General features: G+C 48.4%; 9 protein-coding genes across 18 annotated transcripts; 4 read left to right on the top strand and 5 right to left on the bottom strand.

The window, feature by feature from the left end:
- Positions 1-23,373: 23,373 nt before the first annotated feature.
- On the bottom strand, positions 23,374-47,376 carry LOC138797213 (pepsin A-like). Its single transcript, XM_069977046.1, has 9 exons — positions 47,137-47,376; positions 43,276-43,426; positions 36,017-36,134; positions 35,531-35,649; positions 34,104-34,300; positions 32,152-32,262; positions 31,502-31,646; positions 26,447-26,545; positions 23,374-23,582 (listed from the first exon to the last, which is right to left on the bottom strand). Exons 1-9 carry the CDS (start codon positions 47,187-47,189, stop codon positions 23,445-23,447), a joined length of 1,131 nt encoding a protein of 376 aa, XP_069833147.1. The 5' UTR covers positions 47,190-47,376; the 3' UTR covers positions 23,374-23,444.
- A 16,974-nt stretch (positions 47,377-64,350) lies between these two features.
- On the top strand, positions 64,351-75,305 carry LOC138797142 (zinc finger protein 665-like). 3 transcript variants are annotated; one of them, XM_069976940.1, is made up of 10 exons: positions 64,386-64,423; positions 65,091-65,153; positions 65,300-65,442; positions 66,393-66,557; positions 66,646-66,852; positions 67,752-67,916; positions 68,005-68,140; positions 68,538-68,632; positions 71,074-71,131; positions 73,521-75,305. In XM_069976940.1, exons 3-10 carry the CDS (start codon positions 65,365-65,367, stop codon positions 75,116-75,118), a joined length of 2,502 nt encoding a protein of 833 aa, XP_069833041.1. In that variant the 5' UTR covers positions 64,386-64,423; positions 65,091-65,153; positions 65,300-65,364; the 3' UTR covers positions 75,119-75,305. The 3 variants fall into 3 exon arrangements, with proteins under 3 accessions (XP_069833040.1, XP_069833042.1, XP_069833041.1); XM_069976939.1 differs by lacking the exon at positions 65,091-65,153 and having other exon boundaries at positions 64,351-64,423; XM_069976941.1 differs by lacking the exons at positions 65,091-65,153; positions 66,393-66,557; positions 66,646-66,852 and having other exon boundaries at positions 64,351-64,423.
- A 13,222-nt stretch (positions 75,306-88,527) lies between these two features.
- Positions 88,528-93,548, top strand: LOC138797130 (oocyte zinc finger protein XlCOF22-like). The gene is made up of 4 exons (XM_069976928.1): positions 88,528-88,561; positions 88,663-88,844; positions 89,370-89,448; positions 91,277-93,548. Exons 1-4 carry the CDS (start codon positions 88,528-88,530, stop codon positions 92,377-92,379), a joined length of 1,398 nt encoding a protein of 465 aa, XP_069833029.1. The 3' UTR covers positions 92,380-93,548.
- A 16,507-nt stretch (positions 93,549-110,055) lies between these two features.
- LOC138797143 (zinc finger protein 271-like) lies at positions 110,056-234,621 on the bottom strand. 4 transcript variants are annotated; one of them, XM_069976942.1, is made up of 10 exons: positions 234,244-234,621; positions 194,143-194,200; positions 183,761-183,868; positions 183,345-183,509; positions 183,114-183,249; positions 114,801-114,895; positions 114,024-114,102; positions 113,819-113,913; positions 113,514-113,634; positions 110,056-111,780 (listed from the first exon to the last, which is right to left on the bottom strand). In XM_069976942.1, exons 3-10 carry the CDS (start codon positions 183,836-183,838, stop codon positions 110,126-110,128), a joined length of 2,424 nt encoding a protein of 807 aa, XP_069833043.1. In that variant the 5' UTR covers positions 183,839-183,868; positions 194,143-194,200; positions 234,244-234,621; the 3' UTR covers positions 110,056-110,125. The 4 variants fall into 4 exon arrangements, with proteins under 4 accessions (XP_069833043.1, XP_069833044.1, XP_069833045.1 ...); XM_069976943.1 differs by lacking the exons at positions 183,114-183,249; positions 183,345-183,509; positions 183,761-183,868; positions 194,143-194,200; positions 234,244-234,621 and adding exons at positions 115,045-115,117; positions 115,200-115,373; positions 118,083-118,135; XM_069976944.1 differs by lacking the exons at positions 183,345-183,509; positions 183,761-183,868; positions 194,143-194,200; positions 234,244-234,621 and adding an exon at positions 188,211-188,547.
- On the top strand, positions 118,219-170,878 carry LOC138797104 (zinc finger protein 850-like). The gene is made up of 15 exons (XM_069976906.1): positions 118,219-118,362; positions 118,611-118,775; positions 118,864-118,999; positions 121,597-122,405; positions 122,680-122,694; positions 122,831-122,838; positions 125,119-125,285; positions 138,372-139,773; positions 142,524-142,677; positions 150,453-150,531; positions 166,042-166,148; positions 166,227-166,305; positions 166,476-166,570; positions 166,755-166,875; positions 168,285-170,878. Exons 1-15 carry the CDS (start codon positions 118,282-118,284, stop codon positions 169,415-169,417), a joined length of 4,551 nt encoding a protein of 1,516 aa, XP_069833007.1. The 5' UTR covers positions 118,219-118,281; the 3' UTR covers positions 169,418-170,878.
- On the bottom strand, positions 179,942-182,812 carry LOC138797189 (zinc finger protein 300-like). Its single transcript, XM_069977028.1, has 3 exons — positions 182,722-182,812; positions 182,417-182,537; positions 179,942-180,957 (listed from the first exon to the last, which is right to left on the bottom strand). Exons 2-3 carry the CDS (start codon positions 182,481-182,483, stop codon positions 180,029-180,031), a joined length of 996 nt encoding a protein of 331 aa, XP_069833129.1. The 5' UTR covers positions 182,484-182,537; positions 182,722-182,812; the 3' UTR covers positions 179,942-180,028.
- LOC138797129 (oocyte zinc finger protein XlCOF8.4-like) lies at positions 201,368-210,492 on the bottom strand. Its single transcript, XM_069976927.1, has 8 exons — positions 210,390-210,492; positions 209,583-209,690; positions 209,167-209,331; positions 208,943-209,078; positions 208,554-208,642; positions 203,978-203,990; positions 201,535-202,377; positions 201,368-201,435 (listed from the first exon to the last, which is right to left on the bottom strand). The coding sequence occupies exons 2-8, from the start codon at positions 209,658-209,660 to the stop codon at positions 201,368-201,370; spliced, it is 1,392 nt and encodes a 463-aa protein (XP_069833028.1). The 5' UTR covers positions 209,661-209,690; positions 210,390-210,492.
- Positions 211,015-237,971, top strand: LOC138797179 (zinc finger protein 300-like). 5 transcript variants are annotated; one of them, XM_069977015.1, is made up of 6 exons: positions 211,015-211,176; positions 211,265-211,400; positions 216,592-217,388; positions 224,063-224,084; positions 234,216-234,226; positions 235,763-237,971. In XM_069977015.1, exons 1-6 carry the CDS (start codon positions 211,153-211,155, stop codon positions 236,756-236,758), a joined length of 1,986 nt encoding a protein of 661 aa, XP_069833116.1. In that variant the 5' UTR covers positions 211,015-211,152; the 3' UTR covers positions 236,759-237,971. The 5 variants fall into 5 exon arrangements, with proteins under 5 accessions (XP_069833116.1, XP_069833114.1, XP_069833117.1 ...); XM_069977016.1 differs by lacking the exons at positions 211,015-211,176; positions 211,265-211,400; positions 216,592-217,388; positions 224,063-224,084; positions 234,216-234,226 and adding exons at positions 230,212-230,373; positions 230,462-230,618; positions 233,308-233,313 and having other exon boundaries at positions 235,605-237,971; XM_069977013.1 differs by lacking the exons at positions 211,015-211,176; positions 211,265-211,400; positions 216,592-217,388; positions 224,063-224,084; positions 234,216-234,226 and adding an exon at positions 212,294-212,414 and having other exon boundaries at positions 235,605-237,971.
- A 3,353-nt stretch (positions 237,972-241,324) lies between these two features.
- Positions 241,325-271,437, bottom strand: LOC138797127 (zinc finger protein 420-like). Its single transcript, XM_069976926.1, has 14 exons — positions 271,283-271,437; positions 263,597-263,704; positions 263,181-263,345; positions 262,957-263,092; positions 262,616-262,795; positions 261,132-261,832; positions 248,484-248,591; positions 248,072-248,236; positions 247,848-247,983; positions 247,582-247,676; positions 247,424-247,502; positions 246,934-247,028; positions 246,665-246,749; positions 241,325-242,684 (listed from the first exon to the last, which is right to left on the bottom strand). Exons 2-14 carry the CDS (start codon positions 263,672-263,674, stop codon positions 241,402-241,404), a joined length of 3,306 nt encoding a protein of 1,101 aa, XP_069833027.1. The 5' UTR covers positions 263,675-263,704; positions 271,283-271,437; the 3' UTR covers positions 241,325-241,401.
- Between the last annotated feature and the right edge of the window lie 841 nt (positions 271,438-272,278).

The raw sequence follows: 272,278 nt of genomic DNA, 5'->3' as shown, positions 1-272,278 counted from the left end.
ACTATCAGTACTGCCACCCACAGAAAGGGGAGATGACCCAAAGAAAGTGCAATGGCTGTGTAGGTGCTTAGATAAGAATCACAGAGTCCTGTTACAATAAATAAACTCTTCTTTATTGCAGGAATACTTGATACAGTCATACACAATAGACACACTTTGGACTTGACTGACAAGACTTGTGCTGAGAGTTTGAGAGGTAGAATAGCTGTGCCAGCTTGGTTGCGTGCTGAGAAGTAAGTTCAGAGGAATGGAGAGGAGGGTGTTGAGAGAGTCCCAACCCAATATAGTACTGTGCTCTGCCAAAACTTTAGAAGTAAAATAAGTAGAATACTCGAGAGTAGAGAGAATACTTGGGACGTGTTTTGACTCCTTGGTCTTTGCACCACCTATTGCCCACCAGTGTCGGGTGACCCATCCTAAAGGGTGACACAAGCCCCAGACCTTGTTACCTGGGATGAGAAGAATGGTCAGAATTTTTTCTACGAGATAGAGTACGTAGGCTTCTAGCAACTTTGCTCTTTCCAGTTCTTTCCTCAGGATATTGTCCTGCACCTTTAGACTTGTTCACGGTGTGGGCTGGGATGGTCCCTGACTTTGTCCTTTCTGTGAGTGTTTAGCACTGCGTGTATAAGTGCTACTTTCAAGAAACGAGTGTCTGTTCCCATGTGCGTCTGTTCTGCACCACACCTCCGACTACACTGGACTTGTCCACTAACAGGGGATCTGGCATAAGACAAGGCCCAACTTGATCGCTGTAGGGACCGTTCTGGCTTGCGTCCTTCCTCTACAGAAACCAGAGTAAGACTCCCTAAGGGTGTGGCTACACTTCCTCTCCCCATGGGACAACTTCCTACAGCATATGTAATATGTGCTGTGAGTGGGTAAGAAGAGAGAGCAAGAGAAGAAAGGAGATAGAGAAGAGAAAGCTTTTATTCGTGCACAAATCACAGAAACAATAACCCTTTAGTTACCTACAGCTGTGCAATACTTAGGTATATGTGGTGACCCCCGGAGGTGTTATGGCGGAGGTACGAGCGGTCACTTGCCAGATGGTGGAATGTGACGCCACTCCTGTGGTGGTTGGCCGAGATGTAACCGGACCCTAGGGTGTTGTGTCATGACGCCAATGCCGGCTGGGCACACAGGTATGGTGGTACACTTGCTTTTAATTTAATGGGCCGAATACACCTTGTTCCCCTGTGGACAGTGACCTGCCGGGCTACTGAAGAGTACCTTGGGTTAGTGTCACAGTGGGCCGGAGTGGTGTAGTAACCCTCCCAGACTATTGGTACTGCCACCCACAGAAAGGGGAAATGTCCCAAGGAGTGTGTGTATACTGTGCTGGTGCGGGGCGGATAATCACAGAGTCTCTTTACCATAAGTAATCTTTTGTGTACTCTGAAAGTACTTAGGTGCAGCAGAACATACAGCTGTGCATTGACAGGTTACGGTACACTTAATAATACACTTGAGAATACAGGATCTAGATCTGTGTGAGGAATATAGTGAGGAGTACAGTCGTGCTGACTGGGTTGCGTGTTGAGAGATACAGAGAATCAGAGTAGCAGAGAGGAGGATGTTGTGAGAGTCCCAACCCAAGTAGTACTGTGCTCTGCCGGGATGTTGGAGGATGAGGTAGAAATAGAAGAATACTTGAAAGAGAACACTTGTGCCCGTGCATCGACTCTTGTTGGCATTAACCACCTATTGCCCTACCGATGTCGGGGGACCCGTCCTGGAGGGTGACACAAGCCCCAGACCTTGTTACCAGGGATGATCGGCATGCTGAGGGTTCCCTGCTGACAACCGAGATAGAGTTCCTAGGCTCTTAGCAACTTTGCTCTATCCGGATCAGTTTCTAGCTTCTTGCCTTTGTGGATAATATCCTGCACTGTGACTCTCCTAGTCCACGGCGTGGGTTGAGATAATCTCTGACTTGTCCTCTCCTGTGAGGGGTTTATCACTGCATAGCATTGTATAGAGTTACTTGAAGGGAAACTGTTAGCTGCGTCTTGTCTTGCTTCCTCACCATACAAGAACCTGACTAGGACTACTCTGGGGCATCTGGCAGGGGGCCAGGGCCCAAAGGAACCGCTATAGGGAGCTTTCTAGCTTGCGTCCTTCCCCTACAAAGTCCAATATCAAAAGACCTCTACACTTCCTCTACCCACGTGATTTCCTATCTACAGCTACTGTAAGGTATGCTGTGAATGGGTGAAGAGTGCATATAGAAGAAGTAAAGAACAAAGGATAGAAGAAGGAGACACTCTGACAGGTTCACAGATCCATGTGACACACAAATAAACAATAACCCTTTCCATACTTCAGCCTTGCGACAACTAAGTGCATATACCAATAATAGCGACATCTAGTGGCGAAACTTTATCACTACTACATCACCTCTTACAATAAGTACAGACTTTTGCGAAGGGTGTAACCAATAACAATACCCGTGGTGGGACACCACATATATAGTATACATACTAGCAACATCTAGTGGTAAAACTTAGGTACTACTTCACCACTACTACCACTTTGAAGTACAGGCTTTTGCAAGGGGTGTAAAGAAAAGTAACACCCGCGGTGGGCCACCACACAGGCTCTCAGGCTCTCGCACACTGGTTACAGACAGTCCAGGCTCTCAGTCTCTCGCACTCTGGTGACAGACAGTCCAGGCTCTCAGTCTCTCGTACTCCTGTTACAGACAGTCCAGGCTCTCAGTCTCTCGTACTCCGGTTACAAACAGTCTAGGCTCTCAGTCTCTCGCACACTGGTTACAGACAGTCCAGGCTCTCAGTCTCTCCCACACTGGTTACAGACAGTCCAGGCTCTCAGTCTCTCGTACTCCGGTTACAGTCAGTCCAGGCTCTCAGTCTCTCGCACACTGGTTACAGACAGTCCAGGCTCTCAGTCTCTCGCACACTGGTTACAGACAGTCCAGGCTCTCAGTCTCTCGCACTCCGGTTACCGACAGTCCAGGCTCTCAGTCTCTCGCACACTTCCAATATTAGCGATGATCTTCTGTAAACACGACGCCGATCACATAAGGAACCAATAGCTGTTCATGTGTCGCTGGTCGCATCTTTTGAGATGACCCGTCAATCGTTTGCTGGTCTCTCAGTGTAAACACTCACTGATCAGTTGTTTGCAGGGATCAGTGTCACATTACGATCATATCAACGACTTTTCAATTTGAATTATCTCTTCGTCTAAACATCCATCAAGTAAAAGGAAAAATTATCGCTTGTTCGCTAAATGAACTCTTAAGCGATTTATCTGTACGGGTAGAAGGACCCTTCCTGTAACAATCAATACATGTCTGCTTCCCACCTCAATGGGGTACTCCGGCCATTTTACATTTGTAATATAGTGTTGGGGCTGCACAGAACAAAATAAACATGATATTTTTACTTAACTATAACACCCCAGGGTCCTCCTGCGGCGTCTCCGGCTCCCCCACTGAGCGCCCCCCTCCGCTACTTCTGACCTGCTCGGCAGGGATAGTCTGCTCAGCCAATCACTGGCTTCGGTGCTGCCCTGCCTTAGGGTCCTATTAGACAAAAGTGATTTTTAACAATTAGCAATAAATAAGTGCAAATGAGATTGTTTATTGTTAACCTCAAATCATTCCCCATATTACACAGATCGATAGTCGGTTGTTACTACGATCGGTTCCTCCATCTGATCCCAGGGAATGACGGAACGATGTGGAATTACACTGAGCGATTAGTGAACAATTAAAAATAATTTTGGTGTCAGAACTAAACGAATAATGAATCATTTCTCATTGGTCGTTTGATCAATGCTGCATTCACACGAAACGATTATCGTTTAAATTTGAACGATATAACGATAATTCACACGATAACCGTCCCATGTAATAGGGCCCTTAAGGAAAGGATCTTAGATGAAGCGATTTTTTCAACGATTATTGATAAATGACCCAAATGATCGATTAGACGAACGACCTGAAATCCTTCACCCAATTACACAGAACGATATTCGTTACCTGCGATTGTTCTTGCGGTCGTCCTGTCCTCGCTGAACGTTAGTTTCAGAGCTATTACACCTATAGAACCTATGGGAACGACCGAACCACGTGTTACCACATCTGTGAACGAATCAATGAGGATTTTAGGTTCGGGTCATTGCCTGTAATTACACAAAATGACTATTGTTCAATCAGCACTTTATCGGTGAGGTTACGAGTCCGGAGAGCGCACTTTATGGCAGTGACTCGGACATGGTGAGCAGGTTACTGCTTTGATCTTTACAGTCATGGGATTGTGGTCACACCCGGCCGTCCTCTATGGACAATGACCTCTCGCCTTATGGCCCTATTCCACGGAACGATTATCGTTCATTTTCGGACGATATCGACCGCTACGGACGATAATCGTTCCGTGGAATAGAGTGCAACGATCAGCCGACATCGTTCATGTCGGCTGATCGTTGCAGTCGCTTGTTTTTCAACATGTTGAAAAACAAGCGACTGATATAGCAGCGATCTGCTGCCGTCGCTCCGCTGAATAGGAGCATCGGCAGCAGACGCTGCTATATCCTATGGGCTGCCCGGACGATCAGCGATCCTCCGAGCAGCCCCCCCGCAGCTCCCCGCCGCCCCACCCGCACTCACCCGCTCGCTGCAGCCGCGTTGAATAGCGGCGGCAGCGAGCGGCGAACGAGGAGCAAACGAGCGCTAATAGCGCTCGTTTGCTCCTCTAAAACGGCCCGTGGAATAGGGCCATTACTCACACCTACATCACATGTGAGCTCGGATCTGCTGTACATTAGACCCATAAACATGTGTGTCAGTCCCTGGCATAGCAGTGATCTCATTCCTCTCTATAGATGGTGTCCACACCCTCAGAGAAAATATAGGAATAATCCTTCTGGGGTTAGAAAAATGGAAAGAGAGGGGGGGGGGGAGCTGAGCCAAGTCCTGCTCCTTGGCCAGATCCTATCATCAAGTGATAAGTGGCTGGGAGGGTCTCCCTCCGGATTCTCAGATATCGATAGAGCTGACGGCTATATGCAGAATTCTCTTATATCAGAGTTCCCATAGTGTCACGGATGAGAAACCACATGAAGACTCTGAGCAAGTGAAAAAAGAACAAGAACACTTGTTGTCTTTGAATTCTGCAGTCACTAAATGGAAACCTCAGGAGAGTCTAGAAGAGCCCAGAACTCCGAGAAACCCAACAAGTCCGAGAACTTGTAATAGTCCTGAACATGCCAGAGCTCTGAATAGTCCAGAACAGCTCAGAACTCCAATATACTTCTAATATAATACTCTTATAATTCTGTGAACAGTCCAGAACTCAGACATCTATGAACAGTCCAGAACAGCAAAGGACTCATAAAAGCCAGTTACTGGCTTAATACTTATAAGATCCCAGAAAGATTTGTCTCTCTCGGGTTCATTCACCAGGTGGTAGCCTCATGGTTAGGGTTACGCCATTCTCTTGGGTTTATTCACCAAGTTGTTGCACCATGGGTAGGCTTGGTGCCTATTTAAGGTTCATCAGATGGTAGCCTCATGGGTTAAGGTTAGATGCCACCGATAGATTCATTCTTCAAGTTGTTCCCTCATGGATAGGGGTGATGCCTCCCATAGGTTCATTCACCAGGTGGTAGCCTCATGGATAGGGTTGATGCCTCCCATAGGTTCATTCACCAGGTGGTAGCCTCATGGATAGGGTTGATGCCTCCCATAGGTTTATTCACCAGGTGGTAGCCTCATGGATAGGGTTGATGCCTCCCATAGGTTTATTCACCAGGTGGTAGCCTCATGGATAGGGTTGATGCCTCCCATAGGTTCATTCACCAGGTGGTAGCCCCATGGGTAGGGTTAGATGCCACCCATAGGTTCATTCACCAGGTGGTAGCCCCATGGGTAGGGTTAGATGCCACCCATATATTCATTCACCAGGTGGTAGCCTCATGGATAGGGTTGATGCCTCCCATAGGTTTATTCACCAGGTGGTAGCCTCATGGATAGGGTTGATGCTTTTCATAGGTTCATTCTTTAGGTCGTAGCCTCATGGGCCAAGTTAGATGCCTCTCGTAGGTTCAGTTTTTAGCAGGGTAAGATGCCTCCTGTAGGTTCATTGATCAGGTTGTAGCCTCATAAATAAGGTTATAAGCTGCAATGCCGCTGGGCACCACCCGGCGGTGATTTGTTACGGTCCTGATCCTAAGCACTCCTCTGCTGTGCTCCATGATGATCCTGGGCCTGCTTGCTTTCGTGTCTTCCGGCATCTTCTTCCACCTTCCCTGTTGCAATGACACATCTGGCCACTAGGGTGTGTAGGTGGCCACATGCTCTGATTTAAAGTGGCAGCTTGTCTTCACCTGCTCTTGTGGTGTTCCACCATGGGTGTTGCTAGTGTATACACCCTTCACAAAAGCCTGTACTCTAAGTAAAAGTGGTGATGTAGTAGTACCTAAGTTTTGCCACTAGATGTCTCTAGTATGTATATTGTATACTTATGTATTGCACCAATGAGAGCTCTTTCCTCTTCTCTACCTATCCCTTTTTTTCCTTTTTTCTCTGCACTCTCTTCTCACCCACTCACAGCAGGTATTATATACCCTGTAGAAGGTAGTCACATGGGGAGAGGAAGTGTTAGTGAGTCTTAGTCTGGTTCCTGTACAAGGAGGACGCAAGCCAGAACGGTTCTTACAGCAGTCACGTTGGGCCCTGGCTTATGCCAGGTCCCCTGCTAGAGCCAAACTCCAGTGTAGTCTAGTGAAAAGACACACATGGGAAACAAGGACACTCATTCCTTGAAAGCAACACTTCTATATACTATGCAGTGTTAGACACTCTCAGAGAGGACAAGTCAGGGATCATCCTAGTCCAAGCCATGAACAAGTCTAAAGGTGCAGGACAGTATCCTGAAGAAAGAGGAACTGATCCGGATAGAGCAAAGTTGCTAGAAACCTACATACTCAGCCTGTTTCCTGGTGTCTTGCACCCCGGGATTACACTTGTGGAGCGGACTGGCGCTCTCTAACCAATGAAGACTTCTTCCTGGCACTGACACCGCTGACCTCACACCAGTCGCCGACGCTGCTGGGTCCTGCCGAGGCATCCCTGTTGCGGCTGGAACAGACGCCCCTGGTCCTGAGGCCCCGGACCGCGCTTCCGCCCGCTGTCCTTGACGGCCATCATCTCCTTCATCAGCCTGCACTAGCCTCCACTCACTTCCTCACCGGCGGGGCTAGAGGCCACCTCCCCGTGCTGCTGATCCCAGTGCTGCCGGCGACGACTAGGCCTTCCTGACCGCCGGCCCCCGCGATCCGCCGAGGCCGCTGCGTCACGTGACCTCGCCTGGCTGCCGCATGACCTCCCATCCGTCTCCTAGCAACCGGCGGAGGTGGCGGCGAAGGGGAGCTCTGCTCGCGCCGTCTGTTCCCACGCCGGGCCCTCCCGCTGCTTGGAGCCTCAGCAGGCGGGGAAGCCGACACCTCACCAGAATCTCGGCGCTGTCCGGGGGAGGGGTTCACAGCAGGCATGTCCCCCGGTGCCTCCGCTCCCACCCGCGGCTGGCGGTTCCTACCCGACCTCCGGGCCACAGGGCGAGACTCACCCCGGGCACTGGCTGCCGTGGAGACCCTGACCGGGCTCCGCCTGCGGCCTTGGGAGCGAGGGAAAAGGTCTGGACTCAATCTTGCCGGTGGGCGCAACCGGCGGGTGCACGCCCGTACCTCCACCTCCGGAGCTTCGGGTGGGGGGGAACCCCTTGTAGCAGCTGCTGCTGGAGCCATCCTGGCCATGGACCAAGGCCGCCTCCCGTACTTGTCGGAGTAGTCCCTCAAGATCAGCCATGAGGTATGCTGCACACCTACACAGGGAACGAACTTCTCACTATGCTGCTCCGCCTGGTCTGAACCCATATGCTCCTCCCCTCTCGTATATACCTTATCCGAATCCCCACCCAGCACATTCTCTCCCCTAATCCCTTCAAACCCCCTCTCCTCCCCCTTTTGCACGTACCCAGCAGCACGTGTTTGCCTTCTCCCCTGGTCATGCGCTCCCTCCGTTATGCTGCACTTCACTGCGGGGCTGTCTTTATATATACACAGTAGTGGGGAAATCATTCAACACTTCTTACTCTAGGAAAAGCTGTCGCCAGGATACAAATAGTCAGACAGACTGACACTAATAGCCTTGAAGCCTCCAACTCAAGCCATTAAGCTGCCAACTAAAGAATGAACCTATAGGAGGCATCAACCCTGTCTATGAGACTACCACCTGGTTAATGAACCTACGGAAGGCATCTGAAATAGTAGACCTAATCTGTAGTGTGGATCCATTGTGCTGCTCAACTAGTTTGGCATTGGGGCACACCAGGCCGCAGAGTCTAAGTGCCCTCTATATATTCATTCACCAGGTGGTAGCCTCATGGATAGGGTTGATGCCTCCCATAGGTTTATTCACCAGGTGGTAGCCTCATGGATAGGGTTGATGCTTTTCATAGGTTCATTCTTTAGGTCGTAGCCTCATGGGCCAAGTTAGATGCCTCTCGTAGGTTCAGTTTTTAGCAGGGTAAGATGCCTCCTGTAGGTTCATTGATCAGGTTGTAGCCTCATAAATAAGGTTATAAGCTGCAATGCCGCTGGGCACCACCCGGCGGTGATTTGTTACGGTCCTGATCCTAAGCACTCCTCTGCTGTGCTCCATGATGATCCTGGGCCTGCTTGCTTTCGTGTCTTCCGGCATCTTCTTCCACCTTCCCTGTTGCAATGACACATCTGGCCACTAGGGTGTGTAGGTGGCCACATGCTCTGATTTAAAGTGGCAGCTTGTCTTCACCTGCTCTTGTGGTGTTCCACCATGGGTGTTGCTAGTGTATACACCCTTCACAAAAGCCTGTACTCTAAGTAAAAGTGGTGATGTAGTAGTACCTAAGTTTTGCCACTAGATGTCTCTAGTATGTATATTGTATACTTATGTATTGCACCAATGAGAGCTCTTTCCTCTTCTCTACCTATCCCTTTTTTTCCTTTTTTCTCTGCACTCTCTTCTCACCCACTCACAGCAGGTATTATATACCCTGTAGAAGGTAGTCACATGGGGAGAGGAAGTGTTAGTGAGTCTTAGTCTGGTTCCTGTACAAGGAGGACGCAAGCCAGAACGGTTCTTACAGCAGTCACGTTGGGCCCTGGCTTATGCCAGGTCCCCTGCTAGAGCCAAACTCCAGTGTAGTCTAGTGAAAAGACACACATGGGAAACAAGGACACTCATTCCTTGAAAGCAACACTTCTATATACTATGCAGTGTTAGACACTCTCAGAGAGGACAAGTCAGGGATCATCCTAGTCCAAGCCATGAACAAGTCTAAAGGTGCAGGACAGTATCCTGAAGAAAGAGGAACTGATCCGGATAGAGCAAAGTTGCTAGAAACCTACATACTCAGCCTGTTTCCTGGTGTCTTGCACCCCGGGATTACACTTGTGGAGCGGACTGGCGCTCTCTAACCAATGAACACTTAGACTCTGCGGCCTGGTGTGCCCCAATGCCAAACTAGTTGAGCAGCACAATGGATCCACACTACAGATTAGGTCTACTATTTCAGATGCCTTCCGTAGGTTCATTAACCAGGTGGTAGCCTCATAGACAGGGTTGATGCCTCCTATAGGTTCATTCTTTAGTTGGCAGCTTAATGGCTTGAGTTGGAGGCTTCAAGGCTATTAGTGTCAGTCTGTCTGACTATTTGTATCCTGGCGACAGCTTTTCCTAGAGTAAGAAGTGTTGAATGATTTCCCCACTACTGTGTATATATAAAGACAGCCCCGCAGTGAAGTGCAGCATAACGGAGGGAGCGCATGACCAGGGGAGAAGGCAAACACGTGCTGCTGGGTACGTGCAAAAGGGGGAGGAGAGGGGGTTTGAAGGGATTAGGGGAGAGAATGTGCTGGGTGGGGATTCGGATAAGGTATATACGAGAGGGGAGGAGCATATGGGTTCAGACCAGGCGGAGCAGCATAGTGAGAAGTTCGTTCCCTGTGTAGGTGTGCAGCATACCTCATGGCTGATCTTGAGGGACTACTCCGACAAGTACGGGAGGCGGCCTTGGTCCATGGCCAGGATGGCTCCAGCAGCAGCTGCTACAAGGGGTTCCCCCCCACCCGAAGCTCCGGAGGTGGAGGTACGGGCGTGCACCCGCCGGTCGCGCCCACCGGCAAGATTGAGTCCAGACCTTTTCCCTCGCTCCCAAGGCCGCAGGCGGAGCCCGGTCAGGGTCTCCACGGCAGCCAGTGCCCGGGGTGAGTCTCGCCCTGTGGCCCGGAGGTCGGGTAGGAACCGCCAGCCGCGGGTGGGAGCGGAGGCACCGGGGGACATGCCTGCTGTGAACCCCTCCCCCGGACAGCGCCGAGATTCTGGTGAGGTGTCGGCTTCCCCGCCTGCTGAGGCTCCAAGCAGCGGGAGGGCCCGGCGTGGGAACAGACGGCGCGAGCAGAGCTCCCCTTCGCCGCCACCTCCGCCGGTTGCTAGGAGACGGATGGGAGGTCATGCGGCAGCCAGGCGAGGTCACGTGACGCAGCGGCCTCGGCGGATCGCGGGGGCCGGCGGTCAGGAAGGCCTAGTCGTCGCCGGCAGCACTGGGATCAGCAGCACGGGGAGGTGGCCTCTAGCCCCGCCGGTGAGGAAGTGAGTGGAGGCTAGTGCAGGCTGATGAAGGAGATGATGGCCGTCAAGGACAGCGGGCGGAAGCGCGGTCCGGGGCCTCAGGACCAGGGGCGTCTGTTCCAGCCGCAACAGGGATGCCTCGGCAGGACCCAGCAGCGTCGGCGACTGGTGTGAGGTCAGCGGTGTCAGTGCCAGGAAGAAGTGGGGAAACGGCCACTGGGCCTTCCGGTTCAGCACGGCTGGGTGAGTTGACCACCTTCTCCACCAACACGGGGGGTGGGGGGGACACTATTAGTAGCCTGGGGGGGATTCAGCAGTTGTTGCGGGATATGCAGGTATTGTTGTACAGAAGTTTGGCAGGTGCTAGTGATAATTCGGTTCTGGTGTGGGGGGGAACTGAGGGACCGGCAGGGGTTAGGAGTGTGATGAGTGGGGGCAGCCCCCTGGTACAGGTTGGGGTACAAGGTGGGGGGACGGTGGGGGGGCCCAGTCTGGTGGTCCCGGTTCCCGCTAACAAACCAGCGGAGGAGGTGAGGTTAGCAGACGCAGCACACGAGGAGGTATACGTGTGTTTTGAGGGGCCATTGGGGGCCCACCTAAAAACTGAGGTACGGGAGAAGGTCTGGAGAGGGGAGTATGTGGAGATTTTCTCCCTACTCCCCTTGGAGAAATTTAATTTGGATAGGGTGAAGCCGGATGAAAGTAAGAAGGAGGAGCGTCGGCGGTACAGGCTGATACCGCGTACATTTGCCAATTGGCTACAGGCTTTTGCCATATTGGCGAGTGTGGTGGGGGAGAAAGCGCCGGAGAACTGTTCGGCATTGTTTTGCTACTTGGATGCCATAGGCGAGGCGTACCGGGTCTACGGGGGAAATGCGTGGCTGCGGTACAATGAACAGTTCAGGCAGCGGAAGGCGATTCGCCCATCCATCAGGTGGGATCATAAAGACATCAGTCTTCGGATGAGACTGATGTCTGCCCCCCGCGGGCCGGTGGGGGGGGCAGTCCTTTTGAGAGGCGGTCGGCTGGGGCAGGAAAGGGATGTTGCTGGCAATTCAATGACGGCACATGCAAGTTCTGCGCCGACTGCCGATTCAAGCATGAGTGCTCCGGGTGCGGAGGGGCGCATCCCTTTGCACGCTGCTTCAAGCGGGGCAAGGGAAGAGGCGGCGATGCTGACTAGAAGAGGGCGGACTCAGGTGAGGGTGGAAAAGATGGCATCGTTTCTCGGACAATATCCAAATAGAGCGGCGGCTCGGGTGCTGTGGGAGGGTTTTACGGAAGGGTTTAGGATTCCATGCGAGTCGGCGGGGCCGAGTGGGAAGGCGCGTAACTTGGCGTCGGCTCTTGCCCGGCCTGAGTTAGTGGAGGACAAGCTTATGAAGGAGGTGGGGTTGGGGTGCATGGAGGGGCCCTTTCTGTCCCCGCCGGTGCACGGTCTGTGCACGGCAGAGGCTGCTTGTTGGCAAAAACCGACATCGAGGCGGCATTAAGGTTGTTGCCCATACACCCGGACAGTTTCCGGTGGCTCAGTTGCAAGTGGCAAGGTCGGTACTTTGTGGACATGTGCCTGCCCATGGGGTGCGCCATTTCTTGTTCATTGTTTGAGTTGTTTAGTTCATTTTTGGAGTTGGTGGTGCGGCAGGAGGCTCAAGTTGAGTCCGCGCTGCACTACCTCGACGACTTCTTGTTTGTGGGGCCGGGTGGGACCCATGTGTGTGCCATCCTGTTGCAAACAATGGAGAGGGTTTGCCGGTCTTTTGGGGTACCTTTGGCGCCCGAAAAGACGGAGGGGCCGTCCCAAGTGGTCAAATTCTTGGGTATAGTGATCGATACAGAGTGTATGGAGTGTAGATTGCCGGAAGAAAACAAGTTGGGGGAGGTCAGGGCGGCGGTGGGGTCGGCGGTTAGGCTCAAGAAGATCCATTTGAGGGATCTGCAATCACTGGTCGGGCGTTTAAACTTTGCTTGTCGGATCATGCCCATGGGGCGGATCTTTTGCAGGAGGCTAGCGGCTGCCACAGCCGGGGCACGGCTCCCGCACCATTACGTGCGCCTGGGGGCGGAATTGCGTGAGGATTTGAGGGTTTGGCTGGTCTTCCTGGGCAACTACAACTGGCGGTCCATGATTATGGACAGACCAGTGTCAAATGCGGACATAGAACTGTTCACGGACGCAGCGGGGGCACATGGGTTCGGGGCATTTCTGCAGGGTAGGTGGTGCGCGGCTCCTTGGCCGAGCAGGTGGCGCGAGCGAGGGCTAGTACGGAACATGGCTCTATTACAACTCTTTCCGATTGTGGTGGCAGCGGTGGTATGGGGCAAATGGCAGAGTGCGTTTCTTTTGCGACAACTTGGGTGTAGTGCAGGCCATTAATGCGCAGTCGGCAAACTCACCTCCGGTGGTCAGGTTGTTGCGGAAGTTGGTGTTGCGGGGTCTAGAGTTGAATTCTCATTTTACAGCAATGCATGTTCCGGGGGTGTGTAATGAAGTGGCTGACTCCCTCTCTCAGTTTCAGTGGGACAGGTTTCGGGAGCTGGCGCCGGAAGCAGAGGCCGAGGGGGTCCCTTGCCTGGAAGAGCTGTGGAAGCTGGTGTAGAAACAGCGTTGGGGCTGGTGCGGCAGTCAGTTGCGGATGCAACCTGGACGGCTTATAACAGGTGGTAGCGGGAGTGGGAGGAGTTGTTGTGTGGTATCCAGCAGGGGGAGGCTTCAGGTGGTTGGGAGGAATATGTACTGTATTATGTGGGGAGATCCTTTAGTCAAGGGGTGTCGCCATCTGGGATGACGAGTTGGGTGTCGGCCTTGGCCTTTTGGTTTAAGTTGAAGGGTCTGCAGGACTTTACCAAGGCCTTCCTGGTGCGCCAGGCGATGAGAGGTTATAGGAGGGGGGCGGGTCGCAGAGACGCACGGTGTCCAGTTTCTTTTCCCTTGTTGGTGCGTTTAGGGGAGGCGTTAGCGGGGATATGCGTGTCGGGTTATGAGTTCTGCCTATTTCGTTTGGCTTTTGCGTTAGCCTTCTTTGGGCTTTTCGCATTTCGGAATTGGTGTCGCCCAGCAGGCGGTTGGGTGGGTTAGGGTTAGTTGGTATCAGATGTTAGCTTGAGAGATGGGCATCTGGAGTGCAGGCTGCGCCGGTCCAAAACGGACCAGGTTGGCAGGGGATGTGTGGTTCAGCTTGCACCGTTGGTGGGGTCCACTATGTGCCCGGTGGAGTGCTTTAGGGCGTTTGTGGGCTTGAGACCTGGAGGCGTAGGCCCATTGTTACATAATGATGGTTCGTTTCTGTTCAAGCATCAGTTCGTACAGGTATTCCGGAGGTGTCTGGGGGCACTGGGAACAGCAAGGTGTTTTTAGCTCCCACTCGTTCCGTATTGGGGCCGCTACGGAGGCGGCCAGGTGTCGTTTGGGGTTGACCTGATTAAGAAGATAGGCAGCTGGGAGTCCAACAGATTCCAGAGCTATGTCAGGCCTCATTTGCTTTAAGGGAAAAGGGTGGGGAGTGAGAGGTTGTTATCCGGTATTTGATTTTTTGCGTGTGCTGTGATTTTGTTTTGCAGGTTCTGCCCCTTGCTTAGTTTCGATAGCGGGCCACTCCTATGTCCACTGGGGAAGCTTGAGAGCAGCGGTCCGGCCAGCGGGGCGCCAACTGGGCTTTCCTCGGGGCGAGGTGCAGGTTAGATGGCTGGGACGGAAGGGGCTGGTCTGGTCCCAATTTTTGCCCATGGTGCACACCTATGCTATGATGGATAGAGCCCCTGACATTTTGGTCATACAAGCCGGGGGTAATGACCTCGGGGCGCGTACGTCCCAGAATATAGTGAGGGACATTAAGATTGATCTGCTGCGGCTGTGGCGGGCGTACCCGGGCATAATCATAGTCTGGTCAGACATGGTGGCGAGGAAGAAGTGGAACCAGGCGCGGTCTGTGAAAGGGCTAAATAGGGCCCGCGCTAAACTGAACAAGTCGATAGGCCGTTTTGTAGCCAGAAATGGGGGTTTTGCGGTAAGGCACCCGGATCTAGAGGTGGTGTCTGAGGGGTTCATACGCGGGGATGGGTACATCTGAATGCTTTGGGTTTAGATTTGTGGTTGCTGGACCTCAAAGAAGGAATTGAGCGGGCCCTTAGCTTGTGGAGGGACGACCGCGCGTAAGGGGGTCATGCGCGGCCGCTGTGGCTGGAGTGGGTAGTGGAAATGGAGGTGACCCGGTAAATATTGGTGACTGGTTATGTTAAAAATTATTGGAGATACCCTGTGGAAAGGTCCCAGGAAGGGGTGTCAGGTCTTCATCAGGTGGTGCCCTCGGGTTAGGTGCCTGCGACCGAGGGTAAGGAATGGGGTAGACTCGAGGGTCCTTCCAAGTCCCCGCCCACTGGGGGTTACCAATCTCAGGAAGTTGTTGTTTGTTTACAAATGTTGACAGGAATATATGGTAATGGTTATTTATATTTATTTTACAAGAGATGTAAAATGCCTGTTGGTTTTGTATTGTTAATAAAAGTGGGCCGCTGTGGCCTTTGCACCACAATCTTGTGTTGTCCATTTATGGGGAGTAAGGTGGGTGGTGTGGTGGGCACAGTGAAGCTCAGCTATCCCTAGGTCATGGAAAATTCCTCATAAAGGAAGCTCCTCAGAAAGGCCCCAACCACCTTACTGGAGGATGACTTTATCCCAATGAAGATTGACCGATCATTGAAAGTCATATCATGGCTGCTGATTCCTTATGACCAGCAACGACTGCATAGTGTGACCGCTCTTACAGTATATACCCCATAGTGTGACCGCTCTTACAGTATATACACTATAGTGTGACCGCTCTTACAGTATATACACCATAGTGTGACCGCTCTTACAGTATATACCCCATAGTGTGACCGCCCTTACAGTATATACACCATAGTGTGACCGCTCTTACAGTATATACCATAGTGTGACCGCTCTTACAGTATATACCCCATAGTGTGACCGCTCTTACAGTATATACCCCATAGTGTGACCGCTCTTACAATATATACACCATAGTGTGACCGCTCTTACAGTATATACCCCATAGTGTGACCGCTCTTACAATATATACACCATAGTGTGACCGCTCTTACAGTATATACTCCATAGTGTGACCGCTCTTACAGTATATACACCATAGTGTGACTGCTCTTACAGTATAGACTCCATAGTGTGACCGCTCTTACACTTCACTTTCGAGGCTTCCTGGTTACCTGCACGGCGAGATAGGATACATAGACCTTCTGGTAGCTTTGTCCTATCCAGGCTAGTTCCTCTTGTGTATGAGGATACTGCCCTGCACTTTTTAGACTGGTTCATGGCATGGGCTAGGATGTTCCCAGGCTCTTCTACCGTAATAGTGTTTAGCACTGCATAGTACGTATAGTATAAGTACTGAAAGAACTGAGTGTCTCTAGCTCCATCTGACCACACGTGTCTTAGACTAGACCAGACTGAACTGAACTGACTTGTCACGGACAAAGATCCTGGCAGAAGCCGGGCCCTGGCTTGGCTACAGCAGGGATGTCTGCTCTGTGTGTCCTGATGCTGCACCTAATGCTGATGCTACACCTCTTCTACCAAATAACTACTTCCTACAGGGGCTAAGTAACCTACCCTGTGAGTGGTGGAAAGGAATGTGTGAAAAAGACAGAAGAAGAGTGATAGGCTAGAAGTAGAGAGCATCTCCTATAGGTCAGCAAAAGCACATGGCACATATAAAACAGTAACCCATTCCTAACTACGGTTGTGCAATACATAAGAACATATATATAGAAAACACTGACATCTAGTGGCGAAGCTTTAAAGTGCACTACATCACCACTTAACCTGGAGTAAGAAGCTTTTTTGAAAGGTGCAAATGCGAGATAAGGAACACCCGTGGTGGGACACCATACTTACAGTACGGCGGAGTCTTACAGTACAGACTCCATAGTGTGACTACTTTTCCTATAGACATAGCTGATCTCTTTCTCTCCTCTGTCCTCTCTCTGTTACATCTGACTACAATTATCACAGCATGGAACATTATACTGATAGGGTCGGGAGGGACATGTAAATTACAACCACAGATCCTTATTACATTTAATGAGTCAATAGTAAAACTTCATGATCACATAGAGAATCGAGTCCAAAGTGCACCAAGCCCAAATCAGCATAATGATAACGGGAGGAACGCAGGGTCAGTCCACAGTCTTACGGGAACGGCCCCAAAAATAAAATCTGATACAGATTCTTCAATTTCCAAAATACATAACACCCCAAAGACAGAGAACCTGCACCGTAATAGGACCCTAAGGCACTCTCATACAAGACCAGCACTTCTATGTGGGTGAAAGCTTTATCTTTATAACCTCTGCCCCACAGCTTATGCTTACTGCCCCTCATCATCAGGGTATATGCAGCTGGCCCCCAGGGCCTTATGCCCTCATGTGCCCAGAGCACTGAGCAGTTAAGCATGGAAATATTTTCATTTTTAAGTCAGCCTGAGTCTATAACTAAATAATTTTTTCTATGTTATCACCATTGCCTGACCCCTGATGAAGCCATATTGTGCCAGGAGAAACATGTTGAGACTCACTTGTTTGCACTTGGGTCTTAGGGTCTTACTCAGGTGCAGTTTTTGTGTTGCTGGGAACTGTATCATACCTACTCTGTGTATATATATATTATATATATATATTGAATTTAGGGCCTGTTTTTATTTAGACCGTGAATTGCCCTTTGCTTTAGGATTTATTGCAGCATTTGCAGCAGATTTTTCAGTAATTTGGGGCATTTTGGCATCCATAAGGCTGGAGGTCAAGGCGTCTAACGTTCACTTCTGAATCCTGTCGACTAAAGTGACAGCTGAGGAATCATGTTCCCTCTCAGGAGGGAGTTTCTGCAGACTCTGCCTAATGCTAATAAGGAATTTACAGATGTTTGTGAAAAAGAAGCTGATGTAACTACAAGACACAGAGCTGGACAACATCTATACCAGTTGCCTTTCTTGGGTAATAACAAAGGGTCACAGTACTCAGATGCCACCAGGACTCAGTGTAAGCACAATGTCACAAGAAGCAATGTATCAATGAATAAGAAGTATTGGAAAGGGAATGATGTGGGCGTGGATGATGATGATGAAGATAGCTGTCAGGGGAAGCAGATGGTGGATGAACAAAATACCCTATCTAGCGTTCTCAATCTATCCTTAGGTCTCTCCCCGAACACTGACCCCAACACCAGACATTGCTGTCCCACACTGATGGTAATACTAAAGGTAAAACACTGCAACCCCAATACAAAAACAGGAGGATACTGCCACCCTAACACCATAACAGGAGGATACTGCCACCCTGACACCATACCAGGAGGATACTGCCACCATAAAACCATACCAGGAGGATACTGCCACCCTAACACCATAACAGGAGGATACTGCCACCCTAACACCATAACAGGAGGATACTGCCACCCTAACACCATACCAGGAGGATACTGCCACCATAACACCATAACAGGAGGATACTGCCACCATATACGGAGGATACTGCCACCATAACACCATACCAGGGGGAAACTGCCACCATAACACCATAACAGGAGGATACTGCCACCTTCACACAAGATACGGAGGATACTGCCACACTGACACCATACCAGGAGGATACTGCCGCCATAACACCATAACCAGAGGATACTGCCACCCTTACATTATAACAGGAGGATACTGCCACCCTGACACCATACCAGGAGGATACTGCCACCCTGACACCATACCAGGAGGATACTGCCACCCTGACACCATAATAGGAGGATACTGCCACCCTAACACCATAATAGGAGGATACTGCCACCCTGACACCATACCAGGAGGATACTGCCACCCTGACACCATAATAGGAGGATACTGCCACCCTAACACCATAATAGGAGGATACTGCCACCCTAACACCATAATAGGAGGATACTGCCACCCTGACACCATACCAGGAGGATACTGCCACCCTGACACCATAATAGGAGGATACTGCCACCCTAACACCATAGCAGGAGGAAAACGCTACCATAACACCATACCAGGAGGATACTGCCACCCTGACACCATAACAGGAGGATACTGCCACCCTAACACCATAACAGGAGGATACTGCCACCCTGACACCATAGCAGAAGGATAATGCCACCCTAACACCATAACAGGAGGATACTGCCACCATAACACCATAACAGGAGGATACTGCCACCCTAACACAATATACGGAGGATACTGCCACCCTGACACCATAACAGGAGGATACTGCCACCCTAACACCATAGCAGGACGATAATGCCACCCTAACACCATAGCCGGAGGATACTGCCACCCTAACACCATAGCAGGAGGATATTGCCACCCTAACACCATACCAGGAGGATACTGCCACCCTAACACCATAACCGGAGGATACTGCCACCATATACGGAGGATACTGCCACCCTAACACCATAACAGGAGGATACTGCCACCATATACGGAGGATACTGCCACCCTAACACCATAACAGGAGGATACTGCCACCATATACGGAGGATACTGCCACCCTAACACCATAACAGGAGGATACTGCCACCATATACCATGGATACTGGCACCCTAAGACCATAACAGGAGGATACTGCCACCATATACGGAGGATACTGCCACCCTAACACCATAACAGGAGGATACTGCCACCATATACGGAGGATACTGCCACCTCAACATCATAACAGGAGGATACTGCCACCTCAACATCATAACAGGAGGATACTGCCACCTCAACACCATAACAGGAGGATACTGCCACCATAACACCATAACAGGAGGATACTGCCACCCTAACACCATAACAGGAAGATACTGCCACCCTGACACCATACCAGGAGGATACTGCCACCCTAACACCATAACCGGTGGATAACGCCACCATAACACCATAACAGGATACTGCCACCATATACGGAGGATACTGGCACCCTAACACCATAACAGGAGGATACTGCCACCATATACCGTGGATACTGGCACCCTAACACCATAACAGGAGGATACTGCCACCATATACGGAGGATACTGCCACCCTAACACCATAACAGGAGGATACTGCCACCATATACGGAGGATACTGCCACCCTAACACCATAACAGGAGGATACTGCCACCTCAACACCATAACAGGAGGATACTGCCACCATAACAGGAGGATACTGCCACCCTGACACCATAACCGGAGGATACTGCCACCCTAACACCATAACAGGAGGATACTGCCACCATAACAGGAGGATACTGCCACCCTAACACCATAACAGGAGGATACTGCCACCTCAACATCATAACAGGAGGATACTGCCACCTCAACACCATAACAGGAGGATACTGCCACCATAACACCATAACAGGAGGATACTGCCACCCTAACACCATAACCGGAGGATACTGCCACCCTAACACCATAACAGGAGGATACTGCCACCCTAACACCATAACCGGAGGATACTGCCACCCTAACACCATAACAGGAGGATACTGCCACCCTAACGCCATAACAGGAGGATACTGCCACCATAACACCATAACAGGAGGATACTGCCACCATAACACCATAACAGGAGGATACTGCCACCCTAACACCATAACAGGAGGATACTGCCACCATAACAGGAGGATACTGCCACCATAACACTATATACAGAGGATGCTACAAAGACATATATTTAGCTCTCAGTAATTGGCCTGGACTTTAGGTCATCATCCGTTTGATCCTAAGGCTTATGGAGGTTGTACGTCTTGCCCACGCCTCCAGATCAGCAGGACACATCAGACCTCCATCTTGCTTACTTTGGTGGCCAGTCTTCCAGGTGTATGTTCATAAAACTGTTTCTTCACGTCACTTCGTTCCTCACCTCCAGGATGACTTCATCCTCCTCTCGTTCCTTCTCGACTTTGGAGGTCTATTTTTATTAGTAAAACTTTTTGATTCCAAGTAAATTAAGGTTATTTTGGTAACAGTCGGTCATCTCGACAGGATGAGTCACTTCATACCCACTAGAGGACGGACTTCTGCCAAGAAGACTTCAGAATTGTTTATGGGGGCAGATATCCAATGCCACGGCATGCCTCACCGTGCCTCACCATGGAGTCCAGTAACTTCGGAGTTCTGCAGATGTTTTTGTGTCACCTTGGGAACTGAAGTAAATTTGTGCACTGCCCTCGATCTACAATCTGATGGACACACTGAGTGTCCTGACCAAACCTTGGAACCCTGTCTGTCATGTTATACAAGTTATCTCCTGCAGGACTGGGTCAACTTTCTTGCCCATCTGGCTTTTCATCCCACTTTTGTGACTTGTCCACAAGGATACCTCCCCGAGACCAGGTCAGGAGCGACTTGGACCTTATCTTATAGCTCGCCTTCTTTCCTCTAAATCCCATGATGGATTCTACAGTGAGAGATGGGAGGCGTCCTGTGTATTCAGAAGAAAAACTTAATCTATCACTCAGAATTCTCGATTTTATAAGGCATTGCGACTTTACTACTAAAGTTCTACATTATTCTCCTGCTAACGCGCTTCAAGTGCATTTGACTACTTTCTGGTTGAGAATTTGTTTGGCCAATGGCCATCATTATCATTTGGGGCACATGGGACATTACTACTGGGTGGAGACTTGTATGGGGGCACAGGAGGCATTATTATATAGAAGTACATGGGACCATATTACTGCATAGAGGCACTATTACTGGATGTGGGGAACAGGGGGCATTATTACTGAATGTGGAGAACAGGGGGACTATTACTAAATGTGGGGAACAGGGGGCACTATTACTGAATGTGGGGAACATGGGGCACTATTACTGAACGGGGGGCAGGGGGCATTATTACTGGATGTGGGGAACAGGGGGCATTATTACTGAATGTGGGGAACAGGGGGCATTATTACTGAATGGGGGGGCAGGGGGCAATATTACTGGATGTGGGGAACAGGGGGCACTATTACTGGATGTGGGGAACAGGGGGCATTATTACTGAATGTGGGGAACAGGGGGCATTATTACTGAATGGGGGGGCAGGGGGCATTATTACTGAATGTGGGAAACAAGGGCATTATTACTGAATGTGGAGAACAGGGGGCACTATTACTGAATGTGGGGAACAGGGGGCACCATTACTGAATGTGGGGAACAGGGGGCACCATTACTGAATGTGGGGAACAGGGGGCATTATTACTGAATGGGGTGGTAACAGGGGGCACTTTTACTAAATGTGGGGAACAGGGGGCATTAATACTGTATAGGTGTGCAGCAGGCTTCATTACTGAATGGGGCACAAGGGGCATCATTATATGAAAGCACAGTGCCATTTTTTCTGTATGAGGGAACAAGTTGTATTTTCTTATTATCATATGGGAGCACATGGGGCATTATTACTGTATGGAAGCACAGGGGGAATTATCACTATGGGGGGCATATGGGGCATTATTACCATTTGGGGACACAGTGGGAATTATGACAATGGGTGGTACAGCAGGAGACATTATTACTATATGGGGCAAAGCAGGGGGCATTATTACTATATGGGGGCAAAGCAGGGGACATTATTACTATATGGCTGCAAAGCAGGGGACATTATTACTATATGGGGCACAGCAGGAGGCATTATTATTATATAGAGGGCACAGTAGGAGGCATTATTACTGTATGGGGCAAAGCAGCAGAGATTATTACCATATGTGGGCACATGGGGCATTATTACCATATAAGGGCACATTTGGCATTATTACCATATGTGGGCACATGGGGCATTATTACTATATGGAGACACAGGGAGAATTATCACGATGGGGGGCACAGCAGGGGGCATTATTACCATATGAGGCCACAGGGGACATGATTTGTTTTCTGTACGTTTCCCATTTACCCGGTGGAGCCCGAGACCCCTGCTCTAATATGTGGACCACAGGGGAGCTTTTATTTTCCTTTATCCAGTATCAGGAGCTGCTGGGGCCCAATTTTTTTCTAAAACTCAGACAATGGAGCTGCAGTCGCCGGTCAATCCTCGGACTCGGAGAATGATCTTTGGCCTCCTGTTGCGCCTTCCTCTCCTTCGCCAGTCTTTTCTTTTGGGACCAGTGAACTCTGAACGGGTCGGATAGATTGTGTATCGCTCATATGAACCATGAAAGATTGATGACCTGGGACAGTTCTTGTCTCGAGCTCATGTGCAATGTATCGGTGTCTGTTGTATAAACCATATGTCCGGCTAATGTGCTACCGGAGAATTCTCACAACCCTCCGCACATGGATCACATAATAATACGCAGGATTGCTTCTCAATGTGAGAAAGTAAAACTCCCCGAGCACCGTCTGGATCCGGGCCCAGTCCTGCCCTGGGGCCACTCAGCATAAACACCCTGACATTTCTTACAAGCCAAAGAGAAGGGTGGGAGACGCCAATGAGAGGAACAGATGGAGAATATTAGTGGAAGGGGGAGGCAGAGGAGAAGGAATCATGAGACACATGAGGTGAACAATGAAATCTAAGCAGAAAAAACTACGAGAGAGACGAGGGGGCACCAGGGGGGGGGGGGGGGCAGCAGGTTAGAGAGTCAAGATAGTTATGGTGGATGAGGCTACACTTCTCCAGCCATGTTACCCCAGATACCCATAGGGATTTGGGACAGTCTTCAGCTAGTCCGACAAAGGGTGAAGATACACTGGCGTTCTACGTAACCTTTATTCCCTGTATACACCCCTCAGGACAGGTCAGGACACCATCTTGTCTACACAGAAACTAAGATTTCACAGCAAGAGCAAAGCCGACTCTGTTATTGCTGCGATCGAATGCCACAAAATATTCCCGGATGAAGATGTCTCCAAGAATCCAAGGGCCAGAGGTGGTCTGGAAGCCACTGGAGCAGGAACCGGAGACCTGGAGAATACAGAACAATACCACAGCCTCAAGGAGTGGACACATAGAACATCATGGCGGGGTCTCATGGGGCATCGTTCACACTGTCTAAACCTCTGGACTCTCTGCTCCTGTTCTGACTCGTCCTGGTTCCTTCCCTCCTCTCTACAAAGACATGTGACCAGCCTGGTGTCACTGGTCCATGCTGAGAGCGTTGTAATGGGAGCATCAGGGAATTTATTAGTTTCCTAAACCAATAAACAAAAGCTAAGGGGGTATTCCAGCTCAAATTTTGATCTGTAGTCACCTGCCCTGATCTCCCACCGCTTCGATCTCCACTTCCTTAATAGTGGATTGTGAGTAATCGCACCTTCAGAGAGAACATGGCTGGAATTATTTTCTCAGGTAACACCTAAAGGGGTTGTCTGGCCAGGATCCTTTAATGCGGAATGCCCGGGGAGGGGGTGAGTGGAATAAATGACACATCCTTCCTTCCTCTCCTGGGTTCTGAGACGTGATGTAGCAGGCCGCTCAGGCATGTAGTGGCAGAGGCAGGACCCCCAGGACACCGCTACAGCCGCTGTGTGGCTGAGCAATCCCGCTATGTCACAAACCCGGAATCATCAGCACATCAGGGTCCGGAGCAGCGGAGTACAGGCAGAAATGTGGGAGCAAGAGAGGTAAGTGTGCGGTAATTCTTTTCATTCACCCCCTCCCCGGGCATTCAGCAACAAGGGGTCCTGGCCGTACAACCACTTTAAGGGCCCATGGACATGGCTTCATGCTTGTTTGTATCAGCACCTCCCGTAGACCAGAAGAGATGGACAGTATGGGCGGCGGCCTCCTCATCAGACCAGGATCAGGGTCTGGACCTCTCTTCTCTCCTTACTTGACTATCTCTTTCCTTTTCTGTTTTCTTTTCTCTACACCTCTCCTATCTCTTCTTCTCCTTTTCTCTATTTGTCTCTCTTGTTCATATCTCGTCTCCTCATCTCTCACCTCCCTTTACCTGTCTTCTATCCTCCTCTCACTTCTCTTGTTGTCTCTTCTCTCCTCTTCTATCTTCTTCCATCACTTCTCTTATTGTGTTTTCTCTCCTCTATTCCATTGTATTGTCTCCAGTTCTTCTCTATCTTCTTTCCTCCTCTATCTTCTTCCCTGACTTCTCTTGTCTTCTGTCCTTCTCTATCAGTGTCGGACTCGCCCACCAGAGGACCGGAGGACCCTTGGTGGGCCCCCAGCTAACTGACTTGTTGTTTTGCTGGTTCTTTATTGGTGGGCCCCAGACAACCCAGTCCGACACTCTTCTCTATCATCTCACCTCTCTTCTCATCTTCTATCCTCCTCTGTTTTTTCTCCTCCCTTCTCTTATTGTGTCTTCACTTGTCCTCTATCTTCTCTACTCACTTCTCTTATATTATTTCCAGTTCTTCTCCATCTTCTCTTGTCTTTTATCCTTCTTTCTTCTACCCCCCTTTCTCTTTTCTTCCCCCTTTGTCTTCTGTCTTTATCTTCTCACCTCACTTCTGGCTCCGATCCTGCTCTATGTTTTCTCCTCACTTTTTAGTTTTCTTCTCTCCTTCTCTTTTATCTTCTCTCCTCCCTTCATCCTCCTCTATGTTCTCTCCTCTCTCCTCTTTCTTGTCTTCTCTCCTTCTCCACTCACTTCATCTCTCTTCATCCCCCTTTTTGTTCTCTCCTCCCTTCCCTCTCTTGTCTCTTGTCTTCTCTATATTATCTTCTCTCCTCACTTCATCTCTCTCTTTATCCTCCTGTATGTTCTCTTCTCCCTTCTTTTCTCTTGTCTATCTTGTCTTCTCTCCTTCTCTATCTTCTCTTCTCTCCTCACTTCATCTCTCTCTTTGATCCTCCTCTATGTTCTCTCCTCCCCTCCCTCTCTTCTCTATCTTGTCTTCTCTCCTTCTCTATCTTCTCTTCTCTCCTCACTTTATCTCTCTCTTTGGTCCTCCTCTATGTTCTCTCCTCACTATATCTCTCTCTTCGGTCCTCCTCTATGTTCTCTCCTCACTTCATCTCTCTCTTTATCCTCCTCTATGTTCTCTCCTCCCCTCCCCACCCTCTCTTCTCTCTTGTCTTCTCTCCTTCTCTATCTTCTCTTCTCTCCTCACTTCATCTCTCTCTTCGAACCTCCTCTATGTTCTTTCCTCCCTTCTCTCTTCTCTCCTTCTCTTCTCTTTCTTGTTTTCTCTCCTGTATCTTCTCTTCTCTCCTCACTTCATCTCTCTCTTTGGTCCTCCTATATGTTCTCTCCTCCCCTCCCTCTCTTCTCTCTTGTCTATCTTGTCTTCTCTCCTTCTCTATCTATCTTCCTCCCTTCTCTCTTCTCTCCTTCTCCCTATGTGATGCCATTTTCCTAGTGTTTTTCTTTCTCAGGTTACTTCTCTCTTTTTCTTTCCTCCTCTGAAGACGTCTTTCGATGACTTCCTCCTGCACAGTCTATGGTTGATGTGTCTTCCATGTGGTGAATAAGACGTGACGTCATTGTTTCTCTCCTTGGAATGACTGACCTTGGGGTAGTCAGTGGTTGCTGTGGGTGATGGGGTGTTTAGTCTTGTGTCACTGATGACCTGTGAGAAGACTCTGCCTAGACTTCCTTCCAGGTCACCTACAGTAAATGTTCATGCACAGATGTTCTAGCTTCCTGATGCTACCATGAAAACTTCAGAGAAAACAGAATATTTCCAGGAGATCCCGAGAACAACTTGACAACATTGTCAATGAGGGCAACAGCTCCACCGACAGTAAAACCTTCATAAGGAATGCTCTCGATTTATGGAGAAACCATATACACCTGGCCCATCACCTATGTGGCTGAAAGACGGGACACCTGGACCATGGAGACACCTAAGATAAGAGACTCTCACCTGGCTGATATAAGCCGCCGCTGGCACAGTGTACTTCATCCCATCAATGGTTATGGTCATGTCCGGCAGGGAGCCAATGTGGTCGCAGGTCACATGGTACTAGAAACCAGAAGATGGTCGTATTAATAGAAGACTCTGCTGTCTAAAAGTCCTGAATCTACTTTTCTAAACTTTAAACGGGTACTCCAGGAAAAAAAATCTTTCAAATCATCTGCTGCAGAAATTTCTAATTTACATCTATTAAAAAAATCTCCAGTCTTCCAGTACTTATCAGCTGCTGTATGTCCTGCAGGAAGTGGTGTATTATCTCCAGTCTGACACAGTGCTCTCTGCTGCCACCTCTGTCCACGTCAGGAACTGTCCAGAGCAGGAGAGGTTTTCTATGGGGATTTGCTGCTGCTCTGGACAGTTCCTGACACGGACAGAGGTGACAGCAGAGAGCACTGTGTCAGACTGGAGAGAATACACCACTTCCTGCAGGACATACAGCAGCTGATAAGTACTGGAAGACTGGAGATTTTTTTAATAGAAGTAAATTACAAGTCTCTGGCACTTTCTGGCACCAGTTGATTTAAAATGGCCGGAGACAATATACAGAAGCACGGACAAATGATTGACACGTACGGAAGTGAGGTGTGAGGACAGGTGGGCACTACAGAGGAGAAAGTAGATGGGGGGGTTTCCTCATATTACTAACGGTCCCTATAAAAGTCAGCACACATTCTTCTCTTCCCTGTGGATCTAGGGATCTGTCCTGTTGCCAGAAGGGACAGGAAGGAAATATTCCGCTTTATGGTCAGCTGGGTCTCCGCCATGTACAGAGGGGATTCCGCTGGGGCCAATGGGATTGGAAAAGTAAGAACAACTAACTCGATAAAATGAGGGATTGTTTATTTAACCCAAAGATCACGTAACAAGAGCTAGTTAGGATAGTCATTGATGTAGTGATAGTGGTTGTACTGTAGTATTAGAGGGTGTAGTGTACAGGTAGTGTAGTATTAGAGGGTGTAGTGTAGAGTTAGTGTAGTATTAGAGGGTGTAGTGTAGAGTTAGTGTAGTATTAGAGGGTGTAGTGTACAGTTAGTGTAGTATTAGAGGGTGTAGTGTACAGGTAGTGTAGTATTAGAGGGTGTAGTGTACAGTTAGTGTAGTATTAGAGGGTGTAGTGTACAGGTAGTGTAGTATTAGAGGGTGTAGTGTACAGGTAGTGTAGTATTAGAGGGTGTAGTGTACAGTTAGTGTAGTATTAGAGGGTGTAGTGTACAGGTAGTGTAGTATTAGAGGGTGTAGTGTACAGGTAGTGTAGTATTAGAGGGTGTAGTGTACAGGTAGTGTAGTATTAGAGGGTGTAGTGTAGAGTTAGTGTAGTGTTAGAGGGTGTAGTGTACAGTTAGTGTAGTGTTAGAGGGTGTAGTGTACAGTTAGTGTAGTATTAGAGGGTGTAGTGTACAGGTAGTGTAGTATTAGAGGGTGTAGTGTGCAGGTAGTGTAGTATTAGAGGGTGTAGTGGAGAGTTAGTGTAGTATTAGAGGGTGTAGTGTACAGTTAGTGTAGTATTAGAGGGTGTAGTGTACAGTTAGTGTAGTATTAGAGGGTGTAGTGTACAGGTAGTGTAGTATTAGAGGGTGTAGTGTACAGGTAGTGTAGTATTAGAGGGTGTAGTGTACAGTTAGTGTAGTATTAGAGGGTGTAGTGTACAGGTAGTGTAGTATTAGAGGGTGTAGTGTACAGGTAGTGTAGTATTAGAGGGTGTAGTGTACAGGTAGTGTAGTATTAGAGGGTGTAGTGTAGAGTTAGTGTAGTGTTAGAGGGTGTAGTGTACAGGTAGTATAGTATTAGAGGGTATAGTGTACAGTTAGTGTAGTATTAGAGGGTGTAGTGTACAGTTAGTGTAGTATTAGAGGGTGTAGTGTACAGTTAGTGTAGTATTAGAGGGTGTAGTGTACAGGTAGTGTAGTATTAGAGGGTGTAGTGTGCAGGTAGTGTAGTATTAGAGGGTGTAGTGGAGAGTTAGTGTAGTATTAGAGGGTGTAGTGTACAGTTAGTGTAGTATTAGAGGATGTAGTGTACAGGTAGTGTAGTGTTAGAAGGTGTAGTGAACAGGTAGTGTGGTATTAGAGGGTGTAGTGTACAGTGAGTGTAGTATTAGAGGGTGTAGTGTACAGTTAGTATAGTATTAGAGGGTGTAGTGTAGAGTTAGTGTAGTATTAGAGGGTGTAGTGTACAGTTAGTATAGTATTAGAGGGTGTAGTGTACAGTTAGTGTAGTATTAGAGGGTGTAGTGTAGAGTTAGTGTAGTATTAGAGGGTGTAGTGTACAGTTAGTGTAGTATTAGAGGGTGTAGTGTACAGTTAGTATAGTATTAGAGGGTCTAGTGTACAGTTAGTGTAGTATTAGAGGGTGTCGTGTACAGTTAGTGTAGTATTACAGGGTGTAGTGTACAGTTAGTGTAGTATTAGAGGGTGTAGTGTACAGTTAGTGTAGTATTAGAGGATGTAGTGTACAGTTAGTGTAGTGTTAGAAGGTGTAGTGTACAGTTAGTGTAGTATTACAGGGTGTAGTGTACAGTTAGTGTAGTATTAGAGGGTGTAGTGTAGAGTTAGTGTAGTATTAGAGGGTGTAGTGTAGAGTTAGTGTAGTGTTAGAGGGTGTAGTGTACAGTTAGTGTAGTATTAGAGGGTGTAGTGTACAGTTAGTATAGTATTAGAGGGTGTAGTGTATAGTTAGTGTAGTATTAGAGGGTGTAGTGTACAGTTAGTGTAGTGTTAGAAGGTGTAGTGTACAGTTAGTGTAGTATTAGAGGGTGTCGTGTACAGTTAGTGTAGTGTTAGATGGTGTAGTGTACAGTTAGTGTAGTATTAGAGGGTGTAGTGTACAGTTAGTGTAGTATTAGAGGGTGTAGTGTACAGTTAGTGTAGTATTAGAGGGTGTAGTGTACAGTTAGTATAGTATTAGAGGGTATAGTGTACAGTTAGTGTAGTATTAGAGGGTGTAGTGTACAGTTAGTGTAGTATTAGAGGGTGTAGTGTACAGTTAGTATAGTATTAGAGGGTGTAGTGTACAGTTAGTATAGTATTAGAGGGTGTAGTGTACAGTTAGTGTAGTATTAGAGGGTGTAGTGTACAGTTAGTATAGTATTAGAGGGTGTAGTGTATAGTTAGTGTAGTATTAGAGGGTGTAGTGTACAGTTAGTGTAGTGTTAGAAGGTGTAGTGTACAGTTAGTGTAGTATTAGAGGGTGTTGTGTACAGTTAGTGTAGTGTTAGATGGTGTAGTGTACAGTTAGTGTAGTATTAGAGGGTGTAGTGTACAGTTAGTGTAGTATTAGAGGGTGTAGTGTACAGTTAGTGTAGTATTAGAGGGTGTAGTGTACAGTTAGTATAGTATTAGAGGGTATAGTGTACAGTTAGTGTAGTATTAGAGGGTGTAGTGTATAGTTAGTGTAGTATTAGAGGGTGTAGTGTACAGTTAGTATAGTATTAGAGGGTGTAGTGTACAGTTAGTGTAGTATTAGAGGGTGTAGTGTACAGTTAGTATAGTATTAGAGGGTGTAGTGTACAGTTAGTGTAGTATTAGAGGGTCTAGTGTACAGTTAGTATAGTATTAGAGGGTGTAGTGTATAGTTAGTGTAGTATTAGATGGTGTAGTGTAGAGTTAGTGTAAAGGTTGTTACACTAGTGGAGAATAGAACAATGTAAAAAAGCTACAGGTAAAGGTTTTGTCTGTTCGCCTTTGCACCTGTACAATTATTTTACAGATGATGATGGTTTTATTTTATTTTTCTAATGGGTCATATATTGTGTGGTTTTCTTCTGACTGTAACATGGACAGCCCGTAAGCAGAATGCTGCCTCTGTGCTTGGGTGTATAATACTGATGACATCATATCAGTGCTCACAGTGTGAGGCTATGTTCACACTTTGTATTAGACCGGCCGTTCCGTAACCTGCCCGGGTCACAGAATGGAGAGTCTCTGCCCGGATCATCACGGCCGGTACTGTAGTAGCGGCTGGATGATCTTTCCGGCCACAGTGTTCTGATGCAGGCGCATTAGCGTGCGCCCACATCAGAACTTGCCACTGCACACAATGAAGCGAGCGGCCGGAGCCGCTCGCTTTATTGTGTGAACTGACATGGGTTTCTACCGCCGCAAGTCAGTGAATTGCGGCCGCAGAAAACTGACATGTCAGTTATTTGCAGGTCCGCATGGTATCCCGGCCGGAGCGTATACTATGTGTATACACTCCAGCCGGGATCCCATTCAAGTAGAGGCAGTGTTCACAGGCGCATAAAGTACGGCAGTTGTTGCCGATGGCAACAACGGCCGTACTTTTATGTAGTGTGAACATAGCCTAATACTGATGACATTATATCAGTGCTCACAGTGTAATACTGATGACATCATATCAGCGCTCACAGTGTAATACTGATGACATCATATCAGGGCTCACAGTGTAATACTGATGACATCATATCAGTGCTCACAGTGTAATACTGATGACATCATATCAGTGCTCACAGTGTAATACTGATGACATCATATCAGTGCTCACAGTGTAATACTGATGACATCATATCAGCGCTCACAGTGTAATACTGATGACATCATATCAGCGCTCACAGTGTAATACTGATTACATCATATCAGCGCTCACAGTGTAATACTGATGACATCATATCAGGGCTCACAGTGTAATACTGATGACATCATATCAGCGCTCACAGTGTTATACTGATGACATCATATCAGGGCTCACAGTGTAATACTGATGACATCATATCAGGGCTCACAGTGTAATACTGATGACATCATATCAGCGCTCACAGTGTAATACTAATGACATATCAGCGCTCACAGTGTAATACTGATGACATCATATCAGCGCTCACAGTGTAATACTGATTACATCATATCAGCGCTCACAGTGTAATACTGATGACATCATATCAGCGCTCACAGTGTAATACTGATGACATCATATCAGCGCTCACAGTGTAATACTGATGACATCACACGTGCAGGTTTGTGGTAATAGATAACACTGCGGTATAATCACCAGTCCATAGACGTCCGCCACTGCGCCAATGTCTTTTTGGATCTGTCCTATGGCCTCTGGGTTCCCGGCGATAACTGATGTCCCGGTGTCTACGATTGCCTGACATCCATCTTGACAGGCATAAACCTGATCATTGAGAGTGATGCTGTAAGAAGATGAGGAAATCACGTGATCGGTCCGTCCATGTCCGTCCTTCCCAGTATATAAAACTATAGTTCCATCCTCCCCAGTATATAACACTATAGTTCCATCCTCCCCAGTATATAACACTATAGTTCCATCCTCCCCAGTATATAACACTATAGTTCTATCCTCCCCAGTATATAACACTATAGTTCCATCCTCCCCAGTATATAACACTATAGTTCCATCCTCCCCAGTATATAACACTATAGTTCCATCCTCCCCAGTATATAACACTATAGTTCCATCCGCCCCACTATATAACACTATAGTTCCATCCTCCCCAGTATATACTAGGGTCATAATGAAGATCCCAGGGACCGTAATATCGTGCCAGGGAAGGTTATAAGCGGACCCCACTACTCCTCTGTGTCTATGGGGGGTACAGATGTTATAGCGGAGCATTCAGCTGGGGGGCGCTCTGCTTACAGGGATAATAGCTGCACTCTCCTCATAGGGAGGTCTACCTGTCTATGGTGATTTGCCAGAACCTCTGGTGTGTGACAGGAACCCAGTGAAGACGTCCACTGTAATGAGAGTCATCGATTCCGCCAAACACCACCGCGCTGTTATCCCCCCTGCAGGTAGGAGAGAATATAACCCATCAGAAGGAGATTTATAATATGATAGAGAAGGTGCGAGAAGACAGAGCAGTGATATATTATTTTATATATATATATATATATATATATATATATATATATATATATATACAGTTAGTGATGTCCGTGCAGCTCTGAAATAATAGACGTATACTTACCTGTCCAGGCTCCCCCTGTATCCACCAGCCTTATCTGTAGGATTCCCCGATCACCGCAGCTGCAGCTCTCACTTCTGGTCTCGTCTCTAAAGTGATAGGATGCTCAGCCAATCACTGACCAAGGGGGGAAACCGCTATGGCCAATGATTGGCTGAGCAGCCTGTCACTTCAGAGACTGATTCAGAGGCGGCTGCGGTGAGTGGGGAATCCCAAAAACAAGGCAGCAGGACACCGGGGAGTGAGGAGAGGTAAGTATAATCTTTATTATTTTCTCTACCCTTGCATCAGCCGCGTATCCCTATTACACGTAGCGATGCACACCTGGCGGCCGATAACTTTTAAACATGTTGAGAGACAACGATCAGCCGATGATCAGCTCCTTAGCTAATTGTCCTTATTGCACTGAGCGATAATATCTACCCAGATAATTGTTCCATGTAATAAGGAAGAGTCAGAAGAGGGGAAGGAGGAAGTCCTCTATTTATTTATTTTCTTGGGGGGGGGGGGGCAGTAGTTTAGTGGGGGGGGGGGGGGGGAGTCCTCAAGAAGGGGGGAGAGGATTGGCAGTCCTCTAGTGGGGGGGGGGGGGACTCATCTAGTAAGGTGGGGAGAGAGGCAGTCCTCTAGTGAGGGGGAGGAGTGGCAGTCTTCTAGTGGGGGGCAGTCCTTTAGTGGGGAGGCAGTCCTCTAGTAACGGAGGAGAGAGGCAGTCCTCTAGTAAGGGGGAGGAATGGCAGCCTTCTAGTGGGGGGGGGGCAGTCCTTAAGTGAGGGGGAGTAGAGACAGTCCTCTAGTGAGGGGTGGGCAGTCCACTAGTGAGGGGGAAGGAGAAGCATTCCTCTAGTGCGGGGGCGGCCCAGTCCTCTAGTGGGGGGGGGGCAGTCCTCTAGTGCGGGGGAGCAGTCCTCTAGTGCGGGGGCGGCCCAGTCCTCTATTGGGGGGGGGCAGTCCTCTAGTGGGGGGCAGTCTTCTAGTGGGGGAGGGGAAGTCCTCTAGGGAGGGGGGGGCAGTTCTCTAGTAAGGGGGAAGGAGAAGCATTCCTCTAGTGCGGGGGCAGCGCAGTCCTCTAGTGGGGGGGCAGTCCTCTAGTGCGGGGGAGCAGTCCTCTAGTGTGGGGGCGGCCAAGTCCTCTAGTGGGGGGCAGTCCTCTAGTGCGGGGGAGCAGTCCTCTAGTGCGGGGGAGCAGTCCTCTAGTGCGGGGGCGGCCCAGTCCTCTAGTGCGGGGGAGCAGTCCTCTAGTGCGGGGGAGGGGCAGTCCTCTAGTGCAGGGGAGGGGCAGTCCTCTAGTGCAGGGGAGGGGCAGTCCTCTAGTGCAGGGGAGGGGCAGTCCTCTAGTGCGGGGGAACAGTCCTCTAGTGCAGGGGAGGGGCAGTCCTCTAGTGCAGGGGAGGGGCAGTCCTCTAGTGCAGGGGAGGGGCAGTCCTCTAGTGCAGGGGAGGGGCAGTCCTCTAGTGCAGGGGAGGGGCAGTCCTCTAGTGCAGGGGAGGGGCAGTCCTCTAGTGCAGGGGAGGGGCAGTTTTCTAGTGAGGAGGGAAGCATACAGTATGTAATCATATGCTGAGGGGGTGGCGTGGGGGCGGGGCTATTCCTCTGGAGAGGGGGAAAGAGAAGGAGAATTTTTGAATTACAGGTTACACTACAGTGAATATTTACTCTTACCTGCTAAGATACACTGAGAAGATGTCCTCAGGTATTAACCCTTCACTCCACATATTGTCAAACACCGGGGCTGTTCCAGACACTGAGAGGCTGGGGTAACCCAAACCCAAGATACCATCAAAATGAGAATAGTAGAGGAAGAAGGACTCGCTCTCACTGAGGATTAGTCCCTGTTTCGTGGTTACGATGCTCCCCACCTAGTAGATACAATGACTTTATATACTATAATGGATGCAATATAGCAGTATACAGCTGTAAGGGCCCCTCAATGTGATGTGGAACCTTCCAAAATTGTCTATCTAGCGCTACCTATATATACTAACTGCAAACAGTCCCAATCTTTGTGCAGATGACTACCATGGTGGGAGATGTCCACTCACCATGAGTGTCGGCAAAAAGAGGCTGACCTTGTAGGATATCAAAGCAAAGGGTGCTACCACTAAGACACCTCAGAAAAGTCAAAAGAAAGGGTCAACCCCAACCATGAGCTGGAGGGGAAGGAGAGGAGACTATTACAGATGAGCGAACCGGGTTCGGGTTTGAGCTGATCCGAACCCGATTGTTCGGTATTTGATTAGCTGGGGCCGCTGAACTTGGATAAAGCTGTAAGGTTGTCTGGAAAACATGTATACAGCCAATGACTATATCCATGTTTTCCACATAGCCTTAGGGCTTTATCAAACTTCAGCAGCCACCGCTAATCAAATGCCGAAAGTTCGGGTTCAGATGGATTCGAGCATGCACCAGGTTCGCTTATCTCTAGAGACTATCCCAGGAGGATAGTCATCAGGGATGGCAACACTATCTTCGCTGACCATAGCCATCATGGCTGCCACTGGAATCCTGTCAGCTCATTTTTCGACCTTTGCTTTTTTTCAGCTGCACCAAAGCCGATATTTTATTTTCTTGGGAGATCGATTGTCAAATTTGGTACAAAGTGGGAATGGAGATACAGGTCATCATTTGTATACTAGAGGGGGCGATCCATTTTTTGAAACTACAGCAACAGAATGTAGAGAAGAGTCACGGTTCAATGGTCGAGATGTTGCGTCTTAAGGCCCAATACATATTAGTGATTTTGTGTCTGTACAGGGCCTCCTCACTGCCCCCGAGAGATGTGGTTGGTTCTCACCTGCCTATCGTCTCCTTAACACATGAACATTGGGCTGAGTTTTCGTGAAAGGAGACGCCATTTTGTGGTATTAAACCAAATCTTTTTACATTTCAGCAGGTCATTGATGGTGATGACTATTATACCAAAGTGATACCACAATACCACAAATATGTCTGACAGTGCAGACCGATGACCAGGACATACAGGCAAACACAGCTCAGCTTCAGTTATCTTTCCCTGAGACTCGGAGACATCTCCTGTTCACTGGGTTCTCAGTCTAGGCACCTCATGGGCACCAGTCCAGCACTCTTACCCGCACAGTGTCATAGACCAGGGCTCCCTTCATGCTTCCCGTCCCATAAGAGATAGACACGGTTTCATCAGTGGATTGTAGAGTGGAGGACAATTGAGGGTTGAACCTACGGTGGTTTGCTGAGGAGAAGATACAGAGTTACAGATCATATGTGAGACCTAAGACGTAATGGTGATGGAGAAGGAGATGTTGGGATTTTCATGGATGATGGTGGTTTAGGGGCCTCCTGTACCTGTCATGTTTACCGTCCACTATACATGGCCCACTCCCAGGTACTGACATCACGGATGGGCGATACTACTGCTGCAGGTACTGAACTCCGGTTATTATATCTTCTAGTGATGGACGCAGCCTCCCGTGTATAGCTCAGCACCAACACGCATGTTCTCCCCTTCTGGGATCAGGACTATTCTGTCTACGCCACGGAGACCCCGACAACCAAGTCGGAGAAGATGGAGGAACCCACAACCCAATACAACAACTTACAGCAGGCCATACTGGAACAGGAAGCTGATGGCACCCATAGGTTAGCCGATCCGGTATCAAACACCACAGAGAACTCCTGCGGGGGGGTCCCGATGGAGATGCTCCCAAAATATTCATTCTGTGGGTGAGAAGCGTGGAAGTTACCAGGACAGGTGTAATACTAATCCTCAGATACAATGGGAAGTCCTTAGTCCTGGTCTCTTTTGTCACATATTGTTATGTTGCCCCCTCGTAACCCATCATTCTGCCCCCAATGTCCCATAATAGGATGTGAGGACAGGATGGTAGAAATCTTTCTAACCCTTATAATGTCCATCACATCAGTATTCAGAGTGGTTCCTCAATCAGCCACAATCAGCATTAGGTGAAGCCCCCTGGCAGTGATTCGCCTCCAGGCTTCTTGGTTATGAGGCCACAAGGGTTACACCGGGATTTGGGGAAGTTGGCCATTCGTCCCTGCAGATCCTCTTGGATGGAGCCGGTGGTGGATGCCATTGTCAGGTCTCAAGGTAGAAATGGTATGGGGCAGGTGATGGGCAGTGCCCGGTCTCCTCCTCACTGTAGGGATGGTATGGGGGCAGGTGATGGGCAGTGCCCGGTCTCCTCCTCACTGTAGGGATGGTATGGGACAGGTAATGGGCAGTGCCTGGTCTCCTCCCCACTGTAGGGATGGTATGGGGCAGGTGATGGGCAGTGCCAGGTCTCCTCCTCACTGTAGGGATGGTATGGGGCAGGTGATGGGCAGTGCCCGGTCTCCTCCTCACTGTAGGGATGGTATGGGGCAGGTGATGGGCAGCGCCTGGTCTCCTCCTCACTGTAGGGATGGTATGGGACAGGTAATGGGCAGTGCCTGGTCTCCTCCTCACTGTAGGGATGGTATGTGGCAGGTGATGGGCAGTGCCCGGTCTCCTCCTCACTGTAGGGATGGTATGGGGGCAGGTGATGGGCAGTGCCCGGTCTCCTCCTCACTGTAGGGATGGTATGGGGCAGGTGATGGACAGTGCCCGGTCTCCTCCTCACTGTAGGGATGGTATGGGGCAGGTGATGGACAGTGCCCGGTCTCCCCCTCACTGTAGGGATGGTATGGGGCAGGTGATGGCAGTGCCCGGTCTCCTCCTCACTGTAGGGATGGTATGGGGGCAGGTGATGGGCAGTGTCCGGTCTCCTCCTCACTGTAGGGGTGGTATGGGGGCAGGTGATGGGCAGTGCCCGGTCTCCTCACTGTAGGGATGGTATGGGGCAGGTGATGGGCAGTGGTCTCCTCACTGTAGGGATGATATGGGGGCAGGTGATGGGCAGTGCCCGGTCTCCTCCTCACTGTAGGGATGGTATGGGGCAGGTGATGGGCAGTGCCCGGTCTCCTCCTCACTGTTGGGATGGTATGGGGCAGGTGATGGGCAGTGCCCGGGCTCCTCCTCACTGTAGGGATGGATGGTATGGGGCAGGTGATGGGCAGTGCCTGGTCTCCTCCTCACTGTAGGGATGGTATGGGGCAGGTGATGGGCAGTGCCTGGTCTCCTCCTCACTGTAGGGATGGTATGGGGCAGGTGATGGGCAGTGCCTGGTCTCCTCCTCACTGTAGGGATGGTATGGGGGCAGGTGATGGGCAGTGCCCGGTCTCCTCCTCACTGTAGGGATGGTATGGGGCAGGTGATGGGCAGTGCCCGGTCTCTGCCTCACTGTAGGGATGGTATGGGGCAGGTGATGGGCAGTGCCCGTTCTCCTCACTGTAGGGATGGTATGGGGGCAGGTGATGGGCAGTGCCCGTTCTCCTCACTGTAGGGATGGTAGGGGGCAGGTGGTGGGCAGTGCCCGGTCTCCTCCTCACTGTAGGGATGGTATGGGGCAGGTGATGGACAGTGCCCGGTCTCCTCCTCACTGTAGGGATGGTATGGGGGCAGGTGATGGGCAGTGCCCAGTCTCCTCACTGTAGGGATGGTATGGGGGCAGGTGATGGGCAGTGCCCGGTCTCCTCCTCACTGTAGGGATGGTATGGGGCAGGTGATGGGCAGTGCCTGGTCTCCTCCTCACTGTAGGGATGGTATGGGGCAGGTGATGGGCAGTGCCAGGTCTCCTCCTCACTGTAGAGATGGTATGGGGCAGGTGATGGGCAGTGGTCTCCTCCTCACTGTAGGGATGGTATGGGGGCAGGTGATGGGCAGTGCCCGGTCTCCTCCTCACTGTAGGGATGGTATGGGGGCAGGTGATGGGCAGTGCCCGGTCTCCTTCTCACTGTAGGGATGGTATGGGGGCAGGTGATGGGCATAGCCTGGTCTCCTCCTCACTGTAGGGATGGTATGGGGGCAGGTGATGGGCAGTGCCTGGTCTCCTCCTCACTGTAGGGATGGTATGGGGCAGGTGATGGGCAGTGCCCGGTCTCCTCCTCACTGTAGGGATGGTATGGGGGCAGGTGATGGGCAGTGCCCGGTCTCCTCCCTGTAGGGATGGTATGGGGCAGGTGATGGGTAGTGCCCGGTCTCCTCCTCACTGTAGGGATGGTATGGGGCAGGTGATGGGCAGTGCCCAGTCTCCTCCTCACTGTAGGGATGGTATGGGGGCAGGTGATGGACAGTGCCCAGTCTCCTCCTCAATGTAGGGATGGTATGGGGGCAGGTGATGGGCAGTGCCCGGTCTCCTCCTCACTGTAGGGATGGTATGGGGCAGGTGATGGGCAGTGCCTGGTCCTCTCCTCACTGTAGGGATGGTATGGGGGCAGGTGATGGGCAGTGCTTGGTCTCCTCCTCACTGTAGGGATGGTATGGGGCAGGTGATGGGCAGTACCCGGTCTCCTCACTGTAGGGATGGTATGGGGCAGGTGATGGGCAGTGCCTGGTCTCCTCCTCACTGTAGGGATGTATGGGGCAGGTGATGGGCAGTGCCCGGTCCCCTCACTGTAGGGATGGTATGGGGCAGGTGATGGGCAGTGCCCGGTCTCCTTCTCACTGTAGGGATGGTATGGGGCAGGGGATGGGCAGTGCCCGGTCTCCTTCTCACTGTAGGGATGGTATGGGGCAGGGGATGGGCAGTGCCCGGTCTCCTTCTCACTGTAGGGATGGTATGGGGCAGGTGATGGGCAGTGCCCGGTCTCCTTCTCACTGTAGGGATGGTATGGGGCAGGGGATGGGCAGTGCCCGGTCTCCTCCTCACTGTAGGGATGGTATGGAGGCAGGTGATGGGCAGTGCCCGGTCTCCTCCTCACTGTAGGGATGGTATGGGGGCAGGTGATGGGCAGTGCCCGGTCTCCTCACTGTAGGGATGGTATGGGGCAGGTGATGGGCAGTGCTTGGTCTCCTCCTCACTGTAGGGATGGTATGGGGGCAGGTGATGGTTAGTGCCCAGTCTCCTCCTCACTGTAGGGATGGTATGGGGCAGGTGGTGGGCAGTGCCTGGTCTCCTCCTCACTGTAGGGATGGTATGGGGCAGGTGATGGGCAGTGCCCGGTCTCCTCCTCCTCACTGTATGGATGGCATGGGGCAGGTGATGGGCAGTGCCCGGTCTCCTCCTCCTCACTGTAGGGATGGTATGGGGCAGGTGATGGGCAGTGCCCGGTCTCCTCCTCACTGTAGGGATGGTATGGGGCAGGTGATGGGCAGTGCCCGGTCTCCTCACTGTAGGGATGGTATGGGGCAGGTGATGGGCAGTGCCCGGTCTCCTCACTGTAGGGATGGTATGGGGGCAGGTGATGGGCAGTGCCCGGTCTCCTCCTCACTGTAGGGATGGTATGGGGCAGGTGATGGGCAGTGCCCGGTCTCCTCACTGTAGGGATGGTATGGGGCAGGTGATGGGCAGTGCCCGGTCTCCTCCTCACTGTAGGGATGGTATGGGGGCAGGTGATGGGCAGTGGTCTCCTCCTCACTGTAGGGATGGTATGGGGCAGGTGATGGGCAGTGCCCGGTCTCCTCCTCCTCACTGTAGGGATGGTATGGGGCAGGTGATGGGCAGTGCCTGGTCTCCTCCTCACTGTAGGGATGGTATGGGGCAGGTGATGGGCAGTGCCCGGTCTCCTCCTCACTGTAGGGATGGTATGGGGCAGGTGATGGGCAGTGCCCGGTCTCCTCCTCCTCACTGTAGGGATGGTATGGGGCAGGTGATGGGCAGTGCCCGGTCTCCTCCTCCTCACTGTAGGGATGGTATGGGGCAGGTGATGGGCAGTGCCCGGTCTCCTCCTCCTCACTGTAGGGATGGTATGGGGGCAGGTGATGGGCAGTTGTGTCTTTGTTTCCCTGGAGCAGAGACTCTTATTCCTCACAGTGTTAGAAATGTCTGCACCCTCTCAGTATACGCGGAGGCATCGCTCACATCTCTGCACCCTCTCAGTATACACGGAGGCATCACTCATATCTCTGCACCCTCTCAGTATACGCGGAGGCATCGCTCACATCTCTGCACCCTCTCAGTATACGCGGAGGCATCACTCACATGTCCGCACCCTCTCAGTATACGCGGAGGCATCACTCACATGTCCGCACCCTCTCAGTATACGCGGAGGCATCACTCACATCTCTGCACCCTCTCAGTATACGCGGAGGCATCCCTCACATCTCTGCACCCTCTCAGTATACGCGGAGGCATCACTCACATCTCTGCACCCTCTCAGTATACGCGGAGGCATCGCTCACATCTCTGCACCCTCTCAGTATACGCGGAGGCATCGCTCACATCTCTGCACCCTCTCAGTATACGCGGAGGCATCGCTCACATCTCTGCACCCTCTCAGTATACGCGGAGGCATCACTCACATCTCTGCACCCTCTCAGTATACACGGAGGCATCGCTCACATCTCTGCACCCTCTCAGTATACACGGAGGCATCGCTCACATCTCTGCACCCTCTCAGTATACACGGAGGCATCGCTCACATCTCTGCACCCTCTCAGTATACGCGGAGGCATCACTCACATCTCTGCACCCTCTCAGTATACGCGGAGGCATCACTCACATCTCTGCACCCTCTCAGTATACGCGGAGGCATCGCTCACATCTCTGCACCCTCTCAGTATACGCGGAGGCATCGCTCACATCTCTGCACCCTCTCAGTATACGCGGAGGCATCGCTCACATCTCTGCACCCTCTCAGTATACGCGGAGGCATCACTCACATCTCTGCACCCTCTCAGTATACACGGAGGCATCGCTCACATCTCTGCACCCTCTCAGTATACACGGAGGCATCGCTCACATCTCTGCACCCTCTCAGTATACACGGAGGCATCGCTCACATCTCTGCACCCTCTCAGTATACGCGGAGGCATCACTCACATCTCTGCACCCTCTCAGTATACGCGGAGGCATCACTCACATCTCTGCACCCTCTCAGTATACGCGGAGGCATCACTCACATCTCTGCACCCTCTCAGTATACACGGAGGCATCGCTCACATCTCTGCACCCTCTCAGTATACACGGAGGCATTGCTCACATCTCTGCACCCTCTCAGTATACACGGAGGCATCCCTCACATCTCTGCACCCTCTCAGTATACGCGGAGGCATCGCTCACATCTCTGCACCCTCTCAGTATACACGGAGGCATCCCTCACATCTCTGCACCCTCTCAGTATACACGGAGGCATCCCTCACATCTCTGCACCCTCTCAGTATACACGGAGGCATCACTCACATCTCTGCACCCTCTCAGTATACGCGGAGGCATCACTCACATCTCTGCACCCTCTCAGTATACACGGAGGCATCGCTCACATCTCTGCACCCTCTCAGTATACGCGGAGGCATCGCTCACATCTCTGCACCCTCTCAGTATACACGGAGGCATCACTCACATCTCTGCACCCTCTCAGTATACGCGGAGGCATCACTCACATCTCTGCACCCTCTCAGTATACACGGAGGCATCGCTCACATCTCTGCACCCTCTCAGTATACACGGAGGCATCACTCACATCTCTGCACCCTCTCAGTATACGCGGAGGCATCGCTCACATCTCTGCACCCTCTCAGTATACACGGAGGCATCGCTCACATCTCTGCACCCTCTCAGTATACGCGGAGGCATCGCTCACATCTCTGCACCCTCTCAGTATACACGGAGGCATCGCTCACATCTCTGCACCCTCTCAGTATACGCGGAGGCATCGCTCACATCTCTGCACCCTCTCAGTATACACGGAGGCATCGCTCACATCTCTGCACCCTCTCAGTATACGCGGAGGCATCACTCACATCTCTGCACCCTCTCAGTATACGCGGAGGCATCACTCACATCTCTGCACCCTCTCAGTATACGCAGAGGCATCACTCACATCTCTGCACCCTCTCAGTATACACGGAGGCATCGCTCACATCTCTGCACCCTCTCAGTATACGCGGAGGCATCGCTCACATCTCTGCACCCTCTCAGTATACACGGAGGCATCCCTCACATCTCTGCACCCTCTCAGTATACACGGAGGCATCCCTCACATCTCTGCACCCTCTCAGTATACACGGAGGCATCACTCACATCTCTGCACCCTCTCAGTATACGCGGAGGCATCACTCACATCTCTGCACCCTCTCAGTATACACGGAGGCATCGCTCACATCTCTGCACCCTCTCAGTATACGCGGAGGCATCGCTCACATCTCTGCACCCTCTCAGTATACACGGAGGCATCGCTCACATCTCTGCACCCTCTCAGTATACACGGAGGCATCGCTCACATCTCTGCACCCTCTCAGTATACGCGGAGGCATCGCTCACATCTCTGCACCCTCTCAGTATACACGGAGGCATCGCTCACATCTCTGCACCCTCTCAGTATACGCAGAGGCATCACTCACATCTCTGCACCCTCTCAGTATACACGGAGGCATCACTCACATCTCTGCACCCTCTCAGTATACACGGAGGCATTGCTCACATCTCTGCACCCTCTCAGTATACACGGAGGCATCACTCACATCTCTGCACCCTCTCAGTATACGCGGAGGCATCACTCACATCTCTGCACCCTCTCAGTATACACGGAGGCATCGCTCACATCTCTGCACCCTCTCAGTATACACGGAGGCATCACTCACATCTCTGCACCCTCTCAGTATACACGGAGGCATCGCTCACATCTCTGCACCCTCTCAGTATACGCAGAGGCATCACTCACATCTCTGCACCCTCTCAGTATACGCGGAGGCATCACTCACATCTCTGCACCCTCTCAGTATACGCGGAGGCATCGCTCACATGTCTGCACCCTCTCAGTATACACGGAGGCATCACTCACATCTCTGCACCCTCTCAGTATACGCAGAGGCATCACTCACATCCATGTAGTTGACCAGAGGTTCGGTGACGGCTTCTTGATCCTCAGGGGTGTATTTCCTGTAGAGATCAGGCACACGAGCGAGGAGGTCTCCCAGGCGGCCATTTTCTTGGAGCCTTCTCCTCAGGGACTTACTCCTCATCAGGGGGACACTAGAAACATGTTAGACACTCATTATAAAGTCATCATGTAACACCCGGAGATTATAGATAAAATGTGGGGAATCGCTGTACGTGATGGAGCCGGATTGGTGACGACCTCTGACCCCTCATACCGACCCTTCACCTACTGGACGTTCATCCAGTTCTCATCCACAAGAGGCACTTTTCAAGAATACAGAACTATAGGGACAACCATAGTATAGTAACACTGGCTTCATAAAGGTAGAACAAGGTGTGTAGGTGCAAAGTGGGCTCCGAGTCCAGGACCTAAACAGGAAGAGGTTACTGTATCAGTGTTATACAGTAGATACTCTCTGGTAGATAAGGTGCGACAGCTCAGCACAACAGTAGAAGAGTCCGACCATCTGATGGACCATACAGAGTAGGTAACTTGGCTGCTTGAGGTGGTGTTACTACACGTGTGAGCAGGTTATGGGGTTAGGGACTGTCTTGGGGCTAATAGTGCAGAACTCTGCCAGGGCAACGTATACTGTGTGTAGGTGACTTGCTTGAAGACTCTCGTACTGATGGTCTAGAACAGAGATAGGTCTGGTAGGACGAGTCCCAAGCTTGAACAAATGGGCAAAGTTCCCTGAGAAGGTCGAGCAGGTTTTAACGGAGTTCGTCGGCCGCTTGCACTTTGCTCCTCTGCAAAGAAATCCTTTTGGGACGGATTGTCCTGACTAGGTGTAGGAACAGTTACCCCGGGCGTAGACAAGGTCTCCTGGTGACAGTTACCCCACCGGTGGGTTTAGCACAGCATACTCTCTTCTCCATCCAAACTCCATCTACTAGTAGCCCCTCCCACCAGGAACTCACACCCGGGACTAACCTCCTATTGGTGGGGAAAGTGCTGGAAGGAGTAGGTGTTAGTGTCTGATTGGTTGTGTAGTGTGAGGCACCCAGACTCCTGATTGGTCAGGAAACACAGAACATATAACACCGTTAACCCTTTCATACACTTCAGCTGTGGAGGAGAATAGGGGAAAGTGAGACACCAAGTGCTGAAAGTGCAAAACAGCAGCCTCCAGCCCAGAGTGTGACACCTGATGGAAGTGCCTCGCCACCGGTGACATAGAAACGTAATGGCACACCAGTTCTGGGATACTACAGATGTATAGAGCTGGATTCACGTCACTGGTAGATCACAAAAATGGATCCCAACATATACCGCGGCGTCCCGGCAGCGTCCAGCTTAATAACATCAACTCAATGGTCATCGGTAACTACATTCAGGCAGACAGACTAAAGGGGGCGCTGCCACGATGTGTGAGCAATATGGAGGCAATGTGTGATGAGTGTGTGTGCGGTATGTCCTATAGGTGGCGGACTATAACACCCAGAGGGTCACTGCACCGGTGTCCAGTGATGTGGTGATCTCCATACTCCAGACTCTCCTGACATGGTGCAGGGACGATGACTCTCCTAGCTGGGTGTATTATTAATCTCAGGGACCTTACTGGGACTATAGTGTCTTTTATAAAGAGAGCTGCCCCTCCCCCATCTATACCCCTCCTCATGGTCTAATCCTGTATATATATATATAACAGTGCAGGGAGAGAGCTGCCCCCCATCTATACCCCTCCTCATGGTCTGATCCTGTATATATGTGCAGGTAGAGAGGACACCACATACTATCATACAGGGACTATAAGTAATAATCCTTATAATGTGTCGGTGGTGTTTTATAAGCCTACACAGTGCCGGGAGGAGAGAGCTGCCCCCCTCGTATACCATACCCCCTGTATATAGAGTAATGATCCCGGTGTGTCCTGCTCGGACAGTCCTGTAGAGACCACACACCATCTTACTGCAGAGTAATAGTATGGTGGTCCTGACCCATCCTGTTACTGTAGGCAGGGCCGCTTTAACCAGAGGGCACATGGTGCACGTGCACCGGGCCCACTGGTTAAAGGGGCCCCCCCGAGCAGGCCGGCCGTTGCTATGTGCGACCAGTGCGGTCGCACAGGGCTCCGGTCACCAGCCTGTCAGGGGGGAGCGCCATGGATGGGTAATCTACTTACCCCTCCATGGCGCCCCCTGCAGGGCCCCCCCGGCGTTCGCCGCTGCCCCCGCCCGCTGCTGCGGCGCTTCAGCGCTGCAGCAGCAGCGACACTGACAGAGAGAGAGCCATTGGCTCCCTCCCTGTCAGTCCCTCTTGTGGCCGCACTTCCTGCAGTCACAAGAGGCCGCACTCTCCCTCTAGCACCCGACGTCACTGGAGCGTCGGCGCGAGGGTAAGGGGAGTGCAGCCTGTTGTGACCGCAGGAAGTGCGGCCACAAGAGGGAAGAGAAGAGGAACGCGTGGACCTAGGTGAGTAACAGTGTTTGTTTTTTTCAATGTTATATGGGAGGGGAAGCTATATACTATGGGGGGGGGGCACAGGGGGCTATATACTATGGGGGGGGGGCACAGGGGGCTATATACTATGGGGGGGGCACAGGGGGCTATATACTATGGGGGGGGGCACATGGAGCTATATACTATGGGGGAGCACAGGGGAGCTATATACTATGGGGGGGCACAGGGTTCTATATACTATGGGGGCACAGGGGGCTATATACTATGGGGGAGGACAGGGGCTATATACTATTGTGGGAGAGCACAGGGGGCTATATACTATTGGTGGAGAGCACAGGGGGGCTATATACTATTGTGGGAGAGCACGGGGGGGCTATATACTATTGTGGGAGAGCACAGGGGTCTATATACTATGGGGGAGAGCACAGGGGGGCTATATATTATGGAGAGCACAGGGGGGCTATATACTATTGGGGGAGAGCACAGGGGGGCTATATACTATTGTGGGAGAGCATAGGGGTCTATATACTATTGGAGAGCACAGGGGGGCTATATACTATTGGGGGAGAGCACAGGGGGGCTATATACTATTGTGGGAGAGCACAGGGGGGCTATATACTATTGTGGGAGAGCACAGGGGGGGCTATATACTACTGGGGAGAGTGCACAGGGGGGCTATATACTAATGGGAGAGCGCACAGGAGGGCTGTATATAACTGGAGGAGCACATGAGGGGCTATATACTACAGGGACACCTTAAAACTATGGAGGCACAGAGGGGTGTAACTATGTAGGGGTACAGAGGGGTGTAACTACTGTATACGGGTACAAGGGACCTAACTACTGTATGTGTTGGAGCCTAAAATATTTGTCTGGCAGATTCTGGAGAGAAGATTCACAGCCAGGAGAAGACTTCAAGGTGGCCCAGGCTGGATGGAGAGAGAAAGAAAAGGTGACAGACTCTGATCGGAGAAGACGCCCTCGGTGAGTCACTGGATGTAACTGCACTCTGTTATAGGGTTGTAGTGTTAGGGGTCATGATGTGGCGGTATTATGTAATGGTATCATTGGTGATATCTTTCTGTTTTGTTTAGTGCAGTTTTTATGTAATATGTAATCACTGAATGGTGGAAATAGTGTTATAAGGTAACTACTGTATGTATTGGGGCTCTTGATACAGTGTGGGGGCAAATTCAGTACATTATACAATGTGCAGAAAGGGAAGGGGGGGCCCACTCTTGAGGGCTGTGCACTGGGCCCACCAATGTATTAAAACGGCCCTGACTGTAGGAGAGACCTGGACAGACCCCATCCCGGTCACACCGCTCGGACATGACGGGTGTCACAGATGTATTACTAAAAAGTGAAAATAAAATAACATGAAGAAATGAGGACTCACCGCACTAAGGCCTGAGCGATAGTCACAGATACGAGGAGCAGCAGAAGCCTCATGGTGGCCGGGGAGAGGGGAGTTCTGCTCTGGAGCTGTAGAGTTCTGCTCTGGAGCAGGGGGGAGTTCTGCTCTGGAGCTGTAGAGTTCTGCTCTGGAGCTGTAGAGTTCTTCTCTGCAGCTGTAGAGTTCTGCTCTGGAGCTGTTGAGTTCTGCTGTGGTGCAGGGGAGTTCTGCTCTGGAGGAAATGAGTTCTGCTCGGTGCTTCCCAGGCTGATATGGTGCCCTTCATCCAGCCATGCTCACACAGTCCCTCCCTCACCTGCTCATTGGTTCCTCGCACCATCACAGTATATTCTATTGTAGATGACCTGATTGCCGGTGAGGTGATAACCGGTGCCGGCTGATAGATGAGATGACATTAACCCCTTCCATACCTCCTGGATGGTTGCAGGAGGGTGCAGGGGCTGGAGGGTGCCCTCTATGGGCTTGTGGTGGTATATTGAGGTGCTGACCGGTGAGTTCTGCTCAGTTTAAGATACCGGATCCGTCACCAGGACATGCCCCATAGCTGTGTATACATATATACAGCGCATGCTGCTCTGGAGGAGTGACTGGTGCAGTGTTCATCAACCACACGGTATAAGGTCACATCTGCCTCCACCTATTTGTCTCCTGTAGAACTTGGAGGTTCGCTGGTTGCCCTGTAGGTGTCTCACTTCTGGACTCTGCTGCCCACTGCCTGTTGTCAGGGGAAATCTGTCTGTAGTAACAGAGCAGGAGGTAAGTACAGAAAGTGGGGGCGGGGCTTAGCATGTGCTCTGTGTAGAAGAAAGGATTGTGTTGGAGAGCCTGAGCTGTGTACCAGCTGATCCTCACTGATCCTTAAAGCTAAATCAAGGATAGAGAGAAGGAAGATTCCTATGGAGGGGGCTCTCAGGGGCCCAATCACAGCTGTGACATCTCTGACGTCCCCCTGAAGGGTTAACCTAACATAATAACTCACAGGAACAAGGGGGCGGGTCCTGTGCCGATGCGGTGAAGGTGATCACACGCCACGTCCTTGCCGCTTATCAGATTCTGGCACCGGATCCGTCACTTATCATTACAGGAAATATTTACCATGAAAACCTTTAAGTATCAGAAGGAAAAACAAAGAATAAACGTCTATAGCGCCAGATCTCCGCGGAGCATCAAGACCTCCCCCCCCCCATAGCGTTAACCCTCACACTGTTATAGATAGAGCAGGTTACGGTAAGTCACAGCTCTCTTCACTACACACCTACATCAGCAAAGGTCAGAGAGCATGCCCACAACACTCTCCCAAAGTAATCAATAAAGGATGGTCATAAAGCCCATAAACTATCCTAATAATAAGTGATCACAGCTCCCCTCCCTGTACACTGATAAGTACACAGGTCACACAAGGATGGTTAAAGCTCCCTACCTGCATACAAACAGGTCACAGAGCATGCCCACTCTCACCAATAGAAGGAAGGGGTGATGCCTGCACACTTACATCATAGGACATAAAGTATGTCAATAACACTATCCCAACAATAAGCGATGATCACAGCTCCCCTCCCTGTACACTGACCACTACACAGGTCACACAGCATGCCCACAAAACTCTTTTATAGAAGGCAACAGGTCACGGTCACAGCTTCTCTCTTTGTACACTAACCTCTTCACAGACAAAAAAGCATGTCCACATTATCCCATTAAAGTCAAAAAGTGATGGTCATAGCTTCCCTCTTCCTGACCTCCACACAGGTTTCAAAGCATGCCCACAATGCCGTCTCAATAAAGTCAATAGGTGAAGGTCACAGCTCTCCTCCTCACCTCCCCACATAGATCAAGGCTGCCATAGAAGTCAATAGGTTAAGGACACAGCTGTCCTCCTTCCCTCCATGCACACTTACCACGACACAGGTTATAGAGTATGCCCATAAAAGTCTGCCATACAAGTAAATATGTAATGATCACAGCAACTCTGTACACTGACCACTGCAAAGATCACAGAGCATGACCACTACTATCTTCTATAAGATGTTCCCGGCCCCCTACCTGCATACTGACCTTTTCAGAGATTATAAAGCATGCCCAAAACACTACAACACAAAAGTCAAATCGGTAATGGTCATAGCTCTCCTCCGAACTAAACCATGCCCACAAAGTTAAGGGGACTGTTGTCCCTACTAGAATTAAAGCTGACCCCTGAGGTGCCCCCATAGTACAATCCTTTTCCCCCACCACCATACAGTGGGCACAGTGTATACAGGGAGGGAGCATTCTCCTGACATCACCACACAGATCCATCTATCAGAAACCAAAAAAAGAAATGTGATCCATCAGCACACACTTCTCTAGAGTCCAGCGGTGGCGCCTTTACACCCCTGTTATAATGGGACATCTAAATAAAAAAAAACAACAACACTATTTTTATGTCAGAGTTCCCCTCTAAGAGCAGGGGCCCAGTATTTTTCCCCATATAGTATAACTTTGCTTCCCATTACTACATCCCGCTTGCAGTACACTGACCTCTAGTGGCTGTAGTGATGACATTTTTAATCTAGATCTCTAGTGGTCAGAGTCAGTATTGCAGCCAGCGATTATAAGTAGGCAGAAATAGTGACCTCTAGTGGCTGCAGTAATTTTTACCAACCTTTTCTGTAATATGTCGACCCCTGGTGGCCTCATGAGAAAATGTTTCAGTACTTTCCTCTGTCCTTGTGGTCTCCTGCACTGAGCTCCTTATAGAAGATGTATGTATAATGGCTGTACTGTGTATATATGATATGTATGATGGCTGTACTGTGTGTATATATGATGTATGTATGATGGCTGTACTGTGTATATATGATGTATGTATGATGGCTGTACTGTGTATATATAATGTATGTATGATGGCTGTATTGTGTATATATGATGTATGTATGATGGTTGTACTGTGTATGTATGTATGTATGTATGTTTGCTGGCTGTACTGTGTATATATGATGTATGTATGCTGGCTGTACTGTGTATATATGATGTATGTATGTATGATGGCTGTACTGTGTATATATGATGTATGTATGCTGGCTGTACTGTGTATATATGATGTATGTATGTATGATGGCTGTATTGTGTATATATGATGTATGTATGCTGGCTGTACTGTGTATATATGATGTATGTATGATGGCTGTATTGTGTATATATGATGTATGTATGCTGGCTGTACTGTGTATATATGAGTATGATGGCTGTACTGTGTATATATGATGTATGTATGATGGCTGTACTGTGTATATATGATGTATGTATGATGGCTGTACTGTGTATATTGTTAGGGCCACGGCGGCGTCCCGTGCTCCGGACCGCCGCCGCACCCTCTCTCCCACTCTTGCAGCAGCCGGTGTCCTTAGGCAGGGACCCGGCGCTGCTGTTGCTTCGGCCCCGGGGGGCGCCTCACCTCACCACGCTCCTGCCCGTCGCTGTGCCGGCCGGCGCGCGCGTCCCTGCTTCCTAGGGCGCATGCGCCGGCTGTCTCAGATTTAAAGGGGCAGTGCGCTCCTAATTGGCTTGTATGTTAATCACTCCCCTATAAGTTCCAGCCCTGCCCTACATGCTTCCCATAGCGTTTGGCCCAGCTCCCTGTTGTTCCTGATTCCTGTCCGCTACCTGGTCCCTAGTCCTTGTTCCTGATTCCTGTCCGCTACCTGGGCCCTAGTCCTTGTTCCTGCTCTTCTGTTACACTATTGCTCCTGTGTTCAGCCTGTCACCTGCGATCACGCCTACAGACCTCTGCCAGCACCATCTCCTGCCTACTGCTTCTGCCACGCCTCGCCTGCCGTCACTAGCAACCAAGCCAGGGGTAGCGACCTGGGGATCGCCTGCCACAGCAAGTCCATCCCGCCTTGCGGCGGGCTCTGGTGAAAACCAGCGGCCCCTTAGACTACGCTCCCTGGTGAGGTTAGTGCCATCGCTAGTGACGGTCCAGTGGATCCACTACTCAAGGCGTTACAGTAGGCTCCAACCATGGATCCCGGCGAGGTGCCTGATATCCGTGAAGGAGCCCGAGTGGTCGTCCTACAGGCTCAACAGATCCAGCAACAGTCACAGCTGATCCAACAACTAACCGCAGCCGTACAGCAGCATACCACAGCTCAGCAGTCATCACCTCCTGCAGCCTCTTCAAAACTACAACTGGCTCTCCCAAGTAAATATGGAGGTGACCCCAAGTTGTGCAGAGGATTCCTGACCCAATGCACTATGCATATTGAACTTCTAAGCAGTCAGTTTGCCACCAAGCGCTCTAAAGTGGCTTTCATCATCAGCCTATTGGAAGGTAGAGCTCTGGCCTGGGCCACACCGCTGTGGGACCGTGATGACCCTGTGGCTGCTAATCTCCGAACCTTCCTGGCCGAGTTCCGCTCTGTCTTTGAGGAAGTGGCCGTGCGTCTTTGGCTGAGACTGCTCTCCTCAATCTATCTCAAGGAACTTCCTCCGTTGGTGATTACGCCATCCAGTTCCGCACCCTGGCTGCAGAATGAGGCCGCCCTAATTGCCACCTTTAAAAAGGGCCTGTCCAGTCGAGTGAAAGATGTGCTCGCTGCCCGAGACCTTCCTACCTCCTTGAACGAACTCATTCTACTGGCTACCAGAGTCTACACCAGGTTTTCCGAGAGAGAGGAGGAGGTCCGGCAGGAACGGCGTTTGAGTCTGCCCCGTCGCCATCCCCGGCTGACACCGGTGTTCCAGAATCCCGTTGCTCCTATGCCCCAGTCGTCTCCAGAAGTTCCTATGCAGGTGGAACGAGCTCGCCTGACGACTGATGAGAGGGCCCGTCGACTGGAGCTGAATCTCTGCCTCTATTGCGGTGGCGCTGATCACTATCGGCAGAGATGTCCCCAACGTCCTCAGCGTCCGGGAAACGCTCGCACCTAGGTCCGGTGGGAGAGGCCTCCCTAGGTGTGAATGCCACCTCTCCAAGGTTGACTATGCCAGTCTCCATCCAGACACCCTCAGGGCAAGTTCTCCAGACTACTGCCCTCATCGACTCGGGCGCTGCTGGCAGTTTCATTACTGCTTCGTTGGTCCAAAGATGGCGGCTACCCGTGATCCAGCTAGCCCAACCCCGGTCTATCTCTTTGGTCACGGGCGAGTTTCTTACCGAAGCTGTGCACTGCCAGACTGCACCTCTAGTCCTCCAGGTGGGCGCCTTACATCAGGAGAGGATCTCCTTCTACGTCTTGCGCCATTCCTCTTCCAACATCCTGCTGGGTCTTCCTTGGCTGCAATTACATACCCCTAAGCTAGACTGGAGAGCTGGGGAGGTTCTCAGCTGGGGTCAGGACTGTCCAAATCGGTGTCTGAGGTATCCTCAACCCAAGTGCTCTATGAGGTCACCTGCTTACGCCAAACCTTTATCCGGACTACCGGAGGAATACCAAGACTTCGTTGATGTCTTCTCGGCCAAGGAGGCGGACTCTCTACCACCTCATCGGCCCTATGAATGCCCTATAGACTTTCTTCCAGGAACTTCTCCTCCACGTAGTTGAGTATACCCTCTCTCTGTGCCCGAGACTGAAGCCATGTCCTCCTACATCCGGGAGAAGTTACAGAAGGGCTTCATCCGTAAATCCACGTCTCCCGCTGGCGCTGGATTTTTCTTTGTGCAGAAGAAGGACGGTTCCCTCCGCCCATGCATAGACTACCGGGGCTTAAATAAGGTGACTGTCAAGAACCGCTATCCTCTTCCGCTAATCCCCGAACTATTCGACCATCTCCGTGGAGCTAGGATCTTCTCCAAGCTGGATCTCAGGAGAGCGTATAACTTGATCCGTATTCGTGAAGGAGACGAATGGAAGACCGCTTTCAACACCAGAGATGGGCACTACGAATATCCGGTCATGCCATTCGGCCTATGCAACGCCCCAGCGGTCTTCCAGGAATTCGTGAATGATATATTCCGCGATCTCCTCTATGTCTGCGTCATTGTCTATCTTGACGACATCCTGGTCTTCTCCCACGACCAGCAGACCCACGTGTCCCATGTACGGCAAGTTCTACGAAGACTACGGGCCAACCATTTGTATGCCAAGTTGGAGAAGTGCGTTTTCCATCAGCGCAGCCTGCCGTTTCTTGGATACATTGTCTCCGACCAGGGCCTACAGATGGATCCAGCCAAGCTCTCAGCTGTTCTCCAGTGGCCACGTCCTGTGGGACTTAGAGCTATCCAACGTTTCCTTGGATTTGCCAACTACTATCAGCAGTTCATCCCTCACTTCTCTACCTTGGTCGCACCCATAGCGGCTCTCACCAAGAAGAAGGCGGATCCCAGACGTTGGCCTCCAGAGGCTGAACAAGCCTTCAATAGCATAAAGTCTGCCTTTGCCTCTGCTCCTGCTCTAGTCCGTCCGGATGTCTCCAAGCCGTTTTCTCTTGAAGTCGATGCATCTTCTGTGGGCGCAGGAGCCATCCTCTCGCAAAGGGACACATCAGGCAAGACCAGAACCTGCGGGTTCTTTTCTAAGACTTTCTCCCCTGCCGAGAGCAACTATACGATTGGAGACCGTGAACTCCTGGCTATTAAGTTGGCACTGGAGGAGTGGCGTCATCTCGTAGAGGGGGCTAGACATCCCGTTAACATCTACACGGACCACAAGAACCTCCTCTACCTCCAATCGGCTCAGCGCCTCAATCCCCGGCAGGCCAGGTGGTCCCTCTTCTTCTCACAGTTCAACTTTACTATTCATTTCCGTCCAGCCGAGAGGAATATAAAAGCCGATGCATTATCCCGAGCATCCGATGTCATGGGGCAAGAGGAATCCCCTCGTCACATAATACCTCCCGATCGCCTAGTACCAGTTGCCTCTTCTACTCTGCAGAGACTGCCTCCCGGTAAGACTTATGTGCGCCCCGCACTCCGAAAACGCATCTTGAAGTGGGGTCATTCCTCTTTGGTGGCCGGGCATCCGGGAGCTCAAAAGACCGGGCAATTGATCTCCCGTCACTACTGGTGGCCCAATCTCCTTCAGGATGTCAAGGACTTAGTGGCTTCCTGCGCAGTCTGTGCCAGGAACAAGTCACCCCGTCAAAGACCTGCCAGCCTACTTTTGCCCTTGCCAGTCCCGGACCGTCCCTGGCACCACATAGGGATGGACTTCATCACGGACGTACCTCCATCTGCCAGCAATACAATCATTTGGGTGGTGACTGACCGCTTCTCTAAAATGGCTCACTTCGTGGCCCTTCCTGGACTACCCTCTGCTCCCCGTCTGGCTCAGTTGTTCTTCCGACTCATCTTCCGCCTGCATGGACTTCCTCTTCACATTGTGTCCGACCGAGGCTCTCAATTTGTCTCCAAGTTTTGGCGTGCCCTCTGCTCGCAGCTCCAAGTGAAGCTGGACTTCTCATCTGCCTATCATCCCCAGACCAACGGGCAAGTGGAGAGAGTCAATCAGATCCTGGGTAACTACCTACGTCATTTTGTTTCCAGCCGCCAAGACAACTGGTCCGATCTACTTCCATGGGCAGAGTTTTCTTATAACCATCTGGACTCGAGTTCCACAGGCGAATCTCCTTTCTATGTGGTCTACGGGCATCACCCTCGTCCTCCTCTGCCTCTCTCTCCATCATCTGAGGTTCCTGCCGTGGAGGAATTGATCTCTGACCTTCAGTCGATCTGGGAACAGACTCGACAGTCCTTACTCAAAGCCTCTGAACGCATAAAGGACCAGGCAGATAAGAAGAGGAGACCTGCCACAAACTTTCTCCCAGGTGACAAAGTCTGGCTCTCGGCCAAATATGTCCGTCTCAAGATTCCCAGCTACAAGTTGGGTCCTCGATTTCTTGGTCCTTTCTCAGTGCTAAAACGCATTAACCCAGTCACCTACAAACTCCGTCTACCCCCTACAATGCGAATCCCGAACTCCTTCCATGTCTCCCTCTTGAAGCCAGTGGTCCTCAACCGATTCTCCAGTAAAGCTTCATCCTCCACTCCACAAGCCGTCTCTGACGACGTATACATTGTTGAAGACATCCTAGCGATGAAAACTGTCAGAGGAAGACGTTTCTTCCTAGTGGACTGGAAAGGTTTTGGTCCTGAGGAGAGATCCTGGGAACCCGAATCTAATATCCTGGATCGGGATCTCATCAAGGAATTCTTGCAGACCAGAAAGAGGGGGAGGCCAAAGGGGGGGGGGGGTACTGTTAGGGCCACGGCGGCGTCCCGTGCTCCGGACTGCCGCCGCACCCTCTCTCCCACTTCTGCAGCAGCCGGTGTCCATATGCAGGGACCCGGCGCTGCTGTTGCTCCTGCCCGTCCCCGCTTCCTAGGGCGCGCGCGCGCCGGCTGTCTCAGATTTAAAGGGGCAGTGGGCTCCTAATTGGCTTGTATGTTAATCACTCCCCTATAAGTTCCAGCCCTGCCCTACATGCTTCCCATAGCGTTTGGCCTAGCTCCCTGTTGTTCCTGATTCCTGTCCGCTACCTGGTCCCTAGTCCTTGTTCCTGATTCCTGTCCGCTACTTGGTCCCTAGTCCTTGTTCCTGGTTCCTGCTCCTCTGTTACACTATTGCTCTTCGGTTCAGCCTGTCACCTGCGGTTACGCCTACAGACCTCTGCCAGCACCATCTCCTGCCTACTGCTCCTGCCTTGCCTGCCGTCACTAGCAACCAAGCCAGGGGTAGCGACCTGGGGGTCGCCTGCCGCAGCAAGTCCATCCCGCCTTGCGGCGGGCTCTGGTGAAAACCAGTGGCCCCTTAGACTTCGCTCCCTGGTGAGGTTAGTGCCATCGCTAGTGACGATCCAGTGGATCCACTACTCCAGGCGTTACATATATATGATGTATGTATGATGGCTGTACTGTGTATATATGATGTATGTATGATGGCTGTACTGTGTGTATATATGATGTATATATGTATGATGGCTGTACTGTGTATATATGAGTATGATGGCTGTACTGTGTATATATGATGTATGTATGATGGCTGTACTGTGTATATATGATGTATGTATTTATGATGGCTGTACTGTGTATATATGATGTATGTATGTATGATGGCTGTACTGTGTATATATGATGTATGTATGATGGTTGTACTGTGTATGTATGTATGTATGTATGCTGGCTGTACTGTGTATATATGATGTATGTATGCTGGCTGTACTGTGTATATATGATGTATGTATGTATGATGGCTGTACTGTGTATATATGAGTATGATGGCTGTACTGTGTATATATTATGTATGTATGATGCTGTACTGTGTATATATGATGCATGTATGATGGCTGTACTGTGTATATATGATGTATGTATGATGGCTGTACTGTGTATATATGATGTATGTATGATGGCTGTACTGTGTATATATGATGTATATATGTATAATGGCTGTACTGTGTATATATGATGTATATATGTATGATGGCTGTACTGTGTATATATGATGTATGTATGATGGCTGTACTGTGTATATATATGTATGATGGCTGTACTGTGTATATATGATGTATGTATGATAACTGTACTATGTATTGTGACAGTCCGGGGGTTGTTGCTGGATGGGAGGTATATTCCTCTCAGCTGGTCTTGCTCTTAGTGATGCAGAGAGCTGTATACAAGGACTGGAGTTATTAGCCCGTTGCAGGTCTTTAGGTGTCGCCCGGCCATACAACGCTCAGCTGGGAGATTTGGTGTGTGAGAGTGCAATACACATATGTGACCTGTCTAGGAGGACTGGTTGGACCGTGTTCAGACACGTGGACTATGTACAATGCAGCCACTGCTGTGAGGTGGGAACCAGCACCTGGAACTTTGTGTGGGACGTGGGTTACTGCCTAAAGGCCGAGCTGGGACTGTGCACTTTTGTGTGATGGCAGCAGGAAGGGAACGCTGGATTTTTGTTCCATTTGTTTTTGTGGTGTGAATAAACACTGAGATTTGAAATGTGAACTGCGTCTGTCTGTGACCGCTACCTGACTATACCTGAGCGATTACCCCACAATATACATGATGTACTAGAAAATGTACCCGGCGCTGCCCGGGTATAAAGTGTCAGTGTGTATAGGGGGTCCTGTATACCTGTAGTATAGAGTTGGTGGAGGTCTTGTATACCTGTAGTGTATAGTTTTGGGGTCCTGTATACCTGTAGTGTATAGTTTTGGGGTCCTGTATACCTGTAGTGTATAGTTTTGGGGTCCTGTATACCTGTAGTGTATAGTTTTGGGGTCCTGTATACCTGTAGTGTATAGTTTTGGGGTCCTGTATACCTGTAGTGTATAGTTTTGGGGTCCTGTATACCTGTAGTGTATAGTTTTGGGGTCCTGTATACCTGTAGTGTATAGTTTTGGGGTCCTGTATACCTGTAGTGTATAGTTTTGGGGTCCTGTATACCTGTAGTGTATAGTTTTGGGGTCCTGTATACCTGTAGTGTATAGTTTTGGGGTCCTGTATACCTGTAGTGTATAGTTTTGGGGTCCTGTATACCTGTAGTGTATAGTTTTGGGGTCCTGTATACCTGTAGTGTATAGTTTTGGGGTCCTGTATACCTGTAGTGTATAGTTTTGGGGTCCTGTATACCTGTAGTGTATAGTTTTGGGGTCCTGTATACCTGTAGTGTATTGTTTTGGGGTTCTGTATACCTAGAGTGTATAGTTTTGGGGTCCTGTATACCTGTAGTGTATAGTTAGAGTAGGGGGATACCTGTAGTGTATAGTTTTGGGGTCCTGTATACCTGTAGTGTATAGTTTTGGGGTCCTGTATACCTGTAGTGTATAGTTTTGGGGTCCTGTATACCTGTAGTGTATAGTTTTGGGGTCCTGTATACCTGTAGTGTATAGTTTTGGGGTCCTGTATACCTGTAGTGTATAGTTTTGGGGTCCTGTATACCTGTAGTGTATAGTTTTGGGGTCCTGTATACCTGTAGTGTATAGTTTTGGGGTCCTGTATACCTGTAGTGTATAGTTTTGGGGTCCTGTATACCTGTAGTGTATAGTTTTGGGGTCCTGTATACCTGTAGTGTATAGTTTTGGGGTCCTGTATACCTGTAGTGTATAGTTTTGGGGTCCTGTATACCTGTAGTATAGAGTTGGTGGAGGTGCTGTGGCAGTGTTATCCAGTCACAGTATGGTGGTATCGGTCAGGTCTGGTATGGCAGTGTTATCCAGTCACAGTATGGCGGTATTGGTCAGGTCTGGTATGGCAGATTCATCCAGTCACAGTATGGCGGTATTGGTCAGGTCTGGTATAGCGGTGTTATCCAGTCACAGTGTGTCGGTATTGGTCAGGTCTGTTGTGGTGGTATCCAGTCACAGTATGGCAGTATTGGTCAGGTCTGGTGGTGTAATCCAGTCACAGTATGGCAGTATTGGTCAGATGTGGTATGGAGGTGTTATCCAGTCACAGTGTGGCCGTATTGGTCAGGTGTGGTATGGCAGATTCATCCAGTCACAGTATGGCGGTATTGGTAAGGTCTGGTATAGCGGTGTTATCCAGTCACAGTATGGCGGTATTGGTCAGGTCTGGTATGGTGGTGTTATCCAGTCACAGTATGGCGGTATTGGTCAGGTCTGGTATGGCAGATCCATCCAGTCACAGTATGGCGGTATTGGTAAGGTCTGGTGGTGTTATCCAGTCACAGTATGGCGGTATTGGTCAGGTCTGATATGACAGTATTATCCAGTCACAGTATGGTGGTATTGGTCAGGTCTGATATGGCAGTGTTATCCAGTCACAGTGTGGTGGTATTGGTCAGGTCTGGTGTGCCGGTGTTATCCATTCACAGTATGGCGGTATTGGTCAGGTCTGGTATGGCGGTGTAATCCAGTCACAGTGTGGCGGCATTGGTCAGGTCTGGTATTGAGGTGTTATCCAGTCACAGTATGGTGGTATTGGTCGGGTCTGGTGTGGCAGTGTTATCCAGTCACAGTGTGGCGGTATTGGTAAGGTCTGGTGTGGCGGTGTTATTTGGTATGGTATGACTGTGTTATCCAGTCACAGTATGGCGGTATTGGTCAGGTCTGGTATAGCGGTGTTATTCAGTCACAGTATGGCGGTATTGGTCAGGTCTGGTGTGGCAGTGTTATCCAGTTACAGTATGGTGGTATTGGTCAGGTCTGGTGTGGCGGTGTTATCCAGTCACAGTATGGCGGTATTGGTCCGGTCTGATATGACAGTGTTATCCAGTCACAGTAAGGCGGTGTTGGTCAGGTTTGGTATGGCGGTGTTATCCAGTCACAGTATGGCGGTATTGGTCAGGTCTGGTGTGGCGGTGTTAAATGTGATGTCTGGAGCTATTACCTACCAATCCTGATGCTAATTGGTGACTGAGGATGGGGTATCCTCAGGTTTAGCGCTTAGGGTAGCAGCAGCTGGTAATACTGCCCTGTATACATGTACTGTATAGTAGGAGTAGGGGGTCCTGTATACATGTACTGTATAGATGGAGTAGGGGGTCCTGTATACCTGTAGTGCCCTGTATATACATGTACTGTACAGATGGAGTAGGGGGTCCTGTATACATGTACTGTATAGATGGAGTAGGGGGTCCTGTATATACATGTACTGTATAGATGGAGTAGGAGGTCCTGTATATACATGTACTGTATAGATGGAGTAGGGGGTCCTGTATACATGTACTGTATAGATGGAGTAGGGGGTCCTGTATACATGTACTGTATAGATGGAGTAGGGGGTCCTGTATACCTGTAGTGCCCTGTATATACATGTACTGTATAGATGGAGTAGGGGGTCCTGTATATACATGTACTGTATAGATGGAGTAGGGGGTCCTGTATATACATGTACTGTATAGATGGAGTAGGGGGTCCTGTATATACATGTACTGTATAGATGTATATACAGGACCCCCTACTCCATCTATACAGTACATGTATATACAGGACCCCCTACTCCATCTATACAGTACATGTATATACAGGACCCTCTACTCCATCTATACAGTACATGTATATACAGGACCCCCTACTCCATCTATACAGTACATGTATATACAGGACCCCCTACTCCATCTATACAGTACATGTATATACAGGGCACTACAGGTATACAGGACCCCCTACTCCATCTATACAGTACATGTATACAGGACCCCCTACTCCATCTATACAGTACATGTATACAGGACCCCCTACTCCATCTATACAGTACATGTATATACAGGACCTCCTACTCCATGTACTGTATAGATGGAGTAGGGGGTCCTGTATATACATGTACTGTATAGATGGAGTAGGGGGTCCTGTATACATGTACTGTATAGATGGAGTAGGGGGTCCTGTATATACATGTACTGTATAGATGGAGTAGGGGGTCCTGTATACATGTACTGTATAGATGGAGTAGGGGGTCCTGTATACATGTACTGTATAGATGGAGTAGGGGGTCCTGTATATACATGTACTGTATAGATGGAGTAGGGGGGTCCTGTATATACATGTACTGTACAGATGGAGTAGGGGGTCCTGTATATACATGTACTGTATAGATGGAGTAGGGGGCCCTGTATACCTGTACTGTATAGATGGAGTAGGGGGCCCTGTATATACATGTACTGAATAGATGGAGTAGGGGGTCCTGTATATACATGTACTGTATAGATGGAGTAGGGAGTCCTGTATATACATGTACTGTATAGATGGAGTAGAAGGTCCTGTATACATGTACTGTATAGATGGAGTAGGGGGTCCTGTATACATGTACTGTATAGATGGAGTAGGGGGTCTACCAGTTATTACTGTGGATGTTGTGAGGCAGCTTCCCTAGCAACCATTGCTCCCTGTGAAAATGAAAGCAGTAATCCTATTGGTTGCTAAGGCTCCAACTGCCGTTTTCTCTGGGCAGCTGCAGCCCCGTACACACACACACACACATCCCTATATACAGCCCCATACACACACACACATCCCTGTATACAGCCCCATACACACACACACACATCCCTGTATACAGCCCCATACACACACATCCCTGTATACAGCCCCATACACACACACATCCCTGTATACAGCCCCATACACACACACATCCCTGTATACAGCCCCATACACACACACATCCCTGTATACAGCCCCATACACACACACATCCCTGTATACAGCCCCATACACACACACACACATCCCTGTATACAGCTCCATACACACACACACACACACACATCCCTGTATACTGCCCCGTACACACACATCCCTGTATACAGCCCCATACACACACACATCCCTGTATACAGCCCCATACACACACACATCCCTGTATACAGCCCCATACACACATCCCTGTATACAGCCCCATACACACATCCCTGTATACAGCCCCATACACACACACACATCCCTGTATACAGCCTCATACACACACATCCCTGTATACAGCCCCATACACACACACACATCCCTGTATTCAGCCCCATACACACACACACATCCCTGTATTCAGCCCCATACACACACACACATCCCTGTATACAGCCCCATACACACACACATCCCTGTATACAGCCCCATAGAAACACACATCCCTGTATACAGCCCCATACACACACACATCCCTGTATACAGCCCAGTGCACACACACATCCCTGTATACAGCCCCATACACACACACATCCCTGTATACAGCCCCATACACACACACATCCCTGTATACAGCCCCATACACACACACATCCCTGTATACAGCCCCACACACACACATCCCTGTATACAGCCCCATACACACACACATCCCTGTATACAGCCCCATACACACACACATCCCTGTATACAGCCCCATACACACACACATCCCTGTATACAGCCCCATACACACACACATCCCTGTATACAGCCCCATACACACACACATCCCTGTATACAGCCCCATACACACACACATCCCTGTATACAGCCCCATACACACACACACATCCCTGTATACAGCCCCATACACACACATCCCTGTATACGGCCCAGTGCACACACATCCCTGTATACGGCCCAGTGCACACACACACACATCCCTGTATACAGCTCCATACACACACACACACACACATCCCTGTATACTGCCCCGTACACACACATCCCTGTATACAGCCCCATACACACACACATCCCTGTATACAGCCCCATACACACATCCCTGTATACAGCCCCATACACACACACACATCCCTGTATACAGCCTCATACACACACATCCCTGTATACAGCCCCATACACACACACACATCCCTGTATTCAGCCCCATACACACACACACATCCCTGTATACAGCCCCATAGAAACACATCCCTGTATACAGCCCCATACACACACACATCCCTGTATACAGCCCAGTGCACACACACATCCCTGTATACAGCCCCATACACACACACATCCCTGTATACAGCCCAGTGCACACACACATCCCTGTATACAGCCCCATAGAAACACACATCCCTGTATACAGCCCCATACACACACACATCCCTGTATACAGCCCAGTGCACACACACATCCCTGTATACAGCCCCATACACACACACATCCCTGTATACAGCCCCACACACACACATCCCTGTATACAGCCCCATACACACACACATCCCTGTATACAGCCCCATACACACACACATCCCTGTATACAGCCCACTTCACACACACATCCCTGTATACAGCCCCATACACACACACATCCCTGTATACAGCCCCATACACACACACATCCCTGTATACAGCCCCATACACACACACATCCCTGTATACAGCCCCATACACACACACATCCCTGTATACAGCCCCATACACACACACATCCCTGTATACAGCCCCATACACACACACACATCCCTGTATACAGCCCCATACACACACATCCCTGTATACGGCCCAGTGCACACACACATCCCTGTATACAGCCCCATACACACACACACATCCCTGTATACAGCCCCATACACACACACACATCCCTGTATACAGCCCCATACACACACACACATCCCTGTATACAGCCCCATACACACACACACATCCCTGTATACAGCCCCATACACACACACATCCCTGTATACAGCCCCATACACACACATCCCTGTATACAGCCCCATACACACACATCCCTGTATACAGCCCCATACACACACATCCCTGTATACAGCCCCATACACACACACATCCCTGTATACAGCCCCATACACACACACACATCCCTGTATACAGCCCCATACACACACATCCCTGTATACAGCCCCATACACACACACATCCCTGTATACAGCCCCATACACACACACACATCCCTGTATACAGCCCCGTACACACACACACATCCCTGTATACAGCCCCGTACACACACACATCCCTGTATACAGCCCCGTACACACACACATCCCTGTATACAGCCCCATACACACACACACATCCCTGTATTCAGCCCCATACACACACACACATCCCTGTATACAGCCCCACACACACACACACATCCCTGTATACAGCCCCATACACACACACATCCCTGTATACAGCCCCATACACACACACATCCCTGTATACAGCCCCATACACACACACATCCCTGTATACAGCCCCATATACACACACATCCCTGTATACAGCCCCATACACACACACACACATCCCTGTATACAGCCCCATACACACACATCCCTGTATACAGCCCCATACACACACACATCCCTGTATACAGCCCGACACATCCCTGTATACAGCCCCATACACACACACATCCCTGTATACAGCCCCATACACACACATCCCTGTATACAGCCCCACACACACACACACACATCCCTGTATATAGCCCCATACACACACATCCCTGTATACAGCCCCATACACACACACATCCCTGTATACAGCCCCGTACACACACACCCCTGTATACAGCCCCATACACACACATCCCTGTATACAGCCCCATACACACACACACATCCCTGTATACAGCCCCGTACACACACACACATCCCTGTATACAGCCCCACACACACACACACATCCCTGTATATAGCCCCATACACACACATCCCTGTATACAGCCCCATACACACACACACACACATCCCTGTATACAGCCCCATACACACATCCCTGTATATAGCCCCATACACACACATCCCTGTATACGGCTGTGGACAAGCTGAGCCTTTCTGCCTATTCTGAGCTGAGTGCTGGCAGACCCCGCCCCTTCCTGTCATGTGTACAGCCTAGTACCCTGAGGCCCCTCCCCATTCAGTGACATCACCAGGAAGCTCTCTATTGTAGACAGCACCAGCAGGATGAGAGTGAGCGGGTAAGTGACCCAGGAGGATGATGGGAGTTCCGCCTTATCCTTATATATGCTGGGGACTACAACTCCCATCATGCTGCGGGATAAACCCCTCAGTGACAGACAGGTCTATAATTCTGTATGATTAACCCCTTAGTGATTGAGGATAAGGATGGGATCCTCAGGTGATCAGCTGATCGTGTATGAGAGGTAGATGAGGTGTATAGGACATCAGGGTGTATGAGGGGCCGTGTCCTGGGATCCCCATCTGTCCGGCCTCTAACCCTGAGATCCATCTTATCACAGATGCTGCCCGGGCGGGGGGAGGGGGGGGGGAGTCCGTTACAGGCATTCCACGTCCGTGTTCAGTGCGGAACATGGAACGTGTGAATGCAGCCTTACACTGCAGGGCCTGGTGAATGGAAGGCTTGGCACCGACCGGAGGAAAACCAGCGTATCACTAGAGGTCATGGAGGATACGGACATTTCCATCTATCCCTTAGGGACCTATTACACAGGACAGTTATCGTATGAATTATCGTTATATTGTTCGAATTTAAACAATAATCGTTTAATGTAACGCAGCAACGATCAAACGGCCAACGAAAAATCGTTCATTTGGTTCTGACACCAAAATCATTATTAATCGTTCACTTTCATTCCACACCGTTCCGTCATTCCCTGGGACCAGATGGAGTAACCGACCGTAGTAACTACCGACTATCGTTCTGCGTAATATGGGGAACGATTTCAGGTTAGCAATAAATGATCTTGTTTGCTATTGTTAATGATTATAAATGGCTTCATTTAGTAGGACACTTGCATCGTATGACATCATCAGGAGCCCTGGTCTCCCACCTATGATGTAGGATGTTCTCCATCCTCCTTGCTTTCCCGCAGGTTCCTCAGACTCCGGACTCTCCCCGATATGCACCATCGTCCTTCTCATCCATGAGTCACCAGAGATGGATGAGGACAGGAACTTCATGGATGCACGGATAATGGAGCTCACTCTGGAGATCATTGACCTGATATCTGAGGAGGTGAGAACATCACTTCTATCTCTAGGGTTTTCCATGGACAGGGCTCAGCTCCACACGGGACGGTACAGGGCTCAGCTCCACACGGGACGGTACAGGGCTCAGCTCCACACGGGACGGTACAGGGCTCGGCTCTACACGGGACGGTACAGGGCTCAGCTCTACACGGGACTGTACAGGGCTCAGCTCCACACGGGACGGTACAGGGCTCAGCTCTACACGGGACGGTACAGGGCTCAGCTCTACACGGGACGGTACAGGGCTCAGCTCCACACGGGACGGTACAGGGCTCAGCTCTACACGGGACGGTACAGGGCTCAGCTCTACACGGGACGGGAAAGGGCTCAGCTCTACACGGGACGGTACAGGGCTCAGCTCTACACGGGACGGTACAGGTCTCAGCTCTACACGGGACGGTACAGGGCTCAGCTCTACATGTGACGGGAAAGGTCTCAGCTATACACAGGACGGTACAGGGCTCAGCTCTACACAAGACGGTACAGGGCTCAGCTCTACACGGGACGGTACAGGGCTCAGCTCTACACGGGACGGTACAGGGCTCAGCTCCACACGGGACGGGACAGGGCTCAGCTCCACACGGGACGGTACAGGGCTCAGCTCTACACGGGACGGGACAGGGCTCAGCTCTACACGGGACGGTACAGGGCTCAGCTCTACACGGGACGGGACAGGGCTCAGCTCTACATGTGACGGGAAAGGTCTCAGCTATACACAGGACGGTACAGGGCTCAGCTCTACACGGGACGGTACAGGGCTCGGCCATCTGCAGCAGCCCCATAGAGATGAATAGAGCGACACAGCGACAAAGCCCAACCACTGGGAGGGAAGACGGGAACTCTTGATCGGTGCCAAGTATTATTCAGGGGAAATTAGGCGAAATGGGTGGATCCTGACATATACATGTAGTGATCAGTGTCTCTCTCCATCCCCAGGATTACACCATAGTGAAACAGACATGGGGGGAGGGTGTGGCCTTCCCCCAGGAGTCAGGAGGGCGGAGCAGGGCCCGGGGCCCCATCACGGAGCCTCCATCACTGATACATGAGCAGAAGATCCTAGAACTCACCCACAGGATGACTGAGCTGCTGACTGGAGAGGTGACACTGGGGAATGCTGGGAGATGATAGAGTAATCCAGGAGGCAGCAGGCTGGGGGGGATGACTGTGTGATCATTGTGTGTGTCAGGTTCCTATAAGGTGTCAGGATGTGGCCGTCTATTTCTCCATGGAGGAGTGGGAGTATGTAGAAGGACACAAGGATCTGTACCAGGGGGAGCAGCCGCTCATGATGGAGGATCAGCCGCCCGGCCTCACCTCATCTAGGATGGACACCTCCACGGCTGCGAGGATACTGGCGCTCACCCTGGAGCTCATCCACCTGGTATCCGGAGAGGTGAGAGCTGCAGGTGACATCAGTCATAATAAAACAAGTCAGGGATTGTTAGGCCGCCCATACAGGAACATTCCTCCTCTCTCTCCTAATCCTCCCATACACCCAGATCACCCAAGAAAGTATCTATTCCGAAATGGAAAGCTGCTGGGAGATTTCTCCTATGGCGGCTTATCTCCCCAAGAACAAAAGTACCCAGAAAGTTGTAATCTAACTAGTGATGTCACAATACCAGAATTTTGAAACTCATTACCAATCCAATCGATACTTAAAAAAATAATAAAAAAAAAGACTTAAAAAACAAACAAAACACTATAGAAATATAATCCCCGCCCCCAGCTGTTATATATGAGACATTTTTAATCACTTTTTGAAATTTTTTCTGGGATGGGATTTCACAAAAAATCTGCAAATTAGGACTTGGCCTTTGGCGATTACACTGTTTACCGTGCAAGAGCAGGAATGTGATCATTTTATATTTCAGGGTATGCTGGGGGTAGTAGTTATGCACTGTTTCAGCTATGAGGGTTGCTGGGGGTAGTAGTTATGCACTGTTTCAGCTATGAGGGTTGCTGGGAGTAGTAGTTATGCACTGTTTCAGCTATGAGGGATGCTGGGGGTAGTAGTTATGCACTGTTTCAGCTATGAGGGATGCTGGGGGTAGTAGTTATGCACTGTTTCAGCTGTTGGGGTATAGCGAGATAGAAGGGAGGGAGGATAAAGAGCTGGGCAGAGGAGAGTAGAACCGTCAGGTTACAGCAGGGGCAGAGGATCCTGGACGGGGTGGGGGGGCACTATACAGTAAAGGATGAGGAGCTGGTGACCAATGTTCTGTAGCTGCTGGTTGTGGTCAGTGCCGGAGCCCTCTGTATATGTAATAATCAGCTTTTCTCTGGACACAGGATTACACCATAGTGAAGAAGACATGGGGGGAGGGTGTGGCCTTCCCCCAGGAGTCAGGAGGGCGGAGCAGGGCCCGGGGCCCCATCACGGAGCCTCCATCACTGATACATGAGCAGAAGATCCTAGAACTCACCCACAGGATGACTGAGCTGCTGACTGGAGAGGTGACACTGGGGAATGCTGGGAGATGATAGAGTAATCCAGGAGGCAGCAGGCTGGGGGGGATGACTGTGTGATCATTGTGTGTGTCAGGTTCCTATAAGGTGTCAGGATGTGGCCGTCTATTTCTCCATGGAGGAGTGGGAGTATGTAGAAGGACACAAGGATCTGTACCGGGGGGAGCAGCCGCTCATGATGGAGGATCAGCCGCCCGGCCCCACAGCACAAGGTAAGAGGAGACCTTCCTGATTCTAGAGAGCAGGGGGGAGGGGCCCCTACATCCTCCCATCCTCCCCCCATCCTCTTCCTCCCCCTCCCCCATCCTCCTCCTCCTCCCATCCTCCTCTTCCTCCTCCCCCCATCCTCCTCCCCCTCCCCCCATCCTCCTCCCCCTCCCCCCATCCTCCTCCTCCCATCCTCCTCCTCCCCCCATCCTCCTCCCATCTTCCTCCCATCCTCCTCTTCCTCCCGTCCTCCTCCCCCCCATCCTCATTCTCCTCCCATCCTCATTCTCCTCCCATCCTCCTCCTCCTCCCATCCTCCTCCCCTCCTCCTCCTCCCCTCCTCCTCCTCCTGAAGACATGGAGCAGTGTATAATGGATTGGCTTCCTGTGTATTCCCTACAGATGGAGGCAGTGACAGGAATCCACCAGAGAGATGTCCCCGTCCTCTGTATTCCCAGGACTGTCCAGAGGGAATTGTCCCAGCAGACAATCAGCAGGTAGATATATTATAGTTTTCTGTAACATTGCACATATACCTATAAGGGATCGGCTGACTCTCTAAGCTGGCGGCCCCTGATTACCCTCTGACACAGGATGTTGGGAAGTGGAACAGTGGACTCCATGTGGTGGTGATAAATCGGTTATGGTTATGACTGTACCAGATGTTTCCTGCTCGGACATCCACTTGGGGAGTGAGATTCAGTAGATGTGAAGCTCTGCAATGTAGACTGAAAGAGAGCACAATGCCAGTCAGCTGCCTCTAAGGCTACGAGGACACTCGTCTATTGAGAGGCTATGGAGAGTGTCTTAGTCGATATATACTGAGTACTCTACGAGCGCAGATATTTCATCAGTTTCCGATCATTTCGCTATGATGCTGTGTAAAATACTTGGGGAATGTTGGTCCCGTCGGAGCCGCCTTCATCATCTTCTTCTCTTATGGCTATTTGGTTCATGTCGGGATAAGCTGTGCTTCCAGTGTCAGGATAAGCTGTGCTTCCAGTGTCGGGATAAGCTGTGCTTCCAGTGTCCGGATAAGCTGTGCTTCCAGTGTCGGGATAAGCTATGCTTCCAGTGTCGGGATAAGCTATGCTTCCAGTGTCGGGATAAGCTGTGCTTCCAGTATCTGGATAAGCTGTGCTTCCAGTGTCGGGATAAGCTGTGCTTCCAGTATCCGGATAAGCTGTGCTTCCATTGTCGGGATAAGCTGTGCTTCCAGTGTCGGGATAAGCTGTGCTTCCAGTATCTGGATAAGCTGTGCTTCCAGTGTCGGGATAAGCTGTGCTTCCAGTGTCGGGATAAGCTGTGCTTCCAGTGTCCGGATAAGCTATGCTTCCAGTGTCGGGATAAGCTGTGCTTCCAGTGTCGGGATAAGCTGTGCTTCCAGTGTCCGGATAAGCTGTGCTTCCAGTGTCGGGATAAGCTGTGCTTCCAGTATCTGGATAAGCTGTGCTTCCAGTGTCTGGATAAGCTGTGCTGCCAGTATCTGGATAAGCTGTGCTTCCAGTGTCGGGATAAGCTGTGCTTCCAGTGTCGGGATAAGCTGTGCTTCCAGTGTCGGGATAAGCTGTGCTTCCAGTGTCCGGATAAGCTGTGCTTCCAGTGTCGGGATAAGCTGTGCTTCCAGTATCTGGATAAGCTGTGCTTCCAGTGTCGGGATAAGCTGTGCTTCCAGTGTCGGGATAAGCTGTGCTTCCATTGTCGGGATAAGCTGTGCTTCCAGTGTCCGGATAAGCTGTGCTTCCAGTGTCCGGATAAGCTGTGCTTCCAGTGTCCGGATAAGCTGTGCTTCCAGTGTCCGGATAAGCTGTGCTTCCAGTGTCCGGATAAGCTGTGCTTCCAGTGTCGGGATAAGCTATGCTTCCAGTGTCGGGATAAGCTATGCTTCCAGTGTCGGGATAAGCTGTGCTTCCAGTATCTGGATAAGCTGTGCTTCCAGTGTCGGGATAAGCTGTGCTTCCAGTATCCGGATAAGCTGTGCTTCCAGTGTCTGGATAAGCTGTGCTTCCAGTATCTGGATAAGCTGTGCTTCCAGTGTCGGGATAAGCTGTGCTTCCAGTGTCGGGATAAGCTGTGCTTCCAGTGTCGGGATAAGCTGTGCTTCCAGTGTCGGGATAAGCTGTGCTTCCAGTGTCGGGATAAGCTGTGCTTCCAGTATCCGGATAAGCTGTGCTTCCAGTGTCCGGATAAGCTGTGCTTCCATTGTCCGGATAAGCTGTGCTTCCAGTGTCGGGATAAGCTGTGCTTCCAGTGTCGGTATAAGCTGTGCTTCCAGTGTCGGGATAAGCTGTGCTTCCAGTGTCGGGATAAGCTGTGCTTACATTGTCGGGATAAGCTGTGCTTCCAGTGTCCGGATAAGCTGTGCTTCCAGTGTCGGGATAAGCTGTGCTTCCAGTGTCCGGATAAGCTGTGCTTCCAGTGTCCGGATAAGCTGTGCTTTCAGTATCTGGATAAGCTGTGCTTCCAGTGTCGGGATAAGCTATGCTTCCAGTATCTGGATAAGCTGTGCTTTCAGTGTCCGGATAAGCTATGCTTCCAGTGTCCGGATAAGCTATGCTTCTACTGTCGGGATAAGCTGTGCTTCCAGTGTCCGGATAAGCTATGCTTCCAGTATCTGGATAAGCTGTGCTTTCAGTGTCCGGATAAGCTATGCTTCTACTGTCGGGATAAGCTGTGCTTCCAGTGTCCGGATAAGCTGTGCTTTCAGTGTCGGGATAAGCTGTGCTTCCAGTGTCCGGATAAGCTGTGCTTCCAGTGTCCGGATAAGCTATGCTTCTACTGTCGGGATAAGCTATGCTTCCAGTGTCGGGATAAGCTATGCTTCTACTGTCGGGATAAGCTATGCTTCCAGTGTCCGGATAAGCTGTGCTTCCAGTGTCGGGATAAGCTATGCTTCCAATTTCTTTTTCTCATGTTGTTCTTGTGGGATTTCTTACAGGAACGTGATGGTGGAGGGTGGAGAGGACTCGATACACCCGCATCGGTATCGGTGAATGGTGAGAGCCTTTCATTACTCTTGTGTCTTCTTCTGGGTTCTTCCTCCTTTCCAGTGGAGGCGATGGATATCACATAGATCTCTGCTGACCGTTCACTGAAGACCTCAGTTAGGGTCCTATTACAGGGGCCGATGGGGGCCCCATAATAACTGTAAATAAGCACCGATCTGCTATTATCCAAGACAGTCGTAGACCAATGCGTTTCAAGCAGAACAACTTTACACAACTCTTTGCAGCAATATCTGTCAATTACCTACAGTAATAGTGAGGTGGTCCTATCGTAATAGTAATAGTGAGGTGGTCCTATCGTAATAGTAATAGTGAGGTGGTCCTATCGCAATAGTAATAGTGAGGTGGTCCTATCGTAATAGTAATAGTGAGGTGGTCCTATCGTAATAGTAATAGTGAGGTGGTCCTATCGTAATAGTAATAGTGAGGTGGTCCTATCGCAATAGTAATAGTGAGGTGGTCCTATCGTAATAGTAATAGTGAGGTGGTCCTATCGCAATAGTAATAGTGAGGTGGTCCTATAGTAATAGTGAGGTGGTCCTATTGTAATAGTAATAGTGAGGTGGTCCTATTGTAATAGTCAGCTGGTCCTATTGTAATAGTAATAGTGAGGTGGTCCTATTGTAATAGTAATAGTGAGGTGGTCCTATCGTAATAGTGAGGTGGTCCTATCGTAATAGTAATAGTGAGGTGGTCCTATTGTAATAGTAATAGTGAGGTGGTCCTATTGTAATAGTAATAGTGAGGTGGTCCTATTGTAATAGTAATAGTGAGGTGGTCCTATTGTAATAGTAATAGTCAGCTGGTCCTATCGTAATAGTAATAGTGAGGTGGTCCTATTGTAATAGTAATAGTGAGGTGGTCCTATCGTAATAGTAATAGTGAGGTGGTCCTATCGTAATAGTAATAGTGAGCTGGTTGTCAGGAACCGGTGACACCAGACACACAGAGACAGTGCACCCTAAGCTCAGCCCCGCCCACTGACTCTACCTACTTGCCCCCCTAGGCTAAACCCTAGGGCAGCAACTGGGCGGCGGTCCCTGTACTGGCTTGGTGGGACACAAAGACAAGACAGACAGACAAAACACAATAAAGAATGGTCGACAGTCCGGGTCAAACAATCGGGCAGCGCAGTACAAAAACACAATCCAACAAGCAAGGTCAATAAACAGGCAATATGGTCAGGGGCAGCAGCAAGCAGGGATAGTCAGAATACAAGGCAAAAATAGTCAGAATAAACAGAGAACTAAACAGAGGCAGAAGCAGGCAGAGACAAGCTCAATATGAGGCAGTGAGAGGCAGGCTGGCAGACACTATATAGGAGACCAGAGGTCCAGTGCAGGAGCTGATTGGACCAGACCCCTAATCTCCTCAGAACACCTGGGGCAAGAGCAACCTGACCAGACAAGCTAACCAGCATCAGAGTTAACTCCGAAATGGCCAGGAGTATCTCAGGCGGGTGTGGCTGAACAAACACAGAAGGAAATAGGCCAGTGTTCAGACAAGGCCCAGGACACCGCACAAACATACAAAAACACTGAATATCAGCGCCATTTCAAGCGCGCAGCACGAGCCAAGGGGCGCACGGCGTTCCGCACAGGCACATTCATGACACTGGTCCTATCGTAATAGTAATAGTGAGGTGGTCCTATCGTCATAGTAATAGTGAGGTGGTCCTATCGCAATAGTAATAGTGAGGTGGTCCTATCGGCAGTAACATTTATAGATGATCACACAGACAGCAATGAAGGGACTCATCTTTATTTACAGCTCCAGGGCTGTCAGTGGCCAAAGTTTCGGAGGAACTTGCCCAGATAAAGTTGAATAAGGTGATACGTCCAGACGGAGTCCACACCAGGGTTCTTAAAGAACTCTAATCAGTGATTGCTGCCCCCCTGATGCATCAGTTCCCCTGACTGGAGAATAGCCAATGTTGTATCATCCACAAATAGGGTAGCAGAGCAGAGGCAGGTGACTACAGGCCAGTTAGACTGACATCTGTAGTAGTAAAATTGGGAATGCTTATATTGGGGTATACTTATTTTTGGTCTAATTCAGAATGTAGCGGGGCCAAACGAGTGTTATAGCTGGTTGATCAGGAGTGAGGTGCGCGGAGCTCGGGAGAGTTAGAGTCCTATTAGACAAAATCAATTATTGGTTCTACCAATTAACGATTGCAAACACTTTTAACTATGTTGTTTGACCGTTGCCCGTATACACGCAGAAAGATTACCCCTCAAACAATATACAATAATCTTTCCGTGTAATAGGACGTAAAAGTATAGTGTTGGAATAGTCTGAGTCTTTGTGCTATACGTACATGTCTTTCTCCTTACATAGACGCTATAGGATATGAATGACTTATTGTTTCTTATTGCAGGTGAAGGCCGGACGAGAGGCTCCCATCTCCGTTTATTTCCCTATAATCAACTACAAGATCACAAATCCGAAAAAGGAAGTGAACGTAGACTTGGGAAATGTTTTTCATGTTCTGAATGTGGGAAACAATTTAAAAAGAAATCTCGTCTTTTCATGCACAAGAGAACACACACAGACGAAAGGCCGTTCTCGTGTTCAGAATGTGGAAAAGCTTTTACTTGGAAATCGGCTCTTATCGGGCATCAAGCAGTTCACACAGGAGAAAAACCATTTACATGTTCAGAGTGTGGGAAGTCGTTCACTAGGAAAACACATCTCGTTGGACATCAGAGAATTCACACGGGAGAGAAGCCATATTCGTGTTCAGAATGTGGGAAATGCTTTATGCGTAAAGACTGTCTGGAGAATCATCAGAGAATTCACACAGGAGAGAAGCCGTTTTTATGCACAGAATGTGGTAAATGTTTTACCCATAAATCAAATCTTGGTGAACATCTGAGAACTCACACAGGGAAGAAGCCGTATGCATGTTTGGAATGTGGGAAATGCTTTATGCGTAAAGATTCCCTTGTGGAACATCTAAGAATTCACACAGAGGAGAAACTTTTTTTGTGTCCTGAAAATGGGGACTGTTTAAGTCCGGAATCGATTCCTAACGGACAACAAAGAATTCACACGGAAGAGAAACCGTTTTCATGTTCAGAATGTGGGAAATGCTTTAAAAAGAAATATAGTCTTTCCATGCACAAGAGAATTCACATAGATGAACGGCCATTTTCATGTCCAGAATGTGGGAAATCTTTCACGAGGAAATCCCATCTTATTGGACATCAGAGAACTCACACAGGAGATAAACCGTTTTCATGCCAGGAATGTGGGAAGTGGTTTAAACTTAAACATCATCTCGAGAGACATCAAGTTATTCACACAGGAGAGAAGCCGTTCTCATGTTCTGAATGTGGGAAATGTTTTACTCAGAAATCAGATGTTGTAAAACATCGGCGAATCCACACAGGAGATAAACCATTTCACACAATAGATAAACCATTTTCATGTCCTGACTGTGGGAAATGTTTTAGTCATAAGATAAGTCTTATGCAACATCTAAGAAGTCACACAGGGGAGAAGCCATTTTCATGCTCAGAATGTGGCAAATGTTTTACCAGGAAATCACATCTTGTTGACCATCAAAGAGTCCACACAGGAGATAACCCTCTGTCAGAGATACATCAGGGAATTCACATGGACAAGAAGCCATTTTTATGTTCAGAATGTGGGAAATGTTTTATTCGGAAATCTGCTCTAGTTAGACACCAGAGGATTCATTCGGGCGAGAGGCCATTTTCTTGTTCAGAGTGTGGAAAATGTTTTAGTCAGAAATCAAGTCTTATTGAACATCTGAAAACTCACACAGGAGAGAAGCCATTTTCATGTTCAGAATGTGGGAGATGTTTTAGTCAGAAACTGGGTCTTATACAACACCTGAGAATTCACACTGGAGAGAAACCATTTCCGTGTCCTGAATGTGAGAAGTGTTTCAGTCAGAAATCGGGTCTTGTTAAACACCAGAGAACTCACTCAGGGGAGAAGCCATTTTGATGTTGACATTTTGGATGGTCCGTGTTTTTATTCCTCCTGACGTCACTTTGAGGGATTTACCAGAGACAAAATGGACGAATCCAAATTTGTTTTGACTTTGGGAATAGAATTTGTCCCGTCTCCTCTCTACCTGAGATAAATGTAAATGAAATGTCTGACTACAATACAGAAAGCCAGGAGCATGGAACAGAGTATAGTGTATATGGTGTGTATGATGTGTAGAGTGTATATGGTGTGTATGATGTGTAGAGTGTATAGTGTGTATGATGTGTATATGATGTGTATGATGTGTATAGTGTATATGATGTGTATATGGTGTGTATGATGTGTATATGGTGTGTATGATGTGTAGAGTGTATATGGTGTGTATGATGTGAAGAGTGTGTATGATGTATATGGTGTTTGATGTGTATAGTGTATATGGTGTGTATGATGTGTAGAGTGTATAGTGTGTATGATGTGTATAGTGTATATGATGTGTATAGTGTATATGGTGTGTATGATGTGAAGAGTGTATATGATGTGTATAGTGTATATGGTGTTTGATGTGTATAGTGTATAGTGTGTATGATGTGTATATGGTGTGTATGATGTGTATAGTGTATATGGTGTGTATGATGTGTAGAGTATATAGTGTGTATGATGTGTATAGTGTATATGGTGTGTATGATGTGAAGAGTGTATATGATGTGTATGATGTGTATAGTGTGTATGATGTGTAGAGTGTATATGGTGTTTGATGTGTATAGTGTATATGGTGTGTATGATGTGAAGAGTGTATATGATGTGTATAGTGTATATGGTGTGTATGATGTGAAGAGTGAATATGATGTGTATAGTGTGTATGATGTGTATAGTGTATATGGTGTTTGATGTGTAGAGTGTATATGGTGTGTATGATGTGTAGAGTGTATAGTGTGTATGATGTGTATAGTGTATATGATGTGTATAGTGTATATGGTGTGTATGATGTGAAGAGTGTATATGATGTGTATAGTGTATATGGTGTTTGATGTGTATAGTGTATAGTGTGTATGATGTGTATATGGTGTGTATGATGTGTATAGTGTATATGGTGTGTATGATGTGTAGAGTATATAGTGTGTATGATGTGTATAGTGTATATGGTGTGTATGATGTGAAGAGTGTATATGATGTGTATGATGTGTATAGTGTGTATGATGTGTAGAGTGTATATGGTGTATGATGTGTATAGTGTATATGGTGTATATGGTGTGTATGATGTGAAGAGTGTATATGATGTGTATAGTGTATATGGTGTGTATGATGTGAAGAGTGAATATGATGTGTATAGTGTGTATGATGTGTATAGTGTATATGGTGTTTGATGTGTAGAGTGTATATGGTGTGTATGATGTGAAGAGTGAATATGATGTGTATGATGTGTACCGTGTATGATGTGTATAGTGTATAGGGTGTGTATGATGTGTAGGGTGTGTATGATGTGTAGAGTGTATATGGTGTGTATGATGTGAAGAGTGAATATGATGTGTATGATGTGTACCGTGTATGATGTGTATAGTGTATAGGGTGTGTATGATGTGTAGGGTGTGTATGATGTGTATAGTGTATAGGGTGTGTATGATGTGTATAGTGTATAGGGTGTGTATGATGTGTAGAGTGTATATGGTTTGTATGATGTGAAGAGTGTATATGATGTGTAGGGTGTGTATGATGTGTATAGTGTATAGGGTGTGTATGATGTGTATAGTGTATATGATGTGTATAGTGTGTATGATGTGTATAGTGTATAGGGTGTGTATGATGTGTATAGTGTATATGATGTGTATAGTGTGTATGATGTGTAGAGTGTATATGGTGTGTATGATGTGTACCGTGTATGATGTGTATAGTGTATAGGGTGTGTATGATGTGTAGAGTGTATATGGTGTGTATGATGTGAAGAGTGTATATGATGTGAAGAGTGTATATGGTGTATATGATGTGTAGGGTGTGTATGATGTGTATATGGTTTGTATGATGTCTATAGTGTATATGGTTTGTATGATGTGAAGAGTGTATATGATGTGTAGGGTGTGTATGATGTGTATAGTGTATAGGGTGTGTATGATGTGTAGAGTGTGTATGGTGTGTATATGATGTGTATAGTGTGTATGATGTGTATAGTGTGTGTGTGTGTGTATGATGTGTAGAGTATATAGTGTGTATGATGTGTATAGTGTATATGGTGTGTATGATGTGTATAGTGTATATGATGTGTATAGTGTGTATGATGTGTATAGTGTGTGTGTGTATGATATGTAGAGTATATAGTGTGTATGACGTGTATAGTGTATATGGTGTGTAGTGTGTGTGTGTGTGTGTGTATCTGGCAGGATGTGATGGTATAATAGCAGCTATTCCAGGATATGCTGCAAATATTATTTCTGGGAACTCAACTGTACTTAAAGGGAATTAGATAGAATATGGGAACCATGTGAGTAAGCGGACAGTAACTTCAGCATCATGTGACCCCGATCACTCAGTATAAGATGCATGCAGCCCTTGGATTACGAGCATAATTGGCGAGTGTAATCCAAATCCACTCTCATACCAAAGCAAATGTTCCCATAAGAAATCACTGATCTGCAGACAATTGGTTCCACACCCCAAATATACTGATTATTATTCTGAATAACATGTAGAGGAGATGAAACCATAAGAAGTAGCAGAATCTGGGATATTACAAGTTACTGTACAGTATAGCAGCATGTGGTATATAATGTATAGTAACTGTATAACCCTGATAACACAGCAGCTGGATATGTGATATATAAGTTACTGTACAGTATAGCAGCATGTGGTATATAATGTATAGTAACTGTATAACCCTGATAACACAGCAGCAGCTGGATATGTGATATATAAGTTACTGTACAGTATAGCAGCATGTGGTGTATAATGTATAGTAACTGTATAACCCTGATAACACAGCAGCTGGATATGTGATATATAAGTAACTGTACAGTATAGCAGCATGCGGTGTATAATGTATAGTAACTGTATAACCCTGATAACACAGCAGCAGCTGGATATGTGATATATAAGTTACTGTACAGTATAGCAATCAGCATGTGGTATATAATGTATAGTAACTGTATAATCCTGATAACACAGCAGCAGCTGGATATGTGATATATAAGTTACTGTACAGTATAGCAGCATGTGGTATATAATGTATAGTAACTGTATAACCCTGATAACACAGCAGCAGCTGGATATGTGATATATAAGTTACTGTACAGTATAGCAGCATGTGGTGTATAATGTATAGTAACTGTATAACCCTGATAACACAGCAGCTGGATATGTGATATATAAGTAACTGTACAGTATAGCAGCATGCGGTGTATAATGTATAGTAACTGTATAACCCTGATAACACAGCAGCAGCTGGATATGTGATATATAAGTTACTGTACAGTATAGCAATCAGCATGTGGTGTATAATGTATAGTAACTGTATAACCCTGATAACACAGCAGCTGGATATGTGATATATAAGTTACTGTACAGTATAGCAGCATGTGGTGTATAATATATAGTAACTGTATAACCCTGATAACACAACAGCAGCTGGATATGTGATATATAAGTTACTGTACAGTATAGCAGCATGTGGTGTATAATGTATAGTAACTGTATAACCCTGATAACACAGCAGCAGCTGGATATGTGATATATAAGTTACTGTACAGTATAGCAGCACGTGGGATATAATGTATAGTAACTGTATAACCTGATAACACAGCAGCTGGATATGTGATATATAAGTTACTGTACAGTATAGCAGCATGTGGTGTATAATGTATAGTAACTGTATAACCCTGATAACACTGCAGCTGGATATGTGATATATAAGTTACTGTACAGTATAGCAATCAGCATGTGGTATATAATGTATAGTAACTGTATAACCCTGATAACACTGCAGCAGCTGGATATGTGATATATAAGTTACTGTACAGTATAGCAGCATGTGGTATATAATGTATAGTAACTGTATAACCCTGATAACACTGCAGCAGCTGGATATGTGATATATAAGTTACTGTACAGTATAGCAGCATGTGGTGTATAATATATAGTAACTGTATAACCCTGATAACACAGCAGCTGGATATGTGAGATATAAGTTACTGTACAGTATAGCAATCAGCATGTGGTGTATAATGTATAGTAACTGTATAACCCTGATAACACAGAAGCTGGATATGTGATATATAAGTTACTGTACAGTATAGCAGCATGTGGTGTATAATATATAGTAACTGTATAACCCTGATAACCCAACAGCAGCTGGATATGTGATATATAAGTTACTGTACAGTATAGCAGCATGTGGTGTATAATGTATAGTAACTGTATAACCCTGATAACACAGCAGCAGCTGGATATGTGATATATAAGTTACTGTACAGTATAGCAGCACGTGGGATATAATGTATAGTAACTGTATAACCCTGATAACACAGCAGCTGGATATGTGATATATAAGTTACTGTACAGTATAGCAGCATGTGGTATATAATGTATAGTAACTGTATAATCCTGATAACACAGCAGCAGCTGGATATGTGATATATAAGTTACTGTACAGTATAGCAGCATGTGGTATATAATGTATAGTAACTGTATAACCCTGATAACACAGCAGCAGCTGGATATGTGATATATAAGTTACTGTACAGTATAGCAGCATGTGGTGTATAATGTATAGTAACTGTATAACCCTGATAACACAGCAGCTGGATATGTGATATATAAGTAACTGTACAGTATAGCAGCATGCGGTGTATAATGTATAGTAACTGTATAACCCTGATAACACAGCAGCAGCTGGATATGTGATATATAAGTTACTGTACAGTATAGCAATCAGCATGTGGTGTATAATGTATAGTAACTGTATAACCCTGATAACACAGCAGCTGGATATGTGATATATAAGTTACTGTACAGTATAGCAGCATGTGGTGTATAATATATAGTAACTGTATAACCCTGATAACACAACAGCAGCTGGATATGTGATATATAAGTTACTGTACAGTATAGCAGCATGTGGTGTATAATGTATAGTAACTGTATAACCCTGATAACACAGCAGCAGCTGGATATGTGATATATAAGTTACTGTACAGTATAGCAGCACGTGGGATATAATGTATAGTAACTGTATAACCTGATAACACAGCAGCTGGATATGTGATATATAAGTTACTGTACAGTATAGCAGCATGTGGTGTATAATGTATAGTAACTGTATAACCCTGATAACACTGCAGCTGGATATGTGATATATAAGTTACTGTACAGTATAGCAATCAGCATGTGGTATATAATGTATAGTAACTGTATAACCCTGATAACACTGCAGCAGCTGGATATGTGATATATAAGTTACTGTACAGTATAGCAGCATGTGGTATATAATGTATAGTAACTGTATAACCCTGATAACACTGCAGCAGCTGGATATGTGATATATAAGTTACTGTACAGTATAGCAGCATGTGGTGTATAATATATAGTAACTGTATAACCCTGATAACACAGCAGCTGGATATGTGAGATATAAGTTACTGTACAGTATAGCAATCAGCATGTGGTGTATAATGTATAGTAACTGTATAACCCTGATAACACAGAAGCTGGATATGTGATATATAAGTTACTGTACAGTATAGCAGCATGTGGTGTATAATATATAGTAACTGTATAACCCTGATAACCCAACAGCAGCTGGATATGTGATATATAAGTTACTGTACAGTATAGCAGCATGTGGTGTATAATGTATAGTAACTGTATAACCCTGATAACACAGCAGCAGCTGGATATGTGATATATAAGTTACTGTACAGTATAGCAGCACGTGGGATATAATGTATAGTAACTGTATAACCCTGATAACACTGCAGCAGCTGGATATGTGATATATAAGTTACTGTACAGTATAGCAGCATGTGGTGTATAATATATAGTAACTGTATAACCCTGATAACACAGCAGCTGGATATGTGAGATATAAGTTACTGTACAGTATAGCAATCAGCATGTGGTGTATAATGTATAGTAACTGTATAACCCTGATAACACAGCAGCTGGATATGTGATATATAAGTTACTGTACAGTATAACAGCATGTGGTATATAATGTATAGTAACTGTATAACCCTGATAACACAGCAGCTGGATATGTGATATATAAGTTACTGTATAGTATAGCAGCATGTGGTATATAATGTATAGTAACTGTATAACCCTGATAACATAGCAGCTGGATATGTGATATATAAGTTACTGTACAGTATAGCAGCATGTGGTGTATAATATATAGTAACTGTATAACCCTGATAACACAGCAGCTGGATATGTGATACTGTATATAAGTTACTGTACAGTATAGCAGCATGTGGTGTATAATGTATAGTAACTGTATAACCCTGATAACACAGCAGCTGGATATGTGAGATATAAGTTACTGTACAGTATAGCAGCATGTGGTGTATAATGTATAGTAACTGCATAACCCTGATAATACAGAAGCTGGATATGTGATATATAAGTTACTGTACAGTATAGCAATCAGCATGTGGTATATAATGTATAGTAACTGTATAACCCTGATAACACAGCAGCTGGATATGTGATATATAGGTTACTGTACAGTATAGCAGCATGTGGTATGTAATGTATAGTAACTGTATAACCCTGATAACACAGCAGCTGGATATGTGATATATAAGTTACTGTACAGTATAGCAGCATGTGGTGTATAATGTATAGTAACTGTATAACCCTGATAACACAGCAGCTGGATATGTGATACATAAGTTACTGTACAGTATAGCAGCATGAGGTGTATAATGTATAGTAACTGTATAACCCTGATAACAGCAGCTGGATATGTGATATATAAGTTACTGTACAGTATAGCAATCAGCATGTGGTATATAATGTATAGTAACTGTATAACCCTGATAACAGCAGCTGGTTATGCGATATATAAGTTACTGTACAGTATAGCAGCATGTGGTGTATAATGTATAGTAACTGTATAACCCTGATAACACAGCAGCTGGATATGTGATATATGTTACTGTACAATATAGCAGCATGTGGTGTATAATGTATAGTAACTGTATAACCCTGATAACACAGCAGCTGGATATGTGATATATAAGTTACTGTACAGTATAGCAATCAGCATGTGGTGTATAATGTATAGTAACTGTATAACCCTGATAACACAACAGCAGCTGGATATGTGATATATAAGTTACTGTACAGTATAGCAGCATGTGGTGTATAATGTATAGTAACTGTATAACCCTGATAACACAGCAGCTGGATATGTGATATATAAGTTACTGTACAGTATAGCAGCATGTGGTGTATAATGTATAGTAACTGTATAACCCTGATAACACAGCAGCTGGATATGTGATATATAAGTTACTGTACAGTATAGCAGCATGTGGTATATAATGTATAGTAACTGTATAACCCTGATAACACAGCAGCTGGATATGTGATATATGTTACTGTACAATATAGCAGCATGTGGTGTATAATGTATAGTAACTGTATAACCCTGATAACACAGCAGCTGGATATGTGATATATAAGTTACTGTACAGTATAGCAGCATGTGGTGTATAATGTATAGTAACTGTATAACCCTGATAACACAGCAGCTGGATATGTGATATATAAGTTACTGTACAGTATAGCAGCATGTGGTGTATAATGTATAGTAACTGTATAACCCTGATAACACAGCAGCAGCTGGATATGTGATATATAAGTTACTGTACAGTATAGCAGCATGTGGTATATAATGTATAGTAACTGTATAACCCTGATAACACAGCAGCTGGATATGTGGTATATAAGTTACTGTACAGTATAGCAGCATGTGGTATATAATGTATAGTAACTGTATAACCCTGATAACACAGCAGCAGCTGGATATGTGATATATAAGTTACTGTACAGTATAGCAGCATGTGGTATATAATGTATAGTAACTGTATAACCCTGATAACACTGCAGCTGGATATGTGATATATAAGTTACTGTACAGTATAGCAGCATGTGGTATATAATCTATAGTAACTGTATAACACTGCAGCAGCTTGTAGATACAGGATGGAGCTGCAGATCCCCATAATGCAGTAGCGTAGTACAACAGGCTAGAATAGAGAAGGAGGGCTGCTGTCAGAGGTTTGTGTGGTCAAATGACAGCAATGGGGAAGGGGGGGGGGGTGTTCAGCCTGGACCAATCAGGAAGTGAGAATCCTAGAAACTGTGCAGGAGGAGAGTGACAGAAACCTCTCCCTCCCCCACCCAGTACAGGCAGCTCTTACACCAAGTCACTATTTTTAAAAACTGTGATCTCTTCTGGCAAAACGTTCTTAACCCAAGTTACTCTTAAACCAAGGTACCACTGTATATATTATATATATATCTGACACTTGGATCAGCGGTATCGCACGGTATGAATAAGCCCCAGCAGCGGCAGTATTCCCAGCAAACACAGCACCCAGGCTGATCACCCCTGGCTGAGAGCAAACACTGGATCCTCTGCACGGCTTTTACCCTCTCAGGCTGATTAGGGTCAGAAACACCTGACCCCAAAACCTGACCTGGATCAGGGGGAGGGAATGGCACTACCAAAAACCTACCTGCCATTCCATGTAAGTCCAGGCCCGGCAATAATAGCTCAGCAGCATAACACTGCTGAGCACCGATCGCTCCTGGACTCACCATCTCACGCTACGTATTAACCTGGGTGAGATGTACACCCCCTCGAGCACTTCTCCAGTGACCTGTCCACAATATATAAATATATATATATATCTCAACATGTACAGGAGCCTCCATGACAACATGGCTACCCTGCAGCACATCTCCAACTCACAATAATATCCTGTCCTCACCTACAGAGGAAACATCTCCAAGGAAAACTGCTCGAACATGGAGCGAAGAGGATGCAGAGGGGTCACAGGGAAGTTCTCACACTAAGGTCCCAAGTATTCATCTTTCTGCTCCTAAATGACCCTAATGGGGGGGGGGAGGGTAACATGGGAAAACTGAGGTCTGCCAGAGCTGTAAAAGGAAAATGCGCTCTAAGGCCCCGCTCCCACTGAGCAAAAGTAGCGGAATCCCGCAATGGAATTGTCCGCCGCCGAATGCCGTTAGCCTCCCGCTCATAATGGGAGTCTATGGGAGGCGCGCGCTCCTGCTCTGTACGCGAATGAACATGTTCATTCTTCAGTGCGTACAAAGCAGGAGCGCGCGCTACTTTTGTTCAGTGGGAACATGGCCTAACTGATATGAGGCTGTGGGAGGTGACTTACCACAATGTCACCCATCACAGCTTCATCACCCTATAGTGACCCCTCACAGGCAGCATCCTCGCTCTTTCCCTATGTAATACCTGGAGGGCAGGCTCCTCTCTCCCTATGTAACACCTGGTGGGCAGGCTCCTCTCTCCCTATGTAATACCTGGCGGGCAGGCTCCTCTCTCCCTATGTAATACCTGGCGGGCAGGCTCCTCTCTCCCTATGTAATACCTGGCGGGCAGGCTCCTCTCTCCCTATGTAAGCCCTGGCGGGCAGGCTCCTCTCTCCCTATGTAATACCTGGCGGGCAGGCTCCTCTCTCCCTATGTAATACCTGGCGGGCAGGCTCCTCTCTCCCTATGTAATCCCTGGTGGGCAGGCTCCTCTCTCCCTATGTAATACCTGGCCGGCAGGCTCCTCTCTCCCTATGTAATACCTGGCGGGCAGGCTCCTCTCTCCCTATGTAATACCTGGCGGGCAGGCTCCTCTCTCCCTATGTAATACCTGGCGGGCAGGCTCCTCTCTCCCTATGTAATACCTGGTGGGCAGGCTCCTCTCTCCCTATGTAATACCTGGCCGGCAGGCTCCTCTCTCCCTATGTAATACCTGGCGGGCAGGCTCCTCTCTCCCTATGTAATACCTGGCGGGCAGGCTCCTCTCTCCCTATGTAATACCTGGCGGGCAGGCTCCTCTCCCCCTATGTAATGGTTGGAGGGCAGGCTCCTCTCTCCCTATGTAAGGCCTGGCGGGCAGGCTCCTCTCTCCCTATGTAATACCTGGCGGGCAGGCTCCTCTCTCCTCTGTACAGGCCAGCAGTATATATATAATCCTCTGTACAGGCCGGCAGTATATATATAATCCTCTGTACAGGCCGGCAGTATATATATATATATATATATATATATATATATATATATATTCCTCTGTACAGGCCGGCAGTATATATATATTCCTCTGTACAGGCCGGCAGTATATATAATTCTCTGTACAGGCCGGCAGTATATATATAATCCTCTGTACAGGCTGGCAGTATACATAATCCTCTGTACAGGCCAACAGTATATATATAATCCTCTGTACAGACCGGCAGTATATATATAATCCTCTGCAAAAGTCTGTTTGTTGGTCAGCTCACCTGCTGTGGTATAGCCGTTGGTGCACGGTAAGACCCAGAGCCAGGGTCACAGCATACCAGAGAAAAAAAAGTCCAGCACCAGGTCGGCATATACCATTAAAATTCCATACTTTATTAGACAATCTTCACATAGGACAGTAATAAAAGTTTACGCGTTTCAGCGCTTCTCGCGCCTTGTTCACAACTGAAGCTTCAGTTGTGAACAAGGCGCGAGAAGCGCTGAAACGCGTAAACTTTTATTACTGTCCTATGTGAAGATTGTCTAATAAAGTATGGAATTTTAATGGTATATGCCGACCTGGTGCTGGACTTTTTTTTCTCTGATATATAATCCTCTGTACAGGCCGGCAGTATATATATATATAATCCTCTGCACAGGCCGGCAGTATATATAATCCTCTGTACAGGCCGGCAGTATATATATATATATAATCCTCTGTACAGGCCGGCAGTATATATAATCCTCTGTACAGGCCGGCAGTATACATAATAATCATCATCAGGTGACTGAGGAGACGCTGTGGCACTGTGGCAAGTCACATGACCTTATTTCCCGCCTCCACATGGATAGGTCACATGATCATGACATCATCACAGGTCCTAAAACTTCAATACTAGCTTACAGGAGGAGGGATGTTACATTGTGTTACTATCAGTGTGTGACCCCAGCAGTAAGGTAAGCTTACAGGAGGGGGGATGTTACATTGTGTTACTATCAGTGTGTGACCCCAGCAGTAAGGTAAGCTTACAGGAGGAGGGGTGTTACATTGTGTTACTATCAGTGTGACCCCAGCAGTAAGGTAAGCTTACAGGAGGAGGGATGTTACATTGTGTTACTATCAGTGTGACCCCCCCAGCAGTAAGGTAAGCTTACAGGAGGAGGGATGTTACATTGTGTTACTATCAGTGTGTGACCCCAGCAGTAAGGTAAGCTTACAGGAGGAGGGATGTTACATTGTGTTACTATCGGTGTGACCCCCCAGCAGTAAGGTAAGCTTACAGGAGGAGGGGTGTTACATTGTGTTACTATCAGTGTGTGACCCCAGCAGTAAGGTAAGCTTACAGGGGGAGGGATGTTACATTGTGTTACTATCAGTGTGTGACCCCCCCAGCAGTAAGGTAAGCTTACAGGAGGAGGGATGTTACATTGTGTTACTATCAGTGTGTGACCCCAGCAGTAAGGTAAGCTTACAGGAGGAGGGATGTTACATTGTGTTACTATCAGTGTGTGACCCCCCAGCAGTAAGGTAAGCTTACAGGAGGAGGGATGTTACATTGTGTTACTATCAGTGTGTGACCCCCCAGCAGTAAGGTAAGCTTACAGGAGGAGGGATGTTACATTGTGTTACTATCAGTGTGTGACCCCAGCAGTAAGGTAAGCTTACAGGAGGAGGGATGTTACATTGTGTTACTATCAGTGTGTGACCCCAGCAGTAAGGTAAGCTTACAGGAGGAGGGATGTTACATTGTGTTACTATCAGTGTGACCCCAGCAGTAAGGTAAGCTTACAGGAGGAGGGGTGTTACATTGTGTTACTATCAGTGTGACCCCAGCAGTAAGGTAAGCTTACAGGAGGAGGGATGTTACATTGTGTTACTATCAGTGTGACCCCAGCAGTAAGGTAAGCTTACAGGAGGAGGGATGTTACATTGTGTTACTATCAGTGTGACCCCCCCAGCAGTAAGGTAAGCTTACAGGAGGAGGGGTGTTACATTGTGTTACTATCAGTGTGTGACCCCAGCAGTAAGGTAAGCTTACAGGAGGAGGGATGTTACATTGTGTTACTATCAGTGTGTGACCCCAGCAGTAAGGTAAGCTTACAGGAGGAGGGATGTTACATTGTGTTACTATCAGTGTGACCCCAGCAGTAAGGTAAGCTTACAGGAGGAGGGATGTTACATTGTGTTACTATCAGTGTGACCCCAGCAGTAAGGTAAGCTTACAGGAGGAGGGGTGCTACATTGTGTTACTATCAGTGTGTGACCCCAGCAGTAAGGTAAGCTTACAGGAGGAGGGATGTTACATTGTGTTACTATCAGTGTGTGACCCCAGCAGTAAGGTAAGCTTACAGGAGGAGGGGTGTTACATATGCTGTGGCCCCTGTATAGTTTGGGGCCCCGGGCTGTGACATAAAGGCCCCGGCAGCACTATCCCCTCCTTGTGCTCCAGTTGTCTCCTCTTCTCCCCCAGACGCTCCTCCTCCTGAATGACGCCCCCAAGGATGGAGAAGGACAGGAATGAGATCAGTAAGAGAATATTACACGTCACCTTGGAGATCATCCGCCTGCTGACCGGAGAGGTAACTTCTCTAGATTTCCACCATTGTTGTCTGGGCTCTTTGGCCCCTCCCTCCCCCGCTCTATGTTCTGGATCTGGTCTCCTGTTTGTAGGTGCGGTGGTCTCCAGAACTGACCCCAGTAGTCCAGATGTGTCTCCTCCTCCTCCTCCTCACTAGAGCTCTATACAGGGGGACAATCTCCTCTTTGTAGTGAGGAGGAGGCAGGAATACTGGGCTCAGTCCCCTCATTGTCTCTCTCCATCCCCAGGATTACACCATAGTGAAGAAGACATGGGGGGAGGGTGTGGCCTTCCCCCAGGAGTCAGGAGGGCGGAGCAGGGCCCGGGGCCCCATCACAGAGCCTCCATCACTGATACATGAGCAGAAGATCCTAGAACTCACCCACAGGATGACTGAGCTGCTGACTGGAGAGGTGACACTGGGGAATGCTGGGAGATGATAGAGTAATCCAGGAGGCAGCAGGCTGGGGGGGATGACTGTGTGATCATTGTGTGTGTCAGGTTCCTATAAGGTGTCAGGATGTGGCCGTCTATTTCTCCATGGAGGAGTGGGAGTATGTAGAAGGACACAAGGATCTGTACCGGGGGGAGCAGCCGCTCATGATGGAGGATCAGCCGCCCGGCCTCACAGCACAAGGTAAGAGGAGACCTGTATATAGATATCACTGTCACTATCTCACCCAAGGGGCGTTCTTATATGGTTTCCTGGCCTCACATCCTCCACGTTATATCAATAAGGACACAAGGATCGGTATCGGGACATCAAGACAGAGGATCATCAGCTAGATGGAAACAGGGACAGAAATCCACCAGAGAGATGTCCCCGTTCTCTGTATTTCCAGGACGGTCCAGATAATCATCAGGTAGATGGCGCTAAGGTCTCCATAAAATATAATGGTGATAAAGTGACTGAGCCCAAGGTAATTTTCCTTTTTTTTTCTTCTCTGTTTAGGATGAACATTTAATGGATATCAAGGTTGAAGTTATAGATGAAACAGAACAGGAGACGGATTTCTGGTCTGATCAACAGTGTAAGGAGGCGGGGACTGTCATTGCTTGTAGAAGACTGTGCATTCTTTTTGTTCCCTAGATCCTCCTCCTCCTCTCATCCTCCCATCTTCCTCCTCCTCTCATCCTCCCATCTTCCTCCTCCCATCCATCCTCCTCCCCCCATCCTCCTCCTCCTCCCATCCTCCTCCCCCTCCCCCAATCCTCCTCCTCCTTCCATCCTCCTCTTCCTCCCGTCCTCCTCCTCCTCCTCCCATCCTCCTTCTCCTCTCCTCCCATCCTCCTCCTCCTCCCCCCATCCTCCTCCTCCCCCCATCCTCCCCCCATCCTCCCCCCATCCTCCTCCCATCCTCCTCCTCCTCCTCCTCCTGATGACATGTAGCAGTGTATAATGGATTGGCTCCCTGTGTGTTCCCTACAGATGGAGGCAGTGACAGGAATCCACCAGAGAGGTGTCCCCGTCCTCTGTATTCCCAGGACTGTCCAGAGGGAAATGTCCCAGCAGACAATCAGCAGGTAGATGAGGCTGATGCTATAGCACTATATCTCTATAGCGCCCCCCGGTGCTGGTGGTTGTTGCTCCTGCACTCATAGATGTGATGAGGCTGATAGATACATGTTGCTGGTTTCTTATGTTGATGTGTTAGATTTTCCCTCCTGTCTGCTGGATTGTACTGAATTGTTCTATATGTCCCATCAGGGGGGAGATCAGGTGACTAATATTAAAGTGGAGGATGAAGCAGAAGAAGAGAGGATGAGGGGCGATCCCCGGTGTATGAGTGAGGTGAAGGAGGAGGAGGCGCCGGCAGCTGCTATACCAGGTATGGGAGGATGGAGTTACACAGGGGATATAAGGGGGGGCTCCACCTTACAGCTACATTACAGTATTACTTTAGGCCTCTACTACCACCGCACTGGTAGCTGGGCTGGTAGTAGTGGCACTGGTAGCTGGGCTGGTAGTTGGGGTGGTAGTAGTGGCACTTGTTGTGTTGGCAGCACTGGTAGCTGGGGTGGCAGTGGTAGCACTTGGGCACAGTATGAAGCCAAACCCCACAATGGCGTTTAGGAGCCCAGGACATATTACAATCTGAGATAGCAATGGATGATGATGATGATGATGATTATTGTGTGTTGGACAGAAGTTGGGGACCACATCACAATGGAGGCGGAGTTATCAGAAGAGGATGATGATGGCGGTAACAATAATAATAATAAGCGGAGCCGACATGCAGCAAAAACTTTAGGACCCGGCAGGGGCAGCTCTGCTTCTACGGCCGGCTCGGGAGCAGGTAATGCTGCTGGTCTCGGAGTAGTCAGGCTGGCGCCACATATATAGTCATGACATAAGCTGCCACAGCAATAACGTTACCCATACTACTACCCCCACTGCTACCACCGCCACTACTCCTGCTACTACTCCCCCCGCTGCTACTACTAGTCCCCCCACTGCTACCCCTGCCACTACTACTCCCCCCGCTGCTCCTACTACTACCCCCACTCCTACCACCGCCATTACTGCTGCTACTACTCCTACCGCTGCCACTACTGCTGCTGCTACTACTCCTACCACCACCACTACTGCTGCTACTACTCCCCCCGCTGCTCCTACTACTACCCCCACTCCTACCACCGCCATTACTGCTGCTACTACTCCTACCGCTGCCACTACTGCTGCTGCTACTACTACTCCTACCACCACCACTACTGCTGCTACTACTCCCCCTGCTGCTACTACAACTACCCCTGCTGCTACTACTACTCCCCCCGCTGCTCCTACTACTACCCCCACTCCTACCACCGCCATTACTGCTGCTACTACTCCTACCGCTGCCACTACTGCTGCTGCTACTACTACTCCTACCACCACCACTACTGCTGCTACTACTCCCCCTGCTGCTACTACTACAACTACCCCCACTGCTACCCCTGCTGCTACTACTACTCCCCTCGCTGCTACTACTACCCCTGCTGCTGCTGCTACCACTCCCACTACTCCTGCTGCTACTACTACTACTATCCCCACTGCCCCAATGTCTCCTAGGTGGGCTATAAGAAGTGAAAGGGTTAAAGTGTTAAAGGTGCTGGTACTGCTTCCTCCGTCTGTGCAGCAATCACTGTCACTGACTGCGGCTCAGGGGTCAGCACTGCAGCCGTGTACTGGGGTCCCACTAAGGAAACCTCTGCGAGGAGACTCTGGTATTATTCCGTATAATTATTCTCCTGGCCAGGGAGCGATCGGATGATGAGGAGTTATGTACAGCGCTGCGCCCTAAGGTGGCGCTATATAAATGGTATTATTCCATGTTAAAATGGAAATAATAAAATCTATTTTTAACCCTAACAGAAAATGCTGGAAAGAACTTCGAGGGAAATTATAAAGTGGTAGATGAAGGGATTCTCACCGGCAATCAACATCTGGGACTTCAGCGAAGAACGGCATCACATAATACCCCCAAACATAAGGAACCTTCTAGTGACCAGTCGCAGATCGTCACCACAAGGACCGATCACAGAGGGGAGGAAGAGATTCAGTGTGGGGATTGTGGAAAAGAGTTCACAAGAAGGTCAGATCTCTGGAAACACAGACGAATTCACACAAGGAAGAAGCCACATTCCTGTTCAGAATGTGGAAGATGCTTTGCCGATAAAACAAATCTTATCATACACGAGAGAATCCACACGGGAGAGAAGCCATTTTCATGTTCAGAATGTGGGAAAAGTTTTACAAGGAAATCGATTCTGGTAAAACATGAGCTAACTCACACAGGAGAGAAGCCATATTTGTGTTCTGAATGTGAAAAAAGTTTTGCGTGTAAAGCACATCTCGAGAGGCACATGAGAGTTCACACAGGAGAGAAGCCATATTCATGTTCCGAATGTGGAAAATGTTTTGCAGATAAATCGCATCTTATTGTGCACGAGAGGAGTCACACAGGAGAGAAGCCATTTTCGTGTTTAGAATGTGGGAAGTCTTTTACAAATAAACCCGGCCTTGTTATACATGAGAGAAGTCATACAGGAGAGAAACCATACTCATGTACAGAATGTGGAAAATGTTTTACTGATAAATCAAGTCTTGTTACACATCAGAGAAGCCACACAGGGGAGAAGCCCTTTTCGTGTTCAGAATGTGGGAAATATTTTGTAAATCAATCAAGTCTTGCCGCACATAAGAGACGTCATACAGGAGAGAAGCCTTATCCATGTCCAGAGTGCGGGAAACGTTTTACAGATAAGTTCACTCTTAACATCCATGAGAGGAATCACACCGGAGAAAAGCCGTTCTCCTGTCCAGAATGTGGGAAAAACTTTAAAAGTAAATCCTATCTTATTGTACATGAGAGAGGTCACAAGGTGGAGAAGCAGTATCCATGTCCAGAGTGCGGGAAACACTTTATTACAAGATTCAGACTAAAGAATCATCTGAGAAATCACACGGGGGAATAAGCATGCGAAAAATGTTTTTATAAAACAAATATTTATATGCTATAAGGAGAAAATAACTGGGTTTCATTTTACCTGATACCGGGTTGCCAGCGGCTGTTTAGCTGGGGGGAGATGATGATGATGTACCGCTGAGGCACTTGTCACGGTGGCCAGGAATGGTAAACTTGACTTAGGATAGTAGTGGACTGACAGCTGTGGGGGCTTTAGAAAAGGTGTACCTACGTCCACAGGAATGATTGTCCGCCTAATGCTGTCTTGTGAGCACCGAGTGACACAGAATCAGTGGTGCAGACCCCACCTAGCGGGAGAGCTAGGTGTCGGGGAGACCTCTAAGGAAACCTAGCTAGAGCAATGGAGTTGTCGGCTAAGTCGCACTTATCGAGCCACTGTCTTGGACATTCTGGACAGAGAAGAGTTGCTGCCCAGGGTAGATAGAGTTGTCCCATTTTCCCCTTACAGCCCCACCACCTTTAGCACTAGCTGGACAGGGCTAGGAGCAAAAGACTTGGAAGAAGTATTTTAGGTTTTGCATAAAGTCCCTGGAGGACCTGGCCCCACAGGCCGCAGCAGGAGCACACTGACGGAACTGGCCAAAACTAGTTTAACCTCAGCGAGGTATTCAGCTCAAGGACTGGACACCGTGGTATGAAACAGGAATTACATAACACATGTATAATTAACCCCTGAGTACTTTTTCCTCCAGCTGTGCAGTGTTATACATGGGCTATAGTGACACCTGGTGGAGAAAAAAGGAAAGTGCAGGACCTTTGTATACCTGACACGGGTACTGAGATACAGGTGTGCCACAGCCATTGACACAGCCACTCTGGGACTCTGCTGCACTGATACTGATTGTTCTTGAAGAACAATGACTCTGAGCACCGTAAACTAGTCCTTTCCATTATTTGCATGTGCTCAATAGTCCTTGATATTCATGAGTGCCAGCTCCCTCTGTCCATTAGCTGCTGATTGGCAGTTATCTATCTATGCTGTGTATAGGCAGACAGTTGTCAATCAGCAGCTGGAGGGCGAGGGAAATTGTGTGGCATGAAGCCGAATCTCCTGCATATTAGGAGAACTCCTGACCGGAATGATGTGAGTAATTCACTGCTCCATTTAGCATTTCTGTCACTAGTTTATACTGCCCTTAACTTAGTGACATAAACCCAGTGACAGATTTACAATTAAGTGATTTTTCAAGGCTGGGTTTACACTGCATTTTTGCAATTAATTTTTTTTTTTCATCCGTTTTATGCAAAAAAAAATTAAACGGATGTATTTGTGCGCATCCTTTTTAGCGTACACAAACATGATCGACCACATTTTTGTGTACAAAAAAATGATCCATTTTGATCTAGTTTTTATCCGTTTTTTTATCATGGAAAAACAGATCAGGATGGACGCACACAAATCCATTTTTTCATTTTTTTTTTTTTTAAACGGGTAGGAAAAAAAAAACTGACTGCAAAACCGCAGTGTGAACCCAGCCTAATTTAGGTTCCAAACTGAAACGTGACAGATTGACTTTCATCTGATGGATTATAAGTGCTGAGGATTAGTATTGAGCGGACTTGGCACTTTTTGGTTTGGCAATGTTATTTGGTCCAGCATGCTCGGCATGTGACTCCCGGCAGCTGGAGAAGTTGGAAGTTGTCCTAGAGCTGCCAGGAAACCATGGTTGTATCCATGTTTTCCATAAGGCCTTATTGTCTATGATCAACCATCGGGAAATCTTAGGTTCGATCGAAATCCAACCTTCTTGAACTTTCAGCTTTTGATTCCCGATGCCTTCCCGTTTCGTGGGGAAGGTGGAAACTGCCCGAGTACCGCCTGGTAACAGCATAGCTCATAGGCTGTATCCCTGTTTTCCAGCCAGTACTTGGACCGTCTCCACCTTCCCCACAGAACGAGATGGCATCAGGAATCAAATGCTGAAGGTTCGAAAAGGTTCAAGTTTGATCGAACCTAAGATTTCCCGATGTTCGATCATCTCTAATTGTCTACTAGTATCTTATGTCGTATCTGACTTCATGGCGAGCAAAGTCCCATATAGACGCCGACAGCATTGTAATAAATCCAGCTTTGTGGCTTTGACCTGGCTAGGAACCTTCCATTTCCTGGAGCTTCGGGCAGCATGGTGGCTCAGCGGTTAGCACTGCTGCTGTCCCACGACCTGGCAAGGAACCTTCCATTTCCTGGAGCTTCGGGCAGCATGGTGGCTCAGCGGTTAGCACTGCTGCTGTCCCACAACCTGGCAAGGAACCTTCCATTTCCTGGAGCTTCGGGCAGCATGGTGGCTCAGCGGTTAGCACTGCTGCTGTCCCACAACCTGGCAAGGAACCTTTCATTTCCTGGAGCTTCGGGCAGCATGGTGGCTCAGCGGTTAGCACTGGTGCTGTCCCACGACCTGGCTAGGAACCTTCCATTTCCTGGAGCTTCGGGCAGCATGGTGGCTCAGCGGTTGGCACTGTTGCTGTCCCACAAAGCACAAAATTTGCAACATCCAGGGAGGTGAATGTGGATGTTAGATTGTGAGCCTGAATGGGGACAGGGGCCACAGGAGTGGTGACACGATACGTACAGCGCTGTGGCATAAGCTGGTGCTATATAAATAAAGGAATTCTTCTGATCTCTGATAGATGGGCTCACATTATCCTCCAAGATACAGAATTCAGTGGTGGACTCTGTGATGTTCATCCGTTTGCTGGATTTCTCCATTTGGGATTTCATCTCCTTAGATTCTGACCTGAGGAGGCTTCATCCAGGAGAACATATCCAGCCGGAGTGGGGATGTGGATACTACGTGTGACCCAGGTGTACACGACCAGTGGCTGAGCTGTCCTATCGATGGTTTTTCATTTTGACCCTTTACGAATAGCATTGTAAGTGTATACAGCCAAAGGCCGAGCCGGAACAACTCCATCTCCTGCACGCACCGGACAGCTCGCTGGTGGGATTTTTGTGGTGTATCCGGCCGCCCCCTGCAAATGATAGGTACCCTTTAAAGGGGTTATCCAGCGGTACAAAAACATGGCCACTTTCCTCCAGAGACAGTCCCACTCTTGTCTCCAGATTGGGTGGGGTTTTGCCGCTCAGTTTCATTGAAGTGAATGGAGCTTAATTTCAAACCGCACCTCACCTGGAGACAAGAGTCGTGTTGTCTCTGAAAGAAAGTGGCCATGTTTTTGTAGCACTGGATAACCGCTTTAAGCATGGCTGAACGTCTTTAAGGCTGGGTTCACACTACATTTTTGCAAAAAACGGATGAAAAAAACATGCCTTTTGTGTGCATCCATTTTTCCATTGACTTCCATTTTGTGCCCGTTTTTTTTTAACGGACACAAAAATGAGGTTGACTATGTTTTTGATCCGTTTTTTATAATGGAAGTCAATGGAAAAACGGATGCACACAAAGGCATACATTTTTTCATCTGTTTTTCATCCGTTGTTTTTGCAAAAAACGGAAAAAAAATGGATAGCAAAAACGTAGTGTGAAACCAGCCTAAGCCATCATCAGACTGCACTCTTGCCCAAATAGACTGTTAAAAAAAAAAAAAGTGCCGATGCTGTAAGACGGAGGGCTGATATTCTAATGTATTCGAGGTTTAGCTTTGGCTGCCCAGGCATGCTGGGAGTTGTAGTTTTGGATAGCTGGGGGGGGGGGCTGAAGGTTCCCCATCGCTGCATTAGAGGCAATAAGAGAATCTGGATGATCAGCCGGGAGGGTGTAGATCCAGACTGATCGATTGACCACTTGCAGAACACCTGTTGAGTAGAAATATAAGGTCAGAAGGGGGTTAATGGGGGTGGGGGGGTCTAGAAAGGGTTAAACAGAACATATTAATCTATATATACAGGCCTGGTGCTTTAGCACCTTTCCATATGTTGCTGCCCACTTTGCAGATAAAACTTTGGATCTTCTGGAAGTTTGAACTACGACTGTGGGAATTTTTTTCCCATTTGTTAAGAAAAGCATTTGTGAGGTCAGAAGCTGATGTGGGACCATCCTCATTCATCTCAGTGGAGTTGGGCTCAGGGATCCCTGTGTCCGTCAAGCAAAACAAAATGGGGCATTGCCATGCTGAAACAAAGCAGTTCATACTGTTTCCACAGATATAGAAGGAGGCACTGACCCAAAGTTTCAGCGGAAACATCAAGCGTTCCTTCGCTGGAACCATGGAGCTTAGCTGACCTCTGTAAAACAACTGATAGTAACACAATGTAACATCCCTCCTCCTGTAAGTTTACCTTACTGCTGGGGGGTCACACACTGATAGTAACACAATGTAACATCCCTCCTCCTGTAAGCTTACCTTACTGCTGGGGGGGTCACACACTGATAGTAACACAATGTAACATCCCTCCTCCTGTAAGCTTACCTCACTGCTAGGGTCACACACTGATAGTAACACAATGTAACATCCCTCCTCCTGTAAGCTTACCTTACTGCTGGGGTCACACTGATAGTAACACAATGTAACATCCCTCCTCCTGTAAGCTTACCTTACTGCTGGGGTCACACACTGATAGTAACACAATGTAACATCCCTCCTCCTGTAAGCTTACCTTACTGCTGGGGGGGTCACACTGATAGTAACACAATGTAACACCCCTTCTCCTGTAAGCTTACCTTACTGCTGGGGTCACACACTGATAGTAACACAATGTAACATCCCTCCTCCTGTAAGCTTACCTTACTGCTGGGGGGGTCACACTGATAGTAACACAATGTAACACCCCTTCTCCTGTAAGCTTACCTTACTGCTGGGGTCACACACTGATAGTAACACAATGTAACATCCCTCCTCCTGTAAGCTTACCTTACTGCTGGGGTCACACACTGATAGTAACACAATGTAACACCCCTCCTCCTGTAAGCTTACCTTACTGCTGGGGTCACACACTGATAGTAACACAATGTAACATCCCTCCTCCTGTAAGCTTACCTTACTGCTGGGGTCACACTGATAGTAACACAATGTAACACCCCTCCTCCTGTAAGCTTACCTTACTGCTGGGGGGGTCACACTGATAGTAACACAATGTAACATCCCTCCTCCTGTAAGCTTACCTTACTGCTGGGGTCACACTGATAGTAACACAATGTAACATCCCTCCTCCTGTAAGCTTACCTTACTGCTGGGGTCACACACTGATAGTAACACAATGTAACATCCCTCCTCCTGTAAGCTTACCTTACTGCTGGGGGGGTCACACACTGATAGTAACACAATGTAACACCCCTCCTCCTGTAAGCTTACCTTACTGCTGGGGGGTCACACACTGATAGTAACACAATGTAACATCCCTCCTCCTGTAAGCTTACCTTACTGCTGGGGTCACACTGATAGTAACACAATGTAACACCCCTCCTCCTGTAAGCTTACCTTACTGCTGGGGGGGGTCACACTGATAGTAACACAATGTAACACCCCTCCTCCTGTAAGCTTACCTTACTGCTGGGGGGGGTCACACACTGATAGTAACACAATGTAACATCCCTCCTCCTGTAAGCTTACCTTACTGCTGGGGGGGGTCACACTGATAGTAACACAATGTAACATCCCCCCTCCTGTAAGCTTACCTTACTGCTGGGGACACACAGTGATAGTAACACAATGTAACATCCCTCCTCCTGTAAGCTTACCTTACTGCTGGGGGGGGTCACACACTGATAGTAACACAATGTAAAATTCTTCTTATAGAACTTTTCTTATATCGCTTATTTCCTCCACTGATGAGCCCCGCCTACTCCTGTCACATGATGACAGGTCCTTCACCACAATCTATTCTATCCTGCACTGCTGAGCTCCGCCCCCACATGTACTGGTCACATGATTAAGACATCACAGGTCCTAACCCTCCAGCTTTAATTAGATACAGAGCGGTGGTGACAGTACGCTGTGCTGGATGAAGACCTCGTCCTCACTAGTTATACATGTCTCTATAGTTGTCCATTTACTGTGACTGGTTAGGTCCCTTTTGCTCCCCGGTGGTCGGGTCCTGAGTACATGTTGTATTCAGTTGTCTATTCTCTGCCAACTTTTTTTCTTCTTCCTCCTTTGCTTTCTTCCTTTCCCGACACTTTCTCTTCGGTTTATGTAATGCATTGGTTGCATGTTTTACCTACGGCTTCTCTTCAATGCAATGTTTTGTGAATTTACTAAATGCGATGTCTTAGTATGGAGCAGGTTAGAAAGATTTAAGGTTAAGAATCAAAAATAAAAATAAAAAAAGTTAGGAACTGTCAGCGAACAGGTAGAGCAACACGGATGAGTGAGCCCCGTATCCTGTCCAACTTACCACACGGGTAACAGAGATGGTCCCTGTCCTGAGATGGGTGAAGCTAAAATTATTCAGTTAATTTGTTTCCCCTGAGATCCATTGGGGTATTATCGCCTCTGGGACAAAGGAATATTTTAGTGAACATTAACAAGATTTTAAATCTCCTCCTCCAGGAAGTCTAAATGAGCCCCACCTCCCCAATACATCAATATAATTATAAAGAATACAAACAAAGGGAGGGAGACTTATGATGCCAATGGGTCTCGGGGAAAACAAATTAACTTAATAATTTTAGCTTCCGTTACATCCCATTGGCATCACAACATATGGGGAATTAGCAAGTATGATCCCCATCGGACGGGTTATTGATTACTGAGTACTGATTTTGCGAATGCTGTTCTTGCAGAACAAACGGTTTCCAGCCTGTAGTGCTTCACAAAGGTAGAAAGTGATCACCAGGTAGCCGCCTGGCATATGTCCTTACGGGGCACAGAGGAACGCTCGGCCCAACTAGAAGCTACTGCCCTGGTGGAATGAGCTCTAGTAAATTCAGGTGGAGATAGATCGGCACCAGTATAACAGAGCCATGGTGTCACAAATCCATCTAGAGATGGAAGGCTTAGAGGCTTTTTTCCCTTTGTTTCTTCCTGCAAAAAGTTTTTTACCTCCATAGTTTAAAAACGTAAATTTAGGTGAGCTGAGAGAGCCGCGATCTGTACTTTAATAGAACTGGGCTTCAACCCTTTATCAAACCCTTCTTGCAGAAACTCTAATAATTGTGGAGTAGAAGGTTTAGATGAATGAACATTTTTTGTTAGACTTTGAAAAATTTTCCAGATACGAGAGTAAGATTATTCTTAGCGCTGCTATGTGCATGTGAAAGAGCATGAAGAACTCTCTCCGAGAACCCAGTTTAATATGGTCCCATCAGCCTCCAAGCTGTCCAGCTGAGGCTGGCTAGATCCCTGCATAGATGATGTCCCTGAGATATCAGATCCGTATACAGAGGAAGTCTCCAAAATTCTTCCTCTTCCTCTATACTGGTATCTTCCTTTGCCTCGTTGAGGCGATTTTGCTCTGCGAAAGGAATCACGAGATTTGTAGGATTGTGGCAGCGACTTCCCTTTTTTATCCGACATTTCCTCCATGAGTTTGTCAAGCTCAGCGCCAAACAATCTGCCTGGCTGAAACTCCATGTTGGAAAGCTGAAACGTAGAGTTTGCATCTCCAACCCAGGGTTTCAACCATAATGCCCGCCGACCGGCAGTGGAGAGGGCCATAGTCTTGGACACTCGCCTAGTTTCCTGAGATGCGGCATTACTAAGGAAATCTATGGCCATGCTGACCTTCTTGAAGGAGCGAAAGACCTTGTTCTTGCTCACTCCAGATTCCAGATTTTCCTGGACTTTTGCCAACCATCTTCTGAGGCTTCTAGAAACCTCAAATGAAGATATAGCAACCGCCCCTTGGGCAGCTGCCGCTGTATAGGATCTCTTAAGGGTCACCTCAACCCTTCTATCCATGAGATCCTTAAGGTTTGAGCTGTCCACAGCTGGTAATACTGTACGTTTGGACAGTTTGGCAATGGCCGTGTCCACCTTAGGAGGGTCAATCCAATTCTTACAATGTTCCTTCTTGAGGATATATAAGCTTTTGAATATTTTACTCAAAACTGGAGCTTTTTCCATTTTTTTCCACTCTGTAACATAGACACAGAGGTCTCTCCGACATGAAAAGCCCTCAGCTTTTTTGCGGAGGATGTTCCGTCATCTAATTCTTCAGGGCGAATCTCCGTTTGAACAGCCTTACGAAGCTTGTAAATACTGTCCATAGGAAAGATCCCTTAAGGGTGCCTTCACACAACGGATCCACAGCAAGATCCTCTGCGGATCCCGGCCCAATATACTCTATGGCCAGACAAACTGCGGCGGGGCAGCGCATTGATTGGCCGAGTGGGACGTGCCGGGAGCCCCGAAGCAAGCCGGAGCGGGGAGCAGGTGATGTATATGCTTCGGCGGCGGGGGCGGTTACAGTGAGAAATCTGCAGCGGATCCGTTACGTGTGAATGCACCCTTAAACATTTCATCTTCAGATAAGGAAGATGACTTACAAGAAGAAGATTATCCCACTTCATCAATTACCTTGAATTCAGACCCCCCCCCCCGGCTACAGATAATAAATAATATCTAGCCAAGAAAAAAAAAGCCGCCAGCCAGAAGAAATACAAAGCCACTCCGTAAGAGACATTCCGTAAGAGAGAAAAAACGAATCTTATCTGAATCGATGGATCTTCATACGGTATTCATAGCCGTCAGGAAGTGGAGTCTCGCAATCTGTGCAGGAAAATTTTTTTTCTTTTTGCGGACCTCTTGCCAGTTGGGCTTGGGCAATGCAGATTTAACATAGCCCTGAATAGACCTCCTCTACAAGGGTAATAAAACTCTAGCCTAGCTAGGGTACCTGCAATACCACCATACTTATATGTGCTCACGAGCCACAGATAACAAACACTCTTCAGAAGAAGTAACAATAAAGACCGCAATATCCAAGGGGACAAGCAACCTAGGAAGACCAGTAAGTCAGACCTACCTGATCCACCATCACCAGCCACAGATATAGGGCCGCCAATTAGCGTGGCGCGTCCTGATGATGAAAACGGCATTAACGGAGGAGCCGCCGGAAGTGATGATTATGCCGGCGCCGCAGTGCTGATGCGTTCAAGCAGCAATCTGAAAATAAGACGTGCAGGCCCCTACAATGGCTAAGCAGTGTCCTGCAACAAACAGGCCTGACCCACAGAGGGGTCACACAGCGATGTTATTTAAGAAGGAACCAAAGGTACCTGATAAAGAAAGATGGCGAAGGAGGAGGTAACAATGTCCCCTAGGGAGAGACGAAGAAAAAAGGACTGATGTATTGGGGAGGTTGGGCCCATTTATACTTCCTGGAGGAGGGGATTAAAAATCTTGTTTATGTTCATTAAAATATTCCTTCCTCCCAGGGGCGATAATACCTCATATGTTGTGATGCCAATGGAACGTAAGGGAAACACTGAACAGCACAGAGAGAAGTCGATGGTCCGGGTAATAGCAGAGGTACTGAATCACCAGGCAAAGGCATAGTCAAGAGACAGGGCAGGCTGCTATGAAGAGAAGGTCCAGCAAGAGGTCAGGAATAGCAGAATAAAGCACAAGGATAGGGGCAGGTACACTGTATAGGGTATACTACAATAGCCAGCAACTACTGAAGTCCCCAACAACTTATAGGGAGCCAGGAGACCGGGCAGAGCTGACTAGAGAGGGCGGAGCTGACTGGAGCGGGCGGAGCTGACTGGAGCGGGCCAAGCTGACTGGAGCGGGCCGAGCTGACTGGAGCGGGCCGAGCTGACTGGAGCCGGCCGGAGCTGACTGGAGCCGGCCGGAGCTGACTGGAGCCGGCCGGAGCTGACTGGAGCCGGCCGAGCTGACTGGAGCCGGCCGAGCTGACTGGAGCGGGGCACCTGGCTCCAAACAAAACCATCTGACCAGAGATCTCTGAGTGGCAGCATGGCTGTCAGTGAGCAGAGACTGAAGGGAGTTAGAGACTACTCCAGTAGCTAAGGACGCTGTCAGGTTTGGACACTCGTCCACCAATGGCAGCGAGGAGAGTTAAACATTTAAGTGATTTATTGGTCAAAATGTAAGTGAAGAAGCAGTGAGGGGCTGTTATCTCTATGGAGGGGTCCTCGAGCTTCACAAACTCCGCTGGGTCAAGAGAATAAGAAATCAGAGAATATGGGCCACATCTACTAAGGAGTCTTATGTCTGCAACTATTGCAATGTGGGTCGGTGTTTATTTTGTTCCAATATGTTACATGTCGCATGTGTCATCATAGTAAATGCATCTAAGTAAAAAGGTCACAAAAAGAGTCGCAAACCAATTCACCTGGTACTGACCAGGCATAGGCCCGCCCCAGTACTGACCAGACGTAGGCCCGCCCCGGTACTGACCAGGCATAGGCCCGCCCCGGTACTGACCAGACGTAGGCCCGCCCCGGTACTGACCAGAGGTAGGACTGCCCCGGTACTGACCAGGCATAGGCACGCCCCAGTACTGACCAGACGTAGGCCCACACCGGTGCTGACCAGAGGTAGGACCGCCCCAGACCCCGGTACTGACCAGACGTAGCCCCCACCAGTACTGACCAGGCATAGGCCCGCCCCAGTACTGACCAGACGTAAGCCCACACCAGTACTGACCAGACGTAGGCCCGCCCCAGTACTGACCAAACGTAGCCCACACCAGTACTGACCAGATGTAGGCCCACACCGGTACTGACCAGACGTAGGCCCGCCCCAGTACTGACCAGACGTAGGCCCGCCCCGGTACTGACCAGAGGTAGGACTGCCCAGGTACTGACCAGGCATAGGCACGCCCCAGTACTGACCAGACGTAGGCCCACACTGGTGCTGACCAGAGGTAGGACCGCCCCGGACCCCGGTACTGACCAGACGTAGCCCCCACCAGTACTGACCAGACGTAGCCCCCACCAGTACTGACCAGGCATAGGCCCGCCCCAGTACTGACCAGACATAAGCCCACACCAGTACTGACCAGACGTAGGCCCGCCCCAGTACTGACCAAACGTAGCCCACACCAGTACTGACCAGACGTAGGCCCACACCGGTACTGACCAGACGTAGGCCTGCCCCAGTACTGACCAGACGTAAGCCCACACCAGTACTGACCAGACGTAGGCCCGCCCCAGTACTGACCAGACGTAGGCCTGCCCCAGTACTGACCAGACGTAAGCCCACACCAGTACTGACCAGACGTAGGCCCGCCCCAGTACTGACCAGACGTAGGCCCGCCCCAGTACTGACCAGACGTAGGCCCGCCCCAGTACTGACCAGACGTAAGCCCGGACCAGTACTGACCAGACGTAGGCCGGGACCAGTACTGATCAGAGGTAGGGCCGCCCCGGTACAGACCAGACGTAGCCCCCACGAGTACTGACCAGGCATAGGCCCGCACCAGTACTGACCAGATGCAAGCCCACACCAGTACTGACCAGAGGTAGGGCCGCCCCAGTACTGACCAGATGTAAGCCCACACCAGTACTGACCAGACGTAGGCCCGCCCCAGTACTGACCAGGGTGAATACTCAAAACAGGCAGATTAAATAATAAGTACTAAAGTGCCAAGCGCAAGTAAAAACATTTGCTGTAGTACTACAAGTGCAACAATAGGTCTCTCTTTATATAATTGCACGCTGTATGTCACTGTGAAATGGATAAAAGTCAACTACAAATGAATACTGAAGTGCCAAGTGTAGAAACTATGAGCTGAAGTACTAAAGTCAATGATAGGACTCCTTTATAGTTGTAGGCTAGATATCACTGTGGAATAGATGAGAGTACCTGTAGAAGTCGTGCAGTAAAAACTTCATAGGCGTAGTAGTCCTCCAATGTTGGTGGTAATGGCAGACGGAGATCTGGTACGTTGGCGATGCTTCAAGGTCCAATTATGGTGCAAAAATGTGCAGTATCTTTCCCAGGCTGTTTGAATAGGGATGCCCCGGCCAGCGGCTGATCCCCCCAAGAAGAAAGGTTCACGGAACCGAGTGACGTCACTCTCCCCCCTACGGATCCCTGTAGAGACTCAAAAACCAACGTGTTTCAGCTAAGTAAAGTGTTTGTCTTCATCAGGGTTGAGGTTACAGAGAGGGGCTCCATCCTTCATGGGTTCGGCACATTCCATCTTACATATAGAGAGTTCCTATGTCCACCTTTTTGCAATCTGCTTTTCTTGATAATAAAACCTCATTCTTTATTGGCACCTCCAGCTGATTCTATCATTTTGTCTTCATGCTGCGGTTTCGTTGCCGTGTTTCATGGCACAGTATATGCAAATCAGCTAGAGTGTGCAATATCCCTGTATGCAAATCAGCTAGTGTGCAATATCCCTGTATGCAAATCAGCTAGAGTGTGCAATATCCCTGTATGCAAATCAGCTAGAGTGTGCAATATCCCTGTATGCAAATCAGCTAGTGTGCAATATCCCTATATGCAAATCAGCTACAGTGTGCAATATCCCTGTATGCAAATCAGCTAGAGTGTGCAATATCCCTGTATGCAAATCAGCTAGAGTGTGCAATATCCCTATATGCAAATCAGCTAGAGTGTGCAATATCCCTATATGCAAATCAGCTAGAGTGTGCAATATCCCTGTATGCAAATCAGCTAGAGTGTGCAATATCCCTATATGCAAATCAGCTAGAGTGTGCAATATCCCTGTATGCAAATCAGCTAAAGTGCAATATCCCTGTATGCAAATCAGCTAGAGTGTGCAATATCCCTGTATGCAAATCAGCTAGTGTGCAATATCCCTGTATGCAAATCAGCTAGAGTGTGCAATATCCCTATATGCAAATCAGCTAGAGTGTGCAATATCCCTGTATGCAAATCAGCTAGAGTGTGCAATATCCCTGTATGCAAATCAGCTAAAGTGCAATATCCCTGTATGCAAATCAGCTAGAGTGTGCAATATCCCTGTATGCAAATCAGCTAAAGTGCAATATCCCTGTATGCAAATCAGCTAGAGTGTGCAATATCCCTGTATGCAAATCAGCTAGAGTGTGCAATATCGCTATATCCCTATATATTGTTCACCTTTATTAGATTAAAAATATCTCAGTTATTACAGAATATTACAAAACTGATCCTACAGGACCACTATTTTATTTAATTCTATTCTAGAAAAACAAAAAGCTCCAAATCTGCATTCAGGCCGTTTGGAATTGATGTATTTAGTAAAAAAAATGTAGCGGCTCTCGGCCCTAGACATGGCTTCCAACCCCCACCCCCCCAATGTGGTTGTATTTTTCCCCTGAAATGACCCGCCATTACAGTCTGCATAGCGACGTGATAATGGATCGCCTATATATTTCCTACGGATGTTATATCGATGTTCTTGTATACATTTCCCTGATTGCCGTTTAGTGCGGCCTATATACAGTTTTCTACATGGACATTGAATGCAATAAATGATCCCTACTGATTTGCAGCTAATATGTGTTTTTATTGTGACTTTTTCAGTTCCGTCCGTACTTATGATCTCATTTTTACCATTAGGGTTATTAGTGCAGTGTCCCAGAACAGGCTCTCTGTCATTTTTTATCTACCTCTTGGTCCTAGTCATTCCTGTTCTGGAAAGCATATAAACTGCAACTGTTTGCCATTTCTCCCCCTACAACTCTCACGTTCTATGGTTATACTCCGGTTTCCTGTATATTCCTCTGTGCATATTTCTGTATGGTGGTTATGCAAAGGCTGGTGATCACGTGACCGTGCCCTGTTACCATGGTAACCCCAATGGCCGTCAAGCTTTGGCCAGGGGTTGCCATGTGACTTCCTCTAGCCCTCAGTTCCTGTTCCCTACCTCAGAGGGGATAGGTGTGTTCCCTGCAGTCTCTCTCCCCTGTTAGGAGAGTGGTCTGTGCTCTGCTGCTCCAGTTAATTTCTAACTGCGCCATACCCCGGAAAGGAGGGGGTTAACCGTCATGCCACTAAAGAGCGGGAATCGCCCGGCGCCATAGACTTTGCATTGACTGCTCCTGATTGGCTGCCTGTGCCAGATGATGTCACTGTTGCAGATTACTGCACCGGAATTTCAGCCTCTGCGCTCCGCCTCCTCCCAGGTCCTCAAGACCATGCCAGTGCGCAGCAAGATGGCGTCCTGCAAGGAGCGCGTTCCTGCCGCAGCTGTTCTTGTGCTACCGGAACTACCAGTCTCCCTGCCAACGCTCGGTCCACCCTGCTTGCTAGCCCCGCTGCCCTCGGACAGTGACAGCAGCTGGGGTTCCGTCCGGTCCGGAGATGGGGAACCAAGCCGGGCCTCCACACCAAGCTCCCCTGACAAAGGTGAGGGGACTTCTTATGGTCTCAGCGGTGCCTCCAGCCCCGAGCATTCCGGCTCCTCACGCTATACCTTCTCTACCGGACCATCGCTTTCCTCCGACGATGACCGGATCGTAGATGGGTCCTTGACAGTGCCTCCAGACCCGGAGCTCGGGGGTAAGACTCTCTCTAAGGGCCCCATCTCCCCTGTGGCGACCCCCTGGCCGTGATTCTCCACCTCTCCCGCGATGGGTATTTCGCCGGGAGCCTAGGGTCATGCAGTTGGTGGACGATATACAGCGGGCTCTTGCTCTTCTATCCCCTGCCACTAAAGCTGCGCCCGCTATGGCTACCACGGCACCTGCAGCAGATACCACCGCCCGGCAGTCCATCGCAGCCCCTACTGCCGGTGATACCTTCTCTACCCGACCCGGCCTAGCGCCGGGACCACCTCCACCTGTGCCTTATCCGGATTATGCTCCGCTTTGGAGTCACCCATATACTCCCTTTCTAAACTCCAATGCTGCATCGGAGCGGTTGTTCATCCATAAACTGGAAAGGCCTCGACCAGGTGCTGCTCCCCTAGAAAGGAGATAAGGTACAGTGACCAAATTTGACAAGGGACGGGGGTACGGCCTGGTCATGGATTCGTACACTGGGTTACTGGTGCTGGTGAACAGACGAGCTGTAATGCGGGACTACCGACCCGCCTATCTCAATAACCTTGTCCCTGGAGAAGTTATTGAGTATACCCTGGTGGGATCCCCAAAGGGTCCATGGGCTGCAGCCGTTACCCGGCCTAAGAACCCGGTACAGCGGCCCTTTCTACCAACTACCTCAGAGAACTGGGATGAAGATTGGCAGGATTTTAAGCCTCTGGGTTCTATCACTGCTGCTTCCAGGGCTCCAGGTTCAGCTACCACCGCAGCCTGCTCTGCTGCTGTGGCTAAAGCCGCTTGCTCCACCACTACGGTCACCTACCATGTGGCGCCCATCATCTCCCCCATCACCACAGTGACCCCTACTATTGTGGTCACCACCGCGTCTGCGGACGCCTCTGCTCCACCGTCCCCACGCTTCTATTATCCGTGGGAGAAGAAAAAGCAGAGGAAGGAGAAGGGGCCTAATGAGGTTCCTCCTGCCTCTTCGCCATAGTTCGCTATAGAGACCAAAGTCCTTAAACTGTTCCTGTTTTGTTTGCTGTTTGATAAAAAAGAGTTTTGCAACGTTTAAGGTTCGCACGTGGTCCTCCTGACCAAGCTCCTTACCTTATCCACCTATGTGCTGATGGACACTCATTGACCAAACTGTTCTCTCGTCCCTGTCCCAGAGCCTTTACATGTACGATGGTCTATATTGCCTAAAGAGACTCTACCAGAGACACTTATCCAGTTCTTCCTAAAGCACTTTCATACTTATGTGATTGTCAGAAGTTTATTATTGCACTCTAGTATTGCACTTCAGTATTTAAAGTCATGTCTATTTCCTCCTCTGAGTAAGCAGAAAGGTTATTCAGATAGCCTGAGTGTCTCTTTTGAAAGAAGTATATTTTTGTGTCAGAGTTAGATAGTTTCCTCCTCCTCTGAGTAAAGAAGTCAGTCTACATATCTATAGCCTCAGAGAAAGTCTATTTTCTAAAGGAGTATTCTCTAAAGCGTGTATTTTTCAGAAGGATCTTCTATTTTCTCCATGCATAGTATTATTATATCTACTGTATCTACAACTGGAAAGAGTAGTTTTTTTCTCCAGATCTAATTGAGTCAGTTCTCCTCAAGACCTCGCACTTTTTGTTGTCTTTTGTATTTCCCTTTTGTTTCCAGTGTTTGTTCATCTCTGTCTTGTCCCAACATAGTAGTTGCTACACATAGTCTTACCTAACAGTCACACTTGTTCATACATATTGCACCTTGGATACCCTTTCGTGTGTTTGGCCTATTGGATAATTGTGTTGTATGATTGACCGGTATGTAAGGGGCCCCCATGTATGTTTGCGTTTATTATTTTGTTCTTTTCTCTTTCAGGTGTCCAAGACACTTCATACAGACACCCAAGGCAGTACACAGGTCTTCACAGTTCTCTTTCCAGTAGGGTAACTCATTTCATTGGAAACCTACTGTCTAACTGGCTGGAATATTGAGGGTCCCCCGCCAGCAGTTAAGTTGTCCTGGCTTCCTGTCAGATGGTTCACGCACTAACTACCTGTAACCAGAGTACGTTAGGCACCCCTAGGTGAAGTCCTGCCACCAGGGTTTTCTCTCTCGTCACTGTCACCTGTGCCTTGAGCTTGGGAAACACACACTTCAACACTCACAACCATATTCATTCCTGTTGTCTAAATGTCTAGTCCATTCATGCTTTGATATTGAGATGCTACCCCTTGATAGCATCTCCAGCGCGGGGACATGTGCATTGTACGGTCTGTCTCCAGCACGGGGACATGCGCATTGTACGGTCTGTCTCCAGCATGGGGACATGTGCATTGTACGTTCTGTATACAGCACAGGGACATGTGCATTGTACGGTCTGTCTCCAGCGCAGGGAGATGTGCATTGTACGGTCTGTCCCCAGCACAGGGACATGTGCATTGTACGGTCTGTCTCCAGCATGGGGACATGTGCATTGTACGGTCTGTCCCCAGAACAGGGATCATACGTCAGGCTGAACAATAACAATTTTATAGCACTAATAAGAAAAATTCCCAAAGCTCTGAGTAATACAGGACATGGTGTAAATTGTCACACAGATACAGGCTACAGTACAAGGTCTGTCCTCTTAGTCTCTGTAGCCATGGTGAAAATTGTCACATACAGTAGATACAGACTACAGTACAAGGTCTGTCCTCTTAGTCTCTATAGAAATGGTGTAAATTGTCACACAGATACAGGCTACAGTACAAGGTCTGTCCCCTTAGTCTCTACATACAGTAGATACAGACTACAGTACAAGGTGCCATTCAAGACTGCCCAATATTTAGAAGCAAGTGCGGACCTGTCAGGTCAGTGCTCCCTTGCTCCTCGTTTCCTGCTCAGTGTCTGTGCTATTACATGCACAGACAGACATCAAGCAGGGGAGCAGAGGGGGGGGGGGGGGAGGGGGGGAGGGTTTTCCAGACAATTTTTAGATCGTTATTGGGATTTTAGATTATGTTCTAAATCATCGGCTGATCGCTAAAATATGGCCTATTACACAAAACGATTATCGTCCAGGACTCCATTGCTCTATGTAGATTTCTGGGTCAGGTGAACAAGCTCTATGTATCACAACCTCTCCCTCCCAGCTCTAGGGTACAAATGGCTGCTCTTATTGGGTTTGCTGCCATCTACTGTCTATGAGACTGCAGTATGACACCTGTCACTCATCCCTATAGCAATATAATAAGCCCTAACAACAATGGAGAAAAAGGATTAAAAAAAAAAAAATACAAAATAATAGATATCAAATCAGTCAAAAAATGTAGGTGACCCAATCCCAAGAATGTCCAAGAATAACCAGAGGTGAGATTTTTTTTTTTTCCTTTTATATAAATTCTGACACTTCAAAGAGCATGGTTTCTTTGTAAATGCTTTCACATAAAAACATCAAAACTACTTCTGCGTTGAGTGAGTTCTCGCATGTTTAACAAGATGGGCTTTTTCTCTGAAACATTTCCCACATTCTGAACACGAGTGCATCTTTTCTCCTTTATGAATTTTCTCATGTCTTATAAAATTTGATCGATTTACAAAACAATTCCCACATTCTGAACATGAATACGGCTTTTCTCCAGTGTGAATTCTCTTATGTCTAACTAGTTGGGATTTTTGTGTAAAACGTTTTTCACATTCTGAACAGGAATATGGTTTCTCTCCTGTGTGACTTCTCTGATGGGTAACAAGAGTAGATTTTTCTGTAAAACATTTCCCGCATTCTGAACACAAATATGGCTTCTCTCCTGTATGACTTCTCCTATGCACAACCAGACTTGATTGAGTTGTAAAACATTTCCCACATTCTGAACATAAATATGGCTTCTCTCCTGTGTGACTTCTTTCATGTAAAATGAGATGAGATTTATCTGTAAAGCACTTCCCACATTCTAAACATGAATATGGCTGTTCTCCTGTGTGACTTCTCCCATGTAAAATAAAGTTTGATTGGTTTATAAAACATTTACTACATTCAGAACATGAATATAGCTTCTCCCCTTTGTGAATTCTCTCATGTCTAACAAGATATGACTTATCTGTAAACCATTTTCCACATTTTAAACATGAATATGGTTTCTCTCCTGTATGACTTCTCCTATGTACAACAAGACTTGATTGTTTTATAAAACCTTTCCCACATTCTGAACATGAATACGGCTTCTCTCCAGTGTGGCTCCGTTCATGTAAAACAAGCTGATATTTATCGATAAAGCATTTCCCACATTCTGGACATGCATATGGCTTCTCTCCTGTGTGAATTCTTTGATGCATAGCAAGTGTTGATTGATTTATAAAACTTTTCCCACACTCTGAGCATGCATACGGCTTTTCTCCTGTGTGACTTCTCTGATGTGTAACAAGATATGATTTGTTTGTAAAACATCTCCCACATTCTGAACATGAATGTGGCTTCTCTCCTGTGTGCGTTTTCTCATGTCTAATAAGATGGGATTTCTGTGTAAAACATTTGCTACATTCTGAACACGAATACAACTTTTCTCCCCTGTGAATTCTCTGGTGTCTAAGAAGATATGATTTATCTCTAAACCATTTCCCACATTCTGAACATGAATATGGTTTCTCTCCTGTATGACTTCTCTCATGTATAAGAAGAAGTGATTTCCGGGTAAAACATTTGCCACAATTGGAACATGAATAAGGCTTCTCTCCGGTGTGATATCTCTCATGTATAACAAGCTTTGATTTGAACATAAAACATTTCCCACATTCTGAACACAAATAGAGATTCTTTCCTGTGCAAATTCTGTTGTGTGTAAAAACACTTGAGTTTTTTGGTAACTGTTTTCTACATCCATCACTTTGAATCTTTCGCCCGACTTTTGGCTCTGTCCCTGTGGTCGCGGTGTGTGAGCGGTCAGGAGAAGGTTCCTCATGGTCAGGAGGATTATATGATAAATCTGTAGTGTGACGTCCTGGATGTACAGTAAGGGGGAGGAGGGCTTCTCCTGAGGAGTGCTGCTTCCCACCGCCAGCTTCTTCTTTATAATTCAGCCACAGCACGATGTTCTCCTCAGAGATATTACCAGCATTTCCTGTTAGAGTTTAGAAAAAAACACATTGAGACATTGGTTTTAAATCCAAGCGACATCAATGTACAATATTTTATAAGCAGGTTGAAATACTCCACCTAACCACAGAAGCGGAGAGAGAGCGCCACCAAAACTGCAAGTTTGATTAAAGCTTCAACACGATAACAGGGACCCGCCCCTATAACAACCAATCAGAGCTCAGAGTCATATAACCGAAAGACTCTAGAAAATAAAAGCTGAGCTGTGATTGGTCGGCTGCACAGGCACCACATCTCAGTGTTAAAGCATGGAGGAGTATGTCCTCTATCGGCATCCGGACAGGCTTTATAGTATAGAAGGAAAGTCCAATAATGGCTGATAACAGAGAACAACAGTAAGTGAGTGCCGCATACATCTGGCAAGACCAGGACCTTTAGGGAAACCTTTCTGGATACACAACGTAACTATGTGCCAAAGGGTGGAGTCAAATGGTTTAGGGGACGATAGAGGACAAATTATAGGAAGAGGAGATCCTCGTCTACAAAACAGCAGATGATAGGAAGTCTGAGCTGATGATAGAACGTCCGCCCCGACGGAACAGAATCTGAGCTGATGATAGAGCGACCGCCCTGACGGAGCAGAATCTGAGCTGATGATAGAGCGTCCGCCCTGACGGAGCAGAATCTGAGCGACGATAGAGCGTCCGCCCTGACGGAGCAGAATCTGAGCTGATGATAGAGCGTCCGCCCTGACGGAGCAGAATCTGAGCGACGATAGAGCGTCCGCCCTGACGGAGCAGAATCTGAGCCGACGATAGAGCGTCCGCCCTGACGGAGCAGAATCTGAGCCGATGATAGAGCGTCCGCCCTGACGGAGCAGAATCTGAGCGATGATAGAGCGTCCGCCCTGACGGAGCAGAATCTGAGCCGATGATAGAGCGTCCGCCCTGACGGAGCAGAATCTGAGCGACGATAGAGCGTCCGCCCTGACGGAGCAGAATCTGAGCCGACGATAGAGCGTCCGCCCTGACGGAGCAGAATCTGAGCCGATGATAGAGCGTCCGCCCTGACGGAGCAGAATCTGAGCGATGATAGAGCGTCCGCCCTGACGGAGCAGAATCTGAGCGACGATAGAGCGTCCGCCCTGACGGAGCAGAATCTGAGCCGATGATAGAGCGTCCGCCCTGACGGAGCAGAATCTGCGCGACGATAGAGCGTCCGCCCTGACGGAGCAGAATCTGAGCCGATGATAGAGCATCCGCCCTGAATGAGCAGAGTCTGAGTGTGAAGAGCTACTCACATAGAGGTCAGCACCGCATGACGGGAGCTGTAGTCTGCCACCCACATGGGCCGTTGTTGAAGGCCTGTCTACTGTTGCAGTGCCAAACAGGAGCCCATAGGAAGCAACACGTAAGGCTTCTATTAGATGAGGCTATTTTTGTGTTCTCCAATCAACGATAAATGGTCGTGGAACAAAAGCTTTGGCAAATGATCGAAAATCGCTTACCATAATACAGGAAACGACAATAACCGTTACCGATCCTCATCGCGGTCGTCACACACTCATTTAGGACAATGGACAAAGCACAGTAATCCATGAAGGACTTAGATAAACAGATATGTGAACGATCGACAAACTACAGACAATGATTTTTTTTCCTGATTTTTTTGAAAGACAACGATACACGACTTATTGTTTGTTGTATGTTGCTAGGTGCTATTACACGGGCAGATAATCGCCCCTATCAGCAGCCATACCTGGTATAGCAGCTGCCGGCATCTCCTCCTCCTTCACCTCACTCATACACGGGGGATCGCCCCTCATCCTCTCTTCTTCTGCTTCATCCTCCACTTTAATATTAGTCACCTGATCTCCCCCCTGATGGGACATATAGAACAATTCAGTACAATCCAGCAGACAGGAGGGAAAATCTAACACATCAACATAAGAAACCAGCAACATGTATCTATCAGCCTCATCACATCTATGAGTGCAGGAGCAACAACCACCAGCACCGGGGGGCGCTATAGAGATATAGTGCTATAGCATCAGCCTCATCTACCTGCTGATTGTCTGCTGGGACATTTCCCTCTGGACAGTCCTGGGAATACAGAGGACGGGGACACCTCTCTGGTGGATTCCTGTCACTGCCTCCATCTGTAGGGAACACACAGGGAGACAATCCATTATACACTGCTACATGTCATCAGGAGGAGGAGGAGGATCTAAGGGACCAGTAATACAGGTTTTACTCTCCCGCTCCTTACACGGCTTATTGGACCAGAAATCTGTCTCCTCTTTTGCTTCATCTTTTATCTCAACTTTAATATCGATCAGATTTTCACCCTAAACAGAGAAGGAGATTAAAAAAAAAAGACTTTTGGAAGAGTCATCATTTCAGGGTGAACAACTCTGAGGTTGAGGCCTTGAATATCACAGGTAAAAAAAAAACAACAACTGTCAGCCCCCCAATGCCTCTGTTCACACTGTAGGTTGCATGCTGCATGTGGCTGAAGTACAATTCCTCTGTATGTATTTCTTTGTTCTTCTCTTTTACAATATTCTCACAGCTCTCTCAGTCCCCCATGAGTCTGGTGACCCTATATTCTCATACATGAGGCCTCGGAGGACGGACTGGTACTAACTGGTGCTGCCCTTCATACACCGCGACCGTGTTACATACAGCTCTTTTCTTTTTAACTCCTTTGGCGAGGATAAAAGTGATTTTTTAATTCAAACGGACACTAGAATGGAAGTCAGACACGGAGCGATGAGGATTTTTAGAAAACTCTGCAATGGTCTCTTAATTGTTGCCAGAGCTGTATATAGTGGTAGTGCCCAAAGCTTTAAACGTTGCGGGAGACTATCTACAACCACATGTCCTCTACTTCTATCACCCCAACCCCCCCAGATTCCTGGCCTCTTAAACCTTAAGAAAACTTTGATCAGATATCTCTTCGCAGCAGCTATGACGGTAATCGCTCAGCATTGGTAACGGGTCAAACTTTATGGTCAAATTTTGTGGGGACTTTAGCGCCATCTACCTGCTGATTGTCTGCTGGGACATTTCCCTCTGGACAGTCCTGGGAATACAAAGGACAGGGACATCTCTCTGGTGGATTCCTGTCACTGCCTCCATCTGTAGGGAACACACAGGGAGCCAATCCATTATACACTGCTACATGTCATCAGGAGGAGGAGGATAGGAGGAGGAGGAGGATGGGAGGAGGATCTAGGGGACCTGTAAAACAGATTATACTTTTGCAGCCAAACTCTGTCCCTCCTTACACTGCTTATCGGCCATGAAATCCGTCTCTTCTTCATCCTTAACCTCAACTTTAATGTCGATCGGATCTTCCCTCTAAACAGAAAAACATATGAACATTCATCCCGGGCTCCGCAGCTTAATGATCATATTGTGAGGAGACATCAGCGCCCCCTACCTGATGATTCCCTGGACAGTCCTGGGAATAAAGAGGACGGGGACATCTATCACCTGGCGGCTGATCCTCCATCATGAGCGTCTGCTCCCCCCGGTACAGATCCTTGTGTCCTTCTACATACTCCCACTCCTCCATGGAGAAATAGACGGCCACATCCTGACACCTTATAGGAACCTGACACACGAAATAACACAATGTAACATCCCTCCTCCTGTAAGCTTACCTTACTGCTGGGGTCACACACTGATAGTAACACAATGTAACATCCCTCCTCCTGTAAGCTTACCTTACTGCTGGGGTCACACACTGATAGTAACACAATGTAACATCCCTCCTCCTGTAAGCTTACCTTACTGCTGGGGTCACACACTGATAGTAACACAATGTAACACCCCTCCTCCTGTAAGCTTACCTTACTGCTGGGGTCACAAACTGATAGTAACACAATGTAACATCCCTCCTCCTGTAAGCTTACCTTACTGCTGGGGGGGTCACACTGATAGTAACACAATGTAACACCCCTCTTCCTGTAAGCTTACCTTACTGCTGGGGTCACACTGATAGTAACACAATGTAACACCGCTCCTCCTGTACGCTTACCTTACTGCTGGGGGGGTCACACACTGATAGTAACACAATGTAACACCCCTCCTCCTGTAAGCTTACCTTACTGCTGGGGGGGTCACACACTGATAGTAACACAATGTAATATCCCTCCTCCTGTAAGCTTACCTTACTGCTGGGGTCACACACTGATAGTAACACAATGTAACATCCCTCCTCCTGTAAGCTTACCTTACTGCTGGGGTCACACTGATAGTAACACAATGTAACACCCCTCCTCCTGTAAGCTTACCTTACTGCTGGGGGGGTCACACACTGATAGTAACACAATGTAACATCCCTCCTCCTGTAAGCTTACCTTACTGCTGGGGTCACACTGATAGTAACACAATGTAACATCCCTCCTCCTGTAAGCTTACCTTACTGCTGGGGGGGTCACACTGATAGTAACACAATGTAACATCCCTCCTCCTGTAAGCTTACCTTACTGCTGGGGGGGGGGTCACAAACTGATAGTAACACAATGTAACATCCCTCCTCCTGTAAGCTTACCTTACTGCTGGGGGGGTCACACTGATAGTAACACAATGTAACACCCCTCCTCCTGTAAGCTTACCTTACTGCTGGGGGGGTCACACTGATAGTAACACAATGTAACACCCCTCCTCCTGTAAGCTTACCTTACTGCTGGGGTCACACTGATAGTAACACAATGTAACATCCCTCCTCCTGTAAGCTTACCTTACTGCTGGGGGGGTCACACTGATAGTAACACAATGTAACATCCCTCCTCCTGTAAGCTTACCTTACTGCTGGGGGGGTCACACTGATAGTAACACAATGTAACACCCCTCCTCCTGTAAGCTTACCTTACTGCTGGGGGGGTCACACTGATAGTAACACAATGTAACATCCCTCCTCCTGTAAGCTTACCTTACTGCTGGGGTCACACTGATAGTAACACAATGTAACATCCCTCCTCCTGTAAGCTTACCTTACTGCTGGGGGGGTCACACTGATAGTAACACAATGTAACATCCCTCCTCCTGTAAGCTTACCTTACTGCTGGGGGGGGGGGGGGTCACAAACTGGTAGTAACACAATGTAACATCCCTCCTCCTGTACGCTTACCTTACTGCTGGGGGGGTCACACACTGATAGTAACACAATGTAACATCCCTCCTCCTGTAAGTTTACCTTACTGCTGGGGTCACACTGATAGTAACACAATGTAACATCCCTCCTCCTGTAAGCTTACCTTACTGCTGGGGTCACACACTGATAGTAACACAATGTAACATCCCTCCTCCTGTAAGCTTACCTTACTGCTGGGACACACTGATAGTAACACAATGTAACATCCCTCCTCCTGTAAGTTTACCTTACTGCTGGGGGTCACACTGATAGTAACACAACGTAACATCCCTCCTCCTGTAAGCTTACCTTACTGCTGGGGTCACACACTGATAGTAACACAATGTAATACCCCTCCTCCTGTAAGCTTACCTTACTGCTGGGACACACTGATAGTAACACAATGTAACATCCCTCCTCCTGTAAGCTTACCTTACTGCTGGGGTCACACTGATAGTAACACAATGTAACACCCCTCCTCCTGTAAGCTTACCTTACTGCTGGGGTCACACTGATAGTAACACAATGTAACATCCCTCCTCCTGTAAGCTTACCTTACTGCTGGGGTCACACTGATAGTAACACAATGTAACATCCCTCCTCCTGTAAGCTTACCTTACTGCTGGGGTCACACACTGATAGTAACACAATGTAACACCCCTCCTCCTGTAAGCTTACCTTACTGCTGGGGGGGGGGGTCACACACTGATAGTAACACAATGTAACACCCCTCCTCCTGTAAGCTTACCTTACTGCTGGGGTCACACTGATAGTAACACAATGTAACACCCCTCCTCCTGTAAGCTTACCTTACTGCTGGGGGGGGTCACACTGATAGTAACACAATGTAACACCCCTCCTCCTGTAAGCTTACCTTACTGCTGGGGTCACACTGATAGTAACACAATGTAACATCCCTCCTCCTGTAAGCTTACCTTACTGCTGGGGTCACACTGATAGTAACACAATGTAACACCCCTCCTCCTGTAAGCTTACCTTACTGCTGGGGTCACACTGATAGTAACACAATGTAACATCCCTCCTCCTGTAAGCTTACCTTACTGCTGGGGGGTCACACACTGATAGTAACACAATGTAACATCCCTCCTCCTGTAAGCTTACCTTACTGCTGGGGGGTCACACTGATAGTAACACAATGTAACATCCCTCCTCCTGTAAGCTTACCTTACTGCTGGGGGGTCACACTGGCAGATGCTGGAGGTGTAGGACCTGTGATGATGTCACAATCATGTGACCAGTACATGTGGGGGCGGAGCTCAGCAGTGCAGGAGAGAAGAGATTGTGGGGAAGGACCTGTGATCATGTGACAGGAGTGGGCGGGGCTCCCCACACACTGCACTGCCAGGACCTTATACCCTTCTATATGATGGAGAAGGACAGGAATGAGATCAGTAAGAGAATATTACACGTCACCTTGGAGATCATCCGCCTGCTGACCGGAGAGGTAACTTCTCTAGATTTCCACCATTGTTGTCTGGGCTCTTTGGCCCCTCCCTCCCTCCCCCGCTCTATGTTCTGGATCTGGTCTCCTCTCTGTAGGTGCGGTGGTCTCCAGCACTGACCCCAGTAGTCCAGATGTGTCTCCTCCTCCTCCTCACTAGAGCTCTATACAGGGGGACAATCTCCTCTTTGTAGTGAGGAGGAGGCAGGAATACTGGGCTCAGTCCCCTCATTGTCTCTCTCCATCCCCAGGATTACACCATAGTGAAGAAGACATGGGGGGAGGGTGTGGCCTTCCCCCAGGAGTCAGGAGGGCGGAGCAGGGCCCGGGGCCCCATCACGGAGCCTCCATCACTGATACATGAGCAGAAGATCCTAGAACTCACCCACAGGATGACTGAGCTGCTGACTGGAGAGGTGACACTGGGGAATGCTGGGAGATGATAGAGTAATCCAGGAGGCAGCAGGCTGGGGGGGATGACTGTGTGATCATTGTGTGTGTCAGGTTCCTATAAGGTGTCAGGATGTGGCCGTCTATTTCTCCATGGAGGAGTGGGAGTATGTAGAAGGACACAAGGATCTGTACCGGGGGGAGCAGCCGCTCATGATGGAGGATCAGCCGCCCGGCCTCACAGCACAAGGTAAGAGGAGACTGTGTGAAGTTATGTGGAGATGATTGAATTCTTCTATTAATGTGACCAGAAAATTTTTGAATAGTAAAAATTAGAGATGAGTGAACTTTTAAAAAATTAAATTCCGCAGATTCGCTAATTTTTCCCATAATTTTCTCGGTTTAAAATCAAAACATTAGCTCCGCCCTATTGCCATGACTGCGGCTACCACTCCCCCTTCCACTGTTTCTGCCCCCTGCGCTGGTATTTCTGCCACTGCCCGTACCTCTACCAGGGCTGGGGACCTCACCGCTTTCCTTACTGTGTTGGAACTTGGTAAAATGGATGAGAGCGAATGTCCCCACAACTATAGAATATCAATAATAACATCCAGAACACACAATGGGGAAGATTTATCAAACATGGTGTAAAGTGAAACTGGCTCAGTCGCCCCCGGCAACCAATCAGATTCCACCTTTCATACCTCACAGACTCTTTGGAAAATGAAAGGTGGAATCTGATTGGTTGCCGGGGGCGACTGAGCCAGTCTCACTTTACACCATGTTTGATAAATCTCCCCCATTGTATAAATTATATAAGTTTATTTGCATTGTGCAGAGAGAAATAAGTCTTTGACCCCCTATCTCCTGTCCACAGACTCAGTCAGTCTATAACCTCTACAACATGGGCAAGACCAAAGAGCTTTCTAAGTATCTCAGGGACATCAACATAGACCTGCACAAGGCTGGAATGGGCTACAAAACCAAAAGTAAGATGCTGAGTGAGAAGGAGACAACTGTTGGTGCAATAGTAAGAAAATGAAAGAAATACAAAATGACTGTCAATCCACATCCATCTGGGGTTCCATGCAAAATTTCACCTTGTTGGGTATCCTTGATCATGAGGAAGGTGAGAGATCAGCCTAAAACTACATGGGGGGAACTTGTTAATGATCTCACGGCAGCTGGGACCACGGTCACCAAGAAAACCATTGGTAAGAAGCTATACCGTAATGAATTATAATCCTGCAGTCCCCCTGCTCAGGAAGGCAGATGTGCCGGCCCGTCTGGGGTCACCAATGATGCCTGGACGATTCTGAGAGTGATTGGAGAAGGTTCTGGGGTCAGCTGGGACAAATACTCAGCTGTGTTTGGAGGAAGAGAAGTTCTGCCTATGACCTAAAGAACCCCGACCCCACTGTCAGGCATGGGGGGGCACTATGGTTTGGGGGCTTCCTCTGCTAAGGGCTCAGGACTACTTCACTGTATCAATGGGACAGTGGATGGAGCCACGTACTGTAACATCCTGAGTGAGGACCTCCTTCCCTCTGCCAGGACATTATAAATGGGTGGTGGTCGGGTTATCCAGCAGGACAGTGACCCAAAACATACAGCCAAGGAGCGGCTCAAAATGAAGCACATGAAGGTGATGGAGTAGCCAGTGTCCAGACTGTAATCCCATAGAAAACCTATTGTGGAGCTAAAGCTGAGTGGCCGAGTGACAACCTCATGATCTGAAAAGAGGAGCAAAATCCCTCCCGACATGTGCGCGAACCTCATCATCAACTACAGAAACATCTGACTGCTGTGTGACGATCGCTGTGTGATGGTCGCTGTGCTCGCCAACATGAGATTTGCCACCAAGTATTAAGTCTTGTCAGAGGGATCAAACACTTATTTCTGTCTGCACAATGCAGATACATTTATATAACATACAGAATGTGATTTTCTGGATTTTTTTTTTTTATGTTCTGTCTCTCACTGGTAAAATTAACCTCCCCTTATAATATAGGCTGTTCCTGTCTGTGTCAGTGGGAAAACTCACAAAATCAGCAAAGGATTAGATAATTATTTCCTTCCCTGTGATAGGCCGATAGAAAACATGTACCCACAACTATTAGGGGTCACCCCTCTCTGATTCACGAGAATTCGGTGAAATGCAGGAAGCTTGATATGCGGCACTACCGCACTTCTATATGATATGCAAGAGGCTCGCTGCCAGGCATTATGGGTAACCTCTTTTTCCCTCACTCCTTCAAAGTTACTTCCAGTCACTCTAATCTACACATTTTAAAAACTGCCTCACTGTGAACATACCGTGTGATTTTTGTTTTTCACTAACGTTTTCACCAAAAATGGGTTAGAATGGGTCGGGTCATTCATCTCCAGCAAGAAGGATAGATCCTATCACTGGCAACTTACCCATAATCCCTTGCAGTTAGCTGTGTCTACAGGAGCTGGTGCGCACATGATCATTTAAACCGTGTTGTGTTTTCTTCCATGCATTGGGGATAATTTTGCATAATTGTCAATTGCCATAAAACCTGCGATGTTGCCGCGATATAAAGAAAGGATTATTATTGTGCAGAGTCCTGCTGGTGCTTTACAAAGTGAAGTCATAGCTATTCAATCTGCCTTACCACAAAGATAGAGATAGGATACATATTATATATATTATTACCATCATTGCCCCCTCGGGAAACAGCTGGCAAAACGTCCCTTCAGGTAGTTTCACTGATAACTTGGACAACCATTTTACCATTTTACCATCAAAAGTCGAAATGTTATAAATTTCTCTACTTTTTGACAAAAATAAAAATAAAAAATATCCGTTTTTAACCCCAACAGAAAATCAAAAGAGCTCTGAGGAAACCATCATGTTAGCTCTGAACTATAAAGAAGAGGATGAAGGTGCGGAGCAGCACTCCTCAGGAGAAGCCCTCCTCCCCCTTACTGTACATCCAGGACGTCACACTACAGATCTATCATATAATCCTCCTGACCATGAGGAACCTTCTCCTGACCGCTCACACACCGCTACCACAGGGACGGGCCAAAAAGGGGAGAAAAGGATTCAATGTGATCAATGTGGAAAAAGGTTTACAAAAAGATCAGGTCTTTTTATACACAGAAGAATACACACAGGGGAGAAGCCCTATTTGTGTTCTGAATGTGGGAAGCGTTTTACGCGTAAATCACATCTTGATAAGCATAAGTTAAGTCACACTGGAGAGAAGCCATTTTCCTGTCCTGAATGTGGAAAATGTTTTATAAGCAAACCAGATCTGATTAAACATGAGAGAATTCACAAAGGGGAGAAGGCATATTCATGTTTAGAATGTGGGAAATGTTTTACAGATAAATCAAATCTTGCTAGACATGAGAGAATTCACACAGGAGAGAAGCCCTATTCATGTTTGGAATGTGGGAAATGTTTTACCCAGAAATCACATCTTGTTATCCACGAGAGAAATCACAAAGGAGAGAAGCCCTATTCATGTTTACAATGTGGGAAATGTTTTTCAGACAAATCAAATCTTGTTACGCATGAGAGAAGTCACACAGGAGCGAAGCCGTATTCGTGTTCAGAATGTGGGAAATGTTTTATTATTAAAATCAGCCTCAAGAATCATCTGAGAAGCCACAAAGGAGGGAAGGCACAATGATGTTCAGAATATGGTTAATTCTATATGAAAAAATATATATATTTCAAATGTGTAACGTGTAATTAGCCTTGATCTGCAAACATCCAATTTACATTTATGTAAGGTGAAGTGTGAGCGGGATTAGTCGTGACCTGAACCGGCATCGGGACCTTTATCAGTGCGGTTAGTTATTTATATACATAAAAGTTTTCACATAAAGGTTGAAAGTTATGGAAATAAAATGTGTATGCGATGTTTCCTTTCTTTTACTTGTCTTGCTTTGCAGAGTCCCTCACGCCCTGTAAGCTCCCTGCAGCCACTCATTTCCTTACTTATGTTGGGCGCCTCCTCTACACCCACTCCAGTTCAGCAATGCCCTTCTTATATACAGTAATGAACACAATATTGCATATGTGGTCTGACTATCTTCTTCTCAGAGAAGAAGGTATTTAATAGATTGGCCTTTTCCTCCTCCTCCTCCACCACCATTACATTATTTGCCTCCCTGCTTCCACCCTTATAGCCTATAAATGTCTGCAGGTTACTTTGTTGCCTTTTTACCACCTTCACTAGTTTAATTACTTTATTTCTATCATTTAATGCACCTCTTGCAATTTTTATAAACTTATTTAAGGGTACAGATTGGATTGTTAGAGGAATGGGGAACAGTGGGTACTATTACCATATGGGGCACTATTACGGCAAAGCAGGGGGCATTATTACTATATGGAGGAACAAGGGGCACTATTACTCTATGGGGCGTAGGGGGAATCATCATACTATAGGGTACAGATGGCACTTTTACAGGATGGGGCACTATTACTATATGGGGCACAGGGTACAGATGGCATTATTACAGAATGGGGGGACTATTACTATATGCTGCACAGGGGAAATCATCATAGTATAGGGTACAGATGCCATTATTACAGGATGGGGCACTATTACTAGATGGGGCACGGTACAGATGGAATTATTACAGAATGGGGACACTATTACTATATGGGGCACAGGGTACAGATGGCATTATTACAGGATGGGGGCACTATTACTATATGCTGCACAGGGGAAATCATCATAGTATAGGGTACAGATGGCATTATTACAGAATGGGGACACTATTACTATATGGGGCACAGGGTACAGATGGCATTATTACAGGATGGGGACACTATTACTATATGGGGCACAGGGTACAGATGGCATTATTACAGGATGGGGGCACTATTACTATATGGGGCACAGGGTACAGATGGCATTATTACAGGATGGGGCACTATTACTATATGGGGCACATGGTACAGATGGCCTTATTATAGGATGGGGCACTATTACTATATGCTGCACAGGGGAAATCATCATAGTATATGGTACAGATAGCATTATTACAGGATGGGGGCACTATTACTATATAGGTCACATGGTACAGAAAACATTATTACAGGATGGGGGTACTATTACTATATGGGTCACATGGTACAAAAAACATTACTACAGGATGGGGGTACTATTACTATATGGGGCACAGGGTACAGATGGCATTATTACAGGATGGGAGCACTATTACAATATGCTGCACAGGGGAAATCATCATAGTTTAGGGTACAGGGTCACACCAGGCTCTTACCCAAAATTTTTAATAGTCATAACAGGCTCTGACCCCTAATTGTTACAGGGGTCACCACCAGGCTCTCCCAGTATAAGGAGGGTCACCACCAGGCTCTCCCCCCAGTATAAGGAGGGTCACCACCAGGCTCTCCCAGTATAAGGAGGGTCACCACCAGGCTCTCCCCCCAGTATAAGGAGGGTCACCACCAGGCTCTCTCCCCCAGTATAAGGAGGGTCACCACCAGGCTCTTTCCCCAGTATAAGGAGGGTCACCACCAGGCTCTCTCTCCCAGTATAAGGAGGGTCACCACCAGGCTCTCCCCCCAGTATAAGGAGGGTCACCACCAGGCTCTCCCCCCAGTATAAGGAGGGTCACCACCAGGCTCTCTCCCCCAGTATAAGGAGGGTCACCACCAGGCTCTCTCCCCCAGTATAAGGAGGGTCACCACCAGGCTCTCTCCCAGTATAAGGAGGGTCACCACCAGGCTCTCTCCCAGTATAAGGAGGGTCACCACCAGGCTCTCTCTCCCAGTATAAGGAGGGTCACCACCAGGCTCTCTCTCCCAGTATAAGGAGGGTCACCACAAGGCTCTCTCTCCCAGTATAAGGGGGGTCACCACCAGGCTCTCTCCCCCAGTATAAGGAGGGTCACCACCAGGCTCTCTCCCAGTATAAGGAGGGTCACCACCAGGCTCTCTCTCCCAGTATAAGGAGGGTCACCACCAGGCTCTCTCTCCCAGTATAAGGGGGGTCACCACCAGGCTCTCTCCCCCAGTATAAGGAGGGTCACCACCAGGCTCTCTCCCAGTATAAGGAGGGTCACCACCAGGCTCTCTCCCAGTATAAGGAGGTCACCACCAGGCTCTCCCCCCAGTATAAGGAGGGTCACCACCAGGCTCTCTCCCCCAGTATAAGGAGGGTCACCACCAGGCTCTCTCCCAGTATAAGGAGGGTCACCACCAGGCTCTCTCCCAGTATAAGGAGGGTCACCACCAGGCTCTCTCCCAGTATAAGGAGGGTCACCACCAGGCTCTCTCCCAGTATAAGGAGGTCACCACCAGGCTCTTCCACAAATGTTTAGATTGTCTGCATAAGGCCTCCCTTTTGTTTCCCAAAGAACACACGGGCTAGCCTCCCTCGTGCAGATGTCTGGCCGCCATTACACGCGCTGCATTATGCTGATGAGTCTACGAGTCCGTCCAGAATGTAACCGTGTGACCGTCTCACACACTGACAGGTACCGGTGGGTGCAGTGCCACTTCCCCCACCTCTACGGCACCTATGGTGAGACGACAGGAAGGGGACAGATGGGGCGGCTTCTCATGGCTGCAGGAGAGGAGATTTCTAATTTTTCTTCTTTATTTCTCTACAAGTGAATGTACAGAAAGAGGCTTTCCCAACTTTTCCCCCAATTGGACGTTATCTTGGGGAGGGCGCCCACTATTATCGGCCTGTACAGTCTGCCCCCCCCCTCTCCTCCCGCTGCCCCTCGTACGGCCACTACCATGTTTTCCCAACAAACGTGATTGTATTTTGTCCAAACAAAAATTGTACAGACAACCCAATACCAACCAGCGGAGGAGACAGACCGGGAGACCCGTAATCTCACAGGAGCCACAGTGCAGTGAGTGGAGAAAGTGAGCTCCCTCTATATAGGTCTGCTGAGCCCCGCCCACTCCTGTCACATGATCACAGGTCCTTCACCACAATCTCTTCTCTCCTGCACTGCTGAGCTCCGCCCCCACATGTACTGGTCACATGATTGTGACATCTTCACAGGTCCTACCCCTCCAGCATCTCCCAGATACAGAGCAGCTCCTGGTCGGGCAGTCACTGCTGTTGTGTTGTGTGTGGAGATCTCTGCTCCTCAGTGTGTGACCCCAGCAGTAAGGTAAGCTTACAGGAGGAGGGGTGTTACATTGTGTTACTATCAGTGTGACCCCCCAGCAGTAAGGTAAGCTTACAGGAGGAGGGGTGTTACATTGTGTTACTATCAGTGTGTGACCCCAGCAGTAAGGTAAGCTTACAGGAGGAGGGATGTTACATTGTGTTACTATCAGTGTGACCCCAGCAGTAAGGTAAGCTTACAGGAGGAGGGATGTTACATTGTGTTACTATCAGTGTGTGACCCCAGCAGTAAGGTAAGCTTACAGGAGGAGGGATGTTACATTGTGTTACCATCAGTGTGTGACCCCCCAGCAGTAAGGTAAGCTTACAGGAGGAGGGGTGTTACATTGTGTTACTATCAGTGTGACCCCCCCAGCAGTAAGGTAAGCTTACAGGAGGAGGGGTGTTACATTGTGTTACTATCAGTGTGTGGCCCCAGCAGTAAGGTAAGCTTACAGGAGGAGGGATGTTACATTGTGTTACTATCAGTGTGACCCCAGCAGTAAGGTAAGTTTACAGGAGGAGGGGTGTTACATTGTGTTACTATCAGTGTGTGACCCCAGCAGTAAGGTAAGCTTACAGGAGGAGGGATGTTACATTGTGTTACTATCAGTGTGTGACCCCCCCAGCAGTAAGGTAAGCTTACAGGAGGAGGGATGTTACATTGTGTTACTATCAGTGTGTGACCCCCCAGCAGTAAGGTAAGCTTACAGGAGGAGGGGTGTTACATTGTGTTACTATCAGTGTGTGACCCCAGCAGTAAGGTAAGCTTACAGGAGGAGGGATGTTACATTGTGTTACTATCAGTGTGACCCCAGCAGTAAGGTAAGCTTACAGGAGGAGGGATGTTACATTGTGTTACTATCAGTGTGTGACCCCAGCAGTAAGGTAAGCTTACAGGAGGAGGGATGTTACATTGTGTTACCATCAGTGTGTGACCCCCCAGCAGTAAGGTAAGCTTACAGGAGGAGGGGTGTTACATTGTGTTACTATCAGTGTGACCCCCCCAGCAGTAAGGTAAGCTTACAGGAGGAGGGGTGTTACATTGTGTTACTATCAGTGTGTGGCCCCAGCAGTAAGGTAAGCTTACAGGAGGAGGGGTGTTACATTGTGTTACTATCAGTGTGACCCCAGCAGTAAGGTAAGTTTACAGGAGGAGGGGTGTTACATTGTGTTACTATCAGTGTGTGACCCCAGCAGTAAGGTAAGCTTACAGGAGGAGGGATGTTACATTGTGTTACTATCAGTGTGTGACCCCCCCAGCAGTAAGGTAAGCTTACAGGAGGAGGGATGTTACATTGTGTTACTATCAGTGTGTGACCCCCCAGCAGTAAGGTAAGCTTATAGGAGGAGGGGTGTTACATTGTGTTACTATCAGTGTGTGACCCCAGCAGTAAGGTAAGCTTACAGGAGGAGGGGTGTTACATTGTGTTACTATCAGTGTGTGACCCCCCAGCAGTAAGGTAAGCTTACAGGAGGAGGGGTGTTACATTGTGTTACTATCAGTGTGTGACCCCAGCAGTAAGGTAAGCTTACAGGAGGAGGGATGTTACATTGTGTTACCATCAGTGTGTGACCCCCCAGCAGTAAGGTAAGCTTACAGGAGGAGGGGTGTTACATTGTGTTACTATCAGTGTGACCCCCCCAGCAGTAAGGTAAGCTTACAGGAGGAGGGATGTTACATTGTGTTACTATCAGTTTGTGACCCCCAACAGTAAGGTAAGCTTACAGGAGGAGGGATGTTACATTGTGTTACTATCAGTGTGTGACCCCAGCAGTAAGGTAAGCTTACAGGAGGAGGGATGTTACATTGTGTTACTATCAGTGTGACCCCCCAGCAGTAAGGTAAGCTTACAGGAGGAGGGATGTTACATTGTGTTACTATCAGTGTGACCCCCCCAGCAGTAAGGTAAGCTCACAGGAGGAGGGATGTTACATTGTGTTACTATCAGTGTGTGACCCCCCAGCAGTAAGGTAAGCTTACAGGAGGAGGGATGTTACATTGTGTTACTATCAGTGTGACCCCCCCCCCCCCCCCAGCAGTAAGGTAAGCTTACAGGAGGAGGGATGTTACATTGTGTTACTATCAGTGTGACCCCCCCCAGCAGTAAGGTAAGCTCACAGGAGGAGGGATGTTACATTGTGTTACTATCAGTGTGTGACCCCAGCAGTAAGGTAAGCTTACAGGAGGAGGGATGTTACATTGTGTTACTATCAGTGTGTGACCCCAGCAGTAAGGTAAGCTTACAGGAGGAGGGATGTTACATTGTGTTACTATCAGTGTGACCCCCCAGCAGTAAGGTAAGCTTACAGGAGGAGGGATGTTACATTGTGTTACTATCAGTGTGTGACCCCAGCAGTAAGGTAAGCTTACAGGAGGAGGGGTGTTACATTGTGTTACTATCAGTGTGACCCCAGCAGTAAGGTAAGCTTACAGGAGGAGGGATGTTACATTGTGTTACTATCAGTGTGACCCCCCCAGCAGTAAGGTAAGCTTACAGGAGGAGGGATGTTACATTGTGTTACTATCAGTGTGACCCCAGCAGTAAGGTAAGCTTACAGGAGGAGGGATGTTACATTGTGTTACTATCAGTGTGTGACCCCAGCAGTAAGGTAAGCTTACAGGAGGAGGGATGTTACATTGTGTTACTATCAGTGTGTGACCCCAGCAGTAAGGTAAGCTTACAGGAGGAGGGGTGTTACATTGTGTTACTATCAGTGTGTGACCCCAGCAGTAAGGTAAGCTTACAGGAGGAGGGATGTTACATTGTGTTACTATCAGTGTGACCCCCCCAGCAGTAAGGTAAGCTTACAGGAGGAGGGGTGTTACATTGTGTTACTATCAGTGTGTGACCCCAGCAGTAAGGTAAGCTTACAGGAGGAGGGATGTTACATTGTGTTACTATCAGTGTGTGACCCCAGCAGTAAGGTAAGCTTACAGGAGGAGGGGTGTTACATTGTGTTACTATCAGTGTGTGACCCCAGCAGTAAGGTAAGCTTACAGGAGGAGGGGTGTTACATTGTGTTACTATCAGTGTGTGACCCCAGCAGTAAGGTAAGCTTACAGGAGGAGGGATGTTACATTGTGTTACTATCAGTGTGTGACCCCAGCAGTAGGGTAAGCTTACAGGAGGAGGGATGTTACATTGTGTTACTATCAGTGTGTGACCCCCAGCAGTAAGGTAAGCTTACAGGAGGAGGGATGTTACATTGTGTTACTATCAGTGTGACCCCAGCAGTAAGGTAAGCTTACAGGAGGAGGGGTGTTACATTGTGTTACTATCAGTGTGTGACCCCAGCAGTAAGGTAAGCTTACAGGAGGAGGGATGTTACATTGTGTTACTATCAGTGTGTGACCCCCCCCCCCCCCCAGCAGTAAGGTAAGCTTACAGGAGGGGGGATGTTACATTGTGTTACTATCAGTGTGTGACCCCCCACCCCCCCAGCAGTAAGGTAAGCTTACAGGAGGAGGGATGTTACATTGTGTTACTATCAGTGTGTGACCCCCCCCCCCCCCAGCAGTAAGGTAAGCTTACAGGAGGAGGGGTGTTACATTGTGTTACTATCAGTGTGTGACCCCCCAGCAGTAAGGTAAGCTTACAGGAGGAGGGATGTTACATTGTGTTACTATCAGTGTGACCCCAGCAGTAAGGTAAGCTTACAGGAGGAGGGGTGTTACATTGTGTTACTATCAGTGTGTGACCCCAGCAGTAAGGTAAGCTTACAGGAGGAGGGATGTTACATTGTGTTACTATCAGTGTGACCCCAGCAGTAAGGTAAGCTTACAGGAGGAGGGATGTTACATTGTGTTACTATCAGTGTGTGACCCCCCCCCCCCCCAGCAGTAAGGTAAGCTTACAGGAGGAGGGATGTTACATTGTGTTACTATCAGTGTGACCCCAGCAGTAAGGTAAGCTTACAGGAGGAGGGATGTTACATTGTGTTACTATCGGTGTGACCCCCCAGCAGTAAGGTAAGCTTACAGGAGGAGGGATGTTACATTGTGTTACTATCAGTGTGACCCCAGCAGTAAGGTAAGCTTACAGGAGGAGGGGTGTTACATTGTGTTACTATCAGTGTGACCCCAGCAGTAAGGTAAGCTTACAGGAGGAGGGATGTTACATTGTGTTACTATTAGTGTGACCCCAGCAGTAAGGTAAGCTTACAGGAGGAGGGATGTTACATTGTGTTACTATCAGTGTGTGACCCCAGCAGTAAGGTAAGCTTACAGGAGGAGGGATGTTACATTGTGTTACTATCAGTGTGTGACCCCAGCAGTAAGGTAAGATTACAGGAGGAGGGATGTTACATTGTGTTACTATCAGTGTGACCCCAGCAGTAAGGTAAGCTTACAGGAGGAGGGATGTTACATTGTGTTACTATCAGTGTGACCCCCCAGCAGTAAGGTAAGCTTACAGGAGGAGGGGTGTTACATTGTGTTACTATCAGTGTGACCCCCCAGCAGTAAGGTAAGCTTACAGGAGGAGGGGTGTTACATTGTGTTACTATCAGTGTGTGACCCCAGCAGTAAGGTAAGCTTACAGGAGGAGGGATGTTACATTGTGTTACTATCAGTGTGTGACCCCAGCAGTAAGGTAAGCTTACAGGAGGAGGGATGTTACATTGTGTTACTATCAGTGTGTGACCCCAGCAGTAAGGCAAGCTTACAGGAGGAGGGATGTTACATTGTGTTACTATCAGTGTGACCCCCCCCCCCAGCAGTAAGGTAAGCTTACAGGAGGAGGGATGTTACATTGTGTTACTATCAGTGTGTGACCCCAGCAGTAAGGTAAGCTTACAGGAGGAGGGGTGTTACATTGTGTTACTATCAGTGTGACCCCCCCAGCAGTAAGGTAAGCTTACAGGAGAAGGGATGTTACATTGTGTTACTATCAGTGTGTGACCCCAGCAGTAAGGTAAGCTTACAGGAGGAGGGGTGTTACATTGTGTTACTATCAGTGTGTGACCCCAGCAGTAAGGTAAGCTTAAAGGAGGAGGGATGTTACATTGTGTTACTATCAGTGTGTGACCCCCCCAGCAGTAAGGTAAGCTTACAGGAGGAGGGGTGTTACATTGTGTTACTATCAGTGTGACCCCCCCAGCAGTAAGGTAAGCTTACAGGAGGAGGGGTGTTACATTGTGTTACTATCAGTGTGTGACCCCAGCAGTAAGGTAAGCTTACAGGAGGAGGGATGTTACATTGTGTTACTATCAGTGTGTGACCCCAGCAGTAAGGTAAGCTTACAGGAGGAGGGGTGTTACATTGTGTTACTATCAGTGTGTGACCCCCCAGCAGTAAGGTAAGCTTACAGGAGGAGGGATGTTACATTGTGTTACTATCAGTGTGACCAGGGCCGGCCTTAGGGTAGATGGCGCCCTGTGCGAAACTTTCTTTTGGCGCCCCCCCCCCCCCCCGCCCCTGTTGATACCCCCTAATGGTGACATAGACTAAATCTCACAGCCTCCCATCCCTCCAGACAACCCCCACAATAAAACCACAAACGGGACAGGAGGCTGTAGGATTTAGATACAATATACTAAATCCTACTACAACAAGCTCCACCCCTAAACCCCAGCCCCCCCAAACCCCCCGACCCCCGATAGAAGTACCATCTATGTATGTATCTATCGATCATCTACCCCCCCCCCCCCCCCCCGTTATATATGTGACCTTTTAATCACTTTTTGAATTTTTCTCTGGGATGTGACTTCACTAAAAAACTGCAAATTTGGACTTGGCCTATTTGGCAATTACACTGTTTACCGTGGGGGCAGTAGTTATGCACTGTTTAGCTGTTGGGGTATGCTGGGGGCAGTAGTTATGCACTGTTTAGCTGTTGGGGTATGCTGGGGGTAGTAGTTATGCACTGTTTAGCTGTTGGGGTATGCTGGGGGCAGTAGTTGTGCACTGTTTAGCTGTTGGGTATGCTAGGGGTAGTAGTTATGCACTGTTTAGCTGTTGGGGTATGATGGGGGCAGTAGTTATGCACTGTTTAGCTGTTGGGGTATGCTGGGGGTAGTAGTTATGCACTGTTTAGCTGTTGGGGTATGCTGGGGGCAGTAGTTATGCACTGTTTAGCTGTTGGGGTATGCTGGGGATAGTAGTTATGCACTGTTTAGCTGTTGGGGTATGCTGGGGGCAGTAGTTATGCACTGTTTAGCTGTTGGGGTATGCTGGGGGTAGTAGTCATGCACTGTTTAGCTGTTGGGGTATGCTGGGGCAGTAGTTATGCACTGTTTAGCTGTTGGGGTATGCTGGGGGTAGTAGTCATGCACTGTTTAGCTGTTGGGGTATGCTGGGGCAGTAGTTATGCACTGTTTAGCTGTTGGGGTATGCTGGGGGCAGTAGTTATGCACTGTTTAGCTGTTGGGATATGCTGGGGCAGTAGTTATGCACTGTTTAGCTGTTGGGGTATGATGGGGGCAGTAGTTATGCACTGTTTAGCTGTTGGGTATGCTGGGGGCAGTAGTTATACACTGTTTAGCTGTTGGGATATGCTGGGGCAGTAGTTATGCACTGTTTAGCTGTTGGGTATGCTGGGGGCAGTAGTTATGCACTGTTTAGCTGTTGGGTATGCTGGGGGCAGTAGTTATGCACTGTTTAGCTGTTGGGGTATGCTGGGGATAGTAGTTATGCACTGTTTAGCTGTTGGGTATGCTGGGGGCAGTAGTTGTGCACTGTTTAGCTGTTGGGGTATGCTGGGGATAGTAGTTATGCACTGTTTAGCTGTTGGGGTATGCTGGGGGCAGTAGTTATGCACTGTTTAGCTGTTGGGTATGCTGGGGATAGTAGTTATGCACTGTTTAGCTGTTGGGGTATGATGGGGGCAGTAGTTATGCACTGTTTAGCTGTTGGGGTATGCTGGGGGCAGTAGTTATGCACTGTTTCAGCTGTTGGGGTATGCTGGGGGCAGTAGTTATGTACTGTTTAGCTGTTGGGTATGCTGGGGATAGTAGTTATGCACTGTTTAGCTGTTGGGGTATGATGGGGGCAGTAGTTATGCACTGTTTAGCTGTTGGGGTATGCTGGGGGCAGTAGTTATGCACTGTTTAGCTGTTGGGGTATGCTGGGGGCAGTAGTTATGTACTGTTTAGCTGTTGGGGTATGCTGGGGGCAGTAGTTATGCACTGTTTAGCTGTTGGGGTATGCTGGGGGCAGTAGTTATGTACTGTTTAGCTGTTGGGTATGCTGGGGGTAGTAGTTATGTACTGTTCAGCTGTTGGGGTATGCTGGGGGCAGTAGTTATGCACTGTTTAGCTGTTGGGGTATGATGGGGGCAGTAGTTATGTACTGTTTAGCTGTTGGGGTATGATGGGGGCAGTAGTTATGTACTGTTTCAGCTGATATATAGATAGATAGAAGGGAAAGAGGTAGAGAGACAGAGGAGAGAGAATCATCAGACTTACAGCAGGGGCCCAGGATCCTGGAGGCTGCAGCATTGCTGAGGAGGAGGAGGGAGGAGGCACATGGCTGGGCAGAGGTCACAGGTCAGCACACTGATGGGACCTGAGCACCCTGCAGGCTGCAATGTGGCAAGAAAAAAGTCAGCCTCCCACCCGTGGTGGGTGCCGGGGGGCGGGGCTTGTCGGCGGGGGCGGAGCTTACCGGGACCAACCCGGAACATTACTTTGCCAGGTTCCTAGCCCGTCTATTGTCTGGAGCGCCCAAACCAACTACTATGTAAGGAGGGCAGGCGGCCAGTTAGGGGGGCGCTCTGGCAGACAGACAGAACGTCTGTCTGCCAGACCAGTTAAGTGTGCAGCTGACTGCCAGAGCGCCCCCTAGCTGGCCAGGAGTGATGCGCCCTGTGCAACCGCACAGCTCGCACACCCCAAAGGCCGGCCCTGAGTGTGACCCCCCAGCAGTAAGGTAAGCTTACAGGAGGAGGGATGTTACATTGTGTTACTATCAGTGTGACCCCCCCAGCAGTAAGGTAAGCTTACAGGAGGAGGGGTGTTACATTGTGTTACTATCAGTGTGACCCCCCAGTAGTAAGGTAAGCTTACAGGAGGAGGGGTGTTACATTGTGTTACTATCAGTGTGTGACCCCAGCAGTAAGGTAAGCTTACAGGAGGAGGGATGTTACATTGTGTTACTATCAGTGTGTGACCCCAGTAGTAAGGTAAGCTTACAGGAGGAGGGGTGTTACATTGTGTTACTATCAGTGTGTGACCCCCCAGCAGTAAGGTAAGCTTACAGGAGGAGGGATGTTACATTGTGTTACTATCAGTGTGACCCCCCAGTAGTAAGGTAAGCTTACAGGAGGAGGGGTGTTACATTGTGTTACTATCAGTGTGTGACCCCCCCCCCCCCAGCAGTAAGGTAAGCTTACAGGAGGAGGGATGTTACATTGTGTTACTATCAGTGTGTGACCCCAGCAGTAAGGTAAGCTTACAGGAGGAGGGGTGTTACATTGTGTTACTATCAGTGTGACCCCAGCAGTAAGGTAAGCTTACAGGAGGAGGGATGTTACATTGTGTTACTATCAGTGTGTGACCCCCCCAGCAGTAAGGTAAGCTTACAGGAGGAGGGATGTTACATTGTGTTACTATCAGTGTGACCCCCCAGCAGTAAGGTAAGCTTACAGGAGGAGGGATGTTACATTGTGTTACTATCAGTGTGTGACCCCAGCAGTAAGGTAAGCTTACAGGAGGAGGGATGTTACATTGTGTTACTATCAGTGTGACCCCAGCAGTAAGGTAAGCTTACAGGAGGAGGGATGTTACATTGTGTTACTATCAGTGTGTGACCCCAGCAGTAAGGTAAGCTTACAGGAGGAGGGATGTTACATTGTGTTACTATCAGTGTGACCCCCCCCCCCAGCAGTAAGGTAAGCTTACAGGAGGAGGGATGTTACATTGTGTTACTATCAGTGTGTGACCCCCCAGCAGTAAGGTAAGCTTACAGGAGGAGGGATGTTACATTGTGTTACTATCAGTGTGTGACCCCCCAGCAGTAAGGTAAGCTTACAGGAGGAGGGATGTTACATTGTGTTACTATCAGTGTGACCCCCCCCCTCCAGCAGTAAGGTAAGCTTACAGGAGGAGGGATGTTACATTGTGTTACTATCAGTGTGTGACCCCCCAGCAGTAAGGTAAGCTTACAGGAGGAGGGATGTTACATTGTGTTACTATCAGTGTGTGACCCCAGCAGTAAGGTAAGCTTACAGGAGGAGGGGTGTTACATTGTGTTACTATCAGTGTGACCCCCCAGCAGTAAGGTAAGCTTACAGGAGGAGGGATGTTACATTGTGTTACTATCAGTGTGTGACCCCAGCAGTAAGGTAAGCTTACAGGAGGAGGGATGTTACATTGTGTTACTATCAGTGTGACCCCCCCCCAGCAGTAAGGTAAGCTTACAGGAGGAGGGATGTTACATTGTGTTACTATCAGTGTGTGACCCCCCAGCAGTAAGGTAAGCTTACAGGAGGAGGGATGTTACATTGTGTTACTATCAGTGTGTGACCCCCCAGCAGTAAGGTAAGCTTACAGGAGGAGGGATGTTACATTGTGTTACTATCAGTGTGACCCCCCCCCCTCCAGCAGTAAGGTAAGCTTACAGGAGGAGGGATGTTACATTGTGTTACTATCAGTGTGTGACCCCCCAGCAGTAAGGTAAGCTTACAGGAGGAGGGATGTTACATTGTGTTACTATCAGTGTGTGACCCCAGCAGTAAGGTAAGCTTACAGGAGGAGGGGTGTTACATTGTGTTACTATCAGTGTGACCCCAGCAGTAAGGTAAGCTTACAGGAGGAGGGGTGTTACATTGTGTTACTATCAGTGTGACCCCCCAGCAGTAAGGTAAGCTTACAGGAGGAGGGATGTTACATTGTGTTACTATCAGTGTGTGACCCCAGCAGTAAGGTAAGCTTACAGGAGGAGGGATGTTACATTGTGTTACTATCAGTGTGTGACCCCAGCAGTAAGGTAAGCTTACAGGAGGAGGGATGTTACATTGTGTTACTATCAGTGTGTGACCCCAGCAGTAAGGTAAGCTTACAGGAGAAGGGATGTTACATTGTGTTACTATCAGTGTGACCCCAGCAGTAAGGTAAGCTTACAGGAGGAGGGATGTTACATTGTGTTACTATCAGTGTGTGACCCCAGCAGTAAGGTAAGCTTACAGGAGGTGGGATGTTACATATGCTGTGGCCCCTGTATGGTTGGGGTCCCTGGCTGTGAAATAAAGGTCACAGCAGGACTAGCCCCTCCTTGTGCTCCAGTTGTCTCCTCTTCTCCCCCAGACGCTCCTCCTCCTGAATGACCCCCCAAGGATGGAGAAGGACAGGAATGAGATCAGTAAGAGAATATTACACGTCACCTTGGAGATCATCCGCCTGCTGACCGGAGAGGTAACTTCTCTAGATTTCCACCATTGTTGTCTGGGCTCTTTGGCCCCCTCCCTCCCCCGCTCTATGTTCTGGATCTGGTCTCCTCTTTGTAGGTGCGGTGGTCTCCAGCACTGACCCCAGTAGTCCAGATGTGTCTCCTCCTCCTCCTCCTCCTCACTAGAGCTCTATACAGGGGGACAATCTCCTCTTTGTAGTGAGGAGGAGGCAGGAATACTGGGCTCAGTCCCCTCATTGTCTCTCTCCATCCCCAGGATTACACCATAGTGAAGAAGACATGGGGGGAGGGTGTGGCCTTCCCCCAGGAGTCAGGAGGGCGGAGCAGGGCCTGGGGCCCCATCACGGAGCCTCCATCACTGATACATGAGCAGAAGATCCTAGAACTCACCCACAGGATGACTGAGCTGCTGACTGGAGAGGTGACACTGGGGAATGCTGGGAGATGATAGAGTAATCCAGGAGGCAGCAGGCTGGGGGGGATGACTGTGTGATCATTGTGTGTGTCAGGTTCCTATAAGGTGTCAGGATGTGGCCGTCTATTTCTCCATGGAGGAGTGGGAGTATGTAGAAGGACACAAGGATCTGTACCGGGGGGAGCAGCCGCTCATGATGGAGGATCAGCCGCCCGGCCTCACAGCACAAGGTAAGAGGAGACCTTCCTGATGCTAGAGAGCAGGGGGGGAGGGGCCCTTAGATTATCATCCTCCTTCCATCCTCCTCCCCCCCTCCCCCTCCTCCTCCCATCCTCCTCCCATCCTCCTCCTCCTGATGACATGTAGCAGTGTATAATGGATTGGCTCCCTGTGTGTTCCCTACAGATGGAGGCAGTGACAGGAATCCCCCAGAGAGGTGTCCCCGTCCTCTGTATTCCCAGGACTGTCCAGAGGGAAATGTCCCAGCAGACAATCAGCAGGTAGATGAGGCTGATGCTATAGCACTATATCTCTATAGCGCCCCCCGGTGCTGGTGGTTGTTGCTCCTGCACTCATAGATGTGATGAGGCTGATAGATACATGTTGCTGGTTTCTTATGTTGATGTGTTAGATTTTCCCTCCTGTCTGCTGGATTGTACTGAATTGTTCTATATGTCCCATCAGGGGGGAGATCAGGTGACTAATATTAAAGTGGAGGATGAAGCAGAAGAAGAGAGGATGAGGGGCGATCCCTGGTGTATGAGTGAGGTGAAGGAGGAGGAGACGCCGGCAGCTGCTATACCAGGTAGGGGAGGATGGAGTTACACAGGGTGATGCTTCCAACCCCCATCAATTTCCTTTAGCGTTGCTTCACACGTACCGTATCACAGTGGATTTGACAGTGCGGATTAATGCTGCGTTCATTCATTTAGTGAAATCCGCTGTGATGCGGTACGTGTGAAGCTTCCCTACAGGAGAACTCTGGATACAAATAAATTCCAGGGCAGGCTGTGGGTCGGGGGGGCTGCTGATGTTGGATATAGCCCCAAGGTGTCCTGGAATACGTAAATATGGCCAGAGATATCCAACACAACGGTATACAAAAGAGAGAGGGCAGATAAAGGCTGAAGTCATACATCACATCCCGGTTCAGTTACCAGTCAGAGCCCAAAATGTATCCACAACGAGGTGTGTGCTATACTGTATGTATGTGTGTATATATATATATATGTGTGTATGTATCTGTGTGCGATTCCACCATAATCAGAATCTTATGTATTTCCCTAAAAAAAAACATTTATTTAAAGGGGTAGTGTACCTCCCCAAAAATTCTTTCAAATCAACTGTTCCCAGCAAGTGCCAGAGATTTGTAATTTACTTGTAAAATAATTTTTATTTACTATTTTAAAAAAATCTCCAGTCTTCCAGTACTTATCAGCTGCTGTATGTCCTACAGGAAGTGGTGTATTTTCTCCAGTGTGACACAGTGCTCTCTGCTGCCACCTCTGTCCATGTCAGGAACTGTCCAGAGCAGCAGCAAATCCACATAGAAAACCTCTCCTGCTCACCAGACTGGAAAGAATATACCACTTCCTGCAGGACATACATCAGCTGATAAGTACCGGAACACTTATCTGTATAACTTTCTGGCACCCGTTGATTTGAAAGAAAAATTTTGATGATCAACCCCTTTAATTTGAACTTTCTCTTAACCTAACAGAAAATTTCTATGAGAATTATGAGGAAACCTTCATGTTTCCTGTGAATTATAAAGAAGAGGATGAAGGTGCGGAGCAGCGCTCCTCAGGAGAAGCCCTCCTCCCCCTTACTGTACATCCAGGACGTCATACTACAGATCTATCATATAATCCTCCTGACCATGAGGAACCCTCTTCTGACCGCTCACACACCACTACCACAAGGACACAGCAGAAAAGTGGTAAAAAAATTCAATGTGATGAATGTGGAAAAGAGTTCACAAAAAGATCAGGTCTTTTTAGACATAAAAAGCGTCACACAGGCGAGAAACCATATTCATGTTCAAAATGTGGGAAATGTTTTACACAAAAACCCCATCTTGTTGCACATGAAATAACTCACACAGGAGAGAAGCCATATTCATGTTCAGAATGTGGGAAAAGTTTTACAAATAAATCTTATCTTGTTATACATAAGAGAAATCACACCGGAGAGAAAACACATTTATGTTCGGAATGTGGAAAATGCTTTTTTACTAAAGTTTATCTTAAAAATCATCTAAGAAGTCACACAGGGGAAAGGCCATACTCCTGTTCAGATTGTGGAAAGTGTTTTACACAAAAATCCCATCTTGTTAAACATGAGAGAAGTCACACAGGGGAAAAGCCATATTCATGTTCAGAATGTGGGAAAAGTTTTACACAAAAAACCCATCTTATTTCACATGAGAGAATTCACACAGGAGAGAAGCCATATTCATGTTCACAATGTGGGAAATGCTTCATTAATAAATCACATCTTGATAAACACGAGAGCATACACACAGGTGAGAAACCGTATTCATGTTCACAATGTGGCAGATGGTTTGCAAAAAAATCAAATCTTGTTATACATGAGAGAGTTCACACAGGTGAGAAGCCGTATTCATGTTTCGAATGCGGGAAATTGTTTGCAAAGAAATCAAATCTTGTTACACATAAGAGAATCCACACCGGGGAGAAACCATATCCATGTTCAGATTGTGGAAAATGTTTTACCAGAAAATCAGAGCTTGTTCTACATAAGAGAAGTCACACGGGAGAAAAACCATATTCATGTTCAGAATGTGGAAAATGTTTTGCAAACAAATCAAACCTTGTTATACATGAGAGGAGGCACACAGGAGACAAGCCTTATTCATGTTCAGACTGTGGGAAATGTTTTACAAGAAAAGCAGATTTGGTTTTACATGAGAGAATTCACACCGGAGAGAAACCATATTCGTGTTCAGAATGTGGGAAATGTTTCACAAGAAAAGCTGATCTTGTTATACATAAAAGAATTCACACAGGAGAGAAGTCGTATTCATGTTCAGAATGTGGGAAATGTTTTATTACTAAAGGTACACTAAGTAAACACGAGAGAACCCACACAGGAGAAAAGCTGCAATGATATTAATGTAATTCTTTTTGTGCATCATATAAAGATGATGAAACAGAATAAAAAGCTAGAACAATATAAAGACATGTTCTTCTATGATTTCCTGGCGCTGTGGCACAGTCCCTGGCAGACTTATTATAAGGCCTCATTCACATGGGGGGGGGGGGGGGGGGTTTATGGTCCCCTTGTAGCTTGTGTCCTGTGTCAGGCTGTGCAGCAGGTTACAGCTGGTCTTACAGCATAGGGTTAACTCACAGCTGCTATTAATCCTACCAGCCTATCTAAGGGGGCTACAAGCTAGGAGTGATATATCCTGCTGCCTCTGAGGAGGAGTGATGTGTATATACTACCGCCTCTGAGGAGGAGTGATATATATATATATACTACCGCCTCTAAGGAGGAGTGATGTGCATATACTACCGCCTCTGAGGAGGAGTGATATATATATACTACCACCTCTGAGAAGGAGTGATGTGTATATACTACCGCCTCTGAGGAGGAGTGATATATATATACTGCCGCCTCTGAGAAGGAGTGATATATCCTGCCGCCTCTGAGGAGGAGTGATGTGTATATACTACCGCCTCTGAGGAGGAGTGATGTGTATATACTACCGCCTCTGAGGAGGAGTGATATATCCTGCCGCCTCTGAGGAGGAGTGATGTGTATATACTACCGCCTCTGAGGAGGAGTGATATATATATACTGCCACCTCTGAGAAGGAGTGATGTGTATATACTACCGCCTCTGAGGAGGAGTGATATATCCTGCCGCCTCTGAGGAGGAGTGATGTGTATATACTACCGCCTCTGAGGAGGAGTGATATATATATACTGCCACCTCTGAGAAGGAGTGATATATCCTGCCGCCTCTGAGGAGGAGTGATGTGTATATACTACCGCCTCTGAGGAGGAGTGATATATATATATATACTACCGCCTCTAAGGAGGAGTGATGTGCATATACTACCGCCTCTGAGGAGGAGTGATATATATATACTGCCGCCTCTGAGAAGGAGTGATATATCCTGCCGCCTCTGAGGAGGAGTGATGTGTATATACTACCGCCTCTGAGGAGGAGTGATGTGCATATACTACCGCCTCTGAGGAGGAGTGATATATATATACTGCCACCTCTGAGAAGGAGTGATGTGTATATACTACCGCCTCTGAGGAGGAGTGATATATATATACTGCCGCCTCTGAGAAGGAGTGATATATCCTGCCGCCTCTGAGGAGGAGTGATGTGTATATACTACCGCCTCTGAGGAGCAGTGATGTGTATATCCTGCCGCCTCTGAGGAGGAGTGATATATACTACCGCCTCTGAGGAGGATTGATGTGTATGTACTACCGCCTCTGAGGAGCAGTTATGTGTATATACTACCGCCTCTGAGAAGGAGTGATATATATATATACTACCGCCTCTGAGAAGGAGTGATATATATATATATATACTACCGCCTCTGAGAAGTGATATATATATATAATATACTGCCGCCTCTGAGAAGGAGTGATATATGCTACCACCTCTGAGGAGTGATATATATATATATATATATACTACCGCCTCTGAGGAGGAGTGATGTATATACTACCGTCTCTGAGGAGGAGTGATGTATATGCTACCGTCTCTGAGGAGGAGTGATTTATATGCTACCGTCTCTCAGAAGGAGTGATATATATCCTACCGCCTCTGAGAAGGAGTGATATATATACACTACCGCCTCTGAGGAAGAGTGATACATCCTGCCGCTTCTGAAGAGGAGTGATGTATATACTGCCGCCTCTGAGAAGGAGTGATATATGCTACCACCTCTGAGGAGTGATATATATATATACTACCGCCTCTGAGGAGGAGTGATGTATACTACCGCCTCTGAGGAGTGATATATATATACTACCGCCTCTGAGAAGAAGTGATATATATACTACCGCCTCTGAGGAGGAGTGATGTATACTACCGCCTCTGAGAAGGAGTGATATATGCTACCACCTCTGAGGAGTGATATATATATACTACCGCCTCTGAGAAGAAGTGATATATATACTGCCGCCTCTGAGGAGGAGTGATGTATATACTACCGTCTCTGAGGAGGAGTGATGTATATACTACCGCCTCTGAGGAGGAGTGATGTATATACTACCGTCTCTGAGGAGGAGTGATGTATATACTACCGTCTCTGAGGAGGAGTGATGTATATACTACCGTCTCTGAGGAGGAGTGATGTATATGCTACCGTCTCTCAGAAGGAGTGATATATATATACACTACCGCCTCTGAGGAAGAGTGATACATCCTGCCGCTTCTGAAGAGGAGTGATGTATATACTACCGCCTCTGAGAAGGAGTGATATATGCTACCACCTCTGAGGAGTGATATATATATATACTACCACCTCTGAGGAGTGATATATATATATATACTACCGCCTCTGAGGAGGAGTCATGTATACTACCGCCTCTGAGGAAAGATATATACTACCCCCTCTAAGGAGTGATATATATATATAAATACTACCGCCTCTGAGGAGTAATATATATACTACCGCCTCTGAGAAGGAGTGATATATACTACCGCCTCTGAGGAGTGATCTATGCTACCATATTCATGTTCAGAATGTGAGAAATGCTTTTCAAGTAAACAAAATCTTGTTATACATGAGAGAAGTCACACAGGAGTGAAGCCATATTCATGAGTGTGGGAAATGTTGCATGAATGTTGCAGGTAAATCATTTCTTGTTTTACATGGGAGAAGTCACACAGGAGAGAACGGCTATTCATGTTCACTGTGTGGGAAATGCTTTACCAGTAAATCATATTTTGCTGTACATGAACGAATTCACACAGGAGGGAAGCCATATTTATGTTCAGAATGTAGAAACGTTTTTACAGATAAATCAACTTGTGTTAGACATGAGAAGTCACACAGGGTTGAAGCGTTTTTGATGATTTGTGGAAAATGTTTTTCAAACTCCTGAGAAAATTCACAAAAGTAAATGGTGTTCCTGGTTGGTACAATCTATCCCCCCTCTGCCTCAACCACTCCATGGAAAGTGCCCTCACTAAGGTGACCAATGATCTATTGACTGCTAAATCCTCCTGCCACCTCCACACCTCACCCCTCACACACCACCTCTACACCTCACTACCTCACACACCACCTCCACCTCCACACCTCACTACCACACACATCACCTCCACACCTCACTCCCTCACACACCACCTCCACACCTCACTACCTCACACACCACCTCCACACCTCACTACCTCACACACCACCTCCACACCTCACTACCTCACACACCACCTCCACACCTCACTACCTCACACATCACCTCCACACCTCACTACGTCACACACCACCTCCACACCTCACACACCACCTCCACACCTCACACACCACCTCCACCCCTCACACACCACCTCCACACCACCTCCACACCTCACTACCTCACACACCACCTCCACACCTCACCACCTCCACACCTCACACACCACCTCCACACCTCACTCCCTCTCAAACCACCTCCACACCTTACTACCTCACACACCACCTCCACACCTCACCACCTCCACACCTCACCCCTCACACACCACCTCCACACCTCACACACCACCTCCACACCTCACTACCACACACACCACCTCCACACCTCACACACCACCTCCACACCTTACTACCTCACACACCACCTCCACACCTCACTACCTCACACACCACCTCCACACCTCACACACCACCTCCACCTCCACACCTCACTACCACACACACCACCTCCACACCTCACACACCACCTCCACACCTCACTACCTCACACACCACCTCTACACCTCACTACCTCACACACCACCTCTACACCTCACTACCTCACACACCACCTCCACACCTCACCACCTCCACACCTCACACGGCACCTCTACACCTCACTCCCTCTCAAACCACCTCCACACCTTACTACCTCACACACCACCTCCACACCTCACCACCTCCACACCTCACCCCTCACACACCACCTCCACACCTCACACACCACCTCCACCTCCACACCTCACTACCACACACACCACCTCCACACCTCACACACCACCTCCACACCTTACTACCTCACACACCACCTCCACACCTCACTACCTCACACACCACCTCCACACCTCACACACCACCTCCACCTCCACACCTCACTACCTCACACACCACCTCCCTCACACACCACCCCCACACCTCGCTACCTCACACACCACCTCCACACCTCCCCCCGTCACACACCACCTCCACACCTCACCCCCCACACACCACCCCCTCACACACCACCTCCACACCTCACTACCTCACACACCACCTCCACACCTCACTACCTCACACACCACCTCCACACCTCCCCCCTCACACACCACCCCCACACCTTACCACCTCCTCACACACCACCTCCACACCTCACCCCCTCACACACCACCCCCACACCTCACTACATCACACCCCACCTCCACACCTCCCCCCTCCTCACCTTACCACCTCCACACCTTACTACCTCACACACCACCTCCACACCTCACCACCCCCACACCTCACTACCTCACACACCACCTCCAAACCTCACTACCTCACACACCACCTCCACACCACCTCCACACCTCACCCCTCACACACCACCTCCACACCTCACCCCTCACACACCACCTCCACACCTCAGCCATCACACACCACCTCCACACCTCACACACCACCTCCACACCTCACCCCTCACACACCACCTCCACACCTCACACACCACCTCCACCCCTCACCCCCTCACACACCACCCCCACACCTCACACACCACCTCCACCCCTCACCCCCTCACACACCACCCCCACACCTCGCTACCTCACACACCACCTCCACACCTCACCCCGTCACACACCACCTCCACACCTCACCCCTCACACACCACCCCCTCACACACCACCTCCACACCTCACACACAACCTCCACATCTCCCCCCTCACACACCACCCCCACACCTTACCACCTCCTCACACACCACCTCCACACCTCACCCCCTCACACACCACCCCCACACCTCACTACCTCACACACCACCTCCACACCTCCCCCCTCCTCACCTTACCACCTCACACACCACCCCCACACCTTACTACCTCACACACCACCTCCACACCTCACACATCACCTCCACACCTCACCACCCCCACACCTCACACATCACCTCCACACCTCACCCCTTCACACACCACCCCCACACCTCACTACCTCACACACCACCTCCACACCTCACTACCTCACACATCACCTCCACACCTCACTACCTCACACATCACCTCCACACCTCACTACGTCACACATCACCTCCACACCTCACCCCCTCACACACCACCCCCACACCTCACACAGCACCTCCTCACCTCACACACCACCTCCACACCTCACCCCCTCACACACCACCTCCACACCTCACCCCCTCACACACCACCTCCACACTTCCTCACCTCACCCTTTCACACAACACTTCCACACCTTATCTACCCTCTTGACACATCAGGCACTCGCCTACCACAAAAACCTTGAAGAGCAGCCTGAAAAAAAAAAAAAAAAAAGCTCATTATCATTACAATCCTGTGGAAATCTGTATTTATGTCAATGTGGTGAATTAGTAAGGAGCTGCCATCTTCTATTGTTCAGTAGGGGTCATGTGACTATGTGGATGAGTTAGGGCGCTATTAGTTTATATTGGCTGCTACATTTCAGCTATTTGCATATGTGCTGTAATTGGCTGATTAGTGCTGTGCTGTGTGATATATGTATTTCTGAACATTCCGCCATTCATTTCTATGGGGAGGTTTTGAGTCTTGAAACATAAGTTTCTTAAGAAAAAGAAAACTAAGTCCAAAAATACTTAGCACACCTGTCACCACTGAGGGCTTTGTAGCACAGTTTGAATAGAGTCTGCACCCAAAGAGGTTCTGGCTATAATAACTGTAGAAAATTGGGAGAACAAGAAAAAAAGGGATTACAGTATACAGATTTATTAAGCACTACAACAGCTATATAAGAGTGACTGCTCCATCATCTGTATTATCCTGTATATAGCGAGGAAGAAGCCCCACCCACTACTGTCACATGATTGCAGGTCCTTCACCACAATCTCTTCTCTCCTGCACTGCTGAGCTCCGCCCCCTCATGTACTGGTCATATGATTGTGACATCATCACAGGTCCTACACCTCCAGCATCTACAAGATACAGAGCAGCTCCTCAGTGTGTGACCCCAGCAGTAACGTAAGCTTACAGGAGGAGGGATGTTACATTGTGTTACTATCAGTGTGACCCCAGCAGTAAGGTAAGCTTACAGGAGGAGGGGTGTTACATTGTGTTACTATCAGTGTGTGACCCCCCCAGCAGTAAGGTAAGCTTACAGGAGAAGGGATGTTACATTGTGTTACTATCAGTGTGTGACCCCCCCCCCCCCCCAGCAGTAAGGTAAGCTTACAGGAGAAGGGATGTTACATTGTGTTACTATCAGTGTGTGACCCCAGCAGTAAGGTAAGCTTACAGGAGAAGGGATGTTACATTGTGTTACTATCAGTGTGTGACCCCAGCAGTAAGTTAAGCTTACAGGAGGAGGGATGTTACATTGTGTTACTATCAGTGTGACCCCAGCAGTAAGGTAAGCTTACAGGAGGAGGGATGTTACATTGTGTTACTATCAGTGTGACCCCAGCAGTAAGGTAAGCTTACAGGAGGAGGAATGTTACATTGTGTTACTATCAGTGTGACCCCAGCAGTAAGGTAAGCTTACAGGAGGAGGGATGTTACATTGTGTTACTATCAGTGTGACCCCAGCAGTAAGGTAAGCTTACAGGAGGAGGGGTGTTACATTGTGTTACTATCAGTGTGACCCCCCCAGCAGTAAGGTAAGCTTACAGGAGGAGGGATGTTACATTGTGTTACTATCAGTGTGACCCCAGCAGTAAGGTAAGCTTACAGGAGGAGGGGTGTTACATTGTGTTACTATCAGTGTGACCCCCCCAGCAGTAAGGTAAGCTTACAGGAGGAGGGATGTTACATTGTGTTACTATCAGTGTGACCCCAGCAGTAAGGTAAGCTTACAGGAGGAGGGATGTTACATTGTGTTACTATCAGTGTGACCCCAGCAGTAAGGTAAGCTTACAGGAGGAGGGATGTTACATTGTGTTACTATCAGTGTGACCCCAGCAGTAAGGTAAGCTTACAGGAGGAGGGGTGTTACATTGTGTTACTATCAGTGTGACCCCCCCAGCAGTAAGGTAAGCTTACAGGAGGAGGGATGTTACATTGTGTTACTATCAGTGTGACCCCAGCAGTAAGGTAAGCTTACAGGAGGAGGGATGTTACATTGTGTTACTATCAGTGTGACCCCAGCAGTAAGGTAAGCTTACAGGAGGAGGGATGTTACATTGTGTTACTATCAGTGTGACCCCCCCAGCAGTAAGATAAGCTTACAGGAGGAGGGATGTTACATTGTGTTACTATCAGTGTGACCCCCCCAGCAGTAAGGTAAGCTTACAGGAGGAGGGATGTTACATTGTGTTACTATCAGTGTGTGACCCCCCAGCAGTAAGGTAAGCTTACAGGAGGAGGGGTGTTACATTGTGTTACTATCAGTGTGACCCCAGCAGTAAGGTAAGCTTACAGGAGGAGGGATGTTACATTGTGTTACTATCAGTGTGACCCCAGCAGTAAGGGTAGAGCCTAGAATGTATCCTCTCCTTTGAGTTTCTCACTGTAGGGGATACATTCTAGCATCTTCAGTAGTGAAAATGCTAGAATGTATCCTCTCCTTTGAGGCTCTCACTGTAGGGGATACATTCTAGCATCTTCAGTACTGAAATGGCTAGAATGTATCCTCTCCTCTGAATATATCCTCTCCTTTGAGTTTCTGCAGGGGATACATTCTATCATGTTTAGTATTGAAATGTCTAAAATATATACCCTCTCAGAGGAGAGGATACATTCTAGGCACTATAATGTATCCCCTACAGTGAGAGACTCAGAGGAGAGGATACATTCTAGCCATTTCAGTACTGAAGATGCTAGAATGTTTCCCCTACAGTGAGAACCTCAAAGGAGAGGATATACTCAGAGGAGAGGATACATTCTAGGCACTATAATGAATCCCCTATAGTGAGACACTCAGAGGAGAGGATACATTCTAGCCATTTTAGTACTGAACATGCTAGAATGTTTCCCCTACAGTGAGAGCCTCAAAGGAGAGGATACATTCTAGCATGTTCAGTAGTGAAAATGCTAGAATGTATCCCCTACAGTGAGAAACTCAGAGGAGAGGATATACTCAGAGGAGAGGATACATTCTAGGCATTTCAGTACTGAAGATGCTAGAATGTATCCCCTACAGTGAGAGCCTCAAAGGAGAGGATATACTCAGAGGAGAGGATACATTCTAGCCATTTTAGTACTGAACATGCTAGAATGTTTCCCCTACAGTGAGAGCCTCAAAGGAGAGGATACATTCTAGCATGTTCAGTAGTGAAAATGCTAGAATGTATCCCCTACAGTGAGAAACTCAGAGGAGAGGATATACTCAGAGGAGAGGATACATTCTATTATTATAGGCGTAAGGAGTGATCCTCGGTCTGGTTCTTACAAGTGGAAAGCAGAGATATTCTTTTCAGAAAATTATCCACTGTGTAGACAATGATCATAGAAGAGATGCTTATGATGCAAGTGCTATTGTGCACAATTTTATTTTGATATACAGTGTATTCACAGACATAAATTCCGACGTTTCGGTGGTGACACCTTTATCAGGGGTCTATGGACATGAAAGATATATATTACAATGAGATATGGTCACAAAAGGTAGTAACGTGCACAGAGCTAGGGTAGGGTAAGAGGGTAAGGGATGTGGGTATATGACTCATAGGGAAGGTAACATCAAAGTGACAAGCGATATATACATAACAATAACACAATAGTTGCTGGATAGAGTATCTGGAGGATGATGAGGAGAGAAGGCAGGGGCATATTCCATAGCTATGAGGGAACACATAGATGTTAGAGAGGCTTAATCACATATGACAATAACAATAACAGTAACAAAGTAGTAGGGCAATGTTAGTATAAATGCATGCAGCAGAATTGCTAGAAGGTATAGGATAGAAGACAGTGAAGATAATCCAAAGATATGGAATCAGAGTATAGCTGGGTAGTACCTGTGTAAGTAGTTGCAGTGTATTGGTAGCGGAGTAGTTTAGGTCTGCTGTAAATAAGAATAAAGTCAGGGCTAAGTTGTAGGTATTAGGGGGTATTGTGGCAATGGGGTATATGGTCTGGGGTTGTTACCTCGTTGGTAACAGGAGGTCCGTGGCGGCTGGGGTCCGAACCGAGTCGGGGCTGGTGGGAGCCGGACAGTGGAACTGCAAGAGAGGAGTCCGGTTAACCCTCTAATCCCATATAAAGGAGTAATGGTGGAGAGAGGTGATAGTTACCCAGGCAGAGACCATGTGGTATTCCGGCGGAGCTCAGTCGCGCAATGATGACGCGGACGTAGTGACGTCCGGACGTCTTATAGGGGCGGCGCATGCGCATTAGTGAGACCGGGATGGGTGCGTACTGCGCTTGCGCAGTGACGTCGCAGTGGGGCGGGATAGCGGCGAACCAGGGGCCGGCTGTAGGCGGAGCTGAGGTGCCGTATGTGTGTAATGCTGGGATGGGAGATTAGTATATACTATGCAGGGTAGGGTGAATAATGATGAGCTCGGGGCGGTATGGGGGCGGAGTCAGGTACTGGTGTGCACGCTAGTGGGACTATGGAATAGGTGAGAGCAGTAATGCAGCATGATAGTAAGCTGGGGGTGGACTCGGGATAGCTGTAAAGTATGTGTGTGTATGGGACACATGGGAAGGGAACGGGCCTCAGTGGGAAGCTGGTATAAGACAAACTGATAATAATATAGGGGCAGTCGAATGTGGAGAAAGGAGTTAGATGAGGAAGATATATGAAAGATATATGAAAAGAAGACATGCATGGAAGAATTGCTATCATTCCTAAATGCCCATACTACCTGTTCTGGATACTTAGAAGTCATGGTCTGGCCTAAAGGAAAGTAAATCAAGATATGATGAATCCACATCAGTATGACAATAAAACATGGTAATAACAATGCATGTGGTGTAACAATTAATAAAACAGTTCATATTCTCTATTAAGTCCATTGGGTTCCAAGGTACCTAGAGTGTGGATCCAGAAGGCCTCACGTTCTTTCAGTCTCTGGATCCTGTTACCACCTCGGCGAGCCAAGGGGATCTGTTCGAGTACTTGAAAGCGTAGTTGTGAGATGTTGTGTCTGGTTGTGATAAAGTGGGCGGGTATGGGTAGCAGTGTTTTGGCGCAGCGGATGGTGGACTTGTGTTGGGAGATCCGGTCCCTAACATGTTGTGTTGTTTCACCCACATAACCCAAGCCACATGGACATTTAATGAGGTATACGACGTAGGAGCTATCACATGTGAAGAAATCTTTTATGGGAAATTGTCTGCCCGTATGGGGATGTGTAGCGAAGGGTCCTTTGGATACATTGGAACATTGGTGACAATGTAGGCATGGATATGTGCCTTTCCGTTTTGTAGTGAGGAAGGTTTGTCTGCTGATTTTCGTCAGAGTACCAATGTCTGCTTTGACTAGACGGTCACGAAGGTTGGGGGGTCGTTTGTGGCACATGAGGGGCGGTTGTTGGAATTCTGCAATGTCAGGGTAGGCTTTGGTAAGTAGATCCCAGTGTGCTGAGATGTTCTTTTGTATAAGTGGTGAGAAGGGGTGATATGTGTTGACGAATGCCACCCTAGGTGGTTTAGGTTCGGTATTTCTACTGTTAATGGTCAGGGATCTATAAATACCCATAGAGCTGGGTGGATAACCTCTATTGGTGAATTTATTGGCCATCTCTTTGAGTCGTGATTGTCTTGTCATGTCATCTGATACTATCCTATGAACTCTACAGTATTGTGATTTGGGTAGCGAGTTCTTGACTGCTCGGGGATGACAACTGCTGTAGTGGAGGAGGCTATTCCTATCCGTTGGCTTCACATATAGGTCAGTACTGATGTGTCCTGTAGTGTCCTTGGAGATCTGAGTGTCAAGGAAGTTAATAGTTGTGGTGTCAGAGTGGATGGTGAATTTGAGATTAGGGCTGTAGGTGTTAATGTCACTGAAGAATTGTTGTAAGGAGTCGTTGGTGCCTGTCCAGATGCAAAAGATATCGTCTATAAATCTTTTCCAAATGCGGATGTTGTTGCTTAGGGGGTGTGTGTAGATGACCTCATTCTCGAACTGGGCCATAAACGCGTTAGCGTATGGAGGTGCCACGTTCGAGCCCATTGCTGTCCCGGCTATCTGCATATAGTATTGGTCCCCGAAAAGAAAGTAATTTTTAGTAAGGATGGTGTGCAATAGTTCAAGGCAGAATTCCTTCTGATTATGCGTCAGGTTTGTGTCGTTGTCTAGAAGGTACTACTTAGCCCTGACTTTATTCTTATTTACAGCAGACCTAAACTACTCCGCTACCAATACACTGCAACTACTTACACAGGTACTACCCAGCTATACTCTGATTCCATATCTTTGGATTATCTTCACTGTCTTCTATCCTATACCTTCTAGCAATTCTGCTGCATGCATTTATACTAACATTGCCCTACTACTTTGTTACTGTTATTGTTATTGTCATATGTGATTAAGCCTCTCTAACATCTATGTGTTCCCTCATAGCTATGGAATATGCCCCTGCCTTCTCTCCTCATCATCCTCCAGATACTCTATCCAGCAACTATTGTGTTATTGTTATGTATATATCGCTTGTCACTTTGATGTTACCTTCCCTATGAGTCATATACCCACATCCCTTACCCTCTTACCCTACCCTAGCTCTGTGCACGTTACTACCTTTTGTGACCATATCTCATTGTAATATATATCTTTCATGTCCATAGACCCCTGATAAAGGTGTCACCACCGAAACGTCGGAATTTATGTCTGTGAATACACTGTATATCAAAATAAAATTGTGCACAATAGCACTTGCATCAGAAGCATCTCCTCTATGATCATTGTCTACACAGTGGATAATTTTCTGAAAAGAGGATACATTCTAGCCATTTCAGTACTGAAGATGCTAAATGTATCCCCTGCAGTGAGAAACTCAAAGGAGAGGATATAGTCAGAGGAGAGGATACATTCTAGCATGTTCAGTACTGAAGTGTCTAGAATGTATCCTCTCCTCTGAGTTTCTCACTGCAGGGTATGCATCCTAGCATGTTTAGGGCTATGTTCACACATAGTATTTTGGTCATTCCTTCTTCGACCAAAACCGAGTGCTGTGTTTTATGTGTGAACATAGCCTAGTAATGTAAAGTCCATCGAGTATCCTCTCCTCTGAGAGGGCATACATTCTAGAATGTTTAGTACTGAAATGTCTGGAGTGTATCCTCTCCTCTGAGAGGGCATCTCCACTAGGTGTATCCTCTCCTCTGAGAGGGCATCTCCACTAGGTGTATCCTCTCCTCTGAGAGGGCATCTCCACTAGGTGTATCCTCTCCTCTGAGAGGGCATCTCCACTAGGTGTATCCTCTCCTCTGAGAGGGCATACATTCTAGCAAGTGCAGTTTTGAAAGGTCTAGACCACAGGTGTCAGACTTCATCCCTCGGCTGTTACAGACTACATTTCCCATCATGCCTTACTTGTCCAGACATGGTGGGAATTGTAGTTCTGCAACTGCTGGAGGGCCTGAGTCTGACATCTCTGGTCTAGAATGTTCTCTTTTCTAACTGCAGGGTATACAGTCTAGTATGTATCCTTTCCTCTGAGCGTATCCTCTCTTCTGAGCTTCTCCCTGAGCGGGTCATATTATACAGCATGAATAAGAGGTGAAAGCGAGCGGCGATGTGTTAGGTCAGTGCTCGCTTCCCCTTTGTTCCCCGCTCGTTCTCTGTGTTATTACACACACAGACAGTGACTGGGGAACTGCGGGCAGCTGCGGGAGGGGCAGCCCAAAAAATCCTTAGATTGTTCAAGCTGCCCATTGTAGACAGCAGCACTATCGTGATCTGGATTACTCGACCAGTTTGAAGACCACAATCAGCTGATAACATGGATTATTACACCAAATGATTATCAGACGTAACGGCCAGGAAACCTTTGGTGTAATACACCATTGTCTGTACAAGGAACAGGACTGGTGTGTGGGGTCTGTATACAGGGGAGAGGACTGGTGTGTGTGGGGTCTGTATACAGGGGGAGAGGACTGGTGTGTGGGGTCTGTATACAGGGGAGAGGACCGGTGTGTGTGGGGTCTGTATACAGGGGGAGAGGTCTGGTGTGTGTGGGGTCTGTATACAGGGGAGAGGACTGGTGTGTGTGGGGTCTGTGTACAGGGGAGAGGACTGGTGTGTGTGGGATCTGTATACAGGGGGAGAGGACTGGTGTGTGGGGTCTGTCTACAGGGGGAGAAGACTGGTGTGTGGGGTCTGTATACAGGGAGGAGAGGACCGGTGTGTGGGGTCTGTATACAGGACTGGTGTGGGGGGGGGGGCTGTATACAGGGGGAGAGGACTGGTGTGTGTGGTCTGTATACAGGGGGAGAGGACTGGTGTGTGGGGTCTTTATACAGGGGGAGAGGACTGGTGTGTGGGGTCTGTATACAGGGGGAGAGGACTGGTGTGTGTGTGTTCTGTATACAGGGGGAGAGGACTGGTGTGTGGGGTCTGTATACAGGGGAGAGGACTGGTGTGTGGGGTCTGTATACAGGGGAGAGGACTGGTGTGTGTAGTCTGTATACAGGGGGAGAGGACTGGTGTGTGGGGTCTGTATACAAGGGGAGAGGACTGGTGTGTGGGGTCTGTATACAGGGGAGAGGACTGGTGTGTGGGGTCTGTATACAGGGGAGAGGACTGGTGTGTGCGGTCTGTATACAGGGGGAGAGGACTGGTGTGTGTGGGGTCTGTATACAGGGGAGAGGACTGGTGTGTGGGGTCTGTATACAGGGGGAGAGGACTGGTGTGTGGGGTCTGTATACAGGGGAGAGGACTGGTGTGTGTGGGGGTCTGTATACAGGGGAGAGGACTGGTGTGTGTGGGGTCTGTATACAGGGGGAAAGGACTGGTGTGTGGGGTCTGTATACAGGGGAAGAGGACTGGTGTGTGGGGTCTGTATACAGGGGAGAGGACTGGTGTGTGGGGTCTGTATACAGGGGGGGAGAGGACTGGTGTGTGTGGGGTCTGTATACAGGGGGAGAGGACTGGTGTGTGGGGGGTCTGTATACAGGGGGAGAGGACTGGTGTGTGTGGTCTGTATACAGGGGAGAGGACTGGTGTGTGGGGTCTGTCTACAGGGGGAGAAGACTGGTGTGTGTGGTCTGTCTACAGGGGGAGAGGACTGGTGTGTGGGGTCTGTATACAGGGAGGAGAGGACCGGTGTGTGGGGTCTGTATACAGGACTGGTGTGGGGGGGGGGGGCTGTATACAGGGGGAGAGGACTGGTGTGTGTGGTCTGTATACAGGGGGAGAGGACTGGTGTGTGGGGTCTTTATATAGGGGGAGAGGACTGGTGTGTGGGGTCTGTATACAGGGGGAGAGGACTGGTGTGTGTGTGTTCTGTATACAGGGGGAGAGGACTGGTGTGTGGGGTCTGTATACAGGGGGAGAGGACTGGTGTGTGTGGGGTCTGTATACAGGGGAGAGGACTGGTGTGTGGGGTCTGCATACAGGGGGAGAGGACTGGTGTGTGGGGTCTGCATACAGGGGGAGAGGACTGGTGTGTGGTCTGTATACAGGGGAGAGGACTGGTGTGTGGGGTCTGCATACAGGGGGAGAGGACTGGTGTGTGGTCTGTATACAGGGGAGAGGACTGGTGTGTGGTCTGTATACAGGGGAGAGGACTGGTGTGTGGGGTCTGTATACAGGGGAGAGGACTGGTGTGTGGGGTCTGTATACAGGGGAGAGGACTGGTGTGTGGGGGGTCTGTATACAGGGGGAGAGGACTGGTGTGTGGGGGTCTGTATACAGGGGAGAGGACTGGTGTGTGGGGTCTGTATACAGGGGAGACGACTGGTGTGTGTGGTCTGTATACAGGGGGAGAGGACTGGTGTGTGGGGTCTGTATACAAGGGGAGAGGACTGGTGTGTGGGGTCTGTATACAGGGGAGAGGACTGGTGTGTGGGGTCTGTATACAGGGGAGAGGACTGGTGTGTGTGCGGTCTGTATACAGGGGGAGAGGACTGGTGTGTGTGGGGTCTGTATACAGGGGAGAGGACTGGTGTGTGGGGTCTGTATACAGGGGGAGAGGACTGGTGTGTGTGGGGTCTGTATACAGGGGAGAGGACTGGTGTGTGGGGTCTGTATACAGGGGAGAGGACTGGTGTGTGTGGGGGTCTGTATACAGGGGAGAGGACTGGTGTGTGTGGGGTCTGTATACAGGGGGAAAGGACTGGTGTGTGGGGTCTGTATACAGGGGATAGGACTGGTGTGTGGGGGTGTCTGTATACAGGGGATAGGACTGGTGTGTGGGGGTGTCTGTATACAGGGGAGAGGACTGGTGTGTAGGGTCTGTATACAGGGGGAGAGGACTGGTGTGTGTGGGGGGTGTATACAGGGGGAGAGGACTGGTGTGTGTGGGGGGTCTGTATACAGGGGGAGAGGACTGGTGTGGGGGGTCTGTATACAGGGAAGAGGACTGGTGTGTGTGGGGTCTTTATAGAGGGGGAGAGGACTGGTGTGTGTGGGGTCTTTATACAGGGAAGAGGACTGGTGTGTGTGGGGTCTGTATACAGGGAAGAGGACTGGTGTGTGTGGGGTCTGTATACAGGGGAGAGGACTGGTGTGTGTGGGGTCTGTATACAGGGGAGAGGACTGGTGTGTGTGGGGTCTGTACACAGGGGGAGAGGACTGGTGTGTAGGGTCTGTATACAGGGGGAGAGGACTGGAGTGGGGGGAGGGCTGTATACAGGGAAGAGGACTGGTGTGTAGGGTCTGTATACAGGGGGAGAGGACTGGTGTGTGTGGTCTGTATACAGGGGAGAGGACTGGTGTGTGGGGTCTGTATACAGGGGAGAGGACTGGTGTGTGGGGGGTCTGTATAGAGGGGGAGAGGACTGGTGTGTGTGGGGTCTGTATACAGGGGAGAGGACTGGTGTGTGGGGGGGTCTGTATACAGGGGAGAGGACTAGTGTGGGGGGGTCTGTATACAGGGGAGAGGACTGGTGTGGGGGGGTCTGTATACAGGGGAGAGGACTGGTGTGGGGGGGGTGTATACAGGGTGAGAGGACTGGTGTGGGGGGGGGGTCTGTATACAGGGGAGAGGACTGGTGTGTGGGGTCTGTATACAGGGGGAGAGGACTGGTGTGTGTGGGGTCTGTATACAGGGGAGAGGACTGGTGTGTGTGTGGGGGGGTCTGTATACGGGGGAGAGGACTGGTGTGAGTCTGTATACAGGGGGAGAGGACTGGTGTGTGTGTGGGGGGGTCTGTATACAGGGGGAGAGGACTAGTGTGTGGGGTCTGTATACAGGGGGAGAGGACTAGTGTGTGGGGTCTGTATACAGGGGGAGAGGGGACCAGTGTGGGGTGTCTGTGTACAGGGGTTCTCTCCCCCTGTATACAGACCCCACATACCAGTCCTCTCTCCTGTATACAAACCCCACATACCAGTCCTCTCTCCTGTATACAAACCCCCCCACACCAGTCCTCTCCCCTGTATACAGACCCCCCCCACACACAAGTCCTCTCCCCCTGTATACAGACTCACACCAGTCCTCTCCCCCGTATACAGACCCCACACACACGCCTGTACTCTCCCCTATATACAGACCCCACACACCAGTCCTCTCCCACTGTATACAGACCCCACACACCAGTCCTCTCCCCCTGTATACAGACCCCACACACCAGTCCTCTCCCCTGTATACAGACCCCACGTACCAGTCCTCTCCCCTGTATACAGACCCCACACACCAGTCCTCTCCCCCTGTATACAGACCCCACATACCAGTCCTCTCCCCCTGTATACAGACTCCACACACCGGTCCTCTCCCCTGTATACAGACTCCACACACTAGTCCTCTCCCCCTGTATACAGACCCCCCCCACACCAGTCCTCTCCCCCTGTATACAGACCCCCCCACACCAGTCCTCTCCCCCTGTATACAGACCCCCCACACCACTCCTCTCCCCCTGTATACAGACCCCACACACCAGTCCTCTCCCTGTATACAGACCCCACACACCAGTCCTCTCCCTGTATACAGACCCCACACACCAGTCCTCTCCCCCTGTATACAGACCCCCCACACCAGTCCTCTCCCCCTGTATACAGACTACACACACCAGTCCTCTCCCCCTGTATACAGACCCCACACACCAGTCCTCTCCTCCTGTATACAGACCCCACACACACCAGTCCTCTCCCCCTGTATATAGACCCCCCACACACCAGTCCTCTCCCCTGTATATAGAACCCACACACCAGTCCTCTCCCCCTGTATACAGACCCCACACCAGTCCTCTCCCCCTGTATACAGACCCCCCACACACCAGTCCTCTCCCCTGTATACAGACCCTACACACCAGTCCTCTCCCCCTGTATACAAACCCCACACACCAGTCCTCTCCCCTGTATACAGACCCCACACACCAGTCCTCTCCCCCTGTATACAGACCCCACACACCAGTCCTCTCCCCCTGTATACAGACCACACACACACACCAGTCCTCTCCCCCTGTATACAGACCCCACACCAGTCCTCTCCCCCTGTATACAGACCACACACACACACCAGTCCTCTCCCCCTGTATACAGACCCCACACCAGTCCTCTCCCCCTGTATACAGACCCCCCACACACCAGTCCTTTCCCCCTGTATACAGACCATACACCAGTCCTCTCCCCCTGTATACAGACCCCCCCCACACACTAGTCCTCTCCCCTGTATAGACCCCACACCAGTCCTCTCCCCTGTATACAGACCCCACACACCAGTCCTCTCCCCTGTATACAGACTACACACACCAGTCCTTTCCCCCTGTATATAGACCCCCCACACACCAGTCCTCTCCTCCTGTATACAGACCCCACACACCAGTCCTCTCCCCCTGTATATAGACCCCCCACACACCAGTCCTCTCCCCTGTATATAGAACCCACACACCAGTCCTCTCCCCCTGTATACAGACCCCACACCAGTCCTCTCCCCCTGTATACAGACCCCCCACACACCAGTCCTCTCCCCTGTATACAGACCCCACACACCAGTCCTCTCCCCCTGTATACAAACCCCACACACCAGTCCTCTCCCCTGTATACAGACCCCACACACCAGTCCTCTCCCCCTGTATACAAACCCCACACACCAGTCCTCTCCCCCTGTATACAGACCCCACACCAGTCCTCTCCCCCTGTATACAGACCCCCCACACACCAGTCCTTTCCCCCTGTATACAGACCATACACCAGTCCTCTCCCCCTGTATACAGACCCCCCCCACACACTAGTCCTCTCCCCTGTATAGACCCCACACCAGTCCTCTCCCCTGTATACAGACCCCACACACCAGTCCTCTCCCCCTGTATACAGCCCCCCCCCCCACACCAGTCCTGTATACAGACCCCACACACCAGTCCTCTCCCCTGTATATAGACCCCCCACACACCAGTCCTCTCCCCCTGTATATAGATCCCCCACACACCAGTCTTCTCCCCTGTATACAGACCCCACACACCAGTCCTCTCCCCCTGTATACAGACCCCACACACCAGTCCTCTCCCCCTGTATACAGACCCCACACACACCAGTCCTCTCCCCCTGTATACAGACCCCACACACACCAGTCCTCTCCCCTGTATACAGCCCCCCACACCAGTCCTCTCCCCCTGTATACAGCCCCCCACACCAGTCCTCTCCCCCTGTATACAGACCCCCCACACACCAGTCCTCTCCCCTGTATACAGACCCCACACACCAGTCCTCTCCCCCTGTATACAAACCCCACACACCAGTCCTCTCCCCTGTATACAGACCCCACACACCAGTCCTCTCCCCCTGTATACAAACCCCACACACCAGTCCTCTCCCCCTGTATACAGACCCCACACCAGTCCTCTCCCCCTGTATACAGACCCCCCACACACCAGTCCTTTCCCCCTGTATACAGACCATACACCAGTCCTCTCCCCCTGTATACAGACCCCCCCCCACACACTAGTCCTCTCCCCTGTATAGACCCCACACCAGTCCTCTCCCCTGTATACAGACCCCACACACCAGTCCTCTCCCCTGTATACAGACTACACACACCAGTCCTTTCCCCCTGTATATAGACCCCCCACACACCAGTCCTCTCCCCCTGTATATAGATCCCCCACACACCAGTCTTCTCCCCTGTATACAGACCCCACACACCAGTCCTCTCCCCCTGTATACAGACCCCACACACCAGTCCTCTCCCCTGTATACAGACCCCACACACCAGTCCTCTCCCCTGTATACAGACCCCCCCCCCCACACCAGTCCTCCCCCACACACCAGTCCTCCCCCCCTGTATACAGACCCTACACTCCAGTCCTCTCCCCCTGTATACAGACCCCCCCCACACCAGTCCTCCCCCCTGTATACAGACCCCACACACCAGTCCTCTCCCCTGTATAAAGACCCCACACACCAGTCCTCTCCCCTGTATACAGACCCCCCCCACACACCAGTCCTCTCCCCTGTATACAGACCCCACACACCAGTCCTCTCCCCCTGTATACAAACCCCACACACCAGTCCTCTCCCCCTGTATACAAACCCCACACACCAGTCCTCTCCCCTGTATACAGACCCCACACACCAGTCCTTTCCCCTGTATACAGACCCCACACACCAGTCCTCTCCCCCTGTATACAGACCCCACACACCAGTCCTTTCCCCTGTATACAGACCCCACACACCAGTCCTCTCCCCCTGTATACAGACCCCACACACCAGTCCTCTCCCCCTGTATACAGACCCCACACACCAGTCCTCTCCCCCTGTATACAGACCCCACACACACCAGTCCTCTCCCCCTGTATACAGACCCCACACACACCAGTCCTCTCCCCTGTATACAGACCACACACACCAGTCCTCTCCCCTGTATACAGACCACACACACCAGTCCTCTCCCCCTGTATACAGACCCCACACACCAGTCCTCTCCCCCTATATACAGACCCCAAACACACCAGTCCTCACCCCTGTATACAGACCACACACCAGTCCTCTCCTCCTGTATACAGACCCCACACACACCAGTCCTCTCCCCCTGTATACAGACCCCACACACCAGTCCTCTCCCCCTGTATATAGAACCCACACACCAGTCCTCTCCCCTGTATACAGCCCCCCACACCAGTCCTCTCCCCTGTATACAGACCCGACACACCAGTCCTCTCCCCCTGTATATAGAACCCACACACCAGTCCTCTCCCCTGTATACAGCCCCCCACACCAGTCCTCTCCCCTGTATACAGACCCCACACACCAGTCCTCTCCCCCTGTATACCCCTCCATGACATTGCAGCTTCCTTCACTCTGTTTCTGCAAAGTGAATGGTGCAGCAGCTCACTACTTCCTACTTCCGGTCGAGGCCCCGCCCCTCCTGGTGACATCACACCTCAAAGGAGAGGATACACTCTAGCATCTACCCAGCAGTAAGGTAAGCTTACAGGAGGAGGGGTGTTACATTGTGTTACTATCAGTGTGTGACCCCAGCAGTAAGGTAAGCTTACAGGAGGAGGGATGTTACATTGTGTTACTATCAGTGTGTGACCCCAGCAGTAAGGTAAGCTTACAGGAGGAGGGGTGTTACATTGTGTTACTATCAGTGTGTGACCCCCCCAGCAGTAAGGTAAGCTTACAGGAGGAGGGATGTTACATTGTGTTACTATCAGTGTGACCCCCCCAGCAGTAAGGTAAGCTTACAGGAGGAGGGATGTTACATTGTGTTACTATCAGTGTGACCCCCCCAGCAGTAAGGTAAGCTTACAGGAGGAGGGATGTTACATTGTGTTACTATCAGTGTGTGACCCCAGCAGTAAGGTAAGCTTACAGGAGGAGGGATGTTACATTGTGTTACTATCAGTGTGTGACCCCCCAGCAGTAAGGTAAGCTTACAGGAGGAGGGATGTTACATTGTGTTACTATCAGTGTGACCCCAGCAGTAAGGTAAGCTTACAGGAGGAGGGATGTTACATTGTGTTACTATCAGTGTGACCCCAGCAGTAAGGTAAGCTTACAGGAGGAGGGGTGTTACATTGTGTTACTATCAGTGTGTGACCCCCCCCAGCAGTAAGGTAAGCTTACAGGAGGAGGGGTGTTACATTGTGTTACTATCAGTGTGTGACCCCAGCAGTAAGGTAAGCTTACAGGAGGAGGGGTGTTACATTGTGTTACTATCAGTGTGACCCCAGCAGTAAGGTAAGCTTACAGGAGGAGGGATGTTACATTGTGTTACTATCAGTGTGTGACCCCCCAGCAGTAAGGTAAGCTTACAGGAGGAGGGATGTTACATTGTGTTACTATCAGTGTGTGACCCCAGCAGTAAGGTAAGCTTACAGGAGGAGGGATGTTACATTGTGTTACTATCAGTGTGACCCCAGCAGTAAGGTAAGCTTACAGGAGGAGGGGTGTTACATTGTGTTACTATCAGTGTGACCCCAGCAGTAAGGTAAGCTTACAGGAGGAGGGGTGTTACATTGTGTTACTATCAGTGTGTGACCCCAGCAGTAAGGTAAGCTTACAGGAGGAGGGATGTTACATTGTGTTACTATCAGTGTGACCCCAGCAGTAAGGTAAGCTTACAGGAGGAGGGATGTTACATTGTGTTACTATCAGTGTGACCAGGGCCGTTTTAATACATTGGTGGGCCCAGTGCACAGCCCTCAAGAGTGGGCCCCCCCTTCCCTTTCGGCACATTGTATAATGTACTGAATTTGCCCCCACACTGTATCAAGAGCCCCAATACATACAGTAGTTACCTTATAACACTATTTCCACCATACAGTGATTACATATTACATAAAAACTGCACTGAACAAAACAGGAAGATATCACCAATGATACCATTACATAATACCGCCACATCATGACCCCTAACACTACAACCCTATAACAGAGTGCAGTTACATCCAGTGACTCACCGGAGGCGTCTTCTCCGATCAGAGTCTGTCACCTTTTCTTTTTCTCTCCATCCAGCCTGGGCCACCTTGAAGTCTTCTCCTGGCTGTGAATCTTCTCTCCAGAATCTGCCAGACAAATATTTTAGGCTCCAACACATCCAGTAGTTAGGTCCCTTGTACCCCTATACAGTAGTTACACCCCTCTGTACCCCTACATAGTTACACCCCTCTGTGCCTCCAGTTTTAAGGTGTCCCTGTTATATATAGCCCCTCATGTGCTCCTCCAGTTATATACAGCCCTCCTGTGCGCTCCCCCATTAGTATATAGCCCCCCTGTGCACTCTCCCCAGTAGTATATAGCCCCCCCTGTGCTCTCCCACAATAGTATATAGCCCCCCTGTGCTCTCCCACAATAGTATGTAGCCCCCCTGTGCTCTCCCCCAATAGTATATAGCCCCCCTGTGCTCTCCAATAGTATATAGACCCCTATGCTCTCCCACAATAGTATATAGCCCCCCTGTGCTCTCCCCCACTAGTATATAGCCCCCCTGTGCTCTCCATAATATATAGCCCCCCTGTGCTCTCCCCCATAGTATATAGACCCCTGTGCTCTCCCACAATAGTATATAGCCCCCCTGTGCTCTCCCACAATAGTATATAGCCCCCCTGTGCTCTCCACCAATAGTATATAGCCCCCTGTGCTCTCCCACAATAGTATATAGCCCCCTGTGCTCTCCATAATATATAGCCCCCCTGTGCTCTCCCCCATAGTATATAGACCCCTGTGCTCCTCAATAGTATATAGCTCCCTGTGCTCCCCAATAGTATATAGCTCCCCTGTGCTCCCCAATAGTATATAGCCCCCTGTGCTCCCCAATAGTATATAGCTCCCCTGTGCTCCCCCATAGTATATAGCCCCTGTGCTCCCCCATAGTATATAGCCCCCTGTGCTCCCCCATAGTATATAGCCCCCTGTGCTCCCCAGTAGTATATAGCCCCCTGTGCTCCCCAGTAGTATATAGCCCCCCTGTGCTCCCCAGTAGTATATAGCTCCCCTGTGCTCCCCAGTAGTATATAGCTCCCCTGTGCTCCCCAGTAGTATATAGCTCCCCTGTGCTCCCCCATAGTATATAGCTTCCCTGTGCTCCCCATAGTATATAGACCCCTGTGCTCCCCAGTAGTATATAGTCCCCTGTGCTTCCCCATAGTATATAGCTCCCCTGTGCTCCCCCATAGTATATAGCTCCTCTGTGCTCCCCCATAGTATATAGACCCCTGTGCTCCCCAATAGTATATAGCCCCCTGTGCTCCCCCATAGTATATAGCCCCCCTGTGCTCCCCCATAGTATATAGGTCCCCTGTGCTCCCCCATAGTATATAGCTCCCCCATAGTATATAGCTCCCCTGTGCTCCCCCATAGTATATAGCTCCCCTGTGCTCCCCCATAGTATATAGCCCCCTGTGCTCCCCCATTGTATATAGCTCCCTGTGCTCCCCAGTAGTATATAGCCCCCTGTGCTCCCCCATAGTATATAGCCCCCTGTGCTCCCCCATAGTATATAGCTCCCTTGTGCTCCCCCATAGTATATAGCTCCCCTGTGCTCCCCCATAGTATATAGCTCCCCTGTGCTCCCCCATAGTATATAGCTCCCCCATAGTATATAGCTCCCCTGTGCTCCCCCAGAGTATATAGCCCCCTGTGCTCTTCCATAGTATATAGCTCCCCTGTGCTCTTCCATAGTATATAGCTCCCCTGTGCTCCCCCATAGTATATAGCTCCCCTGTGCTCCTCCATAGTATATAGCTCCCCTGTGCTCCCCCATAGTATATAGCTCCCCCATAGTATATAGCCCCCTGTGCTCCCCCATAGTATATAGCTCCCCTGTGCTCCCCCATAGTATATAGCCCCCTGTGCTCCCCCAGAGTATATAGCCCCCTGTGCTCCCCATAGTATATAGCTCCCCTGTGCTCCCCAATAGTATATAGCTCCCCTGTGCTCCCCCATAGTGTATAGCCCCCTGTGCTCCCCCATAGTATATAGCTCCCCTGTGCCCCCCCATAGTATATAGCCCCCTGTCCTCCCCCATAGTATATAGCCCCCTGTCCTCCCCCATAGTATATAGCCCCCTGTGCTCCCCCAGAGTATATAGCCCCCTGTGCTCCCCCATAGTATATAGCTCCCCTGTGCTCCCCAATAGTATATAGCTCCCCTGTGCTCCCCCATAGTGTATAGCCCCCTGTGCTCCCCCATAGTATATAGCTCCCCTGTGCCCCCCCATAGTATATAGCCCCCTGTCCTCCCCCATAGTATATAGCCCCCTGTGCTCCCCCATAGTATATAGCCCCCTGTGCTCCCCAATAGTATATAGCTCCCCTGTGCTCCCCCATAGTATATAGCCCCCTGTGCTCCCCCATAGTATATAGCCCCCTGTCCTCCCCCATAGTATATAGCCCCCTGTGCCCTCCATAGTATATAGAACCCTGTGCCCCCCCCCATAGTATATAGCTCCCCTGTGCTCCCCAATAGTATATGCGCTTCCCCCTCCCATATAACATTGAAAAAAACAAACACTGTTACTCACCTAGGTCCACGCGTTCCTCTTCTCTTCCCTCCTGTGGCCACACTTCCTGCGGTCACAAGAGGCTGCACTCCCCTTACCCTCGCGCCGACGCTCCAGTGACGCCGGGCGCTAGAGGGAGAGTGCGTCCTCTTGTGACTGCAGGAAGTGCGGCCACAAGAGTGACTGACAGGGAGGGAGCCAATGGCTCTCTCTCTGTCAGTGTCGCTGCTGCTGCAGCGCTGAAGCGCCGCAGCAGCAGCAGCGGGCGGGGGCAGCGGCGAACGCCGGGGGGGCCCTGCAGGGGGCGCCATGGAGGGGTAAGTAGATTACCCATCCATGGCGCTCCCCCCTGACAGGCTGGTGGCCGCAGCCCTGTGCGACCGCACTGGTCGCACATAGCAACGGCCGGCCTGCTCGGGGGGGCCCCTTTAACCAGTGGGCCCGGTGCACGTGCACCATGTGCCCTCTGGTTAAAGCGGCCCTGAGTGTGACCCCAGCAGTAAGGTAAGCTTACAGGAGGAGGGGTGTTACATTGTGTTACTATCAGTGTGTGACCCCAGCAGTAAGGTAAGCTTACAGGAGGAGGGGTGTTACATTGTGTTACTATCAGTGTGTGACCCCAGCAGTAAGGTAAGCTTACAGGAGGAGGGATGTTACATTGTGTTACTATCAGTGTGTGACCCCAGCAGTAAGGTAAGCTTATAGGAGGAGGGGTGTTACATTGTGTTACTATCAGTGTGACCCCCCCAGCAGTAAGGTAAGCTTACAGGAGAAGGGATGTTACATTGTGTTACTATCAGTGTGTGACCCCCCCAGCAGTAAGGTAAGCTTACAGGAGGAGGGGTGTTACATTGTGTTACTATCAGTGTGTGACCCCCCAGCAGTAAGGTAAGCTTACAGGAGGAGGGGGTGTTACATTGTGTTACTATCAGTGTGACCCCCCCAGCAGTAAGGTAAGCTTACAGGAGGAGGGATGTTACATTGTGTTACTATCAGTGTGACCCCAGCAGTAAGGTAAGCTTACAGGAGGAGGGATGTTACATTGTGTTACTATCAGTGTGACCCCCCCCAGCAGTAAGGTAAGCTTACAGGAGGAGGGGTGTTACATTGTGTTACTATCAGTGTGTGACCCCAGCAGTAAGGTAAGCTTACAGGAGGAGGGATGTTACATTGTGTTACTATCAGTGTGTGACCCCAGCAGTAAGGTAAGCTTACAGGAGGAGGGATGTTACATTGTGTTACTATCAGTGTGTGACCCCAGCAGTAAGGTAAGCTTACAGGAGGAGGGGTGTTACATTGTGTTACTATCAGTGTGACCCCAGCAGTAAGGTAAGCTTACAGGAGGAGGGGTGTTACATTGTGTTACTATCAGTGTGTGACCCCCCAGCAGTAAGGTAAGCTTACAGGAGGAGGGGTGTTACATTGTGTTACTATCAGTGTGTGACCCCCCAGCAGTAAGGTAAGCTTACAGGAGGAGAGATGTTACATTGTGTTATCTGTGAAATAACTTTTTCCTTCCTGTATCAGAACACAAGGATGTGTACCGGGAGCAGCAGCTCATGATGGAGGATCAGCGAGCAAGTGATAAATGTCCCCGTCCTCTTTATTCCCAGGACTGTACAGAAAATCATCAGGTAGGGGGCGCTGATGTCTCCTAAGAATTTGATCATAAAGCAGCCAGGATCAAGTTTTATATGTTTTTTTTTCCTTAGGATGAAGATCTGATTAATATTAAAGTTGAGGTTAAAGATGAAGTTGAAGAGGAGACGGATTTCATTGCTGATCAGCAGAGTAAGAGGGGGGGGGGGGAGTTTGGTTGCAAAAGTAAAAACTGATTTGCTGGTCCTCTAGATCCTCCCCCTCTTCCCATCCTCCTCGGCTCCTCCTCCTCCTCCCATCCTCCTCCTCCTGATGACATGTAGCAGTGTATAATGGATTGGCTCCCTGTGTGTTCCCTACAGATGGAGGCAGTGACAGGAATCCACCAGAGAGGTGTCCCCGTCCTCTGTATTCCCAGGACTGTCCAGAGGGAAATGTCCCAGCAGACAATCAGCAGGTAGATGAGGCTGATGCTATAGCACTATATCTCTATAGCGCCCCCCGGTGCTGGTGGTTGTTGCTCCTGCACTCATAGATGTGATGAGGCTGATAGATACATGTTGCTGGTTTCTTATGTTGATGTGTTAGATTTTCCCTCCTGTCTGCTGGATTGTACTGAATTGTTCTATATGTCCCATCAGGGGGGAGATCAGGTGACTAATATTAAAGTGGAGGATGAAGCAGAAGAAGAGAGGATGAGGGGCGATCCCCCGTGTATGAGTGAGGTGAAGGAGGAGGAGGCGCCGGGAGCTGCTATACCAGGTATGGGAGAATGGAGGTACACAGATATAAGGGGGGGCTCCACCTTATAGTAAAATCTGCCAAACCTAATCCTGACCACTTTGCCGTGGATTAGCGTTGCCTGGATGAAATATGACTGATCTTTTCCTGGGTGGAAGCTAAAGTGTATGATCCATCAGGTTCGGCAGACCTTGCTGTAAGTTCATTCATCTCTATGAGTCATACAGAGCCATCCTGCCGCGGCCACCATGTTACAGAGCTAGCCTGCCGCGGCCACCATGTTACAGAGCCAGCCTGCCGCGGCCACCGTGTTACAGAGACAGAATTTCGACGTTGTCTCATCCGTCTATATAATATACTTTGTTTTAGTTTAGTTTTCTATGAACTCCCATGGTTGGGGGGGGTTCCCGTCTCATAGTGACAGTCCTTGTCTGAAGGTTTGTTATCATCAGATTATGAGAGACCTTCTGTCTCGGCTTCAGGTTGTTGCGAGGGGACGCCCACGTTACAGTGATGTTTCCTGCACTCGGGGGGGGTCACCATTAACCTATAGAGCGGTGTTGCCGATCTTTTATGGTTCAGCAACGTTCCCATGTCTTGTGAATAGGAGAAAAGTTAATTTTTCCCAGACAACCTCTTTGAAGGGGTTTTCCAAAAACATGGCCGCTTCCCCCCCACTCTCATCTCCAGTTCAGGTGCGGTTTGCAATTAAGCTCCATTTACTTCAATGGAACTGAATTTCAAACCCCACCCAATCTGGAGACAAGGTGGACAAGACAAGGTCCCATAAAGACAAGACAAGGTTTGTAACTGCAGATTTGTAATCTCTGTTCATCTTAGAGCACATTGATTTATATGGGGCTGTTCACACAGTCCGGGTTAATTTTGATCTGTAATCCGTTTAGGACATAGGAGGAGAGTTATCAAACATGGTGTAAAGTGACACTGGCTCAGTTGCTCCTAGCAACCAATCAGATTCTGCCTTTCATTTTCCAAAGAGTCTGTGAGGAATGAAAGGTGGAATCTGATTGGTTGCCGGGGGTGACTGAGCCAGTGTCACTTTACACCATGTTTGATAACTCTCCCCCATAATGCGGATTATGATTGTGGTACGGATTACCAATAGAAGTCTATGGGAAATGGATGCAATTGTGGATGATTTTCCATGGATGAGTTCCTCTCTCTGTCAAAGCGCTGCGCTCTTTATACAACTTACAGTACAATCAATCAGCGTTCTGCCACTAGTCACTCCTGCTCTTCAGCTGTTCCTGGCTTCCCAATGACCTCAGACGACCCCCAAACAGGCGGGGGGAGTCGGGAAGCCATCGCTCTGAGAGGAGAATATCTCTTTTACTGTGCGCTTGCTTCTTGTTGGCTGTTGTGTGTTTCCCGCCAAATTGAAAGGTTTTTTTTTTTTTTTCTCCTAACAGGAAATCCCAGTAAGTCCTCCGTGTTATCTGTAACATATAAAGAAGAAGCTGGCGGTGCGGAGCAGCACTCCTCAGGAGAAGCCCTCCTCCCCCTTACTGTACATCCAGGACGTCACACTACAGATCTATCATATAATCCTCCTGACCGCTCACACACCGCTACCACAAGGACTGAGCCGAAAGGAAGCAAAAAAATCCAATGTGATGAATGTGGGAAAGAGTTTACAAGAAAATCAAGTCTTTGTACGCACCGAAGAAGTCACACAGGAGAAAAGCCATATTCATGTTCAGAGTGTGGTAAATGTTTTACAGTAAAAGCAGGCCTTGTTATACATAGGAGAGGTCACACAGGAGAAAAACCATATTTATGTACAGTGTGTGGGAAATCTTTTACAGAAAAATCAAATCTTCATACACATGCAAGAAGTCACACAGGAGAGAAGCCATATTCATGTTCAGAATGTGGGAAGTGTTTTACGCATCAATCAAATCTTGTTATACATAAGAGAAGTCACACTGGGGAAAGGCCATACTCATGTTCAGAGTGTGGAAAATGTTTTACTGATAAATCAGGTCTTGTTATACATGAGAGAAGTCACACAGGAGAGAAGCCATATTCCTGTTCCGAATGTGAAAAGTGTTTCTCACGTAAATCACAGCTTGTTATACATACAAGAATCCACACAGGGGAACAGCCATATTCATGTTCTGAATGTGCAAAATACTTTAAAACGAATTCAGATCTAGTTAAACATGAGAGAAGTCACACAGGAGAGAAGCCGTATTCATGTTCAGAATGTGGGAAATCTTTTGCACGCAAATCACAGCTTGTTATACATACAAGAATTCATACAGGAGAGAAGCCGTATTCATGTGCAGAGTGCAGGAAATACTTTAAGAGTCATTCAGATCTGGTCAAACATGAGAGAATCCACACAGGCGAGAAACCTTATTCATGTTCAGGATGCGGGAAATGTTTTAAAGATAAATCACATCTTGTAATACATGAGAGAATACACACAGGAGAGAAGCCCTACTTATGTTCAGAATGTGGGAAAAGTTTTATAGCTAAAAGAAAGCTGAGAGATCATCAGATATGCTGCAGTAGAAAAAAAGACCTCATCCCACAATGAGCAAAGTGGTTCAAAGTGCCAATCAGCAGCACAAGAACAGTGTCATTGTGTCACTGCCTCCTCATGTACTGTGCAACTATGGGAGAGTAGCCGTGTTGGCAGTGTGCACGGTGGTGACGTTTAGCAAATAAACTGAAAGCTATTCTTTCTTCTAATATGGTGTCCCACCATGGATGTTACTAGTATGTTACACCCCTCGCAAAAGTCTGTACTTCAAGTAACAGTGGCAGTGAAGTAGTACCTAAGTTTTGCCACAAGATGTCGCAATTGTATGTAACTGTACTTATATTTTGCATAGCTGCAAGTAACTAAAGGGTTATTGTTTGTTGTAATCTGTAAACCAATAAGGACCTTCTCTTCTTCTCTACCTATCTCTAAGCTCCTTTCTCTCTATGCTTTCTTCTCCACCACTCACAGGTTACATTACACCTCCTGTAGGAAGTTGTCACATGGTGAGAGGAAGTATACACCCACTGTTAGTCAGTCTTAATCTGGTGGTTGCCGTACAGAGAGGACGTAAGACAAGTTGGTCCCTACCGTGGTCCAGCAGAGCCCTGGCTTTGCCAGGTCCTCACCCCAGAACAAGTCCGCAGACTCAGTCTTAGGTTCCTGTGTAGAGCAGACCCACATGGGAGACTCAGACACCAGTTTCTTGAAAGCAGCACTTCTGCACAATATGCAGTGCTAAACTACTCCTGGGAGAGGCCAAGTCAGAGAAACCACAACCCACGCCGAGAACAAGTCTAAAGTCGCAGGAATGGTATGCTATAGCGGAGGAACTGATCCAGATAGAGCAAAGTTGATAGAAGCCTACTTACTCTATCTCGCAGCGCAGGTGTAACCAGGTAAATTGGCCACCTTGCTCAACTCGGGTAACTCAGGTAAGGTCTAGGGTTTGAGTCGCCCGAAACTGGTAACAGGTGGTACAGGACAGATAAGGTCGAAACACAGGCACAAGTAAAAGTCTACGTCCAAGTCTTCAGTATACTACTACTACTTCTAAAATTCCGGCAGAGCACACTGGGACTGGGACTCTCAGCACACACTCCTCTCCTCTACTCTGAACTTGAAGCACAAACTCCTTCCAAATCCTCTCCACTGTTCTGGACTCTTCGTACAAACTCCTCTCTACTACTCGCAACTCTTCTACTCTAAAGGTTCTCAGTACAGTTCCTGTTTTGTCTAGTCTACCGTCTGCTATCAGCTGTTGTATAAAGTTTTTCCTCAGAAAAGAAGATTTGTTAATGCAAACAGGACTCAGTGAATATTGTTCCGGCACCTACACAGTAAAAACCACATCCTTGGGTCATCTCCCCTTTCTGTGTGTGGTGCTATCGATAGTCTGGGTGGGTCACAACTCCACTCCGGACCACCATGATAAGTACCCAAGGGACCCCCTCACAGTCCAGCAGGTCACCGATAGAGATGAGCGAACCTGGAGCAGCTCGAGTCGATCCGAACCCGAACTTTCGGCATGTGATTAGCGATGGCTGCAGAAGTTGGAGAAAGCCCTAAGGCTATTTGGAAATCATGGATATAGTCATTGGCTGTATCCATGTTTTCCAGACAACCTTAGAGCTTTATCCAAGTTCAGCAGCCCCCGCTAATCAAATGCCGAACGTTCGGGTTCGGATCGACTCTAACCTGAACCCGGTTCGCTCATCTCTAGTCACCGATCACAGGGGAAGGGGTATAGCTCGCCACTCTAAAATAAAAGCAGGTGTGCCCCCATACCTGTGTGCCCACCTGGCACTGGAATCACAAAACTGGCTGAGCTATATCCCAACCAACCACTACAGCGGTGGCATCACACGTTACCACCTAGCAAGTGGCCAGTCGCATACACACCACCGTAAGGTGGCACATTGCCACACTAACCATTGCTGGATCATGGTTCTTTTTCTTGCATTGCCATACATCTCATTGGAGAGGATCTGTGGCCTTCAAATCTCAGGCTCTGGACCCTCCTTGTTTGTCCAAACTGACAGGACCCTCTGTGTGTCTGTCAGGATTCCCACCCTTTTGCTGCTGGTGGGATGTAAGGGAAGCAATGATTGTAACATTATGCTCACAGGACCCTCTGTGTGTCTGTCAGGATCCCCACCCTTGTGCTGCTGGTGGGATGTAAGGGAAGCAATGATTGTAACATTACCGTTTTCCTTCGAACCTTCCCCGCAGACCCCCAAGCACGAGTATATGGGAACCATCCCCCGATATTACGAAGTCTCATCCGTATATAATGTGATGGTAACTGAAAGCCGTAATCAGGTAACAAAGGGAGGAGCTGGCTGTATAGCATATACCGTAACACTGCTGCCTCCAAGAGTCTCAGTGTGTGTGTGTGTGTATATACTGTGTGTGTGTATATATATATATATATATATATATATATATATATATATGTTACATCACTTTTCTTTTCACATTAGCTCATTGGTGGCGCAGTTCTTATCTTGAAGCGCTACCCAGTCCCCGAACTCAGCACCGTTCTTTGGCCCGACTGTATGCACTGTGGACGGCACTGTGGACCATATGCCCTCCCCACTGTGACACAGAATCAATGGAGCCGTGTCACTGTGGGGAGGGGATATGGTCACACTGAGTCCCCGTCTACAGTGCAAAAGAACAGCGCTGAGTGCGGGAACCGGGCAATGCCCCAGGAGCCAGGGCCAGTCTGCAAGTGTAAAATAAAGGAGATCCCATTTGACCATCAGGGTGTGAGAGTCTTTTCCATGCACACAACATAATACTTTAATATGTAATCTGGAACAGACAGTGTAGTGACCCTGTACGGGCCCCTAAGCTTAGTTGCAACTGAGTAAGGTAACTCTCGGGCTCACACAGGTGGAATGAGGCGTCCGCTGTAGTTAGCGTGTTTTCCCACTAGGTGTCACTACTGTGTCTCTGTGTAACCTGTCTTTTGCACAGCTGAAATCTTCCAGGGGTTAATAATTGTTTGTCACATGTTGACTTTTGTCCACTCACAGGTGCAGGTAGTTTCCCTCCTTTCTTTAACCCCTTTCAATCTCTTCTCTGCACACGCAGCCCACCAATCAGAGCCCAGATTCCTGAGGTTAGGACCTAGTTCCTGGTGGGTGGAGTTCAGTCTAGTCGGAGTTTCATTGAGAAAAGGAGCTAGACAGACAGGTCTCTGGAGAAGCTGAGTCAGGGCCTGGCTTTGGCCAGGTCCTCTAACAAGAACACAGCTAGCAAGTTACAAGTTTTCTTCTGATGAGCACTAGAACCGCTATGCAGTGCTAAGCTTTTACAAGGGGAGAGAAGCCTTACAGGGATCACCTTGCCCATGCCGCGAACCTCTCTAAACCGTGCAGGGCAGTTACCTTCCGAAGATATAGGAACTGACCCCAGTGGGACAAAGGTACGGAAAGTTAATGTATCCCACTGCGCAGTTCAGGACAACTGGGAAGACTCATGAGCCTGCTCAACCTTGGGCACGGCCCCTCTGGCAACTCCTCTCCTCTCCCTCTACTGCAAAGTGCACATCACCTTCTCACTACAAGCACCTGAGTTATTGCAAAACTGTAACCCCTGTATTGCACTGGACTGTAGTGTTGCTGCCAGTATTCTCTGTACTGCATTATGGTTACTCCCAATAAACTGCTCTATTTTTCCAGAAGCCCCAGACTCCGATTTGTCTTTTCCGCACCCGCACACACATCACTACATGTGGGTATGCAGTGTCCCAAAACAGAAGTTTTCTCTATTTTTTTCCTATAAGTGTATATTGATGTGAGGATTTGTTCTTATTTGTATGTTTCCTAGTTATTCCTGGTCTGGAAACTATATGGCCACTGCAAACTGTTGGTATTATGTCGCCCCCAGTGTTCAAGTATGGTACTTCTCATGTATATTCATATACCTATGGTTCAATGGTGTAATTATGCAATAGGCTTGGTGTCACGTCACTGTTCCCCGTCTGCCATGGTAACCCCAATAGCCGTCGAGCTTCGGCTGGGGATACTATGTCACTTCCTGTTCACCTCAGTTCCTCTCTCCACCCTCAGGGGAGAAGGACGTGTGTTCTGCTGCTCCTCAGAGTTCCTCCCTCTACCTTCAAGGGGTAAGGGTGTGTTTATCTGCTGCTCCTGTGGTGCAAGGCCGCAACTCCGCGGTATCAGTCCCAGTGCTGTCCAGAAGGGCTCCGATCCAGTCGGGATCTGGTGTCCTCATTCTCAAGATTCTCATATTCAGCAAGATCTGGGCGTCGTTCTTCAGTCACTATTCCTCTCATCACCTATTCTCATTAACAGCAAATATTCAATTCAGTTCATTCCGCCCAGTATTAGATCTCCGGCACTACTACTCTCATCATTTAGATTCCCATTGCTTCCAGTAACGCTATCATCACAGCCTATTGCAGCATCACCCATTCCTCTGTTATATCCAAGTCCGCCTTAATCCTGGTTGCATCCAGAGAGACTGTTGCTATTAGTTACCACCGTTACAATAAACGCACAACTACCGTTGTTTCTGAACCTTGGCATTGGTCTTGTTATTGGTGCCCTGACTAAGGGCAACGAAGAATCGCATGCCTAGCCTCCGCATGGTCAGGTTCCCGTGGGTCAGTCAGCTCCCCTCGTGCCAATACCGTGACCTAACATCTGGCAACTGGCTACCCGGGTCCTACCCCGTACTACCACCTACTACTACCCTCAGCGGGAGGCCCCAGCGCAGGTACTTTTTCTGTGCTGATGAGGCACCTAGACTGTCCGGGGTGGGTCCTATACCATGCCAGGCTACCGTGACAAGTGCCCAAATGACCCTACACCCACTCAGCTACCACTGATCTGTTATGTTACTGACGTCCATTCTGGAACTCCCTACACAGCAAGGATCGCTGATCTGTTCTGTCACACACCGGAGATCGCTGATCTGTTATGTCATACAGCAAGGATCGCTGATCTGTTCTGTCACACAGCAAGGATCGCCGATCTGTTCTGTCACACAGCGGGGATCGCCGATCTGTTCTGTCACACAGCGGGGATCGCCGATCTGTTCTGTCACACAGCGGGGATCGCCGATCTGTTCTGTCACACAGCGGGGATCGCCGATCTGTTCTGTCACACAGCAAGGATTGCTGATCTGTTCTGTCACACAGCGGGGATCGCCGATCTGTTCTGTCACACACCGGAGATCGCCGATCTGTTCTGTCACACAGCAAGGATCGCCGATCTGTTCTGTCACACAGCGGGGATCGCCCATCTGTTCTGTCACACACCGGAGATCGCCGATCTGTTCTGTCACACAGCGGGGATCGCCGATCTGTTCTGTCACACAGCGGGGATCGCCGATCTGTTCTGTCACACAGCGGGGATCGCCGATCTGTTCTGTCACACAGCGGGGATCGCCGATCTGTTCTGTCACACAGCGGGGATCGCCGATCTGTTCTGTCACACAGCGGGGATCGCTGATCTGTTCTGTCACACACCGGAGATCGCAGATCTGTTCTGTCACACACCGGAGATCGCTGATCTGTTCTGTCACACAGCGGGGATCACCGATCTGTCCTGTCACACAGCGGAGGATCGCTGATCTGTTATGTTACAGATGTCTGGTAGGGAACCATGGTGATCTAGTGGATGGATCAGCGCTATAAGATGGGTAACAGACATTTTAAACACATTTAGTTTTTTTAAAAAGGTTTTAATTTTTAAAAGCCATCAGATTAACCCTTAGGGGACACAGCCAGTTTTCATTTTTGCGTTTTCGTTTTTCCCTCCTCGTGTATATAAGGCCATAGCGCCTGCATTTTTTCACCTAGAGACCCAAATGAGCCCTTATTTTTTGCGCAACTAATTGTACTTTGCTAAGGCAGATGTAATTTTTGCCTAAAATGTGCCGGGAAACCAGAAAAAAATTATATGTGTGGTGAAATTGAAAAAAAAAATGTTTTTTTTTTATTTGGGGGGTGGTTGTTTTTACTATGTTCGCCCTGGGGTAAAACTGACTCGTTATATATGTTCCTTAAGTTGTTACGATTACAACGATATGTAACATGTATAACTTTTATTTGATCTGATGGCTTGTAAAAAATTAAAACCTTTTAAAGAAAATATATGTTCCTTAAAATCGCTCCATTCCCAGGCTTATAGCGCTTTTATCCTTTGGTCTATGGGTCTGTGTGAGGTGTCATTTTTTGCGCCATGATGTGATCTTTCTATCGGTACCTTGATTACGCATATACGACTTTTTGATCGCTTTTTATTACAATTATTCTGGATTTGATGCGACCAAAAATGCGCAATTTTGCACTTTGGGATTTTTTTTCGCTGACGCCGTTTACCGTGCGAGATCAGGAATGTGATTAATTAATAGTTCAGGCGATTACGCACGCGGCGATAGCAAACATGTTTGTTTATTAATTTATTTATTTATTTTTATTTATAAAATGGGGAAAGGGGGGTGATTCAGACTTTTATTAGGGGAGGGGATTTTGTGTTATTAAAAATACATTTTTCTTTTACTTTACACATATACTAGAAGCCCCCCTGGGGTTAGGGTTATTCCCCCCCTGGGGTTAGGGTTATTCCCCCCCTGGGGTTAGGGTTATTCCCCCCCTGGGGTTAGGGTTATTCCCCCCCTGGGGTTAGGGTTATTCCCCCCCTGGGGTTAGGGTTATTCCCCCCCTGGGGTTAGGGTTATTCCCCCCCTGGGGTTAGGGTTATTCCCCCTGGGGGACTTCTAGTATATGCACTCTGATCTCTCATAGAGATCCATGCAGTATAGTTATACTGCATGAATCCATGAGTTCGGTGTTCTATTACTTTTGGCTGCTGCAGCCAAAAGCAATAGAATGCCAAGCCGGGATCAGCGCCATTACGGAGCAGACCCCGGCCCGGGATGGATGCGGGGATCGCCCCCCCGCAATCGCGCCGCAGGGGGGCGATCCCCCCACTAGACCACCAGGCATGTATAACAGCAAGTATTTAGAAGCAGCTGTCAACTTTGACAGCTGCTTCTAAGTACTTAATTAGCGGGCACGGCGATCGGACCGTGCCCGCTAATAGCCGCGAGCCCGGGCTACTCGCGGCACCCGGGATCGCGGCAGTTCAGAGGGTGGTCGCCGCGCGACCCCCCTCTGAACTCCCATAGCGGCACGAGGACGTTCAATAACGTCCTGGTGCAGCTATGGGTTAAATAAAAGGTAAATCGCCTATTATTGTAATTGTAACGATCTGAGGAACATAGATAACATATCAGATCTACCATAGGACGAACAGCGTAACCCCCCCCCCCCCCCCCCGCACAAATAATGTTTTGCAGTATATTTTATGTAACAAGTAGATCGGACATTTCAGAAAAGAAAGAACACGTCCTCACACAACAAATCCCTGAACGTCCACACCGGCCTGCAGCTCACACATATAGGACACTATCTAGCGGCTGCTGTATTCCGCCACTATCGTTGTCAGACCCCTAGAGTCCGAATAGAGAAAATGCCAGAGATTTGTAATTTACTTCTATTAACCCCTAGACGACCCAGGGCGTATAGTTACGCCATGGAAGTCTTTCCCCAGACGACCTAGGGCGTAACTATACGTCCTGGGTGTTTCTCCGGCTATGAAGCGCGCTCCGGAGCGGAGCGCACTTCATAGCAGGTGGGGGCCGGCTGCAATTAGCAGCCGGCACCTCACCGTTCATGACACACTGCAGCGATCGCACTGCCGCGTGTCATTAACTCCTTAAACACCACAGCGTTTAAGTGTAAGTGACAGGGGGAGCCCCCCTGTCACTTACCGATCGGGACCCCCGCAGTGTGATTGCGGGGGTCCCGGTTGTTAAAACGGACCGCCGGAGGTCTCTCACCTGCCTCCGCGCGGTCCGATCGGCGATCTGCTGCACTAAGCCTGCACAGGCAGACTCAATGAGCAGATCGCCGATAACACTGATCAATGCTAGGCCTATGGCATAGCAATTATCAGTGTAGAAATCAAAGTACTGGATGTAAAAGTTCCCCAAAGGGACTTCAAATGTGTAAAAAAAAAAAAAAAAAAAAGTTGAAATCACCCCCTATTCCATTATATAAATAAAACATATAAAAATAAACAAATACAAATATAATATACCGTAGCGTGCGTAATTGTCCGATATATTAAAATATAACAAGCGTCATTGCGAACGGTAAACGGCGTACACGAAAAGAGGGAAAAAAGTGCGTGGATTACTGATTTTATGTTACATTATATATATAAAAAAATTAATAAGTGATCAAAACGTCCGATCTTCACAAATATGGTATTAATAAAAACTAGAGATCATGGCGCAAAAAATGACACCCCATACAGCCCCGTAGGTGAAAAAATAAAACCGTTATAAGCGTCACAATAGGCCAATTTTATTAATAATTGCCAAAAAAAAGGATTTCATTAAAAATATATATATAACATTAGAGAATCTGCGTAAACCTGCATATGGTTGTGTTCGGACTGACCTATAGAATAATAGTATCATGTCGCTGTTACCATATAGTGCATTACGTAGACACCGGAACCCCCCAAACGTTACCATATTGCATTCTTTTTTACGATTTCACCAATTTATATCTTCATAAATAATATATTTGGGATTCCGTCATACATGTTATGGTAGAATGAATGACGCCATTACACAGTACAACTATTCCTGTAACAAATAAGCCCTTACATGGCCCTGTAGATAGAAAACTGAGATTGCTAGAGCTCTTAGAAGGGGAGGAGGGAAAAACGAAAACAGTAAGATCAAAATTTGCGCGGTCCACTGGGTCATTTTGGGCCTGGTCCTCAAAGGGTTAAAAAATCTCCAGTCTTCCAGTACTTATCAGCTGCTGTATGTCCTGCAGGAAGTGGTGTATTCTCTCCAGTCTGACACAGTGCTCTCTGCTGCCACCTCTGTCCATGTCAGGAACTGTCCAGAGCAGGAGAGGTTTTCTATGGGGATTTGCTGCTGCTCTGGACAGTTCCTGACACGGACAGAGGTGGCAGCAGAGAGCACTGTGTCAGACTGAAGAGAATACACCACTTCCTGCAGGACATACAGCAGGAGCTGTAGCAGGTTTTTGTGTTTGGGGCCTGTGATTGGTCTCTCTGAGTGTTTCTTGTTGTGGATCCAGCCCTCCGGCCTGTGATCGGTCTGAGTGTTTCTTGTTGTGGATCCAGCTCTACGGCCTGTGAACGGTCTGACTGTTTCTTGTTGTAGATCCAGCTCTCCGGCCTGTGATCGGTCTGACTGTTTCTTGTTGTGGATCCAGCTCTCCGGCCTGTGATCGGTCCGAGTGTTTCTTGTTGTGGATCCAGCTCTCCGGCCTGTGATCGGTCTGAGTGTTTCTTGTTGTGGATCCAGCTCTCCGGCCTGTGATCGGTCTGACTGTTTCTTGTTGTAGATCCAGCTCTCCGGCCTGTGATCGGTCTGACTGTTTCTTGTTGTGGATCCAGCTCTCCGGCCTGTGATCGGTCTGACTGTTTCTTGTTGTGGATCCAGCCCTCCGGCCTGTGATCGGTCTGTTTCTTGTTGTAGATCCAGCTCTCCGGCCTGTGATCGGTCCGAGTGTTTCTTGTTGTGGATCCAGCTCTCCGGCCTGTGATCGGTCTGAGTGTTTCTTGTTGTGGATCCAGCTCTCCGGCCTGTGATCGGTCTGAGTGTTTCTTGTTGTGGATCCAGCTCTCCGGCCTGTGATCGGTCTGACTGTTTCTTGTTGTAGATCCAGCTCTCCGGCCTGTGATCGGTCTGACTGTTTCTTGTTGTGGATCCAGCTCTCCGGCCTGTGATCGATCTCTCCGAGTGTTTCTTGTTGTGGATCCAGCTCTCCGGCCTGTGATCGGTCTCTCTGAGTGTTTCTTGTTGTGGATCCAGCCCTCCGGCCTGTGATCGGTCTGACTGTTTCTTGTTGTGGATCCAGCTCTCCGGCCTGTGATCGGTCTCTCTGAGTGTTTCTTGTTGTGGATCCAGCCCTCCGGCCTGTGATCGGTCTGAGTGTTTCTTGTTGTGGATCCAGCTCTCCGGCCTGTGAACGGTCTGAGTGTTTCTTGTTGTGGATCCAGCTCTCCGGCCTGTGATCGGTCTGACTGTTTCTTGTTGTGGATCCAGCTATCCGGCCTGTGATCGGTCTCTCTGACTGTTTCTTGTTGTGGATCCAGCTCTCCGGCCTGTGATCGGTCTCTCTGACTGTTTCTTGTTATGGATCCAGCTCTCCGGCCTGTGATCGATCTTTCTGAGTGTTTCTTGTTGTGGATCCAGCTCTCCGGCCTGTGATCGGTCTCTCTGACTGTTTCTTGTTGCGGATCCAGCCCTCCGGCCTGTGATCGATCTTTCTGAGTGTTTCTTGTTGTGGATCCAGCTCTCCGGCCTGTGATCGATCTCTCTGAGTGTTTGTTGTTGTGGATCCAGCTCTCCGGCCTGTGATCGGTCTCTCTGAGTGTTTCTTGTTGTGGATCCAGCTCTCCGGCCTGTGATCGATCTTTCTGAGTGTTTCTTGTTGTGGATCCAGCTCTCCGGCCTGTGATCGGTCTCTCTGACTGTTTCTTGTTGCGGATCCAGCCCTCCGGCCTGTGATCGGTCTCTGAGAGTTTCTTGTTGTGGATCCGGGAATACGGCTTCTCTTCTGTGTGAATTCTCTCATGTGATACAATTCACTTGTAAAACATTTGGCTGCTTTTCTCTGTGACGTTTCTCATGTTTCGCCAGATCTGACTTACATTTAAAGTATTTACCACATTCTGAACATGAATAGGGCTTTTCCCCAGTGTGGATTCTTTCATGTATAACAAGCTGTGGTTTACGTGCAAAACATTTCTTACATACGGAACATGAGTGTGGCTTCTCTCCTGTGTGAATTTTCTCATGGTTGTTCAGGTCTGATTTACATTTAAAGTATTTTCCACATTCGGAACACGGATATGGCCTCTCTCCTGTGTGAGCTCTTTCATGTATAACAAGCTGTGAACTACGCGAGAAACATTTCCCGCACACCGAACATGAATATGGTTTCTCCCCCGTGTGGATTCTCTCATGTATAACAAGACCTGATTTATCTGTAAAACATCTCCCACACTCTGAACATGCATATGGCTTCTCCCCTGTGTGGATTCTCTCATGTATAACAAGCAGTGAATTACGCGTGAAACATTTCCCACATTCTGAGCAGGAAAATGGCTTCTCTCCTGTGTGACTTCTCTCATGTAAAACAAGTTGTGATTTGTATGTAAAGCATTTTCCACAATTCGAACATGAATATGGCTTCTCTCCTGTGTGACTTCGGTCTGTAAAAAGAGTAGAATTTTTGGTAAACTCTCTTTCATATTCACCACAGTTAATAATTCCCATTTCTCTCAGCTCAGTCCTTGTGGTCGCAGTGTGTGAGCGGTCAGGAGAAGGTTCCTCATGGTCAGGAGGATTATATGATAGATCTGTAGTGTGACGTCCTGGATGTACAGTAAGGGGGAGGAGGGCTTCTCCTGAGGAGTGCTGCATGACGTCTTCTTCATCTTTTACCTTATAATTTAGCGATAAAATAATGTTTTCCTCAGAGTTCTTACTGGGATTTTCTGTTGGGGAAAAACAAATTTGATTATTTTTGATGACATTTCTGTTTGACTGGAAAAGCACATGCAGTTTTTATGCAGAACAAGGTGCATTAAAAAAAAAAAAAAAAAAAAAAAAAAAAAGAGAAGTCAGAGGTGGAACCAACGAGAACAAGAACAGGGCTTGATAGTCTATCCCTGGATGAGGCTATAAATAGTAGGTCAGTGGGGTGCTGACACCCTGCTCCCCAGCTTATTAGGTGTCTGGTGCTCGCACTACAGTGAGATCGGAGCCGGAGAAATGCTGAACAGATCGGTGTATTACTTCTATTTTTCTGCTCAGCCGTTCTCCTAATGTGCAGGAGAATAGGATTCTTGCCACACCCCTCCCCCCACCCTCCAGCTGCTGATTGACAGCTGACTGCCTATACACAGCATGGATAGATAACTGCCAATCAGCAGCTGGTGGGTGGAGTTTTCTGCTTCTCATGAATATCCAGGACTACTGAGCTCATGCATATAATGGAGAGGACTACTTATTGTCCATGTTATTCAGGAGGAGATCTCTGGATCAGCTGCACAATGTAAGTGATCCATCATCCTGCTCAGCTTCTCTGTTACTAGTTTATGCCACCCTGAGATGGTATGCCATATACCTACTGACAGAGTCTCTTTAAGGGGTGATCCCATCCGGAGTGATTACATCCAGTCATCTGTCACTATATGTGTTCATCCCATTCTTGTACAGAATATATTTCATATTTTATGAAAAAAGATGCATGATATCCGACAATGTGCATGAGCTATTTAATAGTATGACCCCCATATGATGTCAGCAACATCTCAGCCTTATAAAGAGCTGTATAATAACACAATTGTCAATGACGGCCCAGGACTCTGATCTTCACTCAGCGGACACTTATTACATAAACCTGGCCCTTATAAATAAAAGGCACTTAAAACGCACAATTATGTCGCATCCATCCTCTGCCATCACGTGTGGCCATATGTTTCATGTATAGCTACACCCAGCAAAACCAGTGCCGCCAGTAACGTACACCCAACATCCTGCCACAATGGCCGGGATCAGAGATAATGCTTATCTTAGATACAGCAGAGGGTATATAGACAGACAAGGCCCGATCCCGTTTATGTTGACTGTCTTGTTCCTGACTGCTGATTGGCTAAGCAGGGGGCTGATGTTATTGGAAGCTGAAAGAATTGGAGGGGATCCGGGGCAAGAAGTTATATCAGTGAGAGCAGCGAGAAGGGTTACTAAGTGCCAGAAATATAATAAGAAATATAATGTGATGTCATAAAATGCAGCGGATAAGACACAGATCAGGTATAGCACACATTACTACTGGTCCAAGGGCTTTGTTAAGTCAGAGCAGTCAGTATAGACCGTCAGCCCGATCAGAGTAACAGGAGCCCGATCAGAGTAACAGGGGCCCAATCAGCAGCCATTGTGCGGCCTACATACCTGGTATAGCAGCTCCCGGCATCTCCTCCTCCTTCACCTCACTCATACACGGGGGATCGCCCCTCATCCTCTCTTCTTCTGCTTCATCCTCCACTTTAATATTAGTCACCTGATCTCCCCCCTGATGGGACATATAGAACAATTCAGTACAATCCAGCAGACAGGAGGGAAAATCTAACACATCAACATAAGAAACCAGCAACATGTATCTATCAGCCTCATCACATCTATGAGTGCAGGAGCAACAACCACCAGCACCGGGGGGCGCTATAGAGATATAGTGCTATAGCATCAGCCTCATCTACCTGCTGATTGTCTGCTGGGACATTTCCCTCTGGACAGTCCTGGGAATACAGAGGACGGGGACACCTCTCTGGTGGATTCCTGTCACTGCCTCCATCTGTAGGGAACACACAGGGGGCCAATCCATTATACACTGCTACATGTCATCAGGTGGAGGAGGATGGGGGGGAGGAGGATGGGAGGAGGAGGATGGGGAGGAGGAGGAGGATGGGAGGAGGAGGAGGAGGAGGATGGGAGGAGGAGGATGGGAGGAGGAGGGGGAGGATGGGAGGAGGAGGGGGAGGATGGGAGGAGGAGGAGGGGAAGAGGAGGAGGATGGGGGGAGGATGGGAGAAGGAGGAGGATGTAGGGGCCCCTCCCCCTGCTCTCTAGAATCAGGAAGGTCTCCTCTTACCTTGTGCTGTGAGGCCGGGCGGCTGATCCTCCATCATGAGCGGCTGCTCCCCCCGGTACAGATCCTTGTGTCCTTCTACATACTCCCACTCCTCCATGGAGAAATAGACGGCCACATCCTGACACCTTATAGGAACCTGACACACACAATGATCACACAGTCATCCCCCCCAGCCTGCTGCCTCCTGCCTCCTGGATTACTCTATCATCTCCCAGCATTCCCCAGTGTCACCTCTCCAGTCAGCAGCTCAGTCATCCTGTGGGTGAGTTCTAGGATCTTCTGCTCATGTATCAGTGATGGAGGCTCCGTGATGGGGCCCCGGGCCCTGCTCCGCCCTCCTGACTCCTGGGGGAAGGCCACACCCTCCCCCCATGTCTTCTTCACTATGGTGTAATCCTGGGGATGGAGAGAGACAATGAGGGGACTGAGCCCAGTATTCCTGCCTCCTCCTCACTACAAAGAGGAGATTGTCCCCCTGTATAGAGCTCTAGTGAGGAGGAGGAGGAGGAGGAGACACATCTGGACTACTGGGGTCAGTGCTGGAGACCACCGCACCTACAAAGAGGAGACCAGATCCAGAACATAGAGCGGGGGAGGGAGGGGGCCAAAGAGCACAGACAACAATGGTGGAAATCTAGAGAAGTTACCTCTCCGGTCAGCAGGCGGATGATCTCCAAGGTGACGTGTAATATTCTCTTACTGATCTCATTCCTGTCCTTCTCCATCCTTGGGGGGTCATTCAGGAGAAGGAGCGTCTGGGGGAGAAGAGGAAACAACTGGAGCACAAGGAGGGGCTAGTCCTGCCAGGGTGTTTATGTCACAGCCAGGGGCCCCAAACCATACAGGGGCCACAAAATATGTAACATCCCTCCTCCTGAAAGCTTACCTTACTGCTGGGGTCACACACTGATAGTAACACAATGTAACATCCCTCCTCCTGTAAGCTTACCTTACTGCTGGGGGGGTCACACTGATAGTAACACAATGTAACACCCCTCCTCCTGTAAGCTTACCTTACTTCTGGGGTCACACACTGATAGTAACACAATGTAACATCCCTTCTCCTGTAAGCTTACCTTACTGCTGGGGTCACACAATGATAGTAACACAATGTAACATCCCTCCTCCTGTAAGCTTACCTTACTGCTGGGGTCACACTGATAGTAACACAATGTAACACCCCTCCTCCTGTAAGCTTACCTTACTGCTGGGGGGGTCACACTGATAGTAATACAATGTAACACCCCTCCTCCTGTGAGCTTACCTTACTGCTGGGGGGTCACACACTGATAGTAACACAATGTAACATCCCTCCTCCTGTAAGCTTACCTTACTGCTGGGGTCACACACTGATAGTAACACAATGTAACATCCCTTCTCCTGTAAGCTTACCTTACTGCTGGGGGGTCACACACTGATAGTAACACAATGTAACATCCCTCCTCCTGTAAGCTTACCTTACTGCTGGGGTCACACACTGATAGTAACACAATGTAACATCCCTCCTCCTGTAAGCTTACCTTACTTCTGGGGGGTCACACACTGATAGTAAAACAATGTAACATCCCTCCTCCTGTAAGCTTACCTTACTGCTGGGGTCACACTGATAGTAACACAATGTAACATCCCTCCTCCTGTAAGCTTACCTTACTGCTGGGGTCACACACTGATAGTAACACAATGTAACATCCCTCCTCCTGTAAGCTTACCTTACTGCTGGGGTCACACATTGATAGTAACACGATGTAACACCCCTCCTCCTGTAAGCTTACCTTACTGCTTGGGGGTCACACACTGATAGTAACACAATGTAACATCCCTCCTCCTGTAACCTTACCTTACTGCTGGGGGGGGGGGGGTCACACACTGATAGTAACACAATGTAACATCCCTCCTCCTGTAAGCTTACCTTACTGCTGGGGTCACACACTGATAGTAACACAATGTAACATCCCTCCTCCTGTAAGCTTACCTTACTGTTGGGGTCACACACTGATAGTAACACAATGTAACATCCCTCCTCCTGTAAGCTTACCTTACTGCTGGGGTCACACACTGATAGTAACACAATGTAACATCCCTCCTCCTGTAAGCTTACCTTACTGCTGGGGGGTCACACTGATAGTAACACAATGTAACATCCCTCCTCCTGTAAGCTTACCTTACTGCTGGGGGGGGGGTCACACTGATAGTAACACAATGTAACATCCCTCCTCCTGTAAGCTTACCTTACTGCTGGGGGGGTCACACTGATAGTAATACAATGTAACATCCCTCCTCCTGTAAGCTTACCTTACTGCTGGGGTCACACTGATAGTAACACAATGTAACATCCCTCCTCCTGTAAGCTTACCTTACTGCTGGGGTCACACACTGATAGTAACACAATGTAACACCCCTCCTCCTGTAAGCTTACCTTACTGCTGGGGTCACACACTGATAGTAACACAATGTAACATCCCTCCTCCTGTAAGCTTACCTTACTGCTGGGGGGGTCACACACTGATAGTAACACAATGTAACATCCCTCCTCCTGTAAGCTTACCTTACTGCTGGGGTGACACATTGATAGTAACACAATGTAACATCCCTCCTCCTGTAAGCTTACCTTACTGCTGGGGTCACACACTGATAGTAACACAATGTAACATCCCTCCTCCTGTAAGCTTACCTTACTGCTGGGGGGTCACACTGATAGTAACACAATGTAACATCCCTCCTCCTGTAAGCTTACCTTACTGCTGGGGTCACACTGATAGTAACACAATGTAACATCCCTCCTCCTGTAAGCTTACCTTACTGCTGGGGGGGTCACACACTGATAGTAACACAATGTAACACCCCTCCTCCTGTAAGCTTACCTTACTGCTGGGGGGGGGGGATCACACACTGATAGTAACACAATGTAACATCCCTCCTCCTGTAAGCTTACCTTACTGCTGGGGTCACACACTGATAGTAACACAATGTAACATCCCTCCTCCTGTAAGCTTACCTTACTGCTGGGGTCACACACTGATAGTAACACAATGTAACACCCCTCCTCCTGTAAGCTTACCTTACTGCTGGGGTCACACACTGATAGTAACACAATGTAACATCCCTCCTCCTGTAAGCTTACCTTACTGCTGGGGGGGTCACACACTGATAGTAACACAATGTAACATCCCTCCTCCTGTAAGCTTACCTTACTGCTGGGGTGACACATTGATAGTAACACAATGTAACATCCCTCCTCCTGTAAGCTTACCTTACTGCTGGGGTCACACACTGATAGTAACACAATGTAACATCCCTCCTCCTGTAAGCTTACCTTACTGCTGGGGGATCACACTGATAGTAACACAATGTAACATCCCTCCTCCTGTAAGCTTACCTTACTGCTGGGGTCACACTGATAGTAACACAATGTAACATCCCTCCTCCTGTAAGCTTACCTTACTGCTGGGGGGGGTCACACACTGATAGTAACACAATGTAACACCCCTCCTCCTGTAAGCTTACCTTACTGCTGGGGGGGGGGATCACACACTGATAGTAACACAATGTAACATCCCTCCTCCTGTAAGCTTACCTTACTGCTGGGGTCACACACTGATAGTAACACAATGTAACATCCCTCCTCCTGTAAGCTTACCTTACTGCTGGGGTCACACACTGATAGTAACACAATGTAACATCCCTCCTCCTGTAAGCTTACCTTACTGCTGGGGGGGTCACACTGATAGTAACACAATGAAACATCCCTCCTCCTGTAAGCTTACCTTACTGCTGGGGTCACACACTGATAGTAACACAATGTAACATCCCTCCTCCTGTAAGCTTACCTTACTGCTGGGGTCACACTGATAGTAACACAATGTAACACCCCTCCTCCTGTAAGCTTACCTTACTGCTGGGGTCACACACTGATAGTAACACAATGTAACACCCCTCCTCCTGTAAGCTTACCTTACTGCTGGGGTCACACACTGATAGTAACACAATGTAACATCCCTCCTCCTGTAAGCTTACCTTACTGCTGGGGTCACACACTGATAGTAACACAATGTAACATCCCTCCTCCTGTAAGCTTACCTTACTGCTGGGGTCACACACTGATAGTAACACAATGTAACATCCCTCCTCCTGTAAGCTTACCTTACTGCTGGGGGTCACACACTGATAGTAACACAATGTAACATCCCTCCTCCTGTAAGCTTACCTTACTGCTGGGGGGGTCACACTGATAGTAACACAATGTAACATCCCTCCTCCTGTAAGCTTACCTTACTGCTGGGGTCACACACTGATAGTAACACAATGTAACATCCCTCCTCCTGTAAGCTTACCTTACTGCTGGGGTCACACTGATAGTAACACAATGTAACATCCCTCCTCCTGTAAGCTTACCTTACTGCTGGGGTCACACACTGATAGTAACACAATGTAACACCCCTCCTCCTGTAAGCTTACCTTACTGCTGGGGTCACACACTGATAGTAACACAATGTAACATCCCTCCTCCTGTAAGCTTACCTTACTGCTGGGGGGGTCACACACTGATAGTAACACAATGTAACATCCCTCCTCCTGTAAGCTTACCTTACTGCTGGGGTGACACATTGATAGTAACACAATGTAACATCCCTCCTCCTGTAAGCTTACCTTACTGCTGGGGTCACACACTGATAGTAACACAATGTAACATCCCTCCTCCTGTAAGCTTACCTTACTGCTGGGGTCACACACTGATAGTAACACAATGTAACACCCCTCCTCCTGTAAGCTTACCTTACTGCTGGGGGGTCACACTGATAGTAACACAATGTAACACCCCTCCTCCTGTAAGCTTACCTTACTGCTGGGGTCACACACTGATAGTAACACAATGTAACATCCCTCCTCCTGTAAGCTTACCTTACTGCTGGGGTCACACTGATAGTAACACAATGTAACATCCCTCCTCCTGTAAGCTTACCTTACTGCTGGGGGGTGACACACTGATAGTAACACAATGTAACACCCCTCCTCCTGTAAGCTTACCTTACTGCTGGGGGGGGGGGGATCACACACTGATAGTAACACAATGTAACACCCCTCCTCCTGTAAGCTTACCTTACTGCTGGGGTCACACACTGAGGAGCAGAGATCTCCACACACAACACAACAGCAGTGACTGCCCGACCAGGAGCTGCTCTGTATCTGGTAGATGCTGGATGTGTAGGTTCTGTGATGATGTCACAATCATGTGACCAGTACATGTGGGGGCGGAGCTCAGCAGTGCAGGAGAGAAGAGGTGGTGGTAAAGGACCTGCGATCATGTGACAGGAGTGGGCGGGGCTCAGCATGTGGTGACACTGTTGCTGTGGTTACACATAGCTGAAGCACTGGGAGAGGTTGGATCTATTAGACTCCATGTTGGTGTGTCTGTGTGTGTGTCTGTGTGTGTGTCTGTGTGTGTGTCTGTGTGGAGACTTTGTTTTCCTCCATTCTCCGGTATCTGTGGGATTTACTACATCTACAATCCATTGTGTATATTTGTGCATCTGTTCGGTCACAATGGATTTTCCCTCCTCGCCTCTAAGAGCCGTAACCTTCTCATTTCACAATTTATGGGGACGTGTAAGGACGTTTTTCAGAAACAATTGTACTTTGAGATGAGTCTGAATACACCGATCTCCATGGTTACAGCTTTACTAAAATTTTACTAGTGTTTTAATGATTAATTTTGGCATATTGTGACCTCTATAATGTTTTTTTTTTGTATTATGGTTTTTAGTTTTTATTGTTGCCACATTGGTGTAGATGGGATTTTTTTGTCACTTTTTTTTATTATAATTTTTTAAAATAACATCATTTTTTTTCTAATACATAATGTGCCAAAATAATCAGCAATTCTGGTGTTTTTTCTGCTTTTTGTTTCAGCTGTTTATGTTTTAATAGATTGGACAATTGCAGACGCTACGATACCGAATGTGGTTATTTTTTCATAAAACTAGGAAAGAGGGGCTTCACCTTTTAGTGTGGGAGGGGCAAAATAACAAATGACTGTAATAGAATCCGTCTCCTCTCCAGGTCAGATGTAAGATTTATGTTTAAGTCGTTTTTGCCCACAAGTAAAATGTCCATGAGTCCTTATGGGGTGGCTGGAGGAAGAGGAAGAGGATATGCCACCATGGCCCTTTCCACCAACGCCCAGCTACTGGGAGGCTGTGGAGTCCATGTAGGATGTGGAGGCAGCTCAACATGATCACCGCCATCATCATACTGGGAGTCAGCATGGAGCACGGACACTAATGTAAGTGATTCTCTATGGAACCAAGGTGCCAGAGTCCCTCTGAGGCTGTGCGGCTTTCCTAAGTGTGGAGCAGTCCCTCCGAGGCTGTGCGGCTTTCCTAAGTGTGGAGCAGTCCCTCCGAGGCTGTGCGGCTTTCCTAAGTGTGGAGCAGTCCCTCCGAGGCTGTGCGGCTTTCCTAAGTGTGGAGCAGTCCCTCCGAGGCTGTCCGGCTTTCCTAAGTGTGGAGCAGTCCCTCTGAGGCTGTCCGGCTTTCCTAAGTTTGGAGCAATCCCTCTGGGGCTCTCCAGCTTTCCTAAGTCTGGAGCAATCCCTCTGGGGCTGTCCGGCTTTCCTAAGTGTGGAGCAATCCCTCTGGGGCTGTCCGGCTTTCCTAAGTGTGGAGCAATTCCTCTGGGGCTGTCCGGCTTTGCTAAGTGTGGAGCAATCCCTGTGGGGCTGTCCGGCTTTCCTAAGTGTGGAGCAATTCCTCTGGGGCTGTCCGGCTTTCCTAAGTGTGGAGCAATTCCTCTGGGGCTGTCCGACTTTCCTAAGTGTGGAGCAATTCCTCTGGGGCTGTCCGGCTTTGCTAAGTGTGGAGCAATCCCTCTGGGGCTGTCCGGCTTTCCTAAGTGTGGAGCAATCCCTCTGGGGCTGTCCGGCTTTCATAAGTGTGGAGCAATCCCTCTGGGGCTGTCCGGCTTTCCTAAGTGTGGAGCAATCCCTCTGGGGCTGTCCGGCTTTCCTAAGTGTGGGGCTGTCCGGCTTTCCTAAGTGTGGAGCAATCCCTCAGACTGGTATTCCAGTGAACTTGAAATCATTAGGAAGGTAGAGTACACTCGTGCAAGGGCCACGTGGATGGTGGTGGGCTGCATCAACAACCCAGCCAGTAGTGTTGCCACTGAAGTCTTTATCCCCATGGGATTGGCGGAGTATGACGAGAAATATATCCTGCAGCAATGTTAAGCCCTAGTGGACCCACCTGAGGGCCTGACACCAGGACATAGAAGCCACCTCACAGGAGCAGGGAACATCCCTGCAGTGGCCTATTCCACTATGTCTGTATAATGCTGAGAAGCAGAGGGATGAGTGATAAGTACAGTGGTGCCTTGGATTAAGAGCATAATCCGTTCCGGGACGGCGCTTGTAACCAAAATCACTCATAAACCAAAGCAAAGTTTCCCATAAGAAATCACTGAAATGCAGACAATTGGTTCAATTCAGAATAACAGGTAAAACAAATGAAACAAATATTTAGAAAGCTGTATATGTCATATTTTAAGTTACTGTAGAGTATAGCAATCATCATGTGGTGTATAATGTATAGTAACTGTATAACCCTGATAACACAGCAGCTGGATATGTGATATATAAGTTACTGTACAGTATAGCAGCATGTGGTATATAATGTATAGTAACTGTATAACCCTAATAACACAGCAGCTAGATATGTGATATATAAGTTACTGTACAGTATAGCAGCATGTGGTGTATAATGTATAGTAACTGTATAACCCTGATAACACTGCAGCTGGATATGTGATATATAAGTTACTGTACAGTATAGCAATCACCATGTGGTGTATAATGTATAGTAACTGTATAACCCTAACAACACAGCAGCTGGATATGTGATATATAAGTTACTGTACAGTATAGCAGCATGTGGTATATAATGTATAGTAACTGTATAACCCTGATAACACTGCAGCAGCTGGATATGTGATATATAAGTTACTGTACAGTATAGCAGCGTGTGGTATATAATATATAGTAACTGTATAACCCTGATAACACAGCAGCTGGATATGTGATATATAAGTTACTGTACAGTATAGCAATTAGCATGTGGTATATAATGTATAGTAACTGTATAACCCTGATAACACAGCAGCTGGATATGTGATATATAAGTTACTGTACAGTATAGCAGCATGTGCTATATAATGTATAGTAACTGTATAACCCTGATAACACAGCAGCAGCTGGATATGTGATATATAAGTTACTGTACAGTATAGCAATCACCATGTGGTATATAATGTATAGTAACTGTATAACCCTGATAACACAGCAGCTGAATATGTGATATATAAGTTACTGTACAGTATAGCAGCATGTGCTATATAATGTATAGTAACTGTATAACCCTGATAATACTGCAGCAGCTGGATATGTGATATATAAGTTACTATACAGTATAGCAGCATGTGGTGTATAACATATAGTAACTGTATAACCCTGATAACACTGCAGCTGGATATGTGATATGTTACTGTACAGTATAGCAATCACCATGTGGTGTATAATGTATAGTAACTGTATAACCATGATAACACAGCAGCAGCTGGATATGTGATATATAAGTTACTGTACAGTATAGCAGCATGTGGTATATAATGTATAGTAACTGTATAACCCTGATAACACTGCAGCTGGATATGTGATATATAAGTTACTGTACAGTATAGCAACCAGCATGTGGTATATAATGTATAGTAACTGTATAACCCTGATAACACAGCAGCTGGATATGTGATATATAAGTTACTGTACAGTATAGCAGCATGTGGTGTATAATGTATAGTAACTGTATAACCCTGATAACACAGCAGCTGGATATGTAATATATAAGTTACTGTACAGTATAGCAGCATGTGGTATATAATGTATAGTAACTGTATAACCCTGATAACACAGCAGCTGGATATGTGATATATAAGTTACTGTACAGTATAGCAATCAGCATGTGGTGTATAATGTATGGTAACTGTATAACCCTGATAACACAGCAGCTGGATATGTGATATATAAGTTACTGTACAGTATAGCAGCATGTGGTGTATAATGTATACTAACTGTATAACCCTGATAACACAGCAGCTGGATATGTGATATATAAGTTACTGTACAGTATAGCAATCAGTATGTGATGTATAATGTATAGTAACTGCATAACCCTGATAACACAGCAGCTGGATATGTGATATATAAGTTACTGTACAGTATAGCAATTAGCATTTGGTATATAATGTATAGTAACTGTATAACCCTGATAACACAGCAGCAGCTGGATATGTGATATAAGTTACTGTACAGTATAGCAATCAGCATGTGGTATATAATGTATAGTAACTGTATAACCCTGATAACACAGCAGCTGGATATGTGATATATAAGTTACTGTACAGTATAGCAATCAGCATGTGGTGTATAATGTATAGTAACTGTATAACCCTGATAACATAGCAGCTGGATATGTGATATATAAGTAACTGTACAGTATACCAGCATGTGGTATATAATGTATAGTAACTGTATGACCCTGATAACACAGCAGCTGGATATGTGATATATAAGTTACTGTACAGTATAGCAGCATGTGGTATATAATGTATAGTAACTGTATAACCCTGATAACATAGCAGCTGGATATGTGATATATAAGTTACTGTACAGTATAGCAGCATGTGGTATATAATGTATAGTAACTGTATAACCCTGATAACACAGCAGCTGGATATGTGATATATAAGTTACTGTACAGTATAGCAGCATGTGGTATATAATGTATAGTAACTGTATAACCCTGATAACACAGCAGCTGGATATGTGATATATGTTACTGTACAGTATAGCAATCAGCATGTGGTGTATAATGTATAGTAACTGCATAAAAATGAAAAAAAAAAACAGCAAGTAAGAAACACACAGCTGTGCAGGAGGACAATGACAAACTTTTCTATACAGCAGTGTGAATGGCTGAGTGTAAGTGCAGGCAGATTATAGCAGCAGTGTGTATAGCTGAGTGTAAGTGCAGGCAGATTATAGCAGCAGTGTGTATAGCTGAGTGTCAGTGCAGGCACATTATAGCAGCAGTGTGTATAGCTGAGTGTGAGTGCAGGCACATTATAGCAGCAGTGTGTGTAGCCGAGTGTGAGTGCAGGCACATTATAGCAGCAGTGTGTATAGCTGAGTGTAAGTGCAGGCACATTATAGCAGCAGTGTGTATAGCTGAGTGTGAGTGCAGGCATATTATGGCAAGAATAGAGAGGAGGGAAACACAAGGACTGACAGAGACTGTAGGGAGCATGAAGGAATGAGTAGGGCAGATGTGGGCACAGTATAGCAGCACTCTCTGTCCGGGGAGAGAGGGGTTACAGCTATGAAGGGATTACCTCCACAGTCCTGTCCCCTGATGTAAGCCCCAGCCTGAAGTGGACCTGCTATGATTTGGAAGGTGAGGGAGACTTCCTGGGTCAGGGTACAGGGCTGTAGACCCCGCTATGCAGACCATGTCCGTCCTCCACTCCCCCTCCCTCCCAGTACAGGGAGCTCTTACACCAAAGCAATGCTCTTACACCAAGTCACTATTCTGAAAAACTGATCAGTGTGTAGGGGCTGTGGTCTAGAGGTAACTCACCTGTCTAGTGACCTGCCAGTTAGTAATTTGCAACCAAAACCAGGAGTGGATTGAAAACACAGCCGTGAAAACTGAATAGATGGCTGTCATTTAATGGCAAATAATTACTGTTATTTTAACCCCTTAACGACCATGGGTGTACATTTACCCCCCCACTGCCTGTGCCCTAACGTAGGAGGGGCATATGGAGCGGCTACGGGGCTATGGAGCGGGTTCACGAGTTGAGCTATCTGCAGCCAGGCCCTCACCCGCCGCCCGCCATTAACCCCTTAAATGCTGCTGTGTTTAAGTATAGAGGACAGTAGCATCTCCAGTCACTTAGCTATCGGGACCCCCGCAGCGTCTCTTACCTTCCTCCGTGCAGTCAGGTCTTCACTTTTCTGATCAAAAGTGATCAATACGTCTGATCTAAAAAAAAATGTTACTAATAAAAACTAGAGATCATGATGCAAACAATTACACCCCATACGACCCCGTAGGTGCAAAAATAAATGCGCTATAGGAGTCACAAAAAATACACATAAAAAAAAATAAAAAGTTTTACTGCTAATGAAAATAGTCAAACGTTAGAAAACCTCGTAAACCTGCATATCGCCGTGTTCAGACCGACCTATAGAATAAAGAAAAAATGTCAGTCTTACTGTGAAGTGCATTACATAAACATGGAAGCCCCCCAAAATTTGCACATTTTTTGACCCAAGTTCACCCCATTCCGTCATTCATTTTATGGCAGATTGAAAGACGCCATTACACAGTACACCTGCTCCCGAAAATAACAAGACCGGGCCCTGTAGGTGGAAAAATGAAAGAGTTATGGGTCTTAGAAGGCGAGGAGGAAAAAACAAAAACGCCAAAGTGACAATTGGCCCAGTCCTTAAGGGGTGCCGCGGGATCCCGGTGGGAAATGTGCGCTGTCACTTTAAGCATCCCAAGAAACTGCGGAAGCGCAGCTTCTCAGGATGCACAGATCACTTTGATGTTCCGCCCGCACTGTGAGCACTGTGAGTGGGCGGAACATTAAAGTGAGCATAATGTAGGAGCAGGAAGTGTCAGCGTCCTGATCCTACATTCCCTCCCATAGGCTGCCGGCGCTTCATGCCAGCAGCCTATGGGAGGCCGGGACGTGACCTCTCCGGCAGGCGTGATCATGTAACGTCATCACGCCTGCCGGAAGTCCCGTCCCTGCGGCTCGCAAGATGGAGCCAGAAGAGGAGGAGCTGCTGCCTGCAGCCACACAGCGCCGATTAGGTGAGTAGGATGTTCGTTTTTTTTAGGGGCAGAGCAGGGGGCATTATTAGTATATGGGGGCACCTCTGGGGGCATTATTAGTATATGGGGGCACCTCTGGGGGCATTATTAGCTCATGGGGGCACCTCTGGGGGCATTATTAGTATATGGGGGCACCTCTGGGGGCATTATTAGTTCAAGGGGGCACCTCTGGGGGCATTATTAGTATATGGGGGCACCTCTGGGGGCATTATTAGCTCATGGGGGCACCTCTGGGGGCATTATTAGTATATGGGGGCACCTCTGGGGGCATTATTAGTTCAAGGGGGCACCTCTGGGGGTATTATTAGTATATGGGGGCACCTCTGGGGGCATTATTAGTATATGGGGGCACCTCTGGGGGCATTATTAGTTCATGGGGGCACCTCTGGGGGCATTATTAGTATATGGGGGCACATCTGGGGGCATTATTAGTTCAAGGGGGCACCTCTGGGGGCATTATTAGTTCATGGGGGCACCTCTGGGGGCATTATTAGTATATGGGGGCATCTCTGGGGGCATTATTAGTTCATGGGGGCACCTCTGGGGGCATTATTAGTATATGGGGGGTACCTCTGGGGGCATTATGAGCTCATGGGGGCACCTCTGGGGGCATTATTAGTATATGTGGGAACCTCTGGGGCATTATTAGCTCATGGGGGAACCTCTGGGGGCATTAATAGCTCATGGGGGCACCTCTGGGGGCATTAATAGCTCATGGGGGCACCTCTGGGGGCATTAATAGCTCATGGGGGCACCTCTGGGGGCATTATTAGTTCATGGGGGCACCTCTGGGGGCATTATTAGCTCATGGGGGCCCCTCTGGGGGGCATTATTAGTTCATGGGGGCACCTCTGGGGGCATTATTAGTATATGGGGGCACCTCTGGGGGCATTATTAGTTCATGGGGGCACCTCTGGGGGCATTATTAGTATATGGGGGCATTAGCTTATGGGGGCACCTCTGGGGGCATTATTAGTATATGGGGGCACCTCTGGGGGCAATATTAGTTCATGGGGGCACCTCTGGGGGCATTATTAGTAAATGGGGGTACGTCTGGGGGCATTATTAGTATATGGGGGCACCTCTGGGGGCATTATTAGCTCATGGGGGCACCTCTGGGGGCATTATTAGCTCATGGGGGCACCTCTGGGGGCATTATTAGTATATGGGGGTACCTCAGGCGGCATTATTAGCTCATGAGGGCACCTCTGGGGGCATTATTAGCTCATGGGGGCAGCTCTGGGGGCATTATTAGCTCATGGGGGCACCTCTGGGGGCATTATTAGTGTATGGGGGCACCTCTGGGGGCATTATTAGTATATGGGGGCACCTCTGGGGGCATTATTAGCTCATGAGGGCACCTCTGGGGGCATTATTAGCTCATGAGGGCACCTCTGGTGGCAATATTAGTTCATGGGGGCACCTCTGGGGGCATTATTAGTATATGGGAGCACGTCTGAGGGCATTTTTAGCTCATAGGGGCACCTCTGGGGGCATTATTAGTATATGGGGGCACCTCTGGGGGCATTATTACTATATGGGGGCACCTCTGGGGGCATTATTAGTATATGGGGGCACCTCTGGGGGCATTATTAGCTCATGGGGGCACCTCTGGGGGCATTATTAGCTCATGGGGGCACAGCAGGGAATCCTACATACAGGGGGCACAGCAGGGGATCCTACAAACACGGGGCATCCCACATTCCTACTCGCTTTACTGCACATAACACCAAACAGCGCAGTTACTATGGGAGCCTACAGGGGGGAGGAAGGGAAGGAAGTTGCTAGAAATGTGCGGAGCCTAAATTGTTTGTCTCGCAGGTTCTGAAGAGATCTAACGTATCTGGAAGGAATCATCATGGAGGACTGGACTGGATGGAGAGGAAGAGGGAAAGTGACGCATCAAAGAAGACGTCACCTGTCAGTCACTGTATGACGATTTTCTTATTTTGTAGAACAATATTTAGTAGGGGTGCCCCGAGGTTGAAAAGGTTGGGAAGTACTGCTCTAGACCACAGCTCCAACGCATTTAGGCTGAGAAATTCTTTTAGACATAAACTGCCTACAGAGGACTGATCTGCAATCAGAGACATGTCTACTGGATAAACTCCACAAACTCTTCAGCTTTCATAAAATCCATAATTTTTATTTCATATTCAGCAAAAAGTGCCGACGTGTTTCAGACCACTAGGTCCTTAGTCATGGCTCATCAATGTAGTAAATCAACATAATCCAAGGAAAAGTGTAAGAGGACGAACAACGGTGACTGTGTTTACAGATTACCGATAGCCTGGGGCATAGTGCTGCTGTCAGTGTCCTGCAGCAGCACTATGCCCCAGCAGCACTGACAGCAGCACTATGCCCCAGCAGCACTGACAGCAGCACTATGTCCCAGCAGCACTATGCCCCAGCAGCACTGACAGCAGCACTATGCCCCAGCAGCACTGACAGCAGCACTATGCCCCAGCAGCACTGACAGCAGCACTATGCCCAAGCAGCACTGACAGCAGCACTATGCCCCAGCAGCACTGACAGCAGCACTATGCCCCAGCAGCACTGACAGCAGCACTATGTCCCAGCAGCACTATGCCCCAGCAGCACTGACAGCAGCACTATGCCCCAGCAGCACTGACAGCAGCACTATGTCCCAGCAGCACTATGCCCCAGCAGCACTGACAGCAGCACTATGCCCCAGCAGCACTGACAGCAGCACTATGCCCCAGCAGCACTGACAGCAGCACTATGTCCCAGCAGCACTATGCCCCAGCAGCACTGACAGCAGCACTATGCCCCAGCAGCACTGACAGCAGCACTATGCCCCAGCAGCACTGACAGCAGCACTATGCCCAAGCAGCACTGACAGCAGCACTATGCCCCAGCAGCACTGACAGCAGCACTATGCCCCAGCAGCACTGACAGCAGCACTATGCCCCAGCAGCACTGACAGCAGCACTATGTCCCAGCAGCACTATGCCCCAGCAGCACTGACAGCAGCACTATGCCCCAGCAGCACTGACAGCAGCACTATGCCCCAGCAGCACTGACAGCAGCACTATGCCCCAGCAGCACTGACAGCAGCACTATGCCCCAGCAGCACTGACAGCAGCACTATGCCCCAGCAGCACTGACAGCAGCACTATGCCCCAGCAGCACTGACAGCAGCACTATGCCCCAGCAGCACTGACAGCAGCACTATGCCCCAGCAGCACTATGCCCCAGCAGCACTGACAGCAGCACTATGCCCCAGCAGCACTGACAGCAGCACTATGCCCCAGCAGCACTGACAGCAGCACTATGCCCCAGCAGCACTGACAGCAGCACTATGCCCCAGCCACACCACCGGGAGGATATCGGTAATCTGTAAACACAGTCACCGTTGTTCGTCCTCTTACACTTTTCCTTGGATTATGTTGATTTACTACATTATGAGCCATGACTTAGGACCTAGTGAATTTTTTGATGAATATGAAATAAAAATTATGGATTTTATGAAAGCTGAAGAGTTTGTGGAGTTTATCCAGTAGAACTCTTAACCCTTTAAGTCCAAAGAAGTCTCTTTGTGCTGACTTATTTATGGTGGAATTGAGTTAATTGAGATGGAGGTGCTGACCACAATTTAATGGTTTATTTATTAATCAGAGATACTGGCTGACAGCTGAGCGAGCAAGAGGCCGGGCAACAGAGACACTGACTGACAGCTGAGCGAGCAAGAGGCAGGGCAGCAGAGACACTGACTGACAGCTGAGCGAGCAGGAGGCCGGGCAGCAGAGACACTGTCTGACAGCTGAGCGAGCAGGAGGCCGGGCAGCAGAGACACTGGCTTACAGCTGAGCGAGCAGGAGGCCGGGCAGCAGAGACACTGACTGACAGCTGAGGGAGCAGGAGGCCGGGCAGCAGAGACACTGACTGACAGCTGAGCGAGCAGGAGGCCGGGCAGCAGAGACACTGACTGACAGCTGAGCGAGCAGGAGGCCGGGCAGCAGAGACACTAACAGCTGAGCGAGCAGGAGGCCGGGCAGCAGAGACACTGACTGACAGCTGAGCGAGCAGGAGGCCGAGCAGCAGAGACACTGGCTGACAGCTGAGCGAGCAGGAGGCCGGGAAGCAGAGACACTGACTGACAGCTGAGCGAGCAGGAGGCTGGGCAGCATTGATTATTCATGAAGAAGAGGGAGGAGGAAGGAGCGGTGAGGCGGCACAAACACTGATCCACAACTCCTCATTGACTCTTCATTACAGCAGGAGACCTGAGATTGTGTATAATCCACTGCACAGAAAATTACCAAAATGCACTATGCTGACTAGGGGATGACCAGCTACAGCACACTGTCACCGCCTCAGGTACAGCTACAGCACACTGTCACCACCTCAGGTACAGCTACAGCATACTGTCACCACCTCAGGTACAGCTACAGCATACTGTCACCACCTCAGGTACAGCTACAGCACACTGTCACCACCTCAGGTACAGCTACAGCACACTGTCAGCATGTCACCACCTCAGGTACAGATACAGCACACTGTCAGCATGTCACCACCTCAGGTAAAGATACAGCACACTGTCAGCACGTCACCACCTCAGGTAAAGATACAGCACACTGTCAGCATGTCACCACCTCAGGTACAGATACAGCACACTGTCAGCACGTCACCACCTCAGGTAAGGCCCAGGAGCTGACAGATCCCCTTTAGAGGCACAGTGCCTTAACTATCCCCATCTGTTCCTATGGCTTAGAGTTATATAGGGAGACTTCTACCACATGACTTAGTCCTACAGCACCATCTACTGATGACCAGGATGGAGAGGCCACTGAATGTCTTATTTTAGTGAATGTCTCACCTTTGCCAAACCCCCGTGACATACGGTATCAAGCCCCTCAAGCTACAGATCATAACCCTGCACTGCCAGGACATCGTCTTCTATGTATAACCAGTTGCGGTGGGTCCTTATACTCTTGGCCTGGCCTGGTTCTGTGAGCACGCACCGGTAATCGATTAGCAGTCTGGCGACATCCTACACCTAGGATCACACTGCCAGATTTCTTGAAGGGTTCTACCACCACACGACTGCCTGATCAACCGACTGCCTGGAGCAACACCGCCTCGTGGTTGGGTCTATCCTCTCTCTCTCCCAGAGACGCCGGCTGTGTCCAAATATATAAAGGAAAATTTGGAGAGGGGGTTTATTCATAAGTCCTCGTCTCCGAACGAATAAAAGACCCCGCGATGGGCACTATGGGGGAGATTTATCAAAGGGTGTAAAATTTAGACTGGTGCAAACTGTCCACAGCAACCAATCACAGCTCCTCTTTCCTTTCACCAGAGCTATAAGCTGAGCTGTAATTGGTTGATGTGGCCAGTTTGCACCAGTCTAAATTTTACACCCTTTGATAAATCTCCCCCTATGAGTACTCGGCAATGCCTTTTGGCCTCTCCAACGCACCAGCCGTCAGGAGTTCCTTAATCTCTCGGGATCTGCTTTATACCTACGTGGCGGTCGACTTGGATGACATCTTTATCTGCTCCCCACACAGCGCCCCCGGCAGAACCGTCTCTACGCTGAGCTGGAGGAATACGTTTCTGAGAAGACGTCTCTGTCTTTCCTGGGATTCATAATATCCAACCTGGGTCTGAAGACGGACCCCGAAACAGTTTGCAGTCTGGCATTGGTGACGTCCACAGGGGCTCCGGGTATTCAGAGATTCCTGGCGACATTGGTGTCTTCCATCTTTGCCTCGATCAAGAAGGAGGTGAACGCCAAGAATTGGACGCCCCAGGCGGGGGCAGCCTTTTCGCATTAATACTGCCCGGGCCCATACACACACACGTGTATCCATTTTATCCCATATCGACGCTTACAGATGTGGTACATATTACAGCTCTATGACCCCGGCCTCACATACTACCGTCCTTTTATATGCAGCATTTATTTCATTTGGTTTGTACATTGATTATGAGCAGAAAACTTGACTGGAGACATCGGTGGGGGGAATCTATCCCTGTGCGTACTTCAAGGTGCAGGACTTCTTCCTGACGTATGCCCTGCTCGCCTGATGAGTAAAGACTCTGGAGCAGATGTAGATCTCTACGCCTGCCGTGTGTCAGGCCCAGGGCCATAGAACCATGCACGTAATAGTAAATCTGACTGTGTGCATGGGGTCAGGCTTCATTGAGGACCAGCTCACAGGTACACATACACCCAGCACATGTGGCCAGACATCTGTATTCTTAATACAAGTCTCTGTGGACCAAGTACCTTCTGTCTTCTTGACTTCTAACACATTGCTGACAGTTCCTCAGATTGCCTTAGTAATAACATTTCCCACATTCTGAACATGAATGTGGCTTCTCCTGTAAGTTTTTCCATCTCCCATCTGGGTTACAAGATGTGATTTACATTTTGCATCTGTAATGTAAAACATTTGGCTTCGACCCTGTGTGACTTTTTCCGTGTTTAGCCAGATCTGATTTACTTTTAAAATATTTCCCACATTCTGAACATGAATATGGCTTCTCTCCTGTATGAATTCTTGTATGTATAACAAGCTGTGATTTACGTGCAAAACATTTGTCACATTCTGAACATAAATACGGCTTTTCGCCTTTGTGACGTCTCTCATGGTTAGCCAGATCGGATCTGCTTTTAAAGTATTTCCCACATTGAGAACATGAATACGGTTTCTCTCCTGTATGAATTCTCTCATGTATAACAAGCTGAGATTTACGCGAGAAACATTTCTCACACTCTGAACAAGAAAATGGCTTTTCCCCTGTGTGACTTCTTTCGTGCATAACAAGCCCTGATTTTTCTGTAAAACATTTCCCACATTCTGAACAGGAGTACGGCTTCTCTCCTGTGTGAATTCTCTCATGTTTAACAAGATTTGACCTACTTGTAAAACATTTCCCACATTCTGAACATGAAAATGGTTTCTCTCCTGTATGAATTCTTTCATGTAGAACAAGCTGTGATTTATATGTAAAACATTTCCCACATTCTAAACATGAATATGGCTTCTCTCCCGTGTGACTATTTCTGTGTGTAAAAAGATCTGAGCTGTTTGTAAAGGCTTTTCCACATTCACCACACTGAAAACTATTCCCATTCTGCTCTGTCCTCGTGATAACAGTCTGGGATTTGGCACGAGACGGATCCTGACGATTGGGGAGATTATATGATAGATCTGTAGTGTGACGTCCTGGAAGTACATTAAGGATAAGAAGGTTTGCTCCTGAGGAGTGCTGCTCCGCAGCTTCAGCTTTTTTATAATTCAACAAGAACACAACGTTTCCCTCAGAGATATTACCGACATTTTCTGTTGGGGGAAAAACAAAGAGAGTGAACCAATCATATGGTAATAATCAGTCACATGACTAACTGATTTAACTGCAGGTAAGTTTAAAAGATCATGTTCCCATACAAAAAAATGTTATGCTTTTTAGAAGAATAAGTCTAAGTTTTTAGATTCCTAGAGCAGGTGAGGATCCATAGGATGCCTTATAGAGCAGTGATTTTCAACTAGTGTGCCTCAACACATGGTCGGGTGTACCGCGGGGAAAGTTCCCCAAACTATGGTGCCCCTGTGTTTTGTTCCCTGGCAATGCGCAGCAATCAGTGGCGGATTATAATGTGGGCGGTTGCGTGGTGCAGCTCCCGATCTCCGCTGATTGGAGGAGCACGTCCGGGCCCTACGGGCGGCGACCATTTCGGAGGAGGTGAGGAGGAAGGGGGGGGGAGGAGAAAACTGGGGATGGGGGAGAGCAGTATGGTGGAGAGAAGCAGGGGGAGAGAAGTTTGGTGGAGAGAAGCATGGGGGAGAGAAGTATGGTGGAGAGAAGCATGGGGGAGAAGTATGGTGGAGAGAAGCACAGGAGAGAAGCAGGGGGGAGAAGTATGGTGAAGAGAAGCACAGGATAGAAGCAGGGGGAGAAAAGCATGGAGGGGGAGAAGCACAGGAGAGAAGCAGGGGGGAGAAGTATGGTGGAGAGAAGCACAGGAGAAAAGCAAGGGGGAAAAGTATGGTGGAGAGAAGCACAGGAGGGGAGTAGGGGGGAGAAGTATGGTGGAGAGAAGCACAGGAGAGAAGCAGGGGGGAGAAGTATGGTGGAGAGAAGCACAGGAGAGAAGCACAGGGGGGAGAAGAAAACAGGCCCAGGAGTGAGTATAAATACATTTAGAATCTATATTATTAACTATATGTATAATATGTACTGTTTTAGTGTCATTTTGTGCCATTTTGGTTGGTGGTGTGCCCCAGGATTTTTTAAGTATAAAAAGTGTGCCGCGGCTGTGATAGAGAATGTGTAAGTGTGGTGTCCCACCACAGGCGGTTTTGCATCACTCCTGTGCACCTCTCAAGGAAAGATTCCTCTTTTCAGGTAAAGTGGTGATGAATGGTACTTTACAGTTTCGCCACTAGATGTCAGTGTTTTGTATTCCTATTTATTTCACAGCAGAGGACATGGGTTAATGTTTATTGTATGCCATATGTTATTCTTGACCAATAGGAGGTGCTCTCTACTTCTAACCAATCTCTACTCTTCTTTCTTATGCTCACACTCATCCCCACCACTCACAGGGAAGTTCACTTAAGCCCCTGTAGGAGGAGTTACTTGCTGGAAGGAAGTGCAAGTTAGTACTTACCCGATTCTCAGAGAGGCAAGAAGCAAAACCTACTCTTCTTGCTGTAATCAAGCCAGGGCCTGGCTAATGCCAGGACCCCTGACAAAAAAGGGCAGTCTAGTCTAGATACGAATGTGTACAGATGCAGTTACAGACAAACAGTCCATCCAGTACTTCTACTATATCTACCTATATCTACAATGCAGCGCTAAGCACTTTAAAGGGAGAAAAGTCCAGGAACAACCTAACCCTCGCCGACACGTCAAAAAAGCGTAGGGCAGTATCCTAAGTACGAGAGGAACTAGCCTGGAAAGGACAAAGCTACGGAAAGAAGTGTTACTGTAATGTAGCTATAAGGTGGAGCCCCCCTTATATCCCTGCCCCCCGTCACTATACATATATACACAGGGGGGGGGGGGGTTACTGTAATGTAGCTGTAAGGTGGAGCCCCCCTTATATCCCTGTGCCCCCCCTCACTATACTGCACTATACACATATACACAGGGGGGGGGTGTTACTGTAATGTAGCTATAAGGTGGAGCCCCCCTTATATCCCTGTGCCCCCCCTCACTACACTGCACTATACATATATACACAGGGGGGGGGTGTTACTGTAATGTAGCTGTAAGGTGGAGCCCCCCCTTATATCCCTGCCCCCCCCCCCCTCACTATACTGCACTATACATATATACACAGGGGGGGGGTGTTACTGTAATGTAGCTATAAGGTGGAGCCCCCCTTATATCCCTGTGCCCCCCCTCACTATACTGCACTATACATATATACACAGGGGGGGGTGGGGGTGTTACTGTAATGTAGCTGTAAGGTGGAGCCCCCCCTTATATCCCTGTGCCCCCCCTCACTATACTGCACTATACATATATACACAGGGGGGGAGGGGGGGTTACTGTAATGTAGCTGTAAGGTGGAGCCCCCCCTTATATCCCTGTGCCCCCCCCCTCACTATACTGCACTATACATATATACACAGGGGGGGGGGGGGAGTGTTACTGTAATGTAGCTGTAAGGTGGAGCCCCCCCTTATATCCCTGCCCCCCCCTCACTATACTGCACTATACATATATACACAGGGGGGGGGTGTTACTGTAATGTAGCTGTAAGGTGGAGCCCCCCCTTATATCCCTGTGAGCCCCCTCACTATACTGCACTATACATATATACACAGGGGGGGGGGTGTTACTGTAATGTAGCTGTAAGGTGGAGCCCCCCCTTATATCCCTGCCCCCCCCTCACTATACTGCACTATACATATATACACAGGGGGGGGGGTTACTGTAATGTAGCTGTAAGGTGGAGCCCCCCCTTATATCCCTGTGCCCCCCCTCACTATACTGCACTATACATATATACACAGGGGGGGGTTACTGTAATGTAGCTGTAAGGTGGAGCCCCCCCTTATATCCCTGTGACCCCCCCTCACTAAACTGCACTATACATATATACACAGGGGGGGGGTTACTGTAATGTAGCTGTAAGGTGGAGCCCCCCCTTATAACCCAGCCCCCCCTCACTATACTGCACTATACATATATACACAGGGGGGGGGGGGGTGTTACTGTAATGTAGCTGTAAGGTGGAGCCCCCCCTTATATCCCTGCCCCCCTCTCACTATACTGCACTATACATATATACACGGAGGGGGGGGGGGGAGTGTTACTATAACGTAGCTGTAAGGTGGAGCCCCCCCTTATATCCCTGTGCCCCCCCTCACTATACTGCACTATACATATATACACGGGGGGGGGGGGGGGGGGTGTTACTGTAATGTAGCTGTAAGGTGGAGCCCCCCCTTATATCCCTGCCCCCCCCTCACTATACTGCACTATACATATATACACAGGGGGGGGGTGTTACTGTAATGTAGCTGTAAGGTGGAGCCCCCCCTTATATCCCTGCCCCCCCCTCACTATACTGCACTATACATATATACACAGGGGGGGGGGTCTTACTGTAATGTAGCTGTAAGGTGGAGCACCCCCTTATATCCCTGTGACCCCCCCCCCCCTCACTATACTGCACTATACATATATACACCGGGGGGGGGGGGGGTTACTGTAATGTAGCTGTAAGGTGGAGCCCCACCTTATATCCCTGTGCCCCCCCTCACTATACTGCACTATACATATATACACAGGGGGGGGGGGGGGTGTTACTGTAATGTAGCTGTAAGGTGGAGCCCCCCCTTATATCCCTGCCCCCCTCTCACTATACTGCACTATACATATATACACGGGGGGGGGGGGGGGAGTGTTACTATAACGTAGCTGTAAGGTGGAGCCCCCCCTTATATCCCTGTGCCCCCCCTCACTATACTGCACTATACATATATACACGGGGGGGGGGGGGGGGGGGGGGTGTTACTGTAATGTAGCTGTAAGGTGGAGCCCCCCCTTATATCCCTGCCCCCCCCTCACTATACTGCACTATACATATATACACAGGGGGGGGGTGTTACTGTAATGTAGCTGTAAGGTGGAGCCCCCCCTTATATCCCTGCCCCCCCCTCACTATACTGCACTATACATATATACACAGGGGGGGGGGGTGTTACTGTAATGTAGCTGTAAGGTGGAGCACCCCCTTATATCCCTGTGACCCCCCCCCCCCCTCACTATACTGCACTATACATATATACACCGGGGGGGGGGGGGTTACTGTAATGTAGCTGTAAGGTGGAGCCCCACCTTATATCCCTGTGCCCCCCCTCACTATACTGCACTATACATATATACACAGGGGGGGGTGTTACTGTAATGTAGCTATAAGGTGGAGCCCCCCCTTATATCCCTGCCCCCCCCCTCACTATACTGCACTATACATATATACACAGGAGGGGGGGGTTACTGTAATGTAGCTGTAAGGTGGAGCCCCCCCTTATATCCCTGTGCCCCCCCCCTCACTATACTGCACTATACATATATACACAGGGGGGGGTGTTACTGTAATGTAGCTGTAAGGTGGAGCCCCCCCTTATATCCCTGTGCCCCCCCCCTCACTATACTGCACTATACATATATACACAGGGGGGGGGGGGTGTTACTGTAATGTAGCTATAAGGTGGAGCCCCCCCTTATATCCCTGCCCCCCCCTCACTATACTGCACTATACATATATACACAGGGGGGGGGGGTGTTACTGTAATGTAGCTATAAGGTGGAGCCCCCCTTATATCCCTGCCCCCCCCTCACTATACTGCACTATACATATATACACAGGGGGGGTGTTACTGTAATGTAGCTGTAAGGTGGAGCCCCCCCTTATATCCCTGCCCCCCCCCTCACTATACTGCACTATACATATATACACAGGGGGGGGGGTTACTGTAATGTAGCTGTAAGGTGGAGCCCCCCCTTATATCCCTGCCCCCCCTCACTATACTGCACTATACATATATACACAGGGGGGGGGGTGTTACTGTAATGTAGCTGTAAGGTGGAGCCCCCCCTTATATCCCTGCCCCCCCTCACTATACTGCACTATACATATATACACAGGGGGGGGGGTGTTACTGTAATGTAGCTGTAAGGTGGAGCCCCCCCTTATATCCCTGCCCCCCCCTCACTATACTGCACTGTACATATATACACAGGGGGGGGGCTACTGTAATGTAGCTGTAAGGTGGAGCCCCCCCTTATATCCCTGTGCCCCCCCCCCTCACTATACATATATACACAGGGGGGGGGGGGGGTTACTGGAATGTAGCTGTAAGGTAGAGCCCCCCCCTTATATCCCTGCCCCCCCCCTCACTATACTGCACTATACATATATACACAGGGGGGTGTTACTGTAATGTAGCTGTAAGGTGGAGCCCCCCCTTATATCCCTGTGACCCCCCCCCCTCACTATACTGCACTATACATATATACACAGGGGGGGGGGGGGGTTACTGTAATGTAGCTGTAAGGTGGAGCCCCCCCTTATATCCCTGCCCCCCCTCACTATACTGCACTATACATATATACAAAGGGGGGGGGGGTGTTACTGTAATGTAGCTGTAAGGTGGAGCCCCCCCTTATATCCCTGTGCCCCCCCTCACTATACTGCACTATACATATATACACGGGGGGGGGGGGGGGTTACTGTAATGTAGCTGTAAGGTGGAGCCCCCCCTTATATCCCTGCCCCCCCCCCTCACTATACTGCACTATACATATATACACATGGGGGGGGGGGGGGGTTACTGTAATGTAGCTGTAAGGTGGAGCCCCCCCTTATATCCCTGCCCCCCCCTCACTATACTGCACTATACATATATACACAGGGGGGGGGGTGTTACTGTAATGTAGCTGTAAGGTGGAGCCCCCCCTTATATCCCTGTGCCCCCCCCCCCCCTCACTATACTGCACTATACATATATACACGGGGGGGGGGGGGGGAGTGTTACTGTAAAGTAGCTGTAAGGTGGAGTCCCCCTTTATATCCCTGTGCCCCCCCCCTCACTATACATATATACACGGGGGGGGGGGGAGTGTTACTGTAATGTAGCTGTAAGGTGGAGCCCCCCCTTATATCCCTGTGTACCTCCCTTCTCCCATACCTGGTATAGCAGCTGCCGGCGTCTCCTCCTCCTTCACCTCACTCATACACGGGGGATCGCCCCTCATCCTCTCTTCTTCTGCTTCATCCTCCACTTTAATATTAGTCACCTGATCTCCCCCCTGATGGGACATATAGAACAATTCAGTACAATCCAGCAGACAGGAGGGAAAATCTAACACATCAACATAAGAAACCAGCAACATGTATCTATCAGCCTCATCACATCTATGAGTGCAGGAGCAACAACCACCAGCACCGGGGGGCGCTATAGAGATATAGTGCTATAGCATCAGCCTCATCTACCTGCTGATTGTCTGCTGGGACATTTCTCTCTGGACAGTCCTGGGAATACAGAGGACGGGGACACCTCTCTGGTGGATTCCTGTCACTGCCTCCATCTGTAGGGAACACACAGGGAGCCAATCCATTATACACTGCTACATGTCATCAGGTGGAGGAGGATGGGAGGAGGATGGGGGGGAGGAAGATGGGAGGAAGATGGGAGGAGGAGGATAGGGGGGGGAGGAGGAGGATAGGATGAGGATGGGAGGAGGAGGATGGGGGGGGGGGAGGAGGAGGATGGGGGGAGGATGGGAGGAGGAGGATGGGAGGAGGAGGATGGGGGGAGGATGGGAGGAGGAGGAGGATGTAGGGGCCCCTCCCCCCTGCTCTCTAGCATCAGGAAGGTCTCCTCTTACCTTGTGCTGTGAGGCCGGGCGGCTGATCCTCCATCATGAGCGGCTGCTCCCCCCGGTACAGATCCTTGTGTCCTTCTACATACTCCCACTCCTCCATGGAGAAATAGACGGCCACATCCTGACACCTTATAGGAACCTGACACACACAATGATCACACAGTCATCCCCCCCAGCCTGCTGCCTCCTGGATTACTCTATCATCTCCCAGCATTCCCCAGTGTCACCTCTCCAGTCAGCAGCTCAGTCATCCTGTGGGTGAGTTCTAGGATCTTCTGCTCATGTATCAGTGATGGAGGCTCCGTGATGGGGCCCCGGGCCCTGCTCCGCCCTCCTGACTCCTGGGGGAAGGCCACACCCTCCCCCCATGTCTTCTTCACTATGGTGTAATCCTGGGGATGGAGAGAGACAATGAGGGGACTGAGCCCAGTATTCCTGCCTCCTCCTCACTACAAAGAGGAGATTGTCCCCCTGTATAGAGCTCTAGTGAGGAGGAGGAGGAGGAGGAGACACATCTGGACTACTGGGGTCAGTGCTGGAGACCACCGCACCTACAGAGAGGAGACCAGATCCAGAACATAGAGCGGGGGAGGGAGGGGGCCAAAGAGCCCAGACAACAATGGTGGAAATCTAGAGAAGTTACCTCTCCGGTCAGCAGGCGGATGATCTCCAAGGTGACGTGTAATATTCTCTTACTGATCTCATTCCTGTCCTTCTCCATCCTTGGGGGGTCATTCAGGAGAAGGAGCGTCTGGAGGAGAAGAGGAGACAACTGGAGCACAAGAAGGGTCTAGTCCAGCCGGGGCCTTTGTGTCACAGCCAGGGACCCCAAACCATACAGGGGCCACAGCAAATTTAACATCCCTCCTCCTGTAAGCTTACCTTACTGCTGGGGTCACACTGATAGTAACACAATGTAACACCCCTCCTCCTGTAAGCTTACCTTACTGCTGGGGGGGTCACACACTGATAGTAACACAATGTAACATCCCTCCTCCTGTAAGCTTACCTTACTGCTGGGGTCACACACTGATAGTAACACAATGTAACATCCCTCCTCCTGTAAGCTTACCTTACTGCTGGGGTCACACACTGATAGTAACACAATGTAACACCCCTCCTCCTGTAAGCTTACCTTACTGCTGGGGTCACACTGATAGTAACACAATGTAACACCCCTCCTCCTGTAAGCTTACCTTACTGCTGGGGTCACACACTGATAGTAACACAATGTAACATCCCTCCTCCTGTAAGCTTACCTTACTGCTGGGGTCACACACTGATAGTAACACAATGTAACATCCCTCCTCCTGTAAGCTTACCTTACTGCTGGGGGGGGTCACACTGATAGTAACACAATGTAACATCCCTCCTCCTGTAAGCTTACCTTACTGCTGGGGTCACACACTGATAGTAACACAATGTAACATCCCTCCTCCTGTAAGCTTACCTTACTGCTGGGGTCACACACTGAGGAGCAGAGATCTCCACACACAACACAACAGCAGTGACTGCCCGACCAGGAGCTGCTCTGTATCTGGTAGATGCTGGAGGTGTAGGACCTGTGATGATGTCACAATCATGTGACCAGTACATGTGGGGGCGGAGCTCAGGGTAGATGGATTGTGTTGCTTTTTACGTGATTCCGGTGTCCAGAATTATCTTTTAGACTATCCCCTCCTTGTGCTCCAGTTGTCTCCTCTTCTCCTCCAGGCGCTCCTCCTCCTGAATGACCCCCCAAAGATGGAGAAGGACAGGAATGAGATCAGTAAGAGAATATTACACGTCACCTTGGAGATCATCCGCCTGCTGACCGGAGAGGTAACTTCTCTAGATTTCCACCATTGTTGTCTGGGCTCTTTGGCCCCTCCCTCCCTCCCCCGCTCTATGTTCTGGATCTGGTCTCCTCTTTGTAGGTGCGGTGGTCTCCAGCACTGACCCCAGTAGTCCAGATGTGTCTCCTCCTTCTCCTCCTCACTAGAGCTCTATACAGGGGGACAATCTCCTCTTTGTAGTGAGGAGGAGGCAGGAATACTGGGCTCAGTCCCCTCATTGTCTCTCTCCATCCCCAGGATTACACCATAGTGAAGAAGACATGGGGGGAGGGTGTGGCCTTCCCCCAGGAGTCAGGAGGGCGGAGCAGGGCCCGGGGCCCCATCACGGAGCCTCCATCACTGATACATGAGCAGAAGATCCTAGAACTCACCCACAGGATGACTGAGCTGCTGACTGGAGAGGTGACACTGGGGAATGCTGGGAGATGATAGAGTAATCCAGGAGGCAGCAGGCTGGGGGGGATGACTGTGTGATCATTGTGTGTGTCAGGTTCCTATAAGGTGTCAGGATGTGGCCGTCTATTTCTCCATGGAGGAGTGGGAGTATGTAGAAGGACACAAGGATCTGTACCGGGGGGAGCAGCCGCTCATGATGGAGGATCAGCCGCCCGGCCTCACAGCACAAGGTAAGAGGAGACCTGTATATAGATGTCACTGTCACTATCTCACCCAAGGGGCGTTCTTATATGGTTTTCTGGCCTCACATCCTCCATGTTATATCAATAAGGACACGAGGATCGGTATCGGGACATCAAGACAGAGGATCATCAGCTAGATGGAAACAGGGACAGAAATCCACCAGAGAGATGTCCCAGTCCTCTGTATTTCCAGGACGGTCCAGATAATCATCAGGTAGATGGCGCTAAGGTCTCCATAAAATATAATGGTGATAAAGTGACTGAGCCCAAGGTAATTTTCCTTTTTTTTCTTCTCTGTTTAGGATGAACATTTAATGCATATCAAGGTTGAAGTTATAGATGAAACAGAACAGGAGACGGATTTCTGGTCTGATCAGCAGGGTAAGGAGGCGGGGACTGTCATTGCTTGTAGAAGACTGTGCATTCTTTTTGTTCCCTAGATCCTCCTCCCATCCTCCTCCTCCCATTCTCTTCCTCCTCCCATCTTCCTCCCCCCCCATCCTCCCCCTCTCCTCCTCCTCCCCCCATCCTCCTCCCATCCTCCTCCTCCTGATGACATGTAGCAGTGTATAATGGATTGGCTCCCTGTGTGTTCCCTACAGATGGAGGCAGTGACAGGAATCCACCAGAGAGGTGTCCCCGTCCTCTGTATTCCCAGGACTGTCCAGAGGGAAATGTCCCAGCAGACAATCAGCAGGTAGATGAGGCTGATGCTATAGCACTATATCTCTATAGCGCCCCCCGGTGCTGGTGGTTTTTGCTCCTGCACTCATAGATGTGATGAGGCTGATAGATACATGTTGCTGGTTTCTTATGTTGATGTGTTAGATTTTCCCTCCTGTCTGCTGGATTGTACTGAATTGTTCTATATGTCCCATCAGGGGGGAGATCAGGTGACTAATATTAAAGTGGAGGATGAAGCAGAAGAAGAGAGGATGAGGGGCGATCCCCCGTGTATGAGTGAGGTGAAGGAGGAGGAGACGCCGGCAGCTGCTATACCAGGTATGGGAGGATGGAGTCCTCGCTCCCTCTCTGATGTATCTTACACCTGTAGCGTTGCCTCTTGTACCTTAGTTGTGTGATATTAGATGCCCTGGAGTTTTATATGACAGAATGTGACTAAAAATGTAACTCACACTGCGTTGGTTTATTGGTAAGTGCTTCATCCTCGGCACCACACGTGTGTATTGCGTAGTGCCAGCGTATACCCTCAGCCATATAATATAACTTTATACTCAGGGTCATTGCAGATGCAGCGATGTCACTTATGTGAGTGTAAGAAAGGGTTTTTGGTCTTTAGGTAAATAAAATATATAGTATACAAAGTAAACCTGTGAAGCCTAAATTCCAGTGATCGTTCCCAACGCTCGTTAAATGGGAAAATGTCATGATGATTTGCCTGACTGAATAAGTTCTGGTTATTGGCTCTGGACTATCCGGGGTAAAGACCTCAATGCCAACTTTACAGTATTTTCTTGTGCGGTGCTGTGAAGAGTATATGGAGCGTACTGATAATAGTGCGATTGAGGAAAAACTTCTCGAGAAAGGGGATCATGTGGCCAGATACAACCTATTGCTAATAAAGGTCAGAGGAGAACATCAGAAATTATTTTAATAAATTGGAGGAGCATAGTTGGGATACAGCAGCCGAATGCAACAGTGGAGTCCGACTAACGGGTCTAAGCAGTTACCAGCACCATTGTGTCTAAGAGTAGAGAAAGGTGAGACTCCAGAAGGGGAAAAATAGCTCAGTACATGGCTGGTCAGATGGATCCAGATCTCTGTGGAGAAATGTGGTCGGTCAGATGGATCCAGTTCTCTGGAGAAACATGGCTGGTCAGATGGATCCAGATCTCTGTGTAGGAACATGGCTGATCAGATGGATCCAGATCTCTGTGGGGAAACATGGACAGTTAGATAGATCCAGATCTCTATAGAGAAACATGGCCAGTCAGATGGATCAACATCTCTTTGGAGAAACATGGTTGGTCAGATTGATTCAGATCTCTGTGGAGGAATATGACTGGTTAAATGGATCTAGATCTCTGTGGAGAAACATGGCCGGTCAGATGGATGCAGATCTCTGTGGAGAAACATGGCCGGTCAGATAGATCCAGATCTCTGTGGAGAAACATGGCCGGTCAGACAGATCCAGATCCCTATAGAGAAACATGGCCAGTCAGATAGATCCAGATCTCTGTGGAGAAACATGGCAGGTCAGATGGATTCAGATCTCTGTGGAGGAACATGACTGATTAAATGGATCCAGACCTCTGTGGAGAAACATGGACGGCCAGATGGATCTAGATCTCTGTGGAGAAATATGGTTGGTCAGATGGATCCAGATCTCTATAGAAAAACATGGCCGGTCAGATGGATCTAGAACTCTGCGGAGGAACATGGCCGGTCAGATGGATTTAGATCCCCATACTGATGGGGAGGTCAGAGTTTAGTTTGGTGGAGAAGGCATAATGGTTGGGAGACCGTATTTATGGTGCCCCTGGTTTATCTGATACATTGGATCAGATGGATCCAGATCTCTGTGGAGAAACATGGCCGGTCAGGTGGATCCAGATCTTTGTAGAGAAACATGGCCAGTCAGATGAATCCAGATCTCTGTTGAGAAACATGACCAGTTAAATGGATCCAGATCTCTGTGGAGAAACCTTGCCGGCCAGATGGATCTAGATCTCTGTGGAGAAACATAGCCGGCCAGATGAATCCTGATCTCTACAGAGCAACATGGCCGGTCAGATGTATCCATATCTCTGTGGAGGAAACATGGCCGGTCAGATGGATCCAGATCTCTGTGGAGAAACATGGCCGGTCAGATGGCTCCAGATCTCTGAAAAGAAACATGGTCGGTCAGATGGATCCAGATCTCTGAGAAGAAACATGGTTGGTCAGATGGATCCAGATCTGTATAGAAAAACATGGCTGGTCAGATGGATCTAGAACTCTGTGGAGAAACATGGCCGGTCAGATGAATCCTGATCTCTATAGAGAAACATGGCCGGTCAGATGGATCCAGATCTCTGTGGAGGAAACATGGCCAGTCAGATGGATCCAGATCTCTGTGGAGAAACATGGCCGGTCAGATGGCTCCAGATCTCTGAGAAGAAACATGGTCGGTCAGATGGATTCAGATCTCTGAGAAGAAACATGGGTGGTCAGATGGATCCAGATCTGTATAGAAAAACATGGCTGGTCATATGGATCTAGAACTCTGCGGGGAAACATGGCCGGTCAGTTGGATCTAGATCCCCATACTGATGGGGAGGTCAGAGTTTAGTTTGGTGGAGAAGGCATAATGGTTGGGAGAACGTATTCATGGTGCCCCTGGTTTATCTGATACATTTGGATGGATGTTTAGATAGTAGGGTTTATCTAACAATTGAAACTTAAAAAGCATGTTCCTCCATGGTGGCTGTTTTACCTATGACAGAAAGAGACAGAACATCAATACAGTCATCTAGTGTCCATTAACTGCAAGGAACTTTGGCCAATATTCCTGGAGCATGGTTTTTTCACCCAGTGTCAGGCTATGGGAATTCCAACCTTAATGGATGGTTCAAGCACAAGGAGGTGGATCCACTCCCTGGATCACCGAGGAGTGATGGCATTCCTTACCTGAGGAGCGGAGTCTAAGGAACTCCTGGTTTTCACCAGCGCCGGTACAGGGCAAGATGGGGTTTGCTGCGGGAAATTCCCAGGTTGCTATCTTCAAAGAAGGACCTCAGTGACCATTGACTGAAAAAATTAAGGAATGTTGGAGCCTGGGACTAGGTCCTCTTTGGTAGAAGTTCAGGATGCAACATTAGGACACAGTTCAGACTGAACTGAGCTGAAACTGGGAATAGACTTAGATCCAAATAGCTACAAGATCGCTAGGAAGTGGGGGATAGCCAGGGAGCACAGACATGGTTGCTGACTGAGGTGAAAGAGGTGAGGTGGATACTATATATACCCCCAGGAGAACATGCCAGAAGACTCCAGAGCCTGTGGGCTGAGCTTATAAATACAGGTAAAAAGGCGCATGCCTGCCACTAGAGGGAGCCTAATCCTTCAGGAGGCCAGCTCAGCACAAGAGAAGCTGAGAAAGAGGGATATTATCACAGCACGGTGCGACTAGAGGATAGGTAGAGGGTAACGGACATCGACACCCGTCGTTACACCAATGTTCTAGATAAGGACTGAAATGGCTGTTTAGCGTGTGTTTATAGCTCAACCTCACACAACCATTCCTTTCACACAACACTATAATAGTGCAGGATGTGAAGAGTCTTTGAGAAATGTGATCATCCAGTTTTATGATTATTAGGATGTGGTGATGTCGGAGTGAATTTTTGTACAAAGACGAGTCAGCGATTGTTCCCTGCACAAAAGTTGCCACGTCATCAGTTTCTCCTCTATAATATCTGATTAGACAACAAGTCCTGAAATCCTTTATTACAACTGTTGATCTGGAGACCTTGCGGCCATTAGGCTCTACACAACTTATTGTTGTGTCCGTGAATTCAGCCCGAGAGGTCGGATTTGTCTCATTATCTTATACCTCCTAATTTGGCTGTATCAGCTTCTTTGTTAAAAACTGCAAGTCTGTTTTACCGTTTCCCCGAAAATAAGACCTAGTAGGTTTTGCTTAACTGCTAATTATAATTCCCCAAAAGTAAGGCCTAGCAAAGTCTTTGTTTGGAAGCATGCCTGCCGAACAAAACACCAGGGCATGCAGCTGGGATTCTTTTTAGCCCACCATAGTTGTCCTCTACTGTCCTTCACTGTTTGTTGCAGAGCAGCTGCATGCAGGACATGCTGCCAACCCCGATTTTCCCTTCCGCGACATGTACAAATGTCGCGGAAGGGAACTGTAATGTAAAAATGTGCTGTGCTAAGCTCCCCCTGGTGGCTGAAAGCCGCCATACCGTATGCTGTCCCTGCTGTGCGAGTGTGCTGCGGTGAGCTCCCCCTGGTGGCTGGAAGCTGTCATACCATACGCTGTCCCTGCTGTGCTGTACAAGTGTGCTGCGGTGAGCTCCCCCTGGTGGCTGGAAGCTGTCATATCATACGCTGTCCCTGCTGTCTTATTTTTGGGAAAACACGGTACATCTGATAGAAATGTTTTTATGCATTTACTTTGTGGGTTAAAGCAGAGTCTAAAAACCTATTTTATTTCTAATAGAAAATCCTGTTAAGAACTTGGAGGGGAACTCCATGTTATCTGTAATTTGTAAAGTAGAAGATGAAGATTTCATGCAGCACTCCTCAGGAGAAGCCCTCCTCCTCCTTACTGTACATCCGGGACGTCACACTACAGATCTATCGTATAACCCTCCGTATTTTGAGGGACCTTCTCCGGACCACTCACAGATTTTTAGTACAAGTGCATATCAGCAAGGGGAGGAAAGGTTACAATGTGATATAAATGAGACTACAGAGAGAGCAGATCTTTTTACACAAAGAAAAAGTCACACAAGAGAGAAGCCATACTCATGTTCAGAATGTGGGAAATGCTTCACCTATAAATCAAAGCTTGTTTTACATGAGAGAATTCACACAGGGGAAAAGCCATACTCGTGTTCAGAATGTGGGAAATGTTTCAGAGATAAATTAGGTCTTGTTATACATAACAAAAATCACACGGGAGAGAAGCCATATTCGTGTTCAGAATGTGGTAAATGTTTTACAATTAAATCAGATTTTATCATACACGAGAGAAGTCACACAGGAGAGAAGCCGTACTCATGTTCGCCATGCGGAAAATGTTTCATAAGCAAATCCAACCTTATTAGACACGAGAGAAGTCATGCAGGAGAGAAGCCGTATTCATGTGCAGAATGTGGGAAGCGCTTTACAAGGAAATCAAGTCTGGATAGACACGAGAAAATGCACACGGGAGAGAAGCCGTTCGGATGTTTAAAATGCGGGAAACGTTTTATACAAAAATCTCTGCTTGTGAAACATCAGAGAATTCACATAGTAGAGACGTCATATTGATCTACGTTTTTTATCTAAATTCACATTGTACACATATACATAGCGCTGACATACTCCATAGCTATGTACACACATTATACACATATACATAGCGCTGACATACTCCATAGCTATGTACACACATTATACACATATACATAGCGCTGACATACTCCATAGCCATGTACACACATTATCACATTGGCGCTCACAATCTATACCCAGCATGCACTTACAGTGTGAGTGGAAGCCGCACTGGGACGCTCACTGCGGGGGAGTCCAGACGGCAGGTCGCTCCATGTAAAATGTTTCTCTTTCTTTGTAAAACACTTAATACAATATGTGTACATAAAGGTTACTGGAAATAAAAAGCTATAATAACAATATACAGTGGTACAGAGGCTTCTCATCATAGTTACAAGCAGTGAACTAAGAAAATGGAATTGGTGAAATGCTGAGCTTTTGTAATTTGCTTGGGTAATCGGATACGCTGTATGCCTGGCTGATTAGCCCTGGAAGCCATAAGCAGCCATATATATATATATATATATATATATATATATATATATATATATATATATATTATACACACACTACCGTTCAAAAGTTTGGGGTCACCCAAACAATTTAGTGTTTTCCATGAAAAGTCCCACTTCTTCACCACCGTACGTTGTGAAATGAATAGAAAATAGAGACAAGACATTGACAAGGTTAGAAATAATGATTTGTATGTGAAATAACATTGTTCTTCCATCACACTTTGCTTCCGTCCCAGAATCCTTCTTTTGCACCAATTCCAGCATTGCCCACCTTTGGCATTCTAGCTATTAGTCTGTTGGGGTAAGCTGGAGAAATTGCCCCCCACGCTTCTAGAAGCAGCTCCCACAAGTTGGATTGGTTGGATGGGCACTTCTGGCGTACCATACGGTCCAGCTGCTCCCACAATGGGGTGGTGATCTGGTGACTGCGCTGGCCACTCCATTACCTATGATAGAATACCAGCTGCTGCTTCTGCTGGAAATAGTTCTTGCACAATTTGGAGGTGTTTAGGGTCATTGTCCTGTTGTAGGATGAAATTGGCTCCAACCAAGCGCTGCCCACTGGGTATGGCATGGCGGTGCAGAGTGATCGCCTTCCTTATTCACAATCCCTTTTACCCTGTACAAATCTCCCACCTTACCAGCACCAACCCCAGACCATCACATGACCTCCACCATGTATAACAGATGGCGTCAGGCATTCTTCCAGCATCTTCTCATTTCTTCTGCGTCTCACAAACGTTCTTCTTTGTGACCCAAACACCTCAGACTTGGATTCATCCGTCCACAACACTTTTTTCCAGTCTTCCTCTGTCCAATGTCTGTGTTCTTTTGCCCCTCTTAATCTTTTTCTTTTATTGGCCAGTCTCAGATATGGCTTTTTCTTTGGAATACAAGTAGATGTTGTCCGGCTCCAAATGATAAAATCTTTTCTTTATTGTTGCATGTTAAAATCTGTACATGACAGTATCATGAACGCCAACGCGTTTCGGAAGAGGCTTCCTTAATCATGGCATACAATGCAATAAAAAACACATCTATTTATACACATATCCCATATTGCAAGATTAAAACCTTAACCTATGAAGCGAACAGATTGCCGTCCAGAACAGCTGGTTATCGATCAAGTACGGACAATAATCGCTTTCTGTAATAGTAGCCTAAGTCCAAAGGTACTAACACGATGATCACCATGTTTAGTATGTAAGCGTGCAGGAGACGGATCACATGGAGGTATACTGACTGTAGGATATTATTAAAGAGGATGTACCTGGTGGGGGACCAGGTGTAAAGACCCCAAGACCGCTGTCTGCAGATCAGTAACTGTCCCTTCGTGGAGGGGATCCTGGCTTCTCTTGTATTAGTCAACCAATGACTAGAAGGGAAGATATACAGTATATGCATCAGAGAATAAGCTACTTTGCCTATCTTTATTCCTAACTACAATGCTGTCACTGTGTACATCTGAATAAAATACACCGCGGTGCGCTATGGAATGACGGCTACTCCTGTGGAGATAAGGGCCAATACTACAGTCATGGCCAAAAGTTTTGAGAATGATACAAATATAAATTTTTACAAAGTCTTCTGCTTCGGTTTTTAAATGGCAATTTGCATATACTCCAGAATGTTATACAGAGGGATCAGCTTAACAGCAATTACTTACACAGTGAATATTTGCCTAGAAAATGAACTTTATCCCCCAAAACACATTTCACCATCATTGCAGCCCAGCCTTACAAGGAGCAGCTAACATTGTTTCAGTGATCGCTCCAGTAACACAGGTGTGGGTGTTGATGAGGACAGGGCTGGAGATCAATCTGTCATGATTAAGTAAGAATGACATCACTGAACACTTTAAAAGGAGGCTGGTGCTTGGCATCATTGTTTCTCTTTTGTTAACCATGGTTATCTCTAAAGAAACACGTGCAGTCATCATTGCACTGCACAGAAATGGCCTAACAGGGAAGAGAATCGCAGCTAGAAAGATTGCACCTCAGTCAACAATCTATCACATCATCAAGAACTTTAAGGAGAGAGGTTCCATTATTGCCAAAAAGGCTCCAGAGCGCCCAAGAAAGACCAGCAAGCGCTAGGACCGTCTCTTAAAAGTGTTTCAGCTGCGGGATGGGGCTACCAGCAGTGCAGAGCTTGCTCAGGAATGGCAGCAGGCAGGTGTGAGGGCATCTGCACTGTGCACTGTGAGACTGTGGAGACTCTTGGAGCAAGGCCTGGTCTCAAGGAGGGCAGCAAAGAAGCCACTTCTCTCCAGAAAAACATCAGGGACAGACTGATATTCTGCAAAAGGTCCAGGGAGCGGACTGCTGAGGACTGGGGGAAAGGTCCAGGGAGCGGACTGCTGAGGACTAGGGGAAAGGTCCAGGGAGTGGACTGCTGAGGACTGGGGGAAAGGTCCAGGGAGCGGACTGCTGAGGACTAGGGGAAAGGTCCAGGGAGTGGACTGCTGAGGACTGGGGGAAAGGTGCAGGGAGCGGACTGCTGAGGACTGGGGGAAAGGTCCAGGTAGTGGACTGCTGAGGACTGGGGGAAAGGTCCAGGGAGTGGACTGCTGAGGACTGGGGGAAAGGTCCAGGGAGTGGACTGCTGAGGACTGGGGGAAAGTAATTGTCTCTGATGAATCCCCTTTCCGATTGTTTGGGACATCTGGAAAACAGCTTATTGGGAGAAGACGAGGTGAGCGCTACCACCAGTCTTGTCTCACGCCAACTGCAACCGGCATCCTGAAACCATTCATGTGTGGGGTTGCTTCTCAGCCAAGGGAATCGGCTCTCTCACAGTCTTGCCTAAAAACACGGCCATGAATAAAGAATGGGACCAGAAAGTCCTCCAAGAGCAACTTCTCCCAACAGTCCAAAAGCAGTTTGGCCACCAACAATGCCTTTTCCAGCATGATGGAGCACCTTGCTATAAAGCAGAGGTGATAACTAAATGGCTCAGGGAACAAAACAGAGATTTTGGGTCCATGGCCTGGAAACTCCCCAGATTTTATTCCCATTGAGAACTTGTGGTCAATCATCAAGAGACGGGTGGACAAACAAAAACCAACAAGTTCTGAGCAAGCATTGATTGTGCAAGAATGGACGGCTATCAGTCAGGATTTGGTCCAGAAGTTGTATGAGATCAGCCGGGGAGAATTGCAGAGGTCCTGAAGAAGAAGCCGCAACACTGCAAATATTATAGACTTGCTGCAGTCACTCATCTACCTGTCAGTAGAAGCTTCTGTTACTCATAATATGATTGCAATTATATTTCTGTATGTGATAAAAACATCTGACAAACACACATAAAAACCAGAGGGCAGGGGATCATGGGAAAATAGAAGATTTGTGTCATTCTCAAAACTTTTGGCCATGACTGTATGCACTAATCACCTGGCCAATGGAGGGAAGGTCTGAGACTAAGGCTGCCTTTACACAAAGAGATTTATCTGAAGCCAAAGCCAGGAACAGACTATAAACAGAGAACAGGTAATACAAGAAAATGTACATACACCAATATAGAGATTGAGGGGGCATGTGGTGCAGGTTGAGGGGGCATGTGGTGCAGGTTGAGGGGGCATGTGGTGCAGGTTGAGGGGGCATGTAGCGCTTTTAGTGTTGGACATTGTTGTCCTGGAGGCTCCTGAGGCCGCCACTCACCTTCCTTCCCCAGAACAGGGGGCAGCAAAGAGGGGGCTCAGCTGTTACACAGCTGACATATGCGCTGTGTGTGGGAAGTGGGGGACAACGCCAGCACCAACCTGGCAAACAAACTCCTCACACACAGAGCGCCGGTCAGCTGAGTACTGGAATATGGGGGTGGGATACCCGACTACAAGGGGAACTCTGTGCTCAGCTGTGGAGCCACTTAACTTATTTCATGTTATTTCTGTGTAGATTATTACTGGGAGGAACAGGTCATTGTAGAACAACTACTGACAGACACCTCATCCACACTGACTGCACCTCATCTTGTATAACACCTCCTCTATGGTTACCTCACATCTCCACGGCTAAACCCCGCCCACTTCTGTCACATGATCACAGGTCCTTCACCACTATCTCTTCTCTCCTGCACTGCTGAGCTCCGCCCCCTCATGTATTGGTCACATGATTGCGACATCATCACAGGTCCTACACCTCCAGCATCTACCAGGGTAGAGCCTAGAATGTATCCTCTCCTTTGAGTTTCTCACTGTAGGGGATACATTGTAGCATCTTCAGTAGTGAAATATTTAGAATGTATACTCTCCTCTGAGGGTATACATTCTAGCATGTGTAGCATTGAAATGTCTAGAATATATACCCTCTTAGTACTCAACATGCTAGAATAAATCCCCTATAGTGACTCAGAGGAGAGGATACATTCTAGCCATTTCAGTACTGAACATGCTAAATGTATCCCCTGCAGTGAGAAACTCAGAAAGGAGGATACACTCAGAGGAGAGGATACACTCAGAGGAGAGGATACATTCTGGCATGTTCAGTACTGAAGTGTCTAGAATGTATCCTCTCCTCTGAGTTTCTCACTGCAGGGTATACATCCTAGCATGTTTAGGGCTATGTTCACACATAGGGAGGCATTTATTAAGTCCAGCGTTTTTTACGCCGGACGTAAAAATGCCCCCGCGGACTGCCTCTACATAAATCCCGTGCGCGCTGTTGCGCACCGCCGAAAACCTACGCCAGCTGAGGACTGGAGTAGGTTTTCGGCGTACATTTTGGCGGAACGGATGATAAATCGCGCGGACTCTGAGTCCGCGCCCTCCGTTCCGCCCACTCTCCGCCCCTTTTCCGCCCCCTGGCGTACTCGGCGGAAAGTGCCGATTTGCGAATATTGTATTCGCAAATCCGCCATTTTTGCTTAAAAAAAGACGCAAATCGGCACTTTCCGCCGAAAATCATCCATTCGCCGGATGATACATGTGGCCCATAGTATTTCGGTCATTCTTTCTTCAACCAAAACCGAGTGCTGTGTTTTATGTGTGAACATAGCCTAGTAATGTAAAGTCCATCGAGTATCCTCTCCTCTGAGAGGGCATACATTCTAGAATGTTTAGTGCTGAAATGTCTGGAGTGTATCCTCTCCTCTGAGAGGGCATCTCCACTAGGTGTATCCTCTCCTCTGAGAGGGCATCTCCACCAGGTGTATCCTCTCCTCTGAGAGGGCATCTCCACTAGGTGTATCCTCTCCTCTGAGAGGGCATCTCCACTAGGTGTATCCTCTCCTCTGAGAGGGCATCTCCACCAGGTGTATCCTCTCCTCTGAGAGGGCATCTCCACTAGGTGTATCCTCTCCTCTGAGAGGGCATCTCCACTAGGTGTATCCTCTCCTCTGAGAGGGCATACATTCTAGCAAGTGCAGTTTTGAAAGGTCTAGACCACAGGTGTCAGACTTCATCCCTCGGCTGTTACAAACTACATTTCCCATCATGCCTTACTTGTCCAGACATGGTGGGAATTGTAGTTCTGCAACTGCTGGAGGGCCTGAGTCTGACATCTCTGGTCTAGAATGTTCTCTTTTCTAACTGCAGGGTATACAGTCTAGTATGTATCCTCTCCTCTGAGCGTATCCTCTCTTCTGAGCTTCTCCCTGAGCGGGTCATATTATACAGCATGATTAAGAGGTGAAAGCGAGCGGCGATGTGTTAGGTCAGTGCTCGCTTCCCCTTTGTTCCCTGCACATTTTCTGTGTTATTACACACACAGACAGTGACTGGGGGAACTGCGGGCAGCTGCGGGAGGGGCAGCCCAAAAAATCCTTAGATTGTTCAAGCTGCCCATTGTAGACAGCAGCACTATCGTGATCTGGATTACTCGACCAGTTTGAAGACCACAATCAGCTGATAACATGGATTATTACACCAAATGATTATCAGACGTAACGGCCAGGAAACCTTTGGTGTAATACACCATTGTCTGTATACAGGGGAGAGGACTGGTGTGTGGGGTCTGTATACAGGGGGAGAGGACTGGTGTGTGTGTGGTCTGTACACAGGGGGAAAGGACTGGTGTATGGGGTCTGTATACAGGGGGGAGAGGACCGGTGTGTGGGGTCTGTATATATAGGGGGGAGAGGACCGGTGTGTGGGGTCTGTATACAGGGGGAGAGGACTGGTGTGTGGGGGGCTGTATACAGGGGGAGAGGACTGGTGTGTGTGGTCTGTATACAGTGGGAGAGGACTGGTGTGTGGGGTCTTTATAATGGGGGAAAGGACTGGTGTGGGGGGTCTGTATACAGGGGAGAGGACTGGTGTGTGTGGGGGGGTATCTGTATACAGGGGGAGAGGACTGGTGTGGGGTCTGTATACAGGGGGAGAGGACTGGTGTGTGGGGGGTCTATATACAGGGGGAGAGGACTGGTGTGTGAGGGTCTGTATACAGGGGAGAGGACTGGTGTGGGGGGTCTGTATACAGGGGGAGAGGACAGGCATGTGTGGGGTCTGTATACAGGGGAGAGGACTGGTGTGTGTGGGGGGGTATCTGTATACAGGGGGAGAGGACTGGTGTGGGGGGTCTGTATACAGGGGAGAAGACTGGTGTGTGTAGTCTGTATACAGGGGAGAGGACTGGTGGTGGGGGGTCTATATACAGGGGAAAGGACTGGTGGTGGGGTCTGTATACAGGAGGAGAGGACTGGTGTGTGGGGTCTGTATACAGGAGGAGAGGACTGGTGTGTGGTCTGTATACAGGGGTGAGGACTGGTGTGTGGGGGTCTGTATACAGGGGGAGAGGACTGGTGTGTGGGGGTGTCTGTATACAGGGGATAGGACTGCTGTGTACGTAGGGTCTGTATACAGGGGATAGGACTGGTGTGTGGGGGTGTCTGTATACAGGGGATAGGACTGGTGTGTGGGGGTGTCTGTATACAGGGGATAGGACTGGTGTGTAGGGTCTGTATACAGGGGAGAGGACTGGTGTGTGTGTGGGGTCTGTATACAGGGGAGAGGACTGGTGTGTGGGGGGTCTGTATACAGGGGAGAGGACTGGTGTGTGTGGGGGGGTATCTGTATACAGGGGGAGAGGACTGGTGTGGGGTCTGTATACAGGGGGAGAGGACTGGTGTGTCGGGGGTCTGTATACAGGGGGAGAGGACTGGTGTGTGGGGTCTGTATACAGGGGAGAGGACTGGTGTGTGGGGTCTGCATACAGGGGAGAGGACTGGTGGTGGGGGGTCTATATACAGGGGAAAGGACTGGTGGTGGGGGGTCTGTATACAGGGGAGAGGACTGGTGTGTGTGGGGTCTGTATACAGGGGCAGAGGACTGGTGTGGGGGGTCTGTATACAGGGGCAGAGGACTGGTGTGGGGGGTCTGTATACAGGGGAGAGGACTGGTATGTGGGGTCTGTATACAGGGGGAGAGAACCCCTCTCCCCCTGTATACAGACCCCCCCACACACACACCAGTCCTCTCCCCCTGTATACAGACCCCACACACTAGTCCTCTCCCCCTGTATACAGACCCCCCCCACACCAGTCCTCTCCCCCTGTATACAGACTCACACCAGTCCTCTCCCCCGTATACAGACCCCCCCCACACACACCAGTCCTATTTCCTGTATACAGACCCCACACACACCAGTCCTCTCCCCTGTATACAGACCCCCCACACCAGTCCTCTCCCCCTGTATACAGACCCCACACACCAGTCCTCTCCCCCTGTATACAGACCCCACACATCAATCCTCTCCCCCTGTATACACCCCCCCCCCCCCAAACCAGTCCTCTCCCCCTGTATACAGACCCCCCACACATCAATCCTCTCCCCCTGTATACAGACCCCCCCACACCAGTCCTCTCCCCCTGTATACAGACCCCCCACACATCAATCCTCTCCCCCTGTATACAGACCCCCCACACCAGTCCTCTCCCCCTGTATACAGACCCCACACACATCAATCCTCTCCCCCTGTATACAGACCCCCCACACCAGTCCTCTCCCCCTGTATACAGATCCCACACACACCAGTCCTCTCCCCTGTATACAGACCCCACACACACCAGTCCTCTCCCCCTGTATACAGACCCCACACACCAGTCCTCTCCCCTGTATACAGACCCCACACACACCAGTCCTCTCTCCCCTGTATACAGACCCCACACACACCAGTCCTCTCCCCTGTATACAGACCCTACACACACCAGTCCTCTCCCCTGTATACAGACCCCACACCAGTCCTCTCCCCCTGTATACAGACCCCACACACACCAGTCCTCTCCCCCTGTATACAGACTCCACACACACCAGTCCTCTCCCCTGTATACAGACTCCACACACACCAGTCCTCTCCCCCTGTATACAGACCCCACACCAGTCCTCTACCCCTGTATACAGACTCCACACACCAGTCCTCTCCCCCTGTATACAGACTCCACACACACCAGTCCTCTCCCCTGTATACAGACCCCACACACACCAGTCCTCTCCCCCTGTATACAGACCCCCACACACCAGTCCTCTCCCCCTGTATACAGACTCCACACACACCAGTCCTCTCCCCTGTATACAGACCCCACACACCAGTCCTCTCCCCTGTATACAGACCCCACACACCAGTCCTCTCTCCCCTGTATACAGACCCCACACACACCAGTCCTCTCCCCCTGTATACAGACCCCACACACCAGTCCTCTCCCCCTGTATACAGACCCCACACACCAGTCCTCTCCCCTGTATACAGACCCCACACCAGTCCTCTCCCCTGTATACAGACCCCACACACCAGTCCTCTCTCCTGTATACAGACCCCACACATACCAGTCCTCTCCCCTGTATACAGACCCCACACACACCAGTCCTCTCCCCCTGTATACAGACTACACACACCAGTCCTCTCCCCCTGTATACAGACCCCACACACCAGTCCTCTCCCCCTGTATACAGACCCCACACACCAGTCCTCTCCCCCTGTATACAGACCCCACACACCAGTCCTCTCCCCTGTATACAGACCCCCCCCTCACACCAGTCCTCTCCCCCTGTATACAGACCCCACACACCAGTCCTCTCCCCCTGTATACAGACCCCACACACCAGTCCTCTCCCCCTGTATACAGACCCCACACCAGTCCTCTCCCCCTGTATACAGACCCCACACACCAGTCCTCTCCCCCTGTATACAGACCCCACACACACCAGTCCTCTCCCCTGTATACAGACCCCACACACCAGTCCTCTCCCCTGTATACAGACCCCACACACCAGTCCTCTCCCCTGTATACAGACCCCACACACCAGTCCTCCCCCTGTATACAGACCCCACACACCAGTCCTCTCCCCCTGTATACAGACCCCACACACACCAGTCCTCTACCCCTGTATACAGACCCCACACACACCAGTCCTCTCCCCCTGTATACAGACCACACACACCAGTCCTCTCCCCCTGTATACCCCCCCATGCTACTATGGATATTGCAGCTTCCTGCACTCTGTTTCTGCACAGTGAATGGTGCAGCAGCTCACTACTTCCTACTTCCGGTCGAGGCCCCGCCCCTCCTGGTGACATCACACCTCAAAGGAGAGGATACATTCTAGCATCTACCCATCTACCAGATACAGAGCAGCTCCTGGTCGGGCAGTCACTGCTGTTGTGTTGTGTGTGGAGATCTCTGCTCCTCAGTGTGTGACCCCAGCAGTAAGGTAAGCTTACAGGAGGAGGGGTGTTACATTGTGTTACTATCAGTGTGACCCCCCCAGCAGTAAGGTAAGCTTACAGGAGGAGGGATGTTACATTGTGTTACTATCAGTGTGTGACCCCAGCAGTAAGGTAAGCTTACAGGAGGAGGGATGTTACATTGTGTTACTATCAGTGTGACCCCAGCAGTAAGGTAAGCTTACAGGAGGAGGGGTGTTACATTGTGTTACTATCAGTGTGTGACCCCAGCAGTAAGGTAAGCTTACAGGAGAAGGGATGTTACATTGTGTTACTATCAGTGTGTGACCCCAGCAGTAAAGTAAGCTTACAGGAGGAGGGATGTTACATTGTGTTACTATCAGTGTGACCCCAGCAGTAAGGTAAGCTTACAGGAGGAGGGGTGTTACATTGTGTTACTATCAGTGTGTGACCCCAGCAGTAAGGTAAGCTTACAGGAGGAGGGATGTTACATTGTGTTACTATCAGTGTGTGAGCCCAGCAGTAAGGTAAGCTTACAGGAGGAGGGGTGTTACATTGTGTTACTATCAGTGTGACCCCAGCAGTAAGGTAAGCTTACAGGAGGAGGGATGTTACATTGTGTTACTATCAGTGTGTGACCCCAGCAGTAAGGTAAGCTTACAGGAGGAGGGATGTTACATTGTGTTACTATCAGTGTGTGAGCCCAGCAGTAAGGTAAGCTTACAGGAGGAGGGATGTTACATTGTGTTACTATCAGTGTGTGACCCCAGCAGTAAGGTAAGCTTACAGGAGGAGGGATGTTACATTGTGTTACTATCAGTGTGTGAGCCCAGCAGTAAGGTAAGCTTACAGGAGGAGGGGTGTTACATTGTGTTACTATCAGTGTGTGACCCCAGCAGTAAGGTAAGCTTACAGGAGGAGGGATGTTACATTGTGTTACTATCAGTGTGTGACCCCAGCAGTAAGGTAAGCTTACAGGAGGAGGGATGTTACATTGTGTTACTATCAGTGTGTGACCCCCCAGCAGTAAGGTAAGCTTACAGGAGGAGGGGTGTTACATTGTGTTACTATCAGTGTGACCCCTGCAGTAAGGTAAGCTTACAGGAGGAGGGATGTTACATTGTGTTACTATCAGTGTGTGACCCCCCAGCAGTAAGGTAAGCTTACAGGAGGAGGGATGTTACATTGTGTTACTATCAGTGTGTGACCCCAGCAGTAAGGTAAGCTTACAGGAGGAGGGGTGTTACATTGTGTTACTATCAGTGTGACCCCTCCAGCAGTAAGGTAAGCTTACAGGAGGAGGGAGGTTACATTGTGTTACTATCAGTGTGTGACCCCAGCAGTAAGGTAAGCTTACAGGAGGAGGGGTGTTACATTGTGTTACTATCAGTGTGACCCCCCCAGCAGTAAGGTAAGCTTACAGGAGGAGGGGTGTTACATTGTGTTACTATCAGTGTGACCCCAGCAGTAAGGTAAGCTTACAGGAGGAGGGATGTTACATTGTGTTACTATCAGTGTGTGACCCCAGCAGTAAGGTAAGCTTACAGGAGGAGGGATGTTACATTGTGTTACTATCAGTGTGACCCCAGCAGTAAGGTAAGCTTACAGGAGGAAGGATGTTACATTGTGTTACTATCAGTGTGACCCCCCAGCAGTAAGGTAAGCTTACAGGAGGAGGGATGTTACATTGTGTTACCATCAGTGTGTGACCCCCCAGCAGTAAGGTAAGCTTACAGGAGGAGGGATGTTACATTGTGTTACTATCAGTGTGACCCCAGCATTAAGGTAAGCTTACAGGAGGAGGGATGTTACATTGTGTTACTATCAGTGTGTGACCCCAGCAGTAAGGTAAGCTTACAGGAGGAGGGGTGTTACATTGTGTTACTATCAGTGTGTGACCCCCCAGCAGTAAGGTAAGCTTACAGGAGGAGGGATGTTACATTGTGTTACTATCAGTGTGTGACCCCCCCCAGCAGTAAGGTAAGCTTACAGGAGGAGGGGTGTTACATTGTGTTACTATCAGTGTGACCCCAGCAGTAAGGTAAGCTTACAGGAGGAGGGGTGTTACATTGTGTTACTATCAGTGTGTGACCCCCCAGCAGTAAGGTAAGCTTACAGGAGGAGGGATGTTACATTGTGTTACTATCAGTGTGTGACCCCCCCAGCAGTAAGGTAAGCTTACAGGAGGAGGGATGTTACATATGCTGTGGCCCCTGTATGGTTTGGGGCCCCTGGCTGTGACATAAAGGCCCCGGCAGGACTATCCCCTCCTTGTGCTCCAGTTGTCTCCTCTTCTCCTCCAGACGCTTCTTCTCCTGAATGACCCCCCCCAAGGATGGAGAAGGACAGGAATGAGATCAGTAAGAGAATATTACACGTCACCTTGGAGATCATCCGCCTGCTGACCGGAGAGGTAACTTCTCTAGATTTCCACCATTGTTGTCTGGGCTCTTTGGCCCCTCCCTCCCTCCCCCGCTCTATGTTCTGGATCTGGTCTCCTCTTTGTAGGTGCGGTGGTCTCCAGCACTGACCCCAGTAGTCCAGATGTGTCTCCTCCTCCTCCTCCTCCTCACTAGAGCTCTATACAGGGGGACAATCTCCTCTTTGTAGTGAGGAGGAGGCAGGAATACTGGGCTCAGTCCCCTCATTGTCTCTCTCCATCCCCAGGATTACACCATAGTGAAGAAGACATGGGGGGAGGGTGTGGCCTTCCCCCAGGAGTCAGGAGGGCGGAGCAGGGCCCGGGGCCCCATCACGGAGCCTCCATCACTGATACATGAGCAGAAGATCCTAGAACTCACCCACAGGATGACTGAGCTGCTAACTGGAGAGGTGACACTGGGGAATGCTGGGAGATGATAGAGTAATCCAGGAGGCAGCAGGCTGGGGGGGATGACTGTGTGATCATTGTGTGTGTCAGGTTCCTATAAGGTGTCAGGATGTGGCCGTCTATTTCTCCATGGAGGAGTGGGAGTATGTAGAAGGACACAAGGATCTGTACCGGGGGGAGCAGCCGCTCATGATGGAGGATCAGCAGCCAGGTGATAGATGTCCCCGTCCTCTTGATTCCCAGGACTGTACAGAGAATCAGCAGGTAGGGGGCGCTGATGTCTCCTCACAATATGATCATGAGGCAGCGGAGCCCGGGATAAGTGTTTGTGTTTTTTCCTGTGTAGGATGAAGATCTGATGGATATTAAAGTTGAGGTCAAAGAAGAAGCAGAAGAGATGGATTTCTGGGTCTATCAGCAGGGTAAGGTGGTGGAGGGGGGTGGTGGTCTTTGGTTGCATATGAGAACCTGTTTTTTGCAGCCTACAGTACATGTATCACAAGGGGGTGTGCGGCTCAGGCTGAGGGAGAACGTCCAGTGAGTTAAGGAAAAAATATTTGTTTCTTGGCCCTGGAATAACATTGTCCGGTGTCTGGTGAAGCTTCTTGGGGAAGGTCGGTGAGCAGGTGGTCGGACCCCGGGGTGACACTGGTCACTGCTCTAACTTGCCGTGCTCCAGCACCTCCCATACACTACATATGGTACCCAGGGCTGCAGGGGTCTTCCAAGGGCATTGTTACCAGCAACAAGGGACACTGTATGTGGATACAGGTGGGTGATTCTTTCATTTTTACTGGGGTGCACAGATCACATTGTTATGGGGGGGATCAGATCTTGGAAGCAACCACTGACTTTATACAGAACATCTGCCGGTAGTGTGATCTTGGCCGTATGACTGATCCCATTCCTGACTGTAACTTCTCATCACATGGAGGGACGTGGTTGAGGAAGGTGGCGGGGGGTCTCAGCAGAATTAATTGGTGCTCCAGGACATTGCTCAGTGCTGGCATCCAACAACGTTTCAGAGTCCAATTCCCCCCTCCCCCCCCCCCCCCCCAACCATGCGGCACGACCCATCTCAGCTTGTGACGTATACCCCTTGTGCTACAAGTGTTTCAGGTTGAGAACCAATGTGCTATATACTCCCTCCATAATCCACAGTGTATAATGGATTGGCTTCCTGTGTGTTCCCTACAGATGGAGGCAGTGACAGGAATCCACCAGAGAGGTGTCCCCGTCCTCTGTATTCCCAGGACTGTCCAGAGGGAAATGTCCCAGCAGACAATCAGCAGGTAGATGAGGCTGATGCTATAGCACTATATCTCTATAGCGCCCCTCGGTGCTGGTGGTTGTTGCTCCTGCACTCCTAGATGTGATGAGGCTGATAGATACATGTTGCTGGTTTCTTATGTTGATGTGTTAGATTTTCCCTCCTGTCTGCTGGATTGTACTGAATTGTTCTATATGTCCCATCAGGGGGGAGATCAGGTGACTAATATTAAAGTGGAGGATGAAGCAGAAGAAGAGAGGATGAGGGGCGATCCCCCGTGTATGAGTGAGGTGAAGAAGGAGGAGGCGCCGGGAGCTGCTATACCAGGTATGGGAGAAGGGAGTTATACAGGGATATAAGGGGGGGCTCCACCTTACAGCTACATTACAGTAACACTCTCCCCCCCCCCCCCCCCCCCCGTGTATATATGTATGGTGGGGGAGGGGTATATAGTATATACGCAAAGTGCAGTATATTGAGGGGGGGGGGGTTGGTACATACATGTTCTCTATAAGACGTCATATGGAGTATGAGGCTTATCATCTGGTTATCGGAGATACTGCTGCAGTTACCTTCGGGTTTGCAGATTACACGGTTTGTGAGACTAGTTTAGCTGCTTTCCAGGACGTGGTTAAGGGAGAGAATCTCTACATTTTTGGAAAATTAAGTATTCATCTCATATATCGTACATTGCTTTAAGTCCCTTTTCATTTGACATTAAGTAAGCCAATAATTGTGGGCAACATTCTGAGGATACCGTCTGTGGGAGAGTACAAATTGTTTGATTTTAAGATGTGTAAATACCTCTAAGAAATAAGAAATGGGAAGAAGAATTGGGCACATCCTTCTCCAACACAGAGTGGACATCGGCACTAAAATCCTTTCATGCCTCGCTCTCCAATGTAAACCAAATTGAAGGAATAACCAAAACATGGCTCCAATGGTACTATACTCCACATAGACTCCATCATATCTTCCCCTCATGCCCAGAACAATGTTAGAGAGGATGTGGATCTATAGGAAATCTATCACATATTCTATGGGAGTCTCCAAAAGTTAAAGAATACTGGAACATGATATCCGCTCTACTAGCAAAAATAACCCAAACACCGATTGATCTCAATGTATATCTGACACTGCTACTGATAGGTATTGACAAATTATCGAATAAATATAGATTTATAATATGTAAAATATTGGTAATCGCAAAAATGATACTTACCAGATATTGGAAACAGACGAATATTCCATCCAGAGAAGAAGTCACTAACCTAATCCAACAGAGCTATAATTTTGAAGAAATACTCGCGATAGGGAACAATATCTCAAAAAAATTCTATATGGATTGGGCACCTTGGAAGTTAAATTATATGCCCAAAATCAGTAATAATCTATCCCCACCGTTACCTGAACTCTAACCTCTGAAACAAGTGAACTTCTAAGTATATACACACCTGTTGGATGTTGTTATTATTATTTGTTTTGTTGGTTGTTAAATTGACCATCTACTGTTAGATGGTAATCTACTAGAGAGTCTATGAATACCATAAGTCAATGTACTCCTGACCTGACAGTTAACAACACAGTTATCAAGACGTCTACAACCGCTTCATCTAGTCGCTTCCGGCTGAATTGCGACATTGGGTCAGGGAAGAAGACGCTAAAGCCCCAAGCCATGGAGAGGTCTGAGCTGCTCCTGCCTGCCGCTGTGATGTTCCTGCAACACCATGACTTCAGGTGCAGTCCGGTTACCGTTCCATAGAGTCAATGATATTTGCCAGCACGTTGTGCCGCCTGCCCATAGAGCTGACATGTCTGTTCTTTGGGCAGATGGCGGAATTTGCCAACAAATATCATGGAAACTAGAGAACAGGCGTAACCTCAAGTGTTGGAATCGGTAGTGGGTTCGTACTTCTAGACGGGAGTACAACCTGTGCCAGGGATCACGTCTGGCTTTCCCTTCAGAGAGGTGGCGTCCCGATCACGGTGTGTGGGCTGGTGGCGCTCTGGCTTTCTGGCAGCAGTTGATTTGAAAGAAAATGTTTTTTGGTGAAGTATCTGTGGTGTCCAGGGGATGCTAGGTGGTATGTAGCTGTGCGTGATGGTGCTGCTCCTGAGGCGCTGGTCACGGTGGCCAGGAGGGGTATACGCCCACCCCTGGGTACACTAACAAAACACTTAAAATAAAAATGGCTGTAGGTGTGCAGGTTAATAACCAGAGTCAGTTTTAAAGTTGAACAAGAAAACAATGCAGATTATATATATATATATAAGGTAGATATACAGGTAGATTTGTATACACAGCTTCTCACTTGAGGAATAATACTAAAGTCTTTGAATACTATGGCTTGGCTGGCTTTGGCAGAGGTGAGGACTGAGGGTTACTCCCGTCTTATAGGGACCTACCTAGATCCTGAGGTACTACACTGAGGGGCTTTATAAGAAGATACCTACGCCCATGGGTATGATTCTTCCACCTGTCGCTGTCTATGGGCACCTAGTGACATAGAGCAGGGACGTAGACCTCACCTGGTGGGTAGAGCTAGCCGACAGGGCGACCCCTAAGGAACCTAGCAGAGTGCAGTGTAGTCTGTCAGCTTACCGCTCTTGTCTAATCACTGTCTTGTGCTCCTGTCTCTGTTATCAGGAGAGAAGATGGCCGCCCAGTCTAGGTAGGGTGTCCCTTTCGTCTGTCCTCATCCTCCTCTGTGGCTTGTTAGCCAGACCTGGATGAGCTGAAGTAGTTGCAGAATATGTCAAATAAAATCCTTTCTCTCATAGTCCTGGACAGGATCTCTGTGTGGTGGAGTCTTCTGTCATAGGAAAACAATAACCAACAACTCCTCACTGATTTTCCTCAGGGGAATAATCTCTTCTCTGACTGGCTGAACTCACACTGGAAGGACCTATTACTGCGCAGGGATTGGCCAGATCGCCTGAGGCACCCAGCTCAGGGATTGGACAGTAACTGTCACCTCATATCCAACTGCCAGTTGGCTGTTAACCCTTTCCTCACAGCTGTGCATCCTATTTACCTGACACAGTGACATCTAGTGGAATAACATAAATACTGCAGGCACAAGTATAACATGCAGGTAACAAATAGGGAATATGTGTCATAGTGTAGAGAATTACAGGTGGGCAGGAAACATCAGATACCACAGCCGCTCTGGGACACTGCACAGCCCTTTAAAGAGACACAGAGGAGGAGAAGGGCATGTCTCGTATAGTATGTGTCTCTTATAGCGCGTCTCTTCCCTTCCTCCGCTGATTCGTTCCGGTGCAGTTAGTAGTTTTCTCCATGGCGCTGTGAGACTGTTAGGTGCGCTACCCGCCCTATCGTGCTGATCCACCCCCAGAGCACCAATCTACCCCCGGCCTGCCCCCATAATGCTGATCTGTCCCCAGAGCACCGATCTACCCCCGGCCTGCCCCTATAGTGCTGATCTGCCCCCAGAGCACGATCTACCCCCAGCCTGCCCCCATAGTGCTGATCTGCCCCCAGAGCACCGATCTACCCCCTGCCTGCCCCCAGAGCACCAATCTACCCCGGCCTACCCCCAGAGCACGATCTACCCCCAGCCTGCCCCCATAGTGCTTATCTGCCCCCAGAGCACCGATCTACCCCGCCTGCCTCCAGAGCACCGATCTACCCCCATGACAATGAATGGAGCAGCCAGCCGAGGGCAGACCGGATCAGCGATATGGGGGCGGGCACTGCACCCTACACCCCCCCCCTCGCCCCCCAGTGCCCCTAACTGTCTCACTGGACCGCAGAGCACACAACTAACTGCACAGAATGGCACAGAGGAGGAAGGGAAGAGACATACATTAATCTGACCTGCTGATAGTTCCCCTTTAAATTCATCCAAATATATCAAACACCGCACATGTTTCCAGCAAACTAGACCTTATAAATCTGTGGTTTAAAAATAATAATAATATCTATTTTCACCCAAACAGACAATACCGGGAAGGAAAACGCCATGTTCTCACTGAATTATAGGATAAAAGATGAAGAAGCTGCGGAGCAGCACTCCTCAGGAGAAGCCCTCCTCCCCCTTACTGTACATCCAGGACGTCACACTACAGATCTATCATATAATCCTCCTGACCATGAGGAACCTTCTCCTGACCACTCACACCCCGCGACCACAGGGACGGAGCGGATAGGGGGGAAAAGGTTTCAATGTGATGAATGTGGAAAAGAGTTTACAAAAAGCTCAAATCTTTATACACACAGAAGAATTCACACAGGAGAGAAGCCTTATGCATGTTCAGAATGTGGGAAATGTTTTACACACAAACCATATCTTGTCACGCATGAGAGAATTCACACAGGAGAAAAACCATATTCATGTTCAGAATGTGGGAAATGTTTTGCATATAAATCATATCTTGTTACACATGAGAGAATTCACACAGGAGAAAAACCATATTCATGTTCAGAATGTGGGAAATGTTTTACTGATAAATCAAGTCTTTTTACACATAAGCGAATTCACAAAGGAGAGAAGCCATATTCATGTTCAGAATGTGGGAAATGTTTTACATATAAATCAAGTCTTACTACGCATGAAAGAAATCACACTGGAGAGAAACCCTATGCATGCTCACAATGTGGGAAATGTTTTACAAGCAATTCTCAGCTTGTTGCACATGAAAGAAATCATAAAGGAGAGAAGCCGTATTCATGTGCAGAATGTGGGAAGTGTTTTGTTAATCCATCAAGTCTTGGCAGACATGAGAGGTGTCACACAGGAGAGAAGCCATATTCATGTTCAGAATGTGGAAAATATTTCACACATAAATCATATCTTGTTATACATAGGAGAACTCACTCAGGAGAAAAACCATATCCTTGTTCTGAATGTGGGAAATGTTTTACAAATAAATCAAGTCTCATTACACACGAGAGAAGTCACACAGGAGCAAAGCCGTATTCATGTTCAGAGTGTGGGAAATGTTTTACAAATAAACAAAGTTTTGTTACGCATGAAAGAATTCACTCCGGAGAGAAACCGTATTCGTGTGCAGAATGCGGGAAATGTTTCACAAATAAATCGAGTCTTGTTAAACATGAAAGAATTCACACAAGACTGAAGCCATATTCATGACTTTATTACTGAACGGACATTTCACAGGGAGGAGCAAATACATAAAATATTAAAGGAAATTCTGAAATCTGGTTGATTGTGGGAAATGATTTAAAAAGCAAAAATATTCTGTGGAGGAAAAGAGTCCTGTTCCCTTCCAGAGCAGCGACGCTGAATTATCATTGCGGACCTTGCTTCCTGTTATTATTATCATTGCGGACCTTGCGTCATCTCTCATGTTTAGTGAATACCGATACAGGTGTGTTGTCCCACCACGGGTGTTACTAGTCGATACACCCTTTGCAAAAGCCTGTACTTTTTGTAAGTGATGATGTAGTAGTGTTAAAGTTTCGCCACAAGATGTTGCTATTGTAAGTAAATGTACTTAGTAGATGCGCAGCTATACAACTGAAAGGGTTATCATTTATTTGTATGTCACATCACACCTTAGAGGGCCTGTAGATAGGAAGTCACATTGGTAGAGGAAGTGTGGAAGTCATTTGTCGCTAGACTCTGTAGAAGAAGGTCTCGAGCCAGAACACTCTCTACAGCGGTCCCATTGGGCCCTGGCCCTCTGCCAGGCCCCCAGTCTCAGTGTGCAGACCTAGGCACATGCAGCTAACTATTCTCCTTCAGTAACTCCACTCAGCACTATGCAGTGTTAAACCCTTCCTTAGAGAGGACAAGTCAGAGATCATCTCAACCCACGCCGTGGACTAGAGGAGTCACAGAGCAGGACAGTATCCACAAAGCAGAAGGCTAGGAACTAGGGATGGCCCGAACCTGCCGAAATTCAGGTTCGTAGGAACCCGGACTCTCGGCAATCTCGCAGCGTGGGTGTCAGCAGGGAACCCTCAGCATTCCGCTCATCACAGGTAACATGGTCTGGGGCTTGTGTCACCCACTAGGACAGGTCCCTCAACACTGGTAGGGCATTAGGTGGTGCAAAGACCCAAGAATCAAAACATAGGCACAAGAATTCTCTCCTCAAATATTCTTTTACCTCTTCCTTCCGGCAGAGCACAGTACTTCTTGGGTTGGGACTCTCAAGACATCCTCCTCTCTACTCTTCTGATTCTCTACTCTCAGCACGCAACCCAGTCCACACGACTGTACTACTCCCTATCTGCTCACTACAGATCTGGATCCTAACTTATCAAGTGTCTCATTAAGTGTAAAGTATCATTTTCAAGCAAAGCTGTATGACCTGCTGCACACCAGTGTTTTTGAAGTAAATCAGATTTTATTTATGATAAAGAGACTCTGTGATTTCTCACCCCGCACCAACACAGCACACGAACATTCCTTGGGTCATCTCCCCTTTCTGTGGGTGGCAGTGGCAATAGTCCATGTGGGTCATCACTCCACTCCAGACCACCGTGATAACAGCCCAAGGGACCCTGCAACAACCTGGCAGGTCACCGACCACAGCGGAACAAGGAGTAACTGGCCCTTTAAACTAAAAGCAGGTGTGCGACCATACCTGTGTGCCCAACCGGCACTGGCATCACGACATAACATCATTGGGCCCGGCTATATCTTGGCCAACCACCATACAGGTACAGTACATTTAGATGCTGTTACGGGATTTGTTAAATCCCATCCCCACCCAGCCGGTAGAGGCGTTAGATTTTAGCCCGCGCTCTAGAACATATGGGGCATGCAAGTGTAGCCAGAGTAACCCCATAAGAACAGGATTAACAGGTGGGCAGGACGTAGAGGCAGATCTATGAGGAGTCCTACAGATGGAGAGGAGATGTGACTGGACCGGCTCTAATAACAGACCTTAACCATAGTAGCAACGTTCTAATTGACCCATAGGAAGCTGAAATAGACAAATGAGTTCCTGCCAAGCAGAACCATAGTCCAGAAATACAGTCACAGATATGCCGGTACTCCTGGAAGAGAGAAGTCTTTTCCATCTAGGACCATCTCTACCACTAACCCTAGGTGTTGGACTTTTCTGACTTGCCATCATAGTGTAAGCTCAGGTTCTTGATCATCGACACTTGTGTTCTTGACTGGTGAGTGTCTGAGATGCTCGACTGTAGATAAAACAGGTGAGAGCGCGGGTTCTGGATGAAACGTGCCACGAGTGGGCTACTGTTCCATAAAACATGTCGATATGGGTGGGTAGACAGGTCATCCAAGGTGGCAGGAGGATCTCGGACAGCTGACTCATCTCTAGTACATGCAGAGAGACCTTCCCAGAAACCATCAGCTGAGCCTCATCATCTGCTGCCAGCCTACCCAACTGGATGGCCATGGAGAACCTGTACCCAGCCCATGGAACCTGTCCGACAGCCCTGCCAAAGATGAAGCAAGGTAGGTTCCCAAGATACAGAGGTTTTACTATTTCATTGCCTTCACGTACTCTCTACTGAATCCTCAGATGGGCCAGAAAGCTAATAAGGGTGTGATTGGAGGCTGAGACAGTATGGATCAGGCACAGGGAGGCGAGGTCCTGAAGCGCTGATCACTGGGAGGCAAAAAGCATATCCGGAGGAGGAGGAGCCATCCAGAGGAGGCAGAGGAGGCATATCCGCAGGAAGTAGAGGAGGCACATCCGGAGGAGGCAGGAGGAGAATCAGTGTATTTGCAAAAACATTTCACTTGAAGTCCTACAAAGTCTGGGGAGCAGAAAAGTTTTTACTTATTTACGTCTGTACATTATTTATAGGAACAATGACTTCCATCATTCTGTGCTGTACTGTGAGCCGGCGCCGCTTCATGGACTGCTCTGCCAGGCAACCTGTACCCAACCCGGGAACCTGTACCAAGAGTGAGGAACCTGCACCCAACCCGGGGAACCTGTACCAAGAGTGAGGAATCTGCACCCAGCCCGGGGAACCGGTACCCAACCCGGGGAACCCAAACCCAACCCCAGGGATTTGGTACCCAGCCCGGGAAACCTGTACATAGCCCGAGCAACCTGTACCCAGCCCCAGGGAATCGGTATTCAGCCGGGGGAACCTGTACATAGCCCGGGCAACCTGTACCCAGCCCCAGGGAACATGAACATAGCCCGGAGAACCTATGCCCCGCCCGAGAAATCTGTACCCAGCCCGGGGAACCGGCCCCCAGCCTGGGGAATCTGTACTTAGCCCGGGCAACCTGTACCCAGCCCCAGGGAACATGTACATAGCCCGGAGAACCTATGCCCCGCCCGAGAAATCTGTACCCAGCCCGGGGAACCAGCCCCCAGCCTGAGGAATCTGTACTTAGCCTGGGGAACCTGTAACCAGCCTGGGGAACCTGTAACCAGCCCGGGGAACCTGTACCCAACCCCAGGGAATTGGTATCCAGCCCAGGCAACCTGTACCCAGCCCCGGGCAACCTGTACATAGCCCGGGTAACCTGTACCCAGCCCCAGGGAACCTGTACATAGCCCAGGGAACCTGTACCCAGCCCCGGGCAACCTGTACATAGCCCGGATAACCTGTACCCAGCCCCGGGGAAACTGTACATAGCCCGGACAACCTGTACCCAGCCCTGGGGGAACCTGTACATAGCCCGGGCAACCTATACCCAGCCCCAGGGAACCTATACATAGCCTGGGGAACCTGTACCCAGCCCGGGAAAACTGTACCCAGCCTGAGGAAGCTGTACCCAGCCCGGGGAACCTATGCCCCGCCCGAGAAATCTGTACCCAGCCTGGGGAACCTGTACCGTACCAAACCAGGGGAACCTGCCCCCAGCCTGGGAAACCTGTAACCAGCCCAGGGAACCTGTACCCAGCCCGGGCAACCTGTACCCAGCCTGGGAAACCTGTACACAGCCCGAGGAACCTGTACTCAGCCCGGGGAGTCTGTACCCAGCCCAGGGAACCTGTACCCAGCCCGGGGAATCAGTACCAAGTCTAAGGAACCAGTACCAAGCCCAAGCAACCTGTACCCAGCTTGAGAAATCTGTACCCAGCCCGAGGAACCTGTAACCAGCCCGAGGAACCTGTACCCAACCCGGGGAACCTGTACTAAGCCCGTGGAGTCTGTACCCAGCCTGGGAAACCTGTATACAGCCCGAGAAACCTGTACCCAGCTTGAGAAATCTGTACCAAGCTCGGGAACCTGTACCCAGCCCGGAGAACTTGTACCCAGCCCAGGGAGTCTGTAGCCAACCCAGAGAACCTGTACCCAGCCCAGGGAGTCTGTAGCCAACCCAGAGAACCTGTACCCAACCCGAGGAGTCTGCACCCAGCCCAGGGGAGTCCTGAAAAACATGAGTATGGCCTATGGCTGTATCCATGATTTCCAGGACCCCCTAAGGCTGCAGCCAACTTCTGCAGCTGCAGGGAGTCAAATGCCGAGCATTCAGGTTTGCCAAACCAGATTAGTTTGCCATCTCCACTAAACACTGGTTACTAGGCATGCTCTGTGACCTGTGCAGAGGTAATTCCCAAGAGAGAGAGGAGGCAGGCCACTGAGCTTCACATATGCTGAATGGTGGTTATCTATATACTGGTGTCACCGGTCACTCTCTGCCATGAGGACACTACTACAAAGTGGTCAGTACAGAACAGGAAGTCTCAGCTTAATAATTGGCCTAGTGGCTGAATATAAACTGCAAGATTTCATCATCATTGGATGTTTACAATATTTTTTATTTCTCACATTTCAATCAAGAACATCAAGGTTTCTTCTCAGTGTGACAACACATCGACAGTATCAACAAGGCGTCTCCCCTAGGTGTCTTCTCATATGTATCACAAGATGAGATTTACTTGTAAAACATTGTCCACATTCTGAACATGAATATGGTTTCTCTCCTGTGTGAATTCTCTTATGTATACCAAGGTACGATTTACACGTAAAAGATTTCCCACATTCTGAACATGAATATGGCTTCTCTCCTGTGTGAATCCTTTCATGTGTAACAAGGCTTCGCTTATTTGTGAAACATTTCCCACATTCTGGACATGAATATGGCTTCTCTCCTGTGTGACTTCTCTGATGGTTCCTTAGTTTGACTTTATTAATAAAACATTTCCCACATTCTGAACACGAGTAAGGCTTCTCTCCTGTGTGAATTCTCTTATGTTCAACAAGACTTGGTTTATTTGTAAAACATTTTCCACATTCTGAACATGAATATGGCTTCTCTCCTGTGTGAGTTCTTTTATGTATTACAAGATGTGATTTAAGTGTATAACATTTCCCACATTCTGAACATGAATATGGCTTTTCTCCTGTGTGAATTCTCTCATGTCTAACAAATTCTGATTGATTCATAAAACATTTACCACATTCTGCACATGAATATGGCTTATCTCCCATGTGATATCTTCCATGTGTAACAAGTTGTGGTTTACTTGCAAAACATTTCCCACATTCTGAACATGAATATGGCTTCTCTCCTGAATGACTTCTTGCATGTATAAGAAGCCGTGATTTATGGGTAAAACACTTCCCACATTCTGAACATGAAAATGGCCTCTCCCCTTTGTGACTTCTTTCATGTTTAGCCAGATCTGATTTAATAGTAAAACCCTTCCCACATTCTGAACATGAATATGTCTTCTCTCCTGCGTGAATTCTCTCATGTTTAACAAGATGTGATTTCATTGCAAAACATTTCCCACATTCAGAACATGAATAAGGCTTCTCTCCTGTGTGGCTTCTCACATGTACAATAAGCTGTGATTTATATGTAAAACCTTTCTTACATTCTGAACATGAATATAGCTTCTCTCCTTTGTGACTTTTGGGTTTGAAAAGATCTAAGCTTTTTGTAAACTCTTTTTCACATTCACTTTGTTGAATCCTTTCCCCTCCTCTGTGCCCGGTCCCTGTGGTCGCAGTGTGTGAGCGGTCAGGAGAAGGTTCCTCATTGTCAGGAGAATTATATGACAGATCTGTAGTGTGACGTCCTGGATGTACAGTAAGGGCCCAGCAGGTTTCTCCTATGGAGTGCTGCAGAAGATCATCAATTGGGTTCTCACTAAAGTTCCCTGTTAAGATAAATGTGGATTTATCTAAATTTATAACATTTCTGTTTAGCTGAAAACACACAAAAAGCGAAGCCAACATGAAGAAGGAGGAGATGGAGGAGGAGGAGGAAGAAAACACCCCTTACAAGAGAAGTCCAGCGAAAATATTTATGAAAGTATTGTATTGCACCCCAAAAGTTCTTCAAATCCCTAATATAGACTTATTATGGGAAATGTTTATAAAGGACTTTTTTTCCTGCACTTACTACTGCATCAAGGCTTCACTTCCTGGGTAATGTGGTGACGTCACTTCCTGGGTAACGTGGTGACGTCACTTCCTGGATAACATGGTGATGTCACGACTCCCAGATCTGTGCTGGCTGTGGCTGCTGGAGAGGATAATAGCAGAGGGATGTCAGTGTCCCTTCAGTACCCTGTGTCCCTCTGCCATCCTCCTCTCCAGCAGCCACAGCCAGCACAGCTCTGGGAGTTGTGACATCACCGTGTTATCCAGGAAGTGACATCGCCATGTTATCCAGGAAGCGACATCACCATGTTATTCAGGAAGTGAAGCCTTGATGCAGCAGTAAGTGCAGGGAGAAAAGCCCTTTATTGTATAACTTTTGGGGGGTATATAATACTTTCATATTTTCGCTGACTTCTCCTTTAATCACGGTTATTGTCACAATATAAGCAGCAGTATGTACAGCCCATAGTGGAGTGGACCCAGTGGCCATCACTGGTAATAGCCCTATCCTCTCTCTCACTCACAGAGATGATAGGACGGTCGATAGACGTTATTATTTGTGTGGTATTTGTTTAGGGGGTGAGATATGTCTGATCAAGGACTGGGAGTTCCAAGGGGTTAATTGTTGGGGTGCACCGGTAACCAAATCTCAGCAACTGGCAGAACATCTTCAGGCTGAAGCAGCTATAGTAGAAAGTCAACTCTTAAAGGGACAGCATCACCACCCTCCCCACCGCCCACTATGCATATTCATACATGCACAGTGGTCTCATCACGCAAGGGCCGGAAAGATGTCCCGTCGGAGACACATGCGCAAATCGGCCAGCCGCCTGGGACTCAGGATGAAGAATCCTCCACTGCGGCAAAGTTCTTTCCATCCCTGAGGTCAGTGACATCAGTATGTATACAGTTATGCCCGTCATGTCATGTGTGTGTAGTGTTATTTTGTAAACTGTATTTAGTGTGTCCCTGCTGAGAGATTGTGCATGGAGTGGATGATGAACTGGGCGGGACACAGGAGAGGCCGGGCTGAGCGACACAGGAGGGCCTGCTGGGCGACACAGGAGGGGGCCTGCTGGGCGACACAGGAGGGGGCCTGCTGGGCGACACAGGAGGGGGCCTGCTGGGCGACACAGGAGGGGGCCTGCTGGGCGACACAGGAGGGGGCGGGCTGGGCGGGACACAGGAGGGGGCCTGCTGGGCGACACAGGAGGGGGCCTGCTGGGCGACACAGGAGGGGGCCTGCTGGGCGACACAGGAGGGGGCCTGCTGGGCGACACAGGAGGGGGCCTGCTGGGCGACACAGGAGGGGGCCTGCTGGGCGACACAGGAGGGGGCCTGCTGGGCGACACAGGAGGGGGCCTGCTGGGCGACACAGGAGGGGGCCTGCTGGGCGACACAGGAGGGGGCCTGCTGGGCGACACAGGAGGGGGCCTGCTGGGCGACACAGGAGGGGGCCTGCTGGGCGACACAGGAGGGGGCCTGCTGGGCGACACAGGAGGGGGCCTGCTGGGCGACACAGGAGGGGGCCTGCTGGGCGACACAGGAGGGGGCCTGCTGGGCGACACAGGAGGGGGCCTGCTGGGCGACACAGGAGGGGGCCTGCTGGGCGACACAGGAGGGGGCCTGCTGGGCGACACAGGAGGGGGCCTGCTGGGCGACACAGGAGGGGGCCTGCTGGGCGACACAGGAGGGGGCCTGCTGGGCGACACAGGAGGGGGCGGGCCAGGCGGGACACAGGAGGGGGCTTGCCGGGCAGGACACAGGAGGGGGCCTGCTGGGCGACACAGGAGGGGGCAGGCTGGGCGATACAGAAGGGGGCGGGCTGGGCGACACAGAAGGGGGCGGGAAACAGGAGGGGGTGGGGCAGGAGGGAGACGCATCGTTGAAATAGGGGCAATTAGGGAATTACTCTGCAATGCGGGGGAGGAGGAGACGTTTCAGGACGGCGATCTGCTGCTAAGGTAGTCAGCCTATGGGGGATAGCAGCCAGTTATTAGTGATTTCCCGCAGTTATTGAGGGACTGGTGGTCTGATTACGCCTTACACAATATTGCGCACGAAAATAACCCGATTTTATTTTGGGAAGCTTCTAAAACTGTTCGAAAAGGAAAAATTCTCTCACTTACAGGGGGTTACAAGAAAGACAAAGAGGATAAAGCTTCTGCCTCCTAAGGAAGGCTTATACGGGATTTCTATCCATCTACCTCATATTGCTCCGTTTGGGAATCCGCTAAAAAAGAATAGAATTCTTCTCTAGAACAAAGAGAATTTTAAACTTGATCTGCGTTCGGGAGAATTTATAAATTTGGAAACAAATCGGGAAAACTTTTAGCGAATTTTGCCAGAAATAGACGATGTCTAGAACACATGAAAGCTCTCAATGACGGAACAGGTACGTTACACGTTAACCCTAAAATGATAAATACCTGTAACAGGGGAAGTGTATCCCCCAGATATCTATAAGGTGATATATATATATACACACACACACACACACCCACCCAGAAGAGTGAAAGGGCCCAGAAGGATGCTCTACAAAAGCCCCCTCCCAGGGGAATGCCATATGCCTGCTGGGCTAGGGAGGAGGACAATAAGACCATCTGTTGATTACAGTGGCATCTCCTGAATAAGGGCCCTATTACACGGGACGAATGTCAGGGGTTCGCCTTATACGCCGGAAATGTTAACCCCTGCCTGACCGCAGCCCTGCTGTGGTCAGGCAGGGGTTAACTGCAGCTAAATTAAAAACAAACATTTAACTCACCTAGGGCCCGTTCCCAGCCTCTGCGCGCCTCCCGTACCGTTCCCGCCACAGACAGTGTGATGTACACTACCTGCACCGGAGATCGCCAAACCTCTCCCCGGCAGCCGAGCTTCTCATTGGAGAGGCCGCTGCCGGGAGAGCTTCGGGAGAATGAGAGAGGCGCCGAAAGTTTCCGAAGCCTCTCTTATTCTCTTGAGGCGTGCGGAGACTAGGAACGGGCCCCAGGTGAGTTAAATGTTTGTTTTTTCATAGTGGTCGCCCCATACGATGGGGATGTGGCCATTTTTTAGCCCCCCTCCCCCACCTTATGGGGCGACCATAACCGGTGTATAAAGACAACCCCCGATTTTTCGGGGTTAAAAAGTTGCCTTATACGCCGGAAAATACGATACCTCAAGCATTGTCTCAGTCTGTTATAAAGCACAGGAATAGTGGTTGTATAAGAATGAGGGAAACGTTAGGTACGATTAAGGTGCGTCTCATTTCATATTTTGAATATCTAATACTTACTGAGCTCCTTCTTCCGACGTCAGATAGTCGCGTGTTCTGTGTTTAATTTTTTTTTTTGTTTGATTGTTTTTTTGCCCCGTCTCTTTGTTTTTCTTGCTTAATATTTGTGCTATATTGTTCTATTCCCTGACATTACTTCTCTCGCCTCCCGCACGCCATACTATCTGTACCATTTTTGCCAATGTTTGGTGACGCTCTCAATCTACAGACAATAGTCCCAAACTAGTCAACGTATGCGGACTCTTGTAGTGGTCTTACTTTCTTACTTACTTACTTTCTTTTATGCATACTGTAGTGCTGCTAATTCTCTCATGATCAGTATTACTATGTATGTTTCATCATTTACTATGGTACTGGTTCAGCTACTGGACTTTATACTTATCTCTGTCAAAATGACAACATTTTCAATAAAAATGTTTGGGGGGAAAAAAAGAAAACTGATTTCTGAATTCATTCTATACATTCACTATTACATACCCATCTCCTCACACGGGGGATCGCCCCTCATCCTCTCTTCTTCTGCTTCATCCTCCACTTTAATATTAGTCACCTGATCTCCCCCCTGATGGGACATATAGAACAATTCAGTACAATCCAGCAGACAGGAGGGAAAATCTAACACATCAACATAAGAAACCAGCAACATTTATCTATCAGCCTCATCACATCTATGAGTGCAGGAGCAACAACCACCAGCACCGGGGGGCGCTATAGAGATATAGTGCTATAGCATCAGCCTCATCTACCTGCTGATTGTCTGCTGGGACATTTCCCTCTGGACAGTCCTGGGAATACAGAGGACGGGGACACCTCTCTGGTGGATTCCTGTCACTGCCTCCATCTGTAGGGAACACACAGGGAGCCAATCCATTATACACTGCTACATGTCATCAGGAGGAGGATGGGAAGAGGAGGATGGAGGGAGGAGGAGGATTGGAGGAGGAGGAGGATGGGGGGAGGATGGTAGGGAGGAGGAGGATGGGAGGAGGAGGATGGGAGGAGGAGGAGGGGGGGAGGAGGAGGAGGGGGGGAGGAGGATGGGAGGAGGAGGATAGGGGGAGAAGGAGGATGGGAGGAGGAGGATGGGGGGAGGAGGAGGGGAGGAGGAGGATGGGAGGAGGACAAACAGATGATGGGGGAGGAGGATGGGAGGAGGAGGAGCAGATGATGGGAGGAGGAGTAACTAGGGGAACCTAAGGTTTTTCTTTCACAACCTATAAATCTCTCTCTCCTTACACTGATCATCTGCCATAAAATCCATTTCCATTTCGGCTTCATCTATAACCTCAACCTTAATATCAATCAGATCTTCAGCCTACAATAAAAAAAATGGAATTAATGTGAGGTTCAATCAATTTATGGTCCCATATTGTGTAGACTGTAACACCATCTACCTGCTGATTGTCTGCTGGGACATTTCCCTCTGGACAGTCCTGGGAATACAGAGGACGGGGACACCTCTCTGGTGGATTTCTGTCACTGCCTCCATCTGTAGGGAACACACAGGGAGCCAATCCATTATACACTGCTACATGTCATCAGGAGGAGGAGGAGAGGAGGAGGAGGAGGATAGGATGAGGATGGGAGGGGGATGGGGGGAGGAGGAGGATGTAGGGGCCCCTCCCCCCTGCTCTCTAGAATCAGGAAGGTCTCCTCTTACCTTGTGCTGTGAGGCCGGGCGGCTGATCCTCCATCATGAGCGGCTGCTCCCCCCGGTACAGATCCTTGTGTCCTTCTACATACTCCCACTCCTCCATGGAGAAATAGACGGCCACATCCTGACACCTTATAGGAACCTGACACACACAATGATCACACAGTCATCCCCCCCAGCCTGCTGCCTCCTGGATTACTCTATCATCTCCCAGCATTCCCCAGTGTCACCTCTCCAGTCAGCAGCTCAGTCATCCTGTGGGTGAGTTCTAGGATCTTCTGCTCATGTATCAGTGATGGAGGCTCCGTGATGGGGCCCCGGGCCCTGCTCCGCCCTCCTGACTCCTGGGGGAAGGCCACACCCTCCCCCCATGTCTTCTTCACTATGGTGTAATCCTGGGGATGGAGAGAGACAATGAGGGGACTGAGCCCAGTATTCCTGCCTCCTCCTCACTACAAAGAGGAGATTGTCCCCTGTATAGAGTTCTAGTGAGGAGGAGGAGGAGACACATCTGGACTACTGGGGTCAGTGCTGGAGACCACCGCACCTACAAAGAGGAGACCAGATCCAGAACATAGAGCGGGGGAGGGAGGGAGGGGCCAAAGAGCCCAGACAACAATGGTGGAAATCTAGAGAAGTTACCTCTCCGGTCAGCAGGCGGATGATCTCCAAGGTGACGTGTAATATTCTCTTACTGATCTCATTCCTGTCCTTCTCCATCCTTGGGGGGTCATTCAGGAGAAGAAGTGTCTGGGGGAGAAGAGGAGACAACTGGAGCACAAAGAGGGGCTAGTCCTGCCGGGGACTTTATGTCACAGCCAGGGGCCCCAAACCATACAGGGGCCACAGCAAATTTAACATTCCTTCTCCTGTAAGCTTACCTTACTGCTGGGGTCACACTGATAGTAACACAATGTAACACCCCTCCTCCTGTAAGCTTACCTTACTGCTGGGGTCACACACTGATAGTAACACAATGTAACACCCCTCCTCCTGTAAGCTTACCTTACTGCTGGGGGGTCATACACTGATAGTAACACAATGTAACATCCCTCCTCCTGTAAACTTACCTTACTGCTGGGGGGGGGGGGGGGTCACACTGATAGTAACACAATGTAACATCCCTTCTCCTGTAAGCTTACCTTACTGCTGGGGGGGTCACACTGATAGTAACACAATGTAACATCCCTCCTCCTGTAAGCTTACCTTACTGCTGGGGTCACACACTGATAGTAACACAATGTAACATCCCTCCTCCTGTAAGCTTACCTTACTGCTGGGGTCACACACTGATAGTAACACAATGTAACATCCCTCCTCCTGTAAGCTTACCTTACTGCTGGGGGGTCACACACTGATAGTAACACAATGTAACATCCCTTCTCCTGTAAGCTTACCTTACTGCTGGGGTCACACTGATAGTAACACAATGTAACACCCCTCCTCCTGTAAGCTTACCTTACTGCTGGGGTCACACTGATAGTAACACAATGTAACACCCCTCCTCCTGTAAGCTTACCTTACTGCTGGGGTCACACACTGATAGTAACACAATGTAACACCCCTCCTCCTGTAAGCTTACCTTACTGCTGGGGGGTCATACACTGATAGTAACACAATGTAACATCCCTCCTCCTGTAAACTTACCTTACTGCTGGGGGGGGGGGGGGTCACACTGATAGTAACACAATGTAACATCCCTCCTCCTGTAAGCTTACCTTACTGCTGGGGTCACACACTGATAGTAATACAATGTAACATCCCTCCTCCTGTAAGCTTACCTTACTGCTGGGGGGGTCACACTGATAGTAACACAATGTAACATCCCTCCTCCTGTAAGCTTACCTTACTGCTGGGGTCACACACTGATAGTAACACAATGTAACATCCCTCCTCCTGTAAGCTTACCTTACTGCTGGGGGGGGTCACACTGATAGTAACACAATGTAACATCCCTCCTCCTGTAAGCTTACCTTACTGCTGGGGGGTCACACACTGATAGTAACACAATGTAACATCCCTTCTCCTGTAAGCTTACCTTACTGCTGGGGTCACACTGATAGTAACACAATGTAACACCCCTCCTCCTGTAAGCTTACCTTACTGCTGGGGTCACACTGATAGTAACACAATGTAACACCCCTCCTCCTGTAAGCTTACCTTACTGCTGGGGTCACACACTGATAGTAACACAATGTAACACCCCTCCTCCTGTAAGCTTACCTTACTGCTGGGGGGTCATACACTGATAGTAACACAATGTAACATCCCTCCTCCTGTAAACTTACCTTACTGCTGGGGGGGGGGGGGTCACACTGATAGTAACACAATGTAACATCCCTCCTCCTGTAAGCTTACCTTACTGCTGGGGTCACACACTGATAGTAATACAATGTAACATCCCTCCTCCTGTAAGCTTACCTTACTGCTGGGGGGGTCACACTGATAGTAACACAATGTAACATCCCTCCTCCTGTAAGCTTACCTTACTGCTGGGGTCACACTGATAGTAACACAATGTAACATCCCTCCTCCTGTAAGCTTACCTTACTGCTGGGGGGTCACACTGATAGTAACACAATGTAACACCCCTCCTCCTGTAAGCTTACCTTACTGCTGGGGTCACACTGATAGTAACACAATGTAACATCCCTCCTCCTGTAAGCTTACCTTACTGCTGGGGTCACACTGATAGTAACACAATGTAACATCCCTCCTCCTGTAAGCTTACCTTACTGTTGGGGTCACACACTAATAGTAACACAATGTAACACCCCTCCTCCTGTAAGCTTACCTTACTGCTGGGGGGGGTCACACTGATAGTAACACAATGTAACATCCCTCCTCCTGTAAGCTTACCTTACTGCTGGGGTCACACACTGATAGTAACACAATGTAACACCCCTCCTCCTGTAAGCTTACCTTACTGCTGGGGGGTCACACTGATAGTAACACAATGTAACATCCCTCCTCCTGTAAGCTTACCTTACTGCTGGGGGGGGTCACACACTGATACTAACACAATGTAACATCCCTCCTCCTGTAAGCTTACCTTACTGCTGGGGTCACACTGATAGTAACACAATGTAACACCCCTCCTCCTGTAAGCTTACCTTACTGCTGGGGTCACACACTGATAGTAACACAATGTAACATCCCTCCTCCTGTAAGCTTACCTTACTGCTGGGGGGGGTCACACTGATAGTAACACAATGTAACATCCCTCCTCCTGTAAGCTTACCTTACTGCTGGGGGGGGTCACACACTGATAGTAACACAATGTAACATCCCTCCTCCTGTAAGCTTACCTTACTGCTGGGGTCACACTGATAGTAACACAATGTAACACCCCTCCTCCTGTAAGCTTACCTTACTGCTGGGGGGGTCACACTGATAGTAACACAATGTAACACCCCTCCTCCTGTAAGCTTACCTTACTGCTGGGGGGTCACACACTGATAGTAACACAATGTAACCCCCCTCCTCCTGTAAGCTTACCTTACTGCTGGGGTCACACACTGATAGTAACACAATGTAACATCCCTCCTCCTGTAAGCTTACCTTACTGCTGGGGTCACACTGATAGTAACACAATGTAACACCCCTCCTCCTGTAAGCTTACCTTACTGCTGAGGTCACACACTGATGTGCAGAGATTCCCACACACAACACAACAGCAGTGACTGCGATAATTGCTAGAATGGAGTTGTTAGAAGGAGGTGTAGGACCTGTGATGATGTAACAATCATGTGACCAGTACACATGGGGGTGGAGTTTAGCAGTGCAGGAGAGAAGAGTTTGTGGTGAAGGACCTGTGATGTAATCATGTGACAGGAGTGGGCGGTGCTCAGCATGTGGCGAGAATGTTGCTATGGTTACAGGTAGTAGCAGCTCTGGGGGATCTATTAGACTCCATGTTGGTGTGTGTGCTCTGTGTGTGTGTGGAGACTTTCTTTTCTGTTTTCACACACATCACAAATGCTGAACATGAGAACTAAGGTGATAGAAAGCTAATGGGAGGAAGATTTACAAAATCTACAATAGACATGGAGCGATAATCTGCGGAATCAGACAACCATCATTGGCCACTAACTGTGCAGCGCTATATCGCTTTTCAATGAAACTCATGGACGGTATAGTGTCTCAGGGCTCTTTGGATGACTGAAATCAATCTCAGATACCTGTGTTACTTAGTTTTCCAGGTGAGCCAAATTAAGGGAAAACTACTTAAAGTGTCAATTTCGTTATAACGCTGGAAAATACTGGACTTCCTGTTTTCTGATTCTTTTTTTCTCAATAAACAGGAAAGAGTCAGAAAACAGGAAGTCCAGTGTTTTCCAGTGTTATAATGAAATTGACACTTTCAGTAGTTTTCCCTTAATTTGGCTCACCTGGAAAACTAAGTAACACAGGTATCTGAGATTAATTTCAGTCATCCAAAGAGCGCTGAGACACAATACCGTCCATGAGTTTCCATCTGAGCGCTCACAGAGAGAAGGCAGTCATGTGACTGATGGATACATTGAGCCGTGACTCTGTACTGGCCGGAATTCCTGTGTTTAGTCCGATTTATTCAACCCCCACAAGTGAGAAAATCTGCTTTCAGGAGACTGGACCTGGATACAAGTAAGTATAGCTGTTATATAGCAGCCTTCAGGAGAGTGGACCTGGATACAATAAGTATAGCTGTTATATAGCTGCTTTCAGGAGACTGGACCTGGATACAGTAAGCATAGCTGTTATATAGCTGCTTTCAGGAGACTGGACCTGGATACAGTAAGTATAGCTGTTATATAGCAGCCTTCAGGAGACGGGACCTGGATACAGTAAGTATAGCTGTTATATAGCAGTCTTCAGGAGACTGGACCTGGATACAGTAAGTATATCTGTTATATAGCTGCCTTCAGGAGACTGGACCTGGATACAGTAAGTATAGCTGTTATATAGCTGGCTTCAGGAGACTGGACCTGGATACAGTAAGAATAGCAGTTATATAGCAGCCTTCAGGAGACTGGATCTGGATACAGTAAGTATAGCAGTTATATAGCAGCCTTCAGGAGACGGGACCTGGATACAGTAAGTATAGCTGTTATATAGCAGTCTTCAGGAGACTGGACCTGGATACAGTAAGTATAGCTGTTATATAGCCGCCTTCAGGAGACTGGACCTGGATACAGTAATTATAGTTGTTATATAGCTGCCTTCAGGAGACTGGACCTGGATACAGTAATTATAGTTGTTATATAGCTGCCTTCAGGAGACTGGACCTGGATACAGTAAGTATAGCTGTTATATAGCAGCCTTCAGGAGACTGGACCTGGATACAGTAAGTATAGCTGTTATATAGCTGCCTTCAGGAGACTGGACCTGGATACAGTAAGTATAGCTGTTATATAGCTGCCTTTAGGAGACTGGACCTGGATACAGTAAGTATAGCTGGTATATAGCAGCCTTCATGAGACGGGACCTGGATACAGTAAGTATAGCTGTTATATAGCTGCCTTCAGGGGACTGGACCTGGATACAGTAAGTATAGCTGGTATATAGCAGCCTTCATGATACTGAACCTGATTTCTGGTAAGTTTAGCTTTGTTTTACAGCATAACAACAAAAATGATGACTATAATAATAACTGTATATTGCAAACCTGCTTTATATCACATATACTGTTGATTTAGAGAGTTATAACGACAGTGACACTTTAAGAAGGATATTCCACAATATTAAGCCGGTAACATGGGAAAGAAAAGCGTCAGATAGTACAACGCCTTGGACAAGGTATGAAAACATTAGATATTTCACAAAAAGGTAAGCGTGATCATGGTATTGGGAAGAGATTTGTAGCTGATCCAGAGCACAGACGGGTTCGTGCAGATAAAGGCAGAATGAGGAAGATTTCTGCCGGGCAAGTTCATCGGTTTAAGAGGGTAGCTGCTAAAATGCCATCACAAACCATTGAAGCTGCTGGTACCTCTGGAGTCTCGCCAACCTCAAGCTGTAGGATCCTTTAAAGGCTTACTATGGTGCATAAAGCTGCTATTCGGCCACCCCTAACCAGTGCTTACATGAAGACTGATTCTCAAACAGTCTTGCTTACTGATGAGTGTTGTGCAACCCTGGATGGTCCAGATGGATGGAGTAGTGGATGGTTGGTGGATGGCCACCATGTCCCAACAAGGCTGCAACGTCAGCAAGGAGGTGGTCGAGTCCTGTTTTGTTTCTGACTGACCACTTTCTTCCATGGTACAAAATCCTCTTCATGCTGACAATGTCCCACCTCTTGCTGCAAAGAGTCATTGGCTGCTTTGGACATTAAAGGAGAGAAACTCATGGTGTGGCCGCCATCTTCTCCTGACCTCAACCCTACAGAACAGTCATGTCAAACTCTGGCCTGCGGTGCCATTATTTTTGGCCTGCCAGGCAATTCAGAGTTTGAATTGCATCTGGGCCGCCATGGCTACTATATAAGAGACTATGGGGGAGGGCTGGCTACTATATAAGAGACTATGGGGGAGGGCTGGCTACTATATAAGAGACTATGGGGAGGGCTGGCTACTATATAAGAGACTATGGGGGAGCGCTGGATACTATATAAGACACTATTGGGAGGGCTGGCTACTATATAAGAGACTATGGAGGAGGGCTGGCTACTATATAAGAGACTATGAGGGAGGGCTGGCTACTATATAAGAGACTGGGGGAGGGCTGGCTACTATATAAGAGACTATGGGGAGGGCTGGCTACTATATAAGACTATGGGGGAGGGCTGGCTACTATATAAGAGACTATGGGGAGGGCTGGCTACTATATAAGAGACTATGGGGGAGCGCTGGATACTATATAAGACACTATTGGGAGGGCTGGCTACTATATAAGAGACTATGGAGGAGGGCTGGCTATTATATAAGACACTATGGGGAGGGCTGGCTACTATATAAGAGACTGGGGGAGGGCTGGCTACTATATAAGAGACTATGGGGGAGGGCTGGCTACTATATAAGACTATGGGGGAGGGCTGGCTACTATATAAGAGACTATGGGGGAGGGCTGGCTACTATATAAGAGACTATGGGGGGGGCTGGCTACTATATAAGAGACTATGGGGAGGGCTGGCTACTATATAAGAGACTATGGGGGAGGGCTGGCTACTATATAAGACTATGGGGGAGGGCTGGCTACTATACAAGAGACTATGGGGGAGGGCTGGCTACTATATATGAGACTATGGGGGAGGGCTGGCTACTATATAAGACTATGGGGGAGGGCTGGTTACTATATAAGACTATGGGGAGGGCTGGCTACTATATAAGAGACTACGGGGGAGGGCTGGTTACTATATAAGAGACTATGGGAAGGGCTGGCTACTATATAAGAGACTATGGGGGGGGCTGGCTACTATATAAGAGACTATGGGGAGGGCTGGCTACTATGTAAGACTATGGGGGAGGGCTGGCTACTATATAAGACTATGGGGGAGGGCTGGCTACCAGTGGGGCAATTTTGGTTGGGTTGGCTACTACATGGGGTAATATTGAGGGGAGTTGGCTATTACATGGGTTGGGGTTGAATCCTATCATAGCAATTTATCATGTCATGTAATTTATCACAGGGCACGGGGCTGGGAGACGCACATCACTGACAGTGCCAGGACCACCGCACACCACTGACAGTGCCAGGACCACCGCACACCACTGACAGTGCCAGGACCACCGCACACCACTGACAGTGCCAGGACCGCCGCACACCACTGACAGTGCCAGGACCGCCTCACACCACTGACAGTGCCAGGACCGCCGCACACCACTGACAGTGCCAGGACCACCGCACACCACTGACAGTGCCAGGACCACCGCACACCACTGACAGTGCCAGGACCGCCGCACACCACTGACAGTGCCAGGACCGCCGCACACCACTGACAGTGCCAGGACCGCCGCACACCACTGACAGTGCCAGGACCGCCGCACACCACTGACAGTGCCAGGACCGCCGCACACCACTGACCACTGACCACTCATTCACGCTTGAATAATTATCAGTCTTTGCCCGCGACTTTGTCCAATTTTTTAAATTTTGGCCCCCTGTGTATTTGAGTTTGACCCCTCTGCTATAGAGAATGATAAGTATGATAAAGCAAAAGTTCTATGAGGGTGGGAAGCAGGTCACATCCAAACAGCAGCTCTGGGAGACAGTCTGCTCAGCCAATCACTGACCGAGATGGGACCACTACAACCAGTGATTGGCTGAGCGGCCTGTCACTTCGGAGAGCTTCTCTGACATCGTACAGGTGGCTGCAGCGAGCGTGGAGAAGCAAAGAGGTAACATTAACAGTTTATTATTTACTATATACAGCAAGGGCTGCACAGACATCACTAACGATAATCGATCCCTGTAATAGGCTCAGTAAACGAGTGCTGATCTGGCAGTTTTTGATGCTCGTTTACTAAACTGATCCGGCCGTGTAATACGGCCCTTAGTGTACATCTGTGAATTTTAAGATCCCTTAAGGATCTTTAATGCATCTTTTGTAGCATAGGAAAAAAACATGCTTAACCACGTGTTTGTGTACGCTAAAAAAGCGGGAACATTTTTTTTAGCCTTTTTTTTTTTTAGAATGTCAATGGAAAAACATATCAAAACAGATGCAAACACAAAAAAATGGACTTCAAAAACCGCAGTGTGAACCCAGCCATACTGGACATGCAAACAATGAAAACAAAAGTACTAATACATATAGCGGTCGAGTCCTTCCTCCCCAGGGGATTGGGCATAGAAAGTGGCGCACAAACTAATTTGATTGGATCCCCAACTTTGTGACACCCAGCTCTCCTTTTTATCCAATTCCTTAAGGGGGCTGGTCTGAGGGGCTTCACCTCACATCCTTAACTCAGCCCCCTGGTCAGAGCTCCGCTACCCATGCGCCCTCTCCCTAAGTCATCAAGACATCATGCCTGAAAATATCAAAAAGATACTTTCCCAGGAGCCTCGGTGACCATACAGGCCCCGAACCTTCTTCATAATATCCCAACATTCTCCTTTCCCTCTCATCAGACACAATATCCCCAGACATGAAGAACATGAGGTCCCTCTTGATTGTAATGGAGCACACGTCACCGGGGGTAGGGGCATTCGTCACACTGATGGGCGGCGGGGCTGCCCCCAGTGCTCCATGCTTAGGACAAGACCAACGCCCAGCGAGGGAACGCAAAACACGACTGTTCAACCCATACCTGCATCTCTTGGGGTGTTTTAGATGTGTCCTGCTTAAATATACAGGGAAGGGGGATAGCCCTGATGGGGTATGGGAGTGACCCTCCCACCCTGGCTTTGGTCACTCTCAAACAACCTCACCCTAATGGTGGACTCTTTGGTGGTCTTTACTATGTAGACGTTGAGAAATTTGCAGTCTAAGGCCATGTTCACACAAGCGGTCGTTCTGTGTGTACCAACACTCTAATAAGCCATAGCAGACAATGGCCGGAGCCGCACTTTACATTGTCTGCACAGTTTATTTTGTTCAATGAATAGCGGCCACACAAACGTGTTAGTTTTCTGTGCAGCTGCATGGAATCCTGTCTGGAGTGTATACAGTGTGTATATACTCCGACCGGGATCCCACAGGGCTTTATGCGATCGGCCGCTGTGATTAAACAGCCGTTGTTGCAAACTTGCAACAATGGTTGTTGTAAAATAAAAAAAAATACATTGTGTGAACGAGGCCTAAGAGGCCTGAGGGTTTTTGGCAGCAGAAACCAAAAAGCAACCATTGACGTATGAATGCACTATAAATAAGGCAAGGCAACCTGCCACTCAGCAACCGATTTCTTATATCACCTTTAGGAGACACCATCCTCTGTGATATATACCCCATCAGGAAACTGTCCTATAGCTTTCAACCACTCAAGAAACTACAAGAGCCATTAAAAGGTCTCACAACAAGAACCCTATCAGGAGCCATTGTGCGAGCTCTAAGTACCCTCCTGATATCCTAAAACCCCAAGAAGAGTTATTGTCCAGTTACCATTTGTGTCCTGAAACATGGGCCAAGAACGGTAAGAGTCTTGGTCCCAAATGCCAGGAATCCCCACAGCTGGGGTATAGTAGTGTGACCATAGTCATGGGGATGTGTGTCTGGGTAATCCTGTACTTTGGCCAGGCCATAAGCTGGTGTGGATAATATATGCCATGTTGGAAATGTTTTGGCATGGGCACTAAATTTTAGGATTATTTTTTAAAACATATCAGAATAAAGTGTGGGCATTTGCTACAGGATTACCCTATTCATTTTTGGAGTAAGGGGTAAAATTACTTGGTGTGTATATTAAAAAACAAAAAGATTACTTATGGTGGGTGAATCTTTTATTGGGGGCCTTACTTGGATGGAGAGTGACATGCGTCGTGGGGGTCGGGGTTCCTCCAGGCAGTGGGGTGCTGGCGCTCCATATGCTGACGCATAGAAGTGGTGACTGGATATGAACCCAAACCCCGACCCACTTTATGGTCACAGATGTTGCAAATGGCTGAGTGGTCTTTTCCGCCCCCCATGCTGGAAGAACTGCCGGATCTCAGTGGGCCGTGCACTGGTAGCCTGTTCTGGACTGCCGCTGCTGATGCCATGTGGTACCCGGTGAGTGCTGACATCACAGTGGGGCTTGCAGGTGATTGGACGACCGCAAGGCATTATGGGTAATTAGACCAAAGTGAATGGACAGTGTAATTCGCTTCGCCCATCTCTAACCAACATTCATCACTAACAAAGTACAACGGTGTAAAGTGACACTGGCTCAGTCGCCCCCGGAAACCAACCGGATTCCACCTCTCATTCCTCACAGACTCTTTGGAAAATGAAAGGTGGAATCTGATTGGTTGCCAGGGGCGACTGAGCCAGTGTCACTTTACACCAGTTTTCTCCGTCTATACGATTATAGTAAATGACTTATTGTTTATAAGACACGTGTAACGTTGCTAGAAGTTTATAATTCATTTACAGGTTTTATTATTAGTTTTTTTTATTGGAGATTTGATGGGTTTTATATGTACTGCTATCCAACCAATGGCTTTTCCCGGTCTTTTTTTTACTGTATAAACACCAGAGCCATAGACGACATTGATCTGATGAAGAGGCCCCGCCTCCAAACGCATTATCTGTAATGTACGATTTTTTCTTCACCACTCCCATCATCCCTAAGGTGGGAGACCTTGACTATCGAGACGTCCCAGAATCTCCACACAATTGCACCTCCACCGTCCTCCTTTCTTCTAGCACATGAAGTGAGACAGGTCAGATATAAAAAAAAAAAAAAATGGGCCATGGGGCCAAAAAGTCCCCAAAAGTCCCCAAAGGTTTAAAGGGGTAGTCCCCAAAGGTTTAAAGGGGTAGTGCGGTGGTAAAGAATTATTCACAGAATAACACATTACAGTTATACAACTTTGTTATGTCTGTGAATGGCCCCCTTCCCCATGTCCCACCCCCCCCACCTGTGTACCCGGATGTGTGGTGCGCTATACTCACCTGTCACGTGCCGACACCCGTCTCCGATCTTCATTCAGTGACGTCTTCTTCGGCCGGCCGGCGAACAGCTCCATCTGTTCCGAATGCCGGCCGCCCTCTGCAGCGTCATCCGATGCTCAGCCGCGATTGGCTGAGCATATCTGGGACGGGCAGCAGCGACTTGGCTGTCCGTCCGAAGATGACGTTTGGCACAAAATGGCAGACGGCCCTCGATACGGATCAGGTAATGTATAATGAACCAACACTTCCGGGTACACGGGTGGGGGTGGTGGGACACGGGGAACGGGGCCATTCACAGACATAACATACATTACAGAGTTGTATAACTTTGTAATATGTGTTATTCTGTGAATAATTTCTGAGCGCCGCACTACCCCTTTAAGCTTGAGAGGGAGAAGACGCCATTGTAATGCCATGTCTGCGGTGTTCCTCACTATGCCGGATCCTGGTGTGGTGACCATGTCTAGCTAGAGTCTATACATCGGCTGGTCGGACTTACTGAGCGTGTTAGCGTTAACACAAGTCTCCAGTTCCTCTTCCTGAGTGCTCTGTATGTGCAGCCATGACCTCCAGCATCTCCGCACACGCCTCGCATGGTGCACATCTGGGATGTCATTAGTCAGCAGGGGATGTTGATGATTTGTGCCTAAGTGCAATGAGCGTGGAAGAAGTTTCCTCAGACACCAATAATAACCGTATTAATTACACGCTGAGAGAATTTACACACCTAGCTCTATTGTGGTCTCCCACCACTGGTGGTTTACTTCTTTGCACCTGTCCAAAAGTTCTCAGGTTAAAACAAGTGGTGGATGAGGTATTTTAAAGTTTCCCCACTAGGTGTCAGTATTTCTTATATGTATTATTGCACAGCTGAAGGAAGTAATGGGTTAGGTTTTCTAAGTCATGTGCTTTATGCTGATGCTATCTCAGGTGCTTCTTCTGTCTGTCGTATCCTCTCTAGTTTTTCTCTGCACACACTCAGCCCCACCACTCACAGGCAGGTACACAAAGCCCCCTGAAGGAGGAGTTACTGATGGAGGAAGTGCAATTCAGTTCTTGTCAGATTCTCAGTGATAGGACACAAAAAAAGACAGTTCCTACTGTAGTTAAGCCAGGGCCTGGCTTATGCATGCCAGGACCCCTGTCAGGGACACCAAGGTCAGTTTGGACTAGCTTTCAGTGTGAAAGGATGCAACTAGAGACCAAGAATCTTTCTAAAGTAACTACCACTTATACTATGCAGTGCTAAGGGAAGGTAGTCACCAAGAAACACCCTATCCCATGCCAGGAACACGTCTACAAAGTGCAGGACTGACTCCTGATACAATAGGTGCTGATCCCAGTAGGACAAAGCTACCATAAAGAAGGCCTACGTATCCTACTGCGCAGTGCAGATAACTGGGAAGTCCCGGACACCATGTTACACCCAGATAACCATGGCTGAGGGGGCACTAGGGGGCAAAGGCGTATAGGGCTCCTCTGGCAAAATGTTCTCTTCTCTTTAGCTTCTACAACGCACTACTACAACTACTTCTACTCTAGTCAAGCACTCAAGCGTGTGTAAAGATTATTATTGTCTGTAAAACGTCATTCTCCTTCTTGGGGTTGCAGTTGCTGGGTTGAGGAGTCTATAATTAGAATGTACAGCAGATAGAGGCCGTTTCAACCAAAAATATTAACTTTTTATTGGCTTTTTGATGTCTGTAAATTATTATAGGTGAGAATTTTGTTTATTTGCTCTAACAAGACCGCTGTTTATTCTCTATTCAGTTTTAAACCTTCTTCCGTAAGTGACTTCTCTTATGTACAACTAGATTTGATTTATCTGTAAAACATTTACCACATTCTGAACATGAATACGGCTTCTCCCCTGTGTGACTTCTCTTATGTATAACGAGACTTGGTTTAATTGTAAAAGATTTCCCACATTCTGAACATGAATATGGCTTCTCTCCTGTGTGAATTCTCTGATGTTTCTTTAGATTAGAATTCGTTCTAAAAAATTTCCCACAATCTAAACATGAGTACGGCTTCTCTCCTGTATGATTTCTCTCATGTACAAGAAGATTGGATTTCTTTGTGAAACATTTAGCACATTCTGAACATGAAAATGGCTTCTCCCCTGTATGAACACTCTGATGCTTCTTTAGGTAACATTTACTTATAAAACATTTCCCGCATTCTAAACATGAATGTGGTTTCTCTCCTGAATGAATTCTCTCATGTTTAGCAAGTTGCGATTTATAGGTAAAGCATCTCCCACATTCTGAACATGAATACGGCTTTTCTCCTGCATTAATTCTTTTGCGTTTTAAAATACAAAAAGGAGGATTATATGATAGATCTGTAGTGTGACGTCCTGGATGTACAGTAAGGGGGAGGAGGGCTTCTCCTGAGGAGCGCTGCTCCGCACCGCCAGCTTCTTCCTTATAACTCAGCCATAACATGGAGTTTTCCTCGGAGTTCTCACTGGAATTTCCTGTTGAGGGTTAAACATGGATTCTTAGACTTTTGTTACAAACCACAATGTAATCAGATTTATACTATTGTTATTTAGTTGGACCCAGACATACAGCATTTGTATCTACGTCTGCGGTTACGTGGACGATCAGCGAGGGGAGATGCGGCCGTCTTCCCTTTGTACTTTTCCTTCTTTTTGGCCCATTTATGGGTTTGGACACAGAAAACGGCATAAAAACCATCTGTGTGATTTTACCCTGTAAGTGGATTCTGTGTGTAGAGAAATCTCATAGGGGATGTACAGGATGGAGGAAGGAGATCAGTCACAGTCTGTAATAAAGGTCTCTAGGACCCTGCGGAGTCCATTCTACCAGAGTGCAGGAGACAGAAGGTCCTATCAGCTGCTATAAAGGGGGAGGCCGCAGAGAGCAGGAGCCATCATGGCTGCAGCTCTATATGTACAATACATCAATGGGAGAGAACGGCCGCCTGATCATCAGACGTCTGATTATACATAACACAGGGGGTGACCGGGGGCTGGAGGAGTTACTGTAATGTAGCTGTAAGGTGGAGCCCCCCCTTATATTCCTGCCCCCCCCCTCACTATACTGCACTATACATATATACACAGGGGGGGTGTTACTGTAATGTGGCTGTAAGGTGGAGCCCCCCCTTATATTCCTGTGACACCCCCCCCCTCACTATACTGCACTATACAAATATACACAGGGGGGGGGTACTGTAATGTAGCTGTAAGGTGGAGCCCCCCCTTATATCCCTGTGTAACTCCATCCTCCCATACCTGGTATAGCAGCTCCTGGCGCCTCCTCCTCCTTCACCTCACTCATACACGGGGGATCGCCCCTCATCCTCTCTTCTTCTGTTTCATCCTCCACTTTAATATTGTGGTTTCCCTCTGGACAGTCCTGGGAATACAGAGGACGGGGACACCTCTCTGGTGGATTCCTGTCACTGCCTCCATCTGTAGGGAACACACAGGGAGCCAATCCATTATACACTGCTACATGTCATCAGGAGGAGGATGGGAGGAGGAGGATGGGAGGAGGATGAAAATGGGAGAAAGAGGATAATCTAGGGGCCCCTCCCCCCCTGCTCTCTAGCATCAGGAAGGTCTCCTCTTACCTTGTGCTGTGAGGCCGGGCGGCTGATCCTCCATCATGAGCGGCTGCTCCCCCCGGTACAGATCCTTGTGTCCTTCTACATACTCCCACTCCTCCATGGAGAAATAGACGGCCACATCCTGACACCTTATAGGAACCTGACACACACAATGATCACACAGTCATCCCCCCCAGCCTGCTGCCTCCTGGATTACTCTATCATCTCCCAGCATTCCCCAGTGTCACCTCTCCAGTCAGCAGCTCAGTCATCCTGTGGGTGAGTTCTAGGATCTTCTGCTCATGTATCAGTGATGGAGGCTCCGTGATGGGGCCCCGGGCCCTGCTCCGCCCTCCTGACTCCTGGGGGAAGGCCACACCCTCCCCCCATGTCTTCTTCACTATGGTGTAATCCTGGGGATGGAGAGAGACAATGAGGGGACTGAGCCCAGTATTCCTGCCTCCTCCTCACTACAAAGAGGAGATTGTCCCCCTGTATAGAGCTCTAGTGAGGAGGAGGAGGAGGAGACACATCTGGACTACTGGGGTCAGTGCTGGAGACCACCGCACCTACAAAGAGGAGACCAGATCCAGAACATAGAGCGGGGGAGGGAGGGAGGGGCCAAAGAGCCCAGACAACAATGGTGGAAATCTAGAGAAGTTACCTCTCCGGTCAGCAGGCGGATGATCTCCAAGGTGACGTGTAATATTCTCTTACTGATCTCATTCCTGTCCTTCTCCATCCTTGGGGGGTCATTCAGGAGGAGGAGCGTCTGGGGGAGAAGAGGAGACAACTGGAGCACAAGGAGGGGATAGTGCTGCCGGGGCCTTTATATCGCAGCCAGGGGCCCCAAACCATACTGCTGGGGTCACACTGATAGTAACACAATGTAACACCCCTCCTCCTGTAAGCTTACCTTACTGCTGGGGTCACACTGATAGTAACACAATGTAACATCCCTCCTCCTGTAAGCTTACCTTACTGCTGGGGTCACACACTGATAGTAACACAATGTAACATCCCTCCTCCTGTAAGCTTACCTTACTGCTGGGGGGGTCACACTGATAGTAACACAATGTAAAATCCCTCCTCCTGTAAGCTTACCTTACTGCTGGGGTCACACACTGATAGTAACACAATGTAACATCCCTCCTCCTGTAAGCTTACCTTACTGCTGAGGGGGGGGGGGGGGGTCACACTGCTAGTAACACAATGTAACACCCCTCCTCCTGTAAGCTTACCTTACTGCTGGGGTCACACTGATAGTAACACAATGTAACATCCCTCCTCCTGTAAGCTTACCTTACTGCTGGGGTCACACTGATAGTAACACAATGTAACATCCCTCCTCCTGTAAGCTTACCTTACTGCTGGGGGGTCACACTGATAGTAACACAATGTAACATCCCTCCTCCTGTAAGCTTACCTTACTGCTGGGGGGTCACACACAGGCCCGGATTGGTAATCTGGCAGGCCGGGCAAATGCCCGCTGGGCTGCCTGATTACCAATCAGAGGGGCCGCTGGTCCCCCTGCACACTTACATCGGCCCCTGCAGTGGCTGAGAGAGCAGCGCTGCTGGCCTCTGCGCTGTTCCCTCAGCCTCTGCCGGATTGGTCAGGGCCGGCACATTCCCCCTCCGCCTCCCATGTGTAGTGGAGGTGCCGCACAGACACCGTCAGCTTCAACCTACTCTTCAACCTGCCAGATGACGTCATTTCCTGCCGCAGAGGATCCGCTTCCTGGAGGAGAGAGGAGAAGCAGCTGCTGCCCCCTACAGCACAGAGTGGCTGCTGCTGACACAGAGGGGGCCCTTGCTGCTATTAAAGAGCACTGCTTGGTGAGGAGAAACCTGTCCTTTCCACCAAGCTACAGCCGGAGCCTGCCCTCTCCCCCTGCTGTGTAACCAGGCAACCAAGTCTCCTGAACCCACACAGTGACATCATCATCTCCTTCCTGCAGTCGGAGGGGCAGGGGAGCACCATGCTGACTGTGAGGAAGAGAAGGCCTGTCAGCAGCTGGGATTTATGGACAGTAAGTGATTGTTTCTTGTTGTTTGGTGTGTGTGTGTGTGTCCAAAGTGATAGTGTGTATATAGTGTGTCTTAGTATGTAATGTGCCCTGTATGTGTATTGTGTGAGGAAAGGATTTCTGTATGTATGTATAGTGTGTGTATATATGATACATGTATTTACAGTATATATGTGTGTATATAGGATTCATGTATGTACAGTGTGTGTGTGTCTGTATGTATATATGTATGCACAGTGTGTGTGTGTGTGTATATATATATATGTATATACATGCACAATGTGTCTGTATGTATGTATGCACAGTGTGTGTGTGTCTGTATGTATTTATATATGAACTAAATTACCAATTGTGATCTATAGCGCTATAGTACCGAAAGGGTTTGATGTTACAATCCTAATATGGCATACACGGAATAGACTCTGATATATTCAGCTGGTTATGCAAAAAGCCGCTGATTGCCTCAGATGTAATAGATCAGCTGTTGCATAGCCTGCTCTGGAATGATATATAGCTAGTTGCTGTTCCTACCTGTCTTGCACCGCTGTGAAGTCCTTCACACAAATGTGCGCTTGATGATTAAATGATGTCCAAAATGTAATCCTGAAAAGTTGAAGGAAGATAAAGATGTCCTTTTTTATCGGGGTCGGGAGCGAGCCCCGGCCGGTGGCTCTGCTGCTACCTTACGCCCGACGTGGTGGAGTAGATCGGGAGGAATCCACAATTGAGTGACGTCACTTTGGATACGGAGGCCGATGTAGGGAAAAAGACATCTAACGCGTTTCAGCGAGCTTACGGTCGCCCTCGTCAGAGATGAAGCGGACTCCAGTGCTTTCTCCTTATATTGACTACTCCACCTATCATTCCTCCTCCTTTGAAAAAGGAGGAGGAATGATAGGTGGAGTAGTCAATATAAGGAGAAAGCACTGGAGTCCGCTTCATCTCTGACGAGGGCGACCGTAAGCTCGCTGAAACGCGTTAGATGTCTTTTTCCCTACATCGGCCTCCGTATCCAAAGTGACGTCACTCAATTGTGGATTCCTCCCGATCTACTCCACCACGTCGGGCGTAAGGTAGCAGCAGAGCCACCGGCCGGGGCTCGCTCCCGACCCCGATAAAAAAGGACATCTTTATCTTCCTTCAACTTTTCAGGATTACATTTTGGACATCATTTAATCATCAAGCGCACATTTGTGTGAAGGACTTCACAGCGGTGCAAGACAGGTAGGAACAGCAACTAGCTATATATCATTCCAGAGCAGGCTATGCAACAGCTGATCTATTACATCTGAGGCAATCAGCGGCTTTTTGCATAACCAGCTGAATATATCAGAGTCTATTCCGTGTATGCCATATTAGGATTGTAACATCAAACCCTTTCGGTACTATAGCGCTATAGATCACAATTGGTAATTTAGTTTGTATACATTCATTGAGGATACGGAATCCTCAAGATCTATACAGCAGCATATTAGCTTCCTCTTTCCAGTGCAGCGCCGACGAGTGTCTAACTCCACGGAGTGCACACTTTTTTGTTTCAGTTATGTATTTATATATGTATGCACAGTGTGTGTATATATATATATATATATATATATATATGTATATACATGCACAATGTGTATGTATGTATATATGTATGCACAGTGTGTGTGTGTATATATATATATGTATATACATGCACAATGTGTCTGTCTGTATGTATATATGTATGCACAGTGTGTGTGTGTAAGTATACATGCACAATGTGTCTGTCTGTATGTATATATGTATGCACAGTGTGTGTGTGTGTGTATGTATGTATATATGTTTACATGCACAATGTGTCTGTATGTATGCACAGTGTGTGTGTGTATATATATATATATATATATATACATACACATGCACGATGTGTCTGTATGTATGTATATATGTATGCACAGTGTGTGTGTGTGTATATATATATATATATATATATATATATATATATATATATATATACATGCACAATGTGTCTGTATGTATGTATATATGTATGTATGCACAGTGTGTGTGTATGTATGTATGTATGCATAATGGGGGAGATTTATAAAACATGGTGTACAGTGAAACTGGCTCAGTCGCCCCCGGCAACCAATCAGATTCCACCTTTCATTTTCCAAAGAGTCTGTGAGGAATTAAAGGTGAAATCTGATTGGTTGCTAGGGGCAACTGAGCCAGTTTCACTGTACACCATGTTTGATAAATCTCCCCCAGTGTGTCTGTATATATATATATATGCACGGTGTGTGTGTATGTCTGTCTGTATGTGTAAATGTATGCATGTATGCACAGTGTGTGTGTTAGAGATGTGCGGACTTTTGGTCCAATAGCAGTTCGCTCGATCGTGATGCCTGTGATCCCGGGTGCATAGTTGCGCTCCCTGGAATATGCTGCCAGGATATTCCAGGAAATGGATCTGGAATTCCCTGGAATATCCTGGCCGCATATTCCAGGGAGCGCAACTATGCACCCGGGATCAAAGGCATCACGATCGAGCGCAGATCCTGTCAGACCAAAAGTCCGACGCTCCGCGCATCTCTAGTGTGTGTGTGTTTGTGTGTGTGTATATATATGATATATGTATGTAGGCACAATGTGTGTTCATGTATGTATGTATGTATGCACAGTGTGTTTGTGTGTGTATATATGATATATGTATGTATGCACAATGTGTGTGCATGTCTGTATGTATGTATTTATGTATGTATGCACAGTGTGTGTGTGTGTGTGTATATTTATATGTATGCATGCACAGTGTGTGTTGTGTGTTTATGATGTATGTATAGAATGCGTGATGTGTGGATGCAGGTGACCAGCACATCCTACAGCACTTACACCACTGCAATAATCTGTATTCAATTGTGACTAAATTATTCCATAGACAAAAGTCCAGCACTTTCTTCCAGTGAATTAATATTCACAACTTTATAGTAAATCCCTGATACAAGACGCCATCACCATCACATACTGCATTTGTTGGTAACAATGGTGTCTTGCATTATGGATCTCTTGTAAAGCTGTGAATTCTAATAGACCAGAACGAGGTGCTGGACTTTTGTCTGTCAGGCTATGTTCACACACACTTTTTTAAGCCATACAGTAGCTGCTCAAAAAGTCCTAAATGGTCCTTTACAGTTTATTGCATTCAATTAAACTTGATATTAAAATGGCTGCCTATGCAGACATGTAGTGACTTTAAGGTGATAATTAGAGATGAGTGAGCCTGGCCGAGGTTTGGCTTCATACAAACCTGAACCATTGGCCCTTGAATCCTGCTGTCTTCCCGCTCCATAGAGATAGCACAAGTTGCATTTTTAAGCAGGAATACAGCCTAGATCATAGTCTGTATCTCTGTTTTCCAGGCGGGACTTGTGCCATCGCCACCTGCCGCAAGGAACGAGAAGACAGCGGAATTCAAAGGCCGATGGCTCAGGTTTGTATGAAGCCAAACCTCGGCCAGGCTCACTCATCTCTAATTATAACCATTACTGTAAAATTAAAAGGATTATCCAGGATTAGAAAAACATCACCACCCCTGTCCTCAGGTTGTGTGTGGTATTACAATTCAGCTCCATTCACTTCCCTGGATCTAAGCTGCAGTACCGCACCCAAACTGAGGACAAATGTGGTGCTGTTTTTGGGAGAAAGCGGACATGTTTATCTAATTCTGGATAACCTCTCCTCAAGGAGCGTCATCAAATTACATAAGCGTCATCGGGAGGAAGGGGGGCAAATGGCATAAGCGTCATCAGGAGGAAGGGGGGCGAATGAGATAAGCGTCATCAGGAGGAAGGGGGGCAAATGAAATAAGTGTAATCAGGAGCAGGGGGGAAATGAAATAAGTGTAATCAGGAGCAGGGGGGTAAATTAAATAAGTGTCATCAGGAGCAGGGGGGCAAATGAAATAAGTGTCATCAGAAGCAGGGGAGCAAATGAAATAAGCCTTCTTCCTGATGACGCTCTTTGCAAAATTAAATTAGTTGAAGGGCTATGCAGCTTTTAATATATCATTAAAAGCCTTGGCTATACTATATGGAGGCCCAGAGAGGTCCAATACAGTGGGGCCTATGCTTCATGCAGAGAGTGGTCCAATACTTTGTGGGGATAGAGAGGAGGCCTGTAATCTATTGGAGCACAGAGAGGGCATATGGGGCACAGAAGGGGCCTTACTACTATAGGGGAAAATGTTTTATTACTATATGGAGACACAGCACAGAAGACTCCTATTACTATATGGGGTACAGAGGGGACCTGATACTATAATACTATATAGGGGTGCAGAAGGGCGGGACTACTATTTAGAGACACAGACTGGGCCTAACTGCTTATAAGGGGGTCAAAAGGGAGCAAGGTTACTGTGTGAAGAAATACACTTGGGGATGATGCTGGAGCACGGATCTTAAATTGTTTGTCTGGTAGATCTTGCAGAGAGGAGTCACGGCCGCAGAAGTCTTCATGATGGCCGAGCAAGAAAAAGAGAACAAATCCAGCAAAAACGTCACTTGCAATTCATGCAGAGAAGACACCTCCTGTAAGTCACTGGACGTAATTGCACTATAAGCACTCCTTTCATAATCATCCTTTTTATTACCAGCTCAAGTGTCACAGCGACATCCGCAGCATCGCCGTGTATGTAAATCAGTCAGAGCAGGAAGGGACGGGGGGAGGTACAGCTGTGGCTTGTCTCCGCCTCTGTGACACTTTAGCTGGTAATGAAAAGGATGATTATAAAAGTATATACTAGACTAAAGGTCCTGTCCCCGCATTTGTATTCTGGGATCTACACCTTTGTACCTGGTATGGACCACACAGATACATTGTGGATTTGGTGCAGCTGAAATACATAAATATGCAACAACAAATCCACAGCAGATTATGTTGTTTTTTATGTGTTGATGGTAGGGTTCATATATTTAATGAAGTAGTGAGTAAGTAAGTGAGTAAGGAGCAGAATTTGCTACAGCATGTACACTGCTATCTATCATATATTGGGGAGGATATATTATGTGGGCTGCTGAGGTTTGAGTGCCAGGGCTGATTTTAAGTCCCAGTCCGGCCCTGGTCACACACTGATAGTAACACAATGTAACATCCCTCCTCCTGTAAGCTTACCTTACTGCTGGGGTCACACTGATAGTAACACAATGTAACATCCCTCCTCCTGTAAGCTTACCTTACTGCTGGGGGGTCACACACTAATAGTAACACAATGTAACACCCCTCCTCCTGTAAGCTTACCTTACTGCTGGGGTCACACTGATAGTAACACAATGTAACATCCCTCCTCCTGTAAGCTTACCTTACTGCTGGGGGGGTCACACTGATAGTAACACAATGTAACATCCCTCCTCCTGTAAGCTTACCTTACTGCTGGGGTCACACTGATAGTAACACAATGTAACATCCCTCCTCCTGTAAGCTTACCTTACTGCTGGGGTCACACACTGATAGTAACACAATGTAACATCCCTCCTCCTGTAAGCTTACCTTACTGCTGGGGTCACACTGATAGTAACACAATGTAACATCCCCCCTCCTGTAAGCTTACCTTACTGCTGGGGGGTCACACTGATAGTAACACAATGTAACATCCCTCCTCCTGTAAGCTTACCTTACTGCTGGGGGGTCACACACTGATAGTAAGACAATGTAACATCCCTCCTCCTGTAAGCTTACCTTACTGCTGGGGGGGTCACACTGATAGTAACACAATGTAACACCCCTCCTCCTGTAAGCTTACCTTACTGCTGGGGGGTCACACACTGATAGTAACACAATGTAACATCCCTTCTCCTGTAAGCTTACCTTACTGCTGGGGTCACACTGATAGTAACACAATGTAACATCCCTCCTCCTGTAAGCTTACCTTACTGCTGGGGTCACACTGATAGTAACACAATGTAACATCCCTCCTCCTGTAAGCTTACCTTACTGCTGGGGTCACACTGATAGTAACACAATGTAACATCCCTCCTCCTGTAAGCTTACCTTACTGCTGGGGTCACACTGATAGTAACACAATGTAACACCCCTCCTCCTGTAAGCTTACCTTACTGCTGGGGGGTCACACTGATAGTAACACAATGTAACATCCCTCCTCCTGTAAGCTTACCTTACTGCTGGGGTCACACTGATAGTAACACAATGTAACATCCCTTCTCCTGTAAGCTTACCTTACTGCTGGGGTCACACACTGATAGTAACACAATGTAACATCCCTCCTCCTGTAAGCTTACCTTACTGCTGGGGTCACACTGATAGTAACACAATGTAACACCCCTCCTCCTGTAAGCTTACCTTACTGCTGGGGTCACACACTGAGGAGCAGAGATCTCCACACACAACACAACAGCAGTGACTGCCCGACCAGGAGCTGCTCTGTATCTGGTAGATGCTGGAGGTGTAGGACCTGTGATGATGTCATGTAATCATGTGACCAGTACATGTGGGGGCGGAGATCAGCAGTGCAGGAGAGAAGAGATGGTGGTGAAGGACCTGTGATCATGTGACAGGAGTGGGTGGGGATTAGCATTTGGTGACACTGTTGCTATGGTTACAGGTAGCAGCAGCTCGGGGAGATGTTGAATCTATTAGAGTCTGTGTTGGTGTTTGTGCCTTTCTTGGTGATTAGATATTGATCAGTGCACTTGCATTGCATAGTATTGATCTCTGATATCGGGGCTCTGCCTGAGGTAGACACTAGATGCAGTTCGCCATCGGGACCACATGGACAGAAGCTGCTCCGATCACTGACACTGAAGCTGAGATTACGCTGTTTAAAGGAGTAATGTTCATTGTTGCCAACAGTCCCGGTTTGGCCAGGACTGTCCTGACTCTGAGAAGGCAGCCCCGGCACAACCATGTCCTGGGTATGTGCCGGAAGCCCCACCTCTTCCACCGCGAGTGATGTCACTCATGCAGAGCAGGGAGAGGAGTCCCTGGGGGACTAGAGGAAACATACTAGTGAGGTAAGTATAGCTTTTTTTTGTTTGTTTTAAATACAGATGAAGGGACAAGAGGATGCTGAAGGGGGTACTGGTATGATGATGAAGGGACAGGAGGAGTATGAAGGGGGAATAACCCTAACCCCAGGGGGGGGGATAAGCCTAACCCCAGCGGGGGAATAAGCCTAACCCCAGGGGGGAATAACCCTAACCCCAGGGGGGGGGGGGATAACCCTAACCCCAGGGGGGGGATAACCCTAACCCTAGGGGGGAATAACCCTAACCCAAGGGGGAATAACCCTAACCCCAGGGGGGGAATGACTCTAACCCCAGGGGGGAATAACCCTAA

The sequence above is a fragment of the Dendropsophus ebraccatus genome, chromosome 7, assembly GCF_027789765.1.
Source record: "Dendropsophus ebraccatus isolate aDenEbr1 chromosome 7, aDenEbr1.pat, whole genome shotgun sequence".
Lineage (NCBI taxonomy): Eukaryota > Metazoa > Chordata > Amphibia > Anura > Hylidae > Dendropsophus > Dendropsophus ebraccatus.
Note: the sequence above shows the minus strand (reverse complement) of the source record. Positions and strands in the feature narration are given on the sequence as shown.

Excerpts from the sequence above, each read along its gene's own strand:
- LOC138797129 (XM_069976927.1), bottom strand. The coding sequence starts at position 209,660 with ATGGAGAAGGACAGGAATGAGATCAGTAAGAGAATATTACACGTCACC. Across the intron at positions 209,079-209,166 it reads CTGAGCTGCTGACTGGAGAG|GTTCCTATAAGGTGTCAGGA; the intron begins GTGACACTGGGG and ends TGTGTGTGTCAG. Across the intron at positions 208,643-208,942 it reads GCCCGGCCTCACAGCACAAG|ATGGAGGCAGTGACAGGAAT; the intron begins GTAAGAGGAGAC and ends TGTTCCCTACAG.
- LOC138797142 (XM_069976939.1), top strand. The coding sequence starts at position 65,365 with ATGGATGAGGACAGGAACTTCATGGATGCACGGATAATGGAGCTCACT. Across the intron at positions 66,558-66,645 it reads CTGAGCTGCTGACTGGAGAG|GTTCCTATAAGGTGTCAGGA; the intron begins GTGACACTGGGG and ends TGTGTGTGTCAG. Across the intron at positions 66,853-67,751 it reads TCCACCTGGTATCCGGAGAG|GATTACACCATAGTGAAGAA; the intron begins GTGAGAGCTGCA and ends CTCTGGACACAG.
- LOC138797143 (XM_069976942.1), bottom strand. The coding sequence starts at position 183,838 with ATGGAGAAGGACAGGAATGAGATCAGTAAGAGAATATTACACGTCACC. Across the intron at positions 114,896-183,113 it reads GCCCGGCCTCACAGCACAAG|ATGGAGGCAGTGACAGGAAT; the intron begins GTAAGAGGAGAC and ends TGTTCCCTACAG. Across the intron at positions 111,781-113,513 it reads GCCGGCAGCTGCTATACCAG|GAAATGCTGGTAATATCTCT; the intron begins GTATGGCTGCTG and ends AAACTCTAACAG.
- LOC138797179 (XM_069977015.1), top strand. The coding sequence starts at position 211,153 with ATGACTGAGCTGCTGACTGGAGAG. Across the intron at positions 211,401-216,591 it reads GCCCGGCCTCACAGCACAAG|AAAATCCTGTTAAGAACTTG; the intron begins GTAAGAGGAGAC and ends TATTTCTAATAG. Across the intron at positions 217,389-224,062 it reads AACATCAGAGAATTCACATA|GGGGAGAGGACTGGTGTGTG; the intron begins GTAGAGACGTCA and ends GGCTGTATACAG.
- LOC138797127 (XM_069976926.1), bottom strand. The coding sequence starts at position 263,674 with ATGGAGAAGGACAGGAATGAGATCAGTAAGAGAATATTACACGTCACC. Across the intron at positions 262,796-262,956 it reads GCCCGGCCTCACAGCACAAG|ATGGAGGCAGTGACAGGAAT; the intron begins GTAAGAGGAGAC and ends TGTTCCCTACAG. Across the intron at positions 261,833-262,615 it reads GCCAGGAGCTGCTATACCAG|GAAATTCCAGTGAGAACTCC; the intron begins GTATGGGAGGAT and ends AACCCTCAACAG.
- LOC138797213 (XM_069977046.1), bottom strand. The coding sequence starts at position 47,189 with ATGAGGCTTCTGCTGCTCCTCGTATCTGTGACTATCGCTCAGGCCTTA. Across the intron at positions 34,301-35,530 it reads TGGTCTATGACACTGTGCGG|GTGGGGAGCATCGTAACCAC; the intron begins GTAAGAGTGCTG and ends TGTATCTACTAG. Across the intron at positions 32,263-34,103 it reads TTCTCAGTGTATCTTAGCAG|GGGGGATAACAGCGCGGTGG; the intron begins GTAAGAGTAAAT and ends TCCTACCTGCAG.
- LOC138797189 (XM_069977028.1), bottom strand. The coding sequence starts at position 182,483 with ATGAGGGGCGATCCCCCGTGTATGAGTGAGGTGAAGGAGGAGGAGATG. Across the intron at positions 180,958-182,416 it reads GCCGGGAGCTGCTATACCAG|AAAATCCCAGTAAGAACTCT; the intron begins GTATGTAGGCCG and ends TTTCCCCAACAG.
- LOC138797104 (XM_069976906.1), top strand. The coding sequence starts at position 118,282 with ATGATGGAGAAGGACAGGAATGAGATCAGTAAGAGAATATTACACGTC. Across the intron at positions 139,774-142,523 it reads ACCCACACAGGAGAAAAGCT|AAGTCACACAGGAGAGAACG; the intron begins GCAATGATATTA and ends TTTACATGGGAG. Across the intron at positions 166,571-166,754 it reads TCCCAGCAGACAATCAGCAG|GGGGGAGATCAGGTGACTAA; the intron begins GTAGATGAGGCT and ends ATGTCCCATCAG.
- LOC138797130 (XM_069976928.1), top strand. The coding sequence starts at position 88,528 with ATGGAGGATCAGCCGCCCGGCCTCACAGCACAAG. Across the intron at positions 88,562-88,662 it reads GCCCGGCCTCACAGCACAAG|GACACAAGGATCGGTATCGG; the intron begins GTAAGAGGAGAC and ends TATATCAATAAG. Across the intron at positions 88,845-89,369 it reads ATAAAGTGACTGAGCCCAAG|GAATCCACCAGAGAGGTGTC; the intron begins GTAATTTTCCTT and ends AGGCAGTGACAG.